This window comes from Malaya genurostris, chromosome 2, assembly GCF_030247185.1.
Source record: "Malaya genurostris strain Urasoe2022 chromosome 2, Malgen_1.1, whole genome shotgun sequence".
In the NCBI taxonomy this organism is placed as follows: domain Eukaryota; kingdom Metazoa; phylum Arthropoda; class Insecta; order Diptera; family Culicidae; genus Malaya; species Malaya genurostris.
In genome coordinates this window covers 202,754,996-203,000,722 of record NC_080571.1, presented here as the reverse complement: position 1 = coordinate 203,000,722, position 245,727 = coordinate 202,754,996, and the positions used below count along the sequence as shown (strand labels likewise).

The following is a 245,727-nucleotide window of genomic DNA, read 5'->3' as shown; positions in this document are numbered from 1 at the left end:
ACGAAAAGGTACTGGTACTTGGTAGTTATATTGATCGACGGTTCGAGTGCACTGGAACATAAAATAGTCGCTGGGCAAAGCACGTTTTTGGCTTCGCAATACTCGTAACTGTTCGAAGCTTGACAACAATCTTTCATCAATGACGGGCCTCTTTTTTTACTGTTCGATTAAGTTGAAATGTTGTACAATAGATTCCGACTGGGTTATGAACATTTATTCAAAATAGTTGTAATATTACCCAGGTAACCAAACATTCTGACAGTAAAATAGCCTCTTATTGGCACCGAAAGTTTTTTATAGATGACATGCTGCAAATTTTCTCACATGAATTTCATAATTCGTTTTGTAAAATTCAGGTTCTACACTGCACTTATTATCATTGAAATTCACTATTCGATTTAAATACAAAACATGCTTGCATATTTGTTGACATTTAAATACTATACTAATGTGCTAATACATTTGTTGAATATTCGCAATTTTATTCGATTCTATTTTTGTAAATTTTATTAAGTGGTGGATGCGATCATGAATTCATTGATAGATCTGCTGTGATCTACACCCAATAAGGGAATTAATCACGATTTCATTCGAAGTTTCTGTAAGCTCGAAAGGTTAATGACATTGGAACATTTGTTTTCACAGTGCCAATAAGCCGAAAGCTCAAATAAACGTTGAATTTCATGTAACGTTACTTTGACGCCAATCGTGTACATGTGGTATAAAGTTGCAATTTTTGCTAGCTCACAACAAAACTTCGGAGTTTCTCATATGCAAAACCTACGAACATGACGCTTCGATTGCCAGGCTAATTCTGCTGGATAAGCGTAAACACAGTGAGACAATTGCACGAGTTTTATATTTTTTCCACAAATTCAGCACTGTGAAACAGCTGTCTTTTCGAACAACTCAGCTTTTAGAGCTTTGCTTCCGCCGGCTGAAAAAAATTATTCAAAGTTTTTTGAATTTCAAAATATGGATTGAGACATAGTAAAAAAAAGACGAATTCTTTCGTTTTGATTTCGTTTTTGTATGTTTCTAAATGAACGAAAGTATTACGCTCAATATTTCGATATCCATAGTTTATGGATAGTAAATAAGTTTCGCCTGAACTGATCCAACCATTTTCGGGGAGAAATTAAATGTTTACCTTTGATTAGTTGCGCTCATCCGGTCAAATCAGGTACATTTTGAGCATTTCAGAAATCGTACCATCATTTCCGCAGTAATTCACGGGAGCTAACATTATCTGTTGACTTTTCATCAAATTAGAATACAGTCGATAATTATGCAGCGAGGGTTCGTGCTTCGATTAGTTCATCTCGTTCATTGTTTGACTTGGGAATGCTTTCAGACTTATTTAGCAAAGGGTTGGGAGGTTCAGTTGCGTTGGTTCACCGCATCTGATTTCTATCTGTTTGTTGAAACAGGGTTCGTAATGAAATTTGACTTGCGACCTACGAGTGATATTAAAGGAAAGAGAATGTGGTTCGTAGATTAATATACGTGATTAGTAAATATTGGAGGATCTTCATACTCTGTTGATTGCATCATTATTATAATGTTAAAAAGTATATGAAAATATATTTTTGCACAATTTTCATGGTTTATTGATAGAAGGCAAAAAGCCTTGGTATTACATTCCTTTTTGTCAAATATTACTTTCTATTTCAACAGCCTTCGCAACCGATTCTTAATATACAGAACCATTGCATGGTTAGTGCTACGATTCTATTGACACCACGAATCCTTCTAAGTCGGGAGCATACGACAACTGATCAGTACCCTATGCATTGAGCCACCAACTTGGGACAAAGAAAGTACTATATGTTTTGATTTTCTACGAGATAATTTATTCAAGGGAAACCGAGGACGAGTTTGTTTTTGGAATTTTAGTACTCGTTCGGGTTAGACCTTTTGATAAACGGTATGCGCTGTCATAATTATACAACCCTTGAGCACATATGCGAAGTTTTTCCATTCATGAAGAAAAATCATGGAAAATGTATTACCAATCAAATGCGAAATGAAAAATCTTCCAAACCAACCCAAGGGCAATAATACTGTGGTCAAAAAGTAGTAAGACTTTCGAATTATATTTCGCACGGAAACCTTATTCGTAATTTTTTTTCTAGGTTGGTATGCCTGTCTGTGACATCTGTGCCAAGTGTCATCAGTGTTTAGCATACGTCTGTCTTTCTGAAACATTAAAAGTGCAACCGGTTTTTTACAATGAGTGAAATTATTCAACAAAGAAGTTCCATTAATCCAGAATGTTGCAAAAGGCTTTCGGTGATAGTTGTATTTCGCGAGCAAGTGTTACAAGCTGTTCAAAGAGGGTCGAGAGCGCGTTGACAACGAACCACGTCCAGGATGACCATCAACATTAACTTTCCCTGATTATCGAGGTGTGGTGCACTCCGAATTCCTTCCAACCGGCCAGACTGTCAACACGGAATATTATTTGAGTGTTATGCGTCATTTGCGCGAAGCTATTCGTAAAAAAATGTTACAAATCTTATCAGAAACTTTATATGCTATAAGGATTGAGGCATTTAATTCATACGATATTGGAATCTTTTTTATCGATAGTTTCAAATTTTTAATTTTTATTTCTTTTGGTGTAATAATTTCATTTTATTTTTATTACTTATTTCTCTAGTATATTTTCCTTTATTATCATCAATATTGCTTTACGTTGAATATACAACTCGACAAACCCCCCGCATGTAATTCGACCAACCCACCCCAATGAATGTTTTTGTGAACAATTACGAGTTACAAAAACGAAAGTAAAGTTACACTTAAAAACCGTTATACCTGGTTGAAGGCATTTGAGTACCCTTTTCAGCGGAACCATGTTTTTGGAATTAGGATGTAAATTGTAATTGTTTTACATATTACTTTACATAAACAGAAATGTACTCTACAGTGCCGAAGATAGAACAAACGTGTTTCAGTACAAACGACAACATAAAAACATCTGAAATTACGTCAACATTAGCCGTAAAAGATCGTAAAAGACACTCGGTGAAGCTGCCGCTATTGTCAATCAGCCCCGGTCTCCCCTATCACTATTTCTGGTACCGTTACAGCCAAGTAAATTAGTATGACCATAAACTAGCAAGACACGTATATTGGATCAGTTCTAAAGATTTTTATATACACGAAAACCTCAACTTACGCGCCTTATATATGTAGAGTAACGGTGTCCCCATTTCACTCAGCTCCAGTAGACATCTCATAAACGAAAATCAATAGTTGTAGTTAAATCTGCTGTCTCTGTTCGATAGGTTTACCTTAGGGATAAGATGAAAATAGGTACATTCGCTTCGAGTTTTCGCACCGCTATAACTGCAGTAATGCATAATTTTCGAACTATTTTTTGTGCGGCATTGCTTCTTAGAGCCGAAGCGAAGATATTATATTCGATTTTATCACAATTCGTTGATTAAAGGCTAGTAGTTAATCGGCAAAAAAAACACAGCGAGTCTACCAATAAGATGATTATTGGTACAATAGCCTTATATATCTATTCATATATGCTCGTACAAACATTCACTTCACCATTCTGTGTATGTAGACAGATATACACATATACGTGTTTTTGTGTATTTTATCGTCATTTTCAAAAATGCATTTCAACGATTTTGGTACTGGAAGTCAGATTCTGATTAATTCCATAACAACTACAACTTTTTATTTGAGCTTCAATGTTTGATAATCAGTTTTACGAGCTCCGAGAAATCGGAGTGGCTCCATTTTGAAGTTTTTAATCATTACTTCCGGTACTGAAACCCATGAACTGATATTACCGAGATGAGTTTGTTTAGCCATCAACTAACGTGATCTGCAATCTAGAGGATTTTTTGCATACTTTTGAAATTGAAGCTGGTTTGCAAAAAATACTGCTAGGGCGAGTTTGTGAGATTTTTTAAGTCGATTGAAAAACTGAGACTCAATTATAAAAGCAAATTTCAAAAACTCAATTATGGATTAGTTTTAGGCCAGAACATGATAATTATATCATAGGAAAATTATGTTAGTTCTATGAAAATGAGCATGCTGCGAAACTATAAAAGAATTTTTAGTTATACTTTATTTCAAGCTTTACTTAATTATGGGAATTATTGAAATCTCTCCCATGACCCTTGAATGAAAGCAAGTGCGTAGGCCATTAACTCACAAGAACAAGAATTGAAATAGATTTGAACACAGTTTTTGAGATTTTATTCATTTTGGCACTCGTCTCTTCAAATGACGGTTATACATTTCAAACACTCATTACATTAAATTTCTGTTTGAGCTGTTAGTAGAATATTCTCACTAATAGTACTGTTGTTATAGCGTTGAATTCCACTATGTCACGTCATTACACTCTCACAAAAACACTATTTTCACAGTCACTATTTTTCCGAAAGTGTATCAAACGTTATAATACAGATACGTATTACGGAATGTTATTTACATCCTTCTTCAGTGTATCGGTTTTATAAGTATTTTATATATCATTATATGTAATTTTGTCAAACCGGAAGTCAAATCCGAATAACATTGCAAGCAAGAATTGCGTCTGAATTTATTCTGCTATCAGTTTCCAGTCGAACTATTCGTCACTGTTTCGTAGCACAAGAGTTGAATAGCTTACCGGAGTCGTCGATTTATCAGCAAGTGAAGGAAAAACAAATTTAATTTGCATGGAGGTGCATGATGCTTGAGTTCAGGAAAACGAAACAAAAATCAAGCTGTTTTAACTAAAGCGGCGGGTTCGTGTGAGGTGTAAAGCGGGCGAAGAACTTAAGGAGCGTCAATGGCACGAAAGAAAACGTTTCTTGCATCGAATTGTTACTGACGATGAAATTCATGGCCTGAAGGTTTTTTCTCTACATATGGTGGAATCAGCTGTGTGTGATACATTATGAGCTTCTGCAATGGAGTGAAAGGATCACGGTGAGATCTACCGATAGCAATTGAAGCGTTTGAGCCGAGCATTGCAAGAAAAGCGGCCACAATACACCGATAAACGCGACTAAATAATTTTGCAACATGGCAATGCTCAACTGGTAAAAACATACTTAGAAATTCACAAATGGAAAGTCGTATCCCATCCGCTGTAGATCACCGGCATTGCTCTTTTCGATTACTATTTGTTCCGATCGATACACCATGACCTGACTGACCAACACTTCTTCAATTATGAAGAAATTAAAGAATAGATTGATTCACGAATTGCGGCTAAGCCGGTCGAATTCTTAAAAAGATTACCCGTGAATTTTCTGAAAAAAACAATTGTTGCAATATATTTGGTGACGATGTTTCGCGTGCAGAAAGTCATTTTGAATTTCGGCATGATAAAAAAAACCTATTAAAAATGATAAACAAATTTGACAATTAAAACTGGAAGTTCTTAAGTCATTTCATTATGCCACAAAATACCATGTGTCACCTTTTTTCATGGAATCTTATGGCTTTTCTTCAACACACTTCGTAGAAGATTTTCAAAGTGCAAAGCAAAAGGGTACAAATGATGAAAAAATAATCATTTTGCGACTTTTTTTCAGAATTATCGTTCAACAAAACATATTTGAATGTTTTGCATGATAAAAAAGCATCATTCGAACAACATTTTGTATTTTTTTTCCTGGAAAAATATTGACAAATAAGTCGGTGAAGAGGTATTTTTGAGAACGCTTCTTAAAAATCATGATTTGCGGTGTTCACTATATCTCAGGGCAGACTAATAAGAAGTAAACAAATCAAAGAAGCATAGTTAGAGTAGAATTTTTCTAAACCCCAACGTTTCTGTTTGATTTTTTTAGAATTATTTTAATTTTTGATTGTTGTTCAAAGTGAAAACTACGATTTTTCACGAAAAAATCGCCATTTTGTAGCTTCCAAAAGTAAAAAACAACGGAAAGGAAAACGTTGGGGTCTGGTTTTTTATATGTAGAAAGTGTGTGCAAAGTTTGAAAAAAAAATGGCGCAGTAGTTTTTGAATGACGATGGGCACGGACTTTGAAAACCTACTTTCTAGAAGAACCCGTTTAAAGTTTTTTTGTCTATAACCTCAATGGAAACAATTTATTACTAAAGGAAGCCCGTAGGGTCTTACATTTACAAAAAATCATATTTGTTCTTTTATAATTTGTTACATGTTTTGTCAAGTTTTTAAGTCAACCGAAACAGAAATCTTCGGCCTGTGTGCCGAGCTCTTACTTCTTCGCAGTATGAAATAAGCAAAGATAAATGGCTACAACTTGTTGAGTTTTGTTCCGATAGGCTTCAAAATTTCACAGAATTTTCTTGAAATGTTTTACTATAAGAAAATGCAAAGAAAAAATAAATGATTTTTAGAATGTGCTAGACCCTACCCGCCCCTTGAGTTGACACACTGTCACAGATTTTACACTGTTCCTAGGTTCAAAAACCTGTTTTAATCCACCTAGTGGTGTAATGATGCCTTTCTCATATTACTCATAGCATTATAAATATTACTGTGGAATTCGCAGAAACAACTAGTCATTGTATAGAAATAGCAAAATTGGTTCGGGCTTAATGTAACAAATTCTACAAATCCTGTTTACCCTGTAGTTCCGGAATTGGAAGTAGTATTCACAACAAATTTAGGAATTCCGCATGAAACTGTAAGACTTTTCCTTTGAACCTATAAGTTTGTGAAAATCGATTTGACCATCTTGATGAAAAGTGAGTGAGATTCTTTTTGAAGTTTTTAATCACCGTTAAGCGTGTACGAAATAGAACAAAGCACGCATCGTTCGTTTTGTGTTTTCTTCTTCCGCCGTACCACCACGTACCGTTGTTGAACATACTGTCATTCTATATGGCGATTTGAAGGCTTTGACACCCCCTTAATCGCCCTGTAACTGCGGAACCGAAAGTCGGATTGGAATGAAATTTCACAGTAGCTTTAAAGATAATATGAGATTTAATTCAAATCAAGATTTGTGAAAATCGGTTCAAGCATCGCAAAGAAATCGAAGTAAATTCTATTTTCGAGTTTTTCTTCTTCAATTTCGGTGCTTCCGCGATAGGAAAAGGCGGGGCCAGTCGTGCCGAATTAAGTTTTTATGCCCATAAACTAACAAGCTCTGCAAACTATAAGAATTTATCAGACAGTTTTATGGGAATCATACCAGTTTTTGACCATCGTTCGTGAAAAAATACTAATGAAATTGGCAATTTTCCACTTATTACGCTTTAGTTCCGGATCCGAAAGTCGGATCCGGATAAAATGTTTTACAGATTTTTACGTTCGGTTGAGCCTTAGTTTATAATAATCGATTCAGCCATCTCTGAAATAATAGAGAACAATTTTTTAAATTTTTTTTTATGAATCTTATATCTCCGGAACCAGAAGTCGGATTGGGATGATATGGGACTATGAGACCTTTCATTTGAATCTGGTCGTCAAATGGTGAGATAAATAAGTCCTCACAAGTTCCTTTCTCATGCCTCCCCATGTGTCTATGATGACATTTGGTCAATAGAACGGCGTCGACTGGGTGCTATCGCCTTCTGCGTTAGTAGCAGAATGAGAGGGTGCAAAATGACTTACAGTTAAAACCGATCCTAAAGTATTTATCATAGTATATTACAACATATAATTCTGTTGTTTATTACATCGTGTATTATTATTATTATTATTATTATTATTATTATTATTATTATTATTATTATTATTATTATTATTATTATTATTATTATTATTATTATTATTATTAGAAGAGCATAACTTACATTGCGACATTAACTGTTATATTGTATTATAGCATATTATTTTATATATTATCGTCTTACATTATTTTATGTTATTATATATGTTGTATGGTATTATACTGCATTGCATTATATCATATTATATTGTATTATATTATATTATAGGGTTTATTATGAGTAGTACAATGTACCACTGCGCAACATATAAATTTGTTTTCTTTATAAGTCATCACTTTTAAAGTAATCTTTTAACTAAATATCAAGGTCGTCACAAGATGAGCTTGGTCCTCACAGGTTCCTGTCTCATGCCTACACGTGTGTCTTTGGTGACAATTGGTCAATGGAATGCGTTGATGGCAGAATGAGAGGAAGCGAAATGGTATATAAATTCAAGTCCATTATACAGCATATCGCAACATATCATTTTTTATTCATTCTATTATTTATTATATATTTGATTGTACTATGTTTTATTGTTTTTGCCTTTCTCATATAGAAAGGTTATGCAATCACTGTGAAAACCGACTTTTGAACCGAGGCCCGGAGGGCCGAGTGTCATATATCATTCGACTCAGTTCGTCGAGTACGCAAAATGTCTGTGTGTGTGTATGTGTGTGTGTGTGTATGTGTGTGTGTGTGTGTATGTGTGTGTGTGTGTATGTGCGTATGTGTGTATGTAACGTTTTTTTGCACTAACTTTTCTCGGAGATGGCTGAACCGATTTTCACAAACTTAGATTCAAATGAAAGGTCTTGTGGTCCCATACAAAATTCCTGAATATTATTTGGATCCGACTTCCGGTTCCGGAATTATGTGGTAAAATGTGCAAAAAATAGTGAAAATAGGTGCACTAACTTTTCTCAGAGATGGCTGAACCGATTTTCACAAACTTAGATTCAAATGAAAGGTCTTGGGGTCCCATATAAAATTACTGAATATTATGTCGATCCGACTTCCGGTTCGAGAGTTATGGGGTAAAATGTGCAAAAAAAAAAGAAAAGATGTGTTTTAACTTTTCTCATAGATGGCGCGACCGATTTTCACAAACTTAGGTTCAAATGAAAGGTCCTGTGGTCCCATGCGTTATTCCTGAATTTCATGCGGATCCGACTTCCGGATCCGGAAATATAGGGTAAAGTGTATTAAAAATTGTACACCATCACTGAAAATGAGGAAAAACCTTAAAAAAATTTCTAAATCGACCTCAAATCTTCTCCAATTTGATGGTTTTTATCAGTAGACGGTCAAACAAACCGATTTCGGCTATTCTTTTAAGAATTGAAGAAAATTTTTTTTGCCTTTCTCATATAGAAAGGTTATGCAATCACTGTGAAAACCGACGTTTGAACCGAGGCCCGGAGGGCCGAGTGTCATATACCATTCGACTCAGTTCGTCGAGTACACAAAATGTCTGTGTGTATGTGTGTATGTAACGTTTTTTGCCCTAACTTTATGGGGTAAAATGTGCGAAAAAATGAAAACATGTGTTCTAACTTTTCTCATAGATGGCGCGACCGATTTTCACAAACTTAGGTTCAAATGAAAGGTCCTGTGGTCCCATACGTAATTCCTGAATTTCATCAGGATCCGACTTCCGGATCCGGAAATATAGGGTAAAGTGTGTTAAAAATTTTATACCATCACTGAAAAGAGCGAAAAACCGTAAAAAGTTTTCTAAATGGACCTCAAATCTTTTTTAATTGATAGTTTTTATCAGTAGACGGTCAAACAAATCTATTTCGATTATTCTTTTAAGAATCGAAGAAAAATAATTTTGAAGAATACCACAGTATTATATATATTTTGATTGATATGAGAAAGGCATCATTACACCACTAGGTGGATTAAAACAGGTTTTTATTATTATTGTCATTTTTTGTCATCAATAATAATACCATATATTATTTTTATAGAGGAGGATATTATTATTATTATTGGAAGAGAAATATTTTACTTCCTGCAGTATTGCGAAGATAGAAGAGCATAACTGACACATATTGACATATTTTGTATATTGTTTTGTAAATAATATATTATAAAACAATATACAAAATAACAGATAATTTTTTTTTTTTTCAAATAAAATTTTTATTAGGCTCATTTGCTTTAGCTTAACGTGGCCGATTGTCTTGTTGTTAGGGAGAGAGAAAGGGATGCCGTATTACGGGGCGGCATACTCCCCAGTTAGTAAGGGGACATAGGGAGGGTGGGACCTACACAGTATTGAATTGAAATTTGAATACATCATTGGTTTGTGGCATACATCTTTTAGACACATTTTGCGTTCGATGAATCTTCATGTTTTTCAGCTTGTAGCAATGAAGAGATTATTCTGGATTGGGATGCTTCGTTGGTGTGTTCTGACGTTGATGTGACGTTTTTGGGTAGCTTCCAGCAACTCAGTCAGTTCAAGGCAGGTGCATGCTCCGAAGCATCGTTTACACAGGCCATACTTCCAGCAACGTGAAGAAGAGTGCGGTAGAGCTGTAGACGAGAAAGAGATAGGGAGAGCACTAAATTTGAGCATTGATAGTTTTCAAGAAGTTATAGATGAGAGTCATATAAGGAAGATTTCGAGTTGCCAAGACGTCGCGGACTGGTACGAAGGGTGGTATACCTCGGGCCCGAAGGGAACCTATGAGTTGGGACCTGGCATCACAATACTCGACACATGTCCAAACAACATGTTCGATGTCATGATAACCCTCACCGCAAACGCAGACACCACTCTCAGCGAGCCCCACACGACGGAGATGCGCGCTGAACATATAATGATTAGACATGAGCCTTGACATTACACGAATAAAGTCTCGGCTCACGTCCAACCCCCGGAACCAAGCTTTCGTCGATACCTGTGGGATTATTGAGTGTAACCATCGTCCCAGAGTTCCACTATTCCATGTATTCTGCCAGCTAGCTAGAGTTTTCTGACGACAGCAACTGAAAAATTCATTGAAGCAGATTGGTCTTTCATAGATATCACCTTCTAGTGCGCCCACCTTGGCTAACGAGTCCGCCCTCTCATTGCCCCGTATGGAACAATGTGAGGGGACCCAAACCAAGGTAATCTGGTATGATTTTGCAGATAAAGCACTCAATTGTTCCCGTATTTTCCCCAGGAAATACGGTGAGTGCTTTCCAGGCTTCACTGAACGGAGAGCCTCAATGGAACTGAGACTGTCCGATACAATGAAGTAGTGATCTGTGGGCAGAGTGTCAATGATCTCAAGGGTATACTGAATTGCAGCTAGTTCTGCGACGTAAACTGAAGCTGGATCACTGAGTTTATAGGAAGCGGTGAAATTTACATTGAATATACCGAAGCCAGTGGACCCGTCTAGATATGATCCGTCAGTGTAAAACATTTTATTACAGTCGACTTCTTTAAATTTATTATTAAAAATTTTTGGGATCTCTTGAGGGCGTACAGGATCCGGGATTCCACGAATTTCTTCTTTCTTGGATGTGTCGAAGAACACAGTAGAATTAGAAGTATCCACAAAATGAACAAGATTGGGAACAAACGAAGAAGGATTTATATTCTGAGCCATGTAGTCAAAATACAAGGACATAAAACGGGTTTGTGAATTAAGCTCGACGAGCTTTTCAAAGTTTTCTATCACCATCGGATTCAAAATGTCGCATCGGATTAGCAGTCGATATGAGAGATCCCAGAACCTGTTTTTCAACGGTAAGACGCCCGCCAGCACTTCAAGACTCATCGTATGGGTTGATTGCATGCAACCCAAGGCAATACGTAAACAACGATACTGAATTCTTTCCAGTTTAATGAAATGAATATTCGTAGCGGAGCGGAAACAGAAACATCCATATTCCATTACTGACAATATCGTCGTTTTGTACAACCTGATCAGGTCTCCTGGGTGAGAGCCCCACCAAGTTCCGGTTATTGTACGAAGGAAATTGATTCTCTGTAGGCATTTTCGTTTCAAATACCTAATGTGACATCCCCAGGTACCTTTGGAATCGAACCAGACCCCGAGATATTTAAATGTGAAAACCTGAGCTATGGTTTCACCCCCTAGTTGAAGCTGTAATTGCGCAGGTTCTCGCTTCCTTGAAAATACAACCAGCTCAGTTTTCTCCGTAGAGAACTCGATACCCATTTGAAAAGCCCATGTCGACAAGTTGTCGAGGGTATCTTGCAATGGTCCTTGGAGATCGGCAGCTTTGGGTCCTATAATAGACACAACACTGTCGTCGGCAAGTTGTCTTAGCGTGCAAGATGTGTTGATACATTCATCAATGTTATTTACGTAAAAGTTGTATAAAAGGGGGCTTAAGCATGAGCCCTGAGGAAGACCCATGTAACTGAATCGCTTTGTCGTCAAATCACCATGCTCAAAATGCATGTGTTTCTCGGACAATAGATTATATAAAAAGTTGTTCAAAACTGGTGAAAGACCATGCTGATGCAACTTCTCAGATAGAACGTTAATGGAAACTGAATCGAATGCCCCCTTGATGTCGAGGAAAACTGATGCCATTTGTTCTTTACGAGCAAATGCCATTTGAATTTCTGTTGAGAGCAACGCTAGACAATCGTTCGTTCCTTTGCCCCTGCGGAACCCAAATTGTGTACCTGAAAGCAATCCATTTGTTTCGACCCAATTGTCTAGACGGAAGAGAATCATTTTCTCCAACAATTTCCGAATACAGGAAAGCATAGCAATCGGCCGATACGAATTGTGATCGGAGGCTGGTTTTCCAGGTTTTTGAATAGTAATAACTCTCACTTCTCTCCATTCGTGTGGGACAATATTACCCTCGAGGAACTTGTTGAATAAATTCAACAAGCGCCTTTTGGCAGAGTCGGGCAGATTTTTCAACAAGTTGAATTTAATTCTGTCTAACCCCGGGGCTCTATTGTTACACGACAAGAGCGCAAGTGAGAACTCTACCATCGAAAACGGTGTTTCGTTTGTATTCAATGTCGCGACGCGGGATATCTTCTGTTCCGGAACAGAATCAGGACATACTTTCTTAGCGAAATCAAATATCCAGCGGTTAGAATATTCCTCGCTTTCGTTCGCGTGATTTCGATTGCGCATGCGACGGGCCGTATTCCAAAGAGTGCTCATTGCTGTTTCTCTTGTTAATCCGTCAACAAACCTTCGCCAGTAACCGCGTTTCTTAGCTTTAATCAGACTTTTCATTTGAAATTCTAACGCCGCGTATTTCCGATAATTATCTTGAGTTCCGTTCCTTCTAAACGAGATGAAGGCTGAAGCTTTTTTCGTTTTCAGCTCTGAGCACTCTTTGTCCCACCATGGGTTGGGAGAACGCATACTAGTTTGCGCGCTAGGTACTCGTTTCGTCTGAGCTTGAATTGCGGTGTCAAGAATCAAGCCAGCCAAAAATGTATACTCTTCCTCCGGAGGAAGCTCCTGTGATGTTTCCAGTTTCTCAGACATCGAGCTCGCGTAACGTTTCCAATCAATGTTTCGTGTGAAATCGTACGAAACATTGATTGTTTCCGATGGTCTTCCACGGTTGGTGATAGAAACTATGATCGGCAAGTGATCGCTACCGTGAGGATCACAGATTACCTTCCACTTGCAATCTAACTGTAGCGAAGTCGAGCAAAGGGATAAATCCAGCGCACTTGGTTGTGCTGGTGGTCTAGGGTTCCGTGTCATTTCTCCCGTGTTTAGAATTGTCAAATTGAAGTTGTCACACAGATCTTGAATTAACGAAGAACGATTATCATCATATAAGCAGCCCCATCCTGTACCATGCGAGTTAAAGTCCCCTAAAACCAGCCGCGGTGAAGGAAGAAGTTCTATGATGTCTGCAAGCCGACGATGCCCTATCGAGACTCTGGGAGGAATGTAGATAGAAGCTATACATAGATCTTTGCCTTTAATATTAATTTGGCAAGCAACAACTTCAATTCCCGGTGTCGAGGGGAGGTTAATACGATAAAATGAATAGCACTTTTTAATCCCTAAAAGTACCCCTCCATAAGAGTCTTCTCGGTCCAGGCGGATTATGTTAAAATTATGGAAGTCGAGGTTGATGTTAGAAGTAAGCCAAGTTTCACTCAAGGAGAATACATCGCAATTATGAGTATGTATTAAGTGTTTGAAAGAATCAAGTTTTGGGATGATACTTCTGCAATTCCACTGAAGCACAATGATCATATCTTCGATTCTCAGTGGTAAATTATCCATCAAAAGATACGATCGCTGCAAGGAGGGGCCATTGTTCAGTCAACTGTTTTAAAAATGTCCTTACTGTTGGCAGTAGAGCAGTTAGGAAGCTTTTCAGAGGATCAGTAATATTGAAGGCTGTTAATATCCAGTCCACGATATCAGAAAATTTCAATAATCCAGCGTTTGTTGGATTTTCTGGTTGTGCTTTGGGGTCATTCGGGGTTTTTGATGCCCCAGGAAGTGCTGGGTACTCCTTATCATCCCTAAGTTTTTTGAACCCAGGAGGTGTTTGCTTCGGTTTTGAGTCAGCACTTTTTGTTTCCGTTTGGTTCTTTTGTGACGAAGAGGACAGTCTGAGGCCTTTACGAGGAAGCTTGGGAGAAGCCAGATTTTGTCTTTTCCTGCTTCCTTCAACCTGTGTGTAGGAAGGTCCTTCGCCTGGGTCGTCAGAGGTATCCTCTTCAACTGGCAAGATTGCAAACGGGTTCTCAGGGGTCGATGGAGTGGTTCTTTTTAAGATTTCCGCATAAGAACGTTTGGAACGTTCTTTCACGGATCGCTTCAATTTCTCCGCACGCTGTATGTACGTAGGGCACACCGAAAGATCATGAGGATTCTCCCCGCAGTAGCAACACTTTTCCACTGCTCTTCTGCAGAGATCGTCCTCATGGGCCTCTCCGCATTTGCCGCATCGCAGTTTGTTGCAACAATAGGTTGCCGTATGACCTAGCTGTTTGCAGCTTGTACAATGCATTACCCGCGGTACATATAGCCGAACAGGTAGACGAACTCCACTCACTACCAAATAATTTGGAAGTGCAGATCCGGCAAAAGTCACGCGAAATGAGTCCGATTGGTAAAATTTACCATCTATCGATTTGGAGTGCAATTGCTTGCACTCCAAAATTTTCACTGGTTGAAGGTCGGGGTTTTTGAAACGGCCTACCCCGTCCTTCATCAGATCTTCGATTGTCAGACTTTCGTCACGGACCACACCGTCGATCTCCACCACATGAGACGGGACGTACACGCGGTACTCCTTCGTGAACAACTCGTTGGTAGCAATCCCGTTTGCTTGCTTCAGGTCGGACACAACAACGCGTAACTTGTTTGGCGAAACCTTATCTATTGTTTTTATTGCCGAGTAATGTTTTTCCAGGTCCCGAGCAATATTTAAAACTCTGAGAGACTTTAATTTGGGCCGGAAGTATACCACCCACGGACCCCCCGAGCCATCGTCTTGGTAAACTTTTTGGCGAGCAGGCAATATCTTAAAGGGAGATGGAGGCATCGGAGAGGGAAATGGCATCGGAGAGGGAGATGGTATCGGAGGGGGAGATGGTATCGGAGGGGGAGATGGTATAGGAGGGGTAGATGGCATCTCGGAAGCAAACTCAGCCTCTAAATGTTCTTCGTTCATTCGTTCAGCTTCGCCCTCCTCCGAGACACCCCCACTGTCATCAATATTCATATTTAAAGTGCGGGAGTAAAGAAGTCTCCCGCACTTGAAATGAAAAAGAAAGAAATAAAATGAAAAGAAAATATATGAATAGTAAAAGTTGAAAGAAAAAGTTTGAGAAAATACTTAACAGTATGTCACGGTAAGCTGTTAGGTGAGTTGCTCCTTCACTCCTTCGTTGTGCTTCAGCGTGACCTTGACTCAGGATTTGGCTGCTGCGATGCGGGTAGCAAACAATAGAAATAACTGCTGCCCGAGGATAGCACAATAGCGTCTACTGTCGATACCGATACAAAACCGGTGCACAGACAGAACTCACTTGCGGGGATGCTACTTTTTATCACTTTTATTTAATGCCTATACTACAGCCTCTGCTGTGATAGGCACCTTCGTCTTACCGATGTCGATTGTTAAAAAACGCGTGTGCTCACTTCGAACATTCGGTTACGAATGACTAACAGATAATTATAGTATATTATATTATATTGCATGACATTGTATTAAATAATATTAAATTAAATTAAATTATATTATATTGTGTTGCATTATATTATATTATATTATTTGTTTATTTTGTTATTTTGTAATCTATTATATCTTTTTATGTTATATTAATTCCATTACACTGTGTTTCATTGTATTTATCAATATAAAACATTTATCATGGAGACGCGCCCTTCTCAAACAAACCAAACAAGGCTGGTTCAAGCATGTATAGCGATATGCTTCATCCATGCACTGGATATTATGGTTGGAAGAGCATCTTTAATTCCCGCGGAATACGAGTAAGTGACTCTACTTACATATCCGCCCAACCCTTTTTGTTCGCTTTTCGGTAACAGCTATAGTAAGAAGGTGAATGGATGAGTCATATCGGTGCTACTGTAAGTCTACCCGCATCCACTGGCAAGTCCTTGAACTGATGGTGGCTTCACTTCACATAACATCACATGAGACTTTTCATTTGAATCTTAGTTTGTGAAAATCGGTTCAGCCATCTCTGAGAAAAGTGAGTGCATATTTTTGGCACATACATACACACTCACGGACTGCTCAGTAGAGCTGAGTCGAATTGTATATGACATTCGAATCTCCGGGACTCGGTTAAAAAGTCGGTGTTCACAGTGATTGCATAGCCTTTCTATATGAGAAATTAATAATAATCTTTTAGTCTATTAATAAGAGATTAATAGACTGCGATTAATATTCTTATGATCTTCAGAAACGTTTGAGTTTGTGATTCGTTTTTGAAAAAAATAATTCGAATTTAACATACAATAGAAAAGTTGCAAACTAACGAACTGGTACGACTTTAACCGAATTGAATCGATATAGAGCTCTGATGTTGGACTCGAAGTCAAATGAAGTAACTATTCTTTCCGCTCTGCTACGGAGGAAGGAATGACTGCAAATCAATTCTTTCTTCATTCTGAAACATTGCTCGGTTTCGGCCTGTGATGAGCATAGTAGGGTGACTTCCGCCAAGGCGACACTAAAATTCCTATATCGGAAATTAGGTTCGATTTGCTCTGCTTTCCTAATTGCTGAAATAAAGATTGCCAGTAGCAAGATATGTTTGAGTTACTCCGTGGCAGAAGGCAACGGTGATACGAAACGGAAGTAAATTTACACAAATCATATTATTGTGACTATCGGAGATGAAGACTAAACGAATTCCCAGAATGAATTGATATTTATGACGAACTCACAGAGTAAACGGCAGGATAGAATCGTTCTAACTAAACGCTAGATTCCAGCAGGAAAGAAAATTATGGTCATTCAATTTCTGATTATAATTTCAAATATATTTTTCCAAACTATCTTGTTTCGTCGGATTTGTAGGGGATCATCAGAGGCATCTTCTCGCCGACATGACTCAACGGCACATTTTGAGATAATTAGGTTATTCGAGAACTGTAGTGAATTATACAATATACGACAAAATGGCATGCATTCCAGTGCTGTCGCTAGTTATTAGAACTAAGAAATTTTCGGGTAACCAGAAAGTAAATCATCTACAATATTTAACAATACAATCGCGGTTGAATTCTGGTATGCTTCAAAGAGCCCTAATTTTGACTACCGGTAGACAAATTGTGACTAGCTCTACACAATTTTATGCATCGTTGCGACCATCATAAAATTCATGTTATTTGGCATGTATTCAAAGAATCACGATTGAGATATCCTAATAGATCGGTAACCCTCCCACCGGAGAAAAAGAAAAGCAATAATCGAACACCATCAAATCGGTGTTGACGGATTCGATGCGGGTGGCAAACTACATGTAAGGTACTGAGCGTATTTCAACCGTCAAAGCTTTATGAATACTCTTTCTATAATACCTTTGCTTGAACGATAAAGAATACATGCTGTTCCTTTATTTCAATCAGTGTAAATGATTGAACAACGCGTCATGTCTATCATAGGGACATCACCCAACTGCTTTCTCTGAAGAGCGTGGTTACAGAAGGGAAGGTTAACGAGCAAATTTTCCTTTCCATTCACAGGGTAAGTCACAAAACAACACGAGCAGCTACGAATTCTCCAGCCGGAAGTGTAACCTTTCTACGAAGCAAGAGTGGTTTGGTAAAGACCAAGAAACAGAACACACGTGTGAAAACGTGCATGATCCGCAATCAAACCATGCGGAAAATGAAATCGGAGGTGCTCAAAGAATTCCGAATGAAACCAATTTAACCCTTTTGCTGTATAGATGTCTCACTGTATTTTGCTTTCCGTGAATCAGAACAGAGTTTCAGGTTATGTACATCTATGATACATTTAACATTTGTAAGTTTTTAAAATACAGTGTTTGTGCTAGTGCTATGATAAGAGATAATCATTTGCTTTCCGTTTTCCTGGTAAATTATTTTCTATGATGAATAATGATTCCAATTGAAATCCGCACTTCAGATGCCGATTACTTCAAAGGTTCTTTTATGCATCAAATCTGCAACAATATCAATGGATCGTAAAATTCACTTCGACCTCCATTTGCCTTTTGAAGCAGTATCAGAATTCGAAAGAAAATTAAGTTTACACTGTCCGTTAACTGGTCGCCGTCGGATACTTCCCTTTCTGGATTAAATTTATGAAAAGGAAAATCTTATCTCTCTTGTATCAAGCTACACAAAAGGTTTCTCCTCCGTCTTCGAATGATAAATTTTGACACATGAAAGAAAAACGCACTCGAGGAGAAAAGACAGATTGAAACAAGTAAATTTTATAATCGACTTCGGAAGGCCAAATGGCGATCCGCAGGGGTTGAAGGCGACGACTTGTTTCGAACTTGCTTAGGGGTGAATCAGGAAGTATATCTTTATGGCGCATCATAATTCGTTCCACGGATTGCTGAAACGGAAGGGGTGTAAAATTTATTGAGTCAAAGTTTTTCAATTTTGCTATGTGAAACCGTTTGTCATCAACCGACTTGGTACATATTCTTTTTGGAAAGTGATTAAAAGCTCGAGTGCTAAATTGTGTCTAGAATATTTATTCGATTCTATCAACTAAGAACATAAATTGTTGCCGCGTAAGAGGTCCAGTTACTGCTAATTAAATTTCATTTTGAACATACAAGCTAATATTTTAGCTGAGACAGATATCAGCGAAAGATGCCCTCCGGAACGAAAGGAACCCCATTCCCGAATTACGGATATTTACGATGTATTTACAGTGAATCCTTTTGTTTCAGCTTCAGCCAGCGCAAGCAAATGACTACCCAAGGTCTATCCACTTAGACGAGTTTGCTCTGTGTCCTAAGCTCACACATGGTTTTTAATGAGAAAAACGTGACATTTTCCCAATATTGAGTATCAAACTGACCAAAATAGCCAGCGCTTGTCATAGAGACTGTGGTCAGCCAGCAGAAGGGAAGCGAATCGGTATTTTTTTCACCACATGTGACTCGGCTATAACATTAACACCCAGATTAGATATACGGAATAGCTTTTCTAGTGTATTAGTAAACAAAGTGAAGCGTTCCCAAACATAAGTTTTGTGTACACCTGCAAAATTTCCTCTTTCTCAGTTTAGTCAAAAATTTTCCGTATAACCCCAAAACACTTGCTACTCTTTTTATCTAAATGTGGTTCATTCATTGAATACAGTATGGGGAAAAAGATATCCATTATTTTTACGTGAACTTCAAAATTTTATACAACATGTTTGGCATTATTCCATTTGGATCAAATAGGTACCGTTTGTTCTACAATTTGTTAACATTTTAAGGGTGGCTTCAAAATACCTCTCTAATCAATATCTTCATACCTACACAGATAAAAATATTTTGTGAATTTACATTTATTTTCATGCACATATTTGGAGCAGGCTATTGAATGGAAAGTTACATTACAAAACTAAGCAGTTTGTAAATATACAGTCTAGATCAATGAAAAACTAAATGAATTTTAATGTAATTTTAAATCAACCATGGTTTTAAATGAGATTTTCGTTTCAACTCATGTCTATTTCCTAGTACTATCGGTTTACATGTCGTGTAAGTTTCATCTTTTCTTTCTATGTATTGGCGAAAGATTGTAATGCATAAATCATATTCATAGTCTTCTCATGATATGCCAATTTCTTATCACCAAGATAGTTTTGCTTCTGCTGTAATCAGAGCTGCAAATTATCAGTCATGTCAAATGACCTTGACAGACTGACTAAAATCATCGTCAACTGTAATCGGTACGATCAAAGTTTCTGTCAAATGAGATACTAGATAGTTCAATGACCAAGTAGAAGTATACTCAGTCAAAGACAGGGGCCGCATGTTGTTCTCTCTCTCATTCTCCTATTCCCTGTTGAAGTACAAAAATTCCATGAGAGTACTAACATAAACATAAATTGATAAAGTTCATTGTTCTTTGTAAAAAGTCATTGGATGTCGGAGTTTATTGGTGTACATGAATTTAATTCAATGTTTATGCTGCTTGATTAATATTTAGTCACATCGTAATCAAGCAGTGACAGGAGAAATGAAGATAATATCAATCGCATCGGCAATCAATGAGCGTCCTGGTGAGTATAATATCAAGAGAATTTAAGTTATGACAGATCGGCTCTCAGACACTCTATATATGATGATTGGTAGAGCCTGGTTGGCAGCAGTCCAGTGACATAAACTTTCCAATCTTCGTCGTGCAAAGTTGCTCGTTGATAGTGACATTTATCAGCTCTGGCTGTAATGAGGTCTTTCTCATACATCTAAAAGCCTTGGTATTACATTCTTGTAGTGGAATTTGACCTTCTGTTTCAACAGACTTCGCAGCCGATTCAGAAGTGTACAGAACCATTGCATGGCTAGTGCTACGATTCTACGAACACTACGAATCCTTCCAGGTCGAGGCTCGAACATACGACAACTGGTTTGTAAGACCACCGCCCTATGCATTGAACCGGCAGTCCGGGACCTCATACATCTAATGAATATAATTTTTAGAAGCTATACTATTAATATAGGAAGCATGTCAAGAAGATTAGTATGCTAGTATCTAGTCCGAATAGATTTGTATGAAACTACGACTAAACAGAATTCAGATCTGAATGAAACTCATTCAATAATGTATCGTGTAAACCACGGTACGGTTTGGTTTTTGGTTTTCGAATACCGGTGCGCGTGTTCGTTTTGAGTACTAGCAAAAACACAACCGAAGCTACACGCAGAAAAAAATGTTAAAATCGATGAATTCCTAGTAGTTCGAACGGATTTTGTTGTTTATATTTATGATTTAAAAAAACACAACATTTGTTCGGACCAACCATATTCTAGCTTAAAACAAGCACATTTTGTTTGAACCTACGATATATCGGTTTGAAACAACTATTTATTTCGTTTGATGGGCAACTTGTTTTGAAAAATCGGGATTTTTCTATGTAAATGTTGTTTTGAGGGGATTTCTTTTGGGAAATGCAAGTGTTGTCAATGTTCTATGAAGCTGCAGAGCAAAAATTTATGAAATTTACAGGTGACGCAAATTCACATAAGACACAATTCGTAAGAACGTAATTCGTAAAATGATAAAATTTTACAAAAAAAAACTGTTTTAGTCCATCTAGTGGTGGATTTCTCCTATATATTACAGCAGAAGTTCCCCAAAATGCTACAATTTAAAAAAGTTTAGAAAAGAGTTTTGAAGGTTTCTGTTTCACATTTTAAATTAAATTAATGAAAATCTTTTCAATCATATGTAAAAAAGTTAAGTTTTATCACATTTGATTACTATAGTCGAAACTTCCAGAACCGAAAGCTGGATATCGGCATAGTGACATTTGGTTCATTTAACCATACACTAATATGATCTACAAATTTTCTTATGTACCGGTAGTCGGACTTGGCTAAAATTCAGAAAATCATTTATGGGACTATCAATGGATATATTAACTAGATCAATGGACTCTCATGATCTAGTTAATATAAAGAGGTAGCTTATGAACAAAGTATTCTTGAAATTGACATTTTTATACTGAGTATCCTACCTCCCGAACCAGGGGTTTGATCCGAATGAAAATTAGGCTATTCTTATAACATCTAGAGACCTTCCATCTCCGAGAAAGTGAGTGAACCGGAAGTTGGACCAAATGAAAATTCCGTAACTTTGTATGAGACCTTTCATTTGAATCTAAATTTGTAGAAATCAGTTAAGTCATCTCCGAGAAAAGTGAGTGACATTATTTTCACCTTTTTGGTGCATTATTTCTAAATTTTTGAGGCACCCTGTAAATTCGGGACCTTTAATTTGAATTTACGTTTGTGAAAATCGGTTCAACTGTTTCCGAGAAAAATGAGTGACAATAATTTCACATTTTTAGTCATATTACCCTGTAATTCCGGAAGCGGAAGTCGGTACCAAAAGAAATTCAAGAACTTTGTATGGGACCTGAGACCTTTCATTTGAATCTCGATTCAGCCATCTCCGAGAAGAGTAAATGTCAATATTTGTCATCCACACACATACATACACATACACACACAGACATTTGCTCAGCTCGCTGAGCTGAGTCGAATGGTATACAACATTCGACCATCCGGGCCTCGGTTCAAAAGTCGTTTTTTTACAGGGATTGTATAGCCTTTCTATATGAGAAAGGCAAAATGTTTTTAGTTTCGCATTTCAAAGAAAGCACTTGAAAATATGTCAAAATTCAGTAATTTAACACATTTTTTCTAAGTAAGCATTTCACAAATGAGCGTAAGCTGTATATTTCTAACAAAAAAGTTAAATTAAGAACAATGAATGTTAAAAGAAAATTATGTTTTCCGACCATTAAGCTCCAAGTTTATAACAAAAACTTGTTTTCGTAGCAAGTGATGATATAAGTCTGGAAACGTTAGTAGTTAAACTATCCAAATTTTCTTACAAGTATTAAAAAGAGAAATAGTTCAGATACGATATGTTGATCGGGTTGGCACGCAATTAAATTGATAATTTTTTTTTACATTAGTGAAAAAAACAATGCTTGCCACAGCCAGTCTAGCTAAACATTGACAAAATGTTGTTTCCGTATTTCATCTGGTTGATGCGCTATTCCAATCAAACCCAATTAAATGCTATTACGCATAAATTTCACACAGAGAACTCGACATATGAGTAACAGAAGCTCAGAATTTAACTGAATCTGTTAATAAATCTGCAATAGTTTCTTTGGCAGCTCTGTAGGATAAACATACACTCAATCTAAGAAACACATAAAAGTTATCTGGAAAAACATATAATACTTTTCCATGTAGCTTATAATGCAACTTTTATGTGCGAATGACTTAGAATCCTGAATGACGAATCAGATTGTATTCATTAAAATGATCAGATGCATGCTATGTGAATTTTTTATAAGAGATACTGGATCATTGAATGTTGTTCATGTGAAATGGTTATGAAAGTTATAAATTTTAAGTGTACTTTAAACGAATACAAATTATTACATTTGTGTTTGCGTTGAATGAGAGTTGTTGTTGCTGATAATAAACAATATGTAATATTCTATTATTTTCACTAAAGTTGGTTATCATTTTTGACATTTTATTTGTTTACAACTAAATGAAAAAAATCAAAACTTGGACGAAAATACAAGGCGGCAGGATAAAACATATGTTGTCTATTTAGGCCTCACAATCCCAGTCGACATTAATCTAATTTAAATAAGAATTAGCACCCGCGATGTGTGCGCTATGTATTTGACACTTAAAAAATCATGAGATTTAGTTATATTTATTTTATACTTTTATCTTCTATTCCTTCCTATAATGCTACAGAAGCTGTCCCGCTTTTCTTATATCTGTAAAGCACATACAATACATTGAACTAAACAGAGAAATCAGTTGACATACAACTGTATGTATGTGAACTGGTTCTGTCATATTGATCAATAAATATGATCGGGATGTTCAAATGAATGTTATGTGTTTTGCATATAATTTTCAATGGATGCACATGACTTGAATGGGTTTGTGATTACATCGGTGTCATGTGATAGTTTTAATGATTATTATTGGATTTATTGTTTCAGTGTATAATCGTTAGAAAATCTCAGGAGATTTTACTTTTGTAAACACCGAGAGGTAGTTTAGTACTATAAAGTCAAAACTGAGAACTATATGGAGCATTCCACGCAAAATCAGCCACCCAAAACTTTTTTTTCATCTAACTATTTTTTTCGGTAAAGAACTCGAAAATATTCGACACGTATTTTTTTATTTTAATATGGTACGTGAAATTTTCGAGATATGATTTTTTGAAATTTCGCGTTTTCGAAAAAGAGCCTTTTTTCAACAGCCTATACTGTAAAATCTAACAAAGATACAAAAATTCGTCCAAGACATGAAATGTGCGTCATTTCCTTAGCTTTCAAATAAGCGATTCCATAAAACAACCTTCAAAATTAATATAATGAAAAAAAAGTTAAAAATTTATAAACAAATAAAAAAATTTCAAACTTGGGCCTAATATTTTTCATTTTTTTTTGTTGAAAAAAGAAACCTTAGGGGTTTAACTTAATCTTGGCAAAGTTTCAGAGTGGAAAATTTCGTCTTCGTTATTCAAAACGCCATAACTGGCTTTCATTGGAACAACAACCAAGCGACTATATTCCCCATTGTTTTGTATTATAAGGTGAACAGCAAAATCGATCATAAACCATTAGTAATTATTTCTGATTGCAAGAAACATGACGGAATAGCTGTGTATGTTTTTTCGAAGCTCTTAATCAATATTTTTCACAATACTATCCACATATACGCAAGTGCATCTATTTTTTTGACGGCGTTCCTCAGCTATTCAAAAATTTAAAACAATTTGCGAATATTTTTCATCGCGAGCATAATTTTCATGGTTTTGCACAGTGGAATTTTCACGCGACAGCCGTTTCACTATGTTGAGCCGTAAATCCTTTGTCCCCATTTTACTCGTTTTCTGCCTAAAATGTTGCTAACAATAAACTGACAAAGTTAGGATTCGATCTGTGGCGCGACATGTGTCGACAAGTTAACCCCGCATCCGAGCGAATTGCGCTGCGGTACGCTCCGCGCGAGCGGCTCGTAATTGAAAAATTCACTGCTCTGAAAGTATTGATCTTTCCACTCTGAAACGCCAAAATTGAGTTAAACCCCTGAGGTTTCTTTTTTCAACAAAACAAAAATAGGCCCAAGTTTGAAATTTTTTTCATTTGTTTATTAATTTTTAACGTTTTTCATTATATTAACTTTAAAGGTTGTTTTATGGAATCGCTTATTCGAGATGAAAAAAAAAATTGGGTGGCTGATTTTGCGTGGAATGCCCCATATATACCATCACAATTCAGTGCCAGTGATGATCTTCTAAGTGAGTTTTTGTATTGATTGATTATCAATACTGAGATGAGCTGATGAATAGGAGCAATTGAGCCTCATGAGCCTCATGCCAACACTTTTCATTCGAACTTACGTTCTTAAAAATCTACAAATCGAAATGAGTTCAAATTCCGAGTGAATTACTCTTCATTTAGTCGGAATTGTAATATGAAACCAAGACTGCGATTGTTTGTTGATCATTAAAATCCTTCAATTGAAATAGTTGCGTAACCTTTTTAGGAGACTTTGAATTGTTTTTTGTGTAATAGTTACATCAATCATTTCATATCTGTCCGGAATCCGGAATCAATACTTGATTTCACTCAACATTGAAATGTTTTGAATTACCTTACGTATGAACCGACTCAGTCACCTTGGAAGAAATTATTTGCTCACATTAATACAATCTCACGTACATTGACACAAATTGACTACATATATAAACATATACATGAACTCAGGGGATTTTTTTTTCGAGCAAACTGAAGTACTAAACGATGGAGTTTTGCTCAGACAAATGTCATATCAGATAATAGTTGACATTTTAAAGTTATTATCATATCACTCAATGTGCTAACGTCTAACGACAATTTTCAATAAAATACTTCTACTTTCACTTAAAGAAAGGTTTGTTTATAACAAGAATACTTACGAGGAGACTCTCATTTTATTTTTTTATACAGAAACAATGTTGTAACGAACGACTGATTCTTCAAATACCAGTTATAAATGAAAACGCGGTGAGCGACACTCCAGTGATCCATGAAGGAAAACTACTAAACGAAAAAAATTGATTCTTTTACTTTCCGATGCCGTGTTCGGTTTCTCCCTCTCTTGTTTGGTTCCAGTGTAATCAGAAAACAAAATGTGTCAGGTTCATTTGCGCAACCCTGTGGTATTTGCAGCCAAAGCTCTTAGAAAACGTACCGAACATTATCCATGGGTTGTGGGTCAACTCAAATTAGGACTAATACAAATGTGCTAAAAGTTCATCTACTTTTTGCTATTAACGGAATATATCCAACAAATCACTATTGGTTAGTTTAAATATGAAATTTTTACTATTCGTCTTAAAACATGTACCCCCATGATTGACAACTGAAATAAATGATGCTCACACGAATTTTCTCGAATGTATAAAAAAAGATAAAAAGAAAAACATACTAAATTGGCACATTTTCAGGACTTTATTCAAAACTACAAATCGTAAATGAACCAAATCAATTTAAAAAACCTTCTACAAATCATTGTTCCACTTTCAAATGTCCATAGAGAGATCTATAATATACAACTGAACATTTGAACATTTTGATAGCTGAAACAATATTGGTAAACTTTTTTCTCATCACTTGGACATCATACATTTACCTTATACCAACAATATTTACAAACCGTTCATTTATAAATATAAACAGCTTGATTGCCCAGTACTCAATCAACATGCGACGAACGAAGCTTCATCAATAGGTGGCAATAACCTCTAATTATAAAACAAGAAGCAACAATGTTTCATGAGAGCTAGCACATAAAAACCGGTGAGCTGATAATCAATGATAGAACTACGAACTAAGAATGCATGTATGTGAAAAAAGAACTTTTGCTTTGGAATCTAGGTGGTAAGTGGAACTAAACTTGTCTATTCATTTAATGTAGTTTCATCGGAACAAATACACCGCTGAACCAAATTACGTTAATCAGCAACTTTGTTGGGTCGAATCTGAAATCATTGATGTTTCATTATTCCTTATCAATGGATGAAAATAGTTGATAACCTGAAAACCGTGTGATTGGCCTCAATGCGAGACTAACTTTCTCGTTACGTTACTTTTTTGCATCAGAACATGTACAGACGTAAAGATCTTTATACAGAGATGAAGCTTATTTTCTCTAACTTTGAATTGAGTTTCCAACATTTGTGAAGGTGGTCCAGACAAAGCTGAATTGAATTTACGACGGTTTGCCTGCGTTTTATGATCATAAAGACCATTTTCTCCAGATACTCAGTCGTCACACATAATCCGATAACGGCCTTCCGTGTTTGCTCTGACATGTCTGAACATTATTGAAAAACCTTTTATCCTCTGTGGTCAACCCGTGGAAAACCTCATAACATCTTAGTGGTCACCTTCTGTCGTTTGCATATTAAAAACATAAAAATAATATGTGACACACTTTTTGTGTGCGATAAATTCGATGCGTTTGCTGAATTTCTCAAACCTACTGGACAACTCATGCAGTCTCTAAAAAGCATAGCAGCTTATTGTTTCTCCGGAGATGTAAAAGTAGTCGACGAAGGGTCCCCTACATGTGACTATACACATTCAGGCTTCCAATAGGTACGGCAGGAAGATTCACTCCCACCAGAGCTCATCCTGCTTGATTTTTTGCCACGATATTGAAATTGGCATAAATAACATAAAAATTGATTCGGACAAAGAACAAATACAGCATACGAGGCCAGGCGGGATGAGTGAAGATGACAAGCCAATCCACTGGATTGAAATTTATCGATTTATGTTGTATCGTTTTATGATTGTCCTCCGGTTGTTGGCACAATGACGGTGACATTCGGAGCCTGTATTGTACCCATTCTATCATTTGAAACGTAACATTTTTCGTGTGAATACTAGCCGAAGGACAAAGATAAATATTATGGTAATAGGATAAAATAAAAATAACGAGACCTAATGAAATGCTTAAATAAAATATCCTGTGATACACTAACGGAATTTTTTATTCGTCTCACTAATATAATGAAGAAGAACGATGTGTAATACTACGGTAGGGTGATGCCTTAAACTGTAAGTAAAATTATATACTTTAGAGTTACCATAGATTGTTTATATATTCTGAGCGAAACTGAAGTAGTTGAACTGCGTGGTTGACCGATTAAATGAAAAAAAAAAACACAATGAACCAACAAAATTATGCATGGCAGACACAGATCATTTTCACTGTGCATATTCCAAGTGTTCAATAAATGATGAATATTGATGCCGTTTTCGACCAAAGGCCGTGATTCTGACAATAAGTAAAAATGTTAGACCAATGCTAGTTGTTGAAGAGATCGCAGACACGAGTATCACGGAAGAGGAATTGTATGAGTAGGAATGGTAGATGATTGGGATATGTTTTGTTCTTACAATTAATTAGCTTTAATTGAAAATAATTGAACGTTCTGTACGATGCTAAACTATATTGAAACCCATTTCCAAGCCAATATCTTCCGAATATATCTTGGTTATATACCTTCCTGCTCGATATCCTTCTATTAATATATTAAAGCATCGAATGGTATATGTTTTGTAATGAATGTGGTTTTGTTTCTGTTATATGATAGAAGATTTTAAATTGTAGATTTTTTGTAGTCGTTTCTGGTGACCTTGATATCACAAAAACTAATAAATCTAAATTTTTGAACACTTAATTTTTCGGAATTGTTTTATGAAAAATCCTACACCAATTAGGATCCTTACCATAAAACCGCTTTTTTGACGATTTTTGACTCCCCATCCCCCCTTTGTCACAAATTGTCACAGAACAAAGACCCCCCTATGTTACATGTCACGAATTCAAAATAAATAAAATTAATCTCAATACATTCTCAATATGTATGACATACCATACAAATATGAGGGAAAAATCGATTTATTACATGCTGTCATTAGATTAAAAAATATCCCTAAAACTACAAAATCATCGGAATTATTTTATTAATATCAATTATATAAATTAACAAAAGTATTTGGTTGAAATTGATGAAACATTTAAATCATCTGTTTTATTCCTCCTAGGGGTACACAGATATATTATTATTTTAGGTAAAGAATAATATTTCCTTAGTGTAGCATACAGGGCTGAGAAAATAAAGACCAAAACCTCATCAAAACGAGATCACTGCCGGAGAATCTATTCATGATCAGTTGATCAGTGAATTTTAAATCACATCGATCAATATCGGTACTAATCTTCCGTCACACAATGGGTAGTGATTTTGAGCTAAAATGATTCTTGATTTATGTAAGTTCAACCATTGGATGATTCGATAAGCTTTGTTGTTGGTGGAGGAATATCACATATGATCAAGATAAGACATGACATGATCTACGTCTGAAATCGTTGATCTTCCGCCCTTTTTCAAATGGAGTACAATTGAATAAACTGCATCAGAACCAGATAAGAGAAATTCTTATGATATACTATTATCAATGCTAGAAAATCAAATTACTGAAAAAATTGTCAGTGCATAACTTAAGTTAAACCGTTTGAAGGCATCTTTTTCTTTTTTAATCATATTAGGCAAAATTTATTAATTTCGCTAATTTACTCACTCCTCCGTGCACTTTTGCTGATCACAACAGAAATGATTTCCTGCATCATTCATTTTCGAATTTACAAGAAAAAGCTTTTACAGCAACAAATACACGTTTTCCTATAGAATGTAAACGTTTATTGTGGAGATTTTTTCAGGAAATAGGGCAAAGCAGTATTATTATTATGTATTTTAAAAATGCGCTCATTGAAAATATTGGACGTCACATTTTAGCTGTCCGAACGATGGGTGGTTCTTCTAGCAGCTGTTGCAATTCGTTATTCATACGCCGTCTCCACGTTCCGTCTTCTATCTGCACTCCGCCATAGATGGTTCTCAGTACCTTTCTTTCGAAAACACTGAGGGCGCGTTGGTCCTCTACCAACATAGTCCAGGTCTCGTGGCCATAGAGAACAACCGGTCTAATGAGCGTTTTGTAGATTTCGTACGGTGGCGTACTTTTCTCGATCGAACGGTTTTTCTGAGTCCAAAGTACGCACGATTTCCTGCCAAAATAAATCTCTGAATTTCTCTGCTGGTGTCATTATCGGTGGTCACCAGTGAGCCCAAATACACAAAACTCGTCAATCACCTCGATATCGTCACCGTCCATCAATATTCCAGGTGGGTGGCGTAGTGTTTCTTCTCTAAAGACTCTTCCTCTCATGTATTTTGATTTTGACGCATTTATGGCCAGTCCGATACGCCTAGCTTTAGCTTTCAGTCCGATGTAGGTTTCCGTCATCTTCTCAAGGTTACGTGTCACAATATCAATATCGTCAGTGAAGCCAAAAAGTTGTACGGACTTTCGGAAGATCGTGCCACTCGTGTCGATTCTCGCTCTTCGAATCACACCTTCCAAGGCAATATTGAACAAGATACAAGAGAGTCCATCACCTTGCGGCAGCCCTCTCCGAGATTCGAAGGGACTCTAGAGCGTCCCAGATACTCGGACGTAGCCCATCGTTACTTTGACCAATCGCGTCAGTTTATCCGGGAAACCGTATTCGTGCATGATCTGCCATAACTGTTCTCGATTGATTGTGTCGTATGCCGCTTTAAAGTCAATGAATAGGGGATGCGTGGGTACGATGTATTCACGACACTTCTGAAGTACTTGTCTTATCGCGAATATGTGATCCGTAGTGGCGCGGGCTCCAGTAAATCCCGCTTGGTACGGCCCTACGAATTCCTTAGCTATTGGTGATAGCAAACGGCAAAGGATTTGGGAGAGTACCTTGTAGGCGGCGTTCAGCAATGAGATTGGGCGGTAATTGCAATAATCTAGCTTATCGCCCTTTTTGTAAACGGGGCATACTATTCCATCCATCCATTCCTGCGGTAGAATCTCCTCCTCCCAAACCTAAGAAATCATCCAGTGCAGCGCTCTAGCCAGTGCATCTCCTCCATGTTTGAGCAGCTCGCCTGGTAACTGGTCATTGCCCGCGGCTTTGTTGTTCCTCAGCTTGCCGATCTCCTCACTTATCTCCGACAGATCAGGTGCTGGGAATCTATCGTCGACTGAGCGTGCACCCAGATTGATTCCTGTACCGTTCTCTGTATCTTATGCTTCGCCATTCAGATGCTCGTCATAGTACTGCTTCCACCTGTCGATCACCTCACGTTCGTTCATGAGAAGGTTACCACTGGTATCTCTGCACATTTCGGCCTCTGGCGTGTAGCCTCTACGTGAGCGGTTCACCTTCTCATAGAACTTCCGTGTGTCATTTGCGCGGTACAGCTGTTCCATCGCGTCGCGATCTTGGTCTTCCCGGTGGTGCTTTTTACTCCGGAAAACCGTGTTCTATCTGTTCCGCGTCAGTCTGTATCGTTCCTCGTTCGCTCTCGTGTGGTGTTGCAGCATCCTCGCTCTTGCTGCATTCTTCTCTTCGACCAACTGCTGACATTCGTCGTCAAACCAGTCATTTCCTCGATTCTATAACCTCGTACCTAGTATGGTTGCAGCAGTGCTACTCATGGCGGACCTTATGTTCCTTCAGCCGCGCCAAGCTGCTCTTCCGTTGGTAGCACTAGCTCCAGTTGTTGCGCGTATTCCTCTGCAGTACGAACGCTACGTAGCTGCTCGAGATTGAGTCCCGGCGTTCCTGTGCGACGAGTGTTGTGCACCGTCGATAGTTTTGAGCGCATACAAACCGCGGCAATGTAGTGGTCAGAATCAATGTTGGCCCTGCGGTAAGTGCGGGCATTGATGACGTCGGAGGAGAATCGCCCGTCGATGAGAACGTGGTCGATTTGATTTTCGGTATGTTGATCAGGTGATCTCCAGCTGGATATCTTTGCGGGGGAAGAAGGTGCTTCGAACTACCATTTACGCATCGTTGAACGTTGTCGTTTCTTATCGCATACAGTCTCTCCAGCCCGATCACGGGCCTGTACATTACCTCCCGGCCTACCTGAGCATTCATGTTGCTGATGACAGTATAACTTGACAGTGTACCGTATAACCAAAAATGTGTCTTCGAAAATTTGTCGGAAAATTGCATATTATAATATGCATTTGCTTCAAGTTCGGGAATAACAGCGTAAAATGTGTATTTTCTTGAAGACTGTTAAAGCGATATTCTCCACCTTAGATTTTAAGTGTACGACCTATAGTCCCCTACCCTGTTTTTGAATTTTATTCGCATCTGACTTCCGGTTCCAGAGTAACTAGTGCAAAACAAAATAAAAAAGGGGCACTCAATTTTCTCTGTGACTGCTTTACCATTTTTCACAAGGTCTGATCTTCCAATCCCACAGAACCACGATCGAAGTTCATTCGGAAACGACTTCTGATTCTGGAGCTACAGACTGCTAAGTATAAAAATTTTAATTTCAAGAGCTTATTACTTTACATGACTACGAAAAAGCGAGCAAATATTTTTAGCTTGTCGTATAATCCTTAAATTAGGCAGGTGTGGTTAATTTATAACCAAAACATTGATTTTAGGTAAACTGTTCCCTGTTCCGGAAGTACTGGAAAACGTAATAGTGTACTCTAAACCGGAAATCACTCCGATTGCTCAGAAAAGGCTGATCACAAACTGAGATTCAAATGAATAGTATTGTGCCCCATAAGTTAATGTAGAATTGTTTTCAAATCTTTCTTCCGTTTCCGGAAACGAAGAATTCGTTTCAATTTGGCTAAAACTGTTTATAAATTTAAAAGGTTATGCTAGTTTAAGCCCAAAAATACTTGAAGATTCAAAGAAAGGTGTTTTGAAGAATACTTTAGTAATATTTATGAAAACAAGAGTTACGTGGGAAAAGCATCGTTACACTACTAGCAAATACAAATGATTTGTATTTGCTACAAGGTCGATTAAAACAGGCTTTTTATGAATAAGTTACATGCTACTTGGATTGTTAATACCTGATGAAATGATAAACAAGAATTGATAGTGGCAACAATGCGTTGATCGAAAACAGCCAGAGTGGGACCGAAGACATAAAAAAGTTATCTTTCCGCACTGCAACACATCGACTCGCACCACTAAACTGGTGAAGATCATATTCAAAGAACTTGATTATACAAAATTATCGCACCCGCCAAACTCTCAAGCTCGCTCGTCCAACAATGTGTGAAATTTCATGACATTTCGAAGAGTCAGGAAAAAGTGACAGTCATTAAAGTGAAATTCTTGTCATTTTCAAAAAAATGGGTTCAAAACAAATTCGTATTTTACGTCATCATTGCTTTTGAGCGTTTTTAAGGTTTTTTTTGTTAAAAATGCTCAGAATCCATAAACGCTATTGTTGTAACCAAATCTAAGCACCTAGAAAAGACACGTCTGTTAGAAGTAAGCCTCAATCGCAGAATGAAAAGAATTCTCGTTTTCATTGTATCAACAAATCCTTAACATCCTTCCAGAGTTACGCTAACTTTGATTTTCAGTGGTACCAGTTTCATCAGAATGAACTTTCACTTTGGTAGTATAGAATTTATAAAATATATTTTATTATTTCAACTATCTAATCTTTAGAGTGTTAAAGCCTTTTTTAATTATCATTATTTATTCATCCTACTCACCACAGCTATATAAATAAAATAATCGATTAGAATGCACCTTCGATTATGATGTTTATTGATTGAAGTGATCAAGACTTAATAAAATCGTTAGATTGATTATATATGCAAACAGAATAAGACAGTAGGATGTGTTATTTCGTTATATTATTTAGTCTCTCTTCCGCAAGGAAATACAATCATGTCAACATAATCATCAGTTTCATCACCGAATACAAGTCTTGCACAATAAAAAACGAACAAACTCACTAAAGTTAAAAAGCGTAATAAAAACACCGCACTTTGATTAAAAGACTTTGGCGGCATACGGAGGGTGGTGTCTAGCAGATTGGACTTAACTCACTTCCCGATAGCCCTCCCAAAAAGACCGGCGGCTATCGGGGACCAAAATTTATGTCCAAAATAGCTACATGTAGGGGAGCGGTTGCCGAGAAGAAAACTATATTTATTGGGTGAAATTTATGTGTTTCCTATCTCGATTGATACAAATCTGCCATGAATTCGAACAAAACCTCCTTCTTTGTCGCATTTCAGTTTGGTTCATTTCATCTATTTTTTTTACCCCTGTATGATGACAGCGATTTGTTTCGAATTGAAGCAAAATGTCAATTTTATACAAACATCAGTAGATCGAGTCGTATTTCCTTACTGGCTGACGAAGCGGTTGATCGTCACCGTATGATTCGGTTCAATGAACCACCTGTCGCTGGTCATTTATGCAAATTTTGCAAAAATGGATTCATGTCGTCTACTACTACAAACATGTTTCATTAGCACTTCCAAGCGGTATCGGTTTTATAAAAAAAATCAATGACCACAGAAGTGTCTGAATAGGTTCATTACGTTTTCCACCATGTATTTTTGTTTGTGCGAACTAAAACATCAACTGATGATGCTAAATATAAATATCTACAATAGATTATTATACTAGAACAACGACTTCCGTGCATCGCTTTATAATTATTTTCAAGTGTTTTCATTATTACCACACATGACGTAAACATTTGTGATTTCATCTACTCGTTTCACTGAATTTCTTATTCTCCTATATTTAGTCGACTACGAGCGATATTGTATTGATAAAAAAATTCCACGCTGGTAAGTAAAAAATAGAACCATATTATTATAGCTTGGTACAGAGTTGAATGAGCCTAAACATTTTATTGTCCCAGACTGATAGTAAAGTGTGTCTTCAGTTTCCCACCCTCTTGGAAAATTCTGACACAGTAACGCAACCAAGATGATATCCCTAATGAGCTCAGCGGGAGAAAACGATTGACGTGCTTCGTGCTATTGAGCCACTCTCTTGTCTGTTCCCCTACTTACCATTATCCGAAGGACTAAAGCAGCACAGATAGGGATGATACCAGCGACGGGCACTGGATCAGAGGGATTCTTTCTAGACAGAAGGCACGCACCGACAAAAAAAACGTAAAACAATAAAATGCGATTTTACCAAATTGGATACCAGGTTTTTCCGGCGATCGATTGGAATGAATTTCGGAGACTATCGACCCTAATTTTTGTTCTCATTCCAATGCATTCTCAATAGATTCAGCTTGAATAGTTTGTCCACCGAGGCTCATAACGTAAAAAGAAGAATTTTTGCTTCGAAACTAACCTCTTTTTATACAAGACAAGATAAGTCTTTTGTGTCCGTAAAAGGTTATGGTTCCCCAGATGCTACCAGATTAGCATGTGTAAATATATTTCGTGAATGATATTTACTACTACTGTTCATGAAAAAGAAAGACAATGACTCAATTTATAAAAACGTGATTTGTTAGATGACTTCATATCTCCAGTATCACTTAAATCTGTTGCAAACATACCCACACTGAAAACCAATTTTCACTGAATTTTTACCAAAACTTTCACTGAATTACAACAAATAATAAGTGACTCTATGCATAGTATTCTCAGCCATTAGTTAGATTAGGAGCGTCTATCTCTATTCACCAACTCTAAAAGTTGAACGAAATTCGATGCTTTCCATTCTAAGGTTTGATTACATTACATACATAAAATTCTAAGTCGGATATGTTTAAAACTCTTAAGGAATAAAAACACACATATTTGCTATGTTAGCTATGTTTTTATTGAACCTCCTCTCCTAGGGACCCTGGATTTAACACTACACTCTTAGAAAAAATGAAATTTACGCTTGACGTAAACCCCAGTATGCCGTAATTTCTTCGACGATGACACAATTTTACATCTACTAATATGTAAACATAGCTGTTGCGTCTGTATCGATGTAAGTTTCAGCAAAATCAACTGTGAAGATAATGATATGACTTATCTTTACATGCTTTGTATTGTGAATGTAAGTGAATCGCGACGCTCCTTTTATGTGCATCTATAAAGATGTAACATTTTCTAAGTGTGTACATACATAAAAAAATCCTGTGATTTTACATCTTATTAGATGCACATAAATGGAGCGTCGCAGCTCACGCAAATTTGCGTGGAAGAACATTTAATATTGTGTCTAAAACTCCATGGCATGACATTCATTGAAATTAAAAAAAATAGAATACTGATAAGCAACCGCCGCGACTTGAACTGAGAATCATTGGATCGCAAGTACGTCTGTTAATCGACTGAGCCACAGAAGCATGCATCTGCTTGCCTGGAAAAAGGTGCATTCAAATTCATACAGTCGTACCTGCTAGCAGAACGCAAGTTACAGTCGAAAACAGGAAAATTCAAGCTCATCTAACATTAAGTCATTACGAATAAAATTTTCCGTCATTTGACAAATTAGGTCTTCATGAATTACATCGTATGACGGATTAAGTAACCTGTAAAATTCAAATTTTTTTGGAGTGATACCCATCAAACTCTGTGCGCCATCTTTCTTACACACTTGCATTCAATCATTCTTCAAATCTATGTTATTTTTGAAGACATTCCCTGTTTTCTGAAGCTTTCTCTTGAAAAACACCCAGAATTTTTCTATTGAGCGAAATTCTGGCGAGGTTGATGAATTTGCCTCATTCGGTTTTTTATTTCCGTTAGACCCTTTCGTTACCTAGAAGACATAAAGCTCGACCCGCTTCATTTACTTGTTGGAAGAACATGAAGGGCGAATTGACTTTTTTGGTCTCATACTGTATCAAACGGTTTGGATTGTACTTGAAGTGATCCCTTATCTTTCTTGCGTTCAAAGGGTTTCATTTCTTTGCTTTGGTTCCACTGCCAGCTCGTCTCGGGATCATCAGGGACTTCTTGAACGATTTTACCACACGGGCCACAATCGAATTGTAAACTCCCAACTGTTCCACGATCCACCATGTGGAATAGCCCTTGATTTTCCACAACTGCGCACAATTTCTTTTTTGTTAACACTTCTTGCTGCTTTGAAGCCATCTCGATGAATACTGACAGATTGTGACGAAATTTTGTGCATGTAAACATTACACACTGATGTCATTTTCGCTTGATGCCAAACATAACCCAGTTTCCACCCTAACTGCTGTCAAACCGTTTGTTTGAAGCTAGTTTCGACCCTAGTTTCAACGTTGTTCAACTGAAAATCAAGTCAGTTTTGTGAAAAGTGTTTGTTTGATGAAACTACTCTGGGACAGTTTTAGTTTTCTCTAGCGAAAAGGACATAAACTAGTGTTCATCTAAGTTTAATCAATTTTCATCTATCCAATAAAAAGTTATCCATAAAAGAAAGTGTTATACTTTTTCAAGTACAGTCCTTATATATAGAAGGTGCACCATCTAGACAGGACATTTTTAAATGTTGAATAACTCCGCCATTTTTAGAAAATGAACTTTCGATTCCGGGATAAACAGTCGTTTACATAAGAGCGTGGTCGTGAGCACTCGCGAATGGTAGAATGAAATGATGCGATTTTTTTTTCTCACGCAGAGGACAGTATTGACCATCATGCTTCGTCAAAAGCAATAAGCTGACTATTGTTTTCAAAGCAATCAGCTAACTATTGTTTTCAAATCTTAGTTAAATAAAAATTACCACGCACGGTTCGCACTTCAAAACAGTTTTAATTTTTTCTCGCATCCTTAACATCCCACTGCTGCAAAATACATAAAAAGTCAAAACAGTTTATAAGTAAATGTTTCAAAGATAACTTTCCAAATCGCACTTTTGTCGTTGTAATGTCGGGAAAAGATGAATATGTGGTTGCTGGTCTGTGTTTGACAAATTCGACATTCACGCGAAGGTGCTTTGAAAATGTCCAAAAAAGTTTAAATATATCCTAAAGGATAGTTTGCAAATAATTTGAAATTTCAAAGCACTGTGTAAAAACCTAGTGAAAACATGCTCAAAAAGGGCTTGAATGGACCAGAATGGTCTTGACTTCGGATTGGCTGTCTCAGTTACCGATGCCAATCTAATTAAAAATGTTCAAGTTCAAATGAAGAAAACTTGGGAAAAAAAGATCCAATTTTGAAGCAGCTTCATCGCCGAATTTACAAAATTTAGTTTTCAGAAGAACACAGCAAAATGCCGCCCAAAGTAGAACTTCAAGGGTTGGCACACTATTGACATTGAAGGTGATTGGACCTACTATTAATGTATTAGCATGAAAGTTTCACGAATCGCCGTGAAACAATATTTAAAAGAATTTTAATTTTCTCACATATATGTTACTATATGTGCTAAAAAGTTCAATTGAAAAGGTGTGTTTTGAAAAGCAACAGAGCGCTTCAATTTCAGTTTAACTAAACCAAAACCAGGACTGGCATATCGTGCTATCTTTCATCCGTAAAAATGGTGCTTTATAACGAACTATGGCCTAAAAGCTGGAAAACTCCAAGAGTACAGTTGATCGAACAAATACACGAAATGAGTTGAGGACAAGTAGCATCTATCCAACCAAGAACCCGTAAGTCATACGATAAACTACTTCGCGGAAAATCAGCATAAAGCATGTTTCCATGATCCCAATATGAAACTAATCTAACGAGAATCTTATCAGCTCTGTTGAATCTTATCAGTTATAGACAAAATAAAATTCGAAATATCTTAAAAAATTAAGTCTTGGTATCCCATTGCGTCCTGGAAAAATTCTAAATTTCTTAAAGCGTCATGCATAAATTACGTCACGCTTTAATGGTGGGGAGGGGGTTTCAAATATTGGGACAAATTGTGACAATGGAGGGAGGGGATACTTAAAAAAACGTTACGTCACGGAAGTTTTATTTTGAATACTAAAGTATGTGTTTTTTAATTCGAACTTTCGGCTTTCACATGTGACATAGTATTCAAAAATGGTGCTAACGTGTGAAAACAAATTTTCGAAATAAACCCTAAGTTAAAGGAATGCGCTCAACGCATAGGACGCTGGTCTTACAAGCCAGTTGTCATACACGGAACCACCTACGATCCCATTTCAACCAGAATATTAGTTGATTTTCTGAATTCGATTGGTTAAAATTTGGTACAACTAATCGATTGTTGTTTTAACTAAACTGTCATTTTTGTTTTTCGATTAGCAGAAACGATGGTTGAAACAACTAATTTAACTGTTTGAAAAAAAAAATGCTGTCAATTAGTGAGGACACATACCTTTCAATTTCAACAAATATTTTAGTTGAAATAACTGGTGTTGTTATTGAAATTCTGTTAGTTGAAAAATAAATCGGTTTTATTTGTTTTAGACATTGGAAATAGTTGAATCAACTCGAACAATGTTATTGATTTGCGAAAATATTCAAAATATATAAATAAATAAATATCGTTGTTAAAATATAAACAGTATTTTATATTGACATGTAATATCATTAGGGCTGGGAAAACCACCGATCACTGCTGATTTCAAGTAATTTTTTTTTTTTTCATAAATACGTTTATTTCATAGGCAATATACATAAGTTTTTCTTCGCCGTGGCATCCACAATACATAGTAGTTTAAACCTAATACATTTCGAATATCATATTAGTATGTTGGTACTCATTAGTTAATCTAAACACTGTTTTTATCAAGCGAGTTGCTATTTTAATTACATTAAATAAAATACATTTATTTTGTACATGATCTTATAACTATTTCAGGATTGTTTGTATCAGTTCACCACTTATATTCAATATCCTATAGTTGGCTATTGGTTGAACTCATGGAAGAGAAAACAGTTTAACATAAAATAAAATTTAAATTGGAACTCCGATGGATTTAATGAAATGATAAAGAAGTTTCATGTATGGAAGGTCACGACAAGCAAGAATGTCGCGAACTGGGACATTGGATAGTCTACCTTGGGTACGCAGGGAATTTATTAGTTGAGATCTGACATCACGAAACTCCACGCATGTCCAAACAACATGGTCAATATCGCGGTAACCTTCGCCGCAAGCACAATGATTAGTCTCGGAAAGTCCAATTCGAAGGAGATGTGCATCTAACGTGTAGTGATTGGACATGAGTCTGGACATCACACGAATGAAATCTCTACTCACATCCAGTCCCCTGAACCATGCCTTTGTCGATATTTTAGGAATAATTGAGTGCATCCACCGACCCAGATCATCTTTATCCCAAGAAGCTTGCCAGCTGGCAAGTGTTCTTTGGCGAGACGCGCTATAGAATTCGTTGAAAGCAATCGGTCTCTCATAAATTTCACCCTCAATAGCACCACGTTTGGCTAAAATATCGGCTCTTTCATTGCCTGGAATGGAGCAATGAGCCGGAACCCAAACTATTGTGATTAGATAATTATTATTCAATATGTCGTTCAGACACTGTTTTATTTTACCCAAGAAAAACGGTTCATTTTTGCCAGCAGCGTTTGAGCGAATGGCTTCAATTGCACTCAGACTATCTGTGAAGAGGAAATAATGGTTTGGAGATAATGTGACGATTACATTCAAGCTATAATGAACTGCTGCTAACTCTGCTATATAAACAGATGCAGGTTCTTGAAGCTTGAATGAGGCCGAAACATTATTGTTGAACATACCAAACCCTGTCGCTTCTTCCATTCGCGATCCGTCCGTGTAAAACATTTTCTCAGAGTTAATATGCCTGAACTTACTTGAAAATATTTTTGGGATTTCCATAGAGCGTAGGTGGTCCGGGATTCCACGCACTTCGCGCTGCATGGATGTGTCGAAAAATAAAGTTGAGTCAGGTACATTTAGGAGGCTGACACGGATAGGAATATATCTTGAAGGGTTGATTTCCTGTGACATATGGTTAAAATATACTGTCATGAATTTTGTTTGAGATCGAAGCTCGACTAGTCGTTCGAAATTATTAATTACCATGGGATTCAGCACATCACATCTTATTAGCAGGCGTGATGAAAGCTCCCAAAATCGATCTTTTAATGGAAGAACTCCCGCCAGAACTTCAAGACTCATTGTATGTGTCGAATGCATGCAGCCTAAAGCAATTCGCAAACAACGGTACTGAATTCGCTCAAGTTTGATAATATGAGAATTTGCAGCGGAACGAAAACAAACGCATCCATATTCCATCACTGAAAGTATCGTTGTCTGATACAATTTTATTAGATCTTGCGGATGAGCACCCCACCAAGACCCTGTTATTGTTCGAAGAAAATTTACTCTTTGTTGGCATTTCGTTATCAGATACCTAATGTGTCCTCCCCACGTGCATTTGGAATCAAACCACACCCCGAGGTATTTGAAAGTCAAAACCTGTTCGATTATTCTTCCCATCATATGAAGCTGAAGTTGCGCGGGATCATGCTTTTTTGAAAAGACGACCAGCTCTGTTTTCTCCGCAGAGAATTCGATACCAAGATGAACAGCCCAAACGGACAATTTATCTAAGGTATCTTGCAATGGTTTTTGCAGATCAATAGCTTTGGATCCAGTAACTGAAACCACGCCATCATCTGCCAATTGTCTTAGTGTACATGGGGTTACTAGACAGCTGTCAATGTCATTCACGTAAAAATTATAGAGGAGCGGACTGAGGCATGAGCCTTGCGGGAGACCCATGTAGCTAATTCTGATTGTTGCCAAATCGCCATGTGAAAAATGCATGCGTTTCTCTGACAAAAGGTTGTGCAAATAATTATTTATAACCGCTGGGAGTCCATGTTGGTGGAGCTTGTCTGAAAGAACATCAATGGAAACTGAATCAAATGCTCCTTTAATGTCTAAAAATACAGATGCCATTTGTTGCTTTTGAGCGAAGGCAATTTGGATGTCAGACGAAAGTAATGCAAGGCAATCATTCGTCCCTTTATTTCTACGGAAGCCAAACTGAGTATCTGACAACAAACCGTTCGTCTCGACCCAAGTGTCGAGACGTCGTAGAATAATTTTTTCGAACAATTTTCTGATGCAGGACAACATCGCAATGGGTCTATATGAGTTGTGATTGGAAGCTGGTTTCCCCGGCTTTTGAATGGCGATAACTTTCACTTGTCTCCAGTCAGGTGGAACAATATTTTGCTCAAGAAACTTGTTGAACAATTCCAACAAACGTCTTTTTGCGAGGTCGGGCAGATTCTTCACCAAGTTGAATTTAATTCTGTCCAATCCAGGAGCGTTATTGTTACAAGACATGAGTGCTATGGAAAATTCCATCATTGAAAAGGGGCTATCAATGGAATCATCATTTGAAGAAGACTCCCTAACAATGCTATGCGTAGGAACGGAATCTGGACAAACTTTCCTCGCAAAATCAAATATCCATCGATTCGAGTACTCCTCACTCTCATTTCCTACGTTACGATTCCTCATTCGTCTGGCCGTATTCCAAAGAGTGCTCATTGAGGTTTCTCTTGACAAACCTTCCACAAAATGTCTCCAATAGCTGCATTTCTTAACCCGAAGTATGTTCTTGTACTTGGTTTCTAAAACCAAGAATTTTTCAAAATTCTGAGGAGTTCCTCCTCCTCGTTTTAAAAACGTCTTGAAAGCATTTTGTTTCGCGTGTTTAGCATCTGAGCACTCTTTGTCCCACCAAGGATTTGGAGGTCTTCTGTTAGACGATGGACCAAGAAATCGTTTGGTTTGGGCTTGTTCTGCGGCCTCCAGAATCGAACAAACGAGGAAGTCATATTCTTCAAGTGGGGGAAGCTCTTCCATTGAAGTTAAGACACTTGAAATATTACTTTGGTATTTAATCCAGTCAATATTTTTTGTCAAATCATATGGAATATTAACTGAATTAGCAATGCCTTTGTTACTGCTAATTGAGATGATGATTGGTAAATGATCGCTACCATGTAAATCAGGAAATACTTTCCAGGTGCAATCTAGTCGAATTGAAGTCGAACAAAGAGATAAATCTAATGCACTTGGACGTGCAGGAGGTCTTGGGATCCGTGTCATGCTACCCATATTTAGTACCGTCATGCTAAAATTGTCGCAAATATTATATATTAGAGATGATCTGCTATCATTGTAAACGGAACCCCACATCATTCCGTGCGAATTGAAATCTCCTAAAATCAAACGTGGAGCAGGAAGGGCTTCGACAATTTCATTAAGCTGTCGTTGTCCAACTTGAGCTCTTGGAGGAATATATACCGAAGCAATGCAAATGTCCTTTCCTTTAATGTTTATTTGACAAGCAACAACTTCTATACTAGAAGTCGAAGGAATGTTTAATCTATAAAAGGAATAACATTTCTTAATTCCTAAAAGCACTCCACCATACGGGGAGTCTCTGTCGAGACGTATAATGTTAAAGTCATTAAAATTTAAGGCTATGTTTGATGTAAGCCATGTTTCGCACAAAGCAAATACATCACATTTTTGACTATGCAACAAAACTTTAAATGAATCAAGTTTTGGCATGATGCTTCGACAATTCCACTGCAGGACAGTGATTGAATCATTTGCGGCGGATGATAAATTATCCATCAAATGATACAAAACCTGAAAGAGCTGGCCATTGAGCTGATAACTGTTTCAAAAAAGTTCTAGCTATTGGAAGGAATGCTGTTATGATGGTCTTTAGAGGTTCAGAAATATTGAATGCAGCGAAAATCCATTCTACAATTTCCGAAAATTTCAGTAATCCTGTTGGTGAATGTGAAATGGAGCCCACTGGATTATTGTCTTTTCTTGAGCTAGTTCCTGGATTGGTTTGTGAATTTGACAAACCAGGAGGCACAGTTTTTGGTTTTAAATTTGGCTTTTTAGCTTTAACACGGGGATCTTTTTTTGAAGGTATAATTTTAGGTGTCTTTTTTGGTATTTTGTGGTTTGTTAATCTCCTCTTAACAGACCCTTGAGGAGTGACAAACGAGGTATCTTCACTATTTCCGTCAGAGTCAGATTCCTCTGGCTCCGCAAGATTTGAAAAACCGTTTTCGGTTTCCAAAGGGGAGACATGTATGACCGTTTTGAGCATTTCTGCATATGTGCGCTTAGACCGTGCTTTTAAAGAAAGCTTCATTTTGTCTTTACGCAGCTTAAATGCAGCGCACACTGAAAGATCATCATGAGGGCTTTCCCCACAATAAACACATTTTTCAACATCTTTATCGCAAAGATTATCCTTATGAGGCCCTTGACATTTGATACATTTGGACTTATTACTACAGTAAGTAGCTGTATGTCCGAATTTTTTACAGTTCGTGCAATTCATAACATGCGGTACGAAAAGCCGAACAGGAAGACGAATTTTATCGATATAGACATGGCTAGGCAATGCAGATCCGGCAAATGTTACGCGAAACGAATCTGAGGGACGATAAGACTTTTTTCCATCGACAATAGATGCTGAGTACAATTGTTTGCACTCGAGTATCTTAACTCCCTCAAGCATGGAGTTTTTAAAACGGCCAACTCCATTTTTAAGTAAATCATCTGCTGTCAGACTTGCTTCAGTCACAACACCGTCAATTTCTACCTCCTTCGATGGAATGTAAACTCGATATTCAATAGCAAATAATTTACAGGTTACAATATCGTTTGCCTGTTTCAAGTCGTTAACTACAACTCGAATTTTATCTCTATTAACCTTACAGATTTCTTTAACTTCAGAGAAATGTGATGTCAAATCCTTTGTAATTTGCATCAAGTTTAAAATCTTTTCTTTTTTTCGAAGATAGACTATCCATGGCCCAGTGGTACCCTGTGGATAATGTTTAGCCCTCGGAGTATTTAAACTTTTACTAGTATCCGGAATCGGATTCGGATGATCTTCCATGAGATCATCCATTACATTAAATTTTTTTTGTAAATTAATAATACCAAAATAAAAACTTATGTTTAGTAAAATTTCAGATATAAGAAATAAAAAATAAATTAAATTAAATCTACCTTGTAGCTGATGTCTCTGTTCCTTTATCGTGAAGAACGACGTGAAGCTCTTCCAACGGTTTCCAATTGGCAGTCTTTTGCTGTTTCCAATTGGCAGTCTTCTGTCGTTTACTGCTATCTCAGTTGCTCTGCCGTCGTTGTGAACACCACTGCACTTGCTGTACCTGACCCCAGGTACAGTGCTTTTGCTCTTGGTGGCGATCAAATGCGATGCTTGCAGTGTAGCACCTCGCGATATATGCCGTCTCTTTTGATCCTACGCAGCGTACAAATTCTGGTACCTGGTAGATCAGCACTGGGTTGCTTTAGCACCTCTGTGCCTTTGCACCCCTTCGTCTTCGCACCTTTATGCGATGGCACCTCTGTGACTCGTCACTTCTATGCTCTCGCACCTCTGTGTCTCTACACCTCTGTGCGTATGAACGGGATGGCCTTCGTTGCTAGCTTTCCAGTCGGGAAACGCCCCGAATATTGCGTTTGCTATGGGCAGTTTAACTACCTGAAGCTTAGAATTGTCTCGGTAGCAGCCGTTAACTCACGAGCCAGTACAATCGAAACACAACCTCTTCGCTTGAATGGTTTTTACTGAATGATTTCAAGTAATGTTAACCAAGAAATAAATTATCATTACGAAATCAGAACTGATCTGATCTCTAAGTGATTTTGATTTTTGTATGATCATGATCATGTCAAGTCGAGATCAGTAAAGATCTAAATTCTAAAAAAATACTTCTGATTCGATCGGAAATGATTGATGTAGAAAAACGTTTTTAATCAGCAAAAGTGCCCGGAGGGGCGAGTAAATTAGCGAAATTATTGAATTTACCTAAAATGAGAATTGAAAGATGATGCCTTAAACACATTAACATTTTAACATTAACATTTTCTAATTTGTCACCAAATCTTTTTCATCTTAAACAAGGTTAACTTTATCACAACACCGCTGTTAGATAAACACTTGTTATCATAAAATTCTCAAATCGAATGAACACAATTTCACCAAACGCTTTAACCATCGATGTTGTTTTCATTGACATTTTGAAGCGACGCGAACAGATTTCAACTAAAAAAGTTGTTGATTTTGCATTGCGATTATTGTTTTGCTTTCAACTGTGTCCGGCATTTGACAGCATTCAAGCCAACATATTTTTCAACTACTTGAATAAATGCAAATCAAAAACCATATTGGTTAAATCAAAAAAGAAATTAGTTAAATCAACTATCGCAAAAATCAAAAACTGCGATATCGCAATTTTATGATCGAAGGGTTCTCCGTGTAGAAATATCAATTTGATACTTAGCAAAAAAGAAGTGTCAATTGCTTCGATAGGTGATTGACTGAAGCTCTGTTGACCCCATTGGTTTCCAATTAACTGTTCCATAAGTTCCGAGAGTAGCAACTCAAAGAGTTAGAAGTGAAATCGATAGATTTCTCAAAAATATCTCATGAACTGAAAATCTGTACTGTCTCGTTTCGTTGACGATTAACCAAAGCGCAATTGATCGCTTTGATTTTCGATACTCAAAATTGAGGTATATTTTCATTAATTTTCTCTGTGGCTCAATATCAGATCAAGAGTCAAATGATTATTCTACTATGAATCCCATGGTAATATACATATTTTTCTTAAATACTTTAGAGCTTTATAGTCCTGTGAATAATCCGATTAACTTTCCGTCGTCTTCCATGAAGATGTCCTTTAAACCCACCGAGTTACCATGACCAAAACAAACTGATTGGTCTAGATTTAGTATTTGTCCGTCGAGATGTTTGTAAGACTACTAGTTATTACACTTGTTACAATTCGATGTCGTAATCCACGAACCTTTTTTTTCGAATTCCAAATGCTATTACCAATTGTGGATATAACTAGCCCATTACTAGAATGTGCTGCAAATTCAACAAAGGTTTCAATAATTTCGACTTTCATTTATCGCGTGATATTATCAAGAAATCATACCTAAGGTTAATGCCTAATTAGTTTCAATTTCCATAGAACTTAAGGAACAATTCATTCCTTAAGGAACAATTCATCACACGTCTAGCTCTCAGCCGCGTAGGTAAAATATATAAGAAATATCAAAACGATAGCTACTTTAATAAATAAACTTTAATATCGATTTGTCATTTTATTATTTCTATGAAAAATGATAGTTTAATAAATCTGCAAAACAATTAGAGGAAAGTTAAGCAATACTGACATTGAGAATACTTTCGAGTCGAGACTCGAACTCTTGACAACTGGCTAGTGAAACCAGTGGTTTAAACTTTAAATCAGGGGTTTCCAAACTATTTTGGGACCCCTTTACTAAAATTAACTCATGCCTCAGACCCCCATCAACAAATTCCTTTGAAAATTCAATTTCTTGATTTTTAATATTGATGTGAAATACTTACCAATTTCTGCGGATGGTCAAATAAACACAACTTTTTTAGCGCAAATATTTCAAATAACAACTTATATCAAACAATAGGCAGTCAATTTCTAGACCACGTCGACCCCCAAAGTTAGTTTTCGTTTACGTCGACCCCCGCAAAAAGGAAATCGACCCCAAGGGGTCTATATCGACCTCTTTGGAAACCCCTGCTTTAAATCATTAACCCGTGGGCAGAACACTTTTGAATATAAGTGTTATTACCAACATTTAAATAATTAGAAACATCTGGACTGGAGATATTACATCTCAACGTTGAGTTTAAGATATTCAAGTTCACACATAAAACACTGTCTTGCTTCACCTTATAATAATAAAAAATACACTGACAATCGAACTAATCAGATTAAATCACTTACAAAACCCACTAACACGGTAAACTCATGTCCAGTAGCAAATATCAAATCATGTCGAGTCGCATAGAATCCTCATCACTTTCCTGGTCACGTTTCTCGGACTAGATCTAACAAATCAAGTGCGACCATCTTTGCCGAACATCTCCCCTCGGGTTCAGACATTGAAAAATATTCATGTGTGAAACCGAGCGATTAGTACCGGTCAGATTTTTTCAGCACCCACCAACTGACCTTTTATCTTTGGTTAGCTCATGTATCATAATAATGGACCTAATCTCCCCACATATTGTATCAGTATAACCATCTGAAGTTGTATACTTGTTTGCTGGACATGGAATTCTTTTCCCATTTTGCAACGTAAATGCACACAGTACGGAAAGGAAAAAATCATAACGGGATCTATATCTATGCTGTTTTTTATTTCCTACCATGTATTGAAATTCCCCCAAAAAAGCGGTTGCTGAAATGAAGTACTGGGCAACAATGTACGTAAAACACGTATGCAAAATAATATGTTCGCACTCAGTATAGCACATCAAACGCACCCTGGTCTTGTTTTATAGTACGGCTTCCACCCTAATAAATATTAATGCAAATAGGATCCGCTTTACGAAAAGTATGTAAAATAACGAACATGAAAAGGATAATAACAGGCGCAAACAGATTCGAGGTGTGGGTAAATTTGGTCTAAACGATTATTATTCGTGTTGCGTTGGATGGTGCATTTAACTAGCTTAAACGCTCAAACTTTCCCATACAAAAAATATATCGCGTTCGAATTTGTTAGCGATCGTCAAGATTCATGAATGGATTCTAAAGTTTATTGTCCATCAGCTAAGAAGTGGTTATTGACGTCTTAAATAAACACTTGTCGTTTTGGAACTGATTTGTTTGGGCCGTTAAAATTGTTTTGCGTCGAACTTCCGTTCATTCGTCAAGTAGAACATTGTTCAGCGATTCGTCAATTGGCCCAAGCTGAACGAATTATAATTTATTGTTAGTCTCTCGAGAACTAATTTATGTTGACATTTTTCAGTTTCCTCTCCAGACCGGAATAGGACTTAGACTATGCAGAAAGCTATTTTGGTCTGACCAGCAAAGAGGATAGTGAAAATTTGTTGTACAGACTGGAATTGATCGAATTCTACTGTAAAAGAATTTAGTAAGCATCAGTAAGTAAGTTTTCCGGAACAAATTTCGATTAACATTAGGAAAGGTGACAAATGACAGATTCATGTTAACTTTCTCTTTCTATTATAACAGCATATTTCTGTATTTTCCAACACTTTTTTAGTGCAAATCGAAATGTAATTACTTTAGTCATTTCTATGTATAAAGTTAAATGGAAGGATTGTCAACAGAACTGAAGTTTGTGAACTGTGCATAACAAACAGTAACGCAACATATGTGAATATTATTATGGATATTGGTATATTAGGTAATTGTTCAAATAAAAATTTTCCATGCCTCAAATGGAATTGCTGTAGTAAATACTTCATTACTTTGTAGCATATTGTAATGGTAGAATAATACACATTTTCCATAATATAACAATTAGTCAACAACGAAGACTGCACGACTGTTCGAATCTCAATTTACGCCACTTACATCGATTTATTGTGCAGAAGTACTCATCCATGTACGTAAAGTAAACATGCCACCGTGATATCGAGCCCATGCGCATAATCATAACAAACGCGCACTAACTCATTGTTGATCTGAAGCAATTGGTTTAATTCATTTAGCCGAGTCGTCTCTGAAAACATAAACCATAAAGGCGACGTACGATCTCATTCATGATAAACACACCTCCCACGTTATTCGACGAATGAGATATGTCGGAATAAACAAACTCAAATCAAAAGCCTTATTGTGGCCATCGCTGCAAGCCTACCATACGACGAATCTGGAAGTATAGAAGTACAGTTTTGCATTGCATGGTGTGGCCGTGATTTCGTCTCCTCTGGTTCATATTTTTACAAATATAAAAACAACTGTAGCGTTTCAATTTTCACAAACATTCGCTGATTATGAAACGATCCCCAACCACGCAACGGTTGCGAGAAATTGAAGTTTCAATGAATTTGTTGATCAAACTTGATCTATTTTATGCAATGTATATACTGGCAACACTTCTATAGTATATGTATATCGAAATTATGCAGGGAAATATATAAAAACGTATATTTTTTTATCATCTATACGGGAAGCTACGTTTAACCTAAATATAAATAATATTATGACACATGGCATCAGATTAATATAAAAATAATAAATAATGCTTTCGAGATCGATTTTCCGACAGTAGTCCCTTCAAGGATAATGCTTTTTATTAGGATTCGTTATGAAAATAGTTACGAAAGCAGATGCTTGATAGTTCACAATCATTAGCAACGGCTATTGTAAGCTAAAATTCATCGATTCAAAACACCCACAAGATTTGAAACACTAACGAATAGTATTCAAGCTGTATTATTGGCAAATCATCAATGTTTCGACATTGTTCCTTTTTAAGGGATTACACCACTGTAGAAAAAAAGAGAAGGACTTTTTTGGGGATTTTTTTTGGGATCAAAAAAAATGGAGTAATCGGAATTTAATAACAAGAACTTTCTAATATGCATATTTAAGCACAAAAAAATGATCAGTTTTAAAAATTGAAAACCAAAATGGCGGCTTGGCGGCATTTCCGCGAAAGTGCAGCATTTTTGACGGCCGGAAACATAAGTGAAGTAAATCTTGACCAATCGATTCAAAAATTTTACAGAATCTTTATTTTTTTATAAACAATTTTGAGATGAAAAAATTTTTACAGAAAATCAATTATTTTAAAAACCCTTATGTACCTCTGTTGAGATAACTATCGAGAATATTGTAAACAAACATTACAAATATTTTTAGTAGCACAATTATTTTTCCTGAAATAAATAATTTGGAATTTACTTCAATACCAATTCACGGGTCAAAAAAAGTTTATATGTGAGACAATATTTTTCACCCTTCTTCTTCTTATTTAAACTTACTCGACTCATCATTTTGGAATATTGTTGAGAGATTATTTATTAGCAAATAAAATAAAAATAAACCTCAAAATATTTGAAATTCCTTACCGAATGATGTACGTCAGTTATTCCAATATTCCAATTTAATAAAAGCTGTGACATATAATGCGTCAAAAAACTCTCTTTAATTATTAGTTAATATGAGTATACGTAGATAATGAGTGTAAATAAATGGAAATTGTTCCATAGTTAGGAAGAATATGACCTAAAAAAGGTATCTTTCGAAGTATGCTTACAAACGATGAATTTATTCGAAAACAACATGTTATAGTTTCTTCTACCACCGCAGCCAAGGCCTATCGTAATTTATTTTAAAAATCTTGGTTTTGTAAGTCCTTGTACAAGAAAATACATACACAAAGAGTAACCATATAACCGACTCAATCATGAGAATCATAAATATAAAAACCCTTCTTAATCCACCTAGTGGTGTGATAATGCCTTCCTCTTTCTTCGAAGCAGTCTCATGAATTTTTTATAATTTTATGAAATAATTTCTGACACTAATTTTGGCTCATTTCTGACACCAATTAATTCAGATTGACTCGAGTGATTAACAAAAGCATGCTTCAGTGTTTATGTCACATACTCGGTATCGTTTTTCTAATCAAGCGCTTGGCATTTACGTTGCCTATTTATATGAGAAGAGTGATGCTAATCTAAAAAAAACCCTTCTTAGTCCACTTAGTGGAATTTTCATAGATCTTGAAAAATCACCATGAAATTTCCGAAATCGAAAAAAAATGTTTGATTCCAAAAGGCTTAGAATTGCATAAAACGTCGAGATTTAGTGTAATCTCGAAAAAAAAAAAATTTTTAAATCGACTTTTTGGGACTTAGAGAAAATATTAAAATTTTTCTAAGTCCCAGAAAGATGATTTTTTCAAAAAAAATTTTTTTTGAGATGACACTAAATCTCGACGTTTCATGCAGTTTCGAGACTTTTGGCATCAAAAAAATTTTTCGATTTTGGAAATTTCATGTACTCCTACCCCCTATGGTGCTTTTTCAAGATCGAAAATTGTCAAACCTTTACCACCGGCAGCACCCCTTACGCATGTCCGATTTAGCTCAAATTTTGCATGAATGCTTTTTTCGAGGTGCTTAAACTTTTAAGCACTAGAGCTTTACGAAAATAGAAGTGATCCCAAAATGTTGGCACCCTTATATATAAAAGCGGTAAAAATCAACGTGTTTTGTCGGTTACGTAACTTATACCATTATATCTCTGGAACCAAAAGTCACTGCCATTTGATCTTCGAACTTGATCAATGGCCCGATAGTAGCTTTCAAACGAGCCTAAGTTTGTTAAAATCGGTTCAGCCATCTCCGAGAATCTTGCTTGTAAAAATCGGTTCAGTCATCTCCGAGAAACTTGCGCGATAAAAAAAACAACACGTTTTGTCGGATACGTCATTTATACCGTTATATCTCCGGAACCAAAAGTCACTGCCATTTGATCTTCGAACTTGATCAATGGCCCGACAGTAGCTTTCAAACGAGCCTAAGTTTGTTAAAATCGGTTCAGCTATATCTGAGAAAATTGAGCGGTAAAAATATCTTCGAAAAGTGCGCACACACACACACACACACACACACACACACACACACACACACACACACACACACACACACACACACACACACACACACACACACACACACACACACACACACACACACACACACACACACACACACACACACACACACACACACACACACACACACACACACACACACACACACACACACACACATTTTCCGATCTCGTCGAACTGAGTCGAACTGAGTCGAATGGTAAATAACACTCCAAATAACTGAGTCGAATGGTAAATAACGAGACTCCGTTCGAAAGTCGGTTTTTCCAGCAATTCTGATACCTTTCTATAGAGAAAGGCAAAAATAATTTTCGCTCAAATTTTGGAAAGTTTTCCGATTCCCGAAGGATCAAGTGTCACATCGGATAATCTCGCAAATGAAGGGTTATCTTGTCAGCCAGAATGCTATTGTTTTTCGATCCGGTGTTTACTTATTTAGTTATACAAAGTTTTATGTCAAAATTTTGATAAACAATATCTTTTATAATTGACCTAGAAAACCTAGAATTTGAACTGCTTGCAGCAATAATTTCTACAAGAACAGAGTTCCTTAAATCCAATTTATTTTTATAAAGAAAAGTTATGTTATCACTGCAAAAACCGATTTTCGAACCAAGGACCAATTTTCCCTAACTTAGATTCAAATGAAAGGATCTTTTAAAAAGTCATGATTTTTTATCAGATTTGACCTCCGGTGTTGGAAATGAAAGGTTATAGATATTAAAAAATTAAAATAGTGTAACTCACTTTTTTCGAAGATGGTTTATCTGTTTTCCAAAAACTTAGATTCAAACGAAAGTTCTTACGATCCCATAAGAAGAGCCTAATTTGAAGTCAGACCCTGTTTCTCCGCTATATATAGAATAATTGGAGTAAAAGTGTCTATTTCATAAGTTTTTTTTTCATGAGTGACCATCTGATGATTAGTGACTACTATTGGGTCATAAATTTCTCTCGTTTACAGACCTTGATAGTTGATGTTGGTCATTTATAACTTAAATAGTGATAGAAAACTTTAAATTGTAGAGTATCGCGACGCCAGATCGAAGCTACTGGAATCCCTTAGGGCCCGAGGTAGACCGTCTTCGGTTCCGGTTCGGGATGTGTTGGCGAGTCGGGATAGTCTATATATGCCTCTCATATACCATTTCCTCAAACACATTCTCTCGATCCCCATCCCTGTCCACCATCTTCATTGGAACTAACGAGATTTTTTTTTGTCACTAACTTTTTCGTTCCCCCTACCCTGTCTCTTCATTATCTCGATGGCAACTAATTAGATCTCTGTCGTTTTCAGATATTATGTTCCCACATTTCCTTTTTACCCCGTTTTCAAAATATTCACTTTATTTTCATTCTCTTCCGTAACATCACCATAATCGCCCACGGAAGACCGCTCCAGTCGAAAACCAGCATGCGGGCCACCCGCCGGGCCTTCGTAGCTTTCCCGCAGACCCACACGAACCAAAGGATGCGGCCAGCATAGATATTTACCAACGCCATCTAGAAAACTCATGCAATGTTCAATTCATCGACCACTGGCGATCGCCAAGCTGAAAGCTGGATTTTCGAGAACCCGAGATGACATAGTCTAATGATACTATTCTTGTTTTAAGTTAGTCGTTAATTAAGATTAGAAAATACCCTTGGCATCTTAGAGCTTAAGCAGTGTGCCTAAAATTATATTATATTATTGCAAAAAAAAATTTAAATTGTAACGCACTTCGATTTCTAAAAAATGGCTACATCAATTTGCAAAAATTTATAATCAAATGAAAAGTGGTACATTTCTTAAGGTGGTTGTTAAACTTTTACCGTCGTTGGCTACACCGATTTCCGGTTCCGGAAGTAACGAATATTGTGGAGAAAAACTCCAAAATGGAGTACACTTAATTTTCTTCGATGCAGAAACCAGAGTTTCTTGAACTGGAACTACAGGGTGATAAGTTTTTGAGATTCCAAACTATCATAGATGATGAAGATAACAAAAATATTCCAGTTTGTATCTCATATTAGTTGTTAACCATACGAACCCGGTTTCGGAAGTACCGTAAATAATGCTCAAAAACTAGAAAGGCTTACTCTCTTTGATATATTATTTAAGTGCTTCTTCGATTTTCTCACACGCAGATTCAAATGGATGATCTTATGGTCCCATACCAAATTCCCCAATTTTGCATTTTGGTTCCTGAATTATAGAGCTATGAGTGGTTAAAATTTTACACTGGCTTTTAAAACGACGGTGCAAAAAAATTGAAAATTTTGCTAAATTGGGCTCAGAGCTTTTTCGATTCCTGAAACATAAAGACTGTCCCAGAAAGTATGGCCGCAACCAAAAACCGCTGCCATTTTGCAATGGTTCAGAATTTGTCATTTTTTATGGCTGCGTCATGTTGTTTACACTCTTCTCTAACCACTTGTGCAGTTGGTTATTCGTTTTCATTACTTTCAGCAGAACGACGTCGAAAAATTGTGTACAAATGGTGCACAGAACGCGGACTGTCACTGAGAAAGATAGCAAAAGTGGAAGGAGTAAGTGAAAAATCCCTGCGAAATGCAATCAGGAAGTTCGGTGAGGATAACACCTTTGAGAATAAACCGAAAACAGATCGAAAAAAAGGTCCTGCTAACCCTCAGTTGGATAAACGTATACTGAAGGCGTTCGAGCAAAAGAAGGAGTTTTCAGTTAGGGATGTGGCCAAAAAAGTGGGCACTTCGAAGTCAAATTCGAACCTATAAGAAGCAGAAACAACCAAAACGAAACAAGAAGCATCGATCAGGCCGAGGGTTCGAAAGCTGAACAAAACGATTTTTGCTGGAAATTTGAACTGCGTAATCATGGAAGACGAAACCTACGTGAAACTCGATTACAAATCCTTGCCGGGACCACAATATTATACGGTGCGAGAAGGGCAAGTGTTAAACCAGTCCGAGACATCGATTGAAGTCAAAAATTTTGTAAGAAAGCTACGGTCTGGCAAGAAATTTGTAGCTGCGGTAAGATTTCGAAACCCTTCATTACCACTGCTTCAATGAACAGCGAAATATACATCAAGGAATGTTTACAAAAACGACTTCTACCCATGATGCGAAGCCACAAGGATCCTGTTGTCTTCTGGCCAGATCTTACTTCTTGCCACTACTCGAAATCAACGGTAGAATGATATACTACCAAAAATGTCACTTTCGTCCCATAAGACATGAATCTACCAAATTGCATACAACTTCGACCAATTGAGAAATTTTTGGTATTAACGAAGGCACATCTTAGGAAACATGTGTCGGCAGCCGAAACCGTTCAACAGCTCTAAAAAGATTGGAAAAAAGTTTCAAAACTTGTCGCCAAGAAATCTGTACGGAATTTAATGAGGAACGTTCGCAAGAAGGTGCGCCAGCTAGTCTACAATGGCTAAGTAGCAAATGTTGAGAATAATATTCTGTTGATGTAGTCTAATATTATCAGTATATCGAATAAAATTTGAATATCTAACACTTGTGAATTATTTACAGCGAAATCAAAGTGCGTCCATACTTTCTGGGACAGTCTTTATGTATTAGTCTATCGTTAAACAGAATTCAGTTATGCCGGTCAACAGTTTCCAGTTCCGGAATGGAGCTTAGAATGGAGCTTTTTGTTTTGGTTATGCAAAAGGCATCTTTAAATCTGGTTCCAAAACTTTTCAATTTGCACGTATAGCTTTTAACACGAAACATTTGTGGCAACGTAATTATTCAACTATGACGTAATAACAAGGTATTTAGGAAATAAGAGATTATTTAAACATTTTTATGATTAAATCAATTTCAACTGTTTTCAACTACAACCACTGGACAACACAATTTCACTTTTACTCAAAAATCAAATGATTAGTCAGGATCAAGTGAATCATACTAGATTTAAAAAAATTAACGGTCGAAATAATAAATAAATTGATACTATTTCTAACAACTAACTTCTTGTACGACTGCGGATATTTAGAAGTTTGTAACAAACGGTTTTTTTAAACAAACTCCGTAAAATCTGGGAGAATACTGAAAAGCTTCCATCAGGTATATTTCAGCTCTCTAGACTATATGTGTTAAAACATAATAAAGCATTAAAATATAAAGTTTTCTGTTAACTTTATGCGTGTTTTTGTTAGTTTTGTATTCGTTATTATACATGCTATCATTACTAAATCAAGTGAATTAAAATAAGTTTCCCAACCGAAGATCGCTTCAACATACCTTTCATATGCAATATCAACTTCTGTATCTAATGTAGAACGAAATTTTCAAATATATACAATACAATTTCAGAACGCTTTAATGAAATCTGTTAATATACACTTTTTTAAATTTCCCAGATTTTATTAAAACGTTCTGAAATTGTATTGTAATATACACTTTTTTTTTAATTTTGGCAACGAATTAACAGCAGTTTCGGGGACGGGTATAGCGTGATGGGTAAGTCGATGCCCTTTCCCACAGCCCACTTGGGTTCGATTCCCATCCCCGCACATAGGGTCAGAAAATTTTTCTGGCCCGAAGACGCGAATTACCTTAAGGTTAAAACCTCTATAATCGAAACAAAAAATAAGCAGTTTCATCACATATAAGAATTAAAAACTTAGGTATACGCAACCTTCAGTAAGCATGGGATTGTTAAGCTCAGAGCCAGGTGCGTACATAGCGGGGGAAGGGAATCTTCTCTATTAAAAGTAATTATAAAATGAATAATCTCCAATAAACGATTTTATCTCCAGAAATTTTTCAAATAATACACTCTTAGAAAAAATCGTGTAAATTTACGTCTCTATAGATGCACATAAAAGGAGCATCGTAATTCACTAAGATTTACAATTCAAAGCATATGAAGATAAGTCATATCTTTAACTTCTCTGTTAATTTAGCTTTTAGTTTCCGGTTCAGGAAGTACTAGAATAATTGGACAGAACCAAAAAAAGTGAGTTCACTTCATTTTTCATTGTCTAATAATGGTGTAAAAGATTTGCATAAACTCAGATTTAAATGAAAGATCATATGATTCCATAGAACGCCATCGTATTTTATCCGGATCTAACTTCCGGTTGCATAATAACAGGGTAAAGTATGTTTCAAATTTCAACCTATCATACAATGCAAAATTTGAGAAAAATCTAAATTGGGCCTAAAACTGTTTTAATTTGTAAATTTTGTTAGTTGGTGACCAAATGAAACGACATTGGCTCTACCGATTCCCAGTTCCGGAAGTAACAGAAATAGTGAAAGACTCAATTTTCTCAGATATGTTTACAAAACTAAGATTCGAAGGATTGTCTCATCGTTCACAGAACTATTTTAATTTAAAGATTTTTTTAACTGAGAGCCAAACGAACTTCCATCGGTTAATTCGGTTCTGAAAATACAGAAAAAACTCTTCAAAAACTCCAAAATGTACTTATGGTTCGAATTTTATCCTGATCCGTCTTTCGGTCAGGAAATTACATGCAGAAGTGCGATTAAAAGTTCAAAATGTCATTTAGAGTGACGATGTTAAAAACATATTTTGTTTCTAAATTTGGTGAAAAACTTTTTAAATTTCTAGTTTACGCTAGTTGATAAAACCGAAACCCAAATAAATATCCATGTTTTTATACAAAAGTGGACAAAAAACATTTCGAAGTCATCGGAAATACATAGGTTTTCAAATAGTTATACCTAGTTGAATTGATCGAAAGTCCTACTGCATATAATTATTTCTACTAAATCGTATAGATCAATTTAACCTATTGAAAAGCGAACTTTTTTACTGTCCCTCGATTTTCGATCCGACTTTTAAAGGGGGGACTCTATAAAATATTTGCAATTGCATGTGCCTTATTTATTAAACGATCAGTATAGAATAAACTCTGCCGAATTGACCAATTTCGAAGTATTACCCAACAACATATTTGAGTTGTGTTCAAACATGTATAATATTAAAAAAGAGCGAGAATTCGTAACTTTTTGTTTCAAATTTGGTTCTTGTTTTCAATTTTCAATCATTATTATGATTCCAGAAATGACAAGTAGGCAATCGCTGTCTAAGCAGAATCTGATACTGAATTCATAACTACTTCTTCTATAATACGAGTAGAACCTTAACAACGATTAACTTCATAAAATGACACTTTACTGCATACCAACTTGATATCCAATTTTAAGGCAAATGAAACTAAAAAAAATCAATTGTAGGGTTACTATAACATTCATTCTTATCTTGTAAGTGAAAAGCACAATATCACTATATTGAAATGCTCTACCCATTTTCATCAATACGGGGACAACTAAAGGAAAATCTACATTAAGATCTCATTTTGGTAATAACATAAATCATAAGTATTCCGTTTGTGCTTAGTATACACATAACATTCATAATAATAATATCGTTGAGACTCACTCAAAACATTAAAAACTTCGCTTCCAGACGTTTACGCTGCAATTCTGTGACAAAGCGATCATTCGTAAACGATTTCCCGCGACAGCACGCGTCCATCATTTTCGAACATTAAATGTCATCATCGAATTGATCGTAAAAAACAATAACAAAATGAAAAGGAAACCAACTCGACCAACACAATAGCGTACACTGTTCCCGATTCAGCTGAACATTATCCAATTGGAACAAGTATTCCGATAACGGCTTGAATCTCGTCCAAAATCGATTGTCACCAAACAACAAACTAATCAAAAAGGAGGAACGGCTGTGAAACGATATAGGAAAAGAAAAGAGGTTTTTTACTTTAATAAAAACGATTGCTTATTATTTAATAGATCTCTTTGCATAGTCTTTCTTAAAAAAGGAAAGTTTAACAAACTCATGTTTCAACCGAAATTCGACAATTTAAACTGTTAGCCTTCACGATTAATCCTTGAGTGAAATTACAAACTTCGTATAACTAGCATTTTCGACCTGCTCACCTCGCTCAGTGAGGTACTTTGGAACACCTAAACGCGCATGAAATCTCTAGGAATAACATTGCGCCCGCACAGAGATCCAGTCTTTAATGCTTTTCATCTTTTCGTATTTACATCTTTATTCACCAAAAAATACATTCTGGTCATTCCCATTGGGACAGCCATCGGTTGGATTTACTATTAGCTGCATTAGGAAGCATAACGTCCGATCCACGGTTGTTGGCCTCCAATTTGACGTCATACGTAATATTCTGGAGAGCTGGTGCTGTCGGTAATGAGCGGATGCTTAGCAGCGGACGCAGTCCCGTTCGATTGACGCGATTGAGGCTGTTGCTGGTGTGGTATTGGCGGTTGCTGGCTGTGTGGATGCTGATGCGCTACCCCTGCGCGATCGCGAAGTTTACTCTTGAGTTCATCTCTTTCCTGCTTGATCATTGCCAATTCCATTTTCATATGATGCATCTCGTTCTGCAACTGGCGATTGGTGATTTCCAAATCATGGCGCTGCTGCAGCCGTTTGGATCGACAGTTTTGAGCATATCCACGGTTTTTTAGAGTGCGTCGTTTTTGCTTTAGGCGAACCACTTGATCACGTGGGCAACCATGCAGGCGTTTGTTTAGTTCGCGCACCGAAAGCGACATCAGTAGATCATCATTGATAATGTCGTCGCTACTGTTGCTACTTGTATAACAGCTACCACTACCATTGCCCATTCTGGGAGAACCGAGTGATCCTGCGGAACTAACCGAGTGCGGACGGTTAGAATGTCCATGGAGATTGAGATGATGATGTGAACCACCATGCAGTGGGCTAAGGTGATCTAACTGACCATGATGATGAGAGAATCCATTAGTAGGATGGGCTTGCATATATTCCTTACGATCAATCCAATCACCTTCTGCAGAAATTGCAAACTGGTGCGAAGGTCGTAGATCTAACGGTTGTTCCATTCGCATCGTCTGCGGAACGATCATCATATTTTCCATCTGATCAGGCTGGATACGATTGCTGTAGTACGGGTAGGAACCAGAATTGGGATGACTCGGGGAACCAACAACCGGAGGAGTCTCCGGTGGTGTAGATGGTACACCCACAATGGGTGGATTTAACAAAACCGGTTGGCCATGGGTAGGATGTGGATAAAAGTCCGAAGTAGGAGTAATTGAGTTGACCTTGCGCTCCTCAACATGCCAGCCACTGGCCTTTAGTCGAATTGGTATAAATCCATTTTCATCTCCTGCCGGTGCCCAGATTTTCCCATTTCCAACCGTTGGGCTTATATCCTCCCGTTTCACACTAGTATCTTCCAGATGTTCCAGCACGAATTCCTGTATGTAATTATCTCCGAATGTGGGCTCCTCGAGATTCATTACTCTGGCAACGCGTTCTCCCGGTAGTTTCATATAACAATATTTATAGTTATTCACTTGGTGCCAAAAAAAATCTGCTTCAACAGAACAGGAAAGCGGTACAAGGTTTTGATGGTTTATCTCTACTAATTTTATATAACGAAAACTGCTTGGGCCACTGCTCTTCCGTATTTGTTTCAAGCTCACTATTTACAAGCAGACCGACTTGCGGAAACCTTCTGCAGCTTGCATAATACACCAACAACCCAAAACAGAAAACACCGACTTTCCAAACACGACTACTCGTTACAGTTTTACCATTCCACGTGATCAACGTCTTTGGCTCGATCGTTGACTTGTTCACTGCACACAGATTCGACTAAGCGATAATTTGGTTTGTTTACAATTGAACCCAGACGATCCAATACAAAATTGATACATCACTCGGTATATACTTCCAGCGATTTTTGCGACGGTAATCGCCAGGAACACTCTTATCAACCCACGGGCCTTAACGATAGTCCCGACGATAACTGAAATACACGACGAGAGGACTGACGATATTTAACAAACGATGTGAATTCACCCGCGACTGGACGTGAAATAAACGAAAAATATGTAGCAAAATCCCCATAAGAAAAATCATTCCGCTCGGATGTTGAACGTCAAATGTGGAGCTACCGCACCAATACTCAGACATGCGCATCCTAGACATCGTCGGAACATATATAAAAAAGAGAAAGAATGTTTATGCATAGGCATTTCTTCATCCGGTAGGCAAAAGTCACAGCCAACGTCAACCAGTCAGCTTACACCAGCTCTTCTCATCTTCCGTCTACATTCACATGGCAACGAATCGAATGCAATGTCGAATGAATGTGTGCGCATTCGAAGGGAGGTGGCTTGGAGAGCTTTCGCTCGACATAACTCCGCCTATGTTTCGCATTGTGGGTCAAAAAAGCTCTTTCCGTTGGACCGCGCATGGTCACTGTAGGCATTTAGTGTCAGTAATAGCGAGAGAGTGAATGTATTCGCTGAGAAATGCTACTCTAATTCTAATGATATTTGACAGTTCGTGGCTCTAGCGGAATTTTACTTGGGAAACCTGTTTTTCATCTATCAGAAAGGACAAAAATCTGTCCATCGAAAGTAAAAGTGAGTTTTTATATTGTATTCTCCCGACGACCATCTATCGAAATTTAACCGGGCAATGTTTTTGCCAACAGCAATTTCCACCCATGCTCATTGCCGCTCAGGGTTCAGCTCAGTCCACTAGGAATGTATTTTTTTTTTCATACTATGTGACTAGAGCAGCGCTCGACTGCAATTTATTAATCTTTGTCCTTGCTTCGCTGCTATCTATTGCCATCGTCAGCCAAAAAAGTAGGTGATTTCGTTGGGTGTTTATGACACCAAAATAAAATCGATGGAAGAAATCTTGATACAGTAGAGGATAGCTTTAATCAACTTAAACAAATAAACCTTGTACTACCCGAGCGTTTTTTCATACTACTACAGACATATGAAAATATTCTATTTTTTCTTTGAATGTATAATATAGTTCAATAGTTACTAAAGTTACTGCTAACCTCATACAGACAGCATTCACAATTGCATAGATCTGATAGATTCTTTGAACATTATGACCAGTAACGATAGAATTTAATTTGAATGGTACAGGCGTGAAAAAAATAAACGATGCAATTTCGCGATATTTCATATATGAAACAAAGAAATAACAACTAAACATAAAAAATCAAAAATCTTATTATGATTTTTGAAAAAAGTTTCAAAATGATCAGGTCTCAGATTCGAATGAAACAAAAAAAAATAAGCTGAGTTAAATTTTACCCCTATTCATGTGTTCATGAGTCGTATTTTTTCTCTTCGGTAAATGGTCTGATTTAGTTAATCCGCAGGTTTATATCTTTGTTACTTTTTTTGAAATATATACCATTAAAATAACAGTTAACTTAAAACACTCTTAAAAACTTTTGCAGAATTCGATGATTTTTCAAGATCGACGTTTACATTGTGCATCGCTAACACTTCAATCTTGTTCGAAACGCAATCATAAACTTTGGTGCACGATCCGTACGATGTTCGAATTTACAGCGTATTGAGTTGTGAATCAAGTTCGAAGATCAAATGGCTGTCACTTTTGGTTCCAAATATATAAGGTTATAAGTGACGTAGAAGACAAAACGCATTTTTCCTTACCTCTCAAATTTCTCAGAGATGACTAAATCGACTTCAACAGGCTGAGGCTCGTATGAAAGCTACTATTAGGTTAATGATCATGTTCGAAGTTGATATGACTGTCATTGTGGTTCCGGAGATATAGTGGTATACGTGACATATCTGAAAAAACGCACTTTTTCGTACTGCTCACATTTCTCAGAGATAGCTGAACCAATTTCAACAAACTTAGGCTCGCTTAAAAGCTACTATTCAATCATTAATCAAGTTTGAAAATCAAATGGCTCCGGGGATTAATGGTGTGAGTGACACATATAACATTACATCACTCGAGCCGGAAATGTTGGACCATTGTTCCAAATTTGATCAACATTGCTAGCTTTCAAATAAGTTTATCGATATTCGTCATCTTCGAAAAAAAATCAGCCGATGGAAGGTGGGCTGCTAAACAGTTACGTCACTTATACTATTTCATCTTCAGAACCAGATGTGACAACCGTTTGATTGTCGATCTTTATCCAAAATTCAATGGAATCTGTCAAGTGAGCCTAGACTTGTAGAAATCGGTTAAGCCATCTCTGAGCAAATTCAGCGTTTAAAATACAACGCGTTTTGTCGGTTACGTCTTATATCATTATACCTCCGAAACCAGAAGTGACAGCCATTTGATCTTCGAACTTGATCCACAATTCAATCGTAGCTTTCAAACGAAGCTGGACGTATTAAAATTGACTCAGCCATCTCTGAACAAATTGAGCGGTAAAAAAAAACACTTTTTGTCGTTTACGTCACTCATACCATTATATCTCCGAAACCGTAAGTGCCAGCCATTTGATCATCGAACTTGATCCACTATTCAAAAGTAGCTTTCAAACGAGCCTAGGTTTGTTAATATCGGCTCAACCGTCTCTGAAAAACTTGAGCGATAAAAATATAAAGCCATTTGTCGCTTACGTCACTTATACCATTATAACTACTGAACCAGAATTGACATCCATTCGAGCTTCGAGCTTGATCAATGATTCAATAGTAGCTTTCCAACGAGTCTAAGCTTGTTAAAATCGGTTCAACCGTTTCTGAGAAAATTGAGCGGTAAAAATTCATCGCGTTTGATCGGTTACGTCACTTACACAATTATATCTCCAGAATCAGAAGTGACATCCATTTGATCTTCGAACTTGATTAATGGTTCAATAATATCTTTCAAACGAGCCTAAGCTTGTTGAAATCGGGTCTACCATCTCCGAGAAAATTTATAGGTAATATAACAATGCGTTTTGTTGCTTACGTCAATAATACCATTATATCTCTGAAACCAGAAGTACCAGCCATTTGAGCATCGAACTTTGTCAATGGTACAAGGCTGTCAAACGAGGCTCCGTTCGAAAGTCGGCTTTCTAAAACTTGTATTACATTTCTATAAAGGCAAAAAATTCTACATGGAAAAAGCGGAGCGCGAGGAAATGGAACTGCTTGCCGTTCTCTAGAAACACGGAGGTTTCACAAGAAGCTCAACAAATACCGCAACGGCCCCACGAACGAACGAACCGAACTGTACAGGTACAAGGACAGAAATGTACAGGTACAAGGACAGGGGCTTCTTGACGGACGAACGTGAGGTAATTGAAAGCTGGAAGCAGCAATGCGATTAGCATCTGAGCAGCGCGGTGAACGTACCTTATGATCAAAAATGAACCGGAATTTTATTAAAAAACGAAAAATTTCAATTTTTAATAAATTTTTTTATATCGCCTTCAAAGTACTCTCCTCCTGCGGCAATACATGCATGCCAACGCTTGATACAACTTTCCATACAAGTTTTATAGGCCGCCGAAGGTATGGCCTTTAGTTTACACAGCGAATTCTCTTTTATGGTCTCTGTGGTCTCAAAACGCGTTCCCCGCAATGGCAATTTGAGTCTGGGGAAGAGGAAAAAGTCACACGGGGTCATATCTGGAGAGTACGGTACTTGGTTGATGATATAGGTTGAGTTTTTGGCCAAAAACTGCGACACAGCCAACATCAACACGACGCTGTTTTTGAATGAAATTAAGCTTTTTTGTCACCAGCCGAGAAGCGACGCGTTTCAAACCCAAAACATCAGTTAAAATGTGTTCGGCTGAGTCATAAGAGATGCCCAACAACACAGCTATCTCTCTAATCGGTACAGAACGATTTTGTAACACGATTTGCTTCGCCGATTCAATGTTTTCTTCAGTAACAGATGTTGTTGGGCGGCAAGGGATCTCATCATGATCCAAGCTTGTACGACCACCTTTGAAGCGTTTATACCACTCGTATGCCTGTGTTTTTCCTACACACGATTCACCAAAGGCCTTTTCTAACATTTTCAACGTTTCGGAACACTTAAATCCATTTGCAACACAAAACGTGCATCAAATGCACGCACGTTGTTCTAAATTTTCATCCATTATAAAAATCGCCACACGAAAATTTTTAACTTCTTTGTATAGACGCCAAACAAAAACTAATCGTACGATATGCGTCAAAATTTGACAGAATGTGTATAAAAGTGTTGCCAACGTTGAGAGAATAAAAGTTTACCGATTGGACGAGCGCAGGAGTTTTAAAATGAAAATTCCGGTTCTTTTTTGATCATAAGGTATGCAAGGAGGAAACGACTACGACAATGCAGCAAAAGACGGAAATGATCCAACTACCACACTGAGACAAGTTAAGGATGTCATTTACCACCTCAAAACCTCACCTGGTATTGAAGCTGTTCAGCTTGTGGCAAGTTCTCTGAAAAGGCCGTGAATACCAGGTCCCAACGCATTACCTGTTCATCGACTTCGAAGTAGTGGAGGAAGTTCTCTGGACGATCTGCACTCTACGGCGCTCCCAGCATCCGGAAGGTGGCCAAAGCCGAAAGAATACGGTGGACAGTGCATGTTGCAAGAATGCCGGACAACAACCCTTCAAAATTGGTGTTCGCAACAGATCCGGCTGGAACAAGAAGGCGTGGAAATCTTTGATTTTAAAACCAAGCTAATGAAAATCGACTAAATTATCCTTTAAAAAATCACAAAGGGGAGCTTTTAAATTATTTCCAGTATATTTGGAACTGATTTTCTCAAGGTAGGTTTGTTTATCTTTCAAACAACAATACCTACAAATTTAGTTTCAACATAGTTTTGATGAGATTACACTTGTTATTTCAAAAGACGGTGTGAGATCGGAACAGGAAATTGTTTGAAATTTGAAAATAAAAAGTGATATCAGAATAAAATTTAACCTTTACCTTTGCTTCCGTTTTGGAATGTTAGCCACAAATTCCGGCACTTTCGAAACTGGAATCAGAGGATTTGCCAGATCAGCCGAAACTGGAATCAGAGGATTTGCCAGATCAGACATTTAATTTGGAACAGTTTGTAGCACCGCTTCTAAGAGTTTTTACGGCTTTTTCCATCATTACTTTAAATGACGGTTTGAAATTTTAAACACACTTCATATCGGAACCGGAAGTCTAATATTTATAAATGTTATGTCACTTGTGAGTTCCATTTTAGCTTCAGCTTAATAATTTTTTTTAATAGACAACCTTAATACTGACAAGATATCACTCGATCATTATCAACGAAGTAATGTTGATATCTATTTCCTAACCAAAATAATAAAATACCACGCAGTCTAAACTATACTCATATACTATACAACCTAGTTAAGCACGGTCGCAAGAAATATCTGCAGGGCTATAAACTTGACGCGCATGTCTTAAATTTAGCGTTCAGCGAATAAAAATAGATCCATTGATCAAACGTTCCCCGAATAATCGACGGAGTTTAGTACAGCCCGGTTTTTAATAAGGAGAAATATAATAAGACGTTGTAAGTAATTCGCGTTGCTGTAAACAACGCGAGATGGCACACCACTACTGATAAAATAAAATAAACACTCGCGGATGGGTTTGCTGCAGACCAAGTTTAGATTTTCAGCTTGTATCACACGGTTGACTTCTAAATTTTCACACATTGCATATAAATCTGATAACATAAATCTGACAACACCGACAATGATAAGCAGATGGCGCTTCGACCGGTTGACATCGTTTAATTTTGAGTGATAAATTCGAAGTATCCACTTTTATCACTTTTCACTAATCAGCACGCACTTGTTACAGCTGCACTATCATCAAAAATCAATTGCTTTACTATGAGTTACTTGATACACATTGAAATTAGAGTTTTTATGAGAGCAAGACTTGAGCACCCACTAACATCGTCGTTTTCTTGGTTCATCTAATTTTCCCAGTACTTTCGGAACCGGATACCGAGGACAGGTGAAGCTAAAGTCAATTTATCCGAACATCAACCAACAAGATCGACAAAATAAGAAACCTGTTTTAATCCACCTAGTGGTGTAATGATGCCTTTCTCATATATAATACCGTGGTATTCTATTCAAAATGTGTCTCGTCGAAAGAAACCAAGGGATTGCTTGTGCATTAACTAGTATAACATACACAATGAAACAGTGCTTAGGTCATCCTAAAGAAAACGAAGTGGGTTTACTAATATAAGGAGTGTATCGAAAATAGCTTTCCACATACATTTGTGTTGTACGCATGTATTTGTGATGGTTTTTTATGCTCAGATCGCAGCATGCTGTGCGTTTGACTGTCAGCTTTCGATTCTTTACTTGTTTGTGCGGTTGAAATTCTGCGTTTTCAAAATGTCGCGTATTGAAAAGGAAGTGGAAATTAAAGTTCTGGACGCATGGCTAAGTGAGAAGGGTATTACTATGCGAAAATTGGCGAGGCGGTTTGGAATTCATCATGCTAGTGTTAAAAACATAATTAATAAGTTTGGGGAACATTATTCTTAGGATGTGCTACAAGGAAAAGGCAGAAAAATCGGTTCTTCCAACCCGAAACTGGACCAGAAAGTTGTATCTCTAATCATGAAGAACAAATCAATGTCAATACGTGATTTTGCCAAAACAGCAGGAACGACAGTCGGAATGGTCCAGCGTATCAAGAGGCTAAATCACCTAAAGACCTACAAGAAGCAGAAAATCTCGCGACAAAGTGTAAACAAAAGAAGCAAGCAGCAACAAGGGCCCGGAAATTGTATTCGCGTCTTTTGCAGGGTCCGGATGCATGCGTTTTGATGGACGATGAGACAGTTGTAAAAGAGGACTCAAAAACCCTTCCAGGTCCACAATACTTTACTGTCGTCGTTGGGGAGAATGTGAGCGATGCAGACAGGTCGATTCAAGTGGAGAAACTCGGTCGAAAGGTACTGGTATGGCAAGCAATATGTTCCTGTGGTTTGAAGTCAACCATTTTTTACACTGGCGGAACTATAAATGCAGAAATCTATCGATCTGAGTGTTTTCAGAAGAGATTACTGCCTTTATATAAGAAGCATAGCACACCTCCACTGTTTTGGCTGGATTTGGCGTCGGCTCACTATGCCAAAACCACTCTCAATTGGCTTGCGGAAAAGGGTATACATATCGTTGAGAAAAATATCAATCCACCAAATTGGCCTCAGCTTCGACCCATCGAACGTTACTGGGCAATCGTGAAGAGGGTCTTCAAGAAGACTGGTTAGGCAGCTGGGAACATGCAGGAGTTCAAAAAAATTTGGGCTCAAGCGTCCAAAAAATGCGATGCAACACTTGTCCGGAACTTGATGAAAAGCGTTCGATCAAAAGTTCGAAAACTCGTGAAGAAATAACTTAAATTTCATCCGGTTTTCTTCATGCGCAAGTTTAACCTTGTACAATAAAGGATCAATTTTTAGTTTGAATAAAATATCGCTTCAATGTGATTTTTAATTGACTCGATATGTCCTGTATACGGAATAGGTCATCGGAATTCGATTGAGTCCCTGAGTCCTGGACTAAAGTTATTTGCATGTGTAACCAAACACATGGAAACATCTTCTTTCTGTAAACCGCTGCCAGACAGTGGGGCTTAGGTTAATCACCCATACTCACATTATTGGTAGGGCAAAAATTAGAATTTCAAAACTTTAGCTTAGGTAACAATAGTCACTAGTTCAAAATCACTCAATTAGCAGAATTTATTTATAAAAATAGGTAAAATAAAGTGTTCACCTCATCAATTTTTTTCTCAATGTTGCTCTTTTATTTGAAACTGAAAAGTGTTTCTCTAAAAAAAATAATAAATCCAATTCGAATAACTACAACCAGGATAAAAAAGTGTCTACTTCTTTTGAGCAGCAAACAACCGCACAATCAAAAACAGCAAGTCGAATTTTTGCTATCGCTCCAGAGATACAGGTTTTAAAAATCCGTAGTATATTTAGTTCGAAAATTAAACATACAAATTAATTATCTCAAACATTGTATTTCGATTTGTTTTTCAAATGTCGATGCTGATAATTGCTAAGATCTGTTGCACTCTATATGGAGACATAATAGACAAGAGTTATATAATTTTCAAAAATAAGTGGATTATTGAAGTCTTTTTGCCTTTCTCATATAGAAAGGTTATACAATCACTGTGAACCGACCATTCGACTCAGTGTGTGTTTTTTTTCCTCCCCACCTCCCTCAGCAGAGAAAACCGATTGGAAAAACTCTGCTACACCTATATGCCTCGATCCCCCTGGTACCACTGATGTGACTGCTTCAGGGGGGGCAATGTGCTCCTGCACTCTTCTATTGCTGTGCTCATGCCCTTTTGGTCGCTTCTAATCCGTGCTCATGCACTTATCGTATTGCGCAAACTCTTCAAGCGATCCCAGCTTGCTGGTCGCTCCTCCACTTTCTCTGTAACTCCGTCAGCATTTTTATAACTGCCCTGCTGATCGCGTTCCACGTCTCCTCAGTGCGGCACATCTCGTCGACAACGTTTTATACATTTAATGCCGGCATCAATCTTCTTATCGCCTCGAATCTGGGGCAAATGAACACTACGTGCTCCGGTGTCTCCTCCACGTTCACGCACTCCGGGCAGAAGGGCGAAGCGGCATGGCCAAACCGATGTAGGTACTGCCTGAAGCAGCCATGACCAGACAAAAACTGGGTTAGGTGGAAGTTCACTTCTCCATGCTTCCGGTTCACCCAGATCGACACATTAGGGAAGAGCCGATGGGTCCATCTCCCTTTCTCCGTGGAATCCCATTCCTGTTGCCACTTTGCCATTGAGGCCGTTCGCACTAACGTTCTCACTTGCCTGGTCGTCCTCCGCACGTAGCACTCGATATCCTCCTCCAATGTGATGCAGATTGGGATCATCCCTGCAATCACACAAACTGCCTCCGACAATATCGTTCTATATGCGCTCGCTACTCGCATGGCCATGAGCCGGAACGCACTGTTTAGCTTCGCCCGATTTCGCTTGGTTTTCAGCGCCGCACCCCAGGCTGGAACTCCTTGACAGTGCGTTGATCGCCTTCGCCGCCTTTTCACAGGCGTAGTCGACGTGGCTGTTAAAGTTTAGCCGATCGTCGATCATCACAGATGCTTCAGTTGTCGCTTCGATGCTATTGCGTGTTCTCCGACGGAAATTTCCACTCGCTGCACTGCCTTGCAGTTGCTCACCAATAGCACCTCCGTTTTGTGGTGGGCTATCTTCAGCTTAACTCCATTCATCCAGTTTTCGATGATGCCGATCGATTCTACCGCCAACATTTCTACCTCCTCCGGCGTCTCGCCTGTTACTGATAAAACGATATCGTCCGCGAAACCCACGAGCACGACGCCTGTGGGTAGCTGCAGCGTAAGCACTCCGTTGTACATAGCGTTCCACAGCGTTGGTCCGAGGATGGAGCCTTGTGGAACTCCCGCCGACACATTCATCCTCCTCTGTCCAGCTTCAGTGTCGTACACCAAGACTCTGTTCTGGAAGTAGCTTTTCAAGATCCGACACAGGTAGTCTGGAACCCGCATTCTATGCAGCGCTACGGCGATAGCCTCCCAGCTGGCGCTATTGAACGCGTTTTTGACGTCAATTGTGATTACGGCGCAGTACCGGTTTCCTCTCCTCTTCTGTTTGGATGCCTTCTCGGCCCTCTCTAAGACCGTCCGGATAGCATCCACTGTCGACTTTTCCTTCCGAAATCCGAACTGCAGCCGTGACAGTCCATTCTCTCCTTCTGTAAACGGCTCCACCCCACCCTGATGACCTTCTCCAGCAGCTTCCCAAGTGTGTCCAGCAGGCATATCGGCCTATACGATGCTGGATCCCCCGGCGGTTTTCCTGGCTTTGGCAGTAAAACCAGTTTCTGTACCTTCCAAATGTCTGGGAAGTGGCCTTCTTCCAAACATTTCTGCATCGCCAACCTGAACATATCGGGGTAGGCCAGGACCACCGATTTCAACGCCACGTTGGGGATCCCGTCCGGACCCGTAGCTTTGTTCACTTTCAGTTTTTTCGCCACTGCTTCTAACTCGGCATTGGAGACCTGCCGAGCTTTCGCACTACCTTCGTCTTCCTCACCATACGGTGTTGGTGGCCACGTCGTTGGGTCGTGGTTCGGAAAGAGACCCTCCACGATTATCTTCAGCTTATCTGGGCACATTTCGGCTGGCGTCGCTGGACCTTTGATCTTCGCCATCACGACTCGGTACGCGTTACCCCAGGGGTTTGCGTCGGCTTCTCTGCAAAGCTCCTTGTGGAAGTTCGACTTGCTCACGATTATCTCCTTCTTCAATGCGGCTCTGGCCTCCTGGAACGCCAACTTCCGCTCCTCTCTTTCCGGGAGGATTCTTGCCCTCTGGTAGCATCTTCTGGCTCTTAGGCAGGCAGCACGGAGGGTGCCGAGTGTCTCGTTCCACCAATGTGCAGGACGCCGTCTGTACCTTGGCTCCCGTTTCCGTGGCATTGTAGTGTCGCATGCCCTTGTAATCACTCTTGTCAGCTCTACCGCATCCATGTCTGGAGTGTCGCTGTTCGCACGGAGTGCTTCGACGGAGAGGTCCTTGTCGAAGGCCTTCGTCTTCCACTTTCGTTCGCATGTTCTGCTTCCCTGTATGGCCGTGGGGTTCCGTTGGCCAACGCTGTAGCAGACCGCCTGGTGATCACTATGGGTGTACTCTTCGCTTACTCTCCAGTTCATGCTGCGCGCCAGCGATGGGCTGCAGAAGGTAATGTCGATGATCGACTCCCGCCCGCCTTTCCTGAATGCGCTAACGGTGCCAGCGTTGCACAGTTGTACCTCCAACTTCGCTAGCGCTTCTAGCATGCTGTAACATCTAGCGTTGGTTAGCCTGCTACCCCACTCCACGGCCCACGCATTGAAGTCTCCACCGATCAGTACTGGCCTGCGTCCAACCAGCTTGTCGGTTAACTCCTCCAGCATCCGATCGAATTTCTCCGCTGTCCACCTTGGGGGTGCATAGCAGCTGCATACGAAGATGCCGTTGATTTTGGCGATGACGATACCTTCGTACGTGCTTGCAACCACCTCCTGAATAGGAAATCTTCCAGTCACATGTATAGCAGTCGTTCTCGTACTATCTGCCACCCAGTTGTTGTTACCGAGAGGAACTCGATACGGCTCTGCAATAATCGCAACGTCGCACTTTGATTCTGTTGTTGACTGCCTCAACAGTTGCTGTGCGGTGTCGCAATGATTCAGGTTTATCTGCATTATCTCCATTACTGTTGACCTGCGATCGCCTTCTTTCGCCCACTTCGCAGGTCAACAGTAATGGAGACTCTCTCTCTCTGTGTGTGTGTGTGTGTGTGTGTGTGTGTGTGTGTGTGTGTGTGTGTGTGTGTGAGTGTGTGAGTGAGTGAGTGACAAATAATGTCACTCGATTTTCTCGGAGATGGCTGAACCGATTTTCACAAACGCTATTGAATTTTATCCCGGTCCGACTCTCGGTTCCGGAATTAAATTGTGATATGTACCAAAAAAATGAAAAAAATTGTCACTCACTTTTCTCAGAGATGGCGTGACCGATTTTCACAAACTTAGATTTTACCGAAAGGTCATATGGTCCCATAGATTGCTATTGAATTTTATTCCGATCCAACTTCCGGTTCCGGAATTACAAGGCAATATGTGCAAATGTATGAGAAAATGCGCATTCAATTTTCTCTGAAATATCTTAACCGATTTTTACAAACTAAGATGCAAATTAAAGGTCTTGAAATTGTTTAAAAAGTCCTTAAGAAGATGATCCAGATCCGATTTCCGGTTCCGAAATTACAGTGGGACTAGTAAAAATTTTCAATTTCATGTGTATTTTTTCACAAGCGATGGTGAAACGAGGTGAACATTTTTATAAAATTTACTGGTAAATTCATCTAGTTGACAGACCTTGTTAGTTGGTGAATATATAAATTTACTTTGGGACTACTAGTGCCCGGTTTCTGCTTCCAAACGCACCGGTAATAGTGAAGAAAAGCTCCAAAACCGGAACTCCTTTCGATTTCCCAGCAACGGTTAAACCGATTTTCATAAATCATGATTCAAAATAAAGCTCTTAGTGTCTTATGAGACACTGTGCAATTTCATCCAAATCCGACTTCCGGTTCCGAAATTATAGGGCAATGAGTATCAAAACTTTCAAACTGTCATACAAAATTATGCAAACCCGGTACGCACCGGTTCGTGCTGGTACGGAAGAAGAAGAAAACGCACCCGCCTAGCACACAGTGTGCTTTGTTCAATTTTGTATAGAGTGCAGGGTTGCCACATTTAAATCTATATTAACTTGACATAGCTGTTTACATATCGAAAAGGTGATGGTAGTTTTACCGAAGAAAGTTTTCGATTTTATTCAAGTTTGAAAAAAAATTCTCAGAACATAAGTAATATGAGAGAGGCATCATTACACCACTAGGTGGATTAAAAAATGTTTTTCCTATAATTTTCATCCCAATTTTATGAAAATTCGCAAAATTTTGAATAAAGTTCTTTTTCAATGCTATCGCTCCCGAGATACAGCCATTTTTGAATAAAATTATTTCACTATAGTAAGGTGTTAAAATACCTTAATGATCAATATTTATTGAGCGAACTAACTTAAAACAGAGATTCATGTATTCCTGTTTCAATAAAAACTAAGGAATTTTCAAACAGTTTGAAACCAGTAACAAATGCGACTCTCCAAAATTGTATAAAAATTTGAAATATAACTCACAGGTATGCTAGGAAATCCAATTCTTCTGAACACATCTAGCACCATCGAGCATCCACCCCATTACCAACTGCCCGATCCAAAACAAACCGATCATCTGCAATTACGAAAGTGTTGGTGACTTGCTTAATGGCATAACTCTTCTCGTTCTCATTTGAAACTGCGCATCGAAGTAGTTTGGACGTAAATTTTTCTGCGGCTGGAAATAAAGCTCCAAATTGACAGCATGTCTATGTCGAGTTCTAGGAGTTATTCAAGTCGTCATACAAGTTCCTCGATGGAAGAAGAAATTCTCGAAATTGAGCAATGTTTGTTCCCGATCCAAGAAGAATTTTTTCTCAAAGAAGATTCCGTTTCCGAGGAAAAGTGTCAATCAATTGCAGTTAGTGATTCTTGGGACATCCCAAGCCTGCCGTCGTATACGAAGTGGGAGACTTTGCTGGGGGAGGGAATTTCATCCGAGATCATCGATAAGTTATGCTTCAACGAGACGTTACTGATAAGTACAGATAACGATAAGATTGTTGGTGGTTTCGCTATCCAAGTGGAAACTATTGCCGATGAAGTGATTGCTGTTTTTTGCAGTTCGCAATTCACCATTGACGATGGTAGAACGGCGCGAAGCGAATTATTAGCATTAACTGATAAACAATTCAACCCGTTCCAGGAGAGAAAGTGTGAAACTGTTTCATCCGTCGATGTCAAACAAGTAAGGATATATTCCATTTTAATCGCTGTGCATCGATGAACACTTCTGGCTGTTCAATTTATTTCGCAGGAAAAACAGTTACAGTTATTTTTTGATGAGGAACAAAACGTTACTGCATATCGCCAAGAAATTGATGCGGATAAGTCTGAGAGTTACCACGGAATACTCGATGCAGGGGAAGACGGTATTCTAATGCCAGATGGGCTAAACGTACTGATTATGCGATATCTGATAATAACTAATTTCGTCGGAGACATGCACACTCGAACAATTGATATCCATGGACGAATTGGTCATTCTATTTATCAAATAACCGATGCTATCCCAACCAAAATAAACAGCGAAATTCATGACACAAAACAAGTAATAAGAACGGTATACTATCCAGGAACAAAAGAACCAGAAACAAGTATTAGTTACTATCTCACTAATGGGCACTTACTGCGACATAACTGGAACAATGCCAATTATTCGATTAAAATAAATCCGAGATCTTCTATCTCTGATTTATCAGTCGGCATGGACGAACTTTGTGAAACAATGCGATTGTATCTAAAAGAACTTGGCAAGTTGTTGGAAGAATCTCCTATAGAGATGAACAAATGCTACACCAAACTAGCAAAACCAACCGAAATAGTACGGTTAGTTCTTTCAGAAATCATAGATGAAGCAACCCACAATACTCTTGCTCGAAAACGATCTTCCTCTGAAGCCATTAAAGATGTTCTTGTAGAAATCATAAATCATGGTGCTCGCAAGCGATCTTCCTCTGAAGTCGTTAAGGACGTTCTTTCTGAAATCATAAATCAAATGTCTCTTTTATAATAAACCTTTTAAATCTAACAGTATTTCAATAATTTCATTTTTAATGAACCACGAGTTTAATGTCAATTAATTATACTCTAAGTAACAGTTGTAGAAAATATTCCTTTCAACCCAACTGTATTTGAGATTTTAGGGTTAAAGTAAGACTTTTTCTGTTTTACATCATTATCCTTTCGAAATCTTTTTTTTTTCAGTAGACTATTTTAAAACCAAGAAAATATTTTTTACTTGGAGAATCAAGTCAATACTAGTTTACCAATATATTTATATTGATTCCTAACATACCCAATGCGTATCCGCACAAGAAAATGCTGAAAGTATGAATAACAATCAATAACTTACTTTCAACCCAACTGTATTTGAGATTTTAGGGTTAAAGTAAGACTTTTTCTGTTTTACATCATTATCCTTTCGAAATCTTTTTTTTTTTTCAGTAGACTATTTTAAAACCAAGAAAATATTTTTTACTTGGAGAATCAAGTCAATACTAGTTTACCAATATATTTATATTGATTCCTAACATACCCAATGCGTATCCGCACAAGAAAATGCTGAAAGTATGAATAACAATCAATAACTTAATCTTACAAACTACACAATACACATTGTAAGTACTTAAAATGTCGAAAAAAAATTCTTGACTGCGAATACTGAACCAAGATCCTACAAATGATAAATTCGATTTGAGCACGCAGAGAATGGAGCATGCTTAAAATAATAAAATTTTGATTTTTAAATTTGATTTATGTTGGTTTCAAGCTAGAATATGATTGTTTTGAACCAATTTCTCCCTTCAAATCAAAGTTTTGGTCTATCCAGATGAGAACAATATTTGACTCGTCTAATTTTATTGTTGAAATAAAAAAACTATTATATGTATAACATAATATCAACAAAAGTTGAGTTGGCAATGCCCACGTTGATTCAAAAAGAATTATCCAAAATAACCAAATTAGTTTGAAAGAAATCATTTCATTCTCAATAATAAACAAAAATGTAAGATTTTAGCAAAAAATCTGTTTTAATCCACCTAATGGAGTAATGATGCCTTTCTCCTATCAATCATACTATCATATATTATAGAGGAAATTTTTATAAAGCGCCCCTGCTAGCCAAAACGCCCCTTTCCTTGTTTAAGTATTCAAGACTTTTCTACACCAAAGTTTTATCACTAACAGTATCTTTTCGTAAGATCTTTCTGCTATGCAAGTTTGGCAGTTGTCGTTTGCAGGAAAATATGAAAAAACTGAAAATATCATTAGGCAGCTTTTCGTGTAAGGTTTTGCTTCGTCTAACCAGGCATATTGCATCATTGTTGTATACACTGATTTGGTGTTAGGCATATTATACGGTTGCTGGGGCATTATGCCGACGGCAAGCGGAAAAACTGAGAATGTGGCCGTTTTGGAAAATGTGTTTGTATCAATCAATTCTCATCACTTCTACCGAAATCATTGAAAATTATGTTCCTCAGACGTATTGCAAAGAAATACATACATTCTCGAAGAAAATATATCAGCAGAGATATCCATCTCCTCTGTGTGACGAAAAGCAAGTATAATTTCTCCCCTCGCATTGACAACATCAACAAGAGCTCTTCACTTTCACACATATACACCACTTTTATATAAAGTGTACACGCATCATGAGAGCCAGTGTTTATTTTCTTTCAACTCTAACACAAAATTGCTAAAGCAGAGCTCTGAAATTCTCTGGGTGAATGAAGATATTTTCTCCTAAGTGTGCACTCTGGTGTACGGTTCGCATAAGAGAAGCGTGGGGCACGCATATTCAGCAAAAGAACAATTTATTGTTCAAATTTAGTTTTTCCTTGCTGCGTGAAAGATTGTCATAGCAAGGCCATCGTTACCTTCTATAAATTTAAATAATTAAATCACAGAAGTGTTCGCTCACTAGCACGCACAAGTGTTCATTTGAGTGCGTTTAGGTGAGAGCGCGTGAGAGCGATTCATGCGAAGAGAATGTGTTTCACTCGCGCCAGCTGCTTTAACCACAAGCACACACTAAAATTCTGTCTATTCGACACTGAGAAGAAGTGCGCTTTCCTTTTTGTGTGATGTACGCTTCTTGCATCCCCTGTGTAGAAAATAATCTTACACCAACGTGTATCACTCTGGTGAAATGCCATCACTGTATATCAGTACATTTAGAAATATCTCAATGTTTTCTGGGGCATATTATAACACTTTACCCTACTTCGAAATAATTTTCTTCGATTCTTGAAGGAATAACCGGAATCGCTTTGTTTGGCCGTCTACTGATAATGACTACCGATTGGAGTAGTTTAGATTTCGATTTAGAATTTTTTTGTTTCGCCCCTTTAAGCGATGGTATAAAATATTTAACACACTTTACTCTATAAGTCCGGAATCGGATCCGGATGAAATTTAGGAATTTTCTTACTAATCACCCTATAATTCCGGAATCGAAAGTTGGATTCAATTGAAATTTAGAAGTTTTGTAAAGAACCAAAAGAACATTTATTTGAATCTTAGCTTGTGAAATTCGGTCACATTATCTCCGAAAAAATTAGTACGCATATGTTCATGTTTTTTTTTAACATTTTCCCCATGAATTCTGCAATTAGAAGTCCTATCCAAACAAAATTCAACAAATTTTATTTGGGATCACAAGATCTTTCATTTGGATTTAGGTTTGTAAAAATCGGTTCAGCCATCTCCGAGAAAAGTTTAAACTAAAAAACGTTACATACATACATACACACACACATTTTGCGTACGCGACGAACTGAGTCGAATAGTATATGACACTCGGCCCTCCAGAACTCAGTTTTCACAGTGATTGCATATTGCGTACACCTTTCTATATGAGAAGAACAAAAAGCATTAACTGAATTAAATAATAGTTTTAAGTTTATTTATTTCAACTAAAAAGCTTGTAAATAGGTATATTGAAGGGGAAAAAGTTTGGTTTTTGTTTTTATTTATGCCAGGCGCACAAAACCATTTTTTAAGACGAAACGTAAACTTGTAAATAGAATTTACTGCAAAATTGTTCGTCAAGAAATTGACAGGAACGCACAAGAATATTTATTATTATCAAAACATTGATCGAAACAAACTAATCTACGTTTTCAAGTTTCAAGCAGCAATATTAGCTACATCAAACCAAATTTTCGTTTTTGATTTCAATAAAAAAAAAATCATTGAGTGAAACCGAAATTAGATTATTTTTACATTTTTTTCTCTGTGTGTACATAATTTGCTGTTTTGAATTTGTCGAATGGCTTTTTTCCGTTAGATTGGTTGGAACAGTTTCTTTTATTAGCGACAGATTGCAATGGAATAGTTTTGCACATATGTGCTAATCAGCAAAGCTAAGTTATAGAGCTTTGTTAGCGCGCAATACTGCTAACATTATTACTATTATTTATCAGCGGTGTTAAGTATATATCGGTCATTCGTCACATTGTGCTAACAATATTACGAACTGTTTATTTATAAACAGTCCTAACGTAACTAAAATGAATGGCTGAATTCAAGAACTACTTGCATAGTGGAACAGATTTCTAGCCTGTTTTGAAGATTGTGTTACTAGTTTACGTCGTGACTACTATGAGAGATTGATTTTTTTAATAGGAATATAATACTACAATAATATATTATATATATATATATATATATATATATATATATATATATATATATATATATATATATATATATATATATAAAGGGTGATTTTTTAAGAGCTTGAGAACTTTTTTGAACAATAAAACGCATAACATTTGCAAAATCTCATCGGTTCTTCATTTTAAACGTTAGATTGGTACATGACATTTACTTTTTGAAGATAATTTCATTTAAATGTTGACCGCGGCTGCGTCTTAGGTGGTCCATTCGGAAAGTCCAATTTTGGGCAACTTTTTCGAGCATTCCGGCCGGAATAGCCCGAATTTCTTCGGAAATGTTGTCTTCCAAAGCTGGAATAGTTACTGGCTTATTTCTGTAGACTTTAGACTTGACGAAGCCCCACAAAAAATAGTCTAAAGGCGTCAAATCGCATGATCTTGGTGGCCAACTTACCGGTCCATTTCTTGAGATGAATTGTTCTCCGAAGTTTTCCCTCAAAATGGCCATAGAATCGCGAGCTGTGTGGCATGTAGCGCCATCTTGTTGAAACCACATGTCAACCAAGTTCAGTTCTTCCATTTTTGGCAACAAAAAGTTTGTTAGCATCGAACGATAGCGATCGCCATTCACTGTAACGTTGCGTCCAACAGCATCTTTGAAAAAAATACGGTCCAATGATTCCACCAGCGTACAAACCACACCAAACAGTGCATTTTTCGGGGTGCATGGGCAGTTCTTGAACGGCTTCTGGTTGCTCTTCACTCCAAATGCGGCAATTTTGCTTATTTACGTAGCCATTCAACCAGAAATGAGCCTCATCGCTGAACAAAATTTGTCGATAAAAAAGCGGATTTTCCGAATGGACCACCTAAGACGCAGCCGCGGTCAACATTTAAATGAAATTATCTTCAAAAAGTAAATGTCATGTACCAATCTAACGTTTAAAATAAAGAACCGATGAGATTTTGCAAATTTTATGCGTTTTATTGTTTAAAAAAGTTCTCAAGCTCTTAAAAAATCACCCTGTATATATATATATATATATATATATATATATATATATATATATATATATATATATATATATATATATATATATATATATATATATATATATATATATATATATATATATATATATATATATATATATATATATATATATATATATATGCCTTTTGGAAAAAACATCCTTATGCCCTGTAATGCTTGGTGTCATCAACTAGTTATAAGGTTATATGTTTAGTTTTAATTAATAGTCATTATTGTTAGTGTTAAGCCTTATTGTATCTGTTGGATCATTGTAATCTGTTGATACAAAAGATGAGAAGGTTTTATGCCTGCTGGAGAGAGAGATTGCCAAATTTCATCTCCATCGGGCTTTTCCCTGATCTACAAAATAAACAAAATAAATAAACAAAAATAAAATATGAGTTCTACCTTCGTGGCATCGTGGATTGTTTTGGTTATGATAACAGCTTTCTCCGAATAAAATCAATTCACATTTTATCAAATACGCCTAAAAGGAGCACCACAGTTGACGCAAACTTAAATACAGGAGCATCTAGAATCATGCGATTTGAAAATTACCTAGCTTGAAATTCGATAAATTAAAAAAAAACAAACAATCGATAAGCGACTGAGACTTGAACCACAAACAATTAAACTACAAAGCTGGATGAACTTCGTTTAGCAGCTATCAGTGGTTTGCTCACATGTTCGGTCTATATTATTTCATTTTATTCCACAATATTCCTGGTATATAAGCCACCAATAAACGTCAAACATGCATTTTATTACATCTGATGATGTTTGCAATACCGTCAACCCCACCAACCATGGGAGGGTGGGTAATCAACCAGTTAAAATTGAAACAAAATGTTTGTTTCTGTAATAAATATTCGAATGGAATATATTTTTCAGCAAATTGTTCTGGTATGCAGGTCTTATCATATGAGACAAAACAAAACTTCTTTCAGCAACATTTTAGAATAATCAATTCCAAACAACTTCAATCAACATTCGATCTAATTTTAGAACGATTTCCATATTTTAGATTAGACTGCTTCTTAAAACAGCAGTTTCAATATCATTTTTCTTTATAACGCAGTTGAAGAATTCAGCCAACTTTTCCCGAGTTGCTGCGCTGCCCGAGTGGTAAGCTTGGATCAAAACAATAATACTAATTTTCAGTTTTTGCTTGAAGAGTTGAAAAATTTGCTGAATCGAATACTAACATACAAAAACATGTAAAATTTTGGTAAAAACCAATTATTTTTTTAATTTTCTTTACGTTTCGCCTTCGACTCATCAATGCTGAAAGTAGTTCAAATTGAACTGTCATCTCTACCTAGCAGTTTTAAGTAAACCGCTAAGCACACGCAAAGTTTACACTGTTTATGTAACACTTGATCACTAAATTTTCATTGACTTTCTGTGGTATGTGATGGCCACACCGATTTTCATAAGGTTAGATTCAAATGAAAGATTTAGGATTCCATACGAAACTCCTTAATTTTAATTAGATCCGACTTCCAGCTCGGGATTTTCAGAGTGTGTAAATTTCAATTTTAGGATTTTTTTTGTCGTAAGTGATAGTGTAAAGAAAAGTGAATTTCTTAAAATAGGTTGACAACAGTTTCGGTGCTTTCTAACCAAAGGTGTTGCAACAGTATATGCTGGAGTACGGATACGACTGAAAGGGTACGGTAATTAATGACCAAACGAACTGACTACCGGTTCCCAGTTGTTATTTACGGAAGTACCGAGATATGGATCAAATATTTTAAAACAGAACTCCTTCCTACTATGATTGTTCATTTTAATCAAATACCCAGAAGTAGCTCAAATCGTTCGTACAAACTAGCAAATCTATGCTTAATCGAGAATCGACAACTACTCGTACATTATTTTTGGAAAAAACATCCTAATGCCTTCCATGGCAGTTGTTATATCAACCCATAGTAACATTTCCGTTAGCAACCATATTTAGTTTACAAAACAAGTTGATCACTTTCCTTTCACATTTTGATCGCATTCAGGCGACAATTTTGTAAAATTATTTTCAAATTTATATTGTACTTTTTTTAAGCAAGAGATGGCCCAATTTAACTGTCCACCATGTACTCCATGTGCAGCAACTTGTATTGAACATCAACCAACACAAACTGTAAGTTGATAATTTCATAACCTGTATATTACTAGAAAAATGGTGCTTCCTTTAGTACGTAGCAAGAAGAAAAAAGAAGCATTCAAGAAGTCGTCAATATTTGTACACAGTTCAAGACATCAGAACCCGAACCAATTCAGTTCGCTGGGGTCATGTATGCTTACTTGAGTTCAAGACATAACGAATTTATTCTAATTATTTTCCTGTACAATTTCACCAATGCAGGAAACGTCCTACGAAAACCCATTTTACATTGAGCAAGCAGCACCGCCATTAAACTCAGCAGAGATGGAACTTCAAACCAGTCCAGTCGGGCTACCAGCTAGTGAGCCTCCTTGCTATTTGCCTCAGCTAAACGGCATCTCTAATGGCCATCCATTGGCAAGACCGATGGGGCTCATTGGTCCCTGGGCCACAGGATGCATTGATTGGGGTGCATTGTCTGGCCAAACTGGTACACGTCCGGTTGTGGGTCGGTACTCTATCACACGCTATAGCGTAGGTGAATGGCAACAGCGAAACGCAGATACGATTCACGCATGTGCGAATACTGTTGAGAAAAGTGAAAAAATTGAACATGAAAGCAAAAATACGATTAACCGTACGTATGCCATTTCGGATAAAAATCAGACCGATTCTACTCAAAGCTTGCATACTCGAGCGAAAACAATCGACGATATGAAAAGTGAGCTTCAACGAGCTATCAAGGGGATGCAGGACGAAATATGCACACTAGAGGAACAAAGACGACGGTTGAAGCAGTCGTTGGCAGTGATTCGAATGCCTGAAGCAATAGGTAAGAATTTCAAACAGCTAAATTAATTATTACAACTTACCAGATAAAAAAAATTGAAAATATCGTAATCGTAAGCTAACAGTGTTGTTTTGTTTAGTGGGTTTCATTGCAATAGTGTAACATCGCCTACAATCAACGCTACGGAATACAAATAAAAACTTGTTAACCAGATCAGTCTTCAAAATCTTGCTATCTTTTTCAAATTTAACAGGATGCATAAATTTTTTCTTTCGGTAAACCGGTCAAAACAACTAAATCAACCTATGTGATTTCTTCGGGCGACAAATTTGCTTTTGGAATAATTCGGAAGTTAGTTGTCATTGTCATTTTTATTGGTCATTTATCGGGGATTAAATTAAAGTTGTATATTATAAACTATGTTTCGAATTCAAAAATTTGTTTTCTAATATAGCAGCACTTCTAATAGAATTACTGATCCAATAATCCCGTACCTGTGAATTAGCAACTGAATGTCTCGAGCGTAGGACCGGTCGTCCTGATACCGAATTGATTCGTGATCATCCAGAGGAAGAACTCATACGCGAAATATCCCTAATAGCTGAAATACGAGCAATACTACTTAAGACCTTGTGCGAAATTGAAACTCAACAGGTACAAAACCGTGCTGCCCGTCAACGTATGGAATTTGATTGGAGCGATAAGATGCTCGCCCACGAAAATGATGCTATTAACTCTAACTTGACGAATAAATCAACTACAACATTGTTTCGCGCAGGAGCTACCAGATTTCCAAATGAGTACTTTCTGAAATATGTTTTATATAAGACATGTTTAAAGGATTTCGGAATGTTTCAGGCAATCAACGGAAAGTTACTGGGAGAAGTTTAGCAGAGAAACATTGGAAATGTGTGCATGTTGTCAAAAACAATCAGAACAGCTTCGTGCTACATTGGATGCTATTCTCATGAACGCTGCACGTGACCTTCGCACTCAAGCGGATAATGTTGAGCGCGCCTTGGCAGATCGAATCGCTTGCATGGAAGAAATACGACAAAAGCTCGAGATTGATTTGAGAACCGTACGTACTGAAGCATCTGTGTGTAGTAATAAATTTTATAAAATTTTTTTTTGGAACAGACTTTGCAGCGTTTAGCCGATACGGAAATCCAAATAGAGAAACTGAAAATCGCTATACGAAACATGGATCATGCAATGAAAGTTGTCCAAACTCGATTAGATAATCGTAATCAGAGGCCACGGGTAGAAAATTGTCGTGATCAATCACAAATATTGCTAGTCGGTGAAGTAAAATCAGTCGAAGAAGGACTTTCAGCGATGAAAGCACAGTTAAAACAAGAAGAAGAAGTGAAGAATGAACTCATGGCTCGTCGTGGTGAATTAGAGAAAGAGATTATGATGAAACGTCGTGCAATAGCAATTGATCGAGACCGCTGCCAGCTGTTGCGAGCTCACTTCCCTTCATCAACCGCTTTGAGTGGCTACTAACGTCTACATGATAATTTACATTGGAATTTATCTTATTATTCATATAAATTTTATACACGAGTTTTAAAAGTGAACACCGGCTCAAGCCTAATTGTCTTCAAATCATTTACTGAAATGCAAATTTATCATATAACGGTTCGAGTAAAGTATCGGTTTTTTTACTTACTCTCTGATATCTAGTCAGTTGTTAACAAAAAGCTCCCAGCCCATCCACTGGACCAATTTGAATGCCAAGTAAACCGGTAGCAATGTTAATGTTATATACACATAATAGCTGAAATCTTCCTCCATCTATTTATTTAAATTTTATTTATTTATTTTATTTATTTTCCATTTAAATTTTATTTATTTGCGAATCTATGCTTCTAACGCATTTGTTGCCCAGATCTACTCGTTTATATCCGTGAAGACGGCTTATTTTGTAAACACTGCAACTACAAGTAACTTTGTTATTTCATTGGAAAACGTAAAAAAAACATCAAACAAAATTTGTTTAGGAAGCAGATATTTACACGATTCGCAGAAATTACCCAAAATTGGGTTATGCTTTTCTTTCACATAAATTCACTCGTACACGGAGAGGAATGGGCCTAGTTTGAAACAATTAATTATATGGTTGAAGTTCAAACTCGTATTTTCATTGAATCGATATTTAAAATTGTTTGTCTTAAATTAATGACTGAAGTTGTCTCACATGTATTTTTCAATTGGTTTCAAATCGATTAATCATAAAGTTTCAAGATTAAAATTGTTTGATTTCACCTAAAAATTTGATTATGTTCAACCATATCGAAGAAAGCGTAGTTACACCGGAGAATGTGTTTGTAACGACCATGTTCTTGAACAATTTGGAGCAGGATTTGCATAAGTCATATTCGTTAGTTTCATTTATTTTTTATTTTTTTTGGGAAATATGATTGTTGAGTATTTTGAGCTATACTAGATGCATTTAACTATTGGATACAAGTTCGTCGATTGGGACTCGAGAAATTGTGAGCTGCATTAATACATGGAAGTCAATGGAGCCTTTAACAGCGAACAAATAACACCTTTCTGACCAAGTGAGAAAATAGGCCAGCGTACGAATTTCAATAAAAAATTCCAAAACGACCGGCAAGTAACGATATCTACAGTAATAAAATAATAAAGCCAAGATATAATAAAATAATTAAGCCGTGTATAACATACATTACATAACATGCTCTACCTAAAATTTTGTTTGCAACAAATTTATTTGTTGAAATAAAAATAGCGATAACTGCTTTCATCGTTATGCTGGTTGTTCTAAAAAACCTTTTTAGTTGGTGTAGCTGAAATTTTGTTTGAAATATGCTTAAGTATAGCTGAATTTACTTAAAAATTTTTAGCTGTTACAATAGAAACAACCATTATTACTCCAAACAAATATTTCTGAAAAATACTTTCAAACCAGAACTAAAAACAATCTTATATTTCAGTTTATTCAAACCGTTAAATCAAACCGAAAATAATTTTTGCCAACGTCTTTCTTCTCGACATTTTTATCTAAATTTTTTTCACACAAGATATTCACGTAGATTGTTTGACCCATGGTCAATTCATGCCAAATGTATGTGAAGATTCTATTTATGTTAGGGGGTGTCTGCATAATATTTATATTCGGAACCGAGGGGGCTGACACTTGAAAACTTCATTTCAGATCCAAACGGATCAATCGTCTTTTTCGGTTATGCATATTCTTGTAACCACTTGTTCATCTCTACTGATCACGGATGGTTATGGATCGATTGTCTTTTGTTAGGTTTTGGAGTGGTTCGAAATATTACCTTGGTGATTGGATACGTTGTTGATAACAATATTTGCTTGTGTCAATGAAGCTGCAGAATTGTCACTAGAATCATGACTGTGCTGAACAGAAATATTGAAAGAGAACAATATCACATAATGGGCTTTAAGCACAGACTAACAGAGAGGACAATATGAGTAAATTCTTATAAAAATAATTTTTCGTGATATACTAGTTCCACCTATATTGTACTGCGCGAACTATTTACTATCGGTACACCTCTTGTGTTATATAAAATTACTTTTACTAGTTGGTTTCCCCTCGTATGTCAACACCGATCAGCTGCTTGCAGGGATGCCTGATTTCATCATAATATTTGAAAATAAATCGTCACAATAAATTATAAGGAATATTCGAAATGACCGTTAAAATTATCGAAGAATCTAATTTGAGTGTCCTGTCTGTTAGTTTGTGCTTTAAGGCGGTGCTATTGTTCGGTAATTTTAATTACATAGCTCATCTGAAGGATTTACTCCAGATTATCAATGCAATATAGCGTCTATTCGTGGGTTGTGTCATTTCAAGACTTTGCTCTGCCTCTGATAAAGATATCGCAGATGTGGTCCTCAATGATCAACACTTCCGAGATTACCTATCAGAATTTCTTTTCAGTCATAAAGGCGACCGCTATCAAACCAGCTATAAGCACAACGCAAAGCTATGCTGTTAGCACAATCGAATCTCGATTCAGATAACTTCAGATGATGTTCAATATGATACAGTTTCACTATTACGCAACGAATATCAATTTATCGTCAAGTAGTTGGGTTTGTAAATAGTAAACTGTAACTATCGCATTTCATAAACCACAAACACAGTCCAGCGTTCATGTTCCTAGTTCTTAACAAACCAAATTATCAAATTCGTAAAACTTTCATTAAATAATGCACCCCAAAACGAAATTTTTCAGCACTTTCATTCGATTGATTGCGTTATGTTGACAACTCGTTAAATTTCATGAAAATTTAAGACAAATTTAGAAGAGATCGCATGCACCCCCCTGCTATGGATGCTGGTTCCTTAAACCGACGCATTTTGTTTGGTGGCGTTGTTGTCAACAATATGTTAAGCTACGTTTATACCATACAATCAAACCACACTGGTGTCAAAAGTAAATTTCTTCAAACCCAAAATAAATATAACTCTAGTGTAGTATTCTCTACAAAACAAGTAATTTGACCTCTTTTTGAATAAGAAAAAAATTGTGGTTTATTATAGTTTGATTATATTCCATCGAAATCGTTTCCTTATACTGGTGCCACCACATGAAGAAAAATGTGAACGTGTGAACACTGCTTAAACACAGCATTTGACAGCGAACTAGAACCAAAATTTTCGGCTTCGTGCCACTGGGGTGATAGCATGTGCTTTGACTTTCTTAAAAACAGTTGGATGCGCTTTTAAACGGTTAGATGTATAAATGGGGATAAATGCAATTTGATTAGTTTCCATTGACTTTTTGAGTTATATTGATATTATCCGGATCTGTTGTCCCCCTCGTCCGGAACGTAAAATATTCACTTTTACGTTTGATACAATTTCGTATGATTTTTCAAGTAATTCGAACGTAAATATTTATTTGAGTGAAGGATAACAATTAATCATAAAATATCATCTGCTTTTTTCAGATGTATCACTTCTCGCTATTATCCGTAATTTCGTAAATGATGAGTGTTTCGTTTAGTTTTATTTCCCCGTTTGTGCAGGCCCCATTGTATACTGATGGCGATATAAGTCGTAATTCTCTCGCAAAATTAAGTATGGCGCCCGGGATTCATGCATGTACACGTCGAAACAAAATGTTACTCAAAATTTTATTGCACTATTTGGTGTTTTCGGATATAAAGTTTAAATTTTCTATTTATCAAGTATTTCTGTCTTGATTAATATAATTTAAAAAATTGTTCTCTCTCACCTCTTTTTGTTTTTTCAAATGAAATGAAAACCGTACTCAAACATAAAAAAACTTGCCACCACCAATATGCAGATTCAATCAACTGTGGTGCTATTTGACAGTTCTTTTTCACAAAAAAAATACCTTCAGAACCTAACCTCACGGTGTTTTCAGAAGTTTAGACCTAATTTTTTCGGAAATTATCGCGATTTTCTTTTCAATAAATAGTCGTTTGGGAGATTTTGCTATCGATTTTTTTCCTGTTGTCTAGTGCTTAGTTGGTGACTGGAAACAACGCATCATATTCGAGGCTTGTCTCGTTTTAATGTTCATAACATTCTATGCCGTAACCATTGGAAAGGAAGTACACTCATGCCCGCGACGAATAGTCAAAAGGTGTAGTGCGGAGAATTATTACCTAGTGTTATGAGAACACGATGCATACAATTTGAAAGCAAAATCTGTCGCCCCAAGAGAACTGGCAACTGGTTGAAACTGATAACGAACAGCACCCGAATCAGAGGGTTGCAAATTCTGATTATATTTTACAATATTGGTTAACAAAAAGAAGAGTGCAGCGGGAAGAAGATAAAGGTAAATATTGCGTTTGATTGCGGCAGCGCAACGTTTTAATTACAAATTTGCATGCATTTCCAGGAAACTGTTTGAGTGGTAGTATTGGTAATGTGCAACATGATTGAAACTACTGACAAGGGTAGTGAAAGTGTGATAGAGGAAGAAGACGATTCTAAACTTCCGATAAGTTTTATATATGCCCGCCACTTGGGCAAAATCGAAGGTATCAATTGTATCACACAGAGCTGGCGTGTGAAAGAGCGTATGAAAACGGTTAGCGTTGCATTAGTGCTATGTCTCAATGTTGGTGTAGATCCGCCGGATGTCGTCAAAATACAACCGTGTTCTCGGTTGGAATGTTGGATCGATCCTTCTTCGGTGTCTCCGCAGAAAGCAATGGAGTTAATTGGTATGTCGTTGTATGAATTGTCGTAGCAATATATTCTGATGTGTATTTTATTGAAGGTAACAATCTTCAGAAGCAATATGAGCGTTGGCAACCTCGTGCTCGCTATAAACATTCACTTGATCCTACGGTAGAAGATGTGAAGAAACTTTGCACCAGTCTGCGAAGAAATTCAAAGGAAGAACGTGTCTTGTTCCACTACAATGGGCATGGTGTGCCTAGACCAACTGTTAATGGCGAGATATGGGTTTTCAATCGAACCTATACTCAATACATCCCACTGTCGATTTACGACCTGCAGACGTGGATGGGGGCTCCGTCGATCTATGTGTATGATTGTTCGAATGCTGGCATAATTGTCAACAGCTTTAATACTTTTGCCGAGCAGCATGAAAAAGAGCTAGAGCAAATGCGGGCACGCAGTGGGAGTACAGCAGGTCAGTCAGATCAAGAAATCAATCGGAATTCACCATCACCTCCAGTGTTGGGAGTAGCCACCTACAAAAATTGCATCCAGTTAGCAGCTTGCGCTGCAAATCAAATTTTACCGATGAATCCGCAGTTGCCGGCAGATTTGTTTACATCCTGCTTGACTACACCGATTCGGATAGCATTGAAGTGGTTCATTCTTCAGTCTACTTCAAAACTAGTTCCACACGTAACAGAAGATCTTATAGAACGAATTCCCGGTCAACTGAATGATCGTCGCACTATGCTCGGTGAGCTGAATTGGATCTTCACAGCTATCACGGACACTATCGCATGGAATACGCTACCACGAGATTTATTTCAAAAGCTCTTCCGACAGGATCTGCTTGTAGCCAGCTTATTCCGGAATTTCCTGCTAGCGGAGCGTATTCTCCGTTCGTACGATTGCACACCTATCTCGAGTCCACCGCTTCCGCAAAGCTATCGTCACCCGATGTGGTCTGCGTGGGACTTGGCACTTGATTTGGCTCTTTCGCAATTACCAGACATTCTTGATAAGAAGAAACATTTCAAGCATTCGCCGTTTTTCGAAGAACAATTGACGGCTTTTCAGGTTTGGTTAGAGGGCAGTTCTGAGCAGAGAAGCCCTCCGGAACAGCTACCGATTGTGCTTCAAGTACTTCTGTCGCAAGTCCATCGATTGCGTGCCTTGGAGCTGTTAGGTCACTTTCTCGATTTGGGTCCGTGGGCAGTCAATTTAGCGCTTAGTGTCGGTATTTTTCCTTACGTGCTAAAATTGCTCCAAAGTCTAGCAAAGGAACTACGACCATTCTTGGTGTTTATTTGGGCGAAAATTCTGGCCGTCGATGGCACCTGTCAAGTAGATTTAATACGTGATCAAGGGCATAAATATTTTCTGGCAGCTCTACTAGATACGAGCCCTTGTCCTGGATTCAAAGGCAATCATCGTATTTATTCGGCTTTTGTACTGGCAAGTATAGTTCACAAATTTCCCATTGGACAAGGAAACGCTCTTCAAGGGCAACTACTTTCGATTTGCCTAGATCAGCTGAACGACGAAAATCCAGTACTAAGACAGTGGCTTGCAATCTGCCTGGGGCACATGTGGCAAAACTATGAACAAGCGCGATGGTCTGGTGTGAGAGACAATGCCAATGAAAAATTGTACCCCTTGCTAAGTGATCCAATTCCGGAGGTTCGAGCGGCTGCTGTGTACGCTTTGGGTACTTTCATAAGCTCTGTTACCCAGAGATCGGACCATGCGAACAACATCGATCGATCAACGGCAATGCATTTGTTTGCCACCGTTTGCAATGACATGAGTCCACTAGTACGGATGGAACTAATTGCTTCGCTACAGTGGATGGTGCGATTCTTCGAGAGTCAGTTTGTTTCGGTGTTCCTTCAGGAAACGACTAGCAGCAACCATTTGATCAGCCATCACTATCACAGTCTGGAAAGAAACATTAATATAAAGCGTGTCTCCAGCACAAGTAACATAATAAATGTCGGAAAAAATGCCGTAACAGTCGGATCGATTTACCAAAAGTTGTGGAATGGAATCAACGCCCTTGCTAAGGATCCCTTCCCAGCAGTTGCTCAAATGGCACAGAAAGTTGTCGAATATGTTGGTAAGCAGGGTTACGAAATGGCAAAAGAAGCCACAACATCGGAGAAAAATGCTGGCAGCATGAGTTTACCGCCATCGCCAAACACTAGAATAAACTATTTGGGTGGTGAATCTCCCCCAACGCATAATCATCTAAACCAAGCAACACATCTTACCCCAGTGCCCAACAAAAAGAAACTGCACCACATTAGCGACAGCTCCGAACTGTCCAGCTGTTCGTCACAACAACAAACGCTCCCCATAGGCTCTCTTCTCAATTCACAGCAACAACCACCACCAAGCATACAATCTGAACAAAATCCTGCTCCTCCAGCAACAACAGTTCAACAATCGCCATCTCAACAGCAGCAACAGCAACCACAACAAGCAAGTCCGATTGTCACTACTAACTACATCGATTGGTCAATTAGTTTCTTCGCACGGCCATCCAAATTTTTGATAGAGTCAAAACTGAGCGCAAGCGATCAGAATTCAACAGAGTTTTTAGATCGCCAGTCGCGATGCCTTAGAAATCGGATTGTACGAGAGGAAGGTCGAGAACAACAGCGTCGAGCGGTGTTCGGGCGACTTGATACACAAAATTGGTCCTGCCGTACGCAGCACACGCCAACGATGGTAAAGTTGAACCCGTACGACGATCAGATTGCCGTAGCTTACAAGTGAGTGTGTCTCTGTCTGTGTTTGTTTTTTTCTGCTATTTTTGTTTAATTATTGATTTCTTTTTCTGCATAGGGATCGAGTCATTCTTCAGGATTGGAGCACCGATATTACGAGCTCGTTCATTCCTTTCAAACAGCAGCCATACCAACAACATAAATCGATATTTCTCGATCAGAATCGGTTTCAAGCGACTCCTGCGGCAGTAACAGTGTCTTCGTTGGACTTTGTCAACGCACACGATGTTGGCCTGGTTTTGGTTGGTTATAGCGATAGTGTGATTCGAATCTGGAAACCAGCGGAAGCGAATCGGGAATCGGCTCTAGTCACTGCGTGGCATGGTCTGTTTGATTTCAATTCGCCCGCGACGGCCAAGGTTGGGACCAGTGAACTCGGCCTGGTGATGGCATGGCACCAGAAGTCTCAAACCATCATGGCTGCGGGCGAAGCAAAATATATTCGCCTTTGGGATGCGGAACGGGAATCTAAAATCTGTGATATCGCTAGTGGGTCGGATACGACAATTATCAAGCTGTCGTGTGCACCAAACGGAATATTTGCGGCCGGTTGTAATGACGGTAGCGTGCGATTGTTTGACCGGAGATGTTCTCCTCCAGAGGCCCGGTTTGCTACATTCCGAGAGCATCTGAATCCAATTTTAACCGTTTGTCTGAGAGACGATTGTGAAAGTTTAATATCGGCTTGCACAACATCAACCGTGCGATTGTACGATATTCGTAAAACTTCCTCCTCCGTTCAACACTGGAGTGCTGGTCCGGACGTTTCGGCAATGAGTATTCACTCGAGCGCAGATATTGTGGCGAGTGCTACCAGTGTCATCACCATCTATGGACTAGATGGCAGAAGTTTAAATACTATTCGGTGCAATGAAGGCTTCATGGGTACCAAGAAAGGAGTGACATCGTGTCTGTCATTCCACAAACATAAGCTTAGTCTGGCAGCAGGGTTCAACGATAACACAGCAGCTGTATTTGTAATCGATCGGAAGTGAGCGTACGTTTAACGGTGAGATATCGCTTTGGTAAGTAAGTATGTAGTATGAAACTAGTTTATGTATTCATATATTTACTTGGTCATTGCATTACTATTGGGCTCGCAAGAAAGTTATAGCGGATATTTTTCTGAGTTCCCTAATAGGGCTCGAGTTTAAGATACTACAGCTTAGAGTCTAATCTACTATCCGTAGATATTTGAACGTTATATGAGAATATGTGCAGCATCTACAGTACAGTGTATTTAATTCTGGCGATTTTGGGTCCAAAAATGTATTACTCCATCGTCGAGAGTCTTTGTAGATCCTTTCAAATCAATTTTAAAAAAGGCGGGTTGATAATGTCAGATACATAACCTGATTGACGTGAACACGAACAACATCGGCTCGTTGAAACTGAAACTGTGACCTTATATAGCTCGATATCAACTCCAGTTAATAACAAATACAGGCTTAAATTGGAACTAAATAAAAGACATATAATAATAATATTAATGATAGCTCCTCTATCAAATATTATAACACACAACGAAAGTATAGGAAATAATAGAAATAGTTCTTTACAATTTTTAATGCGCTATCCAAAATAATAAATTAAACATTTAAACTAAAGTTGTTTTACAAATCAGTGGAGATATTCTGTGAAGAATATTATTCCTTGTATATAGAATCGTGATCTCTACCATTAATATGATTTCGTTAATGTTGCAATGTTTCATTATGAACTACCAGAGATGATTCGAAGTTTCCTTTTTACGCGGCTTATTTCGAAACGATACCGATACTAGTATAAAGAATATGTGTTCCACATCAATACTTTTATTTTTGCATTGCGTACGAGCGTTGCCCGTCGTAATTTAATGTGACGATTCAAACTTTAATTTGCACTCATTTGGTGCTACAACTCAGCCATTTCTAACATTTGATCGTCTCGATCAACGTAACAAGTGTCACTCGACTTCTGGTGAATCTCTCAACGGTTGAGCACGTTGAATCGTGTTAGAGCGGTGAAAATTCGAGTGTTTCTCGAGAAAAAATTTTTATCCGTACTTTGGCGACTCGATGTAGCCACATAGCGAGATTGTCGCCTGTAGTGGAAAGAAAGTCAATTGGACTATAAACGAAGATTAACTGGTAATATGGCCTAAGTGACTGTGTCAGAGTGAGTGACCAGACAGAAAAAGAAGAAGAACAAGTGTCACTCTCATCTGTCAGTGCATTCGTATTTATCCCTTGACGTACAACAACGAACGAACGACAGATAACGTTTCACCAGAAGTCGAGTGAACGGAAACAACAATCGCACATTTCACATCAAGAGTTCGTTCAACATTCACTTCAAGCATGGAAATTACGAAACGATTCCGAGGAATCATGAAACCAGCCCTAACTAGATTCTACACTACTTTCCTGCAAATCCAAACTCAAGCAACCGAAGAACATAACATAAACATAGAAATTCCTAAAACAGATAACTTTTCGCTTGACACTGCGCAACGTACCTAACGACGGATGCGGTTTCAATCGATCAAAACACGGACGCAAAAAAGCTGTTAAAATCCATAAGAAACATTCACGATATTGTGCTACAAGTTTCCCATATGGAAATCTTATGATCTTCAGAAAAAAATTTCATTGGCCTTCTTATGAATTTCATAAATCATACTTATGAAGTTCGTGAGGACTTATGATTAATGTAGAAATGTTGATGAGAATGTAATAAGTTATTTACATATTTCATAACCCCTACTTATGACATTCATCGCTCTAAAAAACGTGCTTAATCCACCTAGCAATTAGATGATACCACTTTTATCAATCCGTATGAGTTTTTTGCATGAATATTCTTCAGTGTTTTAGTTATCATAATATTATTACAATGATTGTCGTTTTAAGCGACAATTACAGCAATAAATATTACGAAATTGCAATAGTTTTGAGTCCAACTTTGAAGCTTTTTGGAAATGTCATCTTCTATATCGGCTTGAATTAAAAAACTCATCACCCTGTAATTCCAGAATCGGATAAAATTCTATAATTTTGTATGGAACCATAAATCCTTTAATTTGAATTTTTGTTTTTGAAATTCGATATGGCGAATATGGCGATTTTTTGAGAAAACGATTGTGCTTTGAGAAACGATTCGATACTGGAACCGGAATTCGAAAGTCGGTGTAGCCGAAGTCAGTTAAATTCACCTGAGGAGTTGTATAGTTTACATTTGATTCAAAATGCTCAAAAATCATTGCATCTTTGAGAAATCGTAGTGCGAATTAAATTTCCGAATCGAAAACTGAATACCGCTGAAACTGAAATAAGTTTATTTGGTTATCGACTTCATTTCCCATAAACCTGAAAAATTTATGTAAAATGTACACTTTTATACTAATCACCCTGTATCCCCTAAACCGGAAGTTGGATCTGACTAAAAAGCAAGATGTTTTATAGAATATAGACCTTTCATTTATATCTTAGATGGTTTTTAGATTTCATTTGAACCTTAGATCGGTTCAGCCATCTATGAGAAAAATGAGTTACACTATTTTAATATCATTCGACATATCCTGTAGCTCAGGAACCAGAAGACGAATCCAGACGTAATTCAGGAACTTTGTTTGGGAGCATACGACTTTTCTTATGAATCTGAGTTTGAAGAAAAAGGATGAGTCATCTCTGAGAAAATTGAGTGAAATTTTTTTCCACACACGGATTTGCTGATCTCGACGAAATGATTTGAATGGTATATGGGTGTTATGTTCCTTCAGCATTCATTACTATCAGTAGTTTAAATAAATATAATTATGCAATTGTTTTCAACTCGACTTGCCATCATCTGATTTACATATGTTATATTCGAACGATTATGTTGCCAAAAACGAACCGTGCCAAAATCGGTCCGAGGCAAAATGCCTTAAAAAAGGATGCTGTACACAGTCTTTTTGGCTTTTAGAAAGAATTGTATGTAACAATATAAAAAATCGTGTTTCACATAGCTCCCAAGCATTGCACAGTGGGGAAAAAAACTATGAAAACCCGCAAGGAATTCTGTAACTCATGAACTAATTGAGATAGGTCAACAAACTAAAGCGTTTATTAGGTAAAAATGTCCAAGGAATTCAATGGAATGGTTTACAATGGCCGCACGAATCGCAATCCTACTCGTTTTACCCCAAATGTGCAGCAGTTTTGGGGTTTTCTATAACATTCGCTCTGTAACTTGAAAAGAAGTCGAGTGCGGTATTCTGGAATAGCCTACTTTCATGTAAAAAAGTCTGGAGAATCGATTAGAATAACCCACACTGGCCGCACGGAACGTTTTGGTGGCTATTTTACTCCAATTCTTCCATTTCATAAGATCCTTACTGTGAATCGTCCTTAAATCTTGGTAAAAATTCTTGCAAGTTTGCTAAATCTAGCTTATCTTATGTAAAAAAGTCTGTAGAATCGAATGGAAGAACCTACACTGGCCGCACGAAACGTTCTGGTGACTATTTTACCCCATTTCTCCATTTTATGGTATTTTATTGTAAATTGGTCTTAAATCGTGGTAAAACTTATTGTAAATTTACTAAATCTAGCTTATCTAATGTAAAAAAGTCTGTAGCATCGAATGGAAGAACCTACACTGGCCGCGCGAAACATTCTGGTGACTATTTTACCCCATTTCTCCATTTCATGATATCTTATTGTAAATCGTCCTTAAATCCCGGTAAAATAGTCATCAAAACGTTTCGTTTCGTTTCAAGTATAAGTTTTGGCATTCGATTCTACACACTTTTTTACATAAGATAAGCTCGATTTAGTAAACTTCCAATAAGTTTTACCGAGATTTAAGGACGATTTACAATAAGATATCGTGATATGGAGGAAATGGGGTAAAATAGTCACCAAAACGTTTCGTGCGGCCAGTGTACACTCTTCCATTCGATTTTCCAGACATTTTCACATAAAATCAAGCTATTTTAGTAGACCACACTCGATTTCTTTTCAAGTTACAGAACAAATACTACAGAAACCCCTAAAACTGCTGAGCATTTGGGGTAAAACGAGCAGAATGGCGACTCGTGCGGCCATTAAAAACCATTTCATTGAATTTCTTGGATTTTTTTTACATAAGAAATACTCTTGTTTTTTGCCTTTTTCCATGGTTCCCGATTTCTTTGCGGGTTTCCTGGTTTTTTCCCACTGTGCATTGCTTTGTCTTACAGCGTTCAAAATTCCTACTACTGGAATAAGGCGAAAAGTCGCTTACACAAAAATATCGATATCCTCGTTAGAAATGAACGGATTCTAACAATCTATGGCTTGATGGATAGATATTACCGTGCGGAATCCAAGTCTAAGAACATATTCTGTTTTCAAGAGCAATTGTGATGGATAGTGTCAAAAATTTGCTCAGTTAGTCGAACTGAATCGATTGGTTCAATGATATATATACCTATTTTTATATTTATAAAAAAGGTAAAAACTTAAAATTTTTATAAACAGAATTTATTCTTTACATTGTTTATATGTTTACTGATAAACAAGTAAGAAAGCACCTACCTATTACAAAAAAAATTCATTTGACCTGAATAGATAGAGATTTTCTATTTCGTGGATAGCAAATGATGAATTTCTACATATTGCGTACACTGCGTACATTTTTTAGAAATCTATCCAGTTCCAAAGGATATATTTAAGTCATCTGAAAACGAGTCCGGATTAACAAGAGCTGGTGTCTTCGTTTTCCATTTTTATGGTTTGACTGTTTTTATAAGGAATGACATTTTCACAAGGTGGACTATTATGTTTTAAAGAATGCATATGTCATTGATATGAATTTCGTAAGTCATGCTTATAAAGTTCGTATGTGTGCTTACTGAATGCATAAGTCTTCAATGAAATCAAAATTGTTCTGGTTCATAAGTCACAACTTATGAAATTAATAAGTTTCCTTTCTTCGGTGTAATTTTAGCATAGATGACCGCATACCACTTGACATATTTCATAGATGCATCAACAACAACAAGTGTATGATTTCACTTCACAATTCGCGGGGAAGATCGGAAATGGTCACAAGGTACCGTATCAAAATCTTAAAATCGTCCCCGGCCGATGTCCACAAAATGCCGCACGAAGTCCGTTTTTGACGCGATGGGGAGCCGTTGTTTGAGCGCGTACCCTTCTGAGCAGAATTGATTCACTGTATGCCATCACGGTTAGAGTTCGACTGAGAGAGCTGTCAATTTTTTTTCCACTGACTCATGGGTTACTAATACTATGATTGATGCTGCGTGGACCGTTTCGTCAGTGCGGGTAAAGGCAAACCCATAAAAAATCACAATTTTTGTCCATTTTTTAAATGCAAACGTTATGAACACAGCAGCATAGAATGAAATGTTCTTAACAATAATTATGTCGTAAAACATGGTTCCATGTGGATAAACTCGTCTTAACAGTTTCACTTTTTCTGTACTATTTAATTCCACTATTTCACTGTCACGTTATTACACTTTCACAAAGTCACTATACTTTAATGAAGCATAACAAACGTTACAATACAGATACGCGTATTTCGGAATGTTACTTACATCCTTCTTCAGTGTATCGGTTTTATAACTAACTGCAGATATTTCGTAGATTCATTTGATGTGTTGTAATCCGGATTTTTAATTCGCGTGCGGTGCTTCCTCGTTTTATTATAACGGAAATCGTCTGCGACCAAATCCAGAATCGGAATAATTGTAATAAAGACTGTCCCAGAAAGTATGGACTCAACCAAAAACCGCTGCCATTTCGCAATGGTTCAGAATCTGTCAATTTTTATGACTGCGTCCTGTTGTTTACACTCTTCTCTAATCACTTGTGCAGTTGTTTATTCGTTTTCATTAGTTTGTTTCGAAATGCGGGGACTTTCAGCAGAACAACGTAAAAAAATTGTGTACAAATGGTGCACAGAACGCGGACTGTCACTGAGAAAGATAGCAAAAATAGAAGGAGTAAGTGAAAAAGCCGTGCGAAATGCAATCAGGAAGTTCGGTGAGGATAACACCTTTGAGGATAAACCGAAAACGGGTCGAAAAAAAGGTCCTGCTAACCCTCAGTTGGATAAACGTATACTGAAGGCGTTCGAGCAAAAGAAGGAGGTTTCAGTTCGGGATGTGGCCAAAAAAGTGGGCACTTCGAAGTCAAATGTTCTTCGTGCTAAAGAACGATTGAATCTTCGAACCTATATGAAGCAGAAACAACCAAAATGTAGTCCGAAACAAGAAGCATCGATCAGGCCGAGGGTTCGAAAGCTGTACAATACGATTCTTGTTGGAAATTAGAACTGCATAATCATGGACGATGAAACCTACGTAAAAATCGATTACAAATCCTTGCTGGGACCACAATATTATACGGTGCGAGAAGTGCAAGTGTTAAACCAGTCCGAGACATCGATTGAAGTCGAAAAATTTGGTAAGAAAGCTCTGGTCTGGTAAGCAATTTGTAGCTGCGGCAAGATTTCGAAACCCTTCATCACCACTGCTTCAATGAACAGCGAAATATACATCAAGGAATGTTTACAAAAAACGACTTCTACCCATAATTCGAAGCCACAAGGATCCTGTTGTCTTCTGGTGAGATCTTGCTTCTTGCCACTACTCGAAATCAGCGGTAGAATGATATACTACCAAAAATGTCACTTTCGTCCCAAAAGACATGAATCCACCAAATTGCCCAATACTTGGATCAATTGAGGAATTTTGGGCATTAACGAAGGCACATCTTAGGAAACATGTCTCGGCAGCCGAAACCATTCAACAGTTCGAAAAAGATTGGAAAAAAGTGTCAGAACTTGTCGCCAAGAAGTCTGTACGGAATTTAATGAGGAACGTTCGCAAGAAGGTGCGCCAGCTTGTCTATAATTGCTAAGTAGCAAATGTTGACAATAATATTCTGTTGTTGTAGTCTAATATTATCAGTATATCGAATAAAATTTGAATATCTGACACTTGTGAATTATTTACAGCTAAATCAAAGTGCGTCCATACTTTCTGGGACATTCTTTAACACAGAACGTACTCGAGCACTCCAATTTGTTGGTGGGTGTCATTATTTCTTTGAAACGAATCATCTGAAAGCAAAACAGTTTCTTATTTGTATCGAATTCAGGGTCTAATCGAAAGAGAAAGGAAACAAAAATCTGTAATTTGTAATGTTCCTCGAGAGTTGAAAAAACGTGGTTTCGAGAAAAAGCCGCTAGGGCGGGCACCGTACTACCTTTTTCTACCAACTTCTCGGTCGCGCGTATCTTCGGGATTAATTCCATGTCGTTTCTAAGAGTATTTTCTAGAAATTCATGGGAATTTCTTTTTGATTTTTTAAAAATTGATCCTCAGTTGGTGATGAGAAGGGCTGACCCAAATCATCCAACACTCGATGATGAAGTTTGTCCAACATTTTCCTCGAATCCGAGTGCGAGTCAAACGGTGCACAAAATAAAACCGCAAAAGGCTCACTTGCTGATGTGCAATGCACAATCGGTTCAATTCTTTTAACGATTTGTTTTAATCTTGCGAAGACGTAGAGCCATCTCGAGCTTATTTTGGGTTTTTATTAATTTTTAACTAGAAAAAGACTGCATATTCAATTACGAGATGAAAAACTGCGAAAAAGTTACCACAGAGACGGAATTTGAACCCTTAGTTTTCTTTATCATTGAACAGAAGAAACCGAGTCATTCAGTAAAAACCATTCAAGCGAAGAGGTTGTGTTTCGATTGTACTGGCTCGTGAGTTAACGGCTGCTACCGAGACAATTCTAAGCTTCAGGTAGTTAAACTGCCCATAGCAAACGCAATATTCGGGGCGTTTCCCGACTGGAAAGCTAGCAACGAAGGCCATCCCGTTCATACGCACAGAGGTGTAGAGACACAGAGGTGCGAGAGCATAGAAGTGACGAGTCACAGAGGTGCCATCGCATAAAGGTGCGAAGACGAAGGGGTGCAAAGGCACAGAGGTGCTAAAGCAACCCAGTGCTGATCTACCAGGTACCAGAATTTGTACGCTGCGTAGGATCAAAAGAGACGGCATATATCGCGAGGTGCTACACTGCAAGCATCGCATTTGATCGCCACCGAGAGCAAAAGCACTGTACCTGGGGTCAGGTACAGCAAGTGCAGTGGTGTTCACAACGACGGCAGAGCAACTGAGATAGCAGTAAACGACAGAAGACTGCCAATTGGAAACAGCAAAAGACTGCCAATTGGAAATCGTTGGAAGAGCTTCACGTCGTTCTTCACGATAAAGGAACAGAGACATCAGCTACAAGGTAGATTTAATTTAATTTATTTTTTATTTCTTATATCTGAAATTTTACTAAACATAAGTTTTTATTTTGGTATTATTAATTTACAAAAAAAATTTAATGTAATGGATGATCTCATGGAAGATCATCCGAATCCGATTCCGGATACTAGTAAAAGTTTAAATACTCCGAGGGCTAAACATTATCCACAGGGTACCACTGGGCCATGGATAGTCTATCTTCGAAAAAAAGAAAAGATTTTAAACTTGATGCAAATTACAAAGGATTTGACATCACATTTCTCTGAAGTTAAAGAAATCTGTAAGGTTAATAGAGATAAAATTCGAGTTGTAGTTAACGACTTGAAACAGGCAAACGATATTGTAACCTGTAAATTATTTGCTATTGAATATCGAGTTTACATTCCATCGAAGGAGGTAGAAATTGACGGTGTTGTGACTGAAGCAAGTCTGACAGCAGATGATTTACTTAAAAATGGAGTTGGCCGTTTTAAAAACTCCATGCTTGAGGGAGTTAAGATACTCGAGTGCAAACAATTGTACTCAGCATCTATTGTCGATGGAAAAAAGTCTTATCGTCCCTCAGATTCGTTTCGCGTAACATTTGCCGGATCTGCATTGCCTAGCCATGTCTATATCGATAAAATTCGTCTTCCTGTTCGGCTTTTCGTACCGCATGTTATGAATTGCACGAACTGTAAAAAATTCGGACATACAGCTACTTACTGTAGTAATAAGTCCAAATGTATCAAATGTCAAGGGCCTCATAAGGATAATCTTTGCGATAAAGATGTTGAAAAATGTGTTTATTGTGGGGAAAGCCCTCATGATGATCTTTCAGTGTGCGCTGCATTTAAGCTGCGTAAAGACAAAATGAAGCTTTCTTTAAAAGCACGGTCTAAGCGCACATATGCAGAAATGCTCAAAACGGTCATACATGTCTCCCCTTTGGAAACCGAAAACGGTTTTTCAAATCTTGCGGAGCCAGAGGAATCTGACTCTGACGGAAATAGTGAAGATACCTCGTTTGTCACTCCTCAAGGGTCTGTTAAGAGGAGATTAACAAACCACAAAATACCAAAAAAGACACCTAAAATTATACCTTCAAAAAAAGATCCCCGTGTTAAAGCTAAAAAGCCAAATTTAAAACCAAAAACTGTGCCTCCTGGTTTGTCAAATTCACAAACCAATCCAGGAACTAGCTCAAGAAAAGACAATAATCCAGTGGGCTCCATTTCACATTCACCAACAGGATTACTGAAATTTTCGGAAATTGTAGAATGGATTTTCGCTGCATTCAATATTTCTGAACCTCTAAAGACCATCATAACAGCATTCCTTCCAATAGCTAGAACTTTTTTGAAACAGTTATCAGCTCAATGGCCAGCTCTTTCAGGTTTTGTATCATTTGATGGATAATTTATCATCCGCCGCAAATGATTCAATCACTGTCCTGCAGTGGAATTGTCGAAGCATCATGCCAAAACTTGATTCATTTAAAGTTTTGTTGCATAGTCAAAAATGTGATGTATTTGCTTTGTGCGAAACATGGCTTACATCAAACATAGCCTTAAATTTTAATGACTTTAACATTATACGTCTCGACAGAGACTCCCCGTATGGTGGAGTGCTTTTAGGAATTAAGAAATGTTATTCCTTTTATAGATTAAACATTCCTTCGACTTCTAGTATAGAAGTTGTTGCTTGTCAAATAAACATTAAAGGAAAGGACATTTGCATTGCTTCGGTATATATTCCTCCAAGAGCTCAAGTTGGACAACGACAGCTTAATGAAATTGTCGAAGCCCTTCCTGCTCCACGTTTGATTTTAGGAGATTTCAATTCGCACGGAATGATGTGGGGTTCCGTTTACAATGATAGCAGATCATCTCTAATATATAATATTTGCGACAATTTTAGCATGACGGTACTAAATATGGGTAGCATGACACGGATCCCAAGACCTCCTGCACGTCCAAGTGCATTAGATTTATCTCTTTGTTCGACTTCAATTCGACTAGATTGCACCTGGAAAGTATTTCCTGATTTACATGGTAGCGATCATTTACCAATCATCATCTCAATTAGCAGTAACAAAGGCATTGCTAATTCAGTTAATATTCCATATGATTTGACAAAAAATATTGACTGGATTAAATACCAAAGTAATATTTCAAGTGTCTTAACTTCAATGGAAGAGCTTCCCCCACTTGAAGAATATGACTTCCTCGTTTGTTCGATTCTGGAGGCCGCAGAACAAGCCCAAACCAAACGATTTCTTGGTCCATCGTCTAACAGAAGACCTCCAAATCCTTGGTGGGACAAAGAGTGCTCAGATGCTAAACACGCGAAACAAAATGCTTTCAAGACGTTTTTAAAACGAGGAGGAGGAACTCCTCAGAATTTTGAAAAATTCTTGGTTTTAGAAACCAAGTACAAGAACATACTTCGGGTTAAGAAATGCAGCTATTGGAGACATTTTGTGGAAGGTTTGTCAAGAGAAACCTCAATGAGCACTCTTTGGAATACGGCCAGACGAATGAGGAATCGTAACGTAGGAAATGAGAGTGAGGAGTACTCGAATCGATGGATATTTGATTTTGCGAGGAAAGTTTGTCCAGATTCCGTTCCTACGCATAGCATTGTTAGGGAGTCTTCTTCAAATGATGATTCCATTGATAGCCCCTTTTCAATGATGGAATTTTCCATAGCACTCATGTCTTGTAACAATAACGCTCCTGGATTGGACAGAATTAAATTCAACTTGGTGAAGAATCTGCCCGACCTCGCAAAAAGACGTTTGTTGGAATTGTTCAACAAGTTTCTTGAGCAAAATATTGTTCCACCTGACTGGAGACAAGTGAAAGTTATCGCCATTCAAAAGCCGGGGAAACCAGCTTCCAATCACAACTCATATAGACCCATTGCGATGTTGTCCTGCATCAGAAAATTGTTCGAAAAAATTATTCTACGACGTCTCGACACTTGGGTCGAGACGAACGGTTTGTTGTCAGATACTCAGTTTGGCTTCCGTAGAAATAAAGGGACGAATGATTGCCTTGCATTACATTCGTCTGACATCCAAATTGCCTTCGCTCAAAAGCAACAAATGGCATCTGTATTTTTAGACATTAAAGGAGCATTTGATTCAGTTTCCATTGATGTTCTTTCAGACAAGCTCCACCAACATGGACTTCCACCGGTTATAAATAATTATTTGCACAACCTTTTGTCAGAGAAACGCATGCATTTTTCACATGGCGATTTGGCAACAATCAGAATTAGCTACATGGGTCTCCCGCAAGGCTCATGCCTCAGTCCGCTCCTCTATAATTTTTACGTGAATGACATTGACAGCTGTCTAGTAACCCCATGTACACTAAGACAATTGGCAGATGATGGCGTGGTTTCAGTTACTGGATCCAAAGCTATTGATCTGCAAAAACCATTGCAAGATACCTTAGATAAATTGTCCGTTTGGGCTGTTCATCTTGGTATCGAATTCTCTGCGGAGAAAACAGAGCTGGTCGTCTTTTCAAAAAAGCATGATCCCGCGCAACTTCAGCTCCATATGATGGGAAGAATGATCCAACAGGTTTTAACTTTCAAATACCTCGGGGTGTGGTTTGATTCCAAATGCACGTGGGGAGGACACATTAGGTATCTGATAACGAAATGCCAACAAAGAGTAAATTTTCTTCGAACAATAACAGGGTCTTGGTGGGGTGCTCATCCGCAAGATCTAATAAAATTGTATCAGACAACGATACTTTCAGTGATGGAATATGGATGCGTTTGTTTTCGTTCCGCTGCAAATTCTCATATTATCAAACTTGAGCGAATTCAGTACCGTTGTTTGCGAATTGCTTTAGGCTGCATGCATTCGACACATACAATGAGTCTTGAAGTTCTGGCGGGAGTTCTTCCATTAAAAGATCGATTTTGGGAGCTTTCATCACGCCTGCTAATAAGATGTGATGTGCTGAATCCCATGGTAATTAATAATTTCGAACGACTAGTCGAGCTTCGATCTCAAACAAAATTCATGACAGTATATTTTAACCATATGTCACAGGAAATCAACCCTTCAAGATATATTCCTATCCGTGTCAGCCTCCTAAATGTACCTGACTCAACTTTATTTTTCGACACATCCATGCAGCGCGAAGTGCGTGGAATCCCGGACCACCTACGCTCTATGGAAATCCCAAAAATATTTTCAAGTAAGTTCAGGCATATTAACTCTGAGAAAATGTTTTACACGGACGGATCGCGAATGGAAGAAGCGACAGGGTTTGGTATGTTCAACAATAATGTTTCGGCCTCATTCAAGCTTCAAGAACCTGCATCTGTTTATATAGCAGAGTTAGCAGCAGTTCATTATAGCTTGAATGTAATCGTCACATTATCTCCAAACCATTATTTCCTCTTCACAGATAGTCTGAGTGCAATTGAAGCCATTCGCTCAAACGCTGCTGGCAAAAATGAACCGTTTTTCTTGGGTAAAATAAAACAGTGTCTGAACGACATATTGAATAATAATTATCTAATCACAATAGTTTGGGTTCCGGCTCATTGCTCCATTCCAGGCAATGAAAGAGCCGATATTTTAGCCAAACGTGGTGCTATTGAGGGTGAAATTTATGAGAGACCGATTGCTTTCAACGAATTCTATAGCGCGTCTCGCCAAAGAACACTTGCCAGCTGGCAAGCTTCTTGGGATAAAGATGATCTGGGTCGGTGGATGCACTCAATTATTCCTAAAATATCGACAAAGGCATGGTTCAGGGGACTGGATGTGAGTAGAGATTTCATTCGTGTGATGTCCAGACTCATGTCCAATCACTACACGTTAGATGCACATCTCCTTCGAATTGGACTTTCCGAGACTAATCATTGTGCTTGCGGCGAAGGTTACCGCGATATTGACCATGTTGTTTGGACATGCGTGGAGTTTCGTGATGTCAGATCTCAACTAATAAATTCCTTGCGTACCCAAGGTAGACTATCCAATGTCCCAGTTCGCGACATTCTTGCTTGTCGTGACCTTCCATACATGAAACTTCTTTATCATTTCATTAAATCCATTGGAGTTCCAATTTAAATTTTATTTTATGTTAAACTGTTTTCTCTTCCATGAGTTCAACCAATAGCCAACTATAGGATATTGAATATAAGTGGTGAACTGATACAAACAATCCTGAAATAGTTATAAGATCATGTACAAAATAAATGTATTTTATTTAATGTAATTAAAATAGCAACTCGCTTGATAAAAACAGTGTTTAGATTAACTAATGAGTACCAACATACTAATATGATATTCGAAATGTATTAGGTTTAAACTACTATGTATTGTGGATGCCACGGCGAAGAAAAACTTATGTATATTGCCTATGAAATAAACGTATTTATGAAAAAAAAAAAAAAAGAAACCGAGCATGTTTAGCTGAGCTCGGGCGCAATCAGCAATCAGATTACATGTCACACCACAATTCCAATTCACTTACCGCTTCTGCCTTCAGATCTTGGTTTGAGATTTTTTGTTTATTTCTTTCGTTGCCTTTGGGGTAAATCAGCGTCATCATCTACGTAATGATCTCAGCTGGTGTTTGGTCGTAGCCGTGACGATTGTGATTTTGAACACGATATTGAAGAACAAATCATACCCTCATTGCCTTGCAATTGCCATTGCCTGGAGCTCGTTGAAAGATTGGAAAAGGCTAACGAATGCAACTTAGAAATGGAAATTTTCGTGAAGGTAACTACAGGGACAGCAATCGAATCCGTGACTTTCTCCTACCCGGAGAAAAGTTTTTACCCCGTCAGCAATGCCGTAGTGATATAACTATCATTGAACAGTGCGGCACTTGAGCTCAGCTGAACGGGTTCGGTTTCTTCTATTCAATTAGACTGTCTCTTCGTGTGTTTCGCATGCAGAGCAATTTAATTAACAAAAAAATTTCCTCGCGTAGGAGAAAGTGCTCGATTCCCGTCACTGTGAGAACCTTTTCGAAGATTTTCATTCCTCACTTGCATTCGTCAGTTTTTTTTCAATCTATTTTCCTTTAGATAGTACTAAAACCGGTTCAATATTAATTCTGGTTGTGTGAGGGGCTTTGTTTAAATAGTAGTGTCTATTCCCATATAAAAAAATGTTTAGTCTCTGAGTGACCAAACCTGAATCGACCAGTTTAAGTCAATCATTTTCGTTCTGCACATTGGATATTGGTGCAGAGCAGAAAAGTGTACTGTAAATGGTGGAAACTTTACGTATACTTAGTGGGTTATTCATTTATTTATTTATCTAATTTTCTTCCATCTGACCTATATTGATCTTAATGGATTTTTGGTGGAGTGGGACAAGCCCATTTGAGATTCATTAAATTCGCGTATAAACCCATCATCTTTTTAGCATTTACACATACTTGTTTACATAAATACATTTCACAAACATTAGCCCAACGAATAAAGGTGCACATATTGTCCAGTGCTAAAAAATAATTAAGTTTTATCTGAGTCTCTCAAGCCTATTCTTGAAAACGACACTAGATACAAAAAAGTCAAAAAGGTCGCACACACTGTTGAACACATTACCCATTGTCCTAATCGGTTCATTCTGACCATACTCCGTTCTTTGTAAGTCGAGTCGCAAGAAATTCCGCGCTCTAAGCGTTGTTGGTGGGACATTTATACAGGGTGATTTTTTAAGAGCTTGAGAACTTTTTTAAACAATAAAACGCATAAAATTTGCAAAATCTCATCGGTTCTTTATTTTAAACGTTAGATTGGTACATGACATTTACTTTTTGAAGATAATTTCATTTAAATGTTGACCGCGGCTGCGTCTTAGGTGGTCCATTCGGAAAGTCCAATTTTGGGCAACTTTTTCGAGCATTTCGGCCGGAATAGCCCGAATTTCTTCGGAAATGTTGTCTTCCAAAGCTGGAATAGTTACTGGCTTATTTCTGTAGACTTTAGACTTGACGTAGCCCCACAAAAAATAGTCTAAAGGCGTCAAATCGCATGATCTTGGTGGCCAACTTACCGGTCCATTTCTTGAGATGAATTGTTCTCCGAAGTTTTCCCTCAAAATGGCCATAGAATCGCGAGCTGTGTGGCATGTAGCGCCATCTTGTTGAAACCACATGTCAACCAAGTTCAGTTCTTCCATTTTTGGCAACAAAAAGTTTGTTAGCATCGAACGATAGCGATCGCCATTCACTGTAACGTTGCGTCCAACAGCATCTTTGAAAAAATACGGTCCAATGATTCCACCAGCGTACAAACCACACCAAACAGTGCATTTTTCGGGATGCATGGGCAGTTCTTGAACGGCTTCTGGTTGCTCTTCACTCCAAATGCGGCAATTTTGCTTCTTTACGTAGCCATTCAACCAGAAATGAGCCTCATCGCTGAACAAAATTTGTCGATAAAAAAGCGGATTTTCTGCCAACTTTTCTAGGGCCCATTCACTGATTTGCAAGCGTTGCTCGTTAGTAAGTCTATTCATGATGAAATGTCAGAGCATACTGAGCAAATAATAATGCATGAAAATCATAACCTCAAAAAATCTGAGCAAATACTAATGCATGAAAATCCTAACCTCAAAAAAATCACCTTTTACATATTTGTGAGAGAATTAGTTCTGTAATAAGAAAGCTGCATCACGAAAGCTCAGTTCTAATTCGTGGGACCTGTTTTTTGCTCGCCTAACTTAACAACACTAATTTCTCGTATAGTCTTTGAACAAACAAACCAACTATGAAAAGAACGAACGAACGGTTCTGAAGAACTAGTTCTTTCAATAGAACTTTGCATCACTGAACGGTTCTTTGAAATGAACTGTTTTGCCCATCTCTATTTATTGCACGTCCACCGTATAGCCCCAGTTTTGCGCATCCACATTATAATTTGATTCAGATAAGAGTTTCAACCTGGGTTGCAATAATTACTCGTTTAAATGATTTTAAAATAATGACCAGATAATTCAAGAGCGCAGAATTCATCAGCTTCCCAAAAAATGAATAATAGTGATTGACCAAAACAGAAATTCAATCATAAATTATTTATTAATCGGCAGGCTAATGAATTTCTGTCGATACCAAAAATCCGACATGACTTTCTTGCCAACCCAATAGTTAATTATACAAAAATTAACGTAACAAAGAAATGAAAAATTATTCGTGATATTTGGCACTAGAAATGTTTTTATCACTGACAAAGTTTCGATTTTTACTGAACAGACTGTTTATATCTGGAATTTCCGCTATCAATTGTGTATATTGAGTTGAAAACCTCTTCTTTTAGATGTTTTAGTTTCACAGGAAACACTAATTGAATTATTTTTTTTCCATTTTTTTCAGCTAAACAAATTTAGAGTTACGGAAACTTAATAGTGGCTTCGCAGACAACATAAAATCGCTTACGTATAAAATGTACACTCAACTATCGAACAGAAACAAGATAAAATTTGCAGACAATCTGGATATCGGCTTCAAAAGCATCCACTGTTACAACCGGTCTGCACTATTTATTTGAAAAAAACTACGGCAGTAATAAAAAACGATACTGTTGAGCTATTATCTAGGATAAGCAGAAAAGGTAGAAGATTTCCATTATTATGCTGATATATTACCTTTATTTGTAGTCAGTATAGAACCAACCACACAATAGACCCAACAATAACTAGAAAAAAAGATAGCCTGAACTTATCATTGTTTACTAAAGAAGATTTTTTACTAGCTACAACTTTACTTTCTCAAGTACACGTACAAAAATATTCGATTCTTACAGAATACTCTGTAAGTGTTTTGTTTTGTTTAAGACAAAGTATAGTGAAGACACAACAGCAACTAGATACTTCTCTAAAATCAAGAAGCACAGTATATACACGTGGACAGGCTTCGGTGAGAGGACTATATATCTATTGATGCAGCAAATTTACTAAAGTTAAGCAAATATTACGAAAAAATGAATAATATCACACCCAGAGCGCTGCTTTTTATGAGCATAGCTTTTCATTGCTTCTCTTCAATTGTACAGTTTATTGGTATTGTTTGTTCCCAAGAAATCCCTAGAGTTAGTGATAGGAATTGAATGTTTCGCTGCATCATTGTTGTAAAAAACGATAGTGGATTATGTAAAGTTTCTTTCTTTTTTAATAGATGATTTAATCATTTTTTTGAATTTTGAGTATTTTGTAACAAAAATTATGAAATGTCATACGTTAGGATATTACCTTTTTTTGTAAAAATGCTCTTGTATGTATGTTATACTTGTACAGTTGATTTTTGCAACGGCGAAAATACACAAAACCAACAAATGTGCTAGCAACTAACTAGCGTAGATTGTTAGTTATCCGAAAATTCTCTTCGTTTAATTTCAAAGTTTCGGTAATACCTTCCAATGTCCGACAACGAGTAATCATTGCAAATTTTTGACAGATTTTTATTTGTGCTTTTTTTACATTCGGATGAGTTACGTAAATGCAGCGTGGTGCATCAAGTGCAAATGTGAATCAAGTATCTCTCCACCGTCTTTTCATCAATCGGAATTTTTGAAAAGTTCTTTTCGTCCGCGAAGAGAGCTGAGCATCTCCCTATCCGGTTCTTCTACAGTTGGAGGAAAACAAATCATCGTCAAAGTCTTGGTGTTACATTCCTTTTGTGGAATTTTACCTTCTGTTTTAACTTCGCTTCGCTGCCGATTCATAGCATACAGAATCATTTCATGTCATAGAAGTGTTACGACCCTATTGACACTAAGGAATCCTTCCAGGTCAGGGCTCGAACATACGACAACTGGCGTGAAAGTGTCCTATGCTTTGAACCGGCAACCAACACATCGACAAGTGGTAAATTGTGCAGTTACTGTTGCTAAAGAAAAAGTTAATGCCTTTTAAATCGGTGATGATCTTCGTCCACATCTACTAATTCCGGTGAAACTATTATCAAGCATACACTGTTAATGTACGCAACTACTGATTCGGATTGAAATTCTCGAGCTTACCCACCAACTCGTTCATCATACCTAAAGTCTTTCAAAAAAGATCACACTGGAGTCCGAAAGCGAAGGATGCACGCGGTACTCGGTGCATACTATGCACAACAGCCAAAAAAGTGTTCCAGGCCCTCACTAATCTGAAACAATTCGAACAGCCTTACTAATTGAAATTGTTCCGCATCCTACACTGCATAGAGTGCAAGGTGTGATTGACGATATTTACACGATAAACATGTCCTTGGAAACGTTATTAAAGAACGAGTAATCGTCAACAACGAACACAACGGGGTTCATATACTGCTATCCTAAAAAGCAAAGCTGTCACCCAAATTCCGACAGTCGCGATCGAGAACTATTTAACTTACCTGTTCTTTGCTTTATAATGCAAATCTCCATGTAGTTCGATCTATGGCCTCGGATACTTCGTACTTAACCGATCAACCTTGATCGCTGTGCACTTTTTTTTGGCATCCTGATGGCATGCCCAGCCCATCACAGTTGACGAACTACTTGGTCGAACAAGCAGCTGTTACAGTTCGTGTTTCATACACCGTCTCCATGTTCCGTCGTTGATCTGCACTTCGTCATAGATGGTCCGCAGCTCCTTCCTTCCGAAAACACTTAAAAGGACTCGTTGATGCTCTGCCGGTATAGTCGAGGCCATAGAGAACAACCGGCCTAACCGGAGTTGCGAAAAACCGAAAGTTCGCTCCTTGGCGTACAATTAAATGGATTTCGGAAATGTCTCGTGGAAATGTTGTAGAGTATGGCCCTTATTACCGGTATCACTACACGGTGAAAACCAAGTGAAGTGATTGTGATCCTTATTATCGGTATCACTTCACGGTATCGGTGATTGTGATCCTTATTATCGGTATTCACTTCGGTGGAAGTCAAGTGAAGTGAATATAGGTCTATTATTACGGAAGACGTTTCAGAGAAAAAAGTAATTACTTAGATGAGCTATATGACTATTACGAACATCACATCACCGAAATTTTGTTGGAAAAAATTCAAGAATTTCACTGATCGTGATACTGGTAATAGGGAAAATCAAGTGAAGTGACATGTAAGTGAAGTGAATGTGAAAGTGGAAGTGAGAACGGTATAAAGAACCTATAATATAGAACAGATAATGAAATAAGAATGGCTCAAAAAAATATTGTATTGTTATTTTTAAATCATGCTTCGACTTACTGTGATACTTCTTGTATCGCGAAAAATTTATCTACAGTGGCACGGGCGTCCGTTAACCCTGCCATGTACGGTCCTACGAATGCCTTAGCTATTGGTGATAGACGTCGGCAAAGGATTTGGGAGAGAACCTCGTAGGCGACGTTCCGCAGTGTGATTACGCGGATAGTTGCAACAGTCCAGCTTATCGCCCATTTTGTAGATAGGACACTACACTCCTTCCATCCATTCCTGTGATAAAATCTCCAACTTCTCAATCTTAAAAATTTCCCAGCGCAGCGCTCTAGCCAGTGTCTTTCCTCCACCTTATAACAGCTCACCTGTCAATTGGATATTACTCGCGCCATTATTGTTCTACAGCTAGCGATTTCCTCTCTCATAGATTAGGTGTAGTCGGCTGAACAGGATTAATTTGTGTTTTGTAATTCAAGTGCTCGTTTAAAGTTTGACCCCCTCAAAAAGAAAGCAAATATAGAATTCAATTCTTCATTCTGATCACGCTTGTATGAGCCTGTTCAGATCACCCATTCTTATTAATTTCAAAATCAACAGACACATTCAGTTCGGTTTCACATCTCATCCAAGTCAGTCGATAAAACAAAACCGCTTACGTTCGGGACAGAAGAAAGCAAGTACAGTATTGTGTAGTGAACAATAGAACGATCTCGCAATGAGTGAACCAAACGAACAAAAGTTACCGCCGGTACGAAAGAATACAATTCTTGTTGACTTCAGGCAGTGCAAAAGTCGACCTTCGATACGAGAACTTGAAGGTTTGCTTAAGGAGCAAATGCATCTTGACATTGAACGTGTGCATTTACTTCAATGCAATAAAACGAAAAATGTTATTTACATCTAGTATTATTAAGAGTTTGATGCAATTCAATTCGCAAAAGACAATAACAATATGGACTATGTGGAGCACGAGAACATTAAGTACAACATTCCAGTATATATGGATGATAGTGCGTGCGTGTGCATGATCTTCACTCAAGCGTCACCGATTCACATATTCACAAAACTATGTCCCAATACGGAGAGATTCTCTCTATCGAAAAAGAAAAGTGGAAGAATTTTTTCCCCGGTATTTTAAATGGCGTACGTTTATTACGCATACACTTGAAGAGGTCTATACCTTCTTATGTGATTTTCGGTCAAGATACAAGAATTCCGTGCAAATCACTTGTTACCTATGACAATCAAATGGCCACATGTCAATATTGCCAAAAAGCTGTTCACTACGGTAAGCCATGTGATAAACTGGACAAGGAGACAACCACACCAAAGGACAACAATGCTTCCTTCACACCAACTCCAAGCAACCCCAGTACACCTGTGACAGCCACCAACAACAATGGAGCATCCCCTTCAACGAATCCATCATCATCCCCTATAGAACAAAGTACACCAGCTGCAGTTAACAACTTACCCTCCAACCAACCAGCAATTGCAACCAATGTACAACAAAGGTGCATCTATAGCAACTAGCAACGAAAAGAAGACGGAAATCGACAACAATACCATCGATGCGGCAATGGATGACCAGACGAACCACGAACGAAGTGCCCCTCAATCCTCGCAGGAGGGAAATGGAAGCTCCTCTCCCCATAGAAAAAGGGTGACAACGGGATCCAACTAAAAAAAAAATTTATTTAAAAGATCGGCTCAATCGGCCACGTAAAGCTTGTACGCAAATAGGCCTGAATAAAAAATATCTTTTAAATACAAAAAAAAAGGCACATTGTAATTCTAATGATAATTTCCAATACTAAGTGAACCGTAATGTCGGCCTGAAATGGTACCCCGCTTCCGACGGTTTCCTGTTCTTTAGGCGCAGTTTAGATATTCAGCATATCGGAGGGTACAAGGACCTGATGAGTATATTGGTTTTGTTGATAAGTTTTTCAACATGCGACCTGAAGGCTAGGTGTCTGTCATAAGTGAGTACTACGCCACCGAACCGAAATCGCTATTCGTCAGAGGGAACAAGCCTAGTCGATCTTCAACAGGATGACCTGAGCTTTCGTCGCATTGATCACAATTTTCCAGTTTGTGAAATATTCATTTAGAGCATCCAGACCCCTTTGCAATTTGTTCTTCAGAATGTTGACGACTCGTCCATCATAAAGGTTGACCGTATCATCAGCAAACTGTGACAAGACACCATTGTGCTGAGAAATCTGGAAAGCTCTATTTGAAAGAGAACTGTTGATGATCTTAATCAGATACATCGGAAAAATGCGCCGATGCAGCTTGCACACATTGTCGAACGCTTTCTTGATGTCCAAGATCGCCATTGCTGTCGTCTTGGATACTGATTTGTTCCGTGTTTGTTACTCTTGCGAGTTCTTAGATGGTAGATCCTTCTTTCCGGAACTCAAACTGTTTATTCAGGAAGACACCATGCTGATCAGCGAATGCGAGGATTCGGTTTTGGATTGATTTCTCGAACAGCTTAGACAGGGCAGAAAGTAAGCTGATGATCCGATAGGAAGAATTTTTTTCACGATTTCAGTACTGGGATGACTTTAGCTAACTTCAACACTGAAGGGACTACCCAAGTAACAATTTTTGTTACGCTAGCTTGTTTGTGACTAGTTTGCAACCAGATATTTGAGTGATTGTTACTAACATCTAACCACTTGCATGACTCAAAAAGCGCAGTTTCTACTAGTTGTTAAGTCGGCTAAAAATAAGTTGTCGTTACGTTGTAATGCTATACTGAAATAACTTATTTTTTCATAACTTGAAAATAACTTGTTTTCAAGTAAACTAGTTGAAACTTAGTCACCATTGACATTATAAACATTGAATGAATCCAGAATACTTTTCTATCATCAATAAAAAAACAGAAGAGTACTTTAAATCACAAACTTGATACAAGGTACAAATTTCACAACGATCCAAAAACTGTCGAGAGGAATTCAATTTTACTTAACTGTTTTTCATGCGCCTTCAATAAAAATCTGTTTATAAAGATATAAAAAATAAACAACATAATAATCCTATGTTCAGAATGCTCAAAATTATTCCAAGTAGAGTGATTTCTCATTATTTTAAATTCATATATCATGAGAACCATAATATTATCACAATCAATGTTCAATCCATATATTATTTTCTTCGTGTTCATGACAGTGCATAGAACAAAAATGACTATTCTGCCTTTCACTATGTTCGGCAAAAAGTAGTTTTGAAAAAAGTAATATCCTGATTTAATTTACGTTTCATACACTTCTTGAGACTCCATATTGTGTTCGCCATATTCAAGCCAACAAAGGTTGTTTTGTTTGCATTTTCGTTATCATAACGTTGGGAAAACCTACCGATAACTGTCTGAATCAATACAGAAATTATATGTTATAATCTTATAATATCTAAGTTATTGCTATATCAATTCACAGTAACGATTCACATATACGTTAACGTATTTATAATGGTTTCGCAACGGAAAATGAACCTTTTTTCAACTAGTAGCTAAATGCATAGCTGTGGTTAAAGATATGTTAGAATCAAGTAACGATACCTTACAAATGATAGTTAGTTCAATGTTTACGTTATAAAGAAACACTGCTGTCACCTTGTTTGAGCCAGTATAACATAAAAAACATGTTCGTGCTCTTGTTGCAACACAGTTGGATTAAGTGGTATCAAAACGAGTTACGGGTTGCTACTATTGAAGTCAAATAAACTTATTTTCAACTAGTGGCTAGAAGCATTGTTGTGATTAAAGATATGTTTGGATTGAGTAACGATAGCTTATAAATTATATTTAATTCAATATGACACAAAGATGTTATGATTGGAAACCTAAATAACTATTTCGTTACTAGTTATGTTATTATGAAACATTGCTGTCACCATGTTTTAACCAGTATAACATAAAACACATATTCGTGCTCTTGTTGCAACATAGTTTGGACTTTGTCGTATCAGAACTAGTTGCGGATTGCTACTTGGGTAGACGAGTAAATCGTGGCGTAATAGCGCTAGGATCGTCAGGGCGCCAGTGAACCGGAAGCTATCCTCCAACCGGAATCACTTTATCGACCCAGGCATCCTCTCGGTCGGGCGTCGACGGGAATCGAAAGCGTCGGTGTCGGGAGATTCTCCTTCGCCGGGGAACTCTCCGTCGGAGTAGCCTAGATCCTTTGTCGGGGACTAGATGAGTAGATCGTCACGTGGTACCGCTAGGATCGTCTGAGCGCCAGTAAACCGGAAGTCACGCTCCAACCGGAATCATTGGATCGACTTAGGCATCCTTTCGGTCGGGTCGTAGACGCGTACCGTAAGCGTCGATTCGGGAGGACTTCCCTCGTCGGGGAACCCTCCGTCGGTGTAGACTAGACCTTTTTGCGGAGACTAGTCGAGTAGTTCCGCAACGTAGCATCAGTTTTGGGTCGTCGAGGCGCCAGTGAACCGGAAGTTACCCTCCAGCCGGCATCACTGGACCGACCTCGTCATCCAACTGGTCGATCCCTCGAGAGCAGGATGCTGATCCCCATTCTGCATAAATCTGGGGAGGGTGCTGTGAGCACCAATAGCCTTCCACCCCGAAGTAATACCTAGCGGTGGTGCCGGGGAGGTAGGGTTGGAGATCCAAGGTGTTTTAGTGGGTAGTTCCAATCAACAGTTGGGTAGTCCTGTGGAGAGTCCCACACTCCGTGCGTAAATGCATTTCACCTTGTAAAAAAAACACTGAAGGGAAGTAGTCAAACTCCCACACGGAACCACTCGCGATCCCATTTCAACCAGAATATTAGTTGATTTTCTGTATTCGATTGGTTGAAATTTGGTACAACTAATCGATTGTTGTTTTAACTAAACTGTCATTTTTGTTTTTCGATTAGCAGAAACGATGGTTGAAACAACTAATTTAACTGTTTGAAAAAAAAAATGCTGTCAAATAGTGAAGACACCTACCTTTCAATTTCAACAAATATTTTAGTTGAAATAACTGGTGTAGTTATTGAAACAAAATTCTGTTAGTTGAAAAATAAATCGGTTTTATTTGTTTTAGACATTGCAAATAGTCTAATCAACTCGAACAATGTTATTGATTTGCGAAAATAATCAAAATATACTTACTGATACACGTAATGATCTATTAATAATGAAATAAGTTCGGTATGTTGAGATTCATGAAATAAATATCGTTGTTAAAATATAAACAGTATTTTATTTTCACATGTAATATCATTAGGGCTGGGAAAACCACCGATCACTGCTGATTACAAGTGATCTTAACTAAGGAATAAATTATCATTACGAAATCAGAACTGATCTGATCTCTAAGTGATTTCGATTTTTGTATGATCATGATCATGTCAAGTCGAGATCAGTGATCTAAATTCTAAAAAAATACTTCTGATTCGATCGGAAATGATTGATGTAGAAAAACGTTTTTAATCAGCAAAAGTGCCCGGAGGGGTGAGTAAATTAACCTAAAATGAGTATTGAAAGATGATGCCTTCAAACGGTTGAACTAAAGCTATGCACTGATAATTTTAGTCAATTTATATGAGCTTGGGTGCATCAACCGCCGGGAATTGTAATTTTACTACGGCAATTAAAACGCCATTCAAACGCAGTGCGTTCTGTGTGTTTGAAACCCTTCGCTCCTGTTACTTTTATAAATAAAATTCATGTCAAAAAGCGTTTTATTGCTAATGCATGAACATCATCATCGGTATCAAACAGCTGGAAGTAAAACAGTGCTGGAAGTAAATCAATGATCGGTTTGAAGCATAAAATTTTTGCGCATACTTGAAAGATTACGAGATGATCATTCATGACAATTTCCAATTTGTCACCAAATCTTTTTCATCTTAAACTATGTTAACTTTATCACAACACCGCTTTTAGATAAACACTTGTTATCATAAATTTCTCAAATCGAATCAACACAATTTCACCAAACGCTTTAACCATCGATGTTGTTTTATTTGACATTTTGAAGCGACACGAACAGATTTCAACTAAAAAAGTTGTTGATTTTGCATTGCGTTTATTCTTTTGCTTTCAACTGTCTCCGGCATTTGACAGCATTCAAAACAACATATTTTTCATATATGCAAATTAAAAACCATATTGGTTGAAGCTAAAAGGAATTAGTTAAATCAACTATCGCAAAAATCAAAACCTGTTTTAATCCACCTAGTGGTGTAATTACGTATGGGACCACAGGACCTTTCATTTGAACCTAAGTTTATGAAAATCGGTCGCGCCATCTATGAGAAAAGCTAGAAAACATATTTTCATTTTTTTGCACATTTTACCCCATAACTCCGGAACCGGAAGTCGGATACAAATAATATTCAGGAATTTTGTATGGGACTACAAGACCTTTCATTTGAACCCAATTTTGTGAAAATCGGTTCATCCATCTCTGAGAAAAGTTAGTGCACTTATTTTCACAATTTTTTGCACATTTTACCCCATAATTCCTGAACCGGAAGTCGGATTCAAATAATATTCAGGAATTTTGTATGGGACCACAAGACCTTTCATTTGAATCTAAGTTTGTTAAAATCGGTTCAGCCATCTCCGAGAAAAGTTAGTGCAAAAAAACGTTACATACACATATACGCACATACACACACACATACACACACAGACATTTTGCGTACTCGACGAACTGAGTCGAATGGTATATGACACTCGGCCCTCCGGGCCTCGGTTCAAAAGTCGGTTTTCGCAGTGATTGCATAACCTTTCTATATGAGAAAGGCAAAACTGCGATATCACAATTTTATTATCGAAGGGTTCTCCGTGCAGCACCGGTTAAATATTTTGGCTAGGAAAGCAAATGAGCGAATACTAAAATGCTTCTGCTCGATGTTAGAAGTGTTGTCAAAACCGATGACCTTCATATTTTTATATCCATCTAATTTAGTAATTCTTGTAGAATTAATCACATCAGAAAAATTACGCTTCTTTCAAATATGTTGCTTGATGCATACAAAGTGACCGCGAAATGAAATATAAGGTTCTCTTGCAATCAACACTAGCGCCTTTCTGAATTCAGTATAACAGAGTGCCAAGATGACTTCCCTGTGGACGGTGCAATAAATTCTTCGGAAACGCAATCGTCAATTTAGACGTCAATTAGACGTCGATTTCTGAGATATGATTGGAACCATTGAAGGTCGTTTCCACCAAACCTGAGTTTATCTAATTTTCTAATTGTGATGTCATGATTAATTTTATCGGCAGCGGAGTTTTCTCTGTATAGGTAACCTCCGTCTGACACAGAGTTTGTCACATCTTGAAGGATGCGAGGTTGTACAAATTTCAAATCTTTCGCTTCTTTCAGTCAATATTTGCGAGAATAAACAACTAAACAATAATGTAAAATCATTTGCATGTTAACATCTGAATTGTGATATGTTTTCGAAAAATAAAACGACATATTGGTTAACGATTAAATTTATTTTCTTCGCATTGTCTCGCACATTTATCTATTGCATTAATTTAATTTGTGTGTTCGGTATCTATCTAGCGGTCTCTGTCATTCACTTGTACCACATGCCATCGCTTTCATTCAACCTTCTAAGAACTTCTTACAACTATTTATGTATTTTATATTTTCCACGATAAAATCTATCTCTATCTAAATTTAAACGCATATCAATTAATAGGAAGAATTCAGGATTTAAACGGAAGATTTTATTGGCTGTTTCTCTGTTTTTCACCGCTATAGGAATAATCTGGAAAATAGACTTTAAAAAATAATTATCTGTTTTAAATCACATTTTTTTTTGAAAAAGAATACATCTTCCGAAAGCAACTATTTACATCTCTAGGAATACACGATCCGTTCAACTTTGAACACACGCACACGGTGAAAGTAAGCCGATCGACACCCTATCACAAAGCTTTTAATTTGTTTTCTAGAATAAATTGTACTTCCATAGCACAAATTTGAAAGAAACCAGACCCAGATTAAAGAAAAATCAACTGCCTTCTGCTTGCTCATTAAATTTCAGTTGCTTTCTTAATGGTCTGACATAGTTTTCGAGCTTATTCTAATAGTTATAAAAAATAACATCGTGGTTTCAGTCTGTGTCTGCTAAACTTCATAAAAGATTTTAGGGAAATAAATTAATAATTTATTCAATTTCATATCTCACTTTTTTCAATGTGAACAAAACCGCAGTTTTTAGGTGAGATTTTACAGACAGAAGCTAGTTTGTTTCTTTTAGTGTGTCATAGAAGTCAAAAAGTAATGGAGAATTGCACTTAGAGTAATCGAAATTGAAAATAGGGTAATTAAGACGTTTATGTTGGAGTCGAGTTCGTTCTGTCATTATCCTGACTCCCTTCATCCTTCGAAGGCTATTGTTATTAAAATTGCATTAGTTGTGAGAACGAATATCACAGTGTTAACAACTTAAGCTCTTCTATTCAGGAATATAAATCAAAATGAGAAAAATAATATTAGGTAATGATTTTTTTTCAAATCCAGAAACACCACGTTTGTACGACAAATGATAAACAACAACGGACAAAATCCTATAGTCTTCATGAAACCAGCTGAGATCATGATGGCCACTGAACGGTGCCGGTTCAGAACAGTGCAAACAACTATGCACTTGCAAATAAAAATAATTCGCGAGGCTTCGCACACGAGCTACTTTTGCGGATAAAAAAAAATAAATAGAAAAAAATCTTATCGCCTAATAATCGAACTTACGTCTAAATAAAAAAAATAAGCGAAAACAATGAAATAAAACATAATAAAATCATTTGCGTTCTTCCAACAGGTGCGTGCGACTTCGAATAGAAAAAAATATTTTCCATGACATTCACGATTCCATGCGCGAATGCTGTGTTTGATTCATTCTCATTTGGCGATCACGGATTACTGGTCCATCTTAGACCAGTTCGGCAGCATCATCGTAGCGACCGGATGACGTCAGCTGAACACCATGCACTTTGTTCAATTCCAGCTCTCCACTCGGATCGATCCATTCGGGTACGCATTGATCGTCGATCTGTGCGGATGGGTTGGAACGGCTGACGTACGTCAACTGATCTCGACTGTCGTCGTGCTGCAACCAGGAGTGGAACAGAACGTCCTCCGAGGTAATTCTTTCCTCCGGTTCCCGTCGCAACAGGGCACGGATCATACATTTTGCCTTGGATGACAAACAGTCAGGAACGGTGAACTGGCCACGGCTAATTTTGGCGAACAGCGACGCGTGCTCCGAGTCGTTGAAGGGATATCTGTAATCAATAGGGAAAAAACAGAGAATACCAAGATTAGTATGCTAGAGGATGAGCTATAACATTTCAGCGTTACTTAGTAAACTGATAAAAACATAGTCAATATAGTCAATAGTTAATATTTGCTTTAACTTCAACCGCTTTCTAAAAAAATAACTTTTGTCTTCGACGACCCCAAACTCAACTCGCACACGTATATATTCACCGGATCAAAATAAAAAATCGAACAGCTGCCTTTCAGATCGCTTATGACCAAAACTGGTCGCTGCGCCAGCCTCGAAACTTTTCGCGTCCTAACCCTTTCTGGTGTGTCTCATTTTCCTGGGGCAGACAGACATTAATCTGCAATTTGGTATGATTATACGAGAACGACCACAAACGGAACCCAATGCAGCAGCGTCTTGCGAAGACGAGAAACATAATTACGAGCGCGCGTGCACCTGCTGCCGAAAACGATCGTGCATTTCCATTCGTATGCCCCCCACCCAACGCCGTACCGATCGTCTAAACTTCTGAACGCGGGAAGAATCCTTCTGTCCTCATCCGTACGTAAGCGTGGCTTTTACTTACCAACCCCTTCGGGGCTTTTTTCATTCTTTTCTCCTAAATAAAAAGGGATAATAACCATCATCAATTGATAACATGTGTTTTCTGTTCACGTTTTGACTTGGGTTTTCGAACGGCTGGAATTGGTTTGAAAAGTGAAATTTGCCTCTCGGAGAACAGCAAAGATTTTCGGCTCGAAAACAATATGATATTTGTTTTCAATTCTCTATTATACTAATTTCGAAAAAGTTAGAAAAACAACTGAAAGTCGATAATTTGTGCTTTTATCCTCGCCTTTCCGCTACGACGATTACTGTCCAGTTACCTTGATCGTGCAAATTGTAAATTCAAACTCCACTGATAGTCATAGGTTTTGCAAAGTGACATGCATATTTATAAGCGAGTTTCAGTTATTCTGGGACTGTTCGGATAGTATGTCATCACTGTTACGAAAGATTCCAAGCTTTCCATAAATTAATCGTCACAATCCGATTGCCAGAAGAGAGCAGGAATAAACAAACTGAATAAGCGAATATTATTGGCCTTGTATTCGACAGCAGTAGCGATTGCGTCACCTACATCAACCTGTTCTTTTTTGATTCGTAAAAGAGAATTCGATAAAAATAACACGCCTAATAGTTCTTAGATAAAATTTTGCCTCCTATAGAATTAATTTTGTAACTTTCTGATAGTGAAGTTCAAATTAACTACAATTTGTGTTAGATAGGTAATTCAATTTTCTTTCTTGTTTCATGTGCACTTACTTTTCTCTTCAGTCTAAATCGTCAAAAGATGAGGACTAAGTACTTCCAAGTTCCTATCGCATTTCTGCCCGTGTGTCTATGATGACATTTGGTCACTAGAATGACATCGACAGGGTGGTACCGACTTCTGCGTTAGTAGCAGAATGAGAGGGTGCGAAAAAAGAGATATTGCGTCCATAGGTTTAGTAGTTTGGCCAACCGACGTATTTCATAAGAATCGCCTATAACATTCTTCGTATTATTCATAGTACCTTCTATCTAGTGAGTTCCAACAAGTGATTTCTATATCATACTTAAACAATTCAATTCCAGTTTTGGAAATAATACTAAATATGTCCTATGTGTAAAAATATCAGCTTGGGTATCTTTCTATTTATATTGTTTAATACTTATTTAGAACCGTCTATCAAAATGATTTTTACTTGTGTGCAGTATCATACTATGTCCAGAAATTATGATTAACTTGCTATTAAGACTACAGGTTTGGATACGACTGGTGAGAAACAAGACACTGAATGCTAGCTGGAGTATTAGTAAAACCTATAAGCAAGTGATTACAAGTCTCTCTGTAATGCTTGAATTCATTTGAAGCAAACATTACATTGAGGCGGGGCTGGTCGATGAAACGATGTCCTCGGAACAAGATTGTTGCTCGGTTTGCGAAATCGGTCATCAGAATTCGATTGAGCTAACAGTCAGGGTTTAAAATTATTTGCATGTGTATACAAAACACATGGAAACATCCATTTTTCAATAAACTGCTGCCAGACAGTGAGGCTTGGGTTTTGTAAAAATTGCTTACAAGAAGCTATATCTACAACAAGGATGGCTGTTATCCTATCAAAGCACGCTCACTAGCAACTCTTCACACGATTCAATCAGTGCCATCAAAGAGAGACGCAGCAACAAAAAACCGGCATGGTTCATTTAACATAGAATAGACACAAGTGCGAGAGCGAATTTCTCTCGTTGACCTGTCTGAGAATCAAAGGTTAGCTCGCTGCTGTGGGGATTCTCGCTGAACCAGCAAATCATTTTACTATTGCCGCTTGTTCTAACTATGTGCATATAATCTTTGTATAAGTTGTGCCTATGAAAATACATATATGAATGCTCCACACTAGGGTTTTGAAATTTTGCAACCTAGTATGAGAATCATCAAGTCGAATCATCGATTCGATTTTCTGCGATAATTGTCAACTTCTCTCTTGGTAAATTCTACACAGCACCAATCATTATCAGACTGTAATTTTTTTTAAGAGCCGTGAAATACTCAGAGTATGAAGAGGAGCGAAGAAATGTAGAAAAATTCTCTCACGGTTCATGCTTTGAGAAACACGAGTTCTGGTAGCATCTTCTACCGGATTGACAATGTTGTATACAATATAGATAAATATCGAGCAGCTTCTGTAAAATTTTCGGCAATCACCAACACTGATCTACAATAATTAATCAGAATCAGAGTCACTTCTGAATATTTTCTAACTTATTACTTATTTTGATCCAGAAGCGAAATTTTCACAACATTCGCTACGAATCGCTATAAGAGCAGCTGTCAAGATTTGAGTAAATTCCATTGCAAATAGGATAACAAATTTCTACTCAAAATATGAAAAATATTTTTGATTCTAAATTTGAGTAAATTTAGCTTTGAATTTCTGTTCGAAAGTTTGATTCGAAATGAACATTTTTTTTAGAATTATTCAAAGCTACGAGAAACTGAATTGTCTGTGTATAAAATAATATAATCCTTGTAAAGAATGTCTCGAATGTGGATTTTTCTTTTTCGAATAAAAATTAAAATTAATCCTATGAAATTCCTCGATTTTCCTTGAACGACACCCTGTCAAACCACCATAAGAGCAATTAATTGATTCGAAAAAGTATTGGTAAGAACATGAAACCGGGTAGTAGTCCGTAATTTGTTGTCGGCCTCATGTGTACACACTTAAAACATAATTTTGATCTCGACGAAAAAAGATGCCGAAAACGATCGGTGAAGCGAAGCTTGTTCCAAAATACTCGGTTTATTATTTTTCGATTTCTCGGCAATTCAAAGCGTTATACTGATATTCGGTTATATAAACTACCTTTTAGACAACCGAAATGCGGTAATTCATCAAAGTAGCCATTTTTTCTTCAGTGCAAAATTAAGCGATGTAAATAAGTGTGTGTGTTCATGTGTGGAATCAGTTTGAATCCGAATTTATCGATATGTTTCGTGATATTAAGAACAAATTCGTTCAATGTGCGACGATTATTCGTGACAAAAAATTCCCCAGAGCATTCTTACGGGATAAAGATCCTCGCAACGCTAATCTACTGCATGAAATTGATTGGATTCCGGCATGATATATTCCCTTATATATTCAATGTTTTATTAAGCCATTACTTTCTTTGTATGCGGAAAGTCAAATTGTGTTCTCTACTATAAATAACATAGAATTCTACGGCGTATATGTATTACAGTGTTTTCATCATCTGATATATTGTTATTTTATATATAAAATTTCATTTTAATTCTTAAAATTTCGGCAATAACTCGCTTGCATGAACATCGAGTAATTTCTTTTCAAAAGCGACGAAGATCTCGGTAATTTATAGTCTTCCCAAACCGAAAATCTCGATAGATGCAAATTACCTGTCAAATGGATAATACCGAAAATCTCAGTTGTTTTAATGTTTGCCGAGATGCTTGTCGAGCACTCGTTTGTTCAAATCTCGGCGAAATTTTACCGAGATTCGGGAAAAAAAAATCTAAGTGTATAGTGACTCCTGTAAAAACAGTTTGAGATAATAGTGTATTGGGATTGTATTCTGCCTAAGGGGCTGTCCATAAAAGACGTCACGCCGCAAGGGGGAGGGGGGTGTTTCATAAAACGTGACCTTTTGTGACAGGGGGAAGGGGGAGAGGTTTTTGGAATGTGACGTCCAATATTTTCAATGAGCGCATTTTTGAAATAACTAATCATATTACTGCTTTGCCCTATTTCTTGAAAAAATCTCCACAATAAACGTTTACATTCTATAGGAAAACGTGTATTTGTTGATGTAAAAGCTTCTTCTTGTAAATTCGGAAATGAATGATGCAGGAAATCATTTCTGTTGTGATCAGCAAAAGTGCACAGAGGAGCGAGTAAATTAGCGAAATTAATAAATTTTGTCTAATATCAGTAAAAAAGAAAAAGATGCCTTCAAACGGTTTAACTTAAGTTACGCACTGACAATTTTTTCAGTAATTTGATTTTCTAGCATTGATAATAGTATATCATAAGAATTTCTCTTATCTGATTCTGATGCAGTTTATTCAATTGTATTCCATTTGAAAAAGGGTGGGAGATCAACGATTTCAGACGTAGATCATGTCATGTCTTATCTTGATCATATGTGATTTTCCTCCATCAACATCAAAGCTTATCGAATCATCCAATGATTGAACTTACATAAATCAAGAATCATTTTAGCTCAAAATCACTACCCATTGTGTGGCGGAAGATCAGTACCGATATTGATCGATGTGATTTAAAATTCAACTGATCATGAAAAGATTCTCCGGCAGTGATCTCGTTTTGATGAGGTTTTGGTCTTTATTTTCTCAGCCCTGTATGCTACACTAAGGAAATATTATTCTTTACCTAAAACAATAATATATCTGTGTACCCCTAGGAGGAATAAAACAGATGATTTAAATGTTTCATCAATTCCAACCCAATACTTTTGTTAATTTATATAATTGATATTAATAAAATAATTCCGATAATTTTGTAGTTTTAGGGATATTTTTTAATCTAATGACAGCATGTAATAAATCGATTTTTCCCTCATATTTGTATGATTTGTCATACATATTGAGAATGTATTTAGATGAATTTTGTTTATTTTGAATTCGTGACATGTGACATAGGGGGGATGGGGGGTCTTTGCTTCAGTGACAATTTGTGACAAATGGGGGATGGGGAGTCAAAAATCGTCTAAAAAGCGTGACGTCTTTTATGGACAGCCCCTAATGCGCCTCATAGTTCGGATGAGGGATGCCAGGTAATTTTTTCAAAAATCTTTGATCAAGCCAAAAACCAGTCTGTGAAAATCTGTGCACGTTTCCCGTACTATAATAGCAGATCGGAATCAATTTGGTGAACAAAAAAAAGGTGAACGGAATCATTTTGGTGAGCAAAAAAAGGTCTCACTACCAACATAAATGCTAAATAAACTGTGATCGACTTCAAAAATCTGTGAAAATCTGTGATTAGTTTCAGAATCTATTAAAATCTGTGATCATTTTCAGAAATCTGTGAAAATCTGTGCCATTTTTAAAATCTGTGCAGAAAATTGAAAATCTTTATCTGTGAACCTTGCATCCCTGGTTCGGATGTGGCCCTATCCGACGTTCACTTGTACGGATCGATACCGGAACACGCTTCCCTTCTGATCTAACAGGGAACCTTCCTAAATATGAACTCGCGAAAACTCTATACTATTATACAGATAAAATTTTACTGAAAAATTTACATTAATTTTGGTGCACATACTTGAAGCCATGAAAGTGAACGTAAACGTAAATCCAAGTTCTGAGTTCAATCTAGCTTGAAATCAAAAATAACCTTGATTTAAAATTTCAGTTTTACATTGATTTTCAACCAAATTCTCTATCAATCCGTGGACAACTTGACAGCTCCCATACATCGAGAATATAATATAATAATAATTTGGTAATAACGTATCTGTTTTTCGATAATCTGCGGTTTAAATTTTTAATTTTAAATAAGTAAACTAAATTTTGCTAGCATTTCTTGACATTATTAAAATAATTATGATGATAAGTTACTATGGTTTAGTATAAGTATAATTTTTTTCTTTTCATCAATAGAAGGTTTAAAAGTAGTTCATCACATTTCAATGAACAATGAACGTGAAGTAATGTATTCTACAGAATCTTGAAGAACAAGACTACTAATTTGCAAACCAAGATTAAATCTATGTTATGGTTTCCTTATCTTTATCCGAGTCGTTAGAAGATCATCCAATAATAACAAATACTCCTACAAATGGCTACTAATTCCTTGCGTTTTCATTGATACGACTAAATATGTTAGGTATTCTTTAGTCACACACCACATTTCAAAAAACACCTCATTTCTAACTCTATCAATTACTATTAATAGTTATCTTTTTAGACCAAAGAGAAGACGTTGGGTACAGTGAATTAAAAAATAAAAAGATTACAAAATACGCATGTTCGGAGATCTATGACGTGTTTTATTGATGAGTTTGTTGCTATGCAGCGCTGTTAGAAAAATTCGCAATATTTTCCTTTCATTCAGGAGTTCTTGCGTGAGTGACCGTAGATAACGTAATGATAACAGTGACCGTAGATAACGTAATGAAGTAATGAAGTACTGGTTTCTCTTGTAATCTTTTTGTTTCGTAATTCATTGCACCCGTATTGTTTAGGTACACTAGCGCCGTTCTGAATTCAGTGGAACACATACGAAGCAGGTTCATTTCTGTTAGGTTGTGTATGGGTTGTTCTCTATTGTAGTAATATTCATCCCATATTTCTATGGACTTACATGTAGTACAGTACACTGAGGTTTTTCACGAGGATTTCCAAAGTTACGCGTTTTTTGAGCGAATGTTCAGTTATCCGGTTTTCTTGTTTTGTCATATAATATTAGAAACTCATAAAACGCGAAATGTTAGTTAGTTAGTTAGTTAGTGATGTTAGTCCGAATTTTTTTTTTTCAAAATGGACATTCTGATTCTACAAATGAGTCTTTATTTCAGGTAAATAGTGATTGTTTTATGTTAAGATAATACACCATGAATGATCATGAACTGTTTTGACAAATACTGCTGAAATTTACGCGTAACGCAAATCCTTATAGATTTGGTTGTATACAACATTATTTGTTTCGTTTAGATGAAGCAAATCACAAAATTTAAATCTTGAAGCATTTACTCCTTAAGCATAGTAGTTCTTTTATCGAAGGTCGAATTTTTCACTGTTTGAAGCCAGCAGCGATTTTTCTTTCACTCCATTGCCTTCCATTTGTTGGGTTTGCTCTTTTCGATATCGTCTAATTTTTCACAACACTACATTGTTGTTTGTCGCTGTCGTCCCGTCCGTTTGCTGTGAGAAAGTGAACACAATTTACATGCCCGAATATGTTTACTGTGACAGTATCAGATCTAATGTAACATCCTACAACCATTTGACCAAGATCACGAAACTTTCCAACAAACAATCGAACATCATAGAACCATTTCGGTGGCTTAGATCTGTTGAAAAACGAAACTAGCAAACATTTTGCAGTCATTCCCTTTGATAAAGCAACAGTTGTTCTGTTCCACGACAACTTTCAACCTATACCCTAGGAGATCAATTTCCAATGCCCAGAAAATCCCAAATCCACATCAACAGAGCAGCTGAACCATTTCCGTTATACGGTTACCGCATAGTATCGTGAAAATAAAGAACAGAATGAGATCAGTTTTCCTACGGCGAAATCAAGTTCGCGAGACACAAGTTCAGGATTCACGGAAGACGTGCGCACATGTTGCCGGTTTGCTTCCTGCCTGCTACAGCCCAGTTCATATCCAGCAGTCTGTTGGATTTGGTTTTAAATAAGCCAGAGATGGTACTGGATGGGAGACTCATACGCCGCAACCGATCGACGCCGACCGAGCGACGAAAACGAAAGGATAATGGGCACAAAGGGACAGGTAGGTGGAATACATGCTGCCGTAAGTTGGACGTTTCCTTTTCGATTTACTTTGCTAGTTGGGCTGTTTGACAGAAACGAAACGAGGAGAATCATTTATTGTTTTAAAGTTTCCACCTGCCGTCTGCCGTATGTTGGGGAGTTCTTTCAACTTTGTTATTCCGTGCTTTTTACCCGGCATCCATCCTACATGCAGTGAGATTGGTGCAATTTGAGATGATTGTCAAATGTTTACGATTTTTAAGAAGAAGTTTACTTTAGATAGTGTACATCAGTGAAAATGAGCTTTCTGATTAAATCAAATACTTTTGGATATCATCTAAATTTAACTCGAAACCGTTGCGAAAATCAGGTCGTAAAATCGTTGATTTCATGAGTTCAAAGTAGAATAATTTATCGTAAGTTTTTGAAGCTCAATTTACACAGAGCTCTTACCCAAATTTCGATTGGTTCACTAGAAACATAATGTCACAGTTGCTCTCTCTATTGTCACTCAGGCCTGAAAAAATACAAACTTCTTTAACAGAAAGAATTCTGGAAGCATTGTTGGAATAATTATGACAAGCGATACCTCGATTGCCATTAAATTCGCATCACTGACCTATATCATGCCCGCACAAAAGCACTTGTATAGAAGCCGGAATCTACTCGCCAGCATAAAGTTATAGTTCAAGGTTGTTGTTAATCCAGTAGAAATGAGGCATACAATCCGGTTGTGGGAAATAAAGACTGCATGTCGGCTTCAATTCTACTGCAGTCCATCGTAGGTTGAGTTTCGATTGTACCACCATCCAACCGTGAGAAAATGCAATGCGGGTTTGACTAGCCACCGTTATTTTTATGCTATGGAACTGAAACTAGAACTTTTAAGATGCACTAGACTAGAATGTGACTGATAATTCGATTCTTGGCGCGGAATTTTGAAGCGATTTGTGTTGATAAATTTCATTCGTCGGTTGACATTAAAAAAATACTTCAACACTATTCGAATGATGCTTTGTAGTATGCAAATCATCTGAATTTATTTTTTTAACGATAGGTTTAAAAAAACCGCAAAAATGATTATTCCTCCGTTAAACTTTAAACTTCAGGCGCGCAAACCTAGTTTCATCGATCGAGCTATCATTTTGCATAGTTCTTATAGGACCCAAAAGGAACACGAAAAATTTGCTGGAGCTGAAATCAAAATCTTGTTCCACCCTTAATGCTCCATTTATAGTCACCGTTTTCGGTACTTCCGAAAACCGGGAACCGTTATTGCCGAAATGAATTTGTTTGGCCATCAACTTATGTGATTTACAAACTAGAATATTTTGTTAATCAATTTTGAAGAATCTGATTCTTTTGCCTGGTCACTTATAAAAAACACTCCTGGAATTAATTTTTTTAACACTTATTACTAGGGGAAGTTTGATGAAATATTGGGGGGACACAAAAAATTATTACTTCAAATTATTAAACTTTGCAATATATAGAACATTTTTATAAAGGGAACGGAGAGGTTAAAGTAAATAAAAAGCAACAGTGTAAGCAAGTATAGTTTTGACACGACCGCAAACATTTTTCTTACTATTCCAGTAATAACCAACATTCGAAAGTAGTAAAGTATAGCACATTTCACATTGTAGTGAATTAGTTCAAAAATTGTAGTAACTTAGTTAAGAAATATGAACGAAAGTGTTATATCATAAGATATTTCTATCAAATTTCAAATATTTATTCCAGTTGCCAAAATATTGGGAGGGCATGGCCACTCCAATAAATCTGTTGGAGGGGCAAAAAGTGCTTTGCCCCCCATAGTCGCCGCGTCTGCTTATTACCATATAACTCTGGAACCGGAAGTTGGATCTGAATTGAATTCAGGATTTTTCTATGACATTCTAAGCCCTTTCATTTGAATTTAAGTTTGTAAATCGGTCTAGCCATCTCAAAAAAAATTTAGTTTTGCCTCTATCACCCTGTGATTTCGGAACCGCAAGTCGGAACTGGATAAAATTCAGAAACGCAAAACCTTTCATTTGATTTCAAGTACGTTGAAATCAATGGTATTTGACACTTAGCCCTTTAAGCATTCCTTACAAATGTCGATTTTAACCGTGTTTGTGTAGCATTTCTTTATGCAAAAGGCAAAAAATATTTTCAAAATAAATATTTTTGGTACACAGAAACCTTGAGACATTAGATTATTTAAAAACAGAAATTCATTCAAATCATTTTCAAAAGTTTTTCTAGGAACAATTTTTAATACTGTTGTATGAAGATAATTTTGAATTACTCTGAATATTACTAAGCAATAGTTTTTGAGATAAATTTAAATTTAACATACCATCCTAAAATGATTGATTTCCATATATTGTTCATTGCCGTTTCTCAAATAATTTCTGTTGGTAAATATGAGAAATTAAAATTATCATTAAGCCAATACTAATTCTAACGAGAAATACCCCGAAATGGTTCAAACAAGCAAAACACAAGTTCTAACGTCTTGCTACATTGTTCGGTCTTTAATTTGACAGAGTCTCATAAGATTAATCTTTTGTTTGTTGATCCAGCTCAAAAAGCCTAATGCGAAAATTTCCGTTAAATTCATTACATCGGGGTATAATAAAAGGCATTAGAAGGTCAATCCTTTCAAATTAGCCCCTGCTCTAATCCTTCCACCAGATGATACCTGAGTCGAAGTTAGCGTTTCTTAACGACAGTCACTGTAATCCGATGCACTCAGGTACAAACAGAACCTAACCGGATAGCAAAAACTAAATGCACACTTTGAGTCAGTATTTTGCAATACAAACGTTAACGCCGCACACAGGAAGGAATAATGGTAATTATGTGGCCGAAGAAGAATGACGAGTAATTTTTGACCTAAAAGCGATCCTTATCAATGCGCTCATCGTTGAAAGCGTTCAACATTCAGCTGCACATTTTGTTCTGACGCATGGTCAATAATTGATGACCCACAATTAACAGTCGATCTAGAACGATAAATTACTTATGCTACTGTCTCTTATTGATTTTTTGCTCTACTTTATTACTGTAGTGGCATTAATTTAACAGTCTAGCAGTTAACGAGTGATTATTAATCGCATATAATAAAGTTGGTCTAAAGCTTCCCCATAGCATGTATGAACCTGAGATATTTCAGGAATTTCCGCATTCCTCCAGTTATGCTTTGAGCATGATTTCAGAATGAGTCAGATTTTGAAACAGTGCACCAAGAATGCGATTTACACAGACTGCTATCAATTTTCTTTTAATTTAGACTTTCAGAGAGAAAGAATCAGACAGCCTATTTGGACGGAATTGGATTCATTCGCTTTTCGAACGATGATGAATCACATTTAGGAACGGTTCCCATCCGCTTGCTGTGGCACACTGCTTTCAGCAAACATGTCGAATCGGAGTCATCAGCTTTTTCACGTCTAACTGAAGGAAGCAAACGGCCGATTACGGTACCCAGTCTGGTGGTTGTCTTGCGCGTTCATGTTCGAACTTGGCCGGCTAGATGACCTCACTGTCACGTTTCGCAAGGCGCGGTGCTGTGATGCGATTGAACAAAATTTACGGTAAACGTGGGCCATAAAATGCTAACGAGCAGACACAGTAGTGCTGGAAAGAGATTCTTCTGGTTGTCCGTGATTTGACGAGTCTAGACGCGTTTCTCAAAGTTTATTGTACTTTCACCGGTATCCCAGCCAACGGTTGATTGGTTGGTTGGTTGCACAAATAGAAGCACTCATTTACAGGAACTCAAAGAACCAGTCTTTTATTGCTCTTGCAAGGAAATGGTAATTAACGAGCTGCACCTACGCAGGATACATGCCACTTGTAAGTAGCCGAAAGGGATCAATCAACAAAACAGAAATTGGTAGGCGAAAAGTTTACAGCCGACTTCCGAAAGCAGTTGGTTTGTTTCCCATTTTATGTTTTTCTTCGATCGTAGTGGAAAAATAAAGACATGTCGATCGATTTATATACTCAGTGCAGTGCAGGATCTATTCTTCGAAACAGACACGAAGCTTCGCAGATAATTAAACTATTTCCACCTACCTTCCGACGAGCATTGTGTACAGGATCACACCGAGGGACCACATGTCGGCTGCCTTCCCAGAGTAGGTGGTGTTCGCTTTCAGTATTTCCGGCGACACATAGGCGGGACAGCCCCGCTTGTCCTGCAGCAGGTCTTCCGTCGGATCATCCAACACGACGGCATCTTCGAGCGACTCCAGCTTCAGGTGGGTTCTGCAAGAGAAGAAAAGAACGATGAAAATTAGGATTATTAATAGCGGCCCTTACACGTGACAATATTATTGTCAATCCAAAGTATTGTCAATACTATCAATCCAATTGGCTTGATAACTTGAGTCCGAGTTTTTCGAAAAATTGAAGCGTTTGGCGCTTTAAATATTGCAAATGAATATTAAAATATTGAGAGAAGAGGTCATTGCACATATTTAACAGTTTCTCTCTGGAGAGAAAGTATTGTCGGATTGATGAGCAGGTTTGATTTTTTGACAATATTTTCGTCAATCCAATGAAGTTTCCATTACACGATCAAAAGTATTGTCAATACTCCTTGTATTGACAATAATATTGTCTCGTGTAAGGGCTGCTAATGATGCTGTATTTAATTTGGCAAAAAGAACACACACGCACTAATTTACACTGATACTTGCATACATAAGTGTACGCTCTGTTGACTTCAGTGTTTCATAATGACAATTTTGTTACAATGCCTGGTTTAATGTCTCAGGTTTTCTGGAAATATAAATTGCTTATTCGGATCTTATTTAATATCAAAAGCCAATAGACGCCAAAAACTCTTTCAGCAGCTAGTATTTTTTCCCCAACGTAAGGTGCCTGCCATCCATCAGAAGCAACCGTTAACGATCATAACCAACCTCATTTCTCCACAGAGGAAAAAGCTCACATCCGCGTAAAAATCCATCGTATATCGAACCAACGAAAGAAACATCAACAAAGGAGTGAGTTTTGAGGTGGTACGCTTACGAAACCTTTTCAAACGGTTTATTACTGCCGATAAAGTTAAGCGTACACTCATGATCGACTCTTTCACTCGTAGCCAAGATGAGTTTAAAATATGAAGCAAAAAAAAAGTTTGTAGCTAAAAATAAACTCAACAATGGTTGAAGCAAATTGTGCAACTCCCATTACTAGTCTATTGTCATCCACTAATGGCGAAACTGCCAGCAACAAGGAAACGATGAACCATTGGTTTGAGTTACATTTTGCTGTCTGATTACTCACGCATTTTTTATCTGATTCCTTATGCATACCGATTGGTGAGCTTTTTTGATTATCCTGTCCTTCAATAATTGATTTTTTTTAAACAAATTCAAAGAAAATCTCACATATTATACAAGGAACGACTATAAATTTAAACACTAGTGGAATTACAATTTTTTTTTTCATGCAGAATCGAAACTGACTACCAATGACAGGATGACAAATAAAAGATCGAATTTCGAGAAAGCCTCGCTATATTGCCGTAATACAATTCAGTTCACTTATCTGCTTTGATCCAAACAATACATCGTAGTGAACAATATGACTTTGTCGAAATGAGGAACTTGAAGAACGAAAATCATCGGTTGTACGACCAAGGTCCATTGTTATTGACATCAGAAAGAGCAGAATTTGACATTCATTGAGTGAAAGTGAACTTTATTGAAGGACGGAAAATGTGTCTTGACATAAAAATAGCACAAAAGCCGCAGTTGAACAAATCGAATAACGCAATATACATACACTTACTGAATGAACAGCCAAATTTGCAGCGAAAAAAGACTGCGTCCAATGCGTTCAACAAAACAATATCATGTATAACATAGACTTGATCCCCCAAAGTTGCGGTGATAAGCATACGACAATATGAACCAAATACAGCAATGTTATATTTCAAGAAATTATCCTAGACTTGAGTACTATTAAGAAATACCCTTAGCATCTTAAGTGGCCCTTATACGAGAGTTATTAATTTCATTTTTAATGATTACTTTTGATAATTAATTAATTACCTTATTAAATATATCGTTAAATATAAAAAAGTATAACATATCCGAGTATCAACATGACATTCCCCCGAGCATAAACAATAGCTACATTTAAATAACACAGGGAGCAATCCGGTGAGGTTTTTTAGAACTATTGTTCACTTTAGAACTCTAGAAGAATTTATTGCCGTTTGCGAGAAGGTCGAGAAACTTTTTCCATGGCGAACAGAATGGCATTTTTGTACTACACATACGTTTGGAGAGGTCTGTTCCTTCTTACTTGGTTATCGGAGGAGGAAAGTTCCAATTTAAATCACTGATCACATACGAGAATCAACTACCAAAGTACCAAAAACTTACCCGTTGGTAGGCCTTACGAGAAATCAGATAAAAGAGCATCCACTGGGGATGGTACTCGGAGGGTGAAGTATCGATACCTAGGGTATCGAGATATTGATATATTGGGTATCGATACAAGGTATCAAACGGCAATAAAGTATCGATACCTGTAAGTATCAATTGATACTTGCGCAGCAATCATTTCAAAATAAAATTGTTGACTGTGGCATTATTTTATGATATACAGAAAGTGATTATTATTCAATGTGAAAAAAATTAGAGGTTCTGAACATCAAATGCAATAATTTTCTGTTTTACAAGAAATATTGTAGATAAATCACGCGTTATTACATCGAAATAACGTCCGCTTGACTGAATACTTAGACGAATCTGTTGGGTAGGGTGCATCTTTTCGTGTAATTTTACAACCTTTAGATCGACATCAAGATTGTTGTGATATTGTATCGTAAAAGTCGTACATCAGTAGTGAGCATAATTTCCTACCAGAATCGTCCAAGTCTTCAGTCAAGCTGATCTAAAGACTGTCCCAGAAAGTATGGACGCAACTAAAAACCGCTGCCATTTCGCAATGGTTCAGAATCTGTCAATTTTTATGGCTGCGTCCTGTTGTTTACACTCTTCTCTAACCACTTGTGCAGTTGTTTATTCGTTTTCATTAGTTTGTTTCGAAATGCGTGGACTTTCAGCAGAACAACGTCGAAAAATTGTGTACAAATGGTGCACAGAACGCGGACTGTCACTGAGAAAGATAGCAAAAATGGAAGGAGTAAGTGAAAAAGCAGTGCGAAACGCAATCAGGAAGTTCGGTGAGGATAATACCTTTGAGGATAAATCGAAAACGGGTAAAAAAAAGGTCCTGCTAACCCTCAGTTGGATAAACGTATACTGAAGGCGTACGAGCAAAAGAAGGAGGTTTTAGTGCGGGATGTGACCAAAAAAGTGGGCACTTCGAAGTCAAATGTTCTTCTTGCTAAAGAACATTTGAATCTTCGAACCTATATGAAGCAGAAACAACCAAAACGTAGTCCGAAACAAGAAGCATCGATTAGGCCGAGGGTTCGAAAGCTGTACAATACGATTCTTGCTGGAAATTTGAACTGCATAATCATGGACGATGAAACCTACGTGAAACTCGATTACAAATCCTTTCCGGGAGCACAATATTATACGGTGCGAGAAGGACAAGTGTCAAACCAGTTCGAGACATCGATTGAAGTCGAAAAATTTGGTAAGAAAGTTATGGTCTGGCAAGCAATTTGTAGCTGCGGTAAAATTTCGAAACCACCACCACCAAACCATTTCATCACCACTGCTTCAATGAACAGCGAAATATACATCAAGGAATGTTTTCAAAAACGACTTCTACCCATGATTCGAAGCCACAAGGATCCTGTTGTCTTCTGGCTAGATCTTGCTTCTTGCCACTACTCGAAATCAACGGTATAATGGTATACTACCAAAAATGTCACTTTCGTCCCAAAAGACATGAATCCACCAAATTACCCACAACTTCGACCAATTGAGGAATTTTGGGCATTAACGAATGCACATCTTAGGAAACATGTCTCGGCGGCAGTTCGAAAAAGATTGGAGAAAAGTGTAAAAACTTGTCTCCAAGAAGTCTGTACGGAATTTAATGAGGAACGTTCGCAAGAAGGTGCGCCAGCTAGTCTACAATGACTAAGTAGCAAATGTTGAGAATAATATTCTGTTGGTGTAGTCTGATATTATCAATATATCGAATAAAATTTGAATATCTGACACTTGCGAATTATTTACAGCGAAATCAAAGTGCGTCCATACTTTCTGGGACAGTCTTTAATCTACTCAATACGTTGTTTCGATTTAATAAAGTGTGATTTATCTGCAATATATTTTGAAAACAGAAAATAACCTTTATGTAGATACACGGATACTACACTAAAAGCCAATTCCTATTGCTATTATTTCATCGCTATTAGGCGCACTGAAAGAAAGCGCAATGAGTGTGATAAATTGAAACGATTCAATCCTCTGAGAGTATGACCTTTATGTGCGTGTTTTGAACATTTCATTCTCTTTTAGCGCACCTGTTGGACAAAGCGAAATTGTCCAGAACGAATATCAACGACGACTGGTCCACGTCATACCAATACATGCACGAGCTTGGCGCTTCGTCGAAACCGAAGAAATAAAAAATGTTCCATTGGGGACGGATATAGCGTCCCTTTCACGCAACCCACCTGGGTTCGATTCCAAACCCCGCACGGAGGGTTAGAAAGTTCTTCTGGCCCGAAGAGGCGAATGACCTTAAGGTTAAAGCCTCTATAATTGAAACAAAAAAAATGTTCCGAAACGCAATCAGGAAGTTCGGTGAGGATAATACCTTTGAGGATAAATCGAAAACGGGTAAAAAAAAGGTCCTGCTAACCCTCAGTTGGATAAACGTATACTGAAGGCGTACGAGCAAAAGAAGGAGGTTTTAGTGCGGGATGTGACCAAAAAAGTGGGCACTTCGAAGTCAAATGTTCTTCTTGCTAAAGAACATTTGAATCTTCGAACCTATATGAAGCAGAAACAACCAAAACGTAGTCCGAAACAAGAAGCATCGATTAGGCCGAGGGTTCGAAAGCTGTACAATACGATTCTTGCTGGAAATTTGAACTGCATAATCATGGACGATGAAACCTACGTGAAACTCGATTACAAATCCTTTCCGGGAGCACAATATTATACGGTGCGAGAAGGACAAGTGTCAAACCAGTTCGAGACATCGATTGAAGTCGAAAAATTTGGTAAGAAAGTTATGGTCTGGCAAGCAATTTGTAGCTGCGGTAAAATTTCGAAACCACCACCACCAAACCATTTCATCACCACTGCTTCAATGAACAGCGAAATATACATCAAGGAATGTTTACAAAAACGACTTCTACCCATGATTCGAAGCCACAAGGATCCTGTTGTCTTCTGGCTAGATCTTGCTTCTTGCCACTACTCGAAATCAACGGTATAATGGTATACTACCAAAAATGTCACTTTCGTCCCAAAAGACATGAATCCACCAAATTACCCACAACTTCGACCAATTGAGGAATTTTGGGCATTAACGAATGCACATCTTAGTGATTTATCTGCAATATATTTTGAAAACAGAAAATAACCTTTATGTAGATACACGGATACTACACTAAAAGCCAATTCCTATTGCTATTATTTCATCGCTATTAGGCGCACTGAAAGAAAGCGCAATGAGTGTGATAAATTGAAACGATTCAATCCTCTGAGAGTATGACCTTTATGTGCGTGTTTTGAACATTTCATTCTCTTTTAGCGCACCTGTTGGACAAAGCGAAATTGTCCAGAACGAATATCAACGACGACTGGTCCACGTCATACCAATACATGCACGAGCTTGGCGCTTCGTCGAAACCGAAGAAATAAAAAATGTTCCATTGGGGACGGATATAGCGTCCCTTTCACGCAACCCACCTGGGTTCGATTCCAAACCCCGCACGGAGGGTTAGAAAGTTCTTCTGGCCCGAAGAGGCGAATGACCTTAAGGTTAAAGCCTCTATAATTGAAACAAAAAAAATGTTCCGTTGTAATAATAATTGACTTCAATATGTTGCGACACTGTAAGTATCGAGACCAAAAGTATCGATACTAACAGTATCGCTCTGATGCGATATCGATACCAAAAATACCCGATTCCTGAAAGAAAGAATCGATACCTCAAAGTATCGACTCGGTATCGGACATCTCTAACATCCACACTTAAACACACGGAAAACTATTCTATATCGGCTCCAAGTAATTCCAGCGCTTCTGAGGTAAGAATTGACATCATAGAACACCACAACACGCTACGGCAAATAGCGACACCAACAATCTGAAAAATTATAACGACGAAAATAATACAAGAAACTTATAACGATGCTTCCAACGACAATAACAATAACGAAAACACAAATCAATGGACGAAGGCGCGACTAGTGAACCAAAACCAACTACCTCTCCTACAAGGAAATGTATTTTAAAAATGATACAAATTTATAACTTTTTCCCCCAGCTAAAAAGCGTCAACTTTAAACCCGAGACTGAATAAAGCTTTGAAAAGAAATTCCGAACAAATAAGTTCCAACAATAGAGCAAACAGTTTATTATTGTGGACTTATGAGTTTGAATTGTTGACCAACTGTTGGTTTGCGGAGTTGTTCATTAGGGTGTAAACAGAAATTCATCTATTGATTTCACAAGTTTCAGTGTCCGAAGCTAGCGTCTCAAAAAGTCCATATGCAAAATTTGAGCCAAATCTCAAACCACCCATTCATGTGTTGCATGGGAAATGTTTCCGAACAATTTATAACATTTTGGTAAATTTATTTGTCTTCGATTAAATTTCAATTGTCGCACAGGGTATTGATATATAATTGCACTCTAAACCTAACACAGTTGTTTTCATTTTAAACGTGTCTCCGCAATGATCATCCAGGAATATTGAAATGGAGCTTTTCCAAAAGCATGCCATTTGAAAACAAGTCGAGAACAAAATGTCGATGAAGCAATATACGTATTTGTTGTGATGTAGTTAATCAAATCACAGCGACATTCGATGGTTAGTATTTGAAAGGGACTTTGCCAAGAAAGCCGTCGTAGCTCAAACCGAATGGAACATTTTCGCACTCGTTTGATCCGGTCAGTGTAACACACCACTTAATAAGTCGTGTGACTAATTACGAAAAAAAACACTAACTTATTACAAGAGTAATACAATCATTACAATGCGAATTTTTCTTTTACCTCAAAATAGGCTTCGAGTTCAGCAATTGCTTCATTTGAGTTGAATTTCTTACCGGCGTGCATTTTTTATAGATCAGTGAATAGCCAGTAGTCACTGGGGACCAAATCTGGACTCTACGGTGGATGAAGAAGCAATTCAAAGTGTAATTCGTCCAATTTCACCATTGTCGATGGGACTTATTATTAGTCGGCGCATTGTTTTGGTAAAACAGAGGTTTTTTCTTCGACATTCATTTTTCCTTGATTTTTGCATTTAAACGATCCCACAACGCTATGTAACATTCGCTATTGATAGTTTCTCCTTTCACAAGATAGTCCATGGAGATTATTTAATGTGCATCCCAAAATACTGGTTGGTTCACCAGCTGCAGTTTACTCAGATGATAATTGTTTTGATTCCGGATTGAAATGATGGATCCATATTTCACCCATTGCCACATATCGATGCAGAAGATTTGATTAATTACTTGTAAACATGGACAAACATTGCTCTGAAGCATTAACACGTTGATCGTTTTTGATCGACTATGAGTAAATACGGTACCCACTTCGAAAAGAGCATTATCATGATCAAATGTTCATACATAATTGTGAACACACTACCTTCTGATATCTTTACGGTCTCAGCTATCTAACGCAGTTTCAATTAACGATTACGAAATTTCATTTTCACTTTTTCGTGAGTTTTAGCATAAAACTTAACTGATAAATATATTGTAATTAGAGAAAACCCATATTAAATCTGACAGTAACAAGTGGCGTTACAAATAAATACCAAAACGAAAGCCGCATTTACTCCCACATTCGTACACTTTTACTAAGCAAAAAAAACCACGCATCTACTAGCGCTTACCCAATTCGAGAGCGTAACGCTTTTACCGGAGAAAGGCTACCGTGGTGAAATTTAAAACCAGTAAAAATCCGTATAATCACACCTTATTCAATCGACACTAGGAGTCAACGCACCCTCACGCGACGAAGTCATATTCGGTGGTGTAATCAAGTGTGAGATCGTTGTTGTTGTTGTTGTTGTATGGATACGTAAAGCTCCCATCACAACTGGACACAGTCCATAACCAGAAGACCAGTGTTATTCAGATATACAAAGTACTACAAAGGATAAAAAAGACTTGTGATTGGGGACGGTCCGCGGCTCTCGTCTATTTCAGCGTGTGTCAGCATTCCCGCCGGTTGTTGTTGTTGCTGGTGTTGAAGCAACCCGATGATCACTACCTTTTTGCCATGATGTAACGTAAGATACGGTGCAGCACCCCCTTCTGGGGCCGGCGATCAATACGAGCGGTACACGAGCCTCGTTCGAATCAGGAAGAAGGTGATTGCTAATGCTATGTCGTGTTGTGTGTGATTTGGGTTGCTGGGGCAGCAGGCAAGCCAGGTGGAGAATCCGTGAAAGAAAATGATTACTCGCATGCGCAACTGGAAAGTTCGTTGACCAACTTTCCTTTGGCAGAGCTCTGCTCGTAATGCGTTATCGCGCTCGCTTCCATCCAGCATGGTTTGCGATTGCGACGCACTTTTACTTCGTTTGTTTTCGATTTCAGTGAAAATTGAACTGAATCATTATCGATAGATAGTGTATTACTACAAATATGACACATGTTGTCATGTTATGTTAATAAGAAATCTATATTATCATTTTACTTGAAATCAGTATTATCGTTGGCTTTACTTTTTAATGTAATTCAATTATCAAGAATGCAGTTTTATTTAGAAAACCTTCTTTTTGTGGAGAAAGAAAGAGAATTTCTTCCAACTGATACATTTCAATATTAATAAATTTATTAACATCAAAAACATTGGAATCTTAGGAAAACTATACTTTCGTCTGCAATCAGCGAAAGCTGGAATGAAACATTGAAATGACAACGAAATCAATTCGTTTCCCAATCATCATGCAAATGGTCGAGCAAATAAGGATGTTTAACAAATTCGAACGCTACGCTAATTGACGAAATCGACTCGATGAGAAAACGCAGGATACCGAAACAATTTGAACAGTAAATTGAATATGATAAACCCTCGTCACAATTGACTACCAGTCTTCAGCTGATTTGCATTTGTCAGTGAGCTTACGCATCGCGCATCCGCGACCCAAGTGGATGACGACACTCGGTTGACCATCAAGAGTTGTCCGTCAGCATCCAAATGTTGGCCGACCGTCCGTCCGGATGTTGCCATTCCACACTGCGGTGTGCTCAGGTAGTGTGTGCAGGCAGACTGGCAGGCAGCCGCTCGGCAGGCTGACAGATTGTCAAGGCTTGCCGCTTTGGTCGTGAAATAAAAGATTCAATGTGAAATCATGTCTCGGGGACGCAGATACCGCAAACGGCGGGTGACGAAATATGTTTGAGCTGTTTTGCTTCTGAGATGGTAATTGTATCCAGCCAGACATTTGCGGAGTCTAAAAATGAGACAAAATTTGAAGTTTGTTGTTTTGGGTGATTTTTTTATTTACGCTATTTTAGCTGTTTGCATTGATTGTCTGTCACGTTGATTTATGGTGCGACGATGGTCCGCCGATTTGCGAATCTATTGCTAAGTAAATTTAAGTCAACCGAAGGCTGTTAATCAGGTGTTCGATCTTCTGAAAGGGACCCGTTCATGCTCACTAGAAGCGAGTTGGCGAGTTTGCTTACAGGTCATGTGTAATCGTGATTAATGACAGTCCGAATAAAAATATGGCACGTTTTGTGGCATGATCGGCTTTACAGTACTAGGCTCAGAAATCGGTTACTAAATTGTATTTCATTAACTTGTTATTCAACCGACACGGACTGCTTGTGCTCAGTTGGATATCTAGAGATTGTAAATTTGCCAAGCAACTTTCGTTGCGTCGTGGGATTTTCGGTCTTTCTTTCGCCGGTTTGCCGAAGAAAAGGTGAACATATCCACGCTTTCGCAGATATGCGTGTGTGTGTGTTTCGGTAAGACTTACTCATAGAGTGATAGGGCTAATGAATTTTACTTGCAACTAGCATTTGGTATGTGGACAATTTTCCATTTATACCGTTTCTCTTAGGTTTAACTGTGCGATAACCTCATTTGAACGAGATTCGGCTTGTTTGTCATGATCGTTTTACCCTACGCTCCCCACTACTGGTGCTGGTGACGAAATGGGAGTAAGATCGTTGTCCTCGCAATGTGCCAGCTAAGTTGAGTGCGCATGCGAATTATTACCGTCAGCAACGAACGACGGATAAAGTTTACCGTATGTAAATTCGAACATGAAACTACACGAAACATTTACTTCATGCTGAGACTTGCGCTTGGTATCCGGTAAGGCTTGAACGAATGAATTAGAATTGAATTGATTTTTTGTACCAATCTAAAAGGGTAATTGTTAGGGCAAAACTATTGTTTCGTACTGTATCAATTAGTGCTTGTGACATTTATAGGAACGACAGTTTACTGCCAATCAGTTGGCTTGACTTCGCTTAGTGATTTACGACTACTGCTGAACGACGACCACATCAACAATGAAAATCAGTGAATCGAAGAAAAGATGATTGTGCAATCACTTTCTGCTCTGTGTCTTTATCCAACACCAACGAAGCGATAAAAACACATTTATTTTCAATTCATTTCTTTGTTTCTAGCAACCATTTTGAACACCATTTAGGCATCTTTCTTCAGTCAGTGTTTATACTGCTTTGTCATGATTCGTAAAATGTTTGACAATGTGTCTACTTTCTTATCTGTGAACTCAATTAGAGCTATTTATACAAAAATGACTGTACGAAAAGTTTCGGTTGAAACACGTATCATCCACTGGCAATTCTCACAAAGAACGAATTCGAATCAGGCCCAGTTCTTGTCGGCTTCATTAGTAATTGCAACGAAATACTATCCGAGAATTGTTGACACATGATATTATCAAATGGTTCGCAGAACAATACATGTCTTATATAACTAACGGTGCCTGGAATTCCGATGCGAATTTTCTCGTAATTGATTAACTAGGACAGTCCATAATGGTCAACGTATTTTAAGTGAAAGGCTAGACATATGCAGGTGCACGTGCGTTGAACAGTGCATTGGAATTGCAATTCCAGTAGAACGAATGTTAGTATTTTAGCAACTGATCAAACACTCAAAGGATTTTACATTATAGCAGCTAACTAGTCATTTTACGACAAAACGACCACGAATTTACAAGAAGTATGCTATGTTTATGGTTCTGGACACACATGCCTTTGACGTTTTCTTGTACGTGTACGCGTGTGAGGTAGAAGGTCTCATTTGAACGTGCAAAATTGTGACTTTAACAACACAACACGTTGGTCAAAAAGTTCCCGGTCTAACAAAGAAGACATCACTTTTTGCCTTTCTCTATATTCGACGATCAAATGGCTGTGACTGCTGGTTCCGGAGATATAATGGTATAAGTGACGTAATCGGGCAAAACGCGTTGGTTTTTTTTTTCGCTCAATTTTCTCAGAGATGGCTGAACCGATTTCAATAAGCTTAGGCTCGTTTGAAAGCTACTATTGGACTATTGATCAAGTTCGAAGATCAAACGGCTGTCACTTCCGGTTCTAAAGATTTAATGATATAAGTCACATGACCAACAAATCCCAGTGTTTTATAATACAACAAAACTATAAAAAGAGAAAGGTATTTTGCACCACTAACATTGGATTAAGAAGGGTTTTTACGTTTCGTTTTATACCACGATTTGTTAAAAAAAAATGCATCATTCGATGCCAATAAACTTTCTAACAAAAATTTTTTTTAGATCTGAGAACAGAAAATAATCGAAAAGGGTTAAATCTGGCACATATCGTGACTGCGACAGCAATTCGTTTTTAATCATCGTAACAATAAGTTATTTTTTGATCGGCTGTTAGAAAACGCGGTCAGTTATCTTCTGCAACATCACTTTTCGATAACGATGGAATGAGTTAAAGATGCAAATGAGTTTTTGAGACGATCTCCGGAACAATAGTCTCATTTGGACGATTAGAGCGTGGTTCATCATCGATGTTTGCACGACCACGTTTAAATACAGTATCCCAGTCAATAATGGTTGATTTATATTAAACAGAGCCTGGATAATGCTAATCAAGCCATTTCTTTGCTTGCAGTTTTTTTTTCATTAAAAAAGTGTTTTATCAAAACAACAAATTATTTTTTCTCCATTGTTTCTAATTTTTCAAAGGTTTCAGTGATACTACTCAGAAGCTAGCAAACAGGTATATCGATTAGATTCACAATATTTGAAAAAGATTAGTGAATAATTCCTAGACCTTGATTTAAATATTTCAAAATTCTTTAACTCAATTTAATAGAAATCATTTCTTGATCTTTGCTCATAATTGGACTAATGTAAGTACTTCAGGATAGTGCAATTTATACATAGCATTAATGATTACAATTCATCATTAATTAGCGGATTCATGAAACATAACATAATCAATCAATTCAGCGTGCTGGATAATAAAAACCTGTTTTTATCTAGTGGTGCCTTTCTCATATTATTCATATTGTCAGAAATATTACTCTTGTATTTTTGAAAAAAAAATCTGCTATGAATAGAAACAGCAAAGTTTGTTCGGATGTAAACTAGCATAACCTACAAACGGAGCATTCGAGAGAAAATTCGGGCCCGGGGGGACTGCAATATTGTGGACATATACATGACAGGTTTCTTAAAAAATTGTGGGCATGGAAATAACGTCGAATTAAGAGATATTTAAATACATTACCTTAACAAAATAACTCACATACCAAATGAGCTTTTATTTTTTTTATGAAGAAAAAAAGCAATTTAAAATTTCAGGCACTGTGAAAGCCCCTCTTTTCCCCTTCCCTCTCGGCGGCCAAACTTGCGAATTGAACTACACAGAAAAAAATTATGAATTTTACATATGACATAAACCTACGAACGATATGATTCATAGCTACTTGATTTTTCAAATGACGCAATATTCCACGCGCACAGAATTTTACACGTTCCGAGTGTAATTTGCACTCGGCTACTAATTACCGCTGTATGGATTTATATGTATCAATTATTCAGCAAGCAGATATATGCTTCTGTGGTTCAAACGATGTGCTTTGAGATCTAATGCTTCTCGGTTCAAGTCCCACTGTTGCTATTGATCTTTTGTTTTTTATTTCATTCGAGTTCAAGCCATATAGTTTTCAAATCACACAATTATACATGTTCTTGAATATGAACTATATCTTATAAGATGTAAAATCACAAGATTTTTTCGAACTGTGTAATTTTGACCCAAAATTATTTGTTTTTTTCGCAGTATACCTCTAAATGCCGGTTAATTTTCAAAACACTTCACCATGTAATTCCGGTATACCTAACGCTCGTTTCCGTACTGTATTTTACAGTATTGTACTGTATTTTCGACCCAAATTCTGCGTACTGTTTTACCCTCAAATGTACTGTATTTTCCCATTGAAATGATTTCTTCACATCCAAAAATATATACAGATTTTTAACGCCTTAAAAACAGTGACAACAAGTAGCGTATATAAATACATGCAAACAATAAATAGATTGGTCTCTTTCTCTCCTTTTCATCATGGCTTTTTCATTATTTATTCTTGCTCAAAGCGCGTCACGACAATTTTACTAAATTTTCTTGAATTTTAAAAAGGAAATGTCGCCACCAAAAAGTAAGAATACACTAACTCAAAACCATGAATAACCAAATCGAAAATGTGAAGTTTAGTGAAAAAAAATGTTTGATGATTAACTTGTGCATTTTTTTAGTCTTTCTTGAACTAAAAAATGCCTTAAAATCGGAAATAAAAAACAATTGAGAACATCTGATAGTTATTTTCGTTTGTTTTTTATTCACTAATATTAGATAAAATGCGTACCGCAAAACGTACTGTTTTTTTCCAAAGTCGATGAACTGTATTTGCTTGATTTTTACTCCAAACGTATTGTTTTTCGTAAAAAAATATATACGAGTGTTATGTATACCTTTTATTTAGGCTTAGCCTAAGCTTGTAAAGGTTTTAACCACTATTTGCGGTACTGCCGGGAACCGGGATAGCTGGAGTCAGTTCGGTTGAACAGCATCTTACATGCCTTATACATTGGAACAGTTTTAATTCCAACTTATTTAGAAGAATTTATTCCTCTTTCGCGTCGTCGCTCCAAACAACGGTTCGAAATTTCGAATACTTATCTAAGTTTGAGAAAATTACCACCTTGTAATTCCGGAACCGGAAGTCAGATCCATATGAAATTTAAAAACTCACAATATATCACTTAAGCTAAACTTTGTAAAAATCCGTTCAGTCAGTGTGAGTACATATTTTTACATACACACATAAATACATATTTTGAGATCCCGATGAACGACGAAGTTTTTTGTTTATAAAAGGTAAGTATATGATTGTATGAAAAAAAAAACAATTTTTTTTAAAAAAACGACGCAGTTTACGACAAAAAGATTAGATTTTGGAAGAAAATATGTTTTGTTTGTGGATCGATTCACTACACGGAACGACCGAAATTAGCTCTGCGCCTAATTCGTATTACTGTTTTTGAATTAGTTGATTCTAACAACAAAATTTCCAAAATAACTATAAAATTAGTTAAAATGTAGAATTTACTGTGCTGAAAAAAACTCTTATTTTTAGAGAATGTGTTTAGTTGGCGAATATTCTGGACACAAACCAGCAATATTTCAATCCAACACGAAATTCTCATTGACAACTAATTTCGTTATTAAAATCAGAAACTTTGATTCTATTTATCTATCACCGTCATTACTGAAGGACAGCAGTGTCAAAGCAAAACAATCCATTAAAAAGCTAAAAGGGACAGTCTTGTTGAAACTGCTCGCAAATTGTTTAGATGTTTTTCGCATGTGTTACGTAAACTGTTAGTGGAAAGTGTATTTATTCAGAATTTGTGCGCACTTGAAGCGATTGTGCGTAATAATGTTTTTACGCGGAACAGTGATGTGAATTTCGAATGTTTCACTCTAATTGTGATGAAGGTTTTTTGTATCTTCAAACCTTCCGAGCTGCGCCGTCCGGTGTACTATTTGTATTCGGTTTTTGTTTTCCGAGTGCTCAAAGTTTTCAGTGAGAATGAAGAAACAGTGATTTAGAAGAAAAAAAATTCAAAAAGATGTTTACGTTTCGTTTATGTCTTTTTCTCCAACACAACATCGTATTTATACCTGCCAATATAGAAAAGACAACCGCGTCTGAATTTTTTTCGGCAGTAGTGTGCCATCTAGTGGCTAGTAGTCATTAAGGTGTTACCGTTTCGGTGACAGGGCGCCATATAGCTGCAGATTGCAGAAGCCAATTCAACCATTCATATTGGTTGAAAACAACATTATATTTCTTTAATTCAACTAAAAAATTAGTTGACTGGATATGAAGTGTGCCTTAGCTAAGAAATGACAGTACGTTTAATTTGTGAATTCAACTAAAAAAAATAGTCATTTCAACAAATATTTTATTATTATTAAGGGAATGAGAATAAAAAATCTAAATCAGCAAAAGTAAGATTTTTTTAGTTGTCTCAAAAAATAACTAACTAAAATCAGCAAATCAACTAAATTTTTCGCGAAAATGCTGATTTCGGTCGTTCCGTGTAGATTGTTCATTTCTCAAATCGGTGCATAAAAGAACGAAAGCATACTCAAAGCAATAAACGAAAAACTATTTTGGAGAAAACTGTTTCAGATGTCCTTCTTCAAAAACGCAATATGGTTGTTAAAAGATGAGACAGCTAAGTGTTCACAAGGTCTTATCTCATGCCTCTCCGTATATCTATGATGACATTTGGTCAACAGAACAGCGTTGACTGGGTGCTATCGTTTTCTGCATTAGTATCAGAATAAGAGGGTGCAAATTGTTTTTTGTCAAAACTCATTTGAAATGCAAACAAAATCAGAAAAATCGTTCAAATAGATCAAATAACTCGACTTGACGTCCTATCACTAAAGTGTATTTAAACCCTTTATTGTGGGTTTAAATTTATCCAGACTTGTTGTTAACTTGTTTTCATAAAAACCATTTGCAATATTCATAGATTAGCATTTTTCATACCATCCTTAAAGAATTCAACGTATAACACAAAATACGTCTTATGTATAAGAGTAACTGTTTAGGTATACATAATCTTTCTATTTTTATTATAAACGTTTTAAGTATAACCGTCTATAGAAACAATATTCAGATGTGCACAATATCATATTATGCTGTAAACCGCTGGACAGGACTTGAGATAAGTTAAACACACACACTCACATACTCGAAGACACTTTCACAACATATTTCCGGAAGTACCGAAAACAGTGGTCAAAAACTCCAAAATGGAACTCACTTAGATTTCTCAGAACGATTTTGATAAACTTAAATTTGTATGAGAGGTTCATGAATGACTGTTAGTTTAATCGAGTGTGACTACAGGGTGATGAGAGTTACGATGCAAAGAACGTAGAAACTCTACGAAGTTTCATCAATTTGAAGTCTTGCATTAAGTTTCTGGAGAGGCTAGAATGACTCTAATCTGTCTAGCATATAGTCTATTGAAAATTGATGTTTTCTGTTAAGATCAAGAACTATCAAATTCAACACTTACGTTAACTGTGAGCTACAACCGAACACAATATATACAAACGTAACGAATTCAAGTAGAAAACCAACCATGAATTTTCGAGAAAAACGTAAAACAGACAAATCACGGAAGAAGTGGTGGAAAAGAAATTCGCGAGTTAATCCGCATACTTTTTTTCCTGGAGGTTCATCAACTTGCGCCATTGTCAATGACCTCCGTAAGCGAGATATTCACCAAAAAAAAAAGAAAAAAAAACAGCTAAAGTAGAATGGGTATCGAGGTAAATGCGATCTTCCGTGAGTGTATTTCAATTAGAGTTTTAAGCTTCAGATAATTATCCCACTCCATAAGAACTTGAGATAAAGATTGTGAGAAAAATGATAGTTGAAATCGCGTAATGGAAGATGTACATCTCGCATTGATACGAGAGGTTTACAGTGTATATTCCGTTATACGATTTCAACAGGTATTGTGCATGTGTATTCATACGAAGTGATCAATGATAAGTGGTAACTTTGGAACCAGACAGCGGACCGGAATTCGTTCGTCTAGTCTTTTGCCGAAATTACTTCTGGATAGATACTAACGATACATAACCGCCGTTGAATGTTGACCACTAATGGCTAACTGAAACGTTCCCCAGTACTAGTGAACTTACGCGAACTGCACACGCGAGTACTCGATCGGGCTGATGTGTACACCTGGTTGGCTTATTGCTAAATATTTTGAATGCCACCACCAGCGCATTCGAGTCACTGACGGCACAGCCGGCGACCTGCGATTGCTCTGCATTATTCTTTTGTACCGTCAAAGTTTTTTTTTTCTCTCGAATATCTTGGCTCCCACTCGCATACAGTACGATCAGTAGCTGCCAACTAGCTTTATAATTGAATAATAATCGGATTTGGCAGTCAGTCCCCTGTTAATATTATTTAGGACTGGGTGACGCGGTGAAAAAAAAATATTTGTCAATCCCACACTTGATGTAGTGGCAATGCTCGGCAGGTATTCGCGACACTCTGTGCCATGTAGCAACACCAGTTCAATCTTTTGCACTACACGAAATTGCGTCAATTTTACCGTTTTATGGTATGAGTAAAACATCAACATACGCACCCCGCTAGTATTGCCAATAATGCTGCTGCTTACTTTGGAACCACAAGGACCACACTCTAGAGCAATAGCTTTCGGCAGTCAAAGCGTCAGACTAAGTCTGATGGTTGTCAAATGAAACCTGAATGATTTCAAGGTAGTTTTAAAAATATTATGTATTGATAGAAATTAATTATTAATTTATTATATATAACAATATGATTCACATTTACTTTGGCTACTATTGTCATTCCTAAAGCGAGGTTTAGGCTGTGCACAATTTAACCGTCAACATCGTCAACAGTCATAAACATACCAATCAGATCGTCTTCAGTCGATATGAACCGTTGCAGGCATTTTACTAACCAAAGGTTGCAGTTTATTTACGAGAACCTAACATCGTATTTCCCCTACCGTCGAATATGACGTCTGTGAGTTGCCAAATGTTTCGCATACATGAGGAAAACCTTCAGTGTCAGCAATCTCGTTGACCTATAATCACATTAGCTCGTGACTACCGGGCGCTAAACTGTTTGAAATATGAGGCAATCATTGAGATCTTGATGAAGTGTTCTGCTGTGGTCGCGTGATCACACTATCTATTGTCTGCCTGTCATCGTCGTCCGGTTTATGATTGATGATCCGCATCCCCTACGCGGACCTACGAAGCTGTTCTCCTTCGCGAGTGCGAGTGTGATTAATACCACACCGTTAAACCAAGGCATAAATGCTTCTGATGCTACCTTTGGTAATTGGGAGAAGAACGACGGCGAGAAAAGGTTAGCTCGCAGTCTCCACTTATGTGGCACATATATTTCAAATTGTTCGTACAGCGCAGCTCCTTCGGCAGGGGTCCGAACTATTGCACTGGTATGTTGGCAACCACGTTTTGTAGGTGGGTTGTCTAACTGGTTGGTGACGGGCGAGGGGGAGTTACGAAATTTTCTCTTTCTTTCGGAACGCGACTTATTCCAGTGCGCGCACGAGTAACGTTTGCGCAGTGTGATATCAGAAAGGCGAATTAAAATGTGAATGTAAAATGATCATAGGCGCACACCGCGACTTTTGCGAAATTGCGTGAATAACGGTACGTGGTTTATAGTCCAGCTACAGAAACGAGTCTACTCGTACGACTTTGGGAATATGCTGATGATCGGAGACTGGAGCAGATTGTCGGCTAAAGGATTTACGATTGATGTAGCTGTAAACTAAATTAACTCACGCACCTGACAATATCGGCTCCACGTGACGATATTTACAGGCTTATGAAACAGTGTGATTACTTACCATTTTATTTAATATCGGTTTCAACCCTGTATGACATTCGGCTTGGAAAAACAAGCATTTGCTCAGGTAATACATCGTAATTATTTATAATGATGGATTATACGACTATGAATAAGGATGATAAAATATTACTAGATTGCTAGATGACAGTTTCTTAATGGAAATTATTGTGAAGTAATTGTAAAGCTTTCGTATAATTTAGTTGTGAATTAGAAGCAAATCTAAGCTTTCATTGGATTCACTCGCATACAACTCTGAGTATGTTGAATTTCATAAGAAACTAATGCAGTAGTGTGAATACTCGAAAATATTAGGAATTCCTGAACAACTATACATTTTTCCGTTGTGAATTATTGAAAATGAATTGATTAACTAATTGCAATCTATTTGTCATTTCTAAACAAGAAGTACGACGTTTTAGAGCAAGTGTCATATACCATGACAAAGAAGTGTTATTTACTATTCTAATCAGTTCGTCGAGATCAGAAAATGTCTAAGTTTGAAGGTGACAATTGACATCACTCAATTTTCTCGAAGATGACTAAAGGATTCAAATTCCAGTTCGGAAATTACATATGGATTGAAAAAAATATGTGACAATATATTCCGAAATTTGCCCGGATCGATTTCCGAAACCTATGAAGATGAATCCTAATTCATCTAGTGATGTGCCTTTCTCTTGTCTGTTCAATAGCATTTTACAGGTCCAGGTCCAATAATTTTCCGATTATTTCGGGTAATTCATACAGATGTTTATTAACGCCTACATCATTTATTCGATAACATTTCCGGAAGCGAAATTATCAACAATAATATGTTTGAACATGACCATTCACCTCTACCGCTTTTAATCGAAAAAAAGTTAAAAGTGTGATTTGTCGGCTAAATCATTTCTACTATCATATGTCCGTAACTGGATGTGTCAGCCATTTGATCTTCGCGATTAATAACAGCCTCCAAATGAGTCTAAGATTGTTGTAATTAGTTTTACTGCAATTTGGATATCATTGTGATGACGGAAACAGGACTTGACGATCGAATTCAGTCTATTCAATTATTTGGCAGCTCGTTCAACGTATTCCGCTGCGACCGGAATGAAAACAACAGCCGAAAAAAGAGCTTTGGAGGAGTTTTAATTGCAGTTTCGGATCGCCATATTAGTTCTCGCGTAAACGTTACTCATGAGGCAAACTTGGAACAGGTTTGCGTTTCGGTTAGCATTGGGAATCGTAAATTGCTTCTCTGCGCTATATATATTCCTCCTGATATTAGCAGAGATGTACGTACTATTGAGTCCCATATCGCATCAGTCCAAGAGCTATGCGACACAGGTTCTACCGAAGATATGGTTTTGGTCTGCGGAGATTACAACCAACAACGGTTGAATTGGGTATCTATTGATAATAATATTCGTGTTGATAATTTATCTCAGCTGTCACCTGCTAGTTCTGCCTTGATTGATGGAATGGATTTCTTAAATCTCAATCAGTTCAATTTACATGCTAACAACCTCGGGCGTGTCCTTGATTTGGTTTTCGGTTCAACTGAACAAAAATTGTGTATTGAGGAATCAACTGCTCCTCTCCTACCGATTGATATCCACCACCCCCCATTGGTTATTTCGATGCAACCACCCACTGTTGAACCTCCTGCAAGAGCCGTAGCTAGTAATGTCCGATCTCTGAACTACCGAAAGATTGATTTTCCAGCGTTGACAAGTTATTTACTCCATCTCGATTGGCGAACATTGTTTGGACCATCTGATATTGACACAATGACATTTAAATTTTGTAATGTATTACTAGACTGGCTTGCTGCAAATCTTCCCGTTACACGTAGACCGATTTCCCCACCTTGGAGTACACCACTACTGCGTTCTTTGCGCCGAAAACGAAATGCCTGTCAGCGTAAACTTCGCCGTAGACGTTCGACTGTCACTGCTCACGATTTCCATGCCGCTAGCATTGCATATCGGAATCTTAATGCTGCCTTATATAGGTCTTATGTTCTTCGAGTTCAATCTGGATTGCGATGTAACCCCAAAGGGTTCTGGAACTTCGTTAATTCGAAAAGGAAAACATCAAATGTACCTCATAATGTCTACCTTGAAGAAGTGACAGCATCTTCTACAGCAACTGCTTGTGAACTGTTTGCAAAACACTTTGCCTCTGTGTTTACTCCGTGCTCTGCATCTGACTCTGAGTTGACCTCAGTATTAACTACTGTGCCGCACAACGTTGCCGATTTAAACACCTTTCATGTGTCACCTGATATGGTACTTAGCGCTGCCAGAAAGCTTAAAAGCTCATTCTCTCCTGGTCCTGATGGAATTCCTGCTGTTATTTACCGCCGCTGTGCAGCTGCTTTATCGGTACCATTATCTCAAATCTTCAACCAATCGTTTAATGAGGCAAAGTTTCCCGATATTTGGAAACAATCCTACATGTTTCCTGTGTTTAAAAATGGAGATAGACGAAATGTCCAACAGTATCGTGGAATTACGAATCTTTCGGCAGGAAGTAAAATATTTGAAATCATCGTCAATCAATTTATTCTCCGTCGTATCGCTGGCTACATTTCAACTGATCAGCATGGATTCATGCCAGGCCGTTCTGTTTTAACGAATTTACTGCATTTTACGTCAACATGTATCGACCATATGGAGAATAAATTACAGGTGGATGTTATATACACTGACCTGAAAGCAGCCTTCGATCGTATCGACCATGAAGTTCTTCTTCGCAAATTCAGTCTGCTCGGAGCCACACACAAGCTAACTACTTGGCTACGGTCTTACCTTACCCACAGAATCATTCGTGTAAAACTGGGTTCTTGCGAATCGTCCGCATTTACCAATGGATCAGGAGTACCACAGGGTAGTAATCTGGGTCCCCAGCTTTTCATACTCTTTTTTAATGATGTAGCTTCCGTTTTGGGTACTGGATGTAAACTAATATTTGCTGACGATCTCAAACTGTATTTAGCAGTGAATTCGACCGAAGACTGCGTTCGATTGCAAACACTATTGAATAGCTTCGTGGATTGGTGTCGAACAAATCAGCTGACCATTAGCATCGCTAAATGCGCCGTAATGACTTTTCATAGGAAGAGCGATCCGATCATCTTTAGTTACAGCATTGATGGTATACCGTTACGTAGAGTCAATGAAATCAGTGATCTTGGCATTATATTGGACCACAAACTGAGCTTTAGCTCCCACATGGCTCATATAACCAAAAAAGCGAATCGACAACTGGGATTCATATCTAAAATATCCCGTGACTTCACCGATCCATATTGCCTAAAATCTCTTTATTGCTCCTTAGTTCGGCCAATTCTTGAGTTTTCATCGCCAGTTTGGAATCCGTATCAGTTAACTTGGAGCCTAAAACTAGAAAGAGTACAAAAAAGATTCATACGATTAGCTCTCAGGAATCTACCTTGGCGTGACCCGCAGAACCTACCGCCATATCAAGATCGTTGTCAGCTATTAAATCTTGAATCATTGGAACGTCGTCGTCGTATTCAACAAGCCTTAACAGTTGCGAAAATTCTGAATGGTGAAATTGATGCACCGGAACTATTATCCCGTTTGGATCTTCGAGCCACTAGAAGAACCCGCGATGCGTCGTTATTATCTACGAGGTTTCATCGGACGAGCTATGGATATCACGAACCAGTCTCTTCAATGATACGTACTTTTTCACGAGCAGAGTCTACCTTCGAGTTTGGTGACGCATCAAAAAAATTTGCATCCTCTATACGAAGACTACAATTACTGTGATATTTATGTATACTATTTATTGGTGTTTGTATGATTAATGTATGATGTTTGTATAGTTTTATTTATTAACAACGACAATTTTGTATGTATTATGTGTAAATTTTAGTGTATTAGAAAAGATAGTGGTTTTTATGCCTCTTTGAGAAGAGTGCCATTGAAATGTTTTGGTACACTCAAACGGGCTTTTCCCCACTCATATCATTTAGACGGTAATGTCCGATGATAATAAATAAATAAATAAATAAATAAATAAATCATCTTCGAACAAATTGTGTGAGTATATCACTTCTACCATTACGTAATCGGAATCGGGAGATCACCCATTTGATAGTTGAACTTGATCAACGACTCGTTGATAGCTTCCTAACGAGCATAAGATTATTCAAAAATGGCTATGCCATCTTTAAGAAAATGCGAAATCTGTTTAGGCTCTGACATGTTAAAGAAAATGCGACTTGCCGGTTACTTTACTGATACCATTATATCTCCGGAACCGAAAGTGTCAGCAGTTTAATCTTTGAAATTTGGCAATGACGAGCGTAAGATTGTTGAAATCGATGAACACCTCTCCGAAAAAAAATAAGCGCATAGAAAAATATTTAAAAAATGCACACACATACATTTTCCGTTCTTGTCGAGCTGAGTCGAATGGTTTGTAACAATGGCGTTCGGGGCTTCGATCGAAAGTCGGTTGCTCAGGCAAATCCATATGCTTTCTATAGAGAAAGGCAAAAATTAGATTCCAATGAATGGTCTTGGTATACTAAAGACTGTCCCAGAAAGTATGGACGCAACCAAACACCGCTGCCATTTCGCAATGGTTCAGAATCTGTCAATTTTTATTGCTGCGTTCTGTTGTTTACACTCTTCTCTAACCACTTGTGCAGTTGTTTATTCGTTTTCATTAGTTTGTTTCGAAATGCGTGTACTTTCAGCAGAACAACGTCGAAAAATTGTGTACAAATGGTACACAGAACGCGGACTGTCACTGAGAAAGATAGCAAAAATGGAAGGAGTAAATGAAAAAGCCGTGCGAAATGCAATCAGGAAGTTCGGTGAGGATAACACCTTTGAGGATAAACCGAAAACGGGTCGAAAAAAAGGTCCCGCTAACCCTCAATTGGATAAACGTACACACTTAGAAAATTTCGCAGAATTCGGTAATTTTTTACCGAATTTTCAACAGCTGAACCTTCGGTAAACAGTTCGGTAATTAAATTGATCACCGATCGTTCGGTGATTGCTAAACTGTCAAACAACTACCGTAAACTGTAAACCAATTGGATCTAACTGATTGATCGGTAATTTTTTGTTTGTTTGTTTTTCTTTGGTTAAAATTCTGGATTTTCGGATTTCAAAAAACAACACAAATTCACAAAAACGAATGAAGGAAATTCCAACCTGTTGCGGCTAGGTTTTATTCCACAAAAAAGGGTCAAATGTTCTTGCTGACCGGAATTATGAGCGCCATCCAAAACACTGCACAATCCGTCGACTTCACCAGAAATTACCATCGAACGATTTGTGTAGGCAGCAAGTGGACAAGTGATACAAAATTATTTTCTGCCTATTAGTAAACAAAAAGCTTTTAGTGGTTCTATTGTTTTAAAAACTTTTGCACCTGTACCTCAATCCATTCGATGAACTCTTCAAGATTTTTTTCGTTTGGTTAATAAAAAGACACTTACTAAAAACTGTTTGACAGTTAGTTTCATGACAATCACTTTTCACAGAAGTTCGGTTATTGGAAGATAATTTTACCATACGGACAGTATGGTATTTACCGTACTCGGTGACTATTCAGATTTACCGTATGAATTGTATATCTATTTACAAAATTCTGTAATGAAAATTTACGTAAGACTGATCGTCCGGTAAAAATTTGCATAATTATTGTAAAAGAAAACTCATGTACCGAAATATCGGTCATTTCTATAGATTACCGAAATTTCTCGTCAAAATTATTACCGAACAAAGAAATTAAATCTTAGTGTGTATACTGAAGGCGATCGAGCAAAAGAAGGAGGATTCAGTTCGGGATGTGACCAAAAAAGTGGGCACTTCGACGTCAAATGTTCTTCGTGCTAAAGAACGTTTGAATCTTCGAACCTATAAGAAGCAGAAACAACCAAAACGTAGTCCGAAACAAAAAGCATCGATCAGACCGAGGGTTCGAAAGCTGTACAATACGATTCTTGCTGAAAATTTGAACTGCATAATCATGGACGACGAAACCTACGTGAAACTCGATTACAAATCCTTGCCGGGACAACAATATTATACGGTGCGAGAAGGGCAAGTGTTAAACCAGTCCGAGACATCGATTCAAGTTGAAAAATTTGGTAAGAAAGCTATGGCAAGCAATTTGTAGCTGCGGTAAGATTTCGAAACCCTTCATCACCACTGCTTCAATGAACAGCGAAATAAACATCAAGGAATGTTTACAAGAACGACTTCTACCCATGATTCGAAGCCACAAGGATCCTGTTGTCTTCTGGCCAGCTCTTGCTTCTTGCCACTACTCGAAATCAACGGTAGAATGGTATACTACCAAAAATGTCACTTTCGTCCCAAAAGACATGAATTAACCAAATTGCCCACAACTTCGATCAATTGAGGAATTTTGGGCATTAACGAAGGCACATCTTAGGAAATATGTCTCGGTAGCCGAAACCATTCAACAGTTCGAAAAAGATTGGAAAAAGTGCCAAAATTGTCGCCAAGAAGTCTGTACGGAATTTAATGAGGAACGTTCGCAAGAAGGTGCGACAGCTAGTCTACAATGGCTAAGTAGCAAATGTTGAAAATAATATTCTGTTGTTGTAGTCTAATATTATCAGTATATCGAATAAAATTTGAACATCTAACACTTGTGAATTATTTACAGCGAAATCAAAGTGCGTCCATACTTTCTGGGACAGTCTTTATTGGTCAATTTCTCGACAAAACATTTATTTTTCGTTAACGGGCAACGTTTCGAAGTTTATACTTTTTCAGGGCAAAACGACTACAAATATTTTTCGTCAGGTATGGTGTAATCAATCGAAGTCTATGAGCGTGGGAAGTGCTTGTTGTAGAGTAGCCGTATTTCAACCAACTATTTTAAATGTTACACCATACTTGACGAAAAATATTTGTAGTCGTTTTGCTCTGAAGAAGAAAGTATAACCTTCGAAACGTTGGCCGTTAACGAAAAATAAATGTTTTGACGAGAAACCAATTGACCAAAAAGCCATATTCTTATTTACTATCTTCGGTTATACTGTAAAACCCGATTCCCGATTCCGGAAGCGTTGAAAACAAAGGTGAAAAGACTGCGTAATGGAACTCATATCGATTTTTTGTGGATGGCTGGAGTGATTTTCGATTTGCATGAATTTTATCTGGATCTGAGTTATGGTTCAAGAGTTTCAGAATATTAGACGTAAAAAAAATCCAGCTGGCATATACGGGACGATACAATAAAAATGTTAAAATTTTCAAAACTGAGCTCATAACTATTCCAATTTTCAGGTCTTGCTAGATGATAGGCAAATAAATTCGCTTCGCCCATACTGGTCCCAAATATTCGAAACAGTGGTCAAAATGGAACTCACATCGATTCTCCGAATATGATCGATCCGACTTCTTCAAGCTTTAATTGGAATGACAGATTTTATGAACCCATCATCTGCTATTGAATGTCGTCCGTATCCGACTTTCGTTGCAGGAAATAATAAGCAATCAGTATTAAAAAATAAAAACATTATTTAGGCGACGAAAAAAAAAACTGGGGCGATTGGGGCTAAACTGGACACCTTTTGAAAACCCATTACACGTAGGAATTTATTCAAGTTATCTATACCATTACGTAGCTTCAACCTTCAGCAACAGTTATCAATTTTTGGTTTGGAAAAATATTGATTTTCGTGCCCAGTCGAGCTGAATTGACTAATCCAAAATCCTATAATTCAAAAGCCGCGGGGCTGAATCGGACTATGAAGTTTCACACAAAAATTTAGAACAAATTCAGTAGGGCACCAAATTTCAACATATTTCACCTTAATGAACGCAGAGGAAATGAATCAATGTTCGACAGGACTGTCTATTGGTTTCAACCAAATAATGTATGCTGAAACTGACTTTAAAGTCTTTATTGTTTCGCTATATATAATGAACGTTTTGCCTACATTTAAAATAAACAGTGGCGTCTCGTCTTCATGTGCACATCGTGCACTGCACAACCGGTCGAATTGAAGGAAGGAACTGCGTCCCCAACCCCATCCAAAGTCAATTATTTTTTTGGAATATTTATTTATTTACATGCATCTCATATATATCAGACATAAAAATTCAAGTATCTGTTGTCGCTGTTAGTGTCTTTTCCGTGCACATGAGTTACTGCACAGATTCAAGAAGAGAAAGAATTACTCGGCTCAGCTATAAAATTTGATTAGAACAATTTGTTTAAATAAATTTAATCCCATCCGAAAGTATATCGTTATCGTATTGTATTGAAAAGCACAAGCGAATCTCCATTCCTCAATATTTGATTTTCACTTACAACGAACTGTTACATCTGCTATCATACCACATAAGCAGTTCACAACTAGTCAATTTTGTCAGGAGACGCCACTGAAAATAAATCAAGTTTAAATACCTGATATAGAATAAAATAGAAATATAGATATCATTATTTAGACATGGTTCAAGAATCCGTTAGAAATTTCAAGTCAAAAATTACGTGTCTCATTTAGACCCACTTTTTTTGTCCGATTTGGCCACAGAGACAATTCATTTACGAGCTGCAATAATAATTTTATTTTCAACGTAAACCAAAAAAACACTCAAAATCCTTGAATTTAGCAAGAAATGAACTTTTAAAAGCACGGCAAACAAATATACTAAAAAAATCACAAAATTTCAATGAAAAATGTCTTTGAAAAACGTCATCCAGCTAACTGACGTCAGTATGTTACACGAAAGCGCGTTTACAAAGTCTGTCCATGGATCGTAATAAGTTCTGGTTCATAGGATATTTCAGATGTCCGGCTTATCCCCGGTCTCCCCTAACTGTTCCAATTTATCAATTCTGCTAGTTTATGATCAAACAAACTCACATGTCAGAGTATCAGCAAAACTCCGAACGAAAATTACATGAATTTCTCTTTAAAACGTGAATGAAAAAGTCATCGTCACACTGCGGGGGAAAATCTCTATAGCAACCTTCAATTAGACCATTCCATTTTTGACGAAACACAAATTTCGTATTTTTCAAATTTCTACATATTTTTACGAGAATTTTTGTTTGAAAAACTGTTACGTAAAATTGATCGTTTCTGCAGATATCGAATCGTTTTAGAAGAAGCAATCTATATAATAAATCTCTATAGCAACCTTCAATTAGACCATTCAATTTTTGACGAAACACAAATTTCGTATTTTTCAAATTTCTACATATTTTCACGAGAATTTTTGTTTGAAAACTGTTACGTAAAATTGATCGTTTCTGCAGATATCGAATCGTTTTAGAAGAAGCAATCTATATAATATATATTATTATATCGAACTATCACAAACACAAGTTGGTATTGTATTCACCTCCCTGCTATGGAAGATGGTTCCTGAAACCAACGTATTTTGCTTTGGTGGCGTTGTCAACGTTGTGCTCTCACATGTCTCAAAATCAGTAGTGAAAAGCTCAGTAGCGAACATTCCTCTCGATGATGTCTAAGATGTTTTTTAAGCATTGAGGCCCGTTACTTGAGCTAAGGAATAAAAGCTCGAATTGTTCCCTGTGAATGTTCTCTAACGATTATCAAGCGCCTAATGGTAATATCGAATAAAGCATACGTATCATAAGGACTCGTTTTAGCAAAAACCACTTGTATCGAATCTTTGACCAAACGTAGTTTCATATTAGAAATGATTTAAACTGTAACTTTCAGCAATACTTTTAAATCACCCAATAAATACCCAAATCACTAAAAAAATTAGTTTTATCACTCTTTCGCTGAAAATTCAAACAAGAGGAACAAAATGCGAACCGTATGGTGCGCATCCGATATTACACTGCATCCAAAAATTAATACAATCAAACCACACTGGTGTCCAAAGTACATTTAGCTAAACCCAATATAAGTATTACTCTAGTCTTGTATTCTCTATAACCAGTTATTTGAATTCCTTTTAAATAAGAAAAGAAATTTATGGTTTATTATAGATTGATTATATTCCGTCGAAATCGTTTCCTTATATTAGTGCATGAAGAAAGATGTGAACACTGCTTAAACACAGCATTTGACAGCGAACTAGAACAAAAGAACCAAAAATTTCGGCTTCAAACCAACTGTATGCAGATGACAATCGTGTCACCGGGGTGATTGTATTATGCCTATGCCATTATGATAGCATATAATTGCTTTTTAGGATTCTATTACTGTCAATATTAATATTGATGCTTCTTGATTACATGGGTTGCGTTGAACAAAAAATCCGGTAGACTCAGTAATTCGTAAATGAACTGCTAATGCACTGATGACTCGAAGACAAAACTTTTAATAATATGTGCACTTAGTCACAAAATTAGCGTTATCCTAATTTGAGAAAGGACTACTGAAGGATAGTTAGTTGAAGACACTACGCAGTTTTCAATTGAAATAAAAAATGTGACATGTCGGGAAACATGTTAACAAACAGTTTTTGTTTCGTTTTCAATATAAACAGAAATTGCTGCGCTTGTTCCATATGAACTGCTAACGAACAGATGAGTCGAAGGCGACTTGTAAATACGTCAGCAGAAAAAGTTATGTGCGCTTAAGCACAAAATCAGAACTAATCTTTAAAAAAAACATGGTATAATGCTTATCCAAAGATTTGAACCTGACTTATCATAATTATGTCAACGGATTTCTACAATCGTTCTTAGATATAGATAAACCAGTAGCACTTTACGGTATTGAATACGTTCCATAAACCTTTTTCGAGACAAAGCATAACCCGCTACTTATTACATCACCACATTGTGCAGTCAAAAGGTGTAAATCCGGCACGGATAGGGTTTACTGTGAGGAGCCACAAATTCGCTTCATTAGTGCAATATTCATGAGAAATACGCCACTTAAACCGTTAAGAAGGGAAAGTCTTGATCACTCGCGCCCATCAACTAAAAATTTCACCTCATCACGTTGGGATAGACCGCTTTCCCGTTAGCCGGCTTCATTATTTGCCCCTTCGAGGTGTGTAGTGGTTACGGGCTAAACATAGGTTTCAAAATGCTTCCTATTTATTATTTGGATCGCAATACGACTTGGTTGCATCGGACCTCCACTAGGCGATAGTACGTTGCAGCAGGTTTCTCTAATGCCAGCTACTCCAGTTATGCCTAGAGAGACCTACGGATTTCGTAACTGCATCCATTTTCGCACCGTGTACCAACTGCAGTGGCTGCTCAGAAAAAAAGCAGGGAGAAATGGCGAACCTGGCGCAACTTGTTGATTACATGAGAGACCGTTGCGACGTTGCAACGAAAAGAAATGAAAGATTTCCTGTACAGTAGAGAACGTGGAGTGCATCGTGTGCTATTTCGAAATCACGATTCGCATAAATTGTCTTGAAGTATTTATGGAACGTTTGCGTTTATCATCTTTTTCTTCACTTCCTAGTTGTTCGTGCGGTCGACTGCGGCAAACGCTTGAGGTCTACACCGAATCACAATTAAAAGAAAGTGCGACCCGGTTGGACGCCTCTGATGAGCATAGACATTTTGATGCGATGCATAACTCAGTTGGCTGAAACGATGGTACGACGATGTTACGCCAACGAGTTTGCTCATTTTTTGGTCGAAGGTGAATGAACTATTACTGTTGTTGATTGGGTGAGATTTTCATCCTACTGCCGGAGTGGTGGTACCTAGTAATACGAACAAACTAAAAATTAATCCGTGCCTGTCTCACTTTTTTCCGTCTTGCTAGCTATATGCTACTAACTAATAGTACATAAATGGCACATCGTAGCTCCAAACTCCCAACCCACTGAGCATTGGAAGAGGAAGTTGAAGGCGAAACAAGAAAGAAATGGAGAAAAAGTAACTAGGAAGCAACAACGCTGATGGTGAGCTGTTTGGAAATTCAAAAGAGACGGGCGGCTCTTGCTGCTTATGTTGGTCAGATATGAGTCTCGTGGGTCGATGGCCGGCGCTATAAGATGTTACGTGTGCTGCTGGCCGCTACACTACGGAACATCGTGAAAGCAGCAGTCCCGGCTATGTGGGTTACGAAACCGTACAGTCGGTTTCAGCCATTGCGGGGTAAATTGTTTCCAAAGCATGTCACAACGGCACAATGTTTTCACTTGTTGCATTATAATAAATAACCTGTTCTGTAAATTAAAATACACGAACGAGGAAATGAATAATATGATGATAAAAGTATTATTGTTGCATATTTGTTATCACCAGTAATATTATACATACAATTATGTGATTTATACGACTTCAAATAATACAAAAAAAAATCAACGTTTGACATAAAACCACCCAAAATGGAGGTATTGAAATACAAAATCTGTGGAAACAACTCTACTAGAAAAAAAAATTACACAAAAACGACTAAAAATAAATTGAACCAAAAAACATCAAAATAAGTCAAATATAAAAATCTTCTAATACCTTAGTAAAATAACAAAACCTTATTGTTATATCATTCAGTAATGTAGTCGCCAAATTTCATCTATGCGCTTGCGACTAGATGTGAATGTGAAGCCACAATTCACAATTACCGATGCTGTCTCGAGCGGAAAGCTTGTGTGAATTGTGATCTCAAGTAAAAGAAAGTAAATTCCCAACAATTTCAATGACCGCACGATTCGATGCCGACCGGTTTTGAATAATTTGCAAATTTTTGTCCGTACTGTTTTAACTGTTCCAGACTACGCCAAGGTGACCGGGTTAATCAGAATGATGAAGTGTTGTGATCGGCAATCCGATGGGTTCTAGCAAACTCCGAAGAGAAATATTTTTTTTCCCAGTGTGCTTTTGTTTTAATAAACCAAATTTGGAACTAACCCAGTAGTGATGACTTGAAATGTATTTCCAAATAGTTTTACGATCAAAAATTTTCTCAAACAAGACTGTGAATTAAACGGTCAAACACATTGTACAGCATTGCCAACTTGGTGTACGAGTAGTTAGGATTTTCGTGATGAACGAGCAAAATTTCGACTTGTTTCAGAACCGAGGTACAAATGTTAAATTCAAATAGTAGGCTTGATGCGACACACACACATGAGAAGTGTGTAGGTTTTTAATACTAATACTATGAAAACGGAAAATATGTCAAGTTTAAGTTGCCAATTTTTGATCAACACAACCTTTAGAATCTGTTCTAAGATTATGGCATTAGTGGATATCTGAAGATTGCATGAAAATGTTCAGTCTTAGATGCAGCGCTATCTAAAAACTTAGTCCGATGGACGTTATAGACGGATATACAAATATATCCAGTCTGCAATTTGTTGAGTGCAGACAAAAATAAATTGTCAATTGCAATAGTTAGAGATTATTATCCACAATGATTGAAGGACAGCTGACAATTATCTACAGAATTGTTAGTTTACAACCCTAAGGAGAGCTTCTTCTGTAAACGGGATTCTTTGCTTCTTAATTTTATGTGTGGATACCAAAAAAACTAAACCCTTGATATTACATTCCTTTTGTGGAATTCAATCTTCATAGCGTACAGAACCATTGCATGGCTGGTGCTACGTTCCTTCTGACACTAGAATTCTTCCAGGTCGCGGCTCGAACGTACGACAACTGGCTTGTTAGACCAGCGCTCTATGCATTGAACCGCCAACTTAACAAAAAATATGGGTAGCCTAATTTTCGTACTTTATTTAATTATCTTACCCTATAAGAGACTGCTACAGTTTTAATTTTATGTAAAAATGTTAAGCCATTCCTGAGATATGGTTGCTCAACGTGGCTCGTGCAAAGCTCAATGTCGAGTATTGTAGAGCCTCAGGAGTTGATTCTGGTTCAAACAGTCTTGTATGTTTTTTGTTGGTTTATGAGGTAACGTCATCTCATTAATAGATCATTTCCAACCAAAGAATTGTAATAAAATCGGTTTCAAAATCTCCACTATACCTTTAAGAAGGAGCAAGGTTGGCTTTTATCGTATCAAAGAACGCTCTCTATCAACTCTTCACACGATTCAATCAGTGCCATCAAAGAGAGATGGATATCATCTCAGCAACAAAAAACAGGCATGGTTCATTTAACATAGAATGGACACCAGTGCGAGAGTGAATTTCTCTCGATGACCTGTCTGAGCATCACGAGTTAGCACGCTGCTGTGGGGATTCTCTATGAAGCAACAAATGGTCGCTAATTCCCGTTTGGCGATCCGATTCAACATGAGCTGAAAATTATTGCGATAGAATCATTTTACTATTGCCGCTTTTTTAATTATGTGCATATAACCTTTGTATAAGTTGTGTCTATGAAAATGTCTGTGAATGCTCCACACCAGGGTTTTGAAATATTGTAACCTAGTATGAGAATCATCAACTCGAATCATCGATTCGATTTTCTGCTATATGTGTCAACTTGCGATTCTCTCTTGGTAAATTCCACACAGCGCCGATCATTGCCAGACTGTATATATTTGTTAAGGGCCGTAAAATACTCAGAGTATGAAGTGGAGCGAAGAAATGTAAAAAAAATTTTCTCACAGTTCATGCATTGAGAGGCAGCGAGTTCTTGTAGCATCTTCTAGATTGAAAATGTTGTATACAATGTAAAGAGATATCGAGCCGCTTCTGCAAATTATCGACAATCACCAATACTGAGAAATCGTTCGACAAATGTGCAATACTGCAATACTTGGTGCGTTTTCTACTCCCTGAATCGACCACTACATGCAGAAAAACGTTTTCATTCGACACTTTTTTCTGAGCAAATATGAAAAGTGTCTGCTTAACAATTTCTGTTGAACTGCTGAGTGACCTAACAGTTTAACATAAACTGACGCATGCACTGACGAGACTGAACTTTTCAGTCAATGTGTCGAACTGAGATAGTAGGTCTAATTCTTACCAATGCTTTAAGTACACACAAGTTTCTTTTTATGCGATTTTTTATACGGTTTTCGAGGCAACTTTTTTTATGAGCATTTTCAAAGCTATGAGGTTTTTATGCGAATTTTTCACGGTATTTGGTTTTTATGCAATTTTCCGTTTTTGCATGTTTTGTCTTAGAAAGGCGCGCGGCGAGATTTGGCCACATTTGGATTTCAATGTGTGTAAAAAAATAAAACGGTTGTTTGGTAAAATGATCACCAAGTAGCAATTCACCTCTAGAGGCGCTTCTAGTAGCCCAGCAATTGCTTATAAGCTCTTGCGTTCGAGTTCGCATACAATGATAATTCATGTGTGCGAAGTCGTACACAAGGGTGATTTTTAACGACTTTTCAATTGTATGATTTCTCAAAAAAGTTTGGCTTGGATGTCTGTTCTCTTTGATTGAAAAAAAAAGTTCAACTCGACTCTGGAACTTGATTTACGATTTTTCAAAGGTTGTTTTTTTTCAAGATGATACCAGAGCTCGACGTTTTACGCATTTTTAAAATATTTGACATAAAAAATCGAAAATCTCAAAATTTGTTCATGTCAATTATTGTTTTTGAGATAACGCCAACTATCGACGTGTGGTAACATGTTTCGAATTCTGCATTTCGATCGAGTGATGTTGTTGTATGAAAAACTCGAACTTGATCGAAATACAGAATATAAAAATCTCATTCGATCAAATTTAGAATCAGGGTGAATATCTACTCAGTATAAAGTCGAACCAGAATTAGTAGACAAACAGAAAATGTTATTCATATGAATTTGATTCAAAACTTCCAGAAGCATATATCATTCTGAAGCAATTGACGACAAACCTCACTACACAAAGAAGTATTGAAACTAATGACATCCGTTAGATGTGGTCATTTTACCCCAATCACCTCTAATTAACAATCATCCCGATCATCACCATGTGTTTTCAGTCTTCCTACTGCGTGTCTGCCACGAATAACAAGACTTCATTTATTGTTTCACTCATTCTACAATCTTGTCGTTCGGTCAGTTCGATTATGACTTGCATGAATTTAAATTTCCTATTTCGTTGACCCTCGCCGTTGGATTCGCGGTTTCCGGCCTAGCAGAGTTGCTGCGATTTTCTTTTGTATGAACGTTCAGACTTCCTTTTCCTTTTAGCGGAATAATTATAAACAAAATGAAAAATAAATGCACAAGACTGCATTGTCCGGGGAAAAGCTATTGTTCGATGGTCGGTGCGTGGCTCTCAGGTTTACTTCCTGTCACTCCCGATCGCAATAGCGTAGGTATAAACGATATTGTACACTCATGTGCAGGTTTCAGGCATTACGGTAATCACTTCCTGGCGAAAATTTGCACTCCGTTTTGGCATTGAAGGCCATTCGGCTTTGTGTCACATTTGGCTAAGCGGAAGTTATGGGTTGGGTTGATGAACTAACAAACTGGACAGTCGTTTGCTCGTCACTACAATGTAAAGAAAACCACACAAACATTCATTACCTGCAACTGCAAATATTGGTAGCTTCACTTTTTGGATCACATCGAATTTACAGCTTAGTTTGATTTTAGCTGAATGACTCACCTGAAAAGAAAGAGAAAACATTGTATTGTTTTTATTAAAAATTCATGTTCATCGCTTCATCGAGTGTCACTTAGTATTGACATTCAAAGCAGACTAAAAAATCAGAACAAGACCAAGCAGAAGATATCATACATAATTTAAAACAAACAATTCTGATTCTGTTTCGAGAAATGTCACACCACAACGACAATACCTCTAATGTGATGAATAGCTGTAATTGTTACCTAGACATACCTAAAAGAATAAATCTCGGTTCGATCGTTGACATTTTTCGCTCTGAATATTTTATTGAACAAATCAGCGTCTCAAATATTAAAACACAAATCAGAGAAACAAAAAAAAACACAACAGGAGATATAAACCATTTGATTTTTTCAATTGGAAACGGTACCTTCCGAATGCATAACCCTACAATGGAACGACGGGGTTTGCCGGAGACTGGTCAATCCTAAAGTTTTCAATTACCATAAAATATTTGAAATCGAACCGGGCGACATTTGCGCGCTGGCTGAGCCGCGATTTTGTATTTGCCGCGCTTGATTGGAACTAACTCATTGACAGTGAGCGGTTGAGACACTCCATATAATCAATATATTGCTTGTCCGAAGCTACTTACTGCGAAGGTAGAAGCATGCTTAGCATGGCACCGTCATACAATTCATCTAGATTAGTACGGCCACTAAGTTTAGACGGCGCTTGCAAAAAGGCAACCTTAAAGTAAAATAAATTTAAACTTGTTTGGCACTACCTTGACAGGCCTCGGTGCAGATACAAATCTTCAAAGATTTGAATCGCTTCAATCTGTTGCTCGATGACCAAATCGAAACGAAAAATCTAACATAGGAAATCGGCGCCTGTTACCGCGCAGGCGTTAGCACGATTGTAGTATTGTTTTGAAAGGACTTGCAGCAGTTAAACTGCAATCATGAATGTTGTCTTCACTGTATGCGCGTCCATGAGTAAACAACTGAGTCATCCGATTTCATCGTAAACATGCTACCAGTTTTTGATTTTTGTATCCACTTAACAAAAAACGAGCCCGACTGATAACCTATTTTTCATACACGAAGTCGGAAATCCGAAACCTTTGAGCCGCAAACAACTTCCTTGTCGCTGCTTATCTATATTGAACGTTTAAATGTTTACGTTAACGCGATAGCTCTCGACCAGGAACTGTCAACTTGAGGTTCAATTTAACCGCAATTCACTTCCTTCTTGCGCGAACAGAGCGTCAGTGGTTTTCGGGGGAACCGTGAAACGGACGAAGAAATAATTGTTCTGTTTTCTCTGGTATTTTGCTTCCTTCGCTCTTGATAGCATAACCAAAGCAGAGAAGGAAATACGTCTGGCATCTGGCGGAAGAAGAGTATGTTGCATGTTTTTCGTTGTTACATTGTATCTGGAAGATAGTTCTCAGACAGGTTCGCTGGCAGTATTCAGAGATATCAGCATGAAGATTAATGATTGATGGTTGAATATAATACACATGCAGTGAATAAACGATATCAATCAGAGATAGATAGGATCCGATTTGAGAATAGCGAAAGCTGACTAGAGATGGAAATTATCGACAGAGAGATTGATTGGCGAACAATCTGTCCTTGCTGATTGGTTATAAAGATTCCGTGGGTGTACAGTTCTAATGATGTCAAGGCGACATTATGAGGAATGGTGGATTGTATGTTGAACCAAACAATATCATTGCAGCACAGAAATAGAAAGTCAAAAACAAGTGCAGCAGTGGTATAGCAAAGCAAGGCTAACAATGAGATTACCCGATGAAAATTTCAAACGACCTGCATTATTTTGAATTACAAGGTTTTAAATTTTTATCAATCACACTTGCGGTTTCTTAATGCTTGTCATTTTCAGAAAAACAATAAACACAATATATTCGTTTTTCACTTGATTCTCTTTTAGTAGACCCTAAAAAAGCGACTTCCGGTGAAACTCTCAGCACGTTGAGCACGTTAGATCGTGTTAGTGCAAGGAAAATTCTTCACGAGAAAGAAAGAATTTTTATCCGTACTCTGACGACTCGACGTAACCACACAGCGAGATTTTCACTTGTAGTCCAGTGAAAACAAAGTCCATTGGACTATAAACAAAAACTAACTGGAAATATAGGTTAAGTTATTTAGCCATCAAATCGGCGTCATCTCAAGTGAGGTGACGCTAACCAAAATAAAAAAGAAAGAAGACGACGAAGATCCTAACAAAGCAGACACGAAAACAGACACGAAGTTCCCGATTTGACAGATAGATGGCGGCATTATTTAGAATGTCTTCTAGTGTTCAATAGAGACAACCTCCAAATGTCATTAGTAAAAATTTAATGATATTCTGTTCATTTGTAATAGATACTGTGCATTTAGTGATGCTAATTTTGGAAAATTAGACTCAATCGGGAAAAAAGAACTTCGTGGGTTCAAACACTGTTTTTTAACACTATTTTAAAAAAAATACTGAGTTATAAAAGAATTGTCTTGAGCAGCATTGACCGTGGTTTGTTTCAAGCAAATCAACCATCATTGATTGGTATGTTGAGTTTAAAACTAAACCAATGATTAACCCGACTCTGGGCATTCGAATGAGGCTGCTGTTTCGGAAATTGTTTTGAAAGTTCATTCTATCGTGTTGGAAAATTATATAAGAAAATGTTGATTGCAAGGTGGGTGCCGCATTTTCTCACAGTTGATCAAAAACAACTTATCCTTGCGATGGCTGCATTCCATTAGTTGACATTCGTATACCTACCGTATACACTATACTCGCTAAATTTAACCCCCAATGATTATTTTCTGTTCTCAGATTTAGAATAGAAATTTGTTGGAAAGAGATTCGCATCGAACGATGAAGTCATCGTTGAGACTGATGCGTTTCTAAGACTGAGAAAAAAACCGCCGTTTGAACAATTGTATTGCTCTTCGAAGAGAATGGATCATTGAATATATCAAAATTTGTATCAAATAGTGTACTATATGTCAGACTGAGGACTTTTTGACTGACGCGTTACACTTTATCAACGAAATTAGAAAAAAAATCAGTGATAAAGAATCAAAATAAAGCGGCTCGTGTGACGCGTTACCTTAGTTATTTCCGAAATGGTTTAATTGTTTGTAAACGCTGAGTAACTTTCATAGAACGTTTCGGTTCGTATTGGACCCTTTCCAAGGAATCGGTATTATTTATTGTGTCAATTATACTTCGACTACTTATCCAAACAAAATATCATTCCTTTACAGTTACTGAAAACGATGCTGGTTTTTCATCTAATTTGCTCAGTGAAACTATAGTTGTCATAAGTTATTGAATCCGTATAATGGAGCGATGCGAACGTTTATCACTCTTGTTACAATTTAAAATGTTTACATGAAAAGCCCAATTTACTGAATTTTTTTTTCTGATTCCAATATGTCAGTGAGATGTTGTTTAGCATTACTGTACTAAGTACCTGTCTGTGTTTTGACGAACCTATTTGTTTTCTATGTATGCCCTTCTCATAGAGAACGGATATGCCACAACTGTGGTAATCGAATTTTGAATTTTGGGGAGCTGAGCCATTCAAATCAATTGTCGCAAATTGTCTATGTGGGCATATGTGACTAACGAATAATGACACTCAATTGGTGACTAAAACGATTTTCCCAAAAGCAGAGCATTTAATGTTATATTTTATCATATGAATTTTATCTGGATGTGCTTTCCGGTTCCGGAATATGTTATAAATGAAATTAATGTCACGTACTTTTCTTGAAGCTAGCAAAGTCAATTCTCACAAAACTTAGGTTCAAATGACACATCAGAAATACAGGATGATCATCGTAAAAATGTCATTTCCAAAGAAGTAAAGAGAAACGAATTCCTTTAAATAGTATTCAGATTTTTATAGTTGATGACCAAATCTCATTTCAGTTATACCGGTATTCGGTTTCCGGTTCTGAAAGTTCCGAAAATTATTATAAAAAATCCAAAATTGAACATACTCTGACTTCTCAAAGATGACGGGACCTAATTGCATAAACATGGATTCAAGTAAAAGGTCTTAGAATTCCATAGGTGACTGTTAAATTTTATGAAACATTATAAGATATTTATTTTTTCTATTTACGTTTCGTCTTCAATAATGTGTTAGTACGAATCAAAAAAAATTTAATTTTACTGGTGACTTAATTCCTCATACGATGTAATTCATAGATACCTAATTTGTCAAATGACGGAAAATTTCATTTGTACTGACTTAATGTTAAATTAGCTTGAATTTCACTGGGCACAAGCAGATGTGTGCTTCTGTGGCTCAGTCGGTTAACATACGTACTTTGCAATCCAATGATTTTCGGTTCAAGTCGCGCGGCGGTCGCTATCAGTATTCGTTTTTTTTATTTCAACGAATTTCATGTCATGGAATTTAGACACAATATTAAATGTTCTTCCACGTGAAATTTGACGCTCCATTTATGTGCATCTAATAAGACGTAAAATCACAGGGTTTTTTCGAATTGTGTAGTTCATATTTAACTGTTCGTACACTTGGAAGTTCAATAAAAATCGATAAGCAGACGTTAAATGGTTATTCTACTTATAATGGTAATATTGCAACAATTGGGTCGTAGTGCAATATCTGTCCTGACGTGTCGGATGAATAATAATCATGAAAAAAAATTGATTAATTATTTTATATATGGACTATCAACGTGAAATCTGTTACATATCACATCATATCAACACCCATATTCTTCATATCTTCGTAGGCTAATCCCTTTTTCTGCAGACTTATCTTGAAGGAACAGTGAGTGGAAAGAGGACTTTTGAAAATGCAAGCAAAAACAACGACAATACAGTTCATCAACCCGACCTAATGTCAATTCAATCTATCCAACCAAACCCTTATTAAATTAATGCCTAGGTTTTTCATTCAAACGACCAACGGTCCTGTCTAGTTGTATTGTTCTGTTACGCGTCTGCTCGGTCACTAATTACCGGTAGATATTCAAATTCAATTAGAGGCGGCAATAAAAATGCGCCAAATTAGATAAAGGTAAATTAGATAAGCATAAATTTAATAAGAGTGGAACGCATCGTGTTACGTTTCGAACTCAAAGGATAAACTCAGTCTTGGTCCAGGACAATGACACCTTGATACAAAATTGCGATAGCATGGTTGACACCCAATTGAAACACCGTTCTTCGCGTGAAAATGCATACAAGGAATTGCTCGGCAGCAAGTTTCTTTTATTTAATTAGACGTTTCTTCCTATGAAAGTTTACACCGTCTAGCGTTAGCCGAACAGAGCGAAATTTAATTTGATTAGGACTATTATTAAATTAATATAAATTCACCCACATATGAAAGAACTCGCCGCTTTTGCTAATCCCAAAGGAACTGGCTTAAGCCTAAATATGTAGCATCTATGATGCAACTCAAACTGCCAGACAAAAACTCAACATCTTTTGAGAAATAGGAATTTCTTTCATCTTGTTCTTATTATGAGATTTTTTTTTGAGAAACATCCCCTTTCAAACCAAAAAAACGTTTTCTGAACTGTACATTTCATACATTGTGGTTGTCAGGCAGCATTTCTTCGATTCTGCTTGATCTAGCACAGTGTCGGTATCACCACCCAAGCATGTGCATGTTAGGTTGATGTCGAAGAGTCTCTTTTTTTCCCGTTCGCTCCTTCTCTCTGGCGCATTTATTCGGAAAGGCAGATGTTTTTGTACATTGTGCTTTTTAGCAGTCGCAAAGAACCAAACAGCAACCAGAAATCCCTACGGACATGTACTTTGCTGACAAGCATCCTTTTAGAGATTCACTTCTGGCGCGTATATTCTCTCTGGGGCGTGTATGTGTGAGCGATATATTCGGTTCTTCTGGAGTGCAGTCTTTGGGATGAGGACCCTAAACTTATTAACAAACTTCGCATGTTGCGAGAGTTGTTTGTTGGGTAATTTATGGTGTTTCAAAACCGAGTCAGGTTGTTTACTTCTACCGATAGTTGGCAACCTAATTAATGTTACTGATTAGTTTCTGGAAGTTATGACATTGATAAAATCAAAATTATTTTAAGTTTAATAACCACGCCTATTTGGTCTTAAATTTAACTAATTCTTGGTACTCTGTTTTGTTCAATGCATCCAACATAAAATAAACCTTGAAATATGGTTTAAAAAATACGAAATTGCGTACGCAGCTTGAAAATGTGAACAAGCTTGTTGCTCATACTCAACTGAAAACACAGTTCAAGTGCTTTCATATCCGCTTATTCGAACTTTTTCTATAGCTGCTTGAGTGCTGCACATTAAGCCGTCAAGTTAAACATTTTTAAGATGACAGATAACGCTGCAAGTCAAATATTGGCAGTGGAAATTAGCACCAGGTTGCGATTCGTTTCAAATATATGAGCAATCTTAAACAACTCTCAAAACAACCCCTCGTTACGAAGGATTCTAAACACACGTGTGTAGTGGGTAGGTGATGGCTTCCCGACTGCACAAGTAGTTTATGACCTCTTATAACAACTCTCGTTAGGACTGAACTTGGAATATGTTCTGTTGCGTTTTCGAACATTTGGTTCAATAAAAAAAAATCTCGCATTCAGGAGCAGGCTGTTGCCAGCTACGCCGAAGCCTGAAAAAGCATCTGCATTTCAGTTCTTGTTGAGCACCCACTCTTATTTCTCGAAACACAAGTAAACCAATACTACACCAAAACAACGACCGACTCGAATCTGTTCTCGTCGCTGTCCGTGTCCTGAAGGCACACGAAAGGGATTTCGAGGGAAAATCTTATTCGAAAGGAGAACGGTCACATTCGAGGGGGTGTATTAGTAATACAAAAGTAAGGCTCCTGGTTCCAGGTAAAGAACGCCGAAATTATTTTCTTTTATATACTTTTCCGTACGACCATCACAAAAGGTAGCATCTACTGAGGCTACGTTCCGAGCTATTATTCCGCTTTCTACAAGCTCCGTTTCATGATGCGTCGAAGCGGGGGCGGAATGCGGCATGTAGAAATATAAACCTAAGAACAAAACTAAAGCAATTCTACAAAGGAAATGAACGGATGAGAGGAAAACATCTGCAACATTTTTTTTTACTTGATGGTTTCGATCTGCTTCCTTTCTTTACCTACTGTTGGCTTATGATGGGACTGATCGACCTGTGAACGCGGTTGGTGCCTGAGCTCGTAACACGGCAACAAACAACCTGGGAGAATTCACTACCAGCTCTCACCAAACCAGGATCAATCAATTCATTAGAATAATATTTTGTTTGTCCCTTGGTTTCCCATTGCCTTTCTGTTTAGTAAAGATGAAAATCCGGACAGCGTAAAATGGATTGGTTCGTATTCGATTGAAGCGCCTTGAATTTTTTTTTCTCGGAGATGAGTCGGTCGCATTTGATGGATTGATAACCAAATGGTTTTGGGGGAGTGTGAGAATTTGATGACAACTTGTATCAAACTATTTAAATCTAAAATTCTGTTATAGCACCAAGAGGAAAAAAACAACAACAACAAACAACTTCCATTCGCAAGAAGACTTGATTTCAATGGTCGCGATGGTGTTCACACGCCTTGGACGGATGAAAGCGGCTTTGATGTACGTATGTGTGTAATGCAACAAAAATAATGAGAGGTCATTAAGACTACTACTCCAAGACTGAAATCATGACTTTCAAACTAATTTCCTAAAACCGACAGCGCTTGGGCTTCAAAAACTGTGACGATGCGGTGGTTGGTGGCTTTTGAACAACATCAAGGGCAAACCAGAGACGACCATGAAAACTAAAAAAAAACGACAGAACCTACAGCAGGGGCATGGTAGTAGTGGCAATCGTCATATCCATTGATGCATGCGGCGGAAAAACTGCTACGTCTATGTGAACGTAGTTTGCTGTAGACGAGCTAGTGCTAGAGAGCGGTGGACTGCGGTAAAGTTTCATTTTTAACACCTTCCCCGCGAACCGCCCGGTTCAAATCGGAACGAATTTAATATTACGCGCCGTTGGCCTCCGGTTGTTGAAGTTTTCGAATTCAGTGTCAAACCACCGTGGTGGCCGTGCACTGACCTTAGTCGTAACATGTTTAGCATACTCGTTCAGTTCGGGGGACCGAATTTGAAAATGCTGTTGGGGTCATTTTAGTCATATTAAAACATAAATCAGTATTTGTATGAAATGTGGGGATCACTGGATATGCAATGACTTTTGGAGTACTCCAGTCAGCACCGTAGAATGAAATAGATACAAGGCTAAAAACTAAATAGCCGAAATTGAATGAAAATCACCACACTCTCGCAAAGCAATGCGGTTATCTACCGCATAACAAGCATCTTATGGATCATTTAAACTTAAAATATAAACTAACCGCATACAATCGTTGTGTCCGCCATCTTCTAAAAATTAGAGTCCGTTATCTCTGATCAATAAAGTAGCAAGTAGCAATAAAGACAATCGGCGCAGCTGCTTAAAAAATTAGCTGTGTTGTCATTTGAGTGAAGTTTAATCAATTCCTTGAAGCAAAATTATTGTTTTCAATTTTATGTGAACATTTTAAATGGGCCTAAAAGTGTCAGTTTACTTTCTTTTTGCAGAAATAATTCGTTATTATACAAATGTTTCTTAACTGCCTAGTATCGATAGAAAAAAATGAAAATTTTGTTTATCATTCTACACAAATGGTTAGAAAGTAAATGTGAAAATTGATGAGTTATTAGCATTGTTTTTCATACCCATTTGAAATGTTCACTTCGAATTATATTGTTGAAGATTATAGTTATATAACAAAGTTATTTTTTATGTATAATACGAGGAGGAGGAGTGTTTTTGACATAAATAACGAGTGGTAATACGAAGAAGTCATTGAGGGCTAGATCATGGCTATACGGTGGATGGCCTATCAATTCGATGCTGCGAACGTTCAAAAAGTCACTTGTTTGACGCGGCGTGTGAGAGCTTGCATTGTCGTATGAAAAATGATTTGACATTTCGTTTACCTAATTTTCCCGAAAACCCGGGGAATACAACTTGCGGACTCATCATTTGAATGTAAATTTCAAAGCAACGCGGCGAAAGGCGAAAGGAAACAAATAATGGTAGATTGTGCTAGAACATGACTTTCCGATGTAGCTGATTAGGATGATGCTGATTAAACTGATTGGACAGCTGGTAAGACATCTGTTGCATTCGTGATATACAAAGATTCGGCGTACCTTCACCAGTTAGTCTCAAAACCAAGAGCTGGGGACTAGAGTGCCTATAACCAAAGTGACGACAGCTGTTCGTTTGCAATGACAGCTTAGTTCCAAATAACCGAAATAATTTTTTTAAATTGTTTCCAACATTACGGGTAAGATGTCTTCACTCTGGTTTTAGGCACTCTATTGGGGACGACATTGATATTATTGGTGATGGTCGTAGAGCAGTAGAAAAGTCATTCGTACCGCTTAAGAGAGAACCCAGATGATCAGAAAGCACTAATAATGACAGTAAAAAAGCCTTTTATTAGCACCTTAAATTCTCATTGCTCTATATCTGCATTCTGGAAACTCATATGTTGTGAATTAATCAAAATCAGCTTGAAAAATTAGCATTATTTATGAATAGCCGTATATTTTGCCAAATTCGGACCTAATTCAGTCTCAAAAGCTATTGAAATGCCAATTAGCGATTATTTGTTGTCACGGTTTGGTATCAGCATGTGTTTATTGCTTGCCTGGGTAACCTCTACCATGACAAAATACTTGGTTGGTGGAGATCGAGGCTCCCCAAACGGTATGTGATATGAGGTAAAAAATGATGGAAAGCGATAAGAAGTTATCGACGAGCTCATATATCCTGGAACACTAGTGACATAGGCTAACAAAATAGGCCTTTGGATAAAAAGACGTGTTGCGTTTGCTAACACGGCTTTCTACGGACTTCGTAACCAACTGAGAACCCCTAGTTTGTAGAGACGTACAAATCTGTTCTATATAGGTCGTAGGTAAGCACAGTTATCCGGTTATACAGGACAACTGGAAGTACCTATGACTTATATAAGGTAGGGTCGTTGAAAGAGACAGATTTTGGGGTACTCGATGTATTGAGCTAAAAATCCTGCGCTCAATACTCGGTGAAAAGGAAGAGAACGAATAATGGAGCAGACGCATGAATCTTGACTGGTACTAAATATACAAACACGCTGAAATTAGAAGGCTTACAATACTTGTATTGTAAAATTGTACAATACTTGTATTGTATTGTAAATTAGAAGGCTTACAAGACTTGTATCAAGAATGCCGGAAGAAAGTATGACTTGCCGGGTGTGGGCAATAGATTGTAGAATACGCGTGCAGCGGGAATATAGAAGGACTGAGAACTGCGGCCCAAAATCGAGTAATATGGAAATAATAGCACGTTCGGTCGTGTTTCGAAGGCGATATGTGCACCATTAAAGTAAATGTAAAGAAGGTTGAACTAACGTTTATGTACTGTTAGTCGATCATCGAACTAATATTTGATTGATGGTGAACCAATCTTATACCGAATATTGGAATTATCAACAGACTAAAGCACCCGATCAATAGCATGAAGCAAGGTTACATGTTTAGTTATAGAACAAAATTAGTTAGTTTTTCTACTATATTGAAAATGTTAATTATAAATAAGTAAAACCAACAAACAAAAGGAACGCCGAAAAAACCTTGATATAAAATTTCTGTTTGTGGAATTCGATCTTTTGTTTCAACAGACTTCGCAACTAATTCAGAGGGTACAGAACCAATTTTGGCTGATGCTGGAACGCCGACAAATGGTAAAAATACCATTGTCGTTGACATCAAACTGGGTCGTTTTCGACTTTCGGTACAAGAAATTGAAACTTCACTCAAGCACCATGCATCTCGATCCAAACCAGGTGCATTTGCTTCAACTGAATAAAACTGATAGTGTTATTTACATTCAATTCTTTAAGAAGTGTAAAGTAATTGGTTTTACTAATGACGACCACAATATGCATTAGCAAAGTCTTGGCATTACATTCCTTTTGTGGAATATGGCCTTTCTGTTTCAACAGACTTCGCAGCCGATTCTTAGTGTACAGAATTATTGCATGGCTAGTACTATGGATCCTACTGACACTAAGAATCCTTCCAGGTAGGGCTCGAACATAGACAACTGGCTTGTAAGACCAGCGTCCTATGCATTGAACCGCCAACCCGGGACGCAATATGAATTATGTGGAGCCTGAAAACATCAAGTACAACATATCAATAGAGTATGTGGTGAATTGTGCTTCAAAAGATCGTGCGCGTTACCGACACTCAGCCGCTAACGATGAACATTTTCGTTAAGAACTATGACGCAGCACAAATAAATTATTTCAAATGAAATTTGGGAGAATTTTACCCAGCATCATCAATGATGTACGTTCGTTCCACATGCGCTTGAAGAAGCCTACTGCGTCTTATGTGACATTCGGCCAGACCACAAGAATTCCATGGAAATTGTTTGTCACCTGCGATTATCAACTGGCCACATGTTCATATTGCCAAAAACCTGTTCACAGCGGAAATCCTGGCGAGCAACTGGACGCCCAAGGACAACGGTACCTTTTCTACATTGATACCAAGCATTGCCAGTAGTTCTAAGACAACAAAAACACTCTCGTCAACCAAACAATGTTTAACTCGGTACGCCTGTTACAGCTAACAACGAACCACATGGAACTTCGGCACGTCTCACCAAAGGAAGAAAGTAACAACGAGCTATAGTTCTAAAAAATATTTTGTTTTGCTCAGCCAAATTTATAAGAAAATGTCGAAATAAAAAAAAAGTTTTAACGAAAACTATTTGGCATCTGAAGAAGTTTATGAATCATTTTTATACATTTACTGGAAAACTCAAAACGGCGAACGACCAAAATTAGGTTAAAGCAGGATCAAAATATATGATATATAATATAACAATATTGTAAAACTTTTCTCATCACATACAGTCTGTTACATAACAGCGTGGTCACGATTACTCGCGATCGGTAAAGTGGAATAGTGTGCTAATTTTTTTTTAACACAGAGGACAGGTCCCAAAATGAACCAAGCTGCCGCGGTGAAATACATGCAAAAGTCGAAACAGTTTGTGAACAAGTAGGTGAATCGTTTTAAAGAGGTGAAAAATGTCGACGACTTTCCAAATCGCGGTTCTGTCAATATATTGTTGGAAAAAGACGAAAATGTGATCTGTGACCTGTTTTTGGTCTGGTTTGGTGGTTCAATGCATAGGACACTGGTCTCGCAAGCCAGTTGTCGTATGTTCGAGCCTCGACCTGGAAGGATTCTTAGTGTCAGTAGGATCGTAGCACTAGCCATGTAATGATTCTGTACGCTATGAATCGGCTGCGAAGTCTGTTGAAACAGAAAAGCCAAATTCCACGAAAGAAATGTAATGCTAGGACTTTGCTTTTGACCTGTTTTCGAAGAATCCGACATCAACTTTACGCGAAGGTGCTTTAAAATTAACCAAAAAATAAAAATAAATATATCGTACGGAACTGTTCGCAGACATTTGATAGCAAATAATTTGAAATTTTGAAGTACTTTGCAAAACCCGATGTTGAGTGAAAAATATGTGCAAAAACGTTTTGAATGGGCCATGGTGTCGTGACCTTGGAGTGGCCCTCTCAGTCGCCCGATGCCAATTCAATTGAGAACGTTTGGGATCAAATAAAGATGAAGCTTGGGAAGAACCGACCACACAATTTGAAGCAGCTTGTTCGTCGAATTAACAAAATTTGGAGGCCGTTTTCAGAAGAATCTCGCTCAAAGTTTGCCTCGAAGGTGTCAAGCAATTATTAACGCTGAAGGGGATTGGACTTGCTATTAATGTTTTTGCAGTATAAGTTTTCGATCTAATAAAACAATATCAAAAGTATTTTCGAGTTGTGTCTTTTCATTTCCTCACAACAGTGAAATTCAAAACAGGTCATCTACTAATTGTTTGTATAGTAAGCTTGATTAAATATTTTTAAATAACGCCACATATTCACATTTTTACAGTACCAAAATTTATACAAAATATCCGAAATTATAGATTGACCAAAAATGCAGTTCGCAAAATTCCGCAAAAGTTTGTGACCTGGGTCAGTATCTCATGTCTGCAGGTTCGTAACACTATTTACCAGTCATACTATTGTTCAGAACATTAAAATTTGTTGGCGAAGTCTACCGAAGCAAAAGTTCCACATAAGAATTCAACATCAAGGCTTACTCAAAAAGATCTAAGTATTGTCGCGTCACGAGCCGAACATTAAGTTGGATAAAAATTAGATCAATGTTGCCGTAATGACTTGAACGTTATTTTTATCTGCATGTTATTACCCTTTTTGCATTTTTACTCTCCTCTGGCAGTTGCCCGCGTCAGCTCGCAGTACAGTTATAATCACCGTTAACGGCTTTGACTCTGTCTCACAACCCACAAACACGGTTTACAATTGCACTCGTTCGTCAAACACAAACGAAGCTACCAGCAAGCCAAAATCTTGGTCAAGGCTATTTCCATAAGTACTGCAACAGTGAATAGACTGAGAGCTGCTTCCATTTCTTCGAGTCAAAAGAGCTCTATTGCAAGCCTGTCTGAATGGAAACCATTGCCATAGTAGCGGATCGCCTCGATTCAACTCTTGATCATGGCCATTGTGTTGTGGTCACCAGTGTAGGCAACCGGCATGGGGGTGGCGGTAAAATGAGTGATTGATTGCCCCGCAATTGTTGCTCTGCGCCGAAGGAAAACGTGAAATTGTGCCAAATATGCAGATTTCCATCGGAAATGAGAGAGATGCCAAACGATGAATGTGGCCCTCGTTGTCTCATTAAACTCTACGAACATCAACCAATTGCACCGGGAATGGAGGTCAGTACAATCGACGGTTGTCTTTGAGTACTGCAATTCAAATTTCAACATTCCCAAGTCTTTTATTTTCTCACCAAACCGTGCTTGAAGAACTTGATTTATAATGAGAAAAAAACACTTTTGCTGTTTTATCAAGCAACAATACATATAGATTCGAACTTTCTTTTTTATTCAAATTCAAACTCCGCGTGTGCTAGGAGAAATGCACTCTTCAGACCCTCAGTTTAGATCGGTACACCGAAACACAACAATAATCTTTAGAAGAAAACCAGTTTTCGCTATTGTATTCAGGCAAGGATCCTCGATACTAACCCTTTTCATTGGGCAATACACCGACTCTAAGAAAGGCTCATTGCACCAATTGTCACAACTTGTTTCGCAGTGAAGCACGAAGGGTTAACGTCCCCTACTTTAATTTTCTTCATCAACATAATGCCATCACACGATTTGATAGTGGAAAGCTCTGCATGAATTCCCGTACGGAATAATTTTCGAATACATATCTAACAAGAGCAAAGGTTGTCGACGATGTCGTCACAATTAACAGTGGCTAGTTCTAGTTTACATTTCCAGGTATTATAACAATGAAATCAATGAAGTATGAAGTGAAAAATTTCACCATTTTGATATGATATGACATTGAGCCGAGCTCAATGAACACATCAATTCCCTTCAGTTGTGAGGAAAATTTGTGAAAGTTTTAAAGAAAGAAGATTTTTTTTCTTTTCGCAACATGGCTCTCAGCGGTGGTCAAAAGCAGAGAAGCCAGATCTGCAGATTTGTCTGTAAATCTGCAGATTTCGTACATAGACTTGCAGACTTTTAAAAATCGAGGTTTTCGGAGACTTTCGTCAAAATTTACAGACTTTTGAAATTGCCTCGCCAAATCAGTTTAGCGTATCATACTTCATAGAGACATGCCTGCCAGCAAGACATACTTGCTGACTGCAGTTTTTTTTTCGGATACACAGACATTGGCAACCCTGTCTGAAGATTTTTGAAATTTTTACAACATGGTCTCCATTCACTTTATACCATTCCAAAGCATCTTTGGTGTAAAAAGCGAAGGAGTGTCATTGTTGTGTAGGAATGGTATCAACCGCATCTTTAAAGTATTCTTCATGGTATATTTCCTTGTTTAACGTCCAGGTAGAGATGAAGCTTTGGGTTGTTCGAGCACAACAACATATTGCCTACCTAACCAAATATTTTTTGGGAAACTTGGTCTTTTTCTTCGTAACAAAATGTTCCTCTTCGCCGTTTTGTTGCATGGAAGTATAAAAAGGGATTCTGGGAAACTACTTGAAGTCTTTCAGGTCGGTACACTTACCACCTTTTACGATTTCATACCTTGCCAGTGCTTGAAACTATGCACGAAATTTGGAGGCGTTTTTATTTTTCTATCTACAGTACGTACCGAAAAGTCTGGTCTCTTCTGCAATATTTTCTTCACCTTCGCGTCCTGAAATCCGATTTTGTTCCACTTCAAACCTTCCTGGCTGTTGTGAAACGTGTATCGAAAAATATAAGAACGTTATGGACAGTGCTTGCAAGTAAACCAAGCTTATTTGCAAGTTTTTTACTGAAAGATACAGATTTTCAAAGCGAGCGCACACATTTCCTCTTCTTGGGATGTCATCTTTGATCTAAAGCTTGTAGTGTTACCAAAATTGATTTTACACAATGAATATTTCATGCGTTGATGAAGTATTTCCAGAGATATACGTACTTAGGGGTGTCCAGATTTTGTCGCGAACAAGCCTTATTCCCGATAGATGTTCAACGATGAAACGATGATTTGAAGCCAGAGGAAAAAAATCATCGATTTTTGAGAAACTGATATGGGTTGAACTCCGGATTATTCTACTCCTGCTTGCTGTGTTTTTGAAATCAAAATCCGATATATAGAAAGTACGCCATACCATTTTATATGAGGCTTGCTTAAGGAGTTCGGGATAGGTGACATCTAAGATCATGAAGCCATTATTCTCCAGCCAGGTGCAACACAGACGACAACAATACTTTAGGTTATCGTCCTGTTGAACCCAATATACGTTATCAGGTCCAAGCCGACTTCTACTCGACCGACTTCTACTCAGCCGACTTCAATTCAATTCTAATTAAATATTAAACATTTTCGCGGTTTCCATTACATAGCATTCACATCTCATTGTTCCAATCTGTTTTCCCTGTTAGACACTGATCAAAATTAAAACTTGCTCAAGACGGCTCTACGTCTTAACAAGACTAAAACAAATCAAGAAATCAGCAAAAGGAGACAAAAAAAAATCTTTAATCAGCATCCAATGGCAAAGTAGAAGTGAAGAGAGACATGTGATGTGGTGTGTGTGTTGTTTCCCGTTGGCTGTGTTTCCATAAACATAGGACTATAATTGAATGATGTGGTGGCCAAGTAAAGCGAAGCATACTTGGTTCCTCGAGTCAATTAGGCTTTCTCTTCATGTATTTTCATATGCAGGGTAGTTAAATTGGCAAAACAATTTCCCCGATAAGAAGTTAGCTACGGGTTCGAGTCCTGTCTCTGCGGTAACATTTTCGCGGTTTTCATTACATAGTTCCATTCGCATGTCAATTTTCCAATCTATTTTCTCCGTTATACACTGATCAAATTAAATTTAGTGTTTTTGATGCGCCTCATTTTTTTCAAATATGAGAAACAAACTATGAAATTACTCTACGTTCCAAAGCGCAGAATGAATCCGTGTACACAAGAACAGCTTTTACGTATTAATGGGCCCGGAGGCAAGATTCTTTCGTGTTACCCTAACTAACTGAATGACCAAGAACCCGGGGGCACGTGTCCTGATGTAGACTATATTCGTATTATTTGTAATTTTTAATTCATATATAATGAGAATTGTAGTATTGTCGCTCTCGACGTATTCTTCAAACCGAAAAAAGTGTTCTATGTTGCGTTTTCGTTATCATTATGTTGTGAAAGCTAACCGATAGCTATCTGAATCAGTGCAGAAATTGTAATTGTAATATCTATGGTACTGCTATATCGATTCACATTTTCGATTTGCACGTGTTTATAATGGTTTCGCAACGGCAAAAATTTGTATCCAACTTGTAGCCAATAGCATAGCTGAGATTAAAGATATATTTGAATTGAATACCGATTACTTGTAAATGATAATTAGTCCAATATGACAAAACGATGCGATGATTTTAAACTTGAATAATATGGTAGCTAATTATGTTAAGAAGAAACATTGCTGTCACCTTTGTTTAACCAGTGTAACATAAAAAAACATGTTCGTGCTCTTATTGCAACATAGTTTGAACCTAGTGCTATCAGAACTAGTCGCGGACTCCTACATGGGCAGGTACTATCAACCAACAAGTTTACATCATCGAGTATCTACAGAAAACAGATACTACAATTCATCTAAAAGCTCACAAGGTCTGTGTTGTTTTGATCGGATTCGGCCATTATGGTACAGCAACTCAGGAGTGGTATGTAGGAAACAATATCTACATTGTACCGAAGGAATGTAATTATCCGAACACCCGAGAGCTTCGCCTAATAGAAAGATATCGGGCCTTTGGATGTGAAACCTCGGTAAATATAAAAAAAAACAAGTAAATAAAAGGTAGGAAAAGACTTTCACACAGATAACTGAGGACACTGTGCTGAACTTGATGGGTGGAATCAAATGTGAAGTTAGAGCACACAAGTCCGATGTATGTGATGTAAATGAGTTGTCAGTTGTCAATTAACCCTTTCTTACCATGTTTTATCTGATTTAGAAGTATTGTTACAGTGGAAGTTCTTCTTTGGATAGATTTTGCTGTGTGCTTATCTTAGTTTGTTTTTTTTATGATGATCAAAGATAGAGCAGCGAGATTCAATTTTTCACAGCGTTTATTTAAAACTAGGATGAAAACAAAACGGTTACCTATTTTTTCAGTCGATAGAACATTCGGTACACATAGAAATTGATTGAATCGAATTCGGTATAAATATTTGAACTTGAACTAGAGCCAACCATATCTCGAAGTCTGCTGAAGTTCACCCTATCTAGGCACAGACAAGACAAATTTTGACAGATGTCCTACATTTCGACAGACACAAATGTTACCGATGACCTCCATTTTTCATATCTTGCCTCTACATTGTCATCACCCTCGTCACTTTCAAAGGTTATGTTGACATTGAAAATCTACGATACGCGATGAGCAGCAGCGCTTTAATTACACATTCGATCACCTATCTACTTCCCCACCTGCATGCGCAGCTACCACTTTTGTCTCACTCACTCCAGCAGCGAACAAGCTACGCCAGTTACTTGATGTGCATGTTTGCACTCAAACTTTGATCAGACTTTCCGCGGTCTATGGGTTGAGGTTGGTATCTTCTTTTCTAGGCTTCGCCGTATCCAATTGCGCCTTGGCAATCGAAAAAAAACTGAATAATGTTTCGATCGCAAACCGCCCCACACAACCACACAAACAGAAGTCATCGTCATCGAGTCCAAGCACGGTCACGACGACGACGCTAGACTATGACTATGATCGTCATCGTGGCCGTCGGTGTTCAGAAGTTTCACAGTTGGCAACGTGCAATCATTGCATATCCCACGGAAAACACCCAGCACTTCGGACCAGTTGCAGTTGTGATGTAAAACAAATAGAAGGAAAAACGCTTAGCGCAAGCGTTGTGGGTCTTCGTTGGTGTGTATGTATGTGTGTGTGTGAGAGACTGTGAGCGAGCTGTTTTACAGCGTTTTCTTGCTTCGCTTTTTAGTGCAATGACATTGAACTTGTTCAAGAGTCGATATATCACGTCCGAGTACAAAGCCGATTGACTTTGTCGTCGTTTGGTGGGGTATTGGGGCGATTAAAACGTGCGATGAGCTGGATTCTTTAGTCCCAACCAGTCGTCATGCGAATGAATGTACTTGGTGACGGGCAGGGTCGTAGTGTGGGAGTTTCTAGGGCAGATGACAGGGTTTGTTGTGGGTAAAGTCTAAAGTATTCTTTTTTCACTAAGATTTATAAAGGTCTAATCAGTAGAACTAAAAATCCTCGAATATTACAACGCATCCTTCTGATAAGTACCAATGTATTCAATTTGATTGACTGCTACAATATTGATTGAAGTTAATTTTCAACGGAACTCTCGTCCGTCGTAGCCGTCGATTCCTTGGACTACGCGCCATCGATACATACAAACACTATCTAAACCGGTCGATGCAAAAAGCCATGTTAATTATCATTCACACTCGGCAGAACTGAGGTCAAGCTCACCAGTATCTACTTAGCTACACAGTTCGCGGGCACGAGTTTTGCAATTCTAACTGCTTGATTTTCATATTCGCCGTACATGAAGGCTTCGTGGTTATATTTTCCTACTAGATCCTACCTGTATATCCGATCACTCAAGTTAATCTTCGTTATAAAGTTACGGTAGTTGGAAACAGACAGTAACCCCTACTAAAAAATTAATTAAGGTTAAAACTTATCGGGTGCTTCTGCAAAACTCCTAATGACAAAGCTTCGTAGACTAGAAGACGGCCGCAATCGAAGTTGTTGCACTCATACTGCTCCGCAGTGTCCAGCCTTACTCATAGGTTGATTTAGAGTCACCAAAAACCGGAATTCAAAGCAAAACAGGCTGAACGTTTTGCACTAGTCTTTTTATAGCCGTTCAATGAGATTTTGCTGGTTAGTACTATCTGTTTATAATTGCAAAGTGGACGTCCTTCTGAGTGGTGGACATTCGCTTTACGAAAATCAAATGTCGAAATAAGCATCTGAACGGAGCTTCGTCATTGACCAAACTAAAGTTTTGACTGAAATCATGATAAGGACCATTTGGCAATTGAAGAACAAATAAGGCTTCCTTTGAAACGTCAAGTTTCGATTAGTAACAATGAAATTCACATTAGCCAACCAGAATTGCTCAACCGCCCACCATAAACGATGCCTTTGGCTGGCCGCATATGAACGCTAGACATTGAAACTATGAACCAAACCCGATCTCGCCAACTGGTTGCTTTTTCAACGTCGTTGCCCTATACTAAAGGATTTAATCGACACATTCACAGTGTGGATTAGCGCGCACCTAATCTCGCATGCGCCGCCGAGAGCACAAATGCCATGCTGCAATCTTTGGGTGAGGTCATTTTTCGTTTTTTTTTTCTTCAAGCACGCTCACGTTCGCACCTCATTGTAATCGAGTACGCGAAGTAGGGTTAAATTGGGGTGAAACGGATAGATTTAACGAATAATATCAAAGCTCAAAACCGAAGGCGTCATTAACTTACCCCAGTATCACAATCCGGTAAGTTAACTGTTTTGCCCAAACTTCCCCATATGACGAGAGATGGAAAGAGTAAGAAAAAAAACATCCACTTCGCATGAGATAGAACCCAGCTGGTCTAGCCGTCAATTGAGCAATGCTCAACGAATTCTGGGCACCTTTCGTAACAACCGTAAGTCAACAAATAACGCGACGGTGAGCTAAGTCGTGCTAAGTGAAAAGTATTATGACTAATATTTGTGAAACCGAACGAAACACTCAACGGGGAAGGGAAGCGAACACTACATTTATCAGAGGGGAATGTGTAGACAACCCACCAGCCACTGTAGTGTGGTACCTATTTTCAGACCTCCCGCTCCCGTCTGAGGGCGAACGACTTGCAACGACCGACGTCGCGTTTGTCGAAACGGTGGTGTGCCATTTAAACATGAATTACATAATTTTTACCACAGCGTTAACCGATTATTTTGTTTTTTTCTTCTTTTTTTACTTTTTGCAACATGTTGCTGTCGCTAACTTATGAGCTTACTGTTTGGGGGACTGAAAATAAATTGACCTCTCTCCAAGTAACAATGAATAGATAGCCATCGTTCATGTGGCGGTTGTTTCGAAGGTAACTCACCGCACGATGAGAACTTTCACCGAAGCCATATTCCAGTTTAGGTCCGAAAAAAAAGTCAATGAAAGGTACAAGATATCCGTACCAAGCGGTGCAAATATCCTTCTTAAATGCGTCTTGCAAACCCCAGCAAATACGGCAAGGATGACCGACACCGGTTCTACTGCGCACTGCTAATTTGTACTTTCTGAAGGCTTGTTTTCAGCTGTAATTCTCATTTATTTAAATTTATTATGACAACACCTCAACGCACACGCGAAAACAAGTTTTATGGTCAACACGGTTTGCTCAGGGTTCTGAAGGGTAAATATCGCTGACTACTTACGATTAAAATGAATAAAACGATGATGACCGCAGCAACCACCATCACCACTACGCCATCATGGTTACTGACAGACAGGTTTTCCAATTCTGAACCGTTTGTCACTTTTTTCACAACGGGGCAAAAACGGTCTCGACACTATAAAAGGCATTTTGTAGAGCAGCGGGTTTTTTTATTGATGATATACACAAATGCTAGTGCAATCGTGTGGGTTGCGGGGATAACTTTATTATTTATAATCAAATGAGTTTGCCGTGCACAAACAAACTGACAGCTCACGTGGGTGAACGAAAGGTAGAATTTGGAATAAAATCACCTCGCCGGTAAATCGCCACAAGGGTTAGAATCGCTGTGAAATAAAAAAACATAGATGAAACTATGAAGAATGATGCAAAATCTTTAAGCATAAATCAAGAATCACCACTCTTACTTCTAACGTTAGATTTAAGAAGAGTATGATTATCAATAGCAAAACTAGGAAGACGAACACAAAAGCACTAAGTTAAATCTATGTGCAATTTGAGGAAACAATAATTTATCCATTTGTTTCAATGTAGACTCTAATTACTGGACCGTGTAAACTCTAACATTATTAGAAGTAATTTGAGGATTATTTGCGATCATTAAATCATACAAATGAACACATTCTAAACTTGATTGAATTTCTACAAAAGTGAGATTAAATCGTCGACTAAATAATGATTCATATCGCACTCGACACTTCATACTAAAAAATAGCTAAGATTTTACGACTAATATTACTAAAACCTGTTTCAAAGGGCGAACATGGCATAATTGAAACACAACTGTAACATTTTTTCCATTGGAGACATTAAAATGAATTATTTACATCCAGGATACTGGGTAGTGTAGTGTAGAGGATTACATTGCCCCCTTATGAAAAACATGATTTCGAATCAACGAGTTTTCATTAAATATAGAGATTACCGATATTACGGTTGTTATCTTTGTGTCACTAATAAGTTTTCTATCAAAACTATCTAATTATTCATTCTGACGAAAACTATAAGGCGGTGCGACCAATGTGTTATCAACTGTACTTTCATCTACTTTTTCTTTAAATCAAGAGGCTCATTGTGAATTTCAGATCGGATTTGCAATGCACAAGTTATATCTTTAAGATTGAACAATTTCATTAGCTTTTTTGAGTTTATTTCAGTATTAATACGCGAACAAAGAGTAGGCTCGTCTTATCATCTTTGGGATGAATCTTTATTACGACGACTGATTCAAAAGATCAGGTCATTGGGAATAAATTCCTCAACACTCCAGGGAAATTAAAGATTGAAGTGCTTATTAATACTATGTACCCTGAAATTATGTAACCCTTCTTGCTCCTTTATAGAGTGTCCAGCTGATTGTGGTCCGAGTCTATTGATTGTTCAACTCGAAATTTGAAGACAGAAAAAAATGAAAGTGAAAAGTAATTAATTAAGTCTGGTGGAATTCGGCTTCATCCTACTATTTAAAAAACGTGATGGAAAGAAACCAAAAAAATAAACTCAACGCTCTCAAATTCCGAAATAGACAAATTAACCCTTCCACTCTAAGGGATTTCTCGTCACTTGTCTGAACTCGTTCTGCCACCTCCGAGAAAATTTAGTGCACATTTCTTTTACAAACAGAGACACACTCACAGACAGTTTGTGTTTTCGACAAATTGAATGGAATAACATATTACTCCGTGCAAAAAATAAGTACGGGTGTGTAATGTCAGAGACATAACTGGATGTCGTGAATACAAATAAAACTGACACTCTTTCTTTATAGTTTCGAATATCAATTAGTTGATCGATTGTGTGAATTGTGCAAGCTTTCCTCTTTTTCACTATTAGAATTTGAAACGATACACCTAAACTAAAGTACATTAAACATTCTGACACAATACTAAATATTACGAAATAACCAGTATAGTTCTTTATGATAAAACAATTCAATAATGCCTTCTGAGTCGGTGCAATGCATTTTATATAGTTAGCAAATCAGCAGAAACTTCTACTAAAACTACAAGTGGTTGAAAAATGTACCGTATACAGCAGAGTGAAGAGAATTTCACATAATTCTTTGGGTATACAATCATTGTTCTAAAAATCACTATTATTTCACTTCGGATTTAAATATTTCAGTGAAAAAAGTTTGAGGTTTTAACCACGCAGAAGGTGTACTCTCCGTCCCTGCTGGTTAAATGCGTCCGCTCAGCTTGAAGACTAGAAAGCAAATAAGAACTGCGACCTGAGCGTTTGAGATTTTAACAACGCAGAAGGTACACTCTCCGAAGCTGCTGGTTAATTAAATCATTCTCACAACGTCTGCTTCCATCCAACGCACAAGAAGAAATGATAGATTTTCGACCACGGTTCCCCTTTTATACGCATTCAGATGAAGATATGTGCCTGACTACCTCAAAATCGTCGTCCTTGCGCGAGAAAGCCAAGCAAAAGTAAAGAGTTTTCCGCGTTGTTTTCACACTATTAAAAAATTCGTTGTTCACACTATTCAAAATACTATCAGAAATTTCTGATCATATTTTTGATGAAATGGTGAAAGAGTTATGTTACTACCGTTAATACAAGTCGAGATATTCACGATTAAGTTCTGCCCATTCTTCCATATAGCTAATTTTGAAAAGGCACCCCATAGTAAAGTAAGTCGTATTCACGACAAAATCGAGTTTCATGGTAGAATCAGGAATTAGAACTAATTGGCTCAAGTGGCACGTTCCCCAAGTTATTTGGAAATTTGTGCGGAAAATGCGACATATTTGAAAATGCGAGAAGAATATTCGATAATCCGTTCACGACAAATCGATGAATTAGGATGCTTCTTCGAATACAAATAGACTGAAATCAGTAGTACCGTTCGAGGGATCCGTCGTCGAGGTGGCTATAGTTTATTTCGAGGCTCTAAGAAACAATTCAAAAATCACGGAGTCTAACGAATGGAAACGGAGAAGTGGGATTTTATAAACCCTACGTTTGTCTACCGGGGGAGAGAGAAGCATTAAACTACGAAATCTGATTATTATTTCTGAAATCGTAGAAGGAATTTAACGTCGAAACTATGCCAACCAACCCAGAAAAAAGAGTCGTTCTTTTATGATGTGAAGTCATCATCAGCTTAGTTTTCATTGCCGTTTCAACCTTCCGAGTGAACGGACGTGCTTTGTGTTTACTGCGAAAGCGTTGAAAACCAGTGCCGTGTGTGATAAAGTGACCGGACGATCAAAACTAGATTGCTATTGTGTAATAGACAATAGTGCTTTTTCCTGTGAGAGGTTTTATGCACATTATATACTGAAGCAGTGTATTGTTGTGAGCGGACGATCGAAACAGTACCGTTAGCCGGTGATTGTTCGATCGATCAAAACAGGCCCAGCGGTGTACGTGATATCACTGTGCGGATTAAAAAAGAGTGTGCTTTTTCCTCTCGGAGGTTTTTTGCACACCATCGCAGCGGCGATACGCCGATCGACGAGGGCTAGGCCTTGGTGGCCCCCGTTGGATTTAAGTTAAGTATCATTATTTTGTTTTTTTTTCCTTCCTGCATTCGACTGTTCTATTTCTCCCCGATTCACTTATTTCTGTGCGGAGGTAGCTCCGCAACATGTCTAGTGTAAATTCTGACCCCCCCGTTCCCGATGATCAAATGGAGACTTCCCTTGACTATAAAAAGTCTCGCATAAAGAGCTATCCGGATGGGCTCGCACTACCGGCCGGTCCTTATGCGGTCTATTTCCGGACCAAATCGAAAGAAAAAAAATTAAATATTTTAAAAATATCGCGGGAACTGTCCTCGCGATACAATACTATAAAAAGTTTTGATAAGATACGTCCAGACAAGCTCAGGGTCCTGTTTACCAGTTCAAAACAGGCTAATGAGCTCGTTCAAAATGATCCTTTTACGCGGGAGTACCGCGTCTACGTGCCAGCTCGTGAAGTCGAAATCGACGGTGTGGTCACCGATTCGAGTTTGACTTGCGAGGACGTTCTTAAGTACGGGGCGGGTTGTTTTAAAGACCCCTCACTTAGGAATGTCAAGATACTGGATTGCAAGCGATTGCATTCAGTATCGATCGCCGGGAATGGAACAAAGTCCTATCCCCAATCAGACTCTTATCGTGTGACCTTCGCCGGTTCTGCTTTGCCCAACTACATCCTCTTGGACCGGGTTCGTTTGCCTGTTCGCCTATTCGTACCCCGAGTAATGAACTGTACTAATTGCAAACAACTGGGGCATACAGCTACCCATTGCAGCAATAAGCCACGTTGTGCTAACTGTGGGGAAGCTCATGCGAACGGCTCTTGCGGTAAGGATGCTGAAAAGTGTCTCTACTGTAAGGAGGGTCCGCATGACCTCTCTGATTGTCCCGCTTACAAACTGCGAGGTGATCGAATGAAGCGTTCCCTAAAGGAGCACTCCAAGCGTTCTTTCGCAGAGATGCTTAAAAGTGCCACCCCTCCTAAACAGACAACGAACCCATATGCCTGCTTGTCAACTGACGAGAGCGATTCTGACGACCCTTTGGAAGGTCCATCTTCGGCGGTCCCTCATAGCTGTAGGAAAAGAATAAATAAATCCTCTCATAAGCTACCTAGTAAGGGTTCGAAGGTGTCTTCCGAAGGGCTTCGAAAAGTTACAGCTAACGGGAATCGGGACACAACACCGAAGCAAAAAGCTCCTGGTCTCGGAAAACTCAATTCCGAGATGGAATTCCCACGACTTCCCGGGACTACAAAATCCCCAAGCGTCCCAGAAAATCTACCAGAGAACCAACTAGGTGCTGGACTTATCAAGTTCTCTGATGTTGTGGACTGGATTTTTACAACTTTCAATATTTCAGACCCTCTTAGAAGCATTTTAATTGCTTTCATGCCAACAGTAAAAACATATTTGAAGCAGTTGACTGCAAATTGGCCCCTTCTCTCAGCGATTGTATCCTTCGATGGCTAAATCATCCACCGAGGTCACGGATCTAATCACTGTTTTACAGTGGAATTGCAGAAGTATCATCCCAAAAATAGATTCTTTTAAGTTTCTAGTAAATGATCTGAAATGTGACGCATTTGCATTGTGCGAAACTTGGCTAACTTCTGAAATATCCTTAAACTTCCACGATTTTAACATTATTCGCCTGGATCGAGATGTTCCCTATGGAGGAGTACTTTTAGGGATCAAAAAGTGCTATTCTTTTTATCGAATTAACCTCCCCTCGATATCAGGTATTGAAGTTGTCGCATGTCATGTTACAATCAAAGGTAAGGACCTTTGTATTGCTTCCATCTACATTCCCCCTAGAGCCTTGGTTGGGCATCGGCGGCTCAGTAATATCATAGAGCTCCTTCCCGCACCGACGTTGGTTTTAGGAGACTTTAACTCACACGGTACGGGATGGGGCTGTCTTCACGACGATAACAGATCAGCTATGATCCATGACATTTGCGACAACTTCAATATGACAATCTTGAATACGGGAGAAATGACACGGATTCCTGCACCACCAGCAAGACCAAGTGCGCTGGATTTATCCCTTTGCTCGACATCGCTACGGTTGGATTGCACGTGGGAGGTAATTCCAGATCCCCACGGTAGTGATCATCTACCGATCGTAATATCAATCACCAGCGGCTTAAAACCATCGAAAATAATCAATGTTTCGTATGACCTCACACGAAATATTGATTGGAATAGCTATGCGACCTCGATATCTGAGAAACTTGAAAGAACTCTACAACTTCCTCCGGAGGAAGAGTACACGTTTTTGGCTGGCTTGATTCTCGATACTGCGATTCAAGCTCAGACGAAACGTGTACCCGGCGCAAAAACTAACATCCGTCCTCCCAACCCGTGGTGGGACAAAGAGTGCACAAATTTAAACGCGGAGAGAGCCTCCGCGTATAAAAAAATCAGAAAAAATGGAACACCTGATAATTACCGGAATTACGCGGCGTTAGACGTTAAAACTAAGAACTTGATTAGAGCCAAGAAACGCGGTTACTGGCGTCGGTTTATAGACGGCTTAACGAAAGAAACATCTATGAGCACTCTTTGGAACACAGCCCGACGAATGCGCAACCATAACACCACGAATGAAAGCGAGGAATACTCCAACCGCTGGATATTCGATTTCGCTAAAAAAATATGCCCAGACTCTGTTCCGGAACAGAAGATCACCCGCGCCGCGACACCAAATACAAACGAATCACCGTTTTCGATGGTAGAGCTTTCACTTGCACTTTTGTCATGTAACAATAAAGCCCCGGGATTAGACAGAATAAAATTCAACTTGTTGAAAAATCTGCCTGACCCCGCCAAAAGGCGCTTGCTGAATTTATTCAACAAGTTCCTCACGGGTAATATTGTCCCACACGACTGGAGACAAGTCAGAGTTATCGCCATCCAAAAACCAGGGAAACCAGCCTCCGATCACAATTCGTATCGGCCGATTGCTATGCTTTCCTGTATCCGGAAATTGTTCGAAAAAATGATTCTGTTTCGTCTAGACAATTGGGTCGAAACTAATGGTTTACTTTCAGATACACAATTTGGTTTCCGCAGGGGCAAAGGAACGAACGATTGTCTTGCGTTGCTCTCAACAGAAATTCAAATGGCATTTGCTCGTAAAGAACAAATGGCGTCAGTTTTCCTAGACATTAAGGGGGCTTTTGACTCAGTTTCTATAAATATCCTATCTGAGAAGTTGCATCAGCATGGTCTTTCGCCAGTTTTGAACAACTTTTTACATAATCTATTGTCTGAGAAACACATGTACTTTGCGCATGGTGATTTGTCGACAATACGATTCAGCTACATGGGTCTTCCTCAGGGCTCATGCTTAAGCCCCCTTTTATACAATTTTTACGTAAGTAATATCGATGAATGTATCAACACATCTTGCACGCTAAGACAACTTGCCGACGACAGCGTTGTGTCTATTATAGGACCCAAAGCTGCCGATCTCCAAGGACCATTACAAGATACTCTCGACAACTTATCATCATGGGCTCTTCAAATGGGTATCGAGTTCTCTACGGAGAAAACTGAGCTGGTTGTATTTTCGAGGAAGCGAGAACCAGCACAATTACAGCTTCAACTAGGGGGTGAAACCATAGCTCAGGCCTTCACATTTAAATATCTCGGGGTCTGGTTCGACTCCAAAGGCACCTGGGGATGTCACATTAGGTATCTGAAACAAAAATGCCAGCAGAGAATCAACTTTCTTCGTACAATAACCGGATCATGGTGGGGTGCCCACCCAGGAGACCTGATCAGGTTGTATCAAACAACGATATTGTCCGTGATGGAATACGGATGCTTCTGCTTCCGATCAGTGGCGAACACTCATTTCATCAAGCTGGAAAGAATTCAGTATCGTTGTTTGCGTATTGCCTTGGGTTGCATGCAATCGACTCATACGATGAGCCTCGAAGTGCTGGCAGGCGTTCTTCCACTGAAAAACCGGTTCTGGGATCTCTCATATCGTTTGCTCATTCGATGCGACATTTTGAATCCTCTGGTGATTGAAAACTTCGAAAGGTTAGTTGAGCTTAACTCTCAAACCCGTTTTATGTCCTTGTATTTTGATTACATGGCTCAGAATATTAATCCTTCTTCGTTTGTTTCCAACCGTGCTCATTTCTTGGATACTTCTGATTCTACTGTGTTTTTCGACACATCCATGAGAGAAGAAATTCGTGGAATTCCGGATCACGTGCGCCCTCAAGTGGCCCCAAATATTTTTTATAATAAATTTAGAACAGTCAACTGTGAAAAGGTGTTTTACACTGACGGATCAAACATCAACGAGTCCACAGGCTTCGGCATCTTCAATCAAAACATCACCGCTTCTTACAAACTCAGTGATCCGGCTTCAGTTTACGTCGCAGAATTAGCTGCTATTCAGTACACCCTCGAGATCATTGAAACCATGCCCAAAGACCATTACTTCATTGTCACGGACAGTCTAAGTTCAATAGAAGCTCTCCGGGCAATGAAGCCAGGAAAGTATCCCCCATATTTCCTGGGGAAAATACGGGAACATTTGAGAACTTTATCTGAACGGTCTTATTTAATATCGTTAGTCTGGGTCCCTTCGCATTGTTCCATTCCGGGCAATGAAAAGGCAGACTTATTGGCTAAAGTGGGCGCATTGGAAGGTGATATTTATGAAAGACCAATCTGCTTCAATGAATTTTTCAGTATTTCTCGTCAGAAAACTCTCGAAAGTTGGCAAACTTCATGGACGAATGACGAACTGGGACGATGGCTACACTCCATTATCCCTAAGGTATCGACGAAACCTTGGTTCAAGGGGATGAACATGAGTCGTGATTTCATTCGCGTTATGTCACGGCTCATGTCAAATCATTATACATTCAACGCACATCTCCGGCGTATCGGGATCGTGGAGAACGGGCTCTGCACCTGTGGCGACGGTTATCAGGACATCGAGCATGTCGTGTGGTCGTGCGTAGAGTATCGTGACGCCAGGTCGAAGCTACTGGAATCCCTCAGGGCCCGAGGTAGACCGCCTGAGGTGCCGGTTCGGGATGTGTTGGCGAGTCGGGATAGTTCATATATGCTTCTCATATACCAGTACCTCAAACACATTGATATACAAGTGTAATGTGTTATTCCTCGCTCAGAAAATATAATCTCCACCTACAGGTTCGACACTAACATCCGCCCGATTCTCTCGATCCCCGTCCCTGTTCACCATCTTCATTGGAATTAACAAGATCTTTTTTTTTGTCACTAACTTTTTCGTTCCCCTTTCCCTGTTTTTTCACCATCTCGATGGCAACTAATTAGATCTCTGTCGTTTTCAAACATTTTGTTCCCACACCCCTTTTTTACCCCGTTTCCCACAATATTTACTTCTTTTTTTCATTCTCTTCCGTAACATCACCATCACCGGAAGACCGCTCCAGTCAATGACCAGCATGCGGGCCACCCGCCGGGCCTTCGTAGCCTGGGGGTGTTTCCCGCGGACCCTCACGGACCGAAGAATGCGGCCAACATAGAAAATTACCATCGCCATCTGGAATCATCTCATCCTAAATTCAATTCACCGGCCACTACCGATCGCCAGATACTATTTTACATAATGATACTACTCTAGTTTTAAGTTAGACGATAATTAAGATTAGTAAATACCCTTGGCATCTTAGAGCTTAAGCAGTGTGCCTTAATATTATATTATATTATTGAATAAAAAAAAAAAAATCAGCTTAGTTTTATCCAACGAAAGGCAAAATCGCGAAAATAAAAAGTTTGTGAACAACGCACCTAGACTCTGAACTCGAACCTTCAAACTTTGTCCACTCTGTAAAAATGTTCAATTGAACTACTTTATAATGGAACATATTTTCTGTTTTCTTTTCTGACGTTCATCCACTAAAGACGTTTGAGATTTATTGGATCTTTTTGTCACTTGGATATCTCTAATAACAGAAAATGCATGATGTTTCAAGAAAGCGAGATTATCGTTACTTGAAATAAAATAGCATAGTTTTAAGATTTAAAAATGTGGAGCAAAATTTCAACTTTTTACAAAAGTTTTCTAAATTTCAAGTGTTTTTAATGGATAAATTATCGTTTTAAAACATTTCCAACGAAAAATAGTGGTGTGTAGTCTCATCCTGTTGAAACAGTTTTGTCTTTATTTTAAGTATTTCCGGGAACACATGGTTCTGAGAGAACCCTGATCAAATGAATTGTATAGAAGATGAAACCTATCAACTTGAATATCAGGTAAACGCAAGTCTTGATCCAAAAGAAGACTCGTTGATTAATATGCACAGAAACGTCTTTTCTTTGCATCGATTTTTGTCGGAATTCCCTTATAATAATATGCGACATTAGATTTTATGATTCTACGTTTGTGAGTCTGTGTAACTCATTTGTACTAAACCAGGGAGGACGCTTCGAAATCATTTTCAGAATTTTATTCTGAATCCTTTGAAGCGTTTTCTTCCTGGTGGAACAACAACTTGACCAATTTGGTACTGCATAAAGCATAGCTGATCCGAAAATTTGTTTATAAAATAAAAATTTGTTTTCAAGACAGATGTTAGAAATCATGTTTATAAGTGGATATAGTCATTTAATATATTTACTATACTTCGACTGGATTCCTTGTATTTAATTCTTGAAGATTTTGATTTGATTTTTATCATGCGGTAAACCTAAATATATTGCTTGATCAGATCATGTCAATTTCAAACCATTCAATTTGATGACATTATTATTTGGTTTAAAGGAAGAAGCGGTGGGGTTACGAGGTATCGTATTTTTGCCACATTTAGTGAAATTTTCAATTTGCTTAGGTAATCACTAAAAATATTTAGGCTTATTTGTAGACTACAGCTCACTCGTAGATTTCTATCTGTGTCCAACAGACTGTCAACAAGGTTTTCTAGACACCCAACTGCTCACCAATCTACCCAATAGAAAATTAACAACAATTATCAATTGGAATATTTGATGACGATGTAAAGATAATTCGAGACATCGCATATATGTCTAGAGTGTTTAAAAAAATGGCTACCAAAGTACGCAAGAGTGTGAAGGATGGCGAGGCAATTTTAGAGAAAGTTCGTGTGTTTATTCAAACTGCGTAGGATTTGCGTAATATTGTAATTGTTTTTTAAGTGAAATAAAAACAAATGCAAAATAGTTGGGTTTCTATCTCCGAATTAAAATGACTACAGTTTGCTATGGTTTACAAAGTGGAAGTACAGTATATCAACTTAAACTTCCACGTACCGCTTCTGTGAAGTTATAGAACAATTCAACATTGAAAATGTTAGTCTAACCCTCAAAATCGACCTTTGTAGTCAAGATCATCCAGCTGGCGCGTGTTGACCACGTGCTATCATTTTGCGTTGCCACGCGACCGTGAACATTTCATGCTTAGAATAGTAGAAAATTTATGGACCCTTCTGAAAAGTGCGAAACCTTCCAAACAGTAAACAGACCCTGCGGGGCTGAGGGGGCTCTCTTTATCATCATCCAACCGAAAGTGGTTGTGAAACCCAAAGCCGAGCTAAATGAGCAGAATCTCTCTCTGTCTCTTTTCTTTTCTCTCCCCTTTGCGGGTACCTAATTTCCTGTCTGACCTTAGTCGCATAACATTGGACATTAACTAGTTCACCACGCTTGCTTAATTCGAGCTCACGGCACCGGCAATCTGAAGAACAGCTATAGAATCGGTAATTAAAACAGCAAAACGCCATTCCTCCCAGTGCGCTACCCTACCTGACAAAAAGGAAACCGCAAAATACCATCGGATTCGGAACTAACACTCAGGTTACCCTGTAGTGCTGCCGGTAGGTACTGCGTACACCACTGCGGTTTGTATTTCGAAACGGTTGCAAACTGTGACGATTTCCATTGCTCTCAAAGTCAGCCATTCGTCGCATTTTCCACCGGACGAGTTATGCGTATCAGCGTTATTGTTGTTGTAGTCGTTAGTTTGTCAGATACCTGTGCGATACTCTCGGGGCAGAAGAGAATCGTAAAATGGAATACCGGAACCTTGAACTGATGGTGCAATGAGTTTGTCTAGGTCGCTTTTCACCGTGTCGATTTCGCGTGACCCCAACACATATCAGTTTAACACATATGCCATCTGACAAACTAGTCTAACTAATGTTTGACTTACACATGGGTTGATTGTCGAAAAAAAAAACCGTTTTGCACATAACTTTGTATTACGTTGAAAAAAAACACTGGGATATGTGTGAGAAAATGAGAAATACAAATCAATCGCGTTCGATGACCAAAAATAATTCAACTATCGACAATCGCCACTGAACTGTAAATCCTCAAATCCTTGACAACATTGTTGACCGTCGAACAAACTAACCACTTGAAAGCTGAAACAGAGTCCACCTGATGATTGCACTAGGATACCCCATTCGACAATCAGCAGAACTGGTACTCGCACGAGCCGGTCAATCAGTTTCAGTCAAGCAAGTTGCGAAACAATAGTAGCAACTTCCATCCGAACGATCCACTGTTCCCTTCGTGTTCCGTGCCACCCTTGCGTTGTCCACAAAAGTCATACCAAAGTCGTCGTGTGGCCTGCCTGGGCAACGTCAAAGCACAAAAACATTCTCGACATCGGCAGCCACCCTCGGATAAATATTGGTAGCTACCATCACATTGCAAACCGCCCGGTCTGGGTCTGGGGTAATACACAAACCCCGTACAAAATATAACCGGTTGCCGACGAGCACGTGTTGCAACGTTGACATTGAGAGAGCGGCGCGACTGACAGAGTGCTGCTATTCTCTCGCTCTTTTAGGCGTTTCTGTCCCAAGTTGGCTGAATGGTGCACTACAATTGTAGTACGAGCAGTGTTTAACTGCCCTGGCTAGCCTTGTATGCAGACGCCGTTAAGTTAAACATAGTGCGATTGCAAATGCAGAGAATGGAACAGTTTTTTTTGTTGTGTGCTTCTCGAGAGGAACGGGTGACTTTGCTGTTGAAAATCGACACTAATTTGGGCCGATTTTTTTTTTCGTCGGCGAAGAGGTCTAGCCCCAGGGTACACATTCGTTGTCTTGTGCCCACAATGTATTGGGAAAGGGTTTCATAAAACATCAAGTGAACCATCTGCAACGATAGAATGTGTTTTTTGACAGCTATGGATAGCGGCGAGGGTCATCACTTGAACAGGTAGCTTTTGAATGCTAAAATACACACGTGCGTTGCTTCTCTGCACGAAATCATGTCGTTTGGATATTCATGTTAGCAAAATTACAAATGCAGATGGGTTTCAAATTAAAAAAATTACCGATCAATAAATAGATAGCATCTGAAAACAAGAACAAATCTGTTCGTAATGCTTACGCTTGTGCATATTTTGGGTTATATGATGTGTTGTAATCACATATGTATTTTTCCAAGATATAACGAACTGGATTATAGCTTTTCATATCACTTACCGCGATACACTAAAAATTCAACATAGTTCAACTTAGAGTGCCTATAACCAGAGTGACGACGTCTCATCCGTAATGTTGGCAACAAACCAAAACGTTTAATCCGCAATGTTGGCAGTTTCGTTAGCTTTCCATTGTATTTGACAGGTCGTTTGCTCGTTTGGAACAAAGCTGTCATTCCATACGAACAGTTGTCGTCACTCTGGTTATAGTCACTCTAGTTCAACTTTTTATCAACATCAAATTCACATCTTCAAACCTTCCCAAACCTATGGAACTGCTCTTCGTATGAGCTACCCTGAAGATGAGGGGTTTCCTATGCAACCCGATCAAACGCTGTCGCTGTCCTTACATGCTCACATTACGCGGTAGGTCCCAGCTTCCAATTCTGTTCCTACTAAAATTTGTCTTATATCGCTGAAAATTCTACAAAATAAACTCAATCATTGGCCTTTGATATTTATTTTATTTTGATTCGAAAGCTGTTTTTTTACGTTTATAAGTTTTTCTTCGCCGTGGCATCCACATGAAAGCTGTTTGTCAGAATCAGAAAAACTGTCTAATCTTATGCGCAGGGTTAGAAATCGATGCAGTTTGTAAATGCGATAGTTTTATCCATTACGTTATGTCACTCACTCACGCATGGGTCCTGAGCTCTCAAAGGAGTACAATATAAAAGATTTCCTCCCTGGGCGGTTGCTCACTTTAGGTTTGAGTTGAGGCCAGGTCAGATTCATGTCGACTAACTAACTGCCCGAGTTAGTGGTTTTATTCATAAACACTGATCTTACAAGTCAGTCAGACGCGTACAAATGGACAAGTTTAACAAAATAAATGTAATACCAGTCACAGGGTCTAGCTCTACTGAGATGCCCTGCTGGATTCCAAACAAATCTGTTTGCATTTCAGTAAATGAACACACAAAAATTCTACTACAGCACATGGTAGGAGCAACGATTATTGCGGACATTGTTCGCTGTACACACTTGAAGGCAAATGACTATTGCATTGAAACAACGTTTTTGCTTATTATGACTTGCCAATTTTGAAGAATTTGACGAACGATCCTTAATTTTCGAAATAAACTCGTAGAATCTCTTTTCACCTTTCTCATATAGAAAGACTATGCAATTGCTGTGAAAATCGACTTTTATTCGATGCCCCGGGGGACGAGCGTCATATCCAAAGAAGCAAACCTTGTTCTTGTAGTGTAACTGTCTTAACTCTTCCACAACGATTGTACGATTGGAATTTGATCCCCTAATTGGAAACCAGAAATGAAACTGCTCAAATTCAGTTAAAAATCCGATATGGAACTTGAGCCTTTCAGCACAAGTAGTAATACGAATGATTTCCACATTCGTCACAAAAACGTGTGAAATGTGGGAGTCAAGATGATGAGCATTTGAAATTTCAAATCATTATTTAAAGGAACCAGCTAGTGTGATGGCCGTTTTTCAAGCCTATTTTGGCGTTTTTTGTAAAGCCGTTGAGACAAAATAATTGTTACTTAATATGCTTTTTGAATACATTTATGCAGTGGCGTCTCGTGACGACATTTACGGGTTGTGCACTGCTTATGTGGTATGAAATCAGTTGTAACAGTCCGTTGCGAATGAAAGATAACGATTGAGAATATAATATTCGTTTGTGTTTTTCAATACAATGAAATATTGATATACATTTGGATGGGATTTTTTCTATTAAACTTATGTCGTATCATCGACACAATAGAAGCATTTGGCAACTCTGCACATCAAGCAAATCTGTCCATAACTTCATCAATAATTTAGTTTTGACATTGCAACTGAGACAGCAATTTGTTTTCAACTGCCATAAGCATAAGCCACTGAAGCCCCTCCTGAATGTATGCATACAAGCTCTCAGAGAGCTACCTGTGACAGAGAGAACAACAAATCTTAGAGCTGAGCTCAGTAATTCGTTCTTTTCTTGAATCTGTGCAGTAACTTATGTGCATGGAAAAAACACTAACACAGTGACAAGAGATACTTGAAATTTTGTGGAATTGCTGTGGATAAAATCGCTCATAATTTTATATTCGGTACCATCTGACCTACTTTCATCGAATCAATTGAGAATCTAAAAAACAATTTCACTGAATTTTACCGGTTGTGCAGTGCACGAGGTGCACATGAGGACGAAACGCTACTGCATTTATATGATCTTCGGATTTTCGTTGAAGTCATTACAGGAATACAAATAAAAGAAAAGAACCATAGACTATTTTATGGTTGATATTTGTAATAAAAACTAGAATAAAAAACAATATTCAAGAAAATACTTTTTTTCAAGCTTCAAAGAAGAAACTGCATCTTTGCTTATTTCATTGGGTGCCAGAAAACTAACGAAACCATCTTAATTCTTTTAATTTGAAGTTTCAGATGTACTAAAGATACTGTGTAAATTTAGCAGAAACTAAATTGTATTAATTTTCCTCTTGGATATGATTACCAGCGATGAAATCAGGAATTAATTTTGTTAAGTTCATGCTCGATGGTCAGCTGTGATCTCTGTTCATTTGCTTCTAGGAAACATAAAATTTTTCACATAATAGTACACGCCTTTTTATTTTACAGAACGAGAAAAATAATGAAACTCTTATACTGAGGATATTACTTATAAAATAATTAAACTAATGATCATAAACTAGTTGAGGTTAGTGTGAACTTGAGGCTTCTTAGTTTGTCAAAAGATTATAACATTCCAGCATATCGTTTCTTAACATAGTGTTAATCCATTGAGAAGAATGAAATATTCAGATCCCGGTTGAGTATTGAGTAGTATAACACAAAATGTATGTCGGGTGTTTTCAATACTTTAGCCAGAAGGAGCAAACCAAACCGCAATATGCCACAACATTCTCGGAAATGTTGGCACTAAAAAAAACAATTCGCTTCGTTGCTGATGCAATGCAGCGTTTTAATACACAAGCTATGCGACAGACATTTCTTCCGTAATATTTGCATTCACACAGTTTGTTACAGCAAGGTGACCATGGGTTCAAGGCACCCCTCTATAGATAATACTTTATGGAAATACGCGTGCTTTTTAATAATAACATTGGGTCACCTCAATCCCAGCACAAACATTCCATCGTGTAGTTATTCAGTCCGATTGCAGTTATGCTACTGGAGCATGAACGCTCATTTGTTATGCTCATAATTTGCCAACTTCCATAACCTTCAAATCAACTAACAACTAGCAATTGTTCTTTGTGGCCACTGGAACTGTTTACCTGCGCACAAACCAGACGAAGGTAGCATTTATACTCCCAGAGCACCGTAGCGGGGGGTCGCTAAGCGGTACCTTATGCGCGCATGACAGCCTAGACATGGTCCGAAATCACGCGCCCAACCAACCTGCATCTCATTACCGCGCGTTTAAACACCGGTGGGGGTAGATTCGAACGCAAATGATTCAGATCTCGTTAGGCTCGTAAGACGATCGCGCATATGAGCCAGTCCACGCGAATAATTGGGTAAACAGTCTCGGCTGGTGTTCAAACAAATTTAGGAGAGTTAGAATTGCGAAAATTTAACCATTTCTCACCGAGTCGCGCACCTCCCCCGAAATTAGTTCGTACACTCACCGAACGCGCGGTTGGTAAATTATTACCACCGACACATTACTATAAATCAGTTAGGTGATCGCGTATATTTACTACATTGTACTTGTCCGATGATCAGTAGTTGATTTTCTAGGGTGGTCATAGTACTCGGGAAAAACTTGTTTCAGAAAAGTTATGGTTTCCATAATTCTATAATTGAAACCTGCTTATGTAGACAAAAACAGAAGCCAAAGAAGAGGTACTTCAAGCAGGTAACAAAACTTTGGCACATATACAAATAGCTAAAATGAGAAAACATCATATTGTGACGTACGTAAACGATCAACAACCGATATTCGTCATAATTACAAACAGTTCGTGTTCTAAAAAAAAATCTACAAATGAGGGATCGAAAATCGTTCAGGCGGTTACCTCTTTGGCACCATGTCTGACCCATAATGTCATGGTAGAGCGTGTGGCAGGCATGGGAGCAGGCCGTATTTTTACAGTAGATTCACTTTTTGCGACCATTGTGCAATTAAATAGCTATTTCGGAACGAGTGACTGAGCCGGTGTGATTAAAATTAAACTTACTTGGTCTCTTGCTTCGACAACACTAGGAGAAACACGTAGAAACTTACCTTTCTTTGTCGGCGAACACGAACTTTCGCAGCTTGAGATCACGTAGCACTATACCCTGTTCGTGACAAGTTTTCACCACCTCGCACATCTGACGGAACAGCCGGCGGGCTTCCGGTTCACGCAAACGTTTACGGACGCGAACGTGTGAGTGAAGATCGCCCTGGAAAAAATAGAACGAAAATGTCATGGAAATGGTAATACGATGTTATGCTCTTTGGAACTTAAGCGGTAGTCATTTAAGGTCTGGACATACTGTTTATTTTACTGTAGCGTTTCTAGTTTGCGGATCTGTAATGTTTTGACAGTGGTTTGTTGCGAAAAATATCCACTTTCAGTGCTGAAAGATTCATTACGATTAAAATTGTTCCAAACAAATTAGACTTGATTGGAATCGAACCAAAAATTAATTTTGGACATGAGAAATTCGAAAATCCGTCGTTGTCAGGTTCGTTGAAAAAGGTTAAGGCAACCATGTGCAGCATTCTCAAACATTCCCTTGAGCAGCATACTATCGATTGACAAGATCACAGCAAGCGGAACTAAGAATCGAAAGCTGTATAAGAAGGTGTTGAGAACGATTAGGACAAACTCAGAGCTGTCGGATTATGCTATCGTCAAGCAATTCAATATCAGCCAAAGCAACATCAGAAGGATTCGTCTGTGAGAATAATTTCACTTTTGGAGCATAAACTAGTGACCAAAAGACGTGTCCGGAAGTTGTACAACGAGGTTCTTATGAAATACGAAGGATGCATCCTCATGGACGATGAAACCTACGTGAAAATGGATTATGGATAACTTGACAAACAAAAGTACTATAGCATTTAGTTGAGGTGATGTACCAAGGAAGTACAAAATCGTTTTTGGGAATAAATTCACAAAAACGTTCAAGATCTGGTAAGGTATTTGAAGCTGCGGAAAAAAACTGGTTTTCGTGGCAAACACAACAAAGAGACTAAGTGTCCGACAAAGCGAATTCCTTTGTACATTATTGCTCACAATAGATCTGTAACGTTCTGCAATAGATCAGGTTATGACCTGATTACTTCGTTTTAATGACAGTTTGCATTAAAGCGGAGAAGTGCTACAGTCGAGACAACAAAATGGATTTCTTCAAAATGTCCATCAACCCAACTTCCATCAACTCCGTTCAATTGAGAATCATTGGGCAATTGTCAAACAGAAGTTGAAGAAGAGTGGGAAGATAGCAAGAGATGAAGAGATGGTGGAGCAAAATGGTCACTCAGATTAGCCTACAGAATGTTGTAAATATAAGTGATATTCGAAGAATTATTATGTTGGAATTCCTTTGCTATTTTATGTTGGAATTCCTTTGCGGTTACTGCGAATTTACAAAATCTTATGATTCGAATGATCACAAATTTGCAGGTGTTGTTCGTAATTGTTGTAGCTAGCTCGTGAACGAAGGATTTGAAAACAATTTTCTTGCGTGATGAACGAAATTTTTTTCCGAGAATATAATGTCTTGTGCATGTCTTTTTTATGAAATCATGCTTGTTATTCATGATTTCATAATCAAAATGATTTAAATCATGAGAATGTTCATGTGAGATGAGTTAATATTCATGATATGGATCATTTTGCTCATGAAATCATGAATAACAAGCATGATTTCATAAAAAGACATGCATCATGATTTCATGATTTTTTGTCCGTGTATTGAATCACGACACGAATCACTTTTGCTTTTCTCTATAGAAAGATAATAGAATTGCTGGCAAAACTTTTTTGGCTTTTGATCGTAGCTTCGGAAACCCATAGTGTCATATATCATTCGACTTAGCTCGACGCGATCGGAAAATGTCTGTATGTGTATGTGTGCACCTTACAAGGATACCATTTTACCACTCATTTTTCTCGGAGATGGCTTGACCGATTTCCACAAGCTTAGGCTCAATCAAAAGCAACTATTGGGCCATTAAGTTCAAAGATCAAATGGCTCCGGAGATATAACGGTATAAGTGACATAAACGACAAAACGCACATTTTCTTACCGCTCGGATTCTCTCGGAAACAGTTACAACGATTTCAACAAGCTTAGACTCGTTGAAAGCTACTATTAGGTCATTGATCCAATTCAAAAATCATATAGCTATCGCTTCTGGTTCTGAAAATATAATGGTATAAGTGAAGTAAACGACAAAATGCACTTTTTTCTTCCCGCTCAATTTTCTCGGAAACGGTTGAACCAATCACAACAATCTTATGGCGTTTTCGCTTGAGAAAACTGAAACTGACCCAGGGTAGTTTCATCGAACAAACACTTTTCACGAAACTGTTTTGAGTGCGCACTTAGCAAGCCAAAACTGATATAAAAACCAGGTTCGAAACTAGCTTTAAACAAACGGTTTGACAGCAGTTAGGGTGGAAACTGGCTTAGATTTGATATCAAGCGAAAACGACATTAGGCTCGTTTGAAAGCTAATATTGGATCATTGATCAACTTAGAAGTTTAAATGGCTATCACTCCTGGCTTCGGAGATATAACGGTATAAGTAACGTAAACGACAAAACGCGTTTTTTTTTTCTTAGCGCTTAATTTACTCGAAGATGGCCAAACCGATCTCAACAGGCTTAGGCTCATTAGAAAGCTCATATTGGATTATTGATCTAGTTCGAAGTTCAATTGGGTGTGACTTCTGGTTCCGGAGAAATAATGGTATAAGTGACGTAAACGACGAAACACTTTTATTCTTTAACGCTCAATTTTTCTGAAGAGAGCTATACCGAGTCCAAGAAATGAATTCGAATACTATAAGGCCATTCAGAAAGCTCGAAGATCAAATAGCTCTCACATCTACTTTGGGAAATTAATGATATTTATTTATTATTTTATTTATTCATTTATTGGAGCAGGAAAAGGCTCCCTTGAGTTGACCAAAATATAGTACTCACTCAAATGGACGCAAAACCGTCCCTTCTTTTTGTACCAACAGATATTACATAAACTTCTGGTTCTGAAATATAAATGACATAACCAACAAAACTTTCTATCCGCTCAAAAATTGTTTTAATGAGACTGTGTCAATGACAAGAGAAAGCCATTATTACACCACTAAGTTGATTAAGAATAGGTTTTTATTTTGTAAGATGTTATACAGGGATGTACGTGACCCTCTAAATTATATAAAATATTTTTTAATAGTTTTTCTTGTATATTTCTATGTAAATTTATATGTTGCTGAATATTTGACATTTTTATAGTGTCTGAAGTTCACACTCAAGTGTGACAAGACTTCTAATATTTTTTATGATACAATTTGAATGTATCAGAGTTCCGGATTCCGGATGATATCGTGTGAACGAGAGAACAATTTTTTTTAAACCAGTTTCGGGAGATGTTCAATACATCCGTCATTTAGATTTTTTTTATAAAAACTGCTTTCCTTATCTTCAAACATACATCCATAGATACTCCAAAGGGAATTTTTGGCCTTTTTGCTGTTCCCGTAAAATAAAATAAGGAAAATGCACAATTTCTTCTACCGTTTCCTAATATTCTCCTCCTCCTCTTCCTTAAAATGGCCTTTATTTAGAGTGCTCTACATTATTAATTCAACAAGAGTTTTGTCGTGAATACGACTTACTTTACTATGGGGCGCCTTTTCAAAATTTACCCTCTGAGAGAGTGATAAGTTTTTGATCGTGAATATCTCCTGTTATATCTAACGAATCAACATAATTCTTGCTACATGCCATCGGAAATATGATCACAATTTTATGATAAAACTTTCAGTTGTGTGACATATTCTTAAATAGTTCACAATTAAACTTTTCTGAAATGTTTGGTATAAACGAGTATCAAAGAAGATAATTCATAAGGCGCGTTTGCCTTTCTCGTATTTTGAAAGCTCATAGCTCAGTGATCTGTAGAAGGATTTATATAATCTAACTACCAATAGAATCGAAAATCTTCAACTTGAACGTGTATTACAACAATATTGAAGTTTTTCAATAGTACACTATTGAAAAACCTGTTTGATTTAACCCATGACAGCACCAGCCAATCAGAACGCGAGATGTCTGTATCTATACAAGAGCACCCATATAAAAGTTGAATGGTTCATTTTTCCTACCATTTGCTGAGCAACTCTTCCCGAAACAAGACACACGACAGCAACATCGAGGACCTGTCGTCTCATTGTTTCCCGATATGAATGCACGAGACACCGTCAGCACAATGACACCGAAAAAGGCAGCCAAAAAGTCCAGCAAGGCCCATTGCCGAAACAAGACACACACGAGAACCATCTCAGATCTCAATATTTCCTACCAAAAGATTCATCAAGATGGGAGTTAAAATAATTTGCACCGTCACTAACACATTCAATTACGAACGGCAATGCGAAAGCGAAAGTGATGATTTTGAACACATCTTTATACTAGTATACAAATATGCCGTGCGAAACAGAGTTGCCACAGATCAATATGTATTTTTGTCGCGATTACTTTAGTATGCGGCCGAAAACAAAAATTGTTAGAACAAATGTTTCCACTTGATTTGCGCATTCTACTTTCCAGGCGTATCAGAACTGGCTAAACTTAAAGCAATTCTAAATATTTCTTTATCACAGTGATGTGGTCATCCTGAAAAGGACGGGGTTTTCAACGGATGGCCAGCTGCAGATGGCGAGGGATGATTTTCGTTTTCGTTGTCATGGGCAGCGTTACCGGCCAATTCCAACACTTCGGCAACCAAGTACTCCATCACTGCCGCCAGATAGACCGATGCACCAGCACTGACACGCTCGGCGTAGTTCCCCTTCCGAGGCAAACGATGGATTCTGCCGCCAACTGGGCACTTCAGACCAGCACGGTTTAAGCGGGACTTTGCCTTGCCTTAACTGTTCCTCCTGTGTGCGTGTTTCTGCGTAAAAATTCCACAGTACGCAGTTAACAGCTCGACGACCAATTCAGTATTGGCTGCCGCTCTGCTAACTCTCTCTTTTATATCGTTTCACTGTTTCCCGTTCTGCGTATAGGAAAGGAATTCCAACAAAGGGGAAGTCCTACCGTGCTACCACCAGCACGTATAAAAGGAAATGTGATGTGAGAAATAGCGTCATTTAAGTTAAAGCAGCTACTCTGTACGTACGAGACACCGTCAGAACGATGGCTCCGAAAACAGGTAGAAAAGCAGATTTGTACCATTACTAACACATTCAATTACGAACGGCAATGCGAAAGCGAATGTTGAACACATCTTTATACTAGTATGGGGTCGTGTGAAAATATGCCTTGCGAAACAGGGTTGCCATATATGCAGATTAATCTGTATCATCATTGTTATTATCATTATTATTATTATTATTAGAATCACTCTTGCATACCGAAGATCGTAGATACATTTCAGACCAGGCCATTGCAATTGTCTCGTACTGGAATTTCGAGAAGAATCAGATATCTTCGAACTTCATAGCTTCAATAAAAATAAACTACAAATTTGTTGTACCTAGCTTCCTATATTAGCAAATTAAAAAGGATCTGTTTCAAGTTTGGAATATATAGTTGTAGAATAGTAGCTGTTTAATGTAACTAATCTGTACTTTAATGTAGGTGTATCGCTTCAAATTCTATTAGTGAAAAAGAGGAAAGCTTGCACAATTCATACAATCAATCAACTAACTGATATTCGGAAAAGTGATGGGAGCGTGTCAGTTTTTTCGTATTCACGACATCCAGTTATGTCTCTGACATTACTCACCCGCCTTTTTTTGGGTTCAGATATTAAATGAATCAAAATTTAGACAAGATTTATTTTCAACCAGCTTTTTTTGTAAGTAAACATGTAAAATCACAAAATTCAAATAAATTCCACTTTTTCGAGCTTATAACTAACAGTTGGAATTCTTCCTACTGTTAGTCACAAGTACGACTACAATTAAATTGCCGGGATTTGCCCTAATCGATGTTCTTTTTTACCATTCAAAATAATTAACAAATAGGAATGATTGAATATAAAATTTTAATTTTAGAAAGCTATTTGTAATAAAAATATTTCAGCCGAAGTGCTCTTTTTCAATTTTAGAAAATTCAATCAACTGCCCAGCGAATTCGAGCTCAATCTTACCTGTGACGGAGCAAAGAACAGATACGTTTGATTGCTTCCTTGTATGACTTTGTGCAAAAAGTTCACATGTTGATGCCCGTCGAGCCGGAAATGAGCAGTCAGCAAGTTAGAACATGGATTGTTGGCGATCTGGAAAAAGAAGAAACGTACATTAGATCAATCATTAAAATAATTACTCCGGTTAATTTTACTAGAAGATGTAAATCATCTGCACCAATGATGATTTCGTTCTTAAGTTGGCGCGAGAATCTAGATAAATTGTTCTGCACATGAGCATTTCACAGAATTTGTTTTGCAACACATCAAACTCCATACTGGGTAAATTAATCGCTGCTACCAAAGTTCATAGAACAGATCTTTTCCACATGCTATATGTATTTACCAAAAAAAAACCTAAGCTACCTACGTTCAATCGATCAACATCCGACGGCCTACAACCTCATAATGAGAGAAGCAATTGCGCATCTGGTGACGGACTTCGACAGCACATCTCTTTTTGCTCTCCGGAGTCGAGACAGCGAGAGGCCAGAGGTGCTATTTCTAAACACCCATCGTAGTCGGTACCGTGCGTGGTCATCGCGTGGATCGGCGAGACCGCGAGAAAAGGCAGCAAGACTCTATTTGTTAACCCATCAACGCCATCTTTGCAGCAGACAGGCAACGGCGTGCAAAAATTATTGCGTACAACAGCGCCGAACACGGTGACCACGACGACGCCAACACGCTACGCTGCCTACTTGCCTTCTTGGTAACATTTCAATTGCACGGTGCTACACAACTCACCGCCATGGTACGGCAGCATCTCAGTCATCAGACAGGCCAGTCCCGAGGTTGCGGCGACCAAGTATGGTAAAATGATTAAGTCTGGACAGCTGTGGATTGCATTACTTCTTATTATAATGATGCTTGCTAGTGTCTGTCGATTAATTTCGATGGGTTACTCATTTCTGTTTTATAGAGTTTCGCGCGAATCTCGGATCGAAAGTACATACGAACGAATACTTCTAAAAGTGTAACGTAATTCACTCAGTTGAGGGTGTGTCAAGTATGTATAGTTCGAGTGCGATAGCACCGACCGGCCAAACCTTCCAAAAAGTGCAATAAACGGGTAGTGTCACCCACACTAAACAGAGTACAAGCGGCCAAGCCTACCGTTAAAAACAACAAACGACGGATAACTGACAGATTCGATCATGCCTACCTGACGTAATGAAAGTACTGGGCGTGAACGAAGGCTATACATTTGTTTACTCTGTATTCTCTCCAACCGAACAGGCACTCGACATTTATTTCCACGTTTAAACTAACTAGGAACTCGTGGAAATGACAATAGCGTCGCCTAATTAGATGAGTTTGTGTATTTCAAGTATACGAGAATTTCACAATAATCTTACCCTGTTGTCGAGCTTCTCTTTTGCAGATCTATTTATTAAATTGAAGGGAACTCCCTACAACGATAACATTTTTGCCATTTTTTCAGATAATGGTACTCTAGTTTATCGGATTTGGAATCCTTTGTATAATTTTATGTAGAGCTGGGTTAACTAGTTACACCATTGTAAGCATGAAAGAATAAACAAAGACAATTAAGAGTAGTTCTATTTAGCCACACCAAAGAAGCCACTGTCATGCATTTTGTCTGGTAAAGACATTCGAGATTTAATGTTTTATTTGTCACTTGAGACTTATTTGTTTCTCGTTTCTGAGTATTAACATGAAAGTTGAGGTACTAATAAATTATCTTTGCGTTCCGGTATCGATTCGTCAGTGCATAACAGTTTATGTTGAACTGTTATACAACTTAGCAGTTCAACATAAACCGCTAAGCAGATATTTGCAGAACACTTATTAATTTGTACCGAAGTTCAATGTCCTGTTATTGTTCAGAAATGTGACAGTTACTAGCATCCATTACATTTTTTTCGTTTGTTGTGTTTAGATATTTCACTTCCAACAAAACACTAACATAAGTGCTCTCGTGGTGGACATTTCTACCCCAGGCCAACTTTAAAAGGTCATAGCTCAGGTGTAAATGAAAGACTAAACATCACATTGAATTATCGTAAAGGTAGATTATGGTTATAGTAAACCGTATCCAAATAACGAAGGTTTGAAGTAGCGCTGGGGTAGAAATCTACCCCACGAGAGCGTTCTAGGGTTAATAAGATACTGGAAAATTTCATCCAAAAATTTGTAAAGAAAAACCATCAGATAGAAAAACCTCAACAATATACTGTCCTTACTCGCATATCAGACGGTTAAAATTTAATTTTCAAAATTTTATATAGGTTATAAGTAATAGTTTATGATACAAAGCACTAAATTTTGATACTGTTGTACGAAATAATAGAATGTAATTTGCACCGTATGGGACTGATATGCGAGTACTTTTCATATGAGACAAACAGGAGTCGATGTTTTCTCCCATTAAACTAAATAAACACGTAATTATTTTTGATATTTTTGAAAACATACTAAGGGTAGTTTACATTCGTCAAGCCAATTCAAAAATGGCGAAGATCCACATGGGACTGATATTCAAGTATGGGCAGTACAAACTGGAAAAAAACCAACCTGATTATACTTTGTCAAATTCTATCTTTCGGTTTTGAATAACAAAAGTATACTTTATGTTGAAAAAAGTAATAGTGTAAGAAATTTTAAGTGAAAAAATTGTGAAAACAAGAATATTTTTCTTAAAATGAATTTCTATCATAAAATTAATCCTTCGTTTAACATAATCAGTAATATTTGCAAAATTACGATGATGGAGGCTTCAGTGGCTTATGCTTTTGGCAGTTGAAAACAAATTGCTGCCTTCAGCGATACCAGGATTACAGATTAAGCTCAACTTCTGAATATGCTGCACAGATTTAAAAAATGACACAGATTTTCGCAGATTTCTGAAATCAATTAAAGACTGACAGTGAGTCTTCAAATTGCTAGGATAAACAGAGTGTTCTACAGAGCGTTTAATAGTGGTGGGACCTATTTTTTTGCTCAAACTGATTTTTGGTTCGAACATAGATTACAAAAAAAATGACCTGGCATTCTTGGCTGTCTCAGTTGCAACGTCGAAGCGATTTTATTGATGACATCAGTGATAGATTGGCTCGACGTTCAGGGCGCGGATCTCTTTTATTGTATCGATGATACAGAATAAGTTAAATAAAAAAAATATCATCGAAAAGCGTATCGATATTTCATTGTACTGAAAAACACAAGCGAATATCAATTCCTCAATCTTTAGTTTTCACTTACATTTACATCGATATAATCAGTGAACAAACCCGTAAAATTTGGCACGAGACGCCATTGGTTAAACTGTTATGCCACCTAGCAGTTTAACATAAACAGCTAAGCGAACATAAAGTTTATACTATATGAAAAACAATTGTATGATTTGCTCTGAGAGACGCTACACTCTTTATTGACTTGCAAAACGAAAATAATGCTTCGACCTTTTACTGACCGATTCAGTTTATCGTCATTTAGGGGTTATCCTAAGTTATACTAGGTTGCATAACAGTTCAATAAAAACTGACAAGTCTAAGACGAACCGTGAAGAACCATGGATACGGTTATATGACCTAAACATACGGTTAAATGACTATCTTACACTGAAGTCTTTTCTATGCAGATTTTTAGAGATATAAGTTCATCTATACGGATTCCTGAAGTTCTGGAGTTTTTTCAAGCGGACAACTTCTTATTTTATTCTATTTTCTTCATGCGGTATGTATCTTCTGCCTAGAAAACTAATCAGCATGAAAGTCATTTTTCTTATGCGGATTTTTATATTATTCAGTTTCCCTCAATTGAACAAATTGAACTGTTTTAAATAGAATGGCTATGCAAACACTATGAAAACCGATTTTAGAAACGAAACCCGAAGGGCCGGGTGCTATATGCCATTAGAATCAGTTCGTCGAGATCAGCCAATGTCTGTTTGTGTGTATGTAAGTATTTAACATGTTTGTGCACTCAATTTTCGCACAGATTGTCACATAGTTAGATTCAAAACAAAAGTTCCGAAATGGCATACAAAGTTCCAAAATTTTATCTTGATACGATCTCCAGCTACGGAGTTACAGGATGATTGATTAGTATAAACATAAAAGCAAATTGTTGCTTGAAAATTGTTCATGTTTTTTTCTAGTTTCTTAGCAGATGACCAAATAATCTCATTTTAGTTACACCGGTCCCCAGTTTCCGGTTCTGAATGTTCCGGAAACTCTAAAAATAACACTCAAACGAAACTCAATAATTTTTTTCCGAATTGGTGGGGTCGATTTTCACAAAATTATCTCACAGAATTTCAATTAGGTTTGAATTCCATTCGGATTCGACTTCCGGTTCCAATATTAAAACGTAACAAATATTGAAAATTCCAAATAACCGAGCTAAAAAATATTCCATTGTGTGAACCTCGTTAGTTTAAGAGCCATCGAATCTATTTTGACTGTTCCGGTTCGGTTCGGCCCGGTATCGGAAAAGTGATCCATTATTCTCTAACGGAGCTCACTACGATTTCGCAGAGATGACTTCGAGTCCAATGAAGGTTATATACAAATCTCGTGACTTTTATCCGGATCCGACTTCCGGTTCCGGAATTAGAGGTGACGTTCTAAAAACGAAAATAAGATTTTCTAAATTTGGCTCAACACTGTTCATGAATTGAAATTCTGTGTTATGCTCAAATGAACATTGTTGTTTTCATACAAGATTCAGTGAAAAATTTTTCAAAGAATTTCTTAGTAATATTCATAAAAAATATGAGTAATATTAGAAAGGAATCATTACACGACTAGGTGGATTAAAACAGATATGGATTTACGAATTAAGTTTCTAACGGAATAAAAAAATTGTGTATTAAGGGGTTACATATATTCCGGCTTGAGAAAAAAAGCCTAATAATTTGATTACTCTAAGAAACGTGGAAATAATTTTACTTCGATAGATTGAAAAAATATACATGTTTTGTTAGGTTTGTTTTGATTTTGCGGTGGACATGATATCTCAAAAACTAATTAATCGATTTATTCCAAATTTTAAGATGTTGCTCCTGATTGCTATAGCGAAGGGTTTTGCTGAAAAAAATTTTATTGCTTGATCACTAGCCCTTTAATTCTTTGATTTCATACGTTGTATCGATTTGAGACGGAACCTTGTATTGTGGTCGGATTTAGCTTTATTTCACTATTCCGAGTTCGTACAGAGATGGCATAACACTGATTCTGGACAATCTGTCCTCAAAGACAAGAATACAGTTGAGTTATGATGAAGAAAAAAGCGAAGGGTGGGAATACACTCAAGTCGCTTTTATGCGGCTTCTTATGCGATTTTTAATGCAAATTTTCAAAGTTTTCAAATTCCGGTTCCAAAATTATCGGAAATAGAGGAGCTCAAATGTTTCTCCAAATGAGGCCAAAACGAATTTCAAAAACAAAAATTGAAATTAATTTAAAATTAAAAGATTCCATACAAAATTGCTGAGTTCTATCCTATTTCGATTACTCGTCATGGTTATTCGGCATGTTAATTCATGGCCATATGAACCTTTTTGGATAAGGCTGGTCCCTGAATAGCGTAACAGGGTAAATTATGATCAAAAACTCTAAAGTGGAATTCATTTTTCTTTTTGATCTGACTTGCAGTTCCGAAATTACATTGATTTAAATTTCAAACTGTCACTTAAAACGACGGTCAAAAAATAATTTCATGAAAACTAAAAACACCACAGAATATTGGATCAATGTTCTTTCCCTAAAGGTCCATTTCGACGAATGTCATTTTGCCGAAAGGGTCATTTGGCCGAATGTCATTTCGCCGAAAGAATCACTTCGCCGAATTATTATCGAATGTTTTTTAAAATTTTATTTTAATTTCATAATCTTCAGAACTCAACTCCCAAGAAAACTTATTGACTTTATTAGAGTTTTTATCAGGCAATTGTTTGCGGTATTTCCCGATGATCAAGTGCAAATGAAAAATTTTCGAATGCAGTTTCGTCACATCGTTGTGCTCTGAACTGAACTGAAGTAAAGAAACCTAGCTTTGAATATACCGAGCAAACGAGGCGGTATTATCGCAATGCTAGGTGGATTAAGAACGTTTTTAAGTCAATTTTAAAAATTATGCTGTTTCCCATTTTCTTCTTAGAAATGCACGAAACGTCGAGAACTACATCGATCGAGATCTACATCGGCAGAAAAAATGTTGAATTCGGAAATCTCAAATTGTTTTTAAGTACCAAAGTCGATATTTTTCAAGGAAAAAATTTTTTTTGCGAGGTAACACAAGACCTTGATGTTTTATGAATTTTCAAGACAACAAAAAAACAAAATTCCTTAGTTTTCCGGTTTTTTATGTGATATTTTTGGTGTATGGTAGGTTAGGGTGGAACAAGGCTGTATGAAAAAAAGTCGAAAAGATTCATTTTCTTGTTCTATCAATGTTTTCGTGTTACTTTTAAATCTCATGAGAAGTATGCGAAATTTTAACTCGATCGGTGAAACTATATATTCACACCGGAAATTTAAAGTTTGTATAAGATCTAGTATAGAGAAATTTACAAAAAAAAAGGGCTGGAGACCTACAAACCTATAAATTCTAAAAATCAGTGTGTTCGTTAATTTCGTAGGAAATTTAACGAGGAAGAAAACTTTCAAAGAACGCAAAACCATCCGACATTTGTAGAAGACTCTATTGGAGGAAAACAGAAACAAGAACTGCTGCTAATAGAAACACAAAAAGTTTGGTGGAGCAGAAATCAAAAATTTGCCTCGCCCTAATTGTATATATCCCCCGTATAAAAAATACTTGACTGCATAATACTTGCAAAGTGTAATAATGCGAAAAACGTTACGGGATAAGATTGTACAACCTTTTGAATGCAGTTACACCAACTACAAATTATAATACGGAATACTTCGACAAATTTTCAAATTTGATTTTCGAAAAAACACAAAAAAATGAGAAAATTGATGAAATCCTAATTGGAATCGATAGAACGATCAAAATAATTTAATTTTTGAAGATGATTTCATGCAAATGTTAGCCACGGATCCGCTTTTGATGGCCCTTCGCAGGGTCCAATTTTGGCACTTTCTCTCCAACATATCGGCCGGTATTTCACGAATAATGCCACCGGCCCATAATCCACACCAAATAGTGACTTTTTCGGGATGCATTGGTAGCTTTTGCAATGCTTCTGGCTGGTCTTCACTTCAGATGCGACAATTTTGCTTGATGCCGTATCCATTCAACCAGAAATGAGGTTCGTCGCTGAACACCATTTTGTGATAAGAAAGAGGATCTTCCTCCAACTTTGCCAGCGCCCATTCATGATTAAAATAAAGACCAAACTGAAAAAGTTTGACACTGACACAAGACACGGTTCACACGTGATCTGTCAAAAACAGTGTTGCCAAAAAGATACCAACAAAAAAAAAATCACCCTTTATCAATATCGATACTAAGTCAAATATAACAAAATTTACTGCTATTCACTACAGTGTCATTAATCAAGAACGACTGGTAATGCTATCTTAAACGATTCTAACACGTGTACATAACATGACATCACACGAATGAATGCTGCTAGCTCGTCACGTTTGACTTTATTGAACAGTGTATCTGTGTATCTCAACTAAACTGCGTCGTACCGCAGCCGGCAGTTGAATCGATTATAATGCATATTTTTGCCGAAATCCTTCTTTTGCGCTCTTGCGAAACCGGGGAAGTATGTGCATAGTGATACGAATAAAGAGAACAGCAGGCAGACTACGTGAGACAAACGTACGATTTGGTTGCCGCATGGTGGCGCGGTGATGATGTTTACAATCTGTTGCGAAATAGCAACGCGTCGTTACTGGTTTATAGGAAAGCCTTGAACACAGTTTCGATCGATCTACGTAGCAGTTTTTACGTTTTACGTAGCAGGTTTCTTGATTAATGTAAATAAGTTCCAAGTTTCATCGATCAAATGATTTGTTGAAAATATTAAATTTGTAGAATTTACTACAGATTTTACAACGATTCTATAAAGCGGAATATCTGAGGCATTTTTTGCAAACAATTTGTAAGCGTATTTTATTTCGTGAAGAACAATTTAAACCTAAAATCCAATCGATTTGAGTACACGAAAAGTTGTCAAAGTTTATCAATTTTCTCGAAAAAAAGCATTTTATTCCAGCTCGGTATCAAGCCCAACTCCGCTCAAGAATTGATAGACAAAGTTTACTATACGAATAACAACGTGATTGCGAGTAAAACTGGCGACGTGGTCCGATCACCATCACCATGCGGATTGTACTCTCCGTTGGTGTGCAATTTTGATAGCGTTCCAACACTTCGGTAAACTGGTAAGTTCCGCGTCGTCGTCGTTTAATCAGCAGCATGATCGTGCGTTTTCTTTTTCTTGTGCCAACGCGAGTGGCATTTTGTTATCTCCGTGGTTGCGGCTAATAGGTGATGACGAAAATGAAACTGCTCTTTCGTTTACGTATTTTCCGCACATGCAGAATGGATCCGACGTGATAACTGAAACGAGTCTTGTTGGTTTGGTGGTTATTTAGCCTAAGTGAAATAGATGGTAATGACTATTGAAATACCAACAATTCGTAATCTTTAGAACTACAATCCAGACGTGAAAAGTTCATGTCAACCTCGTATAAATTACATAATAACTTAAAATGCAGGTGCCGACAATTTTTGCTTTTAATCTTTATTAGCATTTGAAAATTATGCTCTGCACAATTATCATTCTACTTGTAGTATAACGAATTATAGCAATGATGAATGAAACAGCAACGTGGGTTCGATTTTGTAGTGATTCAACTAAATTCAAATTCAACAAACATTTACCGTGAATCACCCAGCAAACGCTGAGAATACTGAACTAATGGAATATGTTGAGTAATATTACGCAACATTCAGGAAAATACGATTTAAGACCTTAATCATAAAGTAGTCAACATGAAAATTTCTGTGCATTTCGCTCAACCTATTCTTCAATAAGACAATGTAAATTCCCGCCATTGCGTTCGATTCTGAAACCATTACGCATTGCCAGACATCTATAAAAAAAAACCTAGAATGAGAACTAGTCAAAACAATCATTCCATCACGTCCTTCTTCTGGCATTCGATGTTCCTAAGTGAGTCCAGATGCGCAATAACAATCACAAATATCAAAGCTGGAATAAAATTGATCCGCGTAAACCCCCACAGATGCGCACACTGGATTGAGAATATGTTTGTGTGCCTTACAAAATGTATTCTCTTCTGGTCGTCAAATGGTGAGATAACTAAGTCCTCACAAGTTCCTATCTCATGCCTCCCCGAGCGTCTATGATGACATTTGGTCAATAGAACGGCGTCGACTGGGTGCTATCGCCTTCTGCGTTAGTAGCAGAATGAGAGGGTGCGAAATGGCTTGTAGGTTGAAGCCCATCCTAAAGTGCAATGTTTATCATAGTATATTATAACATATAATTCTGTCGTTTATTACATCATGTATTATTAGTATTATTTTTATTATTAGAAGAGCGTAACTTACACTGCGACATTAACTGTTATATTATATCATAGCATATTGTTTCATATATTATCGTCTTACACTATTTTATGTTATTATGGTATTATACTGCATTGCATTATAGCATATTATATTGTATTATATTATATTATATATTATTATATTATATTATATTATATTATATTATATTATATTATATTATATTATAGGGTTTATTATGAGTAGTACTACGTATCTCTGCGCAAAATATAAATTTGTTTTCCTTATAAGTTATCATTTATAAAGTAATCTTTTAACTAACTATCAAGGTCGTCACAAGGTGAGCTTGGTCCTCACTGGTTCCTGTTTCATGCCTACACGTGTGTCTGTGGTGACAATTGGTCGAGGGAATGCGTTGATGGCAGAATGAGAGCATGAGAAATGACATATAGATTCAAGTAATATAATATCATAGCATATCGCAACATATCATTTTATTCATTATATTATTTATTATATATTTCATTGTACTATATTAGATTTGGTTTTTATTATTATTTTCATTATTATATTTATTGTTATTATTATTAATTTGTCATCAATAATAATAACATATATTATTTTTATAGATGTGGATATTATTATTGCGAAGATAGAAGAGCATAACTGACACTCTACACTAAATGTTATTTTATATATTGTTTTATGATATATTATATTTTATGACATTGTATTATATTATATTAAATTAAAATATATTATATTATATTATGTTATATTGTATTATTTTGTAATCTATTATATCTTTTCATGTTATATTAATTTCATTACACTATGTTTCATTGTATTTTTCAATATAAAACATTTTGCACGGGGGCGTAAAGGGGAGGGAGCATCAGGGCATCGGACGAATTGATGACTGGACGAGGGATTGTGGATAGCCAGCCCAAGTCACTTGAAGGAAACTTGTTTCCTTCTGAAGGTTTGAAATGAGTCTGACGCGCCCTTCTCAAACAAACCATCAGGCGGGTTCAAGCATGTATAGCGATATGCTTCATCCATGCACTGGATATTATGGTTGGAAGAGCATCTTTTATTCCCGCGGAATACGAGTAAGTAACTCTACTTACATATCCGCCCAACCCTTTTTGTTAGCTTTTCGGTAACAGCTATAGTAAGAAGGTGAATGAATGAGTCATATCGGGGCTACTGTAAGTCTACCCGCATCCACTGGCAAGCCCTTGAACTGATGGTGGCTTCACTTCACATCACATCACATCACATCTTACAAAATGTATTCTCTTCTATGCTGAAGCCACCAGCCAGGCGTAGTATTTCGTACTCTGATCAGGTTCAAGGACGCTTTTGGGTGCAAGCGTAGATGTGATTGTAGGAAAGCTTGTTGGAAAACAAATTGCATGTTACTGTAGCTCGAATGATAAGACAGACAGACACCCACACTTGGAAGCTAACGGTAATAAATAAAATGGTATGCTTACCTTGCACACTAGCTCCTCCTGCGTTTTGATATCGATACAACGATAAAGCGAACTTCCTTCTACGATGTCGAGCAATAGATAACGCTCTGCGAGAACGGCAGCATTCATTGGCGGAGCGGCATTGGTCGATATGGCATCACGCTGGGGATACAGTGCCGCAGAACTGATTCCACCGCCAGTATTGACCGTTCTACGATTTCCGTTTAGCTGCAGCTGATGTTGCGACTGCTGCTGCTGCTGATGCTGCTGTTGGTTATTGTGATGGTTCCGATAGCACTGTCGATGATAGGGACACTTTTTATTTGCGGGGCCGTTACTGGCCGCAGATGCGGAACCGGCTAACGCTAGACTAGTAGCTGACGAGGAACTGGATCCCGATGAGGCAGCCGCAGCAGCAGCTGCTGCCGCTGCCGTCGCTAGTGCAACCGAACCCGAGTTGTTTACGAACGTCACCGTCGTCGGGATGGTCACCGTGCCAGCCGAAGTTACCGTCACCGGAATCAACTGGGGCGACGATGTGGACGGTTCATCCGGTTTGCTAAGCAGCAATCGAGCGAAATCGATTCCGGTTGGAACCATGGCGGGTGTATTTAGCGTATCCATTTTCGCGATTCGTCGAGATTAGGAAGCACCAACTGTTAACTACTTATATTATTATTATTATTATTTACAAAACAAACTTTTTTTTCTGAGTTGGTTTCTTAAGAATACAGCACAATAAATCTTCCGTTATTATCCTGAACGCTCCGTCCACTAATTGCTCACAGCTTTGAATGAGACATTTTGAAGCCGGTTTCGCAGTTTTGTAACAAATTTCACACTAGAACATGAATTTTCCTGCAACAACGACGAACTTCGGCATCATACTTCAATGCATCGCCAAGAAAACTCTTCCACGTTAACTAAACATTTATCAGGTGAACTAACAATTGCACAATCTTATGCCACCAGACTCCGTTGTTTTGATATTGATGCAATCACTCTTTTTCTCACAAACAGTAACTAACTCACAGAATCAAAACCGTTTCCCGTTTTACCACGCCGGCGATCAAGGCTAGCGACTAATTTAGACCGACCTGCAATGAAAATAGTTGGAATTTTCACAATTAGTAACGACGAATCAACATTCCAGTATTGACTAAATATGTTAAAACAAAGAAACGAACGTCAACAGAAAAATGCAGTTGAGGCACAATCGATTATTGCTGTTGCTGCTGTCTTTCGCGAAGAATAACAAAAACACTCTTGTTCGGCGTGATTATGCGGAAGATGGATAGTGATAGAACCATTGGCAGACTTTGCTTACAGGTAGCAGAAAGGTATAATTTAGATTCAGTATAAAAGCCGGTTCAATCTTACCCGATGTCTGATCGGAACGTGCTAAAACAAGTTTACACGCATCAACAGTTTTGTCGATAAGTTTGACTCAAGTATAACAAAGACACCACGAGGACTGGGGGACTAAACAAGCGTGACGTCAACAGGTGATTATAAGAAATTCAGTAACACTCACAAACGACTTGGTACAACATGAAATCGATGCGAATGACGTGGCATACTGGAGGAATTCATAAAACTAGATGAATCAGTTTTAGGCAATAGAAGAATGACTTGCCTCTTGCTTGATGTACTTGATGATTATTGAAGAACATGTTATTATTGATGTTCAGCCTTTAACCGACGAGTGGTTTTAAAGCACTCGCCTATTCGGGTGATTTGGATTAAAGGTCGATTCACATCTTTCAGTGACGGTGTATGGACACATTCACATGTGTGCGATATCTTATCGTTCCGGCACTGAACTAAATAAGATACTAGAAATTGGCAAATGTATATAAAACGGAACCGATATGAAAAGAAGTGAATCTACCAGAAATTCGTTAATCTTTGAAAAAAATTAACACGCAATGGTTTAATTGATTGTAAGCTTCTTATTTGACCTCTACTTTAACCTTGTGGTCTTTCGCCGAGGGAAATTACACAACGGTTTATGTTGAACCGCAAAGTGGCATTAGTAGTTCAACATAAGCTGCTAGTGCACTAATGAGTCGAAGACGATACGTAAAAACAGTAAATTAAGATTTTTCAATATTTTCGTTCCAAAATTTGACTAATTTTGAAAAATTGGTCATTTTTCCATTACGTCTATAATTGGCCGTTTTCAAAAGACACTTTAGATCAATTTTGAAAAACAAAATATACTAAGTGTCTTCTTTAGACAAAATCTACTTTTCCAGAAAGTTTCACTGAGACCTGAGCAAATGCTGTCAAAATACGTTTGAGTTGGTACGATATATGACCCATACAAAACAAACAATGAATTTATCGAATAAAATCGGAAAAAATGTCCTTTTCTAAAACACAAGCTAGATCAAAGAAACAAATTATGCAAAGTGACGTTTTGCAACAAAGTACAAATATCCAGACAGTGTCATTGTAATCTGAGATAGTGCTGCCATCTCGATTTGACGCGAAATACATACGCATATGAAGTAACAGTAACTAACTAACGAAAACAAATTATAATATCAAAATGCTCAAAAGAATACTGTGAATAGTCAAAGAGACACAATATAACTGCAAAAAGATTTTTAGATCCAGGATGAGATCTAAAATTGACTTGTTAAAAATGTTACAACATATCTGCACATTCTGGTTAATAATTCCTTAATTTTGATCCTATTTTGTTAAAATATGAGTGGATAATGTCAGAGACATAACTGTATGATGCAAAATTGAATAAAATTGCCAAACATATTCTACCACTCAATTAAACAAGGCGGAACTAACGAGAGCGAGAAAAAATTATCGATCGCAAAACTGAGCACGGTGCGAATTACAATAATACCAACAGTAGGGGGAAAACATCAAACAGTGCTTTAATCATTTATTTACTGGTGCTTAACTCCTTAACGCTCATGGGGAAATATTTTGCCCTTCTATAACAATCGTTATCGATTCTTCAATTATTATTAAATCGATGTTTTTTTACTGAATGTTAAAAAAACTTATGTCCAAGGCGACAAATGTGTTTCTGACGACGTATAGAAAAGAGAACACATCATAAATCTCGGGTAATTTTTCAAAAGGGCGTATAAGCAAGTGACAGTTTATCTTTAATCACTCTCTCTTTCGAGTATTTTGATGTGATTAAAAAGATTTTCTTTGATATCACTATTCTGTTTGAAAGTCGAAAGTTTCGGGTATCATTTCATGCAAAGAGTTGAGTGATAAACGTGGAAACCGCTTGGTAATTAATAGAAGAGAAAGTAAGCAAAGACAAACTGTCACTTGCTTATACGCCCTTTTGAAAAATTAACCGAGAAATGTGTTATATGCAACGTCCACTTATGCTAAACAAGTACACGAAATCGTTTGGTAGAATACCATACCTAACTATTTATGTTACTATTCTGACAATTAAAGCAATAAATTAAATTACGATAAAATAAACCCAACTCTTCGTTTATTTATTTCTGAGAACTATAGGGAAAAATATTTCCCATGAAATTATCGGAAACGTATGCACCCTGCTATGTTTTTCTGGTGATATTCTCTTTCTTTGCACCCACAATAGCACATCTTTTGGTTGTGAAAGGGTTAAAAGAACATTAGTTTAATGTTGAATTAATTTACTCGAACGCGAATGCGGTGCATCAACAGAACGATGAAAAAATTTCCCTAGCGTGTGGGCGCATAAAGCTAATCGAAAAAAGTCAATTTGTCTATTTCAACGAAAAAAAATATCGCAGTTAGTTCTTTGGAATAAGTTTAAATGGTCTAAAAAGAACCGATTAACTAGAATTACTTCGGTATTTTACTATGTTGAAAGAATTTTTCCAAAATGCGCAATTTAGCTTCAGATTCTGGATTCTGGAACTGCGTTTTGAACCTAGACACTAGAACCGAATTCTATCTGGAGATTCTAGAACTGAGCATTGGATTCAGAGCTGAATTCTTATACTGATGCTCGTTGACGCCAAATATTTTCGAAAACTTCAAATTTGAGTTTGTGGCTATCTCATACTACTATACTAATTTTATCATGAGCAAAAGATATTCACGATTAGGGTCTAACCATTTTGGTGCACGGTAAATTTAGAAATGGCGCGCCATAGTGAAGCCAACAATACACGTCTCATTAAAAGTTTAAGACCATTTCTGTTTACTGACCTCTAAAATGACCTAAGGATGTAGGGATCACTTTGAGAATCACTGAGATTGCCAACTTTTTCCAAACCGTGGCCCTGCTCTACCATTAAGCTGCCCAGGGAAACTAATTTTAGAGAAACTAATAAAGAAAATGAAACAGAGCGTCGTATATGAACACTGTGTTCTGTCTTTATTGCCCTCTTTTTTAAAAATTATCGGATTAAATTTTCTATTGCGTTAAGATTGCACTTTAACTCTGCATAATGGTCATTATATCGCACTCTGAGTTTATGGGATCTTCAGGATAGTGTAACATGAAAATTGCGGTTTGCACATTTAAGTACTATTATCGGAGTATACTGCTTTACAAATTTCGCTTATAGGTCAAATATGTCCTTGTGCCTCGATTTTTTTTCCTGTGATTCTTGCAAGTTTTGCGGTTTCAAAGTGGATTTTTCAAGTTGTATTATTGTAGGGAAATTTGAACGACGTGTAAATAATGAACAATAATTAGGATAAAATTTAAAGAATGGAGAATTCGCTTCAAAATCAAAGGAAAGTAGATAATTTCGAATCACTAGTCTTATCTGACATTATCCAACATCGATCTATACGGAACTTCTGTCATCGTATTATTGCAGCTTCAATTTATTTACTTTAGCAGTCGAACCATTCAGACGTATTTTGTACTCTCAGCGACAGTCAAGTAATTTTTAAGATTCCAAAAGTATATTCGGTTTCCATAACTTTTGCGTACAACCAAACAGATTGATAACTTTGAAATCACTGTGTGTGAATATTATTTACACTCTAAAAAGATTTTTTACATGACATTTGGTTCTCTGACTTGTGGCTGGTTATTTTGTGGAGCATAATTTGGGGAGAGTATTGAACCACTACGTATTTTTATGTTCCTCAATGTATGATTATACACGCAAATAATAATAAATTTTCGACAAAATAATAGTTGCTTTTCAAAATGATAAAATTTAATATATTTTAGTAATCCTTATAACTTTTAATCAATTCGAATTTTAAAATTCGACAAATCCTAAAACGTACCATTTCACTTCTAGTTGAATCTTTATTCATACCATTTTGAAATATTACGTATTTCGGATAAGTTATTAGTCAGAAACAAAATGATCCAAAATTGCTCTACTATTAGTGTGAAGTTGAAACAACATACCGGAAATGCTTAAAACTTCATAATTACGCGTTTCACATTTGTTTCAAAGTTTTAAGAAACATTCTAAAGTTTCAACCAACGCGATGAAAGTGAAAACTAAGACAAAAATTGTACGAAAAGTTCTATCCACAAATTCCGTGTCATCAGATTACACAGTTGTCTATCCCCAAGTAAGTATCTAGAACAAAATTCGTTAAACATGGTTTCATTGCGGCTACAAATTCACCTTCTAAATAATAAAATAACCCTCGTTGATTCAAATTAAAAAGAAAAAATACTTTCCCCTAATTTTACGACCCTCTCAGACCTCGTAAAAGACCTTTGACAAAAACAACCAGGTGCTAAGAGAGGTACAAACTTTATCCACATGTTATAATTCCTGTTAGTATAGACCGATAGCGTCAAGAGCGAGTATGGTTCAAAAGGTGCATCTCATTCGCCATTCAAAAGAATCCAGAGAAAGAGAAGAAATAACATAAAACACACTGTTAGATTATTCTCTTTTCAAATTACCATCAGCCGAAACGCTTGGACGATTTTGTACCTTGATGATCGACTGCCTGCAGAACACAATTTACAGGTCAATTTTAACAGCACGAAGCACAGTATTGAATCGTAGAATATTTGATTTACAGATTTAATAGGGCAACCGTGCCACTATTTAACCTAATTTCTTAATATATTCTTTTAAACGGGAATTAGTTATGGAATGAATTCAACTCAGTTCACCAGTCTTTATTGCGAATTTTATTCGCCTTAACAACAAAGTTTATATATTTTCACGAAGAAAAATAACGATTTAAACATTAGTATTAACGTATAAAATGATAAAATAAAGTGGGTATAATAACTTTACAAGTAATGTATTAAATTATTCACAGCTTTTTTCCAATCAAACTGATATCTAAAGACAATAAGCAAGAATTTCATTTTTTTTATATTCACTTTCGAATGTCGCTAGCATGGAAATATCCAAAGACACTTTTGAAATCCAAAACTCCCTTTGAAATGTACATCGTATTAATAAAAATTCTCGAAATGTAATTCGATTAATAATGCCAATTTGGTTTTTGCGTAGCAGCTGATATGACATTGTGTACTTTCATTTGGACAACAATTATCGAACTTGAAATACTGTTATTGAACATTGGCGGAAGTGAGTCATTTGCAGAACAACCGAAACGTTAGGTGAATATTTCAACACCGTTTGCAATTGGACTGAATTTTTGCTGTTGACTATCCAGTTATGAAATTCTACGACGTAATGAAACCGCTGTGTCATTTACAATTTTGTGAACTCAATTAATGTAACACAATCCGGTGAATTGTATACTTTCATTGTTCGGCAAATCGTCGAGCGAAAAATAAGAAATATGAACGTAATTAAAACGCAAAAAAAATAAAGCAACACACACGGATCAGCTTCTGTTTGTTCAATGTTCGTTTAGGGTAGTGTACCTATTCAAGGAATATTGGAAAAGAATCTGCATCATTGCATTAAATCATTTGAGTTAGAGTTAATTAAGAGACTGTGCCTTAATGTTTACTTTCATGTCTTAACCAATGGAATGCCGATGTCAATAATTGGCTCAAACCTTTCTGTCTACATTTACGTTTGCAAATTTCGCAATACTAAACCGACTTGAAAACATGGAAAAACTTCCACCTCTGATAAGGCAACGGGAGTGTAAACTTGTTGATAACGAGTACTGAAAATACTGTTACCGTCATTGAGAGTGAACATACACCTTTTGTTCTTTTAAGCTGAAAATGTAGCCTAAAAACTAGTAAGAAGCATAGTTTTGACTCTCTGTTTCAACAGAATTAGTAGACGATTCGAAGGTGTGTTTGTCTGGATTGTATACTCAATTGCCGCACAAGATATCAGCAATCTGTACTGATTTAAGAGAGATATCATTGTTTAAAAACAGTACAATAAAAAAAATTTTAGTAAAAATAGGAATTTATTAAAAAATTCGTATAAAAGATCTGCAAAATGCACACAAATAGATTTTAAGAAAATACTTTTTCCCCATTCCGTGATTCTCTAGCATGCCTAAATTCCACAGCACACGAAACTCTCTCACAGATATGAACTTTCTACTTTTGTTTTGCTTTTGCACAATCTGCATGGAAATGCACTACAAACTTCTCCATACAAAAACTATCACTTTACTATCTTCCTCTGTTACTACTCTCTTTCGGTCACACTTCTCACGTTACGCACCCACACACACACATGCAGCTCCCATTGCACGGTCGCAGAGCAAGCATCAAAATACTTTTCAAGGCAACCTCCGCTCACATTGAAAATGTTAAAATTCTCGCTGAATCCGCACAAAAAAAAATTTCGCAACTAATGTCGTTTGCTTGCGCTCGACACAACCATCGTATTCATCACTTCGAGCAAGCTTCACAACCAAACGGACACAGTGATCCAACGCGAGAAATACGCAATTCCTTCGAAATCACACGCTGCGATCACCTTCGCACGACGCATTTTGTCTAGTTTGCTGTGCCCCTTTACACATTCACACACACACACACTCATATCAATACTTCCATGGTCACCGCCTTCTCTTCTCTTCTCTTCAAAACAGCATCGACGGAGCAACAGCAACAATCCCTACAGCACCTTCACAATTATTATTAACCACTGAATTATTCTAATAGTATTATTATCACATTCTTCATCAATTCAAACATTGATATAATCAACTTGTTGAAACGATAAAACTTTCAAATGAATCATTACCTTCTCTGACAAAATCCACTGAGTTTCGCGATGTTGCAAAATCGCAATCGTAAATAGTTTCTAGCTCTTGCCTTGTCGTTGCGCTTCTCTCTTTTCAACGTAATCTATGAGAAAACACTAATGTCCTGTCGATTCCGTTCTCCTAACGATAGATACCGGAACGATATCCTTTTCCTTTCTCTCTGCTAGTTTCAAAACAACGAATGCAAGGAATTTCTAACCAAATTTCGCAACACTTCACTCACATGCGAAAACAGGCAAAACAAAATAACACACGAGTTTCAGATCGCGCGAAAACACCGTCAAACGAAATGAAACGCGAACGAACGGATGATGAATGAGAGACCGAATCGTAAACTACGAAAAGCAACGTAGCTCAACTAAAGCAGCACCGTAATAACTATACAGACATCAAACCACTTCGAACGCCATCACTGTACTGACTAGAGATGGGCAATTCGCTCCTGAGCTGTTCCAGTGAATCGAATCATTGAAGTGAGCTGACAGCTCACAGCTCTTTTCAAAAGAACCGCAGCTCACCAGCTCACTCATTTGCTACCCAGTTCACTGCATTATGACGAAGGGAACACGCTACGAGCTGATCGGATCTTCGGCTCTTTAAGAGATTCAATTTAGTCGACATCAATTAAAGATAAATTAATTCGCATTGCAATCATTGCATCATTGCAAATCAATGATTCAATTTCGATCGTGCATATGAAAGAAAACCGGTGCATAAGAAAAGCGGCGCACAAAATGAACCTTAAGTTCAAACTAAAAGAGCTGATGAGCTGATACATCGAATCGATTCACTTTGGTGAGCTGATCGGTTCGGAGCTGTTCACCAAAATGAGCTGTTTTGCACGCCTCTAGTACTGACAACTGCCTGGGAGACACAAACCAGCTTTACCTGCTCACTCTCTGATGGCTCGCTCTTCTGCCGTTTGTTGGTGCGTTGCGTTTGGCGTCATCGTTCCAAGCATTGGAAGCGATAGAAAACGTTCTCAAGTTGGCAACACTACGATTTCAAGATAATAGAATTAATGTGGCCGATGGACTGCTACAGAGATGCCAGATATTTTCATAAAAAATCAGTATTGCTTTGTATAAAAAATCTGTATTTATCTATATTCACTAATCAAATGAAATTTCTACAATGAAATAATGAATATTCCAATAGGTTATGGTTATAGAATGGTAGATTTAATGAGCATTTTTTTCATATCTTCGTTAGTCATTGCCGCGCTTACAGGAATATTCAACGACGAAATGTAAGAGTTCTCTTATCAACAACAATTGAATTGTAATTACATATACTCAATTGAATTGTAATTCCACATACTTATCTAATTTAAAAATGTTGACATGGAATTCTAACGTCCATATGAAACGTCAAGTCAGATCATACAACTCTCAGTATGACAGAAAGATGATGCAATGACTTCCTTGAACATCAGTTCAAATTAAAATATAAAAATGTATTTCAGTATATATTTCCACAAGATATTTCCATTTTAATTTGTGATTTGTTCGTAGATTAATAAACTTTTAACGTCACTGTAATCAAATACTAATAGATAGCTCAGGCGACAATGTTTGATAATTTTCTTTCTCACTTCTTGTGAAGTCTGTATAAATCTGTACTCTGTATTAACACCCTCATTCTTCACTATCTTTACGTTTCGTCTTAGACTCGTCAGTGCAGAGCAGTTCAAATTGAACTGCTTACTGCGAACTTAAACAGTTCAATTTGAACCGCTAAGCAGACGTAAAGTTATTGCTATTTGCAACACACTTGTAATAAGCACCGAAGTGCTAAGTCTTTCCTGACGTGCCGAACGAAAACAAGTTTCGACTAATACTGGCCGATTCAGATGGTCATTTAGGGGTTAACCTTATTTTGTGCTAGGGCACATAACCAATTTCACTATCTTTACGTTTCGTCTTAGACTCGTCAGTGCAGAGCAGTTCAAATTGAACTGCTTACTGCGAACTTAAACAGTTCAATTTGAACCGCTAAGCAGACGTAAAGTTATTGCTATTTGCAACACACTTGTAATAAGCACCGAAGTGCTAAGTCTTTCCTGACGTGCCGAACGAAAACAAGTTTCGACTAATACTGGCCGATTCAGATGGTCATTTAGGGGTTAACCTTATTTTGTGCTAGGGCACATAACCAATTTCACTATCTTTACGTTTCGTCTTAGACTCGTCAGTGCAGAGCAGTTCAAATTGAACTGCTTACTGCGAACTTAAACAGTTCAATTTGAACCGCTAAGCAGACGTAAAGTTATTGCTATTTGCAACACACTTGTAATAAGCACCGAAGTGCTAAGTCTTTCCTGACGTGCCGAACGAAAACAAGTTTCGACTAATACTGGCCGATTCAGATGGTCATTTAGGGGTTAACCTTATTTTGTGCTAGGGCACATAACCAATTTCACTATCTTTACGTTTCGTCTTAGACTCGTCAGTGCAGAGCAGTTCAAATTGAACTGCTTACTGCGAACTTAAACAGTTCAATTTGAACCGCTAAGCAGACGTAAAGTTATTGCTATTTGCAACACACTTGTAATAAGCACCGAAGTGCTAAGTCTTTCCTGAATCGGCCAGTATTAGTCGAAACTTGTTTTCGTTCGGCACGTCAGGAAAGACTTAGCACTTCGGTGCTTATTACAAGTGTGTTGCAAATAGCAATAACTTTACGTCTGCTTAGCGGTTCAAATTGAACTGTTTAAGTTCGCAGTAAGCAGTTCAATTTGAACTGCTCTGCACTGACGAGTCTAAGACGAAACGTAAAGATAGTGAAATTGGTTATGTGCCCTAGCACAAAATAAGGTTAACCCCTAAATGACCATCTGAATCGGCCAGTATTAGTCGAAACTTGTTTTCGTTCGGCACGTCAGGAAAGACTTAGCACTTCGGTGCTTATTACAAGTGTGTTGCAAATAGCAATAACTTTACGTCTGCTTAGCGGTTCAAATTGAACTGTTTAAGTTCGCAGTAAGCAGTTCAATTTGAACTGCTCTGCACTGACGAGTCTAAGACGAAACGTAAAGATAGTGAAATTGGTTATGTGCCCTAGCACAAAATAAGGTTAACCCCTAAATGACCATCTGAATCGGCCAGTATTAGTCGAAACTTGTTTTCGTTCGGCACGTCAGGAAAGACTTAGCACTTCGGTGCTTATTACAAGTGTGTTGCAAATAGCAATAACTTTACGTCTGCTTAGCGGTTCAAATTGAACTGTTTAAGTTCGCAGTAAGCAGTTCAATTTGAACTGCTCTGCACTGACGAGTCTAAGACGAAACGTAAAGATAGTGAAATTGGTTATGTGCCCTAGCACAAAATAAGGTTAACCCCTAAATGACCCTCATTCTTGCTTACGGCCGTATGCGATACGTTCGAAAGTATATCAAATTCGTATTCCAGTTTACGTTCGAGTCAATCACACTTTTGAACATCGTACATGCATAAGAACAATGTCCATCCAACTTTTAACTATAAGTTCTGGTACAGACTTAAGTTTCAATGAAAAATGTTTTATATCAATTGTTATTTAACATGTGTTTTTCGCTGATTTTGTATCACCATGCTTGCTTACGTCCGTATCGACTAAGGTAATTTTTTTATGAAATTTCCAAGCATCAAGGAAGTGACGAATGCTACACAATAATTGAATATCGTACTCAATACCAATTTTATTCAAGTCGGTAAATGAAATTTTCGAATTAAACTTCGTGCAAAGTAAAAAAATGCATTGAAAATAGCAGTTCGATCAGTAGTGTCTACATTTGTCTTGCAATTTTGTCATGTTTTCGATAGTCTACATATTTTTATATTCTTTACCGATGCATTCATGCATTCAATATAAAATAAAGCATGTTTATCCATGGCGTATTTTCCATAAAGTACTTAATAGATATGGTAAAATTTGATGCGTAAAAACTTGTAATCGCGCATATATTCGAAGGCTCGCCACAAGAAAAAAAGAAAACAAACATTTTACTATGACTGGTATGCTTTCTAAATGTTTTATTTATAAACCAAATTTATCATTTGATTGCAAATAACCTGTAAATTCGAAAATAAATTTGTTGGAAATTAGCTAAACTGTTTTCAATGTATTCGTACGGTTGATTCGCAATATTAAACTGATAAATCCAAACCACAGAATTTCGTCTATTCGTCTGTAAACGAAAATGGGACTTTTCATTCGTACGAATGATGTTCGAATACACGTATAGTTCGAAGCTAAAGTGGCATACATTCTAGCGTTTCAAATATGGTTAATCACAAGAATTGGAGTAATTTCATCATAACTTAGCATTTATTCGAAGAAGTTTACTGATATTTAAATATTTTGTAGCTGACGAGTCGCGTCCGAATTCCGAATTCAAAACAAGAATAGTTTATTCGTACTTGTTCGCAGAGATGTCTATCTCCTCTGTGTGACGAAGAGCAAGCAAAATTTCTCCCCTCGCACTGACAACTTCAACGAGAGCTCTTCTCTTTCACATTTATACACCACTGTTGTATAGAGTGTGCACACATCATGAGTGCGTTTGTTTATTTCCTTTTACCTCTTCCACTGAATCGCACCAAAGTGCTAGAGCATTAGCTAATAAATTCTCCGAGGTGGATGCAGATACTTTCACAGAGGTGTACACGCCGGTGAGCACTCTGCTGTATGGTTTTCGTAGATGAAGCGTGGACACGCAAAATCAGCAAAATAAAACAATTTATCGTAAAATTTTCGGTTTTCCTTGCAAATTTTTCATAGCAAGGCCAGATCTACTCTCTATTAATTGAAGTTCACAGAAGTGTTCGCTCATCATCACGCGCCAGTGGTCACTTGGGTGTATTTAGACGAGAGCGCGTGTGAGCGATTCATGCGAAGAGAATGTGTTTCACTCGCGCCAGCTGCTTTAACCACAAGCACACACTCAAATGCTGTCTATTCGACACTGAGAAGAAGTGCGCTTTCCTCTTTGTGCGGTGCTTCGTTTTTTTCATCCTCGGTTTGGCAAAAATATGACTCTAGCGTGTATCACTCTGGTGAAATGCCATCTCTGCTTGTTCGAAAGTATCCGTTCGTTGATATGGTCGATACGGACGTAAACAAGAATGATTGTGAAAATCTGTATGCGCATGTGGAAATCTGTATAATACAGATAAATCTGTGTAATACAGATAAATCTGTATAAATGGCATCTCTGAGAGAATGTACCATCGAAAATAGAGCCGTGATGTGAAAACTACACCCAAAAATAGAGTCGATCGTGGTGACATCTGCAAGTATTCAAATATTCAATGAGACATTCACACACAACGTCACCGTCACGGAATGTTTTGGCGGTCAGAGCGTGTGAACGTTCTGGTAATGAAAGTATTAAACTAAATTTGGCGGGCGCTTAAGCACAGACTAACAGACAGGACACTCAAATTAGATTCTTCAATCATTTTAACGGTCATTTAAAATATTCCTTTAGTTAGGACAGTACTCACATGTGTCATGATGGCGCCACGTTACCCTATAAAAAACATTCTGTCTGTCATCTAGACTGTGTTTATTTTTTTCATTTACCAACAGAGTTGCCATTCGTATACGTCCATGCGAATTTCATGCAGGATACAGATTTAATACATAATGCCAAAACTATATACATAATTGTGCTACTTCTCATCCTCCAACGCAATACAAAATTCACTTGTTTCTGGTCTACCGCCACTTAATTTCGGATAAAAATTACCAACACAATAAAAAATAATCTAGATGAGCAACGTTGAGAAAAATAAATGGTTACCTTCCAACATCGCTAAAAAAGTTAAATATATTATCAACGTAATCCAATAATTTATTGTGATGATTCATTTTCAAATATTAAGATGAAATCAGGCATCCCTGCAAGCAGCTGATTGGTGTTGACAAACGAGGGGAAACCAACTAGTAAAAAAAACATTAACATAACACAAGGGGTGTACCGATAGTAAATAGTTCGCGCAGTACAATATAGGTGGAACTAGTGCATCACGAAAAAATATTTTTATAAGAATTTACTCATACTGTCATGTCTGTTAGTCTGTGGCTTAAGTTCCGGTGACGGACCACCTGAATCGTACATTAGTGGTCGTTCGCCGGGTGTGTATGTATAGAACACGCATAAAAATGGAGTTTGTTTGGAAGAACAAAACAGTTATTCAATTTTTTAATTTGATTTATCTTATTTTCTATCTAGAATATGATTGTTTAAAACCAATTTTCCACTTCAAAATCAACAATGATCTCTGTTTGATTTGAATCAAAATTTTTGTCTAACCCAATGTAAAAAATTGCTGTTCCAGCTGATTTTATTGTTGAAATAAACGACCAATTTTTTGCTTATGAGTTGATTTTATTGGCAATACCTATGTTGATTCAATTCCAATTTATGTTTATGGTAATAAAACATTTGTATAATGATACGACTCAAATAATTGTTGAAATGATCCATGTCAGTTATATTTCTTATAAACCAGAGAAACTTTTTCAACTGTGAATAAACAAAATAGTTTCTACGTGTTTCAAAAAGTGAAATTTCATCTGCTCATTTCTTTTTCGTGGGACATTTTAACAATCCAAGCGTAAGTATTGACAATCAATTATATTAGAAACTTTATAATATTACATAACACGTTTTCGTTATAAAAAAAATGGTTACAGAATATCTCTGTTTTGACCGATATGTAAGGGCATAGCGTCATGATTGTGGTTTGGAAACAATTGTAATTTCATTAATGTAAGTAATTAGAATTGCTAAAATAAAATAAATCGACGAAAAATGTATCAAAAACAAAAACAATCCTCCAAATTATTCTGAAAGAAATCATTTTACTCTTAACAAAAAAATGGATTTTAAGAAGCAATAAACGTAAGTAGAAATAATAATCATTTTAGGTTTATATCTTATCATTTATTTCAACTGCTAAATTCAAAGCACTACAAAGATTACCTTCATCTAAATTTAGTTCATTGTAAACTGATTTTGTAAATTATATTCACTATGCAATTGTTTGTTAGGAAACTGACAGGAATGCACAAGTAAAATCACCCTCATTCTTGTTTACGGCCGTATGCGATACGTTCGAAAGTATAGCAAATTCACTTTTAAACATCGTACATGCATAAAAACAACGCCCATCCAACTTTAAACTATCAGTTCTGGTACAGATTTGAGTTGTAAATAAAAATCTTTGATATCATTTGTTATTTGACTTGTTTTTTTCACTGATTTTGTATCATCATGTTTGCTTACGTCCGTATCGACCATACGACGAACACATGCTTTCGAACGAATGCGAACAAGCCATTCTTGTTTTCACTCGAACGTGTACGTACGCGATTCCTGTGCAAAAGAAGGATCGGTAGCGCAGGTAATTTTTTAAGGAAGATTCCAAGCATCAAGGAAGTGACGAATGCTACATAATAAATAAATATCGTACTCAGGACAAATTTTATTCAAGTCGGTGAATGAAACTTTCAAATTAAACTTCGTGCAAAGTAAAAAAAAGCATTTGAAATAGCAGTCCGATCAGTAGTATCTGCGAAAAATATGTTGCATTTTTCTTGCAATTTTGTCATGTTTTCGATAGCCTACATATTTATTTCATTGGTAAAATCATGCATTTAATATAAAATAAAGCATGTTTACCCATGGCGTATTTTTCATAAAGTACTTAATAGATGCAAAATTGATGCGTAACAACTTTGAACCTCGCATATATTCAAAGGCTCCCCAGAAAAAACAGCATTTTACTATACTGCTATGCTTTCTAAATGATTTATGCAAAACACAAATTTATGATTTGATTACAAATCACCTTTAGATTCGAAAATAATTTTGTTAGAGATCGGTTAAACTTTTTTCAATGTGTTCGAACGGTTGATTCGCAACATTAAACTGACGAATCGAAACCACGGCATTTCGTCTATTCGTCCGTAAACGGGAATGGGACATTTCGTTCGTACGAATGATGTTCGAATACACGTTTCGTTTGAAACTAAAATGGCATACATTCTAGCGTTTCGCATATGGTTAATCACATGAATTGGACTGATTACATCAAGGCTTAGCATTTATTTTAAGAAGTTTACTGATATTTGAATATTTTGTGGCAAACGAGTCGCGTTCGAATTCATTCGAGTGAAAACAAGAATGGCTTATTTTTATTCGTTCGAAAGTACCCGTTCGTCGTATTGCGGATACGGACGTAAACAAGAATGAGGGTGAATATTTGTTATTTTTAACAAAATATTTATTGAAATAAACTAATTCACTGAGACAAATCAAATATCTAGTTTTGTAGTTTCAAGCAACAATATTTGTTATAATAAACCAAAATTTATATTGTCACTATTTCAATAAAATAAATCATTGCGAGAAACTTAGTTACTTTTACAATGTTTTTCTCTGAGTATAGTTTTCAGATTCCAAAGTGGATTTGGAGTGTAATTAATTAGATGTATCATATTTCAGACACTATTTATAACCAAATTTCTCAGATTCTCCCTGTATCGAAGAATGAATGAGTATTGAAATTTAACTGATTCTACTTGCAGACGACATTTTGGTTTCGCTTAGTCCTAAGAAAACGAGTGATGTTGGCATCGATACTCTCTTTTGTTGTAGTGAGAGACAAACATGCTTCGTCTCTATTCGTTTGTTTTGGATGCGATCATTTACGAACAGTAATGTCATCTTTCTCTGAGATACTCATACTCGTATAATTATATAAAATAAACCATAAAAACAGGCTCTGAAAAATAAGTGATCAACTGAGAATGGATGTAAGATTATTTTAACAAATTGACATACCCAAAATAATTATGGAGATGATGTAACAATATTTCAAGCATTTTTAGAAAGATGGCCAGTAAGTCATCTGTCAATACCTACTTTGAAGAGTAATTCCTGAAGTATTGATTTCAACACCAGACGAAAGATAAAACATTTCCATATCGATTACTGTTATGACTGACTACCAGTGAGCGCCAATCAGTCATCCAGAATCTTTCCTCGAAGTGAATTTTGTCAAATGGATTATTGGCCGTAATCAGAAAAAAACGTGAGATTTAATTATTTCCCGTAGAAATATGAAGAAAGTTAATAATGAGAAATCTGAAGAAATAATGCACAAACCGTAGATCTCAAAAGGTTTATCCGTAGATCCGTAGAAAAGACGGAATTCCGTAAATCTACGGATAAATACGTAGGGTTGGCATCGCTGTTTACTAATGATACAGTAAAAAAATAAATATGTGAATTTTGGATTGGATTCTTTCAATTAACATACGTTACAGTTTTAAGCTCTGATTTCAAATCATAGTCCTGAAGGACGAGAAAGAAAATCAATTGTTTAATATGTACTCGAATAGTTGAGGTCATTTTGACATTTCAGTAGACATTCAGACATTTGGATTTGATATTGTAATAAGGCTCAGCAGGATATCAGTGCACATTATATACGAGTAGGTGTGGATGTTAGATACAAAATGAATTGCATTCAAGGTCTATCGAAGCATAGTCCTTAGTTACACCCAAGATCGAAATTGGTTTATTTTTCTGAACAGAACTGTACCATAAATATTGAATAACAGTAACATTTAGCTTTAATAAATGGATTGTTTAGTCGGCTTCATGTTTTATTTCATGATACGCTATTTGGTCCATGACCGCAGGCTATTGATCTAACATTCCACAAATCAACTGACACGAAATTTCGAAAAGAACGCAAACATTGATGTTCATTAGTTTATACAATTCAATTCTGGCCAGCTGCCTTCTGTTTCTCGTATTGCTTCATTCGTGACTCGATTTCTGGCCGGAAATGACGTATGAGACCTACAATATAATGAAATACTTCAATCAATCCAATAATTCTCAGATGAAAATATTTACCTTGTACTGGCCATGCAGCGCCATCACCCAAGGCACAAATTGTATGTCCTTCAATTTGTTTGGAAATCTCCCACAACATATCGATCTCATCTGGTCGTGCATTTCCGCTTACGAAACGATGCATAACCTTGTACATCCATGCGATGCCTTCACGACAGGGTGTGCATTGGCCGCAGCTTTCGTGTTTGTAAAAATCAATCAAACGCGAGATAGCTTTGATGACATCAGTCGATTTATCCATCACAATAATTGCGGCTGTTCCGAGTGATGTCTGAGCCTGAACAAGACCGTCAAAATCCATTAAAACGTCATCGCAAACATGTTTGGGGATAATCGGAGTCGATGAGCCCCCCGGAATAATGCCTAACAAATTGTCCCATCCACCACGGACTCCACCGGCATGGCGTTCGATCAATTCCTTCAATGGTATGGACATTTCCTCTTCAACCGTGCATGGGGTGTTAACATGGCCAGATATATTAAACAACTTGGTTCCCGAATTACGAGTGCGACCAAAACTAGCAAACCAAACACCACCACGACGACAAATTGTTGGAGCAACCGCGACAGTTTCAACGTTAGAAACTGTTGTTGGACAACCAAAAACGCCCACATCAGCAGGGAATGGAGGCTTTAGACGCGGTTTACCTTGTTTACCTTCCAGTGATTCTATCAGTGCCGTTTCTTCACCACAAATATAAGCACCAGCTCCACGATGCATGAAAACATCAAAATCATATCCAGAGTTACATGCGTTCTTGCCAATTAATCCAGCTTGATAAGCCTCGGCAATCGCCAACTGCATATTCGATGCTTCATTGTAGAACTCTCCACGAATGTAAATATAAGCAGCACGGGCTCCCATCGCACGACCAGCAATTAAGCATCCTTCAATTAGTTTATGAGGATCGTGGCGCATAATTTCGCGATCTTTGCAGGTTCCGGGCTCACCCTCGTCTGCATTTACAACTAAATACTTTGGACGTCCATCTGATGGCTTGTTCATGAAAGACCACTTCATGCCGGTAGGGAAACCAGCACCACCACGGCCACGTAATCCAGATGTTTTAACTTCATCTAAAATAGAACAAAGTTTATAATGGATCAGAGTTAGAATAAGATTTAAGACGTACTGATAATCCAATCAGCTCCCTTGTCAAGGATTTCCTTTGTTTTGTACCAATCGCCTCTCCGAAGTGCTCCCTTCAAGCGCCAGTCATGTCGTCCATAAAGGTTGGTAAAAATACGATCGTCATCATCCAGTGGACCAAATTTAGTTTTTGTTTGCGGTGGCGGAGCCGATGCCTGAGCAGTTTGGAAACGAATTTCCTGCCGGTTGACGGCTACAACAGATGTTTTTCCGGAGTTTCTCAGCAGCGGAACCAGCGCAGCTTAAAATTTCGACGTAAATAATTTATTCAATTACATAATAAAATCTCAAACAAGAACGGAAAACAGCTGACTGCCTCGGGATGAACTTGAAAATCTTACCTATTTGCTGTCGTGGAAGAGTATTCAAACGCACCATTGCATTTGCCATTTTGAATATAGTGCTCCTAGCACCGAAAATATGAGTTTTCAAGCGCAGGAAAATATTCCTTCGACTATGCACAAGTGACGTGATGGCGCTTCACTGTTATTTTCAATAGCGAGAAACGAAAAATCTCGTATGAGTAGAGATGCCAGATCAAATTGCAGAACGCGAAATGCTTAGAAAAAAGTCCTCCACTTTGTAGATTAAACGTACAAAAATAAGGTCGGGACAGTTTCAAAAGTCTACAACTTTCGTTAACTGTTTGTAAAGAACCTCGCAAATTCGCAGAATATCTGCGAAAATACATGAAAATTAGAAGAATCTGCATATGTTAAAAATCTACATGTAAGAAATTTACAGATTTCAGGCAAATCGGTAAACTTGGCATCTCTGCGTATGATAAATCAGCTAAATTGACAACCGATTTTGACTTAAAATCGATATATATTGACATTTTCAACTACCCAGCAAATAAAGAATTGTAACAATCTCGATGTAATTATCAATTGATGTGCTAAAAACGTACTGAACTTTCACATCATATGCAATAATTTTATGTTTTGCCTGAATTCCTATCAGAATCATATACAGTATTCAGTCAAGCTGATGTAATCTACGCAATACGTTGTTTCGACGTAAAAACGTGTGATTTATTAGCAATATTTCTCGAAAATAGAAAATTATTGAATTTGATGTTCAGTACGTCTAATTCTTTTTCACATCAATTGACAATCACATTGAGATTGTTACAATTTTTTTCACTGTGTCCCTAAAAATTTTGTATGACTTTCAAAAGGCTTTTTTATTGGAATTCCCATTTTCGTGACTTCATAGGTCGGCCTTATGATTTTCATAATGATATCGTATGGTTTTGAGCCACAAGAATATCGTAAATTCTTGTGGCTCAAAACCATACGATATCATTATGAAATTCCATACATTTTTTTTGCCTGAGTGTGGTAATGTTATTGAAAAAAACAATGTACAAATGTACAAATAGAAAGACCAAAAATGGCTTTGCTCATGCTATTTACAATATGAAGTTTTAAAGTTAAAAAACTATTCTGATTTATTGTTACTCCTTTATCATTAACAATATAACAAAACTGAAATGGAAACAAGAAAATGTAACAAAATAACTACAAAAGCATTACTCGATTGATATACAGAATGCGAATTTTTTCATGCAGTCAAGATATTCAGATTAGTTCGAAATACAGAATAGGAGTGAATACATAATCATGTATATAAAAAATCAGAATAAAAAGGTCGTAAACAAGTCGTATCTAATTGTGGCACAAAAATGATATTTTTAATTCAGTTTTAGTATAAAAATAAGTAATATTAGTACAAGTGTAAAATATAAGTATTTCAAGTAAATTAATTATTTAAACTAAAGTTTTGCTTAGGTCTATAATAATAATCATTGTTGATGTTAATAATGAAAAATGCTGGACTATCAATGAAACCAATACCAACATTATCATACTACATGTTCGCTGTTTTTAATAAAAAAAAAATATCATTTTAATCACCAGTAATCCATTCTCTAGCTACTATATGAACTTTTCCGTTGCGCTCAATAAATTCTTCGATTTCTAGCAGTTGGTTTTCTGATTCTACCCTGTGAGTTACGAACTG

At 37.5% G+C, this 245,727-nt stretch overlaps 7 protein-coding genes across 11 annotated transcripts; 3 read left to right on the top strand and 4 right to left on the bottom strand.

Annotated features, from left to right (window-relative positions):
• Positions 1-58,956: 58,956 nt before the first annotated feature.
• LOC131427145 (transcription factor MafB) lies at positions 58,957-61,077 on the bottom strand. Its single transcript, XM_058590082.1, has one exon. It carries the CDS (start codon positions 60,542-60,544, stop codon positions 59,378-59,380), a length of 1,167 nt encoding a protein of 388 aa, XP_058446065.1. The 5' UTR covers positions 60,545-61,077; the 3' UTR covers positions 58,957-59,377.
• A 12,868-nt stretch (positions 61,078-73,945) lies between these two features.
• LOC131432111 (uncharacterized) lies at positions 73,946-75,308 on the top strand. Its single transcript, XM_058598201.1, has 2 exons — positions 73,946-74,483; positions 74,553-75,308. Exons 1-2 carry the CDS (start codon positions 74,001-74,003, stop codon positions 75,306-75,308), a joined length of 1,239 nt encoding a protein of 412 aa, XP_058454184.1. The 5' UTR covers positions 73,946-74,000.
• Positions 75,309-81,940: 6,632 nt separating this feature from the next.
• On the top strand, positions 81,941-84,354 carry LOC131427141 (tektin-4). 2 transcript variants are annotated; one of them, XM_058590079.1, is made up of 6 exons: positions 81,941-82,091; positions 82,147-82,245; positions 82,317-82,887; positions 83,351-83,645; positions 83,704-83,926; positions 83,986-84,354. In XM_058590079.1, exons 1-6 carry the CDS (start codon positions 82,020-82,022, stop codon positions 84,352-84,354), a joined length of 1,629 nt encoding a protein of 542 aa, XP_058446062.1. In that variant the 5' UTR covers positions 81,941-82,019. The 2 variants fall into 2 exon arrangements, with proteins under 2 accessions (XP_058446062.1, XP_058446063.1); XM_058590080.1 differs by lacking the exon at positions 82,147-82,245.
• Positions 83,728-84,916, bottom strand: LOC131427143 (uncharacterized). The gene is made up of 2 exons (XM_058590081.1): positions 84,521-84,916; positions 83,728-84,463 (listed from the first exon to the last, which is right to left on the bottom strand). Exon 1 carries the CDS (start codon positions 84,643-84,645, stop codon positions 84,535-84,537), a length of 111 nt encoding a protein of 36 aa, XP_058446064.1. The 5' UTR covers positions 84,646-84,916; the 3' UTR covers positions 83,728-84,463; positions 84,521-84,534.
• A 3,307-nt stretch (positions 84,917-88,223) lies between these two features.
• LOC131427140 (regulatory-associated protein of mTOR) lies at positions 88,224-110,438 on the top strand. 2 transcript variants are annotated; one of them, XM_058590077.1, is made up of 5 exons: positions 88,224-88,667; positions 88,731-89,058; positions 89,115-91,794; positions 91,868-92,834; positions 109,465-110,438. In XM_058590077.1, exons 2-4 carry the CDS (start codon positions 88,758-88,760, stop codon positions 92,802-92,804), a joined length of 3,918 nt encoding a protein of 1,305 aa, XP_058446060.1. In that variant the 5' UTR covers positions 88,224-88,667; positions 88,731-88,757; the 3' UTR covers positions 92,805-92,834; positions 109,465-110,438. The 2 variants fall into 2 exon arrangements, with proteins under 2 accessions (XP_058446060.1, XP_058446061.1); XM_058590078.1 differs by having other exon boundaries at positions 91,868-92,838.
• Positions 110,439-119,709: 9,271 nt separating this feature from the next.
• Positions 119,710-233,469, bottom strand: LOC131427139 (tribbles homolog 2-like). Of its 3 annotated transcripts, none has more exons than XM_058590074.1 (6): positions 232,615-233,469; positions 224,519-225,594; positions 213,501-213,629; positions 207,409-207,569; positions 133,608-133,799; positions 119,710-121,525 (listed from the first exon to the last, which is right to left on the bottom strand). In XM_058590074.1, the coding sequence occupies exons 2-6, from the start codon at positions 225,119-225,121 to the stop codon at positions 121,174-121,176; spliced, it is 1,437 nt and encodes a 478-aa protein (XP_058446057.1). In that variant the 5' UTR covers positions 225,122-225,594; positions 232,615-233,469; the 3' UTR covers positions 119,710-121,173. The 3 variants fall into 3 exon arrangements, with proteins under 3 accessions (XP_058446057.1, XP_058446058.1, XP_058446059.1); XM_058590075.1 differs by lacking the exon at positions 232,615-233,469 and adding an exon at positions 232,165-232,353; XM_058590076.1 differs by lacking the exon at positions 232,615-233,469 and adding an exon at positions 231,885-232,017.
• An 8,716-nt stretch (positions 233,470-242,185) lies between these two features.
• Positions 242,186-244,211, bottom strand: LOC131427138 (NADH dehydrogenase [ubiquinone] flavoprotein 1, mitochondrial). Its single transcript, XM_058590073.1, has 4 exons — positions 244,044-244,211; positions 243,686-243,943; positions 242,553-243,629; positions 242,186-242,495 (listed from the first exon to the last, which is right to left on the bottom strand). Exons 1-4 carry the CDS (start codon positions 244,090-244,092, stop codon positions 242,416-242,418), a joined length of 1,464 nt encoding a protein of 487 aa, XP_058446056.1. The 5' UTR covers positions 244,093-244,211; the 3' UTR covers positions 242,186-242,415.
• Between the last annotated feature and the right edge of the window lie 1,516 nt (positions 244,212-245,727).

Excerpts from the sequence above, each read along its gene's own strand:
- LOC131427145 (XM_058590082.1), bottom strand. The coding sequence starts at position 60,544 with ATGAAACTACCGGGAGAACGCGTTGCCAGAGTAATGAATCTCGAGGAG.
- LOC131432111 (XM_058598201.1), top strand. The coding sequence starts at position 74,001 with ATGTCTATGTCGAGTTCTAGGAGTTATTCAAGTCGTCATACAAGTTCC. Across the intron at positions 74,484-74,552 it reads CATCCGTCGATGTCAAACAA|GAAAAACAGTTACAGTTATT; the intron begins GTAAGGATATAT and ends TTTATTTCGCAG.
- LOC131427141 (XM_058590079.1), top strand. The coding sequence starts at position 82,020 with ATGGCCCAATTTAACTGTCCACCATGTACTCCATGTGCAGCAACTTGT. Across the intron at positions 82,246-82,316 it reads ATTCAGTTCGCTGGGGTCAT|GAAACGTCCTACGAAAACCC; the intron begins GTATGCTTACTT and ends TCACCAATGCAG. Across the intron at positions 83,927-83,985 it reads TCGAGATTGATTTGAGAACC|ACTTTGCAGCGTTTAGCCGA; the intron begins GTACGTACTGAA and ends TTTTTGGAACAG.
- LOC131427143 (XM_058590081.1), bottom strand. The coding sequence starts at position 84,645 with ATGGAGGAAGATTTCAGCTATTATGTGTATATAACATTAACATTGCTA.
- LOC131427140 (XM_058590077.1), top strand. The coding sequence starts at position 88,758 with ATGTGCAACATGATTGAAACTACTGACAAGGGTAGTGAAAGTGTGATA. Across the intron at positions 89,059-89,114 it reads GAAAGCAATGGAGTTAATTG|GTAACAATCTTCAGAAGCAA; the intron begins GTATGTCGTTGT and ends ATTTTATTGAAG. Across the intron at positions 91,795-91,867 it reads CAGATTGCCGTAGCTTACAA|GGATCGAGTCATTCTTCAGG; the intron begins GTGAGTGTGTCT and ends TTTTCTGCATAG.
- LOC131427139 (XM_058590074.1), bottom strand. The coding sequence starts at position 225,121 with ATGGATACGCTAAATACACCCGCCATGGTTCCAACCGGAATCGATTTC. Across the intron at positions 207,570-213,500 it reads TGTTCTTTGCTCCGTCACAG|GGCGATCTTCACTCACACGT; the intron begins GTAAGATTGAGC and ends TATTTTTTCCAG. Across the intron at positions 121,526-133,607 it reads TACACAATGCTCGTCGGAAG|ATATCCCTTCAACGACTCGG; the intron begins GTAGGTGGAAAT and ends TATTGATTACAG.
- LOC131427138 (XM_058590073.1), bottom strand. The coding sequence starts at position 244,092 with ATGGCAAATGCAATGGTGCGTTTGAATACTCTTCCACGACAGCAAATA. Across the intron at positions 243,944-244,043 it reads TCTTCCACGACAGCAAATAG|CTGCGCTGGTTCCGCTGCTG; the intron begins GTAAGATTTTCA and ends CGAAATTTTAAG. Across the intron at positions 242,496-242,552 it reads CGCTGCATGGCCAGTACAAG|GTCTCATACGTCATTTCCGG; the intron begins GTAAATATTTTC and ends ATTATATTGTAG.